General features: G+C 41.8%; 5 protein-coding genes across 19 annotated transcripts; all 5 read right to left on the minus strand.

The window, feature by feature from the left end:
* Window positions 1–3,367: 3,367 nt before the first annotated feature.
* LOC109642198 (death-associated protein kinase 2) lies at window positions 3,368–36,125 on the minus strand. Of its 2 annotated transcripts, XM_069522774.1 has the most exons (12): window positions 35,821–36,125; window positions 29,170–29,319; window positions 24,080–24,301; window positions 23,706–23,844; window positions 23,441–23,570; window positions 22,714–22,762; window positions 22,306–22,332; window positions 20,611–20,763; window positions 12,803–12,848; window positions 12,593–12,682; window positions 5,113–5,199; window positions 3,368–3,584 (listed from the first exon to the last, which is right to left on the minus strand). In XM_069522774.1, exons 2-12 carry the CDS (start codon window positions 29,229–29,231, stop codon window positions 3,504–3,506), a joined length of 1,086 nt encoding a protein of 361 aa, XP_069378875.1. In that variant the 5' UTR covers window positions 29,232–29,319; window positions 35,821–36,125; the 3' UTR covers window positions 3,368–3,503. The 2 variants fall into 2 exon arrangements, with proteins under 2 accessions (XP_069378875.1, XP_069378876.1); XM_069522775.1 differs by lacking the exon at window positions 29,170–29,319 and having other exon boundaries at window positions 35,821–35,953.
* A 1,458-nt stretch (window positions 36,126–37,583) lies between these two features.
* Window positions 37,584–42,949, minus strand: ssr2 (signal sequence receptor, beta). 2 transcript variants are annotated; one of them, XM_020106886.2, is made up of 6 exons: window positions 42,767–42,949; window positions 42,134–42,294; window positions 41,571–41,669; window positions 40,552–40,660; window positions 40,389–40,466; window positions 37,584–38,166 (listed from the first exon to the last, which is right to left on the minus strand). In XM_020106886.2, exons 1-6 carry the CDS (start codon window positions 42,944–42,946, stop codon window positions 38,056–38,058), a joined length of 738 nt encoding a protein of 245 aa, XP_019962445.2. In that variant the 5' UTR covers window positions 42,947–42,949; the 3' UTR covers window positions 37,584–38,055. The 2 variants fall into 2 exon arrangements, with proteins under 2 accessions (XP_019962445.2, XP_069378878.1); XM_069522777.1 differs by having other exon boundaries at window positions 42,740–42,949.
* A 13,524-nt stretch (window positions 42,950–56,473) lies between these two features.
* tpm3 (tropomyosin 3) lies at window positions 56,474–70,934 on the minus strand. Its single transcript, XM_069522776.1, has 10 exons — window positions 70,668–70,934; window positions 69,275–69,400; window positions 67,425–67,558; window positions 65,857–65,974; window positions 65,460–65,530; window positions 63,071–63,146; window positions 62,231–62,293; window positions 58,030–58,099; window positions 57,359–57,437; window positions 56,474–56,784 (listed from the first exon to the last, which is right to left on the minus strand). The coding sequence occupies exons 1-10, from the start codon at window positions 70,779–70,781 to the stop codon at window positions 56,781–56,783; spliced, it is 855 nt and encodes a 284-aa protein (XP_069378877.1). The 5' UTR covers window positions 70,782–70,934; the 3' UTR covers window positions 56,474–56,780.
* Window positions 70,935–101,243: 30,309 nt separating this feature from the next.
* Window positions 101,244–212,252, minus strand: arhgef2a (Rho guanine nucleotide exchange factor (GEF) 2a). 13 transcript variants are annotated; one of them, XR_011240738.1, is made up of 23 exons: window positions 211,979–212,252; window positions 190,437–190,599; window positions 190,159–190,226; window positions 179,544–179,607; window positions 178,976–179,108; window positions 172,147–172,256; window positions 161,866–162,009; window positions 161,156–161,406; window positions 158,096–158,221; window positions 157,271–157,388; window positions 156,280–156,356; window positions 155,591–155,762; window positions 142,404–142,480; window positions 142,088–142,260; window positions 136,247–136,314; window positions 119,340–119,528; window positions 117,946–118,029; window positions 117,687–117,736; window positions 115,347–115,397; window positions 105,068–105,388; window positions 104,457–104,613; window positions 101,833–101,905; window positions 101,244–101,681 (listed from the first exon to the last, which is right to left on the minus strand). XR_011240738.1 is itself a non-coding variant. In XM_069522780.1 (22 exons), the coding sequence occupies exons 1-21, from the start codon at window positions 212,039–212,041 to the stop codon at window positions 104,458–104,460; spliced, it is 2,658 nt and encodes an 885-aa protein (XP_069378881.1). In that variant the 5' UTR covers window positions 212,042–212,252; the 3' UTR covers window positions 101,244–101,681; window position 104,457. The 13 variants fall into 13 exon arrangements, 9 of the variants coding, with proteins under 9 accessions (XP_069378881.1, XP_069378882.1, XP_069378879.1 ...); XR_011240736.1 differs by lacking the exon at window positions 211,979–212,252 and adding an exon at window positions 199,903–202,670 and having other exon boundaries at window positions 101,837–101,905; XR_011240737.1 differs by lacking the exon at window positions 211,979–212,252 and adding an exon at window positions 199,903–202,670.
* Window positions 194,126–196,219, minus strand: LOC138407308 (uncharacterized). Its single transcript, XM_069522787.1, has 2 exons — window positions 196,090–196,219; window positions 194,126–195,945 (listed from the first exon to the last, which is right to left on the minus strand). Exon 2 carries the CDS (start codon window positions 195,801–195,803, stop codon window positions 194,649–194,651), a length of 1,155 nt encoding a protein of 384 aa, XP_069378888.1. The 5' UTR covers window positions 195,804–195,945; window positions 196,090–196,219; the 3' UTR covers window positions 194,126–194,648.
* Window positions 212,253–236,896: the final 24,644 nt, after the last annotated feature.

Consider the following 236,896-nt stretch of genomic DNA (forward strand, 5'->3'; position numbering starts at 1 on the left):
CTTACACCACAATAAGGGATGTCTTTTAGTGCTTTGTGCGCCACTTCTACAGAATGCGGTGCCAGTACACTATCAACAATAGCCTCGGTCTTAGTTTGGGCACAACTAAACTTTTTAGCAGTGTCTGAATCGGGGAGGGACTTTTTGAGCAATGCACTAGTGCAGTCCATGGATCTGTAACTGTTGTGGTGTTTCACTGTGTGAAATGACCATGCAGCCTCCGCTGCATTCACTGCATCCTCGTTCCCTGGTCTGAGAAAGTACTGTGTGATCGAGCTAGCACTACCCTCACCTCGGACAGCTGTTTTGTGCTTCTCGGTGTCCAGGTGGATTTTCAGATCTCTTGCACCTCCATTAGACACCGAGACATATGTGCCTGCTTTGCACACTGTGCACAAGGCTTCCCATTTGTCTCGACCCGGTCTGAAAGCCGGGAAACTCTTTTGTAATTCGTCGGTAAACGAGCACTTGTGCTTCGGCATGTTGCTTGCGTATGACTGACAGTCACGTTGTCTACGTTCTGATTAATAGGGCTGACAGCATAGGGGCGGGGATTAGGCTACGTCACACGCAGCACCGTGGGCAGTGCCCTAATGCATGTAAATGTAATGGTCCAAAGAAGGTAATTTTAAAAACCAGGACATTTCCTCACTTTCTAAAAATAACCCGGGACACCCGGGACAGGACGTGAAATACGGACATGTCCCGGGAAATACGGACGTATGGTCACCCTAGTGCAGAGCCGCGATTCAAAATGATTAATCCTCGCCTCCATCCTGGCAAATAAGTTGAGTTGGGTGTGTAAGGAATTGTACAACTGTAAATGTGACTCAAAGTTAGCTTCAGCGAGACAGAGAGTAGCAGAATAGAGAGACGAAAGAGAGGAATTCAACACACGGAGTTCAATACACGGACACCGGAAGTGACACAATACACTCACCGCAATACGTCAGCACGTCTCTCAGTAATTAGTAAGGTGGAAGTGAGGTCAGCTTTAAAGAGGATGAAGAATGGAAAGGCGGTTGGTCCAGATGACATACCTGTGGAGGTATGGAGATGTTTAGGAGAGAAAGCAGTTGACTTTTTGACCAGGTTGCTTAACACATCATGGAGAGTGAGAGGATGCCTAATGAGTGGAGAAGGAGTGTACTGGTCCCCATTTTTAAGAATAAGGGTGACGTGCAGAGCTGCAGTAACTACAGAGGTATAAAGTTGATCAGTCACACCATGAAGGTTGAAAGAGTTGTTGAAGCGAGGCTAAGGCGAGAGGTTCAGATCAGCGAGCAGCAGTTTGGTTTCATGCCCAGAAAGAGTACCACAGATGCAATATTTGCTTTGAGAGTGTTGGTAGAGAAGTACAGAGAAGGTCAGAAGGAGCTGCACTGGGATCTGGAGAAAGTATATGATAGGGTGCCAAGAGAGGAACTGTGGTACTGTATGAGGACGTCAGGGGTGGCTGAGAAGTATATCAGGGTGGTGCAGGACATGTATGAGGACAGTGAGACAGTGGTGAGGTGTGCAGTCGGAGTGACAAATGGGTTCAAGGTGAGGGTAGGGTTACATCAGGGATCAGCTCTGAGCCCCTTCTTGTTTGCAATGGTGATGGACAGGTTGAGAGATGAGGTCAGGCAGGAGGCTCCATGGACCATGATGTTTGCAGATGACATTGTAATCTGTGGTGAGAGTAGAGAGCAGGTAGAAGAGAACCTGGAGAGGTGGAGGTTTGCACTGGAGAGAAGAGGAATGAAGGTCAGTAGAGACAAGACAGACAACATATGTGTGAATGAGAGGGAGGCAGGTGGACAGGTGAAGATGCAAGGAGTAGAGGTTGTTAAGGCGGATGACTTCAAATATCTGGGGTCAACCATCCAGAGCAATGGACAGTATGGAAAAGAGGTGAAGAAGAGGGTGCAGGCAGGATGGAGTGGGTGGAAACAAGTGTCAGGACTGATGTGAGACAGAAGGATAGCAGCAAGAGTGAAAGGGAAGGTTTACAAGACAGTGGTGAGACCTGCTATGATGTACGCTTTAGAGACAGTGGCACTGTCTAAAAGACAGGAGGCTGAGCTGGAGGTGGCAGAGATGAAGAAGCTGAGGTTTTCATTGGGAGTGACAAGGATGGACAAGATTAGAAATGAGCAGATCAGAGGGACAGTGAAGGTAGAGCAGTTTAGAGATAAAGCTACAGAGGCCAGGTTGAGATGGTTTGGACATGTGTTGAGGAGGGGTAGTGGATATATTAGACAGAGGATGTTGGAGATGGAGCTGCCAGGTAGAAGGAAGAGAGGAATACCTCAGAGAAGGTTCATGGATGTAGTGAAGGAGGATATGGAGATGGTTGGTGTAACAGTAGAGGAGGCAGGGAATAGGATGAGATGGAGGCAGATGAACCGCTGTGGTGAAAAGGGAGCAGCCAAAAGATGAAGAAAAGTGTAAATGTACAGAAAATTTAAGAAGGGGGTTGTTCACCCTGTTCTATGTTTCCACCTGTGTGGAGTTTCAGGTCGAGGTTGGTAATTGGAGTGGAGACTGATGGAGCTCACTTTAAAAGGTCACCTGCCAATGCTGGTTTGGCATTGCCTTTTTCCTGGCTCCCAACACAACTGTGACTTACAGTACCTTGCTATAATCAGCTGCTGGTTTATCTCCTGCACTTTCCTTCAGTACAATTCAGGTTATGCTCCTCTCAGTCTATATGGGGCTGGATCGGGTATGCCCCATGTAAGATACATCTGATGGAGGGATAGAAATAATATTAATAATAATAATAACTTGAATTTATATAGTGTCAATCAAAAGACACAATGATGCTTTACATCAGTGGTCACCAACCTTTTAAATATATATATATACATTATATTTACATTACAAGATGATCTGATTTAATCCTTTCTCTTCATATTTTGACCTTTTTTCTCTACCCAATAAATTGCATATTTGGTGGACTAAACACGCATAAATATTGCTGAAAGTTTGCACAAAATTCAGATGTTTGAGAAATTTACATGTGAAATGGGCGTGCCTTATTGACTCGATAGCGTCCCCTAAAGTCCAGCCCCTGCAGGAATTTGACCAATATGCATGAAAATAGTATATGCATATGTATCCTGTCTAGACGTACAAACAAGTCTGAGGACAAGTCTAAGGACCCATATTCCAAACCAAACAGGAAGTCAGTCGTTTTGGATTAAGTGGTCATTTTCAGTGATTCTCAAACATCAAATTTTCACAAACTCCTCCTGAGAATTAATCAGATCAACTTAAAATTTGGTCAGTCCAATCGACTTGATGATGAAAAGTTAAGCTCTTCCTGATTTTTTGAAACCCTCTGCAGAGCTCACCATTAAACACCCAAAGACAACTCCAGTCTGAGAAACTCTTTATTTCACATTTCGAGATAAATTTCCATTACAATGCATAGCTTTTTCATTTGATTTGGAAGTCTTAATGTTGAAAGGTGATGGATTGCCCTCCTATGGAACGCCAATGAACTCTGCTTATCTCTATGTGCTGCTGCTGAGTCTTCGACGCAGCAGAGAGGCAGGCTTGCTCTCTGTGTCCTCCACGTCACTTTCACATTCTCTCTGAAAGACAGAGCTAGAAGTTCAATATATGTTGTACTAGTTGGGTTCTGTGCCATATTCTGTGTTGGTTCTGATGCCGTTGTCAGGTTAGTTTTCTTTTATTTGGGAGGAAGTGTATTCAAAGTAACTATGGAGAGGAAATAACAGAAATTTAGCCTCAAATGTAGCCCCGCAGATGTGGCAGTGCACGTATTTAACTTTTGACCAAAAAATTGATTTGTGCCAAAATTAGTTAGGAGCACAGTGTGAGAGTACAGATTACACCCATAAGGCTACAGTTTAAAAAAGGCAAAGAAAGGTAAAAGAGGGCTTTTAATTTGAAACAATTAGGAAAGAAAAAGTCTGCCAACAAGCCAGTCAACAGAGTATTTCATGGATACAAAGGTTTTGATGCCCTATGGTTGGCCTATTTAACTAGTGGCTGTGACTTTAACATTTTTCTACGGCCTGTAAAACCTGCAGATCAGGCTTGCGTGTGTGTATGAGAAAACAAAGGTAGAGCAGCCTCTTTTTATTCTCTCCTCCACACAAACTTTAAAGCACAATTTGACTGAAGTGAAGAAATGTAAAATGCTAATTGAGAACTTCCTAAAACCACTTGTTCAACAAACACAGTGTGCAAGAAACATGATTTACACCAACACAGTGTGCTGGTTAAGGTAATGAAAGCTGTCTGTAGTCTAGGTGATCATGTTACTGTGATATCCTCTAGAAACAGTCATCATGTCAGATCCAAAGCATGTCTTATAAAGTTAAATTGTTTTTTAAGATTTTATGCCCTAAGACACCCTACAACTCCACAGCTTGTTGTCTGAGCTACTTCAATCAGAGCCAATGAGTCTTAAAGGCTCAACGGTACGATGGATAAGATTTTACTATGTTCATCTTGTTTTCATTAAGACAGTATTTACCATATTTACATTAAGTTGCTGCACATCTCCAACTCCTTACATCTGATTATCCATAATGCTTTATACACTGTTGTGTTGTATTCATGCCTAGATTTACATGTTTTATGAACCTATGAAGGTGAAATATATAGCATAAGCAGTCTGCATCAAATGGCGCATCGAATCATGTTGCCAGCATTGCTTGATTAGATCTGCACACACACACACACACAAACCGTGTTGTAAACATTTATTTGAAATAAAGAGTAAATATATTCAATTGTAATTTTCCCACTGTGCTCCTAAATTTTTTTGTACACGCCAGATTTTTTGTTTTATTCAGGAGCATGCAAAAATAGTTAGCATAGAACCCTGGGTCAGGGTTGAGAGGCGCATATATAGGTCAATACAAACCTATATAGTCAGAACCTACATTACTATATACCTTAGGTACATAGTTAGGTTGTTCATAGCCTTGTAGATATAAGTGTTTTATAGTTTAAATGAACAAACATTGGTAATCAGATGAAGATCCATTTAAAATTAACATTACAATTTCTTGCCATGTTTTAAATAATAAAAAAAATAATCACCTGCAGATTTTTGTTTTTTATCTTAGTTGAGTAAAGTGGTCTCACCTGTAGTGGATCTGGATCCGATCTGTCCTTACACAGCAGTTTAAGCTGGATGAGCCGGTTACACATTAGCACCATGTTATAGGACATCTAGGGTGGGGTAGGGGGGTGAAGAGAGAATGTTTTTTAAAACAGCTTGTCAGCTAGTCGTATAACCAACCAGAATGCCAGGACAGTACTTGGATGGAGCTGACATAGACCAACTTAGTGACATCTAACATTTTTATTTAACTTATTTCTAAATAGGACATGAAGCTGGCAGGTACGTAGCTAAGTTTTGAGGAACTAAAAACAGGCTAGTTATTTTTGTAATGTAATATTCATATTCTCAAACTGGAGAATCTGATGTTGCCATTGTCGTGGACATTGTGTTGGCTAGCCTTTAACCAGGTGAATACGCCCGAGCACCAGGACAAAACTGCTTTAAAAAAATACTGTACTGTAATGCACCTGATAAGTATTCTGCCATGTTGCGCAAAACTAGCAGCAGCAAACTCTGTGTAAACAAACACAGATGATCGTCAGCTGTCCTGCGGCTGCGTGCCTCAGTGACGTCACCCCAGTAAAACCCCGGGATGTAAACAAAGCAACTTGGACTCACAGTTGACTAGTGCTGGCGATTCATAGTAAATAAAGAGTTTCGCGGCAGATAATGCGTTATTTAGAGGCTGTATTGTGGATGCCCCAGTCACTTGCGTTGATATACGCCGATCGTGTGTGGATCTAAAAGCGTCCAAAGGACTCCAAGTTACTCCAAACCGTTATGGGTGAGTAGATCTACATACCATATACTGGAAATAAGGACCAGGTTGAAAAAAAAACTAACTTCTCCTTTAACGAGTATTGAGTAATAATAGAAATATACGAAGTGTTTGTTGATTTAATACACTTGTTAAATTGGGTTCTGACGTTGGGCTCATGATTTAACAAACTATGATATAATATAGTAAATAGAGTTTTGCACTGGGACTGAAGGACTGAGAACTGAGCTAGGATCATCTCGACGCTGCGATCAATCTGCTTTAAGCAGAGAAAAAAAGAGAGAGAGAGAGGAGTTCTCAACCACCAAAGGTAAGTAAAGGTAAGTAAATTTAAGTAAATTTAAGTATATTAGGGGTATAATTGGCTTTCTGATGTTAATAACAAAGAATTAAATCCTAAAATAAATAAAAACTAATTTTAAGAAAAGTAGATTAAAAAGAGAAGAACAGATTAAAATAAATTAGGGAATTTCTAATGTCTTTTCCCATATCAGCATAACATTGGTCTTCCAAATTTTGTATTCTGTTGAACAAACTAGGAGTTTAAATTGATAAATAAGAGTTGTGTTAAAACTGCTGAGACAACCTATTAAAGAAATGTAGGGATATTTGTACTGGAGCGTGTGAATTTTGGTTAACTGAAGTAAATATCAGGGATAGTTTACAGAAGGTAGGGATTGAACTAATCTCCACGTCTCAGTGTGTCCGAATAGATCCTGATCTGGACTGATCTGGAGGAAAACCACAGCCAGCAGCTGTGCAGTGTGATGACCAGCAGGACACTCAGCTGTTACCGGTGCAGAGGGCACAGGCGGCAGCTCCAGCCGTCCCTAGCCTCCATCCAGCCCTAGACCTTGTTGCAGCAGAGGAGGTGGACAGGCCTCCAGCATACATATGAGGCAGCACATATTCCACGGTGCACCTGGAAGGGGGCAATTTATGATTTGAATGCAACCCCGCAAGCACCGATGGTGGAGGTGGCTGCAGGAATGGAAACACTCTACAGACTATGGACATTCATCTCTCCCACAAGCGTTAAGTAGGAGAGCAGTATGAAGTGCAAGTGGAACCAGCACTGAACAGCAGAGACTGCTAATGACTGAGATGGGGACTCAGTATTTGAAAGTGGCAAGATCTGTCTCTGCACAGGAGCAGAGAATGGTGAATCCAGCATGGGGTCATGCTGATCATGCAGAAAAACTCTTGAACAGCAAGAAAAAGAAAAAGGCAATGCAGTTTACAGAGGGACTGCAAATGGCACAGCTGGCAGCATATCAAAACCAAGTCTGCGGGCACAAGAAAGGTTGTGGAAGGGGAGGAAGGGGACGTGGAAGAACTGACACCTGTTTTAGATGTGGCAAATTTGGACATTGGATCAGGGATTGCCCTGAGAACCAATTCACATAGTGCGATTGAGTAGCGGTGGAGCTGGGGACAGTGAAGGATTCATCTGGTGCAGACGCAGAGACAGAGAGAAAGTTTTCAACCTACGATATATTGGTTTACAAAAGTATTGTCAAATTCACAAATTACTCACAAATTATTTTTAAATTTCATTAGAGTTATATAATTGGTACTACAGGAACGTACATAGAGGAATCCAGATTTTACAAAGTGAACTGTTTGATCATAGAGGGATTTTATGGAAGGACAAAGTGAGGGAAAGCAATACTCAGGTATGTGTACATATCATATAATATGATATATAGTATAGGTATTTAGTGTCCTTTGTAGACAGGTATGTGTACATATTATATATTGCAGTTATGTACGTATGCACACCTTGCAGAGGCTAAATATAGGACACATTTCTATGTGTACCGTAAACTACCAAATAATAGCTTGGGTGTTTATTTGTTTCAATCACTTAACAGACCAGGCGTTAATTTGGGACCAGGTGGCAGTTAGGGACAGACGTTTAATTTCTTCCTCACAAGATCCTTCTGGGCAATAGTTGTACGTCTTCTGCAAGTGAAGTTGTTGCGGCGGAGGAAACGATTTAGCCAACCAGCACTCGCGGCAAACTCCTCATCTCTGCTGTCACTCACGGTGGCGTACATTTGTTTCGCCATCGCCCTGATCATTTTGCGGGACACTCTCTCGTGGCGTGCCCGTTTGCTGATAACCCATTCACGCATGTTTATCTCAAGCTGCGCGTTAGCCTTCTTCCTACCTCCACCAGGCACCTGGCCCTTTTGCTGTCCTACTCGGACAGACGCTGAAGCTCAGTTTTATTTTTTCGCCAATCTCTCACTCTCTTGGGGTCGACGGGCACGTCTTTTTTGCAGCACCAGAGCCATGGCAATCATCAGAAAGCAAGCACATTACGTGAAAAAGGCGAAGAAGAAAAACGTGCAGTGTCAGTGGTCACTTGTTCTTTGATTTTTTTGTAAATAATTTAGACCCGTCATTTATTTGGAACCAGCGTTTATTTATCTAAATATACACCTGCACCCGGCATTTAAAGGGGACCCTGCGGTTAATTGAAACCTGGTAATATAAGGTATATTATTATTATTATAATATACAGTTGCTGCCATTATTACTATATACTGTTATTTGTATTATATACTGTTGTTATACTAGTGTTGTATATATATATACAGTCATGTTCATAATAATAGCAGTGTGTTTTAAAAAGTGAGTAAACCTCAAAATTCTTCAAATAAATTTTATTTTAATGAACACAAATGCATTGGGGTCACTGCACATTATATTTCAAAGCAAGGAAATTGGGAAAAGTAATTGAATTTGATAATATATATATATATTTTTTTTTTTACAGAAAGTCAAGAAATATGTTCAAAAAAATAGCAGTGTTGTCATTTTTCTTTACAAACTCAAAAATGTACTGTATAAACTAAGAAATGCTTGAAGATTCAACTTTCCTGAGAATCATAAACTAATATTTAGTTGCATAAGGTCCGGGGATTGTGCTGGCCACTCCATTACTTGAATTCTGTTTGTCTGGAACCATGATTTTGCTCGCTTGCTGGTGTGTTTGGGGTCATTGTCTTGTTGAAACGCCCATTTCAAGGGCATTTCCTTTTCAGCATACGGCAACATGACTTCTTCCAGTATTCTGATGTACTCAAACTGATCCATGATCCCTGGTATGTGATAAATAGGACCAACACCATAGTACGAGAAACATCCCCATATCATGATGCTTGCACCACCATGCTTCACCGTCTTCACTGTGTACTGTGGCTTGAATTCCGTGTTTGCAGGACGTCTGACAAACTGTCTGTGGCCCTTAGACCCAAAAAGAACAATCTTGCTCTCATCAGTCCACAAAATATTACGCCATTTCTTTTTAGGCCAGTCAATGTGTTCCTTGGCAAATTCTAACCGTTTCAGCACATGTATTTTTTTTAACAATGGGACTTTGCAGGGGCTTCTTGCTGGTAGCTTGGCTTCACATAGACGTAGTCTGATTGTTACAGTACTCACAGGCAAACTTAGATCTTCTTTGATCCTCCTGGAGCTGATCATTGGCTGAGGCTTTGCCATTTTGGTTATTCTCCGATCCATTCGAATAGTCGTTTTTCTTTTTCTTCCTCGTGTTTCTGGTTTTGGCTGCCATTTTAAAGCGTTTGATATCATTTTAGCTGAACAGCCTATCAATTTCTGCACTTCTTTATAGGTTTTCCCCTCTTTTATTAATTTCTTAATCAAAGAACGCTCTTCTTCTGAACAGTGTCTGGAGCGACCCATTTCACTCTGTTTTTAAGGTCAAATGCACAGCCAGCATTTGCAGAGTCAGTTGCCTTGATCCTTAAATAAGGGCCACCTGTTTGACACCTATTTTTTTCACGTAATCAATCACCTCACTAATTGAACTCAGCACTGCTATTTTTTTGAACACGCCCCTTTCAGTAAATGATTCAGTTTCACAGAATCAGCAGCATGCTCGTCATGCCTGTTGGGTCTGTTACTAAACCTTCTAGACACTTACTTGCAGTGTAGAAGTTGAAATTCTAACAAAAACAGTGATTTATCTTGCTAGTGATGTGGGAATGCTATTATTTTGAACACAACTGTATATATATTATTGTTATTATTATTATGTATTATATTATATACCATATATACTGTACTATTATTATATACTGTTTAGTAACAATGACATTACCATCATATCATCAGTACTATTACCATCATCTTGCCACTGCACCTTATCTACCTATTTATCTTGTGTTTTTTAAGTGCCCTTGTCCTATTCCGTGTTTTTATTGTTTTATTTTTTTCTACCTAAATTATCTTATTCTATTGTATTTTTATTGTGTCCAAATACAGAATTGCTATGACGACCTAATTTCCCTTTGGGGATGAATAAAGTAATTTATTTATCTATCATTCACAGCCATCAACTAAGATTGGTGTCTGACTGCTTCCTACCATGGAAATCAAGGAACTGAAGCGGCCACCACAGGTGATGTGTCTTAAAGAGGAATCTACGTCTGCTGCCCCCATGGGGGTTAGTTCCCCGTATATATGGAATATGTAGGGTGGAGAGATAGTGTTGACACAATAGAGAACATAGTTATAGCAGCAAGGGGGGGAGTGAAATTGTTGATGTTGTGGATATCTTTTTTCAATAGTTTCTTTCAGCTGTATGTACTGGTATTGACAGGGCAAGTTTTATGTTTGTTTGAGATGGTCAAAGGTCATGAGAGAGCTGTCACTCAAAAGGTGCCCCAGACTAGTTATTCCTTTCTGTTTCCATACAGAGAAGTTAATTGGTTCCTTGTTGATTGTGAATGTAGGGAAATGCAAGATTGGAAGGAGAAGTAAGTGAATTGTTAGTTTTCCATCAAGAAGTGAGGGTTATGGTGTTAAATTTGAAGTTTCTGTGGGTTTTTTCTACTTTATCTACAAGTGCAATATACTGAATCGGTAGGTCCTTACTGATGATCTGTTCCATATCAAGCTGGGAGGAATTAGTTATTTGTTCAGTGCCGATTGTACTGAAGTTGGTCAGAGAGGATGTAATGGTATAAATTTGGTATGTCAAAAACACCATATTGTTTGGGTTTTTGGAGTGTGGTTATTTCCATCCTGGGCCTTTAGTTTTTCCTGTTTAATGTGCTGATGGTTGAGTTCAGAGAGGAGAACCAGGCCAGAGATAGATTAACAGGGGTCATAAAAAATAAGTAGTTTACTTTTGGGAATATTTTGACTGTAGAAATGCGGCCAATTAAACCATGGGAGTTTATTCCATCTATCTAGATCTTCTTTCACGTGCTGTAGTGTTACTTTCTTTCAGGAAATTCTTTCAGTTTTGATTAGACATAGATTCCGTGATATTTACTAGCATATTATTTGTATGGTTAAGAGGTAAATCCCCCAGTCAAAGTGGCTTAGAGGCAGGGTCTCGGGCATAGACCAGTTAATAGAGTAGCAAGAAACCTTGCCAAATGTGTTGATCAGGCTGATCAACACATGTTGGTTTGTTGGTTTAATGCCTGTAATGCTGTTATGCTGTCTCATGGTTGAGGCGAGTGGTTCTATAACATGTTCAAACAATAATGGTGATAATGAACATCTTTGTCTAGTACCTCTATTTTTGTTGAAATGTCTGGATATATGTCCAATAGTTATTGACTTCTGCTGACTTTCTGCAGACTTTATACTAGGGGGCCAGGCACATAAAAACTCTTCAGACACTCTGGAGGCTCTCACTCAGACACTTGCACTCACATATACAACTCCTCCAGAGGAACTGCAGAGGAGTTCACTGTATGTTTGTTTGTTGATGTTAGTATGTACCACAATCACAGTATATTCAGGACTAAGTCTTGCAATTGAAAAACCTCTCTTCTAACCTGGCACTCTTATTCTTCATGCGTTGGCCTCAACAAAGAACATGCAGGGCCGCCATCTTTGTAGTTTTTTTTTTTGTTAATCACCACCTTGTTAATAGTACAGTTAATGAACTTTAACCCCACAATCTTGCCTAAAGTGCTTAACCCTAACCCCAACCTAAAGCCAATTCTAACTCTGACCCAAAACCAGGTCTTAACCCTCAAACAGCCCATTTAATTTGTGGGGACCATCCAAAATGTCATCACAACATTAAAATGTCCACACAATGATGGCATTGAACCAAAATTGGCCCTTATAACTATATAGCTAGACATTCGTGCATGCACAACACAGTTACATTTGTTAGATTAGATAGTTTTTCAATTTGTTATCTTTGAATAAATGTTTTTAAATATACGTGCTACCTCTATATAACTGCACAAGTGTGAATTTGCCAACTTCTACATCCTCAATAACTCAAAATCCTTCAACTTTGCTCACTTCTGATTAATTTAATTATTAATCAACAGTAGATTGATTGACATGATCCCACTCTGTAAACACTGTTGTAGGAAAAGCACATAAGGTCAGTTCTCAGTTAAATCCTGGTGCTAATGTGGAGAGATTGAAATAATATAGGTCAGCTGTGTGTAATATTACAGTGAGGGAGACTACAGAGGAAAGCAATTGTAGATAATTCACTCAAAACATGAAGGGACTGCATGTGTCTTTCTACTAACTTTTTTTGGTATATTTATCTGTTTATTTTGAAAACTGACTTGGTTCCTTGTTGCGTATACCCAGGGTTTGCCTGCTATTCAGCAGCAGCTCAGAGCTTCACATTTTACAACCTTTTTTGTGTAAGTACTGCTTTTCATTACTCATTTGTCATCCATTTACATGAACACACTCACCTTCCATTTCCTTTTAGCATTGAACTTTTTGAAGTTTTTCATATTGATTGAGGATCGATTCCTATTGGCCACCTGTTTACGTGTGATGGGCTGAAACAGACAACAGTATTTGGACTCATTATAAGCAACATGCAGTGACGCTCAGCAGCATTATACCACACACAAAAGAGCAGGTTTTTGGGCCTGAAAATAGTAGAATAATTTAGTGACCTTGATCCATGGATGAAGCAGACACTCCTCAGCTGTCATTCTCTCACTGCAACACACATCAACATACAACTATTGATAACAGGACTTGAGGGTAGTAATAATTAATGCTAAATACTAATTATCTTTGCTTAGTAAATACATGGGCATTGTGATTCCAGGATAAACATTTGAAGCATCAATCCAGAGATTTTTGTAATGATAGAAAACAGGAGCATTACAATGACACATCACATAGGCAGCTTGTTGACAGAAAAAAGCATCAGCAACTGAATCATGATAAGGTCTAAGTTTTGATCTTCAATTAAATGATCCAATGATTTCATGGAACCCCAAGATCAATCTTTAGAGTCCGTTTACAATCTATAACTTTTTCCTGTGGATATGTGAATGTTTGACCTTATTTGTTTCACATGGCCAGCCTGCTCATGCAAAGAGATTCAATTCAATTCAATTCAATTTTATTTATATAGCGCCAATTCATAATTTACATTATCTCAAGGCACTTTACATTTAAAGGTCAAGACCTTAAAACAACATTAACATAGAGAAACCCAACAGTTCCCACAATGAGCAAGCACAGGCGACTGTGGAGAGGAAAAACTCCCTCATTAACAGGGAGAAACCTCTGGCAGAACCAGGCTCAATGTGGGCGGTCATCTGCCTCGACCGGTTGGGGTGAGGAAAGAAAAGTAAGGGGGGAGGAAAGGAGAGATGGGTGGAAAGCGGGGGAGAGAAGAGAGAGATGAGGTGGAGAGAGAGAGACCGGTAACAATTTGGCACCATCAAAATCAAGGCTAACCATAACAATAACAATGTATAGATCTACAACATGACTAGATATATTAATGAATTGCTGAGTTCTTGTAATAAATGCAGACAATGGTGATGGTGGTCGTTGTGGTCCTGTAGTCCCGGTGCCGGAGTTATCTGAAACGAGATAGAGAGAAGAGCCAGAGGGACTATGGGAGGACAAAGTGACACTTTGACATGATGACATGTTAAAACTAATAAATAAATAAATAAATGAGTGTGGGGGGGCAGAGAGACAGAGAGACAGAGGGAAGTGAAGAAGTGCTCAGTGCATGATGGGCGTTCCCCCAGCAGTCTAAACCTATAGCAGCACAACTAAGGGATGGTTCAGGACTCACCTGATCCAGCCCTAACTATAGGCTTTGTCAAAGAGGAAGGTTTTTAGTTTTACTTTAAATGCTGAGACAGTGTCTACCTCCCGAACCCAGAGTGGGAGCTGGTTCCACAGGAGAGGAGCCTGATAGCTAAATGTTCTACCTCCTGCTCTACTCTTACAGACTCTTGGAACCACTAGAGAGCCTGTGTTTTGGGAACGAAGTGATCTACTTGGATAATAAGGTGTTATCAGCTCTTTGATATATGAGGGGGCGTGATTGTTGAGGGCTTTAAAAGTGAGGAGCAGGATCTTAAATTCTATTCTAAATTTTACTGGGAGCCAATGTAAGGAAGCTAAGACAGGAGTGATATGATCTCTCCTTCTAGTTCCTTTCAGCACTCGTGCTGCAGCATTTTGGACCAACTGGAGACTTTTAACAGTCTTCATGGAGCATCCTGCTAATAGAGAGTTGCAGTAATCTAATCTAGAGGTTACAAACGCGTGGACTAGTTTTTCAGCATCCTGCTTAGACAGGATGTTTCTAATTTTGTTAATATTGCGCAGATGGAAGAAAGCCGTCCTAGACACTAGTTTAATATGGGCGTCAAATGACATGTCTTGGTCGAACAACACTCCAAGGTTCCTCACAGTGGAGCTGGAAGCCAGACTGACACCATCCAAAGTGACTATCTGGTCAGACAGTGTTTCTCTGAGATGTTTAGGGCCAATTACAACAACCTCAGTTTTGTCTGAGTTTAAAAGTAGAAAATTTTGGGTCATCCACGCCTTGATATCTTTGAGACATTCCTGAAGTTGAACTAGGCCATTAGATTCATCATGCTTCATGAAAATATACAATTGGGTGTCGTCTGCATAGCAGTGGAATTGTATGTGGTGCTGTCTGATAATGTTGCCTAAGGGGAGCATATATAGGGTGAAGAGTATTGGTCCAAGGACAGAACCTTGTGGAACTCCATGATTAACTTGCATGTGCATGGAGGAGTCATTGTTAACATTAACAAATTGGAATCTATCTGATAAATATGATTTAAACCAGTGTAGTGCTGTTCCTTTAATTCCTATATGTTGTTCTAATCTCTGTAGCAGAATCTTATGATCTATTGTGTCGAAGGCTGCACTAAGGTCCAACAAGACGAGGACAGAGACAAGTCCATCATCTGATGCCATAAGAAGGTCATTAGTGACTTTCAATAGTGCTGTTTCTGTGCTGTGATAGGTTCTAAATCCTGACTGAAATTTTTCCAATAAACCGTTACTATCTAAGTAACCACACAGCTGGTTAGCAACGGCTTTTTCTAGGATTTTGGAAATGAAGGGCAGGTTGGATATGGGTCTGACCATGTTTATTTGATCAGGACCATACATGTTAATTTACATTCATAGTCCTAGGTGAGTATCATAAAACAGGTCACATATCAGACCTGTGTCCACAGCACTACAATACAGGGAGAAAAATGCTGGGGCTTTTTTGTACCTTTTTAACCAGTCACAATCATCCTGGGCAGGTTGTAGCAATGGTGCCCCTGCAAAACAATGTTTTGGCCTGACACTTAAGTAGGAATGCCAACAGATTTTGGGAATTTTTTGGTTGTCATCTAACCATTTTGGGTGACATTGCTCTCCATCGTTTAGCCCACAAAGGCAGGTCACCATTTTGTGCAGGACACACAAATTAACAAATTAATTGATCAATCTACATGGTTCAATAGATATAAGGAGAGGAGAAATACATTCAAACCAAATAAAAGTCAACAAAACCAATATATCAGTAACAAAAAACAGAAGTATAAAATGCAGTTTATTAAATATCAGGTCACTCAATCCAAAATCCTTACTTATCTGATAACTGATCATCGAATCGATCTATTATGTCTAACAGAAACCTGGCTGCAAGATGGAGAATATGTAGGTTTAAATGAAGTGACATCCCCCCCACCCATACTAATACTCAGACTCCTTGAAGCACAGGCAGAGGTGGAAGGGTTGCAGCAATCTCTACATCTGATTTATCAACCCTCGAATGAAAGATGGTTACAATTCCTTTGAAAATCTTATAATCAGCCTCAACCATCCAAGCTTGAAATCACATTTATCTAGTTATCATATATCGTCCACTTGCCCCTAACTCAGAATTTTTATATGAATTCTCTGAACTTCTATCAGAGCTAGTTCTATGACAGATAAAATCATTATAGTGATTTCAACATTCATGTAGATGTTGCCTTAGTTCAGCATTCAACTCAATAATAGATCACACTCTTGATCTTGTTTTGACATATGGCATAGACATTGAAATGTAATAAAATTTCCTCAACACCCTCTTCTGTCTGACCATTTTTTAATTACATTTGAATTTAGAATTATTGACTACACTGATTCTGGACAGAAATTCTATTGTGTTTATCTGATAAAACTGTGAACAAATTTAAAGAACTGCTTCCTTCTACACTTACCTCACAGCCATGTGTCAGTACATTACAGGAAGGTTATCAAAACTTTACTCCCACACTAGTTAATAACTTTGTTAATAGTACAGCAGCTTCATTAAAAACATCCCTTGACGCTGTTGCCCCGCTAAAAAAGAAGAAAGTAAATCAGAGGAGATTAGCTCCATGATATATTTCTCAAACACATGTTTTAAAACAGATATCACGGAAGCTAGAGAGGAAGTGGCGTTCCACCACTCAATATGATTTTCACCTAGCCTGGAAGGATAGCCTGCTGAATTAAATGAAGCACTCAGAAATGCCAGAACCTCTTATTATTCATTATTAATAGAAGAAAATACGAACAACCAGGTTCCTCTTCAGCACTGTAGCCAGGCTGACAGAAAGTCACACCTCTACTGACCCATCTATCTCTCTAAGAAGCTCTGAGAAGCAATGATTTCATGAGCTTCTTTACAAGTAAAATTATAACCATCAGGGATAAAATCCAGCTCCTCCTCTCAATGAATAACACAGATACACTGTCGTGTCCTGAAACCATAGACCCACCTGTAGCACCAGATTTTTATCTGAACCATTTTCATTGATCGTGAATTGACCTTATTAGTTTCATCATCTAAACTCACTTATGACCTTTTTATGGCATCAGATGATGGACTTGGTTCTATACTCGTCCTGTTGGATCTTAGTGCAGCATTTGACAAAATAGATCAAAACATCCTGTTGCAAAGACTAGAACAACATGCAGGGATCAAAGGAACAGCACTAGACTGGTTTAAATCATATTTATCAGATAGAGTTCAATTTGTTAACATCAACAATGACCCCACTATGCACATGCAAGTTAGTCATGGAGTTCCACAAGGTTCTGTCCTTGGACCGATACTCTTCACCTTATATATGCTCCCCTTAGGCAACATCATCAGAAAGTACCACATACACTTCTATTGTTACGCAGACGACACCCAGCTGTACATATCTATGAAAAATGATGAATCTGATCACTTAGTTCAACTTCAGGAATGTCTCAAGAACATCAAGGCCTGGATGACCCAAAACTTTGTATTTCTAAATTCAGACAAAACTGAGGTCGTTGTAATTGGCTCTAAACATCTCAGAGAAATACTGTCTGACCAGATAGTCACCTTGGATGGTGTTAGTTAGGCCTCCAGCTCCACTGTGGAAACCCTGGAGTTATGTTTGACCAGGACATGTCAACCAACATATAAAACAAATGTCTAGGACAGCTTTCTTCCACCTGCACAATATTAAGAAAATTAGAAACATCCTGTCTCAGAAGGATTTTGAGAAACTAGTCCATGCATTTGTTACCTCTAGACTAGATTACTGCAATTCTTTATTATCAGGATGCCCCATGAAGACTGTAAAAAGTCTCTAGTTGGTCCAAAATACTGCAGCACGAGTGCTGACAGGAACTAGAAGGAGAGATCATATTACTCCTGTCTTAGCTTCTCTTTATTGGCTCCCTGTAAAATTCAGAATAGAATTCAAGATCCTGCTCCTCATATTCAAAGCCATTAACAATCAAGCCCCTTCATATATCAAAGAGCTCATAAAACCATATTATCTAAATAGATCTCTTCGTTCCCAAAACACAGGCTCTCTTGAGGTTCCAAGAGTCTGTAAGAGTAGAACAGGAGGTAGAGCATTCAGCTACCAGGCTCCTCGCCTGTGGAACTAGCTCCCACTCTGGGTTCGGGAGGTAGACACCATTTCTGCATTTAAAATTAAACTTAAAACATTCCTTTTCGATAAAGCCTATAGTTAGTTCTGGATCAGGTAAGTACTGAACCATCACTTAGTTATGCTGCTATAAATCTAGACTGCTGGGGGAACTCTCATCATCCACTGAGCACTTCTCCACTTCTCTCTGTCTCTCTGCCCCCCCCCCACACTAATTTATTTATTTTAATATATGTCAATAACTATGTTTCTTTTGTCTCCCATAGTACCTCTCTCTCTTTCTCTCTCTCATTGCAGATATCTCTGACACCAGAACTGCAGGACAACATTTATTATTATTATGATTATTATTATAAACAACAATACTTATCAGTAATTCATAATTATATGAATTTTTACTGTTATCAATAATAATTGATAACTTCTTTACACTGTTATTGTTTACATTTGAAATAGTCAGAGCTCCAATATTAACTATAACAGTATTAACAAAAACATATATGATGACCTCGATGGGTGGAGCCTGTTACCTCTTGACTTTGGAAGCAGAATTAGATCAATAAAAATGAATATTCTCCCTAGGTTATTATATCTTTTTTTATCATTGCCAGTGGAAATTCCTCTGAAACAATTTAGAGAGTGGAACAAACATATTTCACGATTCATTTGGAATAAACAGAGACCAAGGGTAAAATTTTCCACCCTTCAGCTTCCGGAGGAGAGGGGTGGCAGGGCCCTCCCATCTTTAAGGGACTATTATTTAGCAGCCCAACTGAGGCCTCTTGTATATTGGTGTAATCCCTCTTATGAAGCGAAATGGAAAACCATGGAGTTATCTTTAACAGATACACCAATTCATTCACTGCTTGGTTGTGCGGGGATGGAGAAAAGAATACTACATACAGAGAGCCAATGGGTGAACTGTTCATTGAAGGTATGGGGTGAGGTGGTTAAAAAATTTGAACTCCAGAAACAGATAAAACTACTTAGATGGCCAGCGTATGACCCCGAATTCACACCAGCATTATTAGATCATGGATATAAACAATGGACCTATTATGGTGTTACTGCTGTATGCAAAATTGTTAAAAAATGGGAACTTATCAGCTTTAACAATTTGTGTCAAATGTATGGACTAGGTGGGCAAGACTTCTACAGGTACTTACAGGTCCGTGATTATTTTTGTAAAAAGCTAAAAGGTTGTAACCCAGCAAAGCTACCAGTGTTTATTCATATATTTATGGATGCATACAACTCTGGGAATATTAAAGGACTTATAAGCAAGTTATACCACAGCATCACCTCTCTGAAGAAGGATTCAACGGACTACATAAGACAACGGTGGGAGAAGGAGTTAAATACTGTAATAACAGAGGACATGTGGTCAAAGGCCTGGAAAACACAATCATCCTCCACCAACTCCTGGACCTGGAGAGATTTTTGCTGGAAAAGTTTAATTTGTTTTTTTATAACTCCCAAACAGAAGTCCAAGCAGACTGGTACACAAATTACCTGCTGGAAAGAATGTGGAGAGGTTCTTGCTGATCATGCCCATATTTTTTGGTCTTGCCCCTCCATTCAGTTTTTTTGGAGTGAAGTGACAAAAATAATTTCAAAGGTTCTATGTTTTAATATGAATGTATTGTTCACATCTCTCTATCTTGGGAATATGCCAGATGGGTTGAGTGAAGCTGATCGGTACCTACTTAGGGTCTTGCTGGCTTCAAGTAAGAAGGCCATCACAAAATGTTGGCTCCAGAAAAATGCTCCCACTACAGAATCTTTTGTTAATATTGTAAAACAACTACATGTACTAGAGCAAATGACATATTCAATCAGACTCCAAAAAGATCTAGGTGAAAAACGGTGGCAGAAATGGAAAGACTACTTAGCAAACGAATGAGACTGTATACACGTACTGGATATGATATTTTGCATTGTGGACTTATTGATCACCCCCGGACCTTGAATATGGGTAATTGTTCAATGTTTTGTATTTGTCTTTTGTTCTGTACTAAAAGATGAAAATGACTTATAAATAAAGAGTTTTAAAAAAAGAAATAGTCAGAGCTGATACCTGATCGCCTCTCTTTCTCCATCTCCTCCAACTCCCTACTATCTCTCTATCTCTTCTATCCTCTCTTTTCCACCCATCTCTCCTCTCCTCCCCCGTTTTCTTTGCTCACCCCAACCGGTCGAGGCAGATAACCGCCCACATGGAGCCTGGTTCTGCTAGAGGTTTCTGAGGTTAATGAGGGAGCTTTTCCTCCCCACAGTTGGGAGTGCAGCTTATTGTGGGAACTGTTCGGTTTCTCTATATTAATAAGATTTTAAGGTCTCTAACTTATCTCACAAGAGATAAATCAGGTGACCTATGTCATTTAGCATGTCATTGTCAGTGGCATGTAACAGCCCCAGATGCACCAGGGGTTATTCAAACAAGGTCTTGATTAAAATTAGTCAATACATCTTCTGTTAAATAACCATGGACACTGTACAATACTACCTACTTTGGATTTTTCATCAGGAGTTTCTGGATAAAGTCTTTGGCCATGGAGCTGGTAGTGCTGAAATATTGTGAAAAGAACTCATACTTCATGGCAATGATATTTTTCAGAGTGTCTTCATCAGTCTCACTTTGGAATGGTGACAAACCGCTTAATCTGAGGATAGAATTCAACAGAGAGAATATAGCATGTTGACATCTAAATTCATCCATACAGACAAAGCAGTTTTTGCAGTAGTGTGACATCAAAGTAAGCAAGGAAAAAAGTTCATGACTTGTTAAAGCATAAAAAAACCATTTTAGACAGTAGCAATGTGAAGCATATTTCTCTTGACGACTGAGGTGTCCTTGAGAAAGGCACCGCCCCCTCCAACATCTGCTCCCCGGGCGCTTGGCAACAGCAGCCCACCGCTCCAGTATATGTGTGTACATGGCATCTGTCAATGTGTGTTTCTATGCTTGTTTAAACAGGTGCCAACTGGATGGGTTAAATGCGGAGAACAATTTCATGTATGCATGTAAAAGTGTTAACGTGACAATAAAAGTAATTCTTCTTCTTCTTCTTCTTCTTAACATAGGATCTATCAATCTATACCCGAAGGTCAATATTGTAGCCTGTTTGCATTCATTTTATGCTTTTCTTCCCTCTTGGAAGCTAGCTTAACCCAGTTGATGTTACGCATTGAGTCGGTCTCTTTTGCAGATATGATCATGTCCCACTGAAAAAGTCTGGCACTTGGATCAAGACAGACAAGTGTGATTACCAGGCTGTCTTCCTAAGCTTTAAGATACAGTAAGATCTGCATAAGGTTTGAGCAGTTTGAACTGTAGTTTATGTGGTTTAAGTTCAGTGAGTAATTTGTGTGGGTAGCCATGGGCTTCGCCTGGCTTGGGCAACCGGGGCTGTAGACAAGGAAGTTTTTTCTTTAGCACTGAATAATTTGCCAGTTGCCACTTTCACCGGTAGGCTACATCACTTTGCAACTGAACATCATCAACCAGGAATGAATATGCCCCGTCACACTGGCTAAGTGACTGGTGCGTGTGGGACAAGGAACATCTTCATTTTCATTTCAGCACCCATGTTATACGATTAGAGTATCCGCACTGCCAGCGCGAGCAGCATGACTCAGTCTGTGTTGTTGTTGTTGTTGTGAATGCATCTGAGCAGAGAATGTCCTTCTGCCTTGTTTAAATGTGAAAAAAAAACTCTGGAGAAAGTCTGGAGTCAATTGTGCGGTTACTCTCTGACAGTCATATGTGAAAATGGCTCTTACTTTTCACCATCGCTGTTGCTCCTTCATAGTATTTTCAGTCAAGTAAGAATTGCAGAGTAGACAATCTGCTTCCTGTTTACACTGGTCTGGTGTCCTTAACTGGTCACATGATAAACATTTTCAGGCCCATATTTAATCTCAAAAAGTTTTCGTCCCATTTTGCTGCAGTCTCTGGGCTGAAGTATTTAAATTGAATTACACCTGACACACCTGTCAGATATAGAGTAGTTAACTGTAGCCAAAGTTTTAAAGTAATTTAGTACTTGTTTGTTTGATTATTAAATTATTTTAATAAACTACTAAGTATAAACTGCTGTGGTTGTATTAACACTATGTGAGTCCTTTGATTAGTAAATGTGTGCAACAGCATATCTAATGCCTACAAGTCTTCACATGTTACAAAACAGAAATATACAACTTACAGTATGTAGGTAATAACTCCAATGCTCCTGGAGGAGAAGGAAACAATGCATAAAGTAAGTCATGTGGTGTGATTTTAAGTTTTTCACAATTATATGACATATGTAAGACTACTATAGTATTTAACTGTCTGTCTATGTTGAATAATTATGTTGTTTCAAGTGTGTCCTGATAGCTGAAGTTGAGCACTGAGTGGGGCTTGAGGCATGCTCCGAAATGCCACTAAGAGAAGAATTTACCCTCCGTTATACAGAGAAACAGCAGTGAAGAGATACTGAGAATAGCTGTGAAATTCCAAGTTTATGTGTGTGCCGACATGAATTTTAAGTTACTGTTGTAGATGATGTAATGTTGAAAATGTGCAGTCCAGCACAATAGACTGTGAATGGACAGTCAGTAGGGAATCTTACCACATATCTGCTGCTATGCTGAGAGCTTCTTTATTTATCACCTCAGGGGCTGAAAAAGAGAGAATGAAGAGTGCAATGAAGGAGTGGTGGTCCCATTTTTTTCCCCCTGTCAAGAAGGGTTTTTTTGTTGGTAGTTGTGCAGGTGGCTCAGAAAGCACCTCCAGCTGTAGGGGAGTAATCATTGTAGCTGATGGCTATTAGCTGATTACTCCTCAAGCTGCCACTGGAAGAGAGAAACTGATGAAGAAGACACACGGAGGAGACTGGAGAGGACACAGAGAGCTGAGCAACCTGAAAAGGTTGTGTGTGGGACAATTTAAGTTTAGTGAATTCATGTTTGATCCTTTGAGATTAAATAAATAATGTTAAGTGGTGACTGCGTGTTGTCTAGCTGTGTTTGGGAGACTCCAGTGGCAATGTCTGTTGCCACAGTTTTCCTTACTCTTGTTGAGGGTTATGGGAAGAGGCTGTCACACCTTGTTAAGCACTATTAGACAAACTGGGATTAGTGAAAAATGGGCTACACCAATATATAAATTTGATTTGATTAGACAAAATTTATATAATTTCTTTGCTACTCCCTGCTGAAGATCAAAATATAATTAATTGCTCTTTTATTTGTTTATATAAAAGCTGTTTAGAGTGTCACATATACCTTAACTGCCTTAATTAACACAGGTAACTTAAAGTCAAAAGAACAGTGTTAAATGAAAGACTTGATCCTCACCAATGTACTGCGGGGTGCCACTTGTGCTCCTGTACTCCTTGCCTTGTTGAAAATGGTGGGCCAGGCCAAAGTCGATTAGTTTGATCTTAGGGTTTGGTGATACTTTGTCTGACAGCATGATGTTTTCTGGCTGAATGGAGACAATAACTTTATTATGATGGAGGAATAATGTAATGTAAAAAAAACCCTCTAAATTCAAAAGTTTCTAAACATCAATAGCAAAAACAAGCCATGTAAAGCCAAAAAGTCATGTAGGTCAATTTACCTTGAGGTCAAAGTGGGCAATTTTCTTGCTGTGCATGAATCCCAATCCCTCCAGGATCTGCTTCATGAAGTCAATTGCCTCACTCTCCAACAGGTTCTCCTTCTCAGCAATGAAGTCAAACAACTCTCCTCCACTTACACTGAAATTTTAAACAAATCTCAGCTATTCATTCGGCAAGTCCAATATTATTATAGATGACAGTGAAAGACCTAAACAAATCACAGCTTTGGTAGCTGTCACCTTAATTAGCATTCACGCAAAAGACACCAACCAAAATTGATAAGCATGATTATGTTTATATATAGTGTTATGAACCATTAGACTTTCATGTTAGGCTACATTATCAGTTCTTAATTAAAAACACATCGACTCACAGCTCCAGAATGAGCACCACTTCTGCCCGGCTCTCAAAAACATCTTTGAGGATCACAATGTTTGGATGGTGAAGGGCCTGGAGGATCTCCACCTCATGCTCCACACTGCTTCTGTCCATGCCCAGACGGCTGCAGGCCATCTTTCTTATCCTCAGGAACTTGCCTGCCCAAAAAGTTCCAGTGGCCTGCTCAAGAACTTGTCGAACCTGACCAAAGTGCCCACTGGATGGGGCAAGGACATAATTCACAGTGAACACTACACTTGAGACATGTATATAAAAATGTCTTGTTTATACATACATATAAATAATCGATTCCAAATGTTCTAAATGACCACATTAGTAGTTGGCAAACTTAAAGGATGTGGAGTTCTTGACAGTGTAGAGGTTGGCAAAATTCACACATATTAATGAAGATAAAATTAATGAAGACAGCATGTGGGTGAAGAGTTAAACAATTTATTATGAAACTAATAAAAGTATATACACACAAACTTACTAAAGTTGTGTGTGTGTCTGAGTGAGTAGTGAGTGAATGATTGTGCTTTCAAAGTGGTGGCTGGCCATGATGAAACAAAAGAGCACATAGAATGGTTACACCATACAGTGGTTGATGTCACCTGTATGTGTTAAGTTTGGGGAGATGTGTGTGTGAGGTGTTCGTGCCAGGTTAGAGAAAATAGTTAGTTGCATGCAAAGAAAGATCCTAAGTCTGTGAACAGCATAATATAAATAACCGTCAAATAACTAATGTCAAAATATCACAACAGGACAAATCAAACGTATAAACATCACACAAAATAGAATTAAAGTCCTTTACTTAGCCTAGTGTAATCATTAAGCCCAGTTGTGTTACCCGTCCATGAAATGGGGGAAAGGTCCTTTTTGATGTGCAGTGAAGTGGTCCAGTCCAGTGAAGTGGTCTTGCTGGTTGTGGCTCCTGTTGTCGTTCATCTGCTGGTCAGACCTTGTGTCATGGCCATTTGCTTGTGCTGAAATTCTTAGGGAAGGTTTTAGCAGTCTGCTTCAAGCAGGCCTGCTTGGAGGTTGGAGAGCTTGGGTAGGGAGGAAGTCTTCCTGGCTGGGTGAGCAGGAGAGATACCCACCTCTCTTCCAGGAGTGTGAAAAAAAGCTTGGGTAGAGTGGTACAGCTCTTTTTCGAGGACTACTGGCTGAAGTGACTACAGTTGCTGCTTTGTATATGTTGTGGTAGCCAGCGAAAGACAGGAGAAGCACTGGCTTAAGTAACTATAACCACTGCGGTGTATGTGCACATGAAACAGGGCAGTCCAAAAACCCATCCAGAAGAGCACATAGCCCTAACCTTTTCCAGCTCCTCCATGAGCTGTGTCTGGATGAATGTCGTTTCCGGTTTGATCAACCTTTAATTCAGGTCGGTGCCTGAGTTCAGTGAGGTTCATTGTCAAGACTGATTGGCTGTCTCAACGTCAATTTTTCGCCCAAGTTCAAATATGAATCATGCTGCGTCAAGTGCACCAAACATGTAATTTGCAACACCTGGGATGAGAGACGCGATACTCGCTTCTAATGGAATCTTTGCATTGACTTTGTATGCTGTCTCGACATGTGCCGTGTTCAGTGTAAATGCACAATAATAATGCCAACCCACTGCACTTTCCTATGGAGCAGGATTTCGGTGTAGTAACAGCTGATGTTGGTGGTTTAGACATGTCTCAGTAAGGTAGAGAAAGTCAAGTTTCCTGTTAATGATAATTCAAATTCAAAACAACTTTATTTGTGCCCGGAGGGCAATTCAAAGGCACCTAGAGCATATCAAAACACAACACGTTTCTGACAGTGAAAAGAAAGCATGTGCTGGGTCGAATCTGATATGCTAACCTCAGTGTCTGCTAGTCATAGATGTTAGTGAGTGATCTCAGGGTAAAGCATGATGATCTTAGAGCAGACTGTGAAGGTTCACTGCATCCGGTTGCTATTCTGGAGGATGATGGAGTGAAACCAGCAGGTGATAGAGAATTTGATGACACTCTCAATGAAAGAGTAATAGAAAGTCCTGAAGATGTCCCTGCTGACACCGAAGGAATTGAGCTTCCTAAGGAGGTACTGCCACTGCTGACATCTTCTGAGAATCTCCTCTGTGTTGGAAGACAATTTCAGTTGGCAGTCAAAGATGGTGCCCAGGTACTTATCCTCCTCAGGGTGCTCCACTGGGTCCCCGTGGATCATGGTGATGGCTGCTGCTGCCATTTCCCTCTGTCAGTTTGAAAAGGTGACAACCATCTCTTTGGTTATGCTGATGTTCAGCTCAGGCAAGGGCTGAAATACCACTCCACAAACTCTTGCAGAACTGGTCCGTGGTGCTGTGAGGGGCCTGATAGCAGGGACAGGAGAACTGTGTCATCTGCATATTTAACCAGGTGAGAGATGGTCTGTGTGGATCTGCAGTCATCAGTGTAGAGGATAAAGAGCAGTGGTGAGAGCACACAGCCCTGAGGGGAGCCAGAATGAAGATCGGATAGGATGTTGTTGACTATGACTTTCTGCGAACCCTAACCCTAACCCAGTATAGACAAGATGAGTTGGTTGTCTATAAGCGGGAGAAGGGTTTGTCAAGCAGGATGTGAGGCTGCAGGGTTTTAAATACAGCAGAGAAGTCTGCAAAGAGGAGTCTGACTAGTGATGATCCAGATGTTTGTGCAGTGTCCATGATTAACTTTTTGGTAAAACTTTAGTTTAGGGAACACAATATTAGTCATTAATACATAACTAATAAGGATTTCTAATAGTGCTTAGTAAGGTTTTTATTAAACATCTGTATACATGTATTAGGTCTTAATTGAACACATTCTTATTTTTGCTTAACAACTGGTTTATTCTTGGTAAATCCTTAGAAGGCCACTAGTTGGCCATGATCGTAAGTTATTAGTATTTAGTATGGGTCAAAATAAAGAGGCTATAGACTCCTTATACACTGTCTTAATATACTACCATTTGAGACAGAGTAGCAACATATTGCGACAATGTATTAGGAGTCTACTTTGATCCATACTATATATCAGCAACTTAACCTCAAGACTAACTAGCTGCTTATTAAGGGTTTGTCAAGAATAAATGACCTATTCAGTAAGAATAAGAAATTGTTGAATAAATACCTAATACATATGTAGTGATGCTTAATGCAGATCTTATTGATCATTAACACATACACTTATTACTCATGTATTAGTGGCTAACATTGTGTTCCCTAAACTAAAGTGTTACCAACTTTTTATTTTTAGAATCATTAACGCCTTTGCCTGCTCTTTATGCAAATTGGAGTGGGTCCATGAAGGAGTCAGTTATCTTGAAGATATGTGATGTTTTATGACCCTCTCCATGGCCTTTATCAAGAGGGAAGTGAGAGCCAAAGGACTGAGGTTGTTCAGAGCTTTGTAGTGTTTTTCTTGGGGATTAGGGTTACAGTAGAGTGTTTCCACAGCTGGGGGACTGTGCAACTGTCCATGGAGCTATGGAAGACAATCTGAAACAAGCTCTCTAGCTGCTCAGCACAATACCTCAGGACTCAGCGACTGATGTTATCTCACCACATCTGCTATGTTAAAGATGAGTGCAGGGTCACCTGGTCTGAGTGAGGCTGTCTCAAACCTGGCGTAGAAGGAGTTGAGATCGTTGGTAAGGGATGTGGAACTGTTGCCTGGAATCTGGATGGTTTTGGTGTGGCAGACTTGTATGCATCAGGGTTTGTCCAGTGTCTTCCCCAGGCAAGTACTATATGTGATGTACTGGTAAAAGCCTTTTAGTGAGTGGGGTGCAGTGGTTGAAAGCTACCAGAATAAATTTTTGGGGTATCAGGTGATATTAGTTCAAGTCTGTTAAAAGTGTTCTTGATGCTTAGGATTAGGGGCCATAAATTGGGCTGCTGGTGGCATTTATTAAACACACTAATATTCATTTTGAAAATAAGCTTCTCATAATAAAAAGAAAAGATAAAAGGAAGAACAGCATTAGAAAAAAACCTTAAAAAACATTTAGCACAGCCAAGGTTTCACCAGTTTCTCTCGACATTAAATGGAAAAACAGACTGGAACAATACAAAAAAAAAAATTAAATAAAAAATACAGAGCGTTGTGCTTGGCCTCCTTCTTTATATGTGTTTTCTCCAGTGACATTGGCTGCACTGACTCTGGGGTGTATGTAGACCAGAATGAGAAAAAGCTCTGGGGAGATAGAAGGGGTGAAAGAGACTGCCAGGAGCTTGATGGAGTGCACAGTTCCCCCCTAATGACGGCTGTAGAGCACCAGCTTTTGTTTACATAGAGACACACACCGCTACCATGTTGTTTACAAGTGAGCTCACTGTCAAACCTCTCAGCTCACTTATACAGGAGAAATAACCCTCGTTGTGCAGCGTGCCGTCGTCGTCAGTCTTATTTAACCACATTTCAGTGAATGCAAGAATGGAGGCAGTCCTGTTCATGCAGATGGTTAAAGCTCTTCCGTTTTGTTGCTGAGGGAGCGCGCATTTGCTAGGGTGATCGAGGGGACCAGACACTGCACGACTCCCGTTTTAGTCTGGTTCTGATTCCGCCTTTTCTTTTCCCCCTTCTGGTTACATTGTTTTTTGTTGTGAATGGAGAGATTCCTCGAGAAACGTGTCAGTGTTGATTGTGTAGTGGGGGAGAAGTCCAAGCTGCAGCAGAAAGTCTCTGAAATAAGTGACACTTCGTCTGTCTTGGAGATCCTCAGGATTAGGGGTTAGTCCATGGATATCCAGAATGATGGTCGGAAAAAAGACAAATGATGCGGTCACGGTTGTAGTGAACAAGCAGAAAAAAGAGAAACGCTGAGCTGGATGGAGAAAAGCATAAGAAAGTCGACCCTCCGTCAAAAGTAGGCGGACAAAAGTAATAAAAACACACACACTTTATCCTGTGTAAACACAACAAGATGAGGAACACACAATACGTACGAAAAAGGTGTTAAAAACAATGTAGGCTACAAAACAATGCTCTATGTGACGGCCGGTCAAACACACGAGCAGCTACCCAGAATCACCATTCAATGTCGTGAATGGGTAATGCAACTACTTAGCAACACTCATATCCATACCTTCCCAGAACATCCCCAATCTCATAGAAGTCTTCCACATTTTCAGACTTGAAGACTGCCATGTTGACTGGATTTGATCCCCTTGGTCCTTTGGTAGTTCACTCCTGACTAACTAACATTAAGTTGTTTATGATCCTCAGAACTCCGGACCTAAGTAAGAATAACAGAGATGGTATAGCATCACAAATTGGAGTTTTTTAATTGAACATATAGACAAATGTTAGTGACTGCTGAGTATAGATCATGGATATTAAGTTACAGTAAGTGACATTGACCTTTGACCTCTAAATTCAGGTCAATAATATAATGTATTGAAAAACAACCATATTATGATCACAAACACCAACAACAAAACACACACACACACCATCCGCAAGAGGAGGGAACTCCATTTCACCTTCTGATGTTGCCATTCAAACAATCCCCATAAAACTTATATTTATGGTCTCCAATTACAACTCTTGGAACTATTTGCCAAATGAGGACATTTTAAGTACATGTTACCCAGATCTGTACTGCCTCTGAACCAGAATTGAGCAAGATGCACAAATCTGGCCAAGAACTTTTATCATTAATTTATAAATGTTCAATGACAGAGCTGCAATTACTAGCATATATTTCTCAAGCAACTAATATTCATATGTATTAAGTGGGTTTAGAAGAATTTTTCTGTCAGAGCCATTGTATAATAATAAGAAATTATTAATTATATAATCTACAGAAGGTAGAAAGACCCCAATAAACTTATCTGCACCTGACCACCCTGCAAGGCTTTTTTGTTAACCTTGTAGGGTATGTAATGTTTATAGAAGTCTTGGTCACCATTTACCTCAATTGTATCGGATTCGGCTGCTTGAAAGTTTACTTGAGACTCCAGAGGTGTTTTGTGGACTCAAGCACTTCACCCACGCCTCTATCGGCAAAGTGACAAGTAGATAATGAATGAATTGTCATTTTTCAGTAAAATATCCCTTTCAGTTCCTTGGTGTGCAGCTTATCGCACCTTGTCCAGGAAAACCACTGGAATTGTGAAATAGGCCCAGCAGAGCTTGCACTTTCTGAGAAAACTTGCACAAGCATCACTCCCTAGGGCCAGAGAAAGTTAATGGGGTCTTTCTACCTTCTGCCCAAGACCTTTTTCAAAAGGCAATGAACATTATCGAAGACCCGTCACACCCTCTCCACAAATCAGCCATTTTCGGACATGAACTTTGGAAAATGGCCACACAATGGGGACCAGACTTTGTCTGGAGTTTGTTTTTCACGTAAGAAGAATGCAGCAGGAGACTCAGGGATCAGACAAATTCACAACACGACAGAAATCTCCAGAGCATTCAGGCAAGGGGTGGCATCTGAGTATCGCATGCAAAAGGCAGTAAGGAATTAAAATTAAAATTCTCCTGTGGATTCTCCAGCGTTATCAACAAAAGCTCTTGAAAAATGCTGTCTTTCCAAGTTGAAATCTTCTTTGGATTTTCACATGTATGGCACATCTATTTCATCCTGAGGTATGTGTATTATTTTCTTTTTTGTTTGTTTTTTGCATTCCGTCTCACTTTTAAGCTGTAGCAGCATAAGCTGGGACTCATGACAACAGCGTGTTCATGACAACAGGAGCATCAACTGCTGTTCTGTGTACTGAGTCCAGCTTCAATAATACAAACTGATTTGGATCAATAATGTTATTGTGGTTAGGGCATGAAATAAAATAACTAAAAAATAAATTTAGAATATTAAGTTTCCATTAAATTCATAAAATATGATCACATCAGGACCAAGACGTTTACCAATCAGGTGAAAAGTAGAATTCACAGAGGCTGATTGAGCAAAACGCAGCATTACTGTCAGTTATGTCAGATTGTGCTGCTAAAGCAGAGAAAAAAGAAGATAAGTAATCAATAAGTAATTAGTGCTGAGCTCAGTTTCAGTGAAATGTTAATATATAATCATAGGAAAGACTGAACAGTGCTTGGATCATTTTTAATTAAATGCATAAGATGTGCATTGATAGATAAGAAGCATAAGAATTTTCAGGAATTCTTCTGGGACTCTCCCCCTGTGTTTTAGAAGCTCTGTTTTAAGACCAGTCTGGAAGAGCAAAATGATTCCACTCATCAATGAAAATATCTGCCGCTCTTCCTTATCTCTCAATTTACAACTCTTTTGTCCCTGTGAGGGTTCTACAGATCGATAACTCTGGTTTTCCAGTGCTCTGATTGGTCAGTATAGGGTTACTGAAAGGTTTTGATCTGATTCAACATAAGTTGCCATGGTGAAGTAAGAAGTGAAGCAGCTTCAAAGAACGGAAAACCCAGAGTTAAACCTGAAGTTCATTCAAATTCTGTTTCATAGAACAGGCCCCAGGGTCAGTGCTGTGGTGATCCACAATGTAATTTAGCTGTCTCTACAACAATGATTCTCAACTGGTCTGGCTTCAGGACCCACCATCACCGCTTAATGACCCAAATCAAAGAAAACTTTCTACTTTTCAAATTGATTTAACATAACATTCAGTAACACTTCAGTAACTGTACTCTTAAAGTTTATTCAGTCATTAATTCTGAATTAATGAAAAATAAAATAAAAAGTGCAAATATGACAACCAACTATGGAATAAATTCAGTTTCTTCAGTTTTTATCCACAAACTCTAAAACTTAACAAAAAGTGCAATTCAAAAACATTCAAGTATACAAAATTAACTTTTCGTCTGATTACCTTATCAGTTGGTAAATACTGAAAAACATTGTGCTTTGAAGAAAATTAAGCAGCACTAACTTCAACCTTACTGACATCATAAACCTGAGTTTGGAGGAGTTAATGGGAGAACTGGGGATGTTTTTTGGTCCTCACAAGAGTCTCAAAGTCTGGAGTTATAGTCGACAAAGCAACTCTGAGGTCATGTTCAATGTCATGTCTGTTTTTTTTGTGAACTGAAGCCAGATTATTGATCCACTTCCTCTTTCACATTAAAACCAGCAGCATTATTTGTGCTCCCGTGGCAACACTGTTTCATATGATCTTTGAATTGAAAAGGATATAAAACAACTTACAGCAAATTACGTTCAGATTCCATTAAACAGCAGAGTTGTAGAGCTGAGTCATTAATTTTTTTTATCTTCTAAGACTGTGGGTGTATCATCAAGGACAAGTGTGTGTAAAATCGCTGCAGTGAACGTGACTGTGCCATCGGGTGCACAGAGAGCACAGAGCGCACTGGAGCTCACTCACAAAACTAAGAAAAAATATTCCCTTTCAAACTTCTATTTCCCAGAATCCCACTGATGTGTGAAGCAATCGGTCCAATTGCCCCCAATATATAAATACTGCCGTGACATGCATAATGCTTCGGGATGAATGCGATGAGGAGAAAACAAGTGTTCAGTGATCACATATATTTTGTGTCACATGATGATGATGACTGACTCATTAACTTATATAGATTGCAACTTTTTTCCTTGTTTTTCTGCTACTTTCCACACTCTTAGTTACGACAAGCCATGCAGAGAGGAGTGGGAGCATTGTTTTCTGACATGACCACCACAGTGAATCCAGTTTGTGCCGTCTGGGATCGGACTCAGTTTTTAAAGCATCAAGGTCATTTCTTTAGCCTCGCTGTCTTCTCAATTCTCTGCTACAATGTGCGGATCTCTGCAGCACATTGTGCCACGATTGTGTCTGAGAGTAAACCTGTTGAGACCTGTTGAGACCTGTTTAAACTTGGTGAGAGACCTGAAATTCCGAAGAAGGTGTAGGGGAGACGCAGGGGATGCAGAGCTGGAACTAAGCACGGACTGAAGAGGAGGAAACAAAAACCTTCAGTTCCAGCGGTCATCATGGGAAATGTGAGGTCCTTCGGGAATAAGATCGCTGTTTAAATCAGCTGATCCAACAGTAGCTAGCGATACCATTCACTCCTCTGTTGCAAAGCTTCAAACGCAACATCCCAATGTCACACTGGACAAAACTTTGCCTTAATTTCATCAGTATGTTAACTGCCCCACAAGAGACAGTAAAACACTGGACCTTCTGTATGCAAATGCTCTGGATGCAAACAGTGCCACTGCCCTGCCCCCACTTGGCAGATCAGACCACAAACTGGTATTGCTGACACCCCAGTATGTCCCTCTTGTCTAGCGGCATTCTGCATCCACAAGGAATGTGAGAAGGTGGACTCAGTAGGCCACTGAGGCACTGCAGGACTGCTTCGAGTCCACTGACTGGGATGTGCCCTGTGAGCCACATGGGGAGGACATCAACAGCATGTCGGACTGTATCACGGAATACATTAACTTCTGTGAACAAACCACCTTGCTGACCAGGACTGTACGCTGCTTTCCCAACAACAAGCCCTGGATCACCAATGAGCTGAAAGTTCTTCTCAACAAGAAGAAAGCCTTCAGGTCTGGGGACAGAGAAGAGCTAAGGATCATACAATATGACCTGAGGGGAAAGCTGAGGGAGTGCAAAGAGGGGAGGAAACTGGAGGCCAAACTCCAGCAGAACAATGTGAGGGATGTGTGGGCTGGAAAGAGGGAAATAACTGGGTTCAAGGTGAGAGACAAGACAGCCAGGAGGCGACCTGTACTTCAACAGGTTCAGTGCCCAGCCCTAATCTGTCCCCCCCACCACACTCCCAGACTTCCACACACCCTCACTGCCCCCAATGCTTCTGCCCTCCCCCACTCTATCACAGCAGTGATCTCATTAATAAAAGAAAATGCACTGGTATGTTGTTGCTGCTGCTGTTAATGCAGTTTTTGAGAGTGAATATGACACAGAGGACAAAAAAAAGTGGTCAGATTTAAAGGTGGAGGCCAAGAAATGCTCCTCTTCATCATTAAATTCAGAGACAACTGCTTTATCCTCAATCTATAAAATTATATATTACATATTAAAATCATGAAATTGGCAAGACATAGAAAAGTTATTATTATACAGTGTGTGTATAGGGATGATTCAATTCCATCAGTCGGTCTGTTTAATACTGTACTCAGTTCAACACAAAGATCAAAGATCACAGAACGATAGCATCTATATCAGCTGATTAGTCATCATCATGGGCCAGGAAAACCTCAAAGTCGCATACTGGTTGCTATGGAATGACTTAAGTATAAATAAATATATAAATAAATAAATGCATGAATAAATAAGGGACTAAATAAATAAATACATTTCCATATTTATTTATTTCTGTATGTATTCATTCCGTCCTAACCACAGTCTTGAGCAGGATTGGTCAACTGAGCGATCCAGACAGAAGCAATCTATTCCTACCCAATCTTCCCTGTAGTGTAGTTAGCAAACTGAGTGAATGTCACTCACGTTCACGTTAATTGTTTTAAATCATCATTGTATCAGGCCATCATGTGAAATGCCAGGAGTGAGAGAAAATGTGTGTGTGCTCCCAGACACCACACGCACACACGGGCCCTGAGGCTGCATTTTAAACATCATGAAAAAAGACTGGTCAACATTTTGTGCCCAGTACAACATGAGTCAGGACATGATCCGACACCATCGATAAATATCTAAAGACATGATCGTAAATTTGCCACCTAAATAATCCCAATAAAAATGTTTTTCATCTGCATTAACTGAACTTTGTACTCTTTTTATGTGTGAACTGGCAAAACACTGCAAATAGCAAAGCTACTGCACAACAGTTAACATTGACAAGCAGAAGTAGTAGAGCTGGATCATCACACTCCTGTGACCAATCCTGCATGAGACTGAGGTTAGGATCGCCTTTCTCATTAGCATACAGACACAGAAATACAGAAATAAATAAATGTGAAAATAAATTTAAGACATTTTTTTATTTATTTATTCATGAATTTATTTATAGTCTTTTTTGTCCTCCATACATTTCTTCCTCATCCTTCTATCAGTGCCAGTGCATCTGTCACGCAGTGTTACGCAGGAGTGTCACCTTAGTTTACAGCATTCTTACAGCATACAGTTACTTCTTATTAGTGGGATCCTAACCTCCCCTCTGGCACATTATTTGGAAATGGAAATTTGAAGGTGAACACAGTTTATTTATGTTTGGTAAGTGGAATTCAGTGCGCACTGCGCTCACGATAACAAGTTAGATTCTCAAAAACTAAAAAGACTAGCCACACCACATACTGTAGCCATATCCAGAGAATCATATATAGAAACATAGCTGCAGACTGCAGTACTGCAGTATCACAACCTCAGGCAGCTGGGGTTCTTTACTGCTCAGCTTTCCCTTTTGAAAAGAGAAATGAGCAATGCATATATCGTGTATCCGTTTCCCTAAACTGGCAGTAAACTGGACCAACACTGCTCCTTTAGACCAGAACTCAAAATAATTATATGGACCAATTTGCACCATGATCACTGCGGGGCACCTTAGCGTACCACTAGTTTTAGTCATAAATAATTATAATCTCAGATACATCTGTTTAATGTATTTTAGATTTGCATCATCTGTTCCACATTTGACACTACAAGTAGCCCAGCAGTTTTAAGGAGTGACACAGTGCAGGGTGAAAGCTTGCAAATTCCTGTGATCCATAAAATATAAATACGGAAACAGCCACACATATTGATTGCACAATGTCCATCGACACAAACATACACAGTGTTTGCATCAACTTGTCGCGTGTGAAACGGGACATACTTACTTGTTGCTCCGTGACTGACAGATGTCCACATAGATCCCCGTTTTTCCAAAGGACGTGTCCCCATTCTGCTTTTCGCAAATATGTCCCTAGGTGTGTAGGCTGTTGGAGGAACTCACTTCGACTCTGAAATGCGGAAAACCCCTACATAGACAGGTTGATGTCATTTCCGATTTACCGTAAACAAGAGTTTAGCAACCTGGAGAGCCGTTCGTGTCCGTTCCTAGGGACATCGAAACACGTGTTGTTCCTTTTTATTCTAATCAACTTCCAGTATGATGTCAATTGTTCAATGTACTTGTTATGCAACACGAGTCCTGAGTGGACAGATACAGTATGTGACAGAACAAATCAGGTAATTTAGGGGAGGCTGGTTTGACTACGGAAATACAAATGTGAGGATTTCCATCAGTTCAGGACCATGTCGCAAGAATGAACCAGCTGCCTTTTGTATGTAAGGGTGTGTGCCCAGGTGCGGCTACAATGTTGTATCACTTTAAATGTTGCAATGAACTGTGAGACGGCATTTTCTCCTTTCCTTTCAAAAAAGATTGTCTGCCAAATGAGATAAGATAGAAAACTTTGAAGTAAATTTTTCACTTAGATTATTAGGGCAGCTCTCATCATGGTGGCCACTTACACTTACAGTTCTTTTTACTCAATTAGGAACCTTCCTAAGCTAGTTTATTAAATGCATTACAAATTTGAGTTGAGCAAATGTTCTGACAGGATACCTGACAGGTTTGACATTGTGCTCTTATCACTGCATCTCAGAATAACATAGGGAGAAACACGAGAGAACCAAATAAATGTTCATAAGTACTGAAAAGTAAATGTTTTATTATACTAGTGCAGTGCTTTCTAAACCTGTCTGTTTGCTTGGCCTGTGGTAATGTTCTGATGCTACTTAACTACTATTCCTTGTCATTAGTGAGCCATCCTCAAACAATTCTACAATAACCTGTTGCTTTTTATTATGTGCGTGCTGCAGAGCTTTTATATATTAAAATGTTTTATACATATTTACGTGTGTGGTTTATATATCACTTTATATAACTTTGAATGATTACCTTAACTTACCTTAATCTTTACATACATAACACATAATCAACACAATCTTCAGACCCAAATTCACAACTTTTCAAAATAAAAGATCAGTAATTCATCTCAAAACAAAGCATTGTATCAACAACAAACTATGTGCTTTTACTTTGAAGTCTAATTGCCAAACAGTAAGTACATTCGAGTGAATCTTACTGCAGAAATGGAAATCAGCACCTGCTGCACCTTTTACTGTCTCAGTCCGATATGGTGGGAAAAAAAAAAAAGAATTGAACAAAAAGCAAATTATAGAAATGATCTGGTGGAGTATTTGACCCACAGCTTGACCCAGTTGCCGGCTGCTACTGTAATCAAACGGAGGACATAGAGGAAGGTTCAACTGGGTCCGTTAACCACACAAAACAAAGCAAAACGATTCCACCTATCTATAAAAATATCTGCTTCTCTTTCTGATTTCTCTTTTGTTTCTTTTACTTGCTGATACAGGTTAGCGGTTGTACTTTTCACTCCTTTTTGAATATGTAGATTAGATTAAGTGTTTGTTTGTTTGCAAATAATACTTTTTTTCTGTAAATTTGTTTCACTTATTTGTATTTCTCTTCGTTTACATGTTTAAAAATAAATAAAAATGAATGAATGGATATGAGTTTGGTGGTGAAGATCATTGGTGTGATTGAATTACAAAACATTAGAAATCCGACAGCTTTAGAAAAACTGTTTGTTTTTATTCATTATTTTGCAGTTTAACAATTGGCCATTAATCTGAAACCTGAATTGAGTCCTTACCTTCACAATTACAAAAAATGTAAAAACAAACTATTATAGTAGAAACTGTTTGTGTAACTGTGCTGTCACGTGAACCCAATTGCAATTTTAAAGGAATTACCAGCAGTTGGTTAAGCTAATGCCATTAGCTGTAGATGAGAACAGAATGTTTATGTACATGTCCATTGTCTGGTAACCACACTGAAACATTTCACCATTTTCTATTATCTTTCTACTTCCAGATCCAAAGTTCATTCTCACACTGTTTCTTTAATTAAATCACTGTCATGTTTTATCGTCACTGTACTTGTCTTTCAACTTTCACCCCCAATATGGGTTAAGGTATTCAAAGATTCTGTGCCCAATAAACCCTTTGACTTCCATTTCCACCCCATCCCCAGCACTGCCTTTTCAGTTCTTCTTGGCCTTTGGTGAGTCGTACTTCCTTTTGCTGGAGTACCATAGGAGCAGAGGAATGCCAATGGAGGGCAGAGTCATTACACCAAATGCAGCCCAGTCCAGCTGGAAAGGGGCAACAAAGGGGAAGTTAGGATGAGAGGGACAGTCCAAAAAGGAAAAACAATTATTGTCCTTTTGAATATTAGAAGTACGATATCAATATCAACCTGCATTTATCATTTCTAGGTAAAAACAAATAAGATATTGAATTACTAAGGATCAGATGCAACAGTGGTTGCGTATCAATTCTGTGCCACACTGCCTGCACTTACACCAGTTATGAGTGGACCCATTGTAATCAAGGATGTGTCATTACTGCTGGGCATTGAAAAGTTAAGAGTAGTAACAAGATGGTGGATAGCACTGATAACCTGTTTATCTAGTTATTACAGGTATTGCTTTTTCTGCAGATCACTGCACTCTTCTTTGACCTTGTCTCTTATGCCTTTTCCCTGTTGCCTTCCTTGTTCTCTAAAATTTTTGGTTCCACCTGGGAACTTTACTTGCGGGGGGTTGATCAATTTTATTCTTTGTCAAATTGTTTGAACAGCAAAAAATTCTTTCAAACTGGAGTTGAACTCATTCCATGTTGGTGGATTAGAGATCTGCCAGTGTTTTGTACAGTTGCTTCCAATGACGAGCTGAGTGGAGCTCTCTCCGTCACAGATTGACCATCAGCAGCATCACTGAGCACAGTTTCACTGCAAGCAAACAGTTACAGACTTACAGCTGCTCTGTAAAACTGCTTTTACACATGCACTGAACTCTGGAAAATCTGAGCTCTTGATGGGCTATAAATGAGAATAATCATTTCCCTGTGAGAGCCTTCAGACATTCTCCAGAGTTTCTCTGGACAATGTCCAAATGAGCCCATGTAAGAAAATAACAGGAAATCGTCCAGATATTCACCATGAGTGAATGGGCATGTCACTAAAGAACAAGTGAGACTCAAAATAAAAAATAAATAAAAAACATATTTAAGGATGAAAAAGTGGTGCCACACGTTTTGATTAGCATAAAAAATATGTGATCTCCGCAGCAGAATTAATACCTTACATCCTGTCTTTGCATGCTGCACAACCCCCGCCTGAACTGTGCTGTGAACATCTGAGGATGTGGCTATTGAGTTTGTTTCTTAACAGGCCGGACTGGAAAGACATTTTTAAATGGGCCAGGTCTAGACTGCTTTTCCACAGAAAGCGCCATTTTAGGTCACTTCTGCATGTTCTATATGAAATAATTTAGAGGGAGTTTATATATATATATATATATATATAATGTATATAAATGTACAAAAATATAAATTCTCTCATCATCTACTCACCACTATGCCGATGGAGGAGTGGAGGAAGTGTTTGAGTCCACCAAACACTTTTGGAGTTTCAGGGGTTAATAGCGTTGCAGCCAAATCCAATACCATGGAAGTAAATGGTGACTGATTCTTCAACCGTAAAAAATTGAAATATATTTTGACACTAAACTAGTGAGTCGATTTTTGCAGCGCTGTTCACCCCTGAAAATCTAAAAGTGTTTTGTGGGCTCAAACGCTTCTCCCACCCCTCCATTGGCATAGTGGTGAGTAGATTCTTTAAGCAAGTCATGTTATTTATGATGTTTGTTGGGTACAGGGCTCTCAAACCATGTAGTGAGGACATGTAAGAAGTGGACCAGGGAGGCTGTGGAGGACCTTCAGGTGTATTTGGACTGCACTGACTGGGATGTTTTCAGGTCTGCTACCAACTGTCTGGGTGGATACACATAGGCCGTGACTTTGTCAGTTTCTGTGGTTGTGGGGAAGAGAGCGGTGGCCCTCCAAACAGATGTCGGCAGTTCGATCCCCAGTTTTCCCCATTGGCATGTCGAAGTGTCCTTGGGCAAGATGCTGAACCCCAAATTGCCCCTCATAAAACAAAAAAGTGCTAATAGATGCACTGTATGAATGTGTGTGTGAATGGCAAACTGTACTGTAAAGAGCTTCGAGTGGTCATCAGGACAATCAAGAAAAGAAAATCGCTATATGAATACAAACCATTTACCGTTTCTGTGAGGATTGCTGTATACAATCACGTACCAGGGTGAGTTACATCAACGACAAACCCTGGATCACAGTGAGTGGTTAATAAAGTATATCATATCGTCATTTTATTTTTTTAAATTGACCAGTTAATGGTCTTGTGTTTAAAGCAGAGCTTTAGTTTCAGATTGTTGCTTCTACTTGGATCACTACAGCTGAGTCCACTCAAAAACCTGAGAAGAACAAAGACTTTTTACAATGCCATACTTACATAATGAGGAGAGAAGCGGCGGTCAAACTCCCTCTGAGCCAGGATGCCTCCCTGGCCTGGTGCACTGGTGAAGCCAACCTGGCGGATGGATAAACAATTCAGATTCCTTCATTTCATTACACCTGAAGGACTGTGATTCATGATGATAATGAACTGATTTTACCACGACTTGTCCTCCCTCCTGGGCCAGGTAGCTGACAGACGCAGAGGTGAAATTAAAGTAACCAGCCTTCAGCGGGCGCAACACCACTGTGTGAGAGACATTGCTGGCTCTGACAGTTCCATGGTTAAAGTTAAACTTGAAAAACTTGATTAAGAGTCAAGCTACCATACCAGAAATCAATAAAAACCTGTCTAATAAAAACCATCTTATGCCACAGGCTGTAGCTGAGGGTTATAGTGGTCATTTTCTGACCAGAGGGCCTGCAGTTCAGTCCTAGTCTTCCCCATATGAATGTTGTAGTTTCCTTAGGCAAAATGCTGAACTGATCTGCCCCTCTTAGAAAAAAAAATGCTGCTAATAGATGCACTGTATGAATGTGTGTGTGAATGGCAAACTGTGCTGTAAAGCACTTTGAGTGGTCATCAAGACTAAAAAAAAGCATGCTATAAATACAAACCATTCACCATCTATCTAACCAAATCTGACTTGCTCTTAGGTTTTTTTCAGCTGTATTGGAATAGAGGCGTCAACCTGTACAAATATTTTAAACATGAGCACTAAACATTCTCTTGTAATTTGTGAACAACTGTCTCAGTATTACTGTTTAGTAGGTTAAGCTGTCTGTGATATTGACCAGACATGCTCAAGCTCAGTTTCAACAGGGCTTACAGAATCTTTGAAAATTGATGAAATCAGTCCCAGATGAGAGTCAGTGCGAGTAAACTAAGATACAGAGGTGAGTTTGATGGGCTGTCTTGGAAAATTAAGTTTTTAAACTACTGGGAACTAGATTATCTTATAGTACCAACAACCACTGTTATGTAGGTCAAAACAGTGCATCTATGAGAACAGCACAGCTGTCAGGTGCAATTTGGGATTTAATATCTTGCCCAACGACACTTCAGCATAAGGAATGGGAACAAACCGCCAACTTTCTGGTTAAGTGACGACAACCTCTACCCATTGAGCAACAGCTGCCCAAAGGGGAGAGAAGAGAATACATTTAAGTGAAAGGATACGGTGCAATCCTGTCCCATTTGACATTCAACATTCCCGAAACAATTCCGAAGTCTTCAGGGGGAAAAGAATCATCTGAAAGCTCCACCTCCAGAGCAACACTGTAGAGATAGACAAGACTGGTTAAATGTATGCAGCACATCTTACAAGTCCATTCAACACACTTTGCACTACTAACCCTAACCCATTGACAAGCACAATTATTTAAATATAAAGGGCCTTTTCTAGGGTATAGAAAAATACAATTCATACAATTTAGATATAACAAACTAGTGAAAACATCATAAGGATTATTATACATTAAACTTCTGCCAATAGTTCCCTTTCATCTAAATCTTACACACTGGACCTTTACGGATGTGTTTCACCAGTTTGCTGAATTTGTTTTATCTTACTGCCATATTTTGATTGATCAAAATTTACAAATTGTGATTTTAATCAGTGACTAAAAATTGTAATGTGATATATACATGTGGTATATTATATTATGTCCAGTTTGCTCAGAAATGTAAAAAAATAGAACAAGTTTGACTAATCTTAAATGTAGGTTGAGTAGAGTCCTGACCTGGAGCCAACATTGTAGATGTTGTACTGTAGAGTGAGATCACGGCCCTCCACAGCATAGCGGTTCAGCAGGGATTTAGACGCCAGCAAACGGGCCCCCTCTTCACTTGAGCCCAGACTGACCAGAGCCAGGATCACAATCAAGTGCAGCATCTTACTCACCTAAAAATAAAAAAAGACCACATGGGTTTGGAAGACATATTCAAAGAGGGAAAAAGACTATTTGAACTCACTTTGATTAAACCGGAGTAAGACCAAGTTACATCAACCTAACAATCTAAAGACAATGTTTCGAATAGGCTTTGTGTGTAGAAACAAGACTGGAACATATTATTCGCCGATAAGGGTGAAATTAGTCTATAGCTGGCTTTAACTGAAAGGTTAAAAGGTGACAACATGAAATGGTGAAGAAGAAACGTTTACATTTTGGCTGTGCTCAACACAGACTGTTACCGACGCTTACGTGGACCAGATGAGCACATCTATGTTAACTTTCAGCAACAGAATGGAATAAACCATGGTCCTGTCCATCTTAATCTACAGTCAGTGCTAAGCTGTAACAATGAGACTGAAACAATAAATGTACATATGAGTACCGTGTGCGTACGTGAAAGAAGGAGAAATATGTAGTTACCGTTCGCTTGTCTTCCGACAGTAGATGATGAAAGGAACTTAATGCGCATGCCCAGGCACTATGAACTGCTGTTGGATGACGTGTACCGACAAAGCCAGACGGAAGTCCTCCCTGGTAAAGCGCCCCTTGTGCTTGGGAGGAGCTAATTATCATTTGACATTTGAGCATGGCTGCGTTCATAAAGTCCAAATAATCAATAACAACTATTCCTTGACCCCGATGCAAAATGTCACGGGGTGAAGGAAAGATGTGACTCCTTAACGCCATAAGGAGTTAGGAAAGGAGAACCACATAGTAAATATTTGTTTTATTTAAATATAACAAAAGGTACCCACAAAATGTACAGTACTACAGTAATAATAGTTTCCTGTCTAAAATACAATACATCTTAAGAAAAGTTTATTCAGAGGGAAAATGTAATCATTACCTATTCACAGGAAGTAACAAAAAAAATGTTTTGTTGAAAATAAAGCAAACATTGAAACACTGAAATGTTGAAATACAGTAATATAATAATTTGAGGAATATAAGTGGAGAAAACCTTATATAAGTAGAGAAAAGGTGATTGTGTCCATTCTACTGTCAGGGGTTGAAATAACCTTTATATTTACATTTAGTTGTGTCATCATTAGTTCATTATTGTTATTATTGTTCATTATTATCATTATAAGTTCCTTACTGTATTTATTGTATATATTCTGTGTCATTACATGTTGTTTTTCATGTTGTTTTTTCAAGGCAATCTGAATCTAAATCTGAATTATGTTTGTGGTTTGTCATGAATCCTGAATGGACAGATGTGACAGAGAAGAAATCAGGAGCTCAGCCGATCATATGAGGATTCAGTTCAAGTTCTGGATCATGTCATGAGAATAAAACAGCTGTTCTGTTATTTATGTTTCGTGGGTGTGCGCAGGTGCAACTACAAGGTTGTTTTGCACTTTTATGCTGAGATCTTTTCATCTCTGGTTCTTGTCTCATCTCCTATTCAGATGATTATTAAGAAAATGGATATTGTGGTTGACATCCCTTTGCATGTCTATCCTTTACAATGTAACCTTGATCATGCTGAATCCTGTGCAACTGATTGAATGTTGGCCTGATTGCCTAAACTAAGGCATTGTTGCCCTGACGTCATCCAAAGATCCTGACTTTTGGCTTAGAAACAATCTCAACCAGAGGGGAGGAATGAGCAAAATGTATAAAGAGAAAGAACAGCTTCCTTTCGGCATGCATATTACAAACCAACCTTTGTCTTGTGTACAATGCTCTGAGCAAGTGTGACAATACTGTAAGAGATTTGTGTCTCGTTCCTCATTGTCAGAGTGGGATTGCAGAATTGCCACAGCTAGCTCGTGTCATTGTTCTCTTTAAGTGTCACAAGCATTATGATTTTAACACAGATCAGATGGTAACCTACATCAGTGATGCTCAGTGATGCAATGCTTTCCATTTACCAGACCAGAAAGGTCTTGAGTTGTCACAGCTCTGGTAAGTTTATGGGGGCAGAGACTGTTTTTGCCTCTTGCCAGACTGAAGATGTTTGGCAAAGTCAACAACAGGACTCTGTGGATCATGTCCAGGAACTCCTTCCAGTTCCATGGCAAAGGATTCTGCACATACAGTCAAGATGGTAGCAGGTTCTGTCTGCTTGAAATGGGATTGCCCTTCTTTTGCAAATCCCAGGCAGGCAAGTTCACATAATTGTTGGATAGTACAGCCATTACACCTAAATGATGATTGGTTGCGGGATGGATGTTTCGGACAATGAGAGATTTGAAGTTCAAGTCTTGCTCCATCCTGGGCTCATTTCTGGAGTCAAAGTAGGCCTGATCAAGGCGATAATAGTATTGTGGAGATATGCTTTCACAGCAGCTGTTAGACCAGTTTGAGAAATGCAATTACAGAATCCCTTTGTTAATGCCTGCAAAGCAAGTTGTAATTACTTTTGATATGGTCAGGTTGATGTTCGATACATTTGCTAAGATTAAGATAGGAGTCTATTTTGATCAGATGTATCCTGGCTTCAACTATAATATTTGGGAACTTGCATAGGTAGAAGTAATTGTTCTTCAAGTAAGTGCTGGTGTCAGGAGAAACATCAAGACTGAGTTCAAAACATTGTTTATAGTGAGCGATTGTGTCCAAGTCTTGGTATGACAGACCTAATTTAGGAAAGGTTGTTAAAGAGAAGTCACTTTGGCAGGGTCAAAAAGGCTCCTGCTGGCTCCCCAGGGGTCTGGCATGACAGGCCAGAGGGGTGTGACGACCTGCCTCCTTGAACTCTGCTAGTAGCTTGTTTATCTCCCTTTTCATTGAGATGTATTTGTCTGCTTTGACCTATCATAAGTGAATGTCTTTTTACTTGTGGTGCTTGGCCTATTTAAATTAGATAATGGGTGAATTTAGATTTTTCTGTGAACTATCCCTTTAAAAGCCTTGCCCTTAACTGACTTCATCAAAGCCTTGGTTACAAGGTCTGACCTCATTGGTTAAAGGTCAATAGAAGTTGTAAAACCTGGTAACAAATCTCCATTCAGGTCGATTAATACAATTCAAATATTGTCAAGTGGATGTCATGGCTCAAGGTTTCAAAGGCAGCTGAGGGTGTCATGTTTGGATTATTAGGGCCAGTATGTGGTTTGATTGAAGAATTTGTAAGAATGAAGAATAGCAAACAATAATGTTAATGTATAAACAGTAATTAATGTGTGACATTTAAGTTGTTCTGTAGAGAACTGTATGACACCTGTGTGTGTCCTATGGTTTATTTGTTCATAGGTGTTTGAATTAGCTAGTTTGAATAGATTTTGTTTTTGTTTAACATTATGTGATTTGAATAGCCACCAGAGGGACCCAGTCCTGTAGTTGCTCTGCCATACAATCAGCAGACTCCAGCTGTGAGTGACTGTAGGTTAGTTAGCCTGCAAAGGAATGGACGTACAGTTGAACAGTTAAAAACCCAAATTACTCTGTCAAAATTTGCCCCCCCCTGTTAAGGTGGAACTCATAATTGATCACAGCCAGGTACAATAACTGTCAATGTGGGATTACTCGGCCCACTCCGGGAAAGTACGGGAGGAGAGAATGGCGTTTCAACTTCTTATTTAGGTTGCCGCTCCTGGCAACCACACACATATATTGACATGGGTCTCTCAACCCACACACACATATATCCCCACACACGTCTGTCCGCTGCTCTGCTCTCAGGATGCCAGCCTACTACAAGAGATAGAGCAGAACCAGGTTACAAGCACGCTCTTATTGATTCTTATTGATCACCTGATTCTGCCCAGCTGTCGGATCACCGGCTGAGCCACTCCTCCCTGTTGTCCAGCAGTTGGCTCCCTAACCATACCCCACCGCCACAGTCAATAATGCAACATCCAATTGATGGGTCACCAAACAATGAAAAATCTGAGAAATACCAAGAAAGCACTTCCGGAACTACAGTCCATGCTGGGGATGGTGTCAAGAGTGGGGGTATGCGGTAGAAAAAAGGGAACAGGTGGACCATAACGCAGAACTAAATTTCAGGTAACAAAAGGTGTCCTTTATTTTAAAGGTAAACGTAACAAAAGAAATCTTCAATAAATCAAAAGGTGCTCTCAGGCAAGACAGGTGAGTAGCACAGGGAAATAAATGAACACTGGCGAGAGGTGACAAGACACATGAACATGATCAGGGTAAATGACAATGACAAACCAACAAAACCATGGGCGAGCACAAAGACTTAAATACACACTGAACTGATGAGTAACTGGAGACAGGTGGCACAGGACAAACAGGTGAGCCTGACGAAGGCAGGAAGTCTAAGGGGGAAAACACACCAGGAGCAGGGACTACAAAATAAAACAGGAAACAGAGCAACACTGAGATGAACACAGGAGAAGCACAGGGTGGAACATAGAGGGGAACACAGAGATGAACACAGCAAGGCACATAGGAGCAACACAAGGTGGAACATAGAGAGGAACACAGAGAGGAACACAGGGTGGAGCACAGAGGAACACAGAAAGGAACACGAGAGGAACACAGAGATGAATATAGCGAGGGACAAAGAGGGGAACACAGGAGAGGGACACAGAGAGGGACGCAGAGAGTGATACACAGAAAGGAGCAGAGTGGGGCACAAGCAAGGGACACAGAGGGGAACACAGGACAAACTTAAAACATGAATTCAAAACGTAACAAAAACACTGTTTAAACATGAACTGAAAACACTCTTTATAGAAGAGGACAAAAATACAATAACCATGACAGGCGGCTGTGGCTCAGTAGGTACAGCATGCCATTGATTGATACTGAAATACCAGTATAATAAAAAAGTTAAAAAATTAAATTCTAATATATCATACTGTTAGGATTGATGAGCAGGTGGACCCAAATGCAGGATTTCTAATGACAAACTAGAAACAGGTGGTACAGGACAAGCAGGTGAAACAAATCAAGGTGGGGCAAATCACCAGTCCCACCCCCTGCAGGACACCACAGCACTGGGCAGCTATCCAGCTAGAGGTATTCGCAGGTCATCCCTTGCTGCAGCGGTAAGACTGTACAACCAGCCCTGCTGGTAGTAAAAACAACATTCACCATCATTATAGACTAAACTTTAACACTTTGTCTCAACTGTGCAATATTCACTGTGCTATATTCATCAGTCCATGCAATATGAACAGTTAATGTGTAATCCAGTCACTGTAAATATCATCACACTGCATAGATTTCTAATTCTTTACTTCCTATCTTTACACTGTATATACTAGTAATTACGTTCATATGTTTCTATATTTCTATATATTTTTTTTATGTTCCTTACACTTAAGTATTGCATGTTACTTATTACTTGCTGATGTCTTTTTGACTTTTGCTGCTGTAATACTGAAAATGTCCCCATTGTGGGACTAATAAAGGACTTCTCATCTTATCTAATATGACAGAATGTTTTTGATAGAACTTTGTTTGAGTGTGATATATTGACAAAGAAAAAACATTCCACATGCGAAATTGAGAAAAAGTTTGTGATTTTATTTGAAGCCCCAGAGGATATATTCCTGGCATCCTGATGTAGCAGATTCTTTGAATGCACCCCCAAATGCTCCTAAACATTTCATCAGTGATGCCACCTGGGGTCATCAAGTGTTTCAGATCCTTTAACATCAGACACCCTCCAGAGGCCACCCAGTCGTGGTTGATCAGGCCACTGCTTGTTTTCAGGTGGCGCTTGCTTGTCCCCATGGACCTCCTGTCATCATCAAAAGTCACCTCAAGGCTTTCTCAGCTGTGTCTGTGGTGTTCTTGATGGCCCTGCTCCTTGCAATTCCTGTGATGCAGAGTGCATCTAAGGCTTTGTGGGGTGAGTGCCCCACAAAACCTCTACAGCTTAATTCGATTGGCATACAGCTAGCCTTCTAGCCGTGATCAGTTGTTCATACTCCTCTTCCTGCAGTGTCGTTATCTCAATGGTACTGTCAGCTCCAGTACGATGATGTTCTTTGTGCTCTCTGGGACCAGTATATCTGGCCTTGAGTTGTGCTGACAATGTGATGGGATTTCTCTAGGTCCACAGAGAGCTGCCAGTCCTGGATAGTCATCAGGATCCCTGCTGCCTCCTAATGTACTGCCCTTGGTTGCTCTACTGCCTTGACAAAAGCAATTGCGTGGGTGGTGCACCCTCTGCTGCTGCTGCTGATTCCTTTGCTGATGGCTTCAGCAATAGGTTTCAGTACTTGAATAGCACCATAGGTATCATAGCATATAATGTGCTCCAACATCCCTCTTGCTGAGCACAATAGACAGTTCTCAACTTTGTCCCAGCTGAAGCGGTTTGCAGTGCCACGCAAGACTGTTGTACACAAGACATTGTGACTTTTTGGTCCATGGCTTTTTCCCACCTTGTCCAGGAGTCCCCTGTTAACTCTCTGTTCTTCCACTGCAGCCCTCACCTCCTGAATTCACCCTGGCCTCTCCTTCCCATTGCCCCTCTCATATTGAGATGGTGGGAACATACCCAAGCCCAGTCTCCCTCGGATCACTGCTCCAACCAGCCTTGACAGTTAATAGTGTTCTTTCATGAAATATTCTCACCATTTTATTGAAAGGTTCCGTGTCTAGAATTTAGTGATATCTAGTGATGAAGCAGGTAGACCAGAGAGACACAGGTCGTTTCTTTTTAATTCTGTTTTTGTTTCACACTTTTCACAGTGTGTAGAATTTAGTGACATCTAGTGGTGGAATTGCATGTTGCAGCTGAATACCCCTCAACTCACCCTCCCCTTCCAAACATGAAAAAGAACCTGTGGTAGCCTTCAGTTTTCATAAAAACTCAAAAGGTGTTTAGGTTTCCGGTCTGGGCTACTGTAAAAAACATGGCGATCTCTGTACAGAGGATCCCCACGATAATATAAAGTATTTAAATATAAAGGGCCTCTTCTAGGGGAAAGAAAACAGCAATTCATACAATTCTGATGAAATTAACTAGTCAAAACATCATGAAGATTATTTTATATTCAATTTGTGCCAATAGATCCCTTTCACCTAAATCTTACACACTGGGCCTTTAAAAGAACAAAAGCTGACACATGGGAAACACAGATAGTAGCTGATCCAGCCAATCAAACACAAAAGGGTGACATACTTACATTTAAACAAACTACAACAATTAACAACCACAAATTTAAATAAGGAAAACATGTCCCTCGCAATGATTGGGAGGAACATGGTGCAGTACAATTAGTAATCACAACCTTTTTTTCTCTTCAGCTTTGTAATCAAACCAGTGCAGCATTGCGGAGATGGTTTCTCCAGTCTGCGTGCCATCGCGCACACTCTCAAAAGATAAGCGTGTAATGTATCAGAGCTTGGCAAAGCTCTAAAGAGGCACTCAAACCACATTTTGTTAATTACTTAATGATTGGTTTGGTCCAAGGTTTTTGGTGGTTCAAGCGTTCTTCCAAAAGTATTACATGCCTGGCATAATTTTCTATCAGCTTAAAAAATAAATAAATTAAAAAAATTGAGAAGTTACTGTCTAAGGAGATGGAGAAGGGGGCACCCACCCTCAACCCGTCTGAAGCAATCAACTACCTCTCTGTCTCTCTTCATCCTTTTCTTTCCAGGGAAATAAACTCTCCTCCTATCTTCACCATAACAACCTTCTCGATCTTCAATAGTCTTCAAGGCAGGCCACTCAACTGAGACTGCCCTCCTTATTGTCTCTGAGCAACTTCACACTTCCAGAGCAGCCTCTCTCTCCTCTGTCCTCATCCTTCTAGAGCTTTCTGCTGCATTTGACACAGTTAACCACCAGATCCTTATTTTCTCCCTTTAGGATCTGGGTTTCTCAGGCTCTGCTCCCTCCCTGCTCTCATCCTACCTCAATGACTACACTTAAACGTAACTTGGAGAGGATCTGTGTCAGAAACCTCTTACTACAGTGGTCTCCCACTAAGGTCCTGGGTCTCTTATGTCACATGTGTGACATGTGTGGGCCAGGGACCAGCCTCAGTGAACCGTTCCCCTGTAGCTCAGCAGTCATAGGGGAACATACTAACTAGTGAAGCTGCTATGTGTGGGCCAGGGACCAGCCTCAGTGAACCGTTCCCCATAGTTCCGCAGTCGTGAGGGAACATAGTACCAAGTTAGACTGCTATGTGTGGGCCATTCTCTGTAGGCGTATTGGCCTGCTGGAGAATCTACTACCTAGTAAGGTTCCCCCCAAAGGTACCCTAGCTGTGGGGACACTGAACACTTGAAACCCAGCAAACAACCTGATATGCAACAACATCATTAGGATGCAAAGCACATACATATTATTCATTAAATGTTTTGCTTTTATAGCACATTCACAAGAGGATTCATTTCATAGTGCTTGACGAGTTGGACATCCTCTGTCCCCAAACCCCAACAACAGCAAGGAAAATCACCAAAACCTGTTAACAGGGGGAAAATGTAGAAATCTCAGATGTGAGGGATCCCTAGCCCAGGCCGGGTGGGAGTGTGATATATGCTGTGACAAGGGTGCAAATCACCTTGCGCCAGAGCTTGACGCACACGCAATGCAGAGACAGGACTTTCTTCACTCCACCCAGCTCATGCGATGTCCGACAGGAGAAACGAGTGTAAGTGTGAGGAGGTGGGAAGGAAGGCCCACACCAGAAGATGCGTTTCACAAAAGAGTCTGCACTTTAGGGGACGAAAGCACCAAAGCATGCCTGCAACTGCCCCAGCCGTGGAGATGCAGGGGTCTCCGAGATAAGGCATGCAACAATGGAATTAAGCAGTAGAGAGTACATATTAAACATCCACAATCAGGTTGCTCAGAGATCTGAGGCCTTACCTGTAGCGAGAGCAGATGTGTACCTGTTGAGTAGCGAACATATAAGGGGACGGACAAACAGGAGGTGGAGCAGATACTATAGGTGTGTGTATGCAGAGTTGTAAATAAAGTGAACTGCAGACCGACCGATGTCTCCCGTCTGGATCTATATACAGACTGCCTAAACACGGCAGGTTACATGGTGTCAGAAGCGTGCTGAATCCTGCATCGGACGGTCGCTCGGAAGAAGTTGTCCGGCGAGTTGCGATAAATAAATAAATAAACACGACCCGCGAGTCGCGGTCGGTGCTAACTACACTAACGCTAGCCTGCAGTTAGAAACTGAGTGCAGTAAAGCTAGTTAGACAGACGGCGAGGGAGCGTGTTGGAACGGGACGTTAAGAGACAGCGCAGAGGAGCCTGCTCAACAATAAAGAGACAGAACAATGGATTCACTTTTCTCCATAAGCCCGCCAGAAAACTTTGACTTCTCGGACTTTGCTAACTGGCCCAACTGGATTCGGCGGTTTGACAGGTTCCGGGTGGCAGCCGGACTGGACAGTAAGGAAGGAGAATATCAAGTGAACTCATTAGTTTATGCTATGAGCGATAAAGCCGACGATATTTTGGGCACACTAGGCTTAAGTGATGCAGATTCAAAGAAGTACAAGGCAGTAAAGGAAGCCTTTGATAGATACTTCATATGCAAATATAATGTAATTTATGAGAGGGCTCGTTTCAATAATAGAAGCTAAGAGCCAGGTGAATCGGCTGAAGCCTTCATCTCTGCAGTTTATAAACTAGCGGAGCACTGTCAATACGGCCCTCTGCAGGAGGAAATGAGACAGGTTAGTGGTAGGGATAAGGCATCACGGCCTGTCTGAAAAACTGCAAATGAACAGTCATTTAACACTTGAAAAAGCAGTTACCACAATAAGACAACATGAAGAAATGAAAAAACAGCAACCTATAGTGAGAGAAACAAAAACTACAGAACAAAGAAAGGCAAATGTGGACTTACTGAAATTCAAGAAAAAGTCACACAGAGAGTACCAGACAGGGAAAACAACCTATGGAAGGGAACGAAAGGATTTCCAGAAAGGACAGAAAAACTGTGGACGATGCAGAAAAGGACCAGCACACTCCCTGAACAACTGTGCTACACGGGACGCAGAATGCAGAAAATGTCGGAAGAGAGGACATTTTGCAGCTGTTTGTAAATCAGGCAGAGTAGGTGCAGTTCTCGAGGCACAAGAAGAGGACGCTCTTTTTCTGGGAGCGTTGTCCACAGGAAAGAAAAAGAAGAAAAAGACATTGAAAGTGAATGGTCAAGATATTACCTTCAAGTTGGATACAGGGGTGGACGCAACAGTCATCCCAGGTACTGCCACTGTTGGTGAGCTGCGTAAAGAACTGAGCCAGTACTGCCTGCACAGAGAGACAACAGTTGCAGCAGATGCTTCCTCCTTTGGGCTGGGAGGAGTTTTGTCTCAGAAGCAGCTGTCTGGAGAATGGAGGCCAGTCGCGTTTATATCACGCAGCATGACGGACACTGAGCGCAGGTATGCCCAGATAGAAAAGGAGGCGCTCGCGCTTACCTGGGCGTGTGAGCATTTTCAGTCTTACCTGATAGGGATGGACTTTTTGATACAAACTGACCACAAGCCTCTCATCTCCCTGCTAGGTAGCAGAGCGCTAGATGACTTGCCACCTCGCATTCTGAGATTCAGACTGTGACTACTTCACTTCACGTACAAGATTGAACACGTGCCTGGAAAGAAATTGATCACAGCTGATACACTGTCCAGGGCACCGATTCAAGCTCCGCCTACACCAGAGGACATGCAGCTGGGACAGGATGTGTGTGTGTCCCTCAACTTGATTATGGAGCATTTGCCAGCGTCAGAGCAGAGGTTGGTGCAGATCAGGACAGCACAGGACACAGATGATGTCTGCGGTTGGCCCCTGAGCAGAAAAGCTCTTCCACCTCAACTGCAGCTGTACTGGCAGTATCACCAGGACCTGCTGGTTGTAGACGGACTACTGATGAAAGGCAAAAGACTTGTCATACCTGTCACGATGCAACAGGAATTGCTCAACAAAAAAAAAACACGGCATGTTACATTACCTATAAAGCAGTGCATAGGATTTATAATAAAAGTGTATGTGTGCACAAAAGCCAAAAATGGCACACACAAAAAAAATCGGATTTATAAAACTGCGGGCTTACACACCTGAAATCAATTTTCTCTCTATAAATCACATTCCACCTCGAAATGTGCATACCTGGATCTGCCTCATTTCCGGCCTCTACACAGCCACATTTAACCATAAATGGTCAATGCAAAGCACCTCATGAATGCTGATGCATATAAATGAACCTGCTGATCAATGGATTTTTACAGTGAATCATGGAGAGGAAGGAATCACAAAGCAAGATGGAGAAACACAATTTGATGCCAAAATCGAGGGGCTTGTGAGTGAGGTGGAAGTCAGAAAAAGCATTGGCACTGTGTTGCAGCTTTGGTGAATACAGTTAGTGCCACAGAGAGTAAATGGTAAATGGTTTGTATTTATATAACACTTTTCTAGTCTTGATAACCAATCAAAGTGCTTTACAGACCAGTTTTGCTATTCACCCATTCACATATACATTCATACAGTGCATCTATTAGCACCACTTTTTTTTGAGAACAGTGCAGATAATAGGCAGGATAAAATAATCATGTGTACAGCCTGACCATTGTGCCACCACATCGTCAGGACCACGTTTGAGTCACATATCACTTGAATGTTTATTGTGTGCAAGTGTTTTCGGCTAACATACAAATACTCATTCTCTGAAGGAGCCCTGATAGCAATATTTACATTTGCGAAACCGGACAGTGCTGCCTTTTGATGTTGGCCTGCTCTTCCACAGTGTAAGGGAACTTGATGTCTCAACCACTCAATTTAATAATTCCATCCAAAACTGCAGGCATTATAACACTTAGGGATGGCTGTGATATCCTATAGAATTTAACACAATTATATTATTCGCAAAAGGGGCTTTCAGGCAGAAATTAAAATATTGTATAATTATCAAACACGTACCTGTCCGCTAATTCCCACTGGTAAGAGTCAGTTGCTAGAAACCCCAGAGTGGTTACTATTTGTGTTGGCACCGTGATAGCACAGTTATGTTGGGTTTGCCTCTCTATTTCTGGACCTGGTCCAGTGAATAGATCCATGAGCACAGCTCTCCGGAATCTAAATCGGCTGATTAGACAGTGATCATCATGACCAGGAGATCTGCGTGGTCCCTGAACACCCATTCTCTTATATTTCCACCTATTGGCAAAGTCCTCTAGCAGAGCCAGTGCATCCATCATCCATCATTACGCACAACTGTCACTGCAGTATTTATAGGTTTACAGCAATTGGACTGATTGATCACAACTTGCGAAGAATGTCAGTGCACTCTGTGCACCTGAGAGCAGTCATGTTCACCTCAACGATTTTGTGCACAAAATATATCATATTACAGTCCTACTAAGCCCCAAATCTATGAATTTGAAATATTCAGCAACTCTGCAATGATATTTTACTGTAGTATATGTGCATGTGTAATTTGCTTGAAGTTGTTTTATATCTTTCAAGATTAAAGGGAACTTATGTCACCTCATGACTACATCGTCATTTTCCTGTCTTCTAAATGTTCATACACATGGGTCACAAGTGCGCACATTCTCCCATCAAGTTTGTTTTTATAGATAGATCGTGAGACGCATCTTTCAGACCCCATTTTGTTCAAACGCCTTTCCCGCTGTCATGTCAAAATGTTATAAAAGATGTAGCATAACATATTATGGAGTCCTAACGGCTGCACTTATTATATTTTATTTGCACTAGTAGTTAAAGACTTACCAGCTTTTGTGGTCCTGTGGGCTCGTCTAGTTGCTGACATGAAGTTTAAAACAAAATTACATAAATATTGCAAATACAGTGGAAACCACGTACAGGGATCATATTTGTGTTGGCCAAATTGATCACTATAAATGATTGATTACTTTAACCAAATTGCGCGGCTTCTGTATGATCGTCTCAGAACTTCATGGAAAGGTAAACGCGTTTTTTAAAGGTCCAGTGTGTAAGATGTAGTTGAAAGGGAACTATTCTATTGTAATTTAATGCAGAATAATCCTCATGATGTTTTCACTAGTTTGTTTCATCTAAATTGTATGAATTGTAGTTTTCTTTACCCCAGAAAAGGCCCTTTATATTCAAATAATTTATATTTACATTGAGGGGACCCTGTCTACGGAGGCCGCCATGTTTTTGACATGAGTCCGGCTGGACAAATTAAACACTTTTTGAGTTTTTATGACAACTGAAGTAACCACAGGTTCTCTTTCATGTTTGGAAGGGGAGGGCAAGGTGTGGGGTATTCAGCTGCAACATGTAATTCCAACTAGATATCACAAAATTGTATATACATGTCCAAACATGTATGAAAATACCTAAAATGAACACTGTAAGTGGACTACTTGATTACTAGAACATAATAAATTAAACAGCATTTGTGTAGGAACAATTCCATCCCAAGTTTTTTGATTCATATAAACAGTTAGTCACGACTTCCGGTTTCTAGTGTACTGTCACAATAATCACAAAAAGCTCTGCAAGATGCTCTAAGGAGTAATTACTGTAAACTGTTGTGAAATTATTATGAAATCTGAGACTTAAATAAAGTCACAATATTTATGACAATAAAGGCTTAATATTCCAAGATTAAAGAATAAAGTCATAATGTTGCGAGAATACAGTAGAGAGAATTGAGTCCTTCAGTTCTAAACCAGCCCTTTGCTGCTTATCTTTCCAATTCTCTCTCCCCATTTCTCGCTTATTGTCCTGTCAATAAATGCAAAATGCCCCTAAAAGGAAACAATTAGATTGGTAATCAATGTAAAGGATGGAATTTCAGCATTCCTGGTGGTTATATGCTAAAAAAATACATCTTTAATCTCTTAAAAAATTGCCCCATAGAATAAAAAAAATGCTGCAAAAAGATGCACTGTATGAATGTGTGTGTGAATGGGTGAATGGCAAACTGTAGTGTAAAGCGCTTTGAGTGGTCATCACGACTAGAAAAGCACTATATAAATACAACCATTTACCATTTACCATTTAACATAATGTGCTTTTTCTCATTATATCACCTTATTCTTGTAATGTTAAGACTTTATTCTCATAAAATTAAGATATTCACGAAATGTCATTTTTAAATATTTATATTATTTATATTTATAAATATATATTAATATAATATATTAATATGGCCTTAATACTCCTTCATATATTACTGCTATAAATGTAAAAAATAATGAGTAACTAAACAGCCATGGACTTCATTAACTGAAACATGTCTTCTCTCTGTTGTTTAATACTGGTACAGAACAGTGAAGAGAAATACACTGAATAACAGCATTTAGTTGATCAGAGAAGGAGCAAGGTCAGCAGAGACATTGAGAGACTAGTTTAAACATTATAACAGGCACACATAACAGTTGAGGTTAAACAGAAGATAAATGAGACAAAAAAAGGCAGAGGTGGGCGGACGGTGCAGACTGACAACGAAATTGAGCCAAGAGATGGCATTCAGCAGTAAAGGATGAGTCTTGGAGAAAAACATGGCAGAATGGTTGAGCGTCAGGACATTTAGCTGGAAACACAAGAAAGAAAAGGTTACGTTCAGGATTCTGTCTTAACTAATCATGACTCATCACACCATTACATCACACCATAACAGCACAAGGACACTTATGATCAGCCCTTCTGCCTCAAATTCACTGGATGTTCTGATTTGGTTGAAAATGCATTTGAATAGGTATTTTATATACTACAGAATTTTTATTTGTTTTCCTGATTATTCTTTTCTTTACACAGCAGATCAGATGCATCAGCCCCGTTTTACTCTAGCTTTTAAGATACAGCAGTTCAATATAGTCCAGTCAATGAACTTGACTTTTTTTTTTCTTTCTGAGGGTGTGTACTGGCACACCCTTTGACATCAGTTGGTGTCTGAGTTGACGACAGGCACCTACAGCCAGTGTTGCTGGCTGTTGTCAGAGCTGAAGAGATGAAACAGCCTTTCTACAACTTACTGTATAACCAGAGAGATCTTTAACCTTTGTTTAAGTTCATCTTCAAATGTGCATACAATGTTGGTATTGTGATGTATGGCCCAATAGGCCTGCTAATCACTTACAAATGACATATACTTAATCATTACTTACATAGAGGTCATGTCATTGAGGGCGTGGTCCAGTTCCTCACTGATGGCTTTGTACTTTAGCTTCTGCGCATAAAGCTCATCTGTTCATTCACACAGAGACCAAGGGAAGGTATGAAAACTATCAATGTCATCAATCCATCTATCCATCCATCCAATTACTTAATTATCCATATCATCCAATCATCAATTATATTTTGAGGGTTGCAGCAGGACCTGCAAATCCCAGCTGACATTGGGAAAGGTGGGGTACACCCTGGACATTTGTGTATCACAATGCTAACATATAGAGACAAAATACCATTCACACTCACGCCTACACCTACAGACAATTAAGAGTCTCCAGATAACCTACCACAGTCTGCATGTTTTTGGACAGTGGGAGGAAGTAGGAGAAAAACTGCTGTGCAGCAACAATCCTAAGCACTGCATCACATTATATTATTACCATAATTATAATTTTCTATGTGACAACAAAGTCAGGTGAATTAATTTACATTCACTAGCAAAAAGGAATTATACTAAACTGCCATTGAACAGTGTGTTTTTCATTTAGCATTTTCTTCAACAGCACTCTTCTTCAATCTACAGCAAATCTACCATTCTGATATATTATTTGTGTTGCTATAGATTATGTCATGTATAGGTACACAACTAGCCAAATCAATGCTGTACCTTCCAAATCATCAATAGTCTTCTCCAGCTTGGCCACAGATCTCTCAGCAAACTCAGCTCGGGTCTCAGCCTGAAATAACGCAGCACATGCTAAGAAATCATCCAAACAAAATATGCATGTACATTTTATGTATCTCATCATTTCTTACTGAAATCTGTTATGGTGTAAGATGGATTTACATTTAGAAAACATAATATAAATGGAGGGTTGAGATTGTAAACTTCACACCAATTAAATTTTGTTCACTATCCATGCGCAAATATAATTGGTTTAGGATCAATTATTTTTAGTGTCCTCAATCACTAGACTCAATTCATTAAGAAAGAAATGAATACACTGAATGATTAAGTGCTTGACTGCAATCCAACAATAAGTTCTCTCACTCTGAAGAGAAACATTGGATTTTAAGCAGATTGACTACTAACTTCTTTTTACTTCTACGAGCGGTATATAGACCCTTGCTCTGCCACTAGCATTTGAAATCATACCCAAAGCGCAGTCCCTTTTATCGTTTCCCATATTGCATTAATATTATTTACATTTTTTACCCTTCTACTGCATAGATATACACATTTTATTAGAAAGCTGAAGTGAATTATTTTGTTACTAATCTACAGTTCAACAGTATGCAGAAGTATTTAATTATTAACTAAGGCACTGATTGTCTTGTGCTAATCTCTGCAGCATTAGCCTTAACTCCGAGAAAAGAATGGTCTCTATGAGAGTAGTTGCCTGCGAACTGTCATGGTCTGCTCTGTGGGTGCCCCTCCCTCCTCTGTGTGTGTGTCTGTGCCAATAAGTTATGGTTGTTGCTCCCTTCATCAAACAATGTTGTAAATACTGTTATTTTGTTGATGCATTCAGTTACTACTACGGCACTTCTGTCCATCCTGGGAGAGGGATCCCTCACATCAAATCAAATCTTATTTGTATAGCCCAAATTCACAAAACACATTTTGCCTCAGAGGGCTTTACAATCTGTACAGAGAGTGACACCCTCTGTCCTTAGACCCTCGGTTCAAGTGAAGAAAAACTTGCCCACAAAAAAACCCTTTTACAGGGAAAAGAAAGTGGAAGAAACCTCAGGGAGAGCCACAGAGGAGGGATCCCTCTCCGGGGACATACAGATGTGCAATGGATGTCATGTGTACAGAACAAAGCAACATAAACATATTGTACAATTACAATGAATGACAAAATGATTACAGTAGCAGTGGTGGTAATATATATAGTGGTGGGTTATAACAATCCTACAATAATATAGAAGTTAATATTAATGTCATAGAATTATGACTAATAATAATAACAAGAGTGGTAGTTTTTCCTTACTCTTGTTAATGGTTAAGTAATAATAAATCAAATTTGATTGATTGATTAATCTTTGCAATGATAATGAGGGGGACAACTCCTGCAAAATGGATGAATCCTTAAAAGACAAGCGAGGGCATCCTGTGTATGTAAGAGAGTATATGATAAATTATTGATCAGATGATTAATGTCTTCCAGATAATAGTACCACTGTATAAACTGTAAACCCACCAAATCAAAAAGGATGCCTCTGATATCTCATGATGTGTTGTTGCTAGCCCATAACATCTGCTTACAGCAAGTTCTACACTCCCCCCCTCATCTTCTACCCTCCCTTCCTCGTCTTTCTCCCTTTCCTCCTCACCATGGCCGTCACCACCATCGTCAGCCACGGGCACTGAAAATGTTCCTGCTGCAGCAAACATGTCAGTAAGTTTAGCACATTCGGCAGCACAGTATTGTTTGTGCTTTGTTGCTTTGAACTTGTTCTTTTTAAGTGTGAACTGGCACACCTCTGTGGCAGCATCTGCCTGAAGGGCCTGTTGTCCTTTCTCTTGCAATGTATCTGTGCTTCCCTTGCATTTGTTCTCCATTTTTCCCAGTCTCTATGCCTTTTCGTTCGCAGATCCAGTTCGGCCACATTGAGGATTATGATGATGGATAGTGACTCAGAGATCGTGATCGTAATAGCGGATTCTGTATCGTGCTGGCATCTGATTGTAGTGGTGGACCATGATTGAGGTGGCAGCTGATGGTGGAACCTGGTGGCAGCAGTAGATCATGATGATGGATTGTGGACTATGATGGCATCCAATCGTGATGGTGTATCCTGATCGTGGACTAGGACTTACAACAAGACTACTTGATATACAATATTTCTACTCAGATACTTTACCATTATTGACCATAATTCCTCAATTCATTTACCTTCCATAATGCTACAAACTGTTCATTCTAACCAATGCTGTAAATACTTTTCTGACATTCTCCATTACACATGGCATCTATTGCACTTCTGTCCGTCCTGGGAGAGGGATCCCCACATGTGGCTCTCTCTGAGGTTTCTACGTTCTTTTTCCCCTGTTAAAATTTTTTTTTGTAGTTTTTCCTTCCTTAAGGGAAGAGGATGTCACACCTTGTTAGAGCCCTATGAGACAAATTGTGATTTGTGACTATGGGCTATACAAATAAAATTTGATTGATTGATTGATTGATTGATTTTTACTCTGTTATTTTGGAAGGAGTGAAAAAAGACCCAAAGGAAGCAAGTTCAGGACACATACCAAGAAAACATTGTGATACTGCAGCTCTCTTTGGATTGTTTTGACCATAATCTACTCTCTCTTCTTCTCTATTCAGTTTATTGGCAGATGGCAACCAACATCAAGGTGCATTACCGCCATGTACTGTCTTCTATAGTTTTCTATACATCACTGTTTGAAAACCATAAAGACTATAGAATGATATAACACAAAACAAGGACTGCATCAGTTTACATCTTCTTCTCAAACTACTGTCTCTCTCATTTCCAAATGCAAAGTGAGTGATTCCTGGGTGCACATACCAGTGAGACAAGGGGGAAGTACAAAAATCAAAACACCCCAACATATTCAAATGAAAATAAATATACATATGAATCCATTTGATAGGAAAGACATAACAATATTAGAACTGATTTAACATAACCATCCCCCCTCTAATTGGGGGCCAAATGGAACATCCCACCAATTCCAACTCACTTAATGTATACGCTTAAAATTGGCTGGAATATTAAACCCTAGTACAACACACAGCTGTTTGCAGGATGAAAAGCGATGAGGTTATGTATCGTAATTCTCATTCTGATCTCATCCATCTTGTTTGTAAAAGACCTGGAGTTTGCTAGGAACAGACTTGGGAGCGCTCATCTGTATGGGTTAGCCTTTAGCCAAGCGTGTAGCCTGGCTCGCTTCCCCACTTCTTCTCCCTCTCACTAAACGTATACTTTTTTAGCCTCACTGCCAATAATCGTTGCTCTGACTTCGGGTAATTCAACCCGACCACCAAAATTGAGAATAGTTTATAGACAATCTAATTTTCTCTGTGACTGTCTCATCTGCTGTTATAGGTCATAAAGAGGCAGCAATATTAAAATAAGACCGTTTCATAACCAGTTAAAAACTCATGGTTGGGGCTTTAAAAATGTGATTGGGCAGTGTCAATTATGAAAAAAAACAGGAAAAGTGTGCCAGATGGCCAGTCCCGCCCTGATACCAGAGATCTCCAGTGCCTGTCACCTTTAACTATGACCAACTTCATCACATTAAAACTTTTATTATATTGCCATTTGTGGTCTAAGTTATGTTACTCAGTTCAATTCCTGATCCACCCATAACACAAACAAATAACTTGAATGAGTAACTTAATGGGTAAATAGTATATAAGTATATAACCCTGCACATTTACTTGCAACTGACCAAACTCGAATGAACATTTAAAGGTACAGTGTGTGGAATTTTGTGATATCTAGAGGTGAATTTGCATGTTGCAGCTGAACGCCCCTCACCTCACCCTCCCCTTCCAAACATGAAAGAACATTTGGTGGCCTACAGTTGTCATAAAAACTCAAAAAGTGTTTAGTTTGTCCGGTCTGGGCTATTGTAAAAAACATGGCGGCCTCTGCACAGAGGACCCCCTCGATGTAAATATAAAGTATTTAAATATAAAGGGCCTTTTCTAGGGTAAAGAAAACTACAATTAATACAATTTAGATTAAATGAACTTGTGAAAACATCATGAGGATTATTCCACATTAAATTTCTGCCAATAGATCCCTTTCACCTAAATCTTACACACTGGACCTTAAAGCAATTTTTAATTCTTGAAAAATGTATTAGGAGTGACACAACTCACCTCTTTCAGCTTGTCAGTCAGGATCTTTATCTCTTCCTCATATTTGTCCTCCTTTTGAGAGTACTGTGGTGAGACACAACAGTATTTACATCCAAATCTATGAGTCTCCATATCAATTTCTATATTAAGCACACATTTACATCTCTGCAACCTGTATTCATTTCTGAAAAGCCCTGGGTTATGATTAGGAGTTTAAAGTAAGTGAGGGATCAATGTTTCTGGTTTCAAAAGGCAAATACAACATGAACTCTGGTCTCACAAATAAGGGTCAACCACACACCCATTCAGTTGTTGACAAATGGCACTTGACACGAATTGTGTGCTGCCGAAACATTCAATATGAACGTGATTCTTAAATCATGTCCATTTTAATCTTTTCATTTTATATATAAATATATATATATATATAAACTTGTCATTGATTTTTTTTAAAGAAATGTGTTATTTGTATTTAATGTATATTATTGTTATTAAAATGTTGTAATATATGCAATACTGTGCATCGTAATGAGTTGAGAAACAGGCACTGTGCAAATCCTTAATATATACTTTGTTGCTAGGCACAGGATATTTATCTTTGTACAGTATTGTTTTTGAAAATACAGCATATCTCTTAGATCTTGATGTGACCTAACCTGCCAAGTTAGGCACAAATCTAACCATAGTGTTTCATATCTTCTCTCAATTACAACATCTAAATGCATTTTGAAAATAAAACAAAATTGTTGAAAAATAAATAAACTTTCTCAATAACTCCAGCTAAAATAACATTCAGGTAATTGAATGAATATACACAGAATAATAAATGCAATGTGGACCAGACTGGTCCCCTTGTCCTACCTTCTCAGCCTGGGCCTCCAAAGACTTCAGGTTATTGGTGACATTCTTCAATTCCTCCTCCAGTTCAGCACATTTACTGAGTTATTTATTCATTTTATTTTATGTGGGGCGAGGGGGGCATGCAGAAGAAAGAACATCTGATTAGTTTGGAGAATATACAAAACAGCTGTGAAAGTGCAAAGTTTAAGTGACCACTGTAAAAACAGTTTGTGGTGGAAGCAGAAGTCAGGTCCTTCGTGAAGTAAGTAAAGGTACATTACATGTAAGAGTCCTGCATTCAACTAAACAGAAGAACAACAAAAAAAAATACTGTAGTCTCCTGGATCTTTAAAACTAAAGGTACTCATTATGCAGCTTTTAGCAATAAGTCATATCTTATTGAATGATCATAATTATCACCAGAGGTGGGACAAAGTCATTATTTATCAAGTAAAAAGTAAGTCCTGAGTCATGTAGAAAAGTCCAAAGTCAAGTCCAAGTGCTCAACCTTATTTTTCAAGTCCTAAACAAGTGATTGTGCACTCTTCAACTAACTAATGCTTTTGCATTCTTGCCTACAGAGTAAGACACAGTGTACTGAATTAACACAAATATTGAATAACTTCAAATAAACTTTAGAAATGAAACACTGATAATACTATAATAGTTAATAATATAATACTGCTTATGAACACTACTGAATATGTACTTTGGTACTTTAACAGTCATGTTAAAGCAATTTATTTCAAGTGGGTGGGTGAGTAAGGTGCATAAGTAAAGTGTGTGGGTGTGTGAATGAATAAGTGACGTGTGTGTGGGGGGGGTTGGGTGAGTGAGTTGCTTTAACAGTATGTAATCATGTTCTCATTCATCAAAGTGAGACTTAATATGTAAATAAAAAACAAATCAATGTTTGACATGTGTTATGAATTCCCTGTTTATTGGAAGGGATATTATTTTTACAGGGACGCTAGGAAGAGGTGGAAATGCATAGCAAAGGAGAAGACAGCAGAAATTAGAGGAAATCATAGTCTTTAGTTACTCCTAAATATATAGAATAGGAGAGCTGTCACAATAAACTGCCCACCATAGAGAAAAAAGTGAACAAGGATGGATATTTTAAATGTTAGGCACAAAACATGGCCTAAAAATGTAAACACGAACAAATCACCCTCAAATCCAATGTACAATTAAACATTATATTTTTGGATTTGGACTTCTCTCAGTCAAGAGTTCAAAAGCATATACACACACATAAACAAGTACAAGCAAATTTCTATAAACCATTTTTTTTTACTCATTCGGGTTATCAAAAAATATCGATACTCACATACTAATTGATAAAAATTGGAATTGCACGCACTCCCTTTTCTTTCTCTCTCTCTCTCTCACCACAGCGCACATTCATTTGGTTATTTAGTTAATTCTCACACTGCTTGTTCTGTTCCACACTCTCTCTCTCTCTCTCGCACTGATACGCACACTCACACACACACACACACACACACACACACACACATCTGTAAATTAATCTGGGTAAAAATAACATAATTATATTATTAAAAACTATCACCAAATTATTTAAACAGCATTTGTATAGTAACATTTTTGCCCCATGCTTTTGAGCCATATAAATGGTTGATCACTATATCCAGTTCCCTCTGTATTCTTAATTTATGAAATATGCCAAGTCATTGCAACTAAATTAGATCAAGTCCAAGTGAAGTTTCGAGTCATTGGTGTTAAAGTCCAAGTCTAGTTGCAAGTCATTTTTTATTTTGTTGAGTCATGTCTGAAGTAATAAAAATCATGACTTGTGTCTGATTCAAGTCCAAGTCTGAGTCTACATCTCTTATGCATTATTGTTCATGTACACAGCATATTAATGTAATGGTCTAGGTTCAGCTGTTGTATCCACTGTTCCCCAGATTCAAAATATTTTTTAAATAAGCTGTTTAGCAAAGTGATCAGCAACCAGTGAAAAGTAGGTGACAAGTAAAGTAATTAAATGTAGTGGAGCAGAAGTGTAGAGTAGCATATGCTTAATAAAATAAATGCTTACTAAGATGATACATGCAAATAGACACAAAAAAAGGATTTGTGAGCATTTATACAGGTAAATGATACCCAAGTTAAAAAAGTTACAAATTCCAAAGAATTAACTGAATTTAATGCATCTTAAATTAGATATACCACACGAGCAGAACAGAAACATTTTGTTTTGTAAAGGTAAGACTTACAGCCTGACCTGGCCTCTGACCGAGAAGCAAACAGCAACGTAAATATATAAATAAAAGAGAAAATGCCTGTGTATGATTGTGACCTACTGCACTCATATTTCAAGACTTGAAGTGCCCAAAGTAGCTGTCAATAGCTATCAAGCAGCATGATATAGTGTTGATATACTCACGCCTCAGCCAGCTCTGCCCTCTCCTCTGTACGCTCCAGCTCTCCTTCTACAATCACCAGCTTACGAGCAACCTGGACAAAAGCATGATATATATTATTAGATTTCATACAACACATATTAAAACATCTTCACTCACTGTGGACTCCACCAAGTTATCATGTGGGCAGCTATCAATGTTACTTAACAATTATCTATGGCACCTATTTGTGGCATGTGGAGTAGATTTGTCATACCATGTAGCTCTTTATGGCTATAATTTTGTCAGTACTGCTGGGAGCACTGCAGCAGTCTGTGCAGAAAAAAGCTCCTTTCTGAGACTGGGTTATTAGAGCATCCCATTCAGCACCTGTAGACAGAATGATACTGCAGATTCCAGAGGCCAATAACTGAAACTCACCTCCTCATACTTGCGGTCAGCCTCTTCTGCAATGTGTTTAGCCTCCTTCAGCTGAATCTCCTGGAGCTCCATTTTCTCTTCATCTTTCAAAGCCCTGTTCTCAATCACCTTCATGCCTCTACACACACAATCATAAAAAGTGTTTTAAAAGTGTGTTTAAAAGTGTTTTTAAAAACTTTAAAAAATGTATTATATATTTGAAAAAGCTCAGGAAATCAGGAAAAAAGGAGAGGCAAGAAATTACTGTCACTTTGGGCTAATTTTGTCTGTGGTTCAGTAGGAGAGCAGGTCGTCCACTAACCAGAAGTTCAGCTGGCTGATCCCCCATTACATGTGCCGAAGTGTCTTTGGACATGATACTAAACCCCAAATTGCCCCTGACTGCTGTGCTGGCAGTGTATGACTAATGTATGATGGAGATATATTGCACATAGATGTAATGTATGAATGGATGATGGATGGTAAAACCTCATATTTGACTCGAAACTGCATCATTTACATAGTGTTTTAAGACTAAAAGTCCACTACCAGAAGTATTGATGCTAGCGGATGTCACGATGCGAACTCATGCCCTTGGGCGAGAGTGTGTGTGGTTTTCTGGTGTGTCCATGAAAACATGAACGTGCCTCAGAGGAGGATTTCAGAGGATATTTCGGCTTAAAACACTGTAAATAACATAGTTTTCTGGTCAAATCTGAATGTCAGGGTTTTTTTTAGTTTTTTGGACTTTGTTTGTTTTGTAAGAACCTTGCCTTTTATTAAAGGACATTTTTTGTGTTGCTGCTGAACTCGCCCCTGCATTTTTGGGTCCACCTGCTGTCAACACTGTGACAATCTTTTAAATGTACTGAAGTAAACTAGTGCACTTTGTCTACTGTTTTTTCATCGAAAATTGGCCCACACACAAAAGCAACCAATTTGCAAAGATTTTCTCCAAGAATAAATCTTCTGTTTCAGAGTTGGCAATCCATGAACTGAAACTAGTCTCTGTATAACAATGACAGATGGCAGCAATCCTTGAGGCAGCCAGAACTGCACTGCATTGAACTGCAAGTTATTGTTGTGATAACTTTTGCATTAGAGCTTGAGCATTTTCAGGAGTTCTTTTATTTAGAGTGATAATGTACATGAGGTTTTTTTTGTGTATGGCTCAAATCACAATCCAGTGCACTGTGTTATTCAGAGACTGCTGTGGAAGAGACAGAAACAGGCACAAAATACTATATTTTGCTTGAGATTTTAACATGTCATGTCAGCTTACAGTGAAGTATGTGTTTACTCCATGACACCCCTGTTTGGTATGGTTCCTGACTTTGACCACACCCAACCATCCAACTACAAGGTGTGCAGTGTAGAGGTTAACCACTGATCAACCATTACTTTCAGCCAGCTGCTAAGTGACCCCTAAGTTTATTATTTATATATATATTCGAATAAGTGACTATTTTTAACAGATCAATGCAATATACAAACAATATATTGATCCTTAACGTACATTTACCTCTTGTCTTAAATAGCTGATCATGCTCAAAACTGGTAATAATTACTATATTACAGCAGGAAATCACCTCTCGCTCTCATCAGCAGCCTTCTCAGCCTCCTCCAGCTTCTGCAGAGCCGTTGCCAGTCTCTCCTGAGCTCGATCCAACTCTTCCTCCACCAGTTGGATACGTCTGTTCAAGGAAGCCACTTCTGCTTCAGCCTGAACACAGATAAACATGGTGCTGACTGACTGATATAAGTGAAGTATAGATACAAATATATAAGTAAAGTATAGGTAAAAGAGGCAGGGTACACCCTGGACATTTATTCAATTATTCATGTTCACATTCACACTTATGGACAATTGAGATTCTCCACTTAACCCAACCCCTTTTTGCATGTCTTTGGACTGTTAATACACCTGGAATACCAGACAATACTAACACAGACATAAATACAACATACAAACTCCACACAAAACCCCCCAAGCAAAACAAGGAACATTTATGATGGCTCCAACATACCACCCATTAATTTATGAGTTGTTGATGAGGTACATAAATGTTTTACAAATTGCTTCTACAAACATGATGTGTTTTCAATACTACTGTTGTTTTCTAAGGAAAAGAAGAATACAACAATAGAATTAAAGGTTTGTTTTGAAAATAATGGTCCTGACTAAAGATTAAGAAAGTGAATCAGTGTAGCCCCATAGTAAATACAGTCAGCTGTTTGACTTGGCTGGAGCCATAAGCAGTTAAGGTATTCAGTGCACTTATTTCTTTAACTATATTAGTTAAAAATATACAGGCTATAGTAGGACATAAGACATAAGAGAAGCTTTCAGAAACATCCATGGTAAGACCAGGGAATAAAATGAAAGAGTCACATCTATGTATGTTCCTGTAATAAAACCTGCAAGGTTTACAGACCATTATTATTTGACCAATTCAAACAAACAACAATAGTTGATCAGTAATGATCTATTTGATTTCAAAGTTCAGTGCCTTGTCCTCCAGCAGGGGTGATCCCAACCCCCAGAGTTTGGCTCTGTTGATTTCCTGTTGTATCAAAGGTTAAGGCTGCATTTTTATTTTTTGTACATGATTTTATGAAAATCAAAAGTCCTAGTTGTGCTATAGGAATTTGTTAATGTGTAGGTGAGTGTTTGATTTACTTAAAAACTAGAGTTTTAAGCTTGTTTGCCCTGGACATATGTCTGTGTTTTATTTGTATTTTGCTCTACACATTCACCAGTGGTAGAACCGTGGCCTATATGATTACTGCTGTTTTAGTACATGCTGAAAGGGCATACATTCTAAAGTCTATTTTTCAGCAATGACTCACATCATCCAGAATTAACTCAGTGTTTAAGAATAAAAACGAACAAATGGGAATTATTAATTCATTCAGTCACTCTCTAAAAGGGGGACAGTTGACCTAGGAGGAATGGTTGATACCTAAAATGGACTTGGACCATTGTTAAGCTCACAGTCAAGGTTGGATGGCAAACATCATGGCCAAAATAAGGCTCTGAATCCCCACGACAGCTGAGCGGTCCATGCAGGGCATGATGAGAATGGAATGCAAGGGAGAAGCGATGAATCAGCCAGGATTGGTTTACAGTGGCATTATCACAGCTTTGAACAGAGCCTAGGTTCAAGCTTCATACTGTATGAGAAGGCACCGAGTCTGGGATATTTAGAGGTTTACCATGTGCTGCAGTTATAATAAATTATATTAAAATCATAGTAAGAGGAAATAAAGGTGTACAACTCACTACTGTATCCCCTCTGTCATGTGCCTTTTACAGTATATATGGGCCTGGACTATGCTTTATTCTCTTCAATTACTGGTCAAGCATAGACAATATGATGAAAAGGTCTCTGAATTAACCACAGCAACTGCATATTGCACTTTTAGAATTGTCACTTACATCAGCGGCCTTCTTATCAGCAACCTCAAGCTTCTCCTGAGCATCCTTCAGGGCCTCGGAATATTTGTCAAGCTCGTCCTCCGTCCCCTTCAGCTTCTTTTGCATTTGCAGAATTTCGTCTTCATGCTGATGGTGTGAAAGATCAAAAACAAAGTTTGCATGGCTGTAATATCCCAGTATCATCAATTGATTTTTTTTTAGATACTTAATGCTGTGATTATAGTGGTCTGGTATAATAATTTCAATGTATTCCAGGTAGAGACATGGTAAGAAGTTATTCAATTCAGTACCATATAAAATTATTTATTGTTTTCATATTGACCATTAGACACTATTCTCTCCTGACATGCTCCCAGTTACAAAGACAGAGGACAGAATTCACAGTTCTTGTTCCACTCAAAACAATGAATTTATTACCAAAATGACTGCTACTTGGAAACCACTGCTAAGAAAATTCGAAATCCTCCATTTCTCTCCTCTCAACCCAATCGATTACTTAAGGAGGTAAATATGACAGTATGCTCAATCTTCACTCCATCAGTGCAAAGTGCTTTGGTTTTCCTCTGCCTAAATAACATGCAACTTATTGTTATCTGAACAGAACCCTTTCTAGAGTCAGAAAAGTGCAATAGGTATAAACCAGTGAAATAATATAAATGGAGCGTCATGACCACTGTGCAAATATTTCTAAACATTAAATAAACTCCAAGCAAAATTCAGGTCTATGTGTCCATATGTGAAGTGGAGCAGTGATCTAGCTGTAAAGCCAAGTGTAAAAGCAATTAGTACAGTGAGACCAAATTTTGTGTATAAATGATATGCCCAGCATGTTGAAAGGGCATGCAATCACTTCCTGCCATTTTGCAACATCCAATGCTCACACAGTTAAAGCTGAACCTCCTGCAGCTTGTTTTTATTTTATGTATCCAGTATAAAACAATCTATCTCAAATACAGTGGTACCAGTTGAATTTAGTCAAGTTGGGTCTTAGAGACACAAACACAGACTAGGTTCAGGTCTTAGTTCCAGGCCTGTGACTATTTGTTAGAATCATCTGATTGTCATCATCCAAAGCGATAATATGAAATAGTTTGAAGATACCTTCCAGAGAGGATATAGGAACATTAATCTACACTATTTTCGGTTTTCTTACCACAAAAAAAGGATGTGACAAATTGCTCTAAATGCCCCCATACAGTACAAGAGTTTAATGTGAAAATTAAAGAAAAAGCCTCACTTGAAGGCGTAATTAGTATAAAAGGCTAAAAAAAACCTTCACTGTCTGCAGCTTCAAAAACTGATATAGAGAATTAGCCCAGTTTGATAAGCCTGTTGATAAAAGATGCTCTTCTAGGTTTTTGACATATGATTTGCACTTGTGTTCATAACCCACCTGTTTGCTTCTATCTTCAGCTGCTTTCTTGTCTGCTTCAGCTTGTTCTGCCTGGTCCAGTGCATTCTCTTTGTCCAACTTTAGCATAAGCATCTTCTTTTTGATGGCCTCCATTTTAGCAGTTGTTTACTGGGGTTTCTGCAACCTCACACAATTAGAAGAGAGGGGGAGGCAAATGGGAGCAGGACAAACGGCCTTAGAGCCTGGCAAACTGGTAGAGATGCCAAACTCTGTCAAAGATAGAGGGAGACCATTTATATGACAGAGGATTGGACACTCCCACTTCTAAGCCCCGAAACATATACCGCCCCACCACCTCCACCACCACCACCACCACCACACACACACACACACACACAAACAAACACACACAGTAACAAATGAACCTGCATGCTAACAAAATATGTGTTTCTATTCTGAGGTACATTACCTCAGATCTACTGTAACAGTCTTAGCTTTCTCCTTCTGATGTATAGAATCTTTATCAAAATTCAATTTATCAAATATGAAAAAAAAAGTATTTTGTCTTTTCATCAGATTTCAGTTGATGTTGTGTCTTCATGTTCCAGGAGCATCTCACAGAAATTCACTAATCATATGGTTGTAATATGTATATATTGTAACATGTTTCCTTTGTAATTATGATTTTGTTATGAACACATGAACAACTTATGAAGTCTGAAGTCAACTTATGAAGCCGCCATTCAGTGACTCATACCCATTTAAATTAACAGTAACAAACAACAAAGCACTATTACTGTTGATGCCTGTTAATAGAGGCAAGCAATTTCAATTACAATTTCGATCAAAGCATGTCACAAATCTAATCTTTCATAACCCTGGCCCTGCCTCTTTCTGTTCATCCCATTTTCCTCTTGTTCATGTTCATGTCCATGTTTCCATGTAGCTGTCTGCCTTGCCCATGTTCCTCATTCCGAATGAGAGTTGCACTTCTTACTTCCAGGCCTTTGCCCCAGTTTTCATCAGTTCATTGGCTTTTGTTGCCAATAATGCACCCTTGTGTTTCTTCAATTTAGACTCCCATTGTCTGTTCCAGTTTGCCAGACTGCTTTTAAACCCTATGCATTTAAGCTTTGTTTTCTTCTTACAAAATATCTTCATCAGTCTTTTTTGCTGCCTTTGGGTCCCATTTATGATAGAAACAGCACCTTTTTCTCAGATGATTATCAGTGTGAGGTCCTTAAAGTGAAGAAGTTGCAGATATGTATGAGAACTGCAGTCATATTATTCATAGTCATTTGATCCAGAGTTCATCAAAATACATAAAATGTGCCAATTTATAACTAGTTTGTCAGATTTTGAAGCTAGTTCAAAATGTTTGTCAACTGACAACCACAGACTGATGTAGGCTGCTTACAAAACAATATTTTGTACAACTGACAGTAAATGAAAGTTCTCTTTATTTTATTTTATTGCCTAGGAAGGCAAATGGTTATGATTTAGGAAATGTGCTGGAATTCATTACTCAAACCACATTTTCAGAATATTGTAAGAAATATCTATCATGATGCTCCTGTTCTGTTTTTACATAATATTTTAATCATTGATTTTCTATGAACTGTGTTGGTGATGGGGTGATAGAACAGACACAAAACAAAGTGACACTGGGAAGGAATCCCTGTGCTGTAACCCTATTCCATCACCTGGCCTCCAATGCCTATAATTGGATTTCTCCTGGGGTTGGAAAGGATACAGTGCCAGCAGGGTGATGATGTCAGTTATTTCCCTCCATATGCTCCAGTTGGGTTATTAATAAACATCATTTGGCTGACATTGTCTAGAGGATTAGAGACTGTGTCTGCAGATATGTACACAAATACACCAGCAGAATGAACACAAAAAAGGGACAAAATTACTCATTTGTTATGGTGTACATTACAATTTCTGTTTGTGATTAAAGCAGCAATCAGATGAGAAGATTTATCAGTTCTCCATCTGTGTGTCTGTGGGTTGGTATATTGGTTGGTGACCTTTTGTACTACAGTTTATTCATATTGCCAAACAAGTGTGGCCTGATGGTGCACTGTATATGGTGAGAGGGCCCCAGTCTCATATTAAGGATGAAAAGTTGTGCCGCTAATCACCTCATTCCCGTAACCTGAGTCTCCCCACAGACACACCTGCTCCCCATTCCATCATTAGTTCATCTGTGTATTTATACCGGTCACTTTCGTTCACTCTCCGCCAGATTGTCTAGTGTGTTCCTGCCTAGCTATCCCACGTTATATTCTGTATTCTTGCCTGCCTGATCCTGACCTGACTATGACCCTGTTTGGATTTTGTCTGCCCTTTTGGATTTGTTTGCTATACGGACTTATATCCTGGTTTTGACCCCTGCTAGTTCTTTCTCTGCTCTTTCGGTGAATAGCCACGTTGACCACTAGGGATGTAACGGTATGGGATTTTACAGTATGGTACGGTGACGGTGTTAGTACTGTATACCATGGTATTTCACGGTGACAGTATATTATTTTTTTAAAGATTTTTTTTGGGGCCATGAAATAACCAAAAAAACAGACAAGTATCATTCTTAGAAGAAAACCATTGTGGTGAAACGCACCTTAGCCCTGCTGCCCCAGCGTTTCTGGTGGCCATCCATGGAAAAAGACACAGGGAGTTTATTGCTGCCTCTCACACCTGTACCTAGCAGAAGAAGAATGTCCGACAGACCCCCCTTGGTCTCCTTCAACCCTTACCCGTTCCTCGTCTTCCCTGGTCACACATCTCTGTGGATTTCGTCACCGGACTTCCCCCCTCTGATGGTAACACAGTCATCCTCACTATTGTAGACCACTTTTCGAAGACTGCCCAATTCATCCCCTTACCCAAAAAACCTTCTGCCAAAGAAACTGCTGAGATTATCCTTAATCATGTGTTTTATCTGCATGGCCTCCCCTGGGATGTTGTCTATGATAGGGGGCCCCAATTTACCTTTCGCTTCTGGTCTGAGTTCTGCATGCTACTACGAGCATCCTATCAGTCTGTCCTCTGGGTTTCACCCTCAGTCCAATGGTCAATCAGAATGGATGAACCAGGAGATGGAGATGGCGCTACGCTGTCTTTTGTCCCGCAAACCCCCCTCCTGGTCCAAACAACTCATCTGGGTCAAATATTCCCATAACACACTCCTCAGCTCAGCCACAGACCTCTTTCCGTTCCAGTGCTCAAGGAGTTTCCAACCTCCGCTCTTCCCTGAGCAGGAGCAGGAAGCGAGGGTCCCATCTGTCCAGGTCCTTATCCGTCGGTGTCAACGCACCTTGATGCAGGCACACTCCACACTCCTAAGTTCCTCTAACAATTACTAGCGCAATGCCAACCGGCACATCGCTCTGCACTCCTATACACTCCGGGACAGAGCGTCTGGCTCTCCACTCAGGACCTTCCTCTCCAGGTGGAAAACAAGAAGCTGGCCCACAGGTTCATGGGACCATTCCCCATCTCCAGGACTATCAACCCTGCAACGGTCTGCCCTTGCCTTCCCCGGTCTATGAGGGTCCATCCCACATTCCACTTTTCCCGGCTCAAACCTGTTATGGAAAGCTCACACTTGGATTCCCTTCTTGCCTGCCCCTTCAGATTTCTTTTCTATATGGACTGATATCCTGGTTTTGACCCCTGCCTGTCCTTTCTCTGCTCTTTCGGTGAATAAACCACGTTGACCACACTAAGACTGTCTGTTGTCGTGCTCTTGGGTTCAGTACTGTGTGTCAGGATTACAGTTCCCTCTCCCTCCTCCTTGAGAATAGTATAGTTTAAAAAAACAGTTTTCTCCCTGACTGTCTTATTCGCTGTTGTAGGTCATAAAGAGGCAGCAATATTAAAATGAGACCATTTCATAACCAGTTAAAAACTCCTTGTAGGCGTCTTAACATATCAGTGACATTTGACATGGCGTCTTCTTGGGCTTGAATCTCCAACTAGAAAATGTTCAATTGAACCCAATACAAGACAAATTACGTTGTGTATTACAATTTTAGTTTTAATGTAGTAATACAATCCACATGAATAACACTGTCAAATACAGTATTTGCTGAATACATAAAACCTTGTACTATTTCATAGTATCTGATTAGTATCTTGGCTATGAACATTATTTGTCTTCAAACAAAACTTTTGTTTGAATCTAGTTAAACGTGTTGTAAAATTTCAAAGATACCACAAACATTGCAGCCTAAAATATATTCATATCAGAAATGTACATGAATAGTGGGAGCATTCTAATATGAAAACTGAAGATAATGAGAAATGACAAGGTGAGTCTTAAAACAATAGAACATTCCAGCTGCTTATTGTATTCAGAAGTAATTACTAATCAATTTAATTTATATTCAGTCACATGTAACATAGCAAAACATTTACTGTGGTGGGCATAAATATATTTTGAGCTATGAATGGCATTCAACATTTAATTTGGCATTCAACATTTAATTTGCTGTACATATCAAAGATGCAAGAGAAATGTTCCATGAAAATATAATTTCATTGCCGTGCGGCAGGCAGGAATGGGAATGGCCTGATCAGGCGCTCCGTCTGCCTCTGAAGAGCCTCCAGCCGCTGTCTGCTATCCGCTGCCTACTACCAGGACATGGCCATGTCTCAGACTATAGTTGAGTGGCTCTGGCCTTGTCAGGCCCCAGGTTGGCCGCCACTGTGGCACATGTCATTGCCACCGGCGTCTCTCAAACCATACCACCACCGATACCATAAAAATTGGTTCCGATACGATATCAAGTTATTTAGGGCCAATATTGCAGACATGATACATTTTATCATTAAATGTGTTTAAATGTATCATTGTAAATTAAAGCATATACATGAAAAAAGGTCTTTTAAATAAATATGACCATAAAAATTAATATTACAGGTGTTCTGCATAGGCTAATCACTCTCTTTCCTTTATAAGCAGTGATGTCATACATAAGCTGTCTTTATTTATTTATTTATTAGTTTTAACATGTCATCATGTCAAAGTGTCACTTTGTCCTCCCATAGTCCCTCTGGCTCTTCTCTCTATCTCGTTTCAGATAACTCCGGCACTGGGACTACAGGACCACAACGACCACCATCACCATTGTCTTCATTTATTACAATAACTCAGCAATTCATTAATATATCTAGTCATGTTGTAGATCTATACATTGTTATTGTTATGGTTAGCCTTGATTTTGATGGTGCCAAATTGTTACTGGTCTCTCTCTCTCCACCTCATCTCTCTCTTCTCTCCCCCGCTTTCCACCCATCTCTCCTTTCCTCCCCCCTTACTTTTCTTTCCTCACCCCAACCGGTCGAGGCAGATGATCGCCCACATTGAGCCTGGTTCTGCCAGAGGTTTCTCCCTGTTAATGAGGGAGTTTTTCCTCTCCACAGTCGCCTGTGCTTGCTCATTGTGGGAACTGTTGGGTTTCTCTATGTTAATATTGTTTTAAGGTCTTGACCTTTAAATGTAAAGTGCTGTAATGGAAATTTTACATTTGTGAATGTGTAATTGCATGAGCAAGGACAAGGACACACAGATTCCTGAAGCATGGAATTGGTGGTCATAGTGAATTTTAAATGTGAAAAATGTGTCATTGGAATTTTTGACATCGATTCAGATTTTTGTTTGTATTTAAGTGTTGTTGGTCTGGTGTATTGATTGTGTACTATTTGTGTACTTTAATCAAGAATGCAATTGGATATGTTAAATTTCCGGGCCCTCATCTAGAATGAAATTCTCAATTTCAAGATGATGCGTTTGTCTAAAAATGATTGTTGTTTAGTGAGCATGAAATGCTCAAAGGGGGGAAATGTAATGGAAATTTTACATTTGTGAATGTGTAATTGCATGAGCAGACATGTATGTGGATGACTGACCAAATGGTTCACCAAATTGTTTATCTGAAAGGGCAACCTTAAGGTTTACGATGGTGGCTTAAGAGACTTGAGTTGTATGGCCTTGAGAAACCAAAACTTTATGGTGTCTCATGGTATCTCTGATTGGGATCTCACACCTGGGGTCTCACAGGAGGGGGTCATCCACAGAACATGTAAACAAATGGCCAGGATGTCTCCTCCACTGAGTGAAACTACAGGAGGGTAATAAATGCCTTTGAATGCTTAGTGGGAGGGGGCAGAGAGTTATAAGAACACAGATTCTCCTATGTTCTTTGCTCATTTGTGCATGTCATTCAGGTGATGTGTACTGATGAGTCCATCTGCAGATGCTGAATTAAACTTTCAGAAAGAAGTGTTTGACTTTGTGCTTGTTTCACAGAAATTGCCACCACAATTTTGGCGTTGTTGGCAGGATCACTCGTGTGAGAGGACACTCTGGATCTCAAGGCTGAAAGGTAAAACTGCACAGGGAGTCTGGGACTCTGACCTCAACCTCCCTGACAAAAGAGGGTAGAGACGTGAGGGCCTGATGCCTGAGAACCAAAGAGTGCTCTCACTGCTGTGATCCGGCGGACCAAGTAGCACAGAGACACTGTCTTTCTGGGAAGACAAATTCAGAAGGGAAACGATTCTCTCACAGGGTGAGTGACAGACGTGTCTGCATGGCAAGGTTTGGAAACGATGTAGAATCAAGGAAGCTTCGGGTGATCTTGGAGGTCACGGGTGGTCTTGGAGACCACAGAGTTAATATAGAATAAGCCTGTTGGTGATCTTAGAGAAGGTCACATAGTTAATTGGGAAATGGTATTAGAGTAAACAGGTTGGTGATCTGAGAGGAGGTCACAGAGTTAAGGAGTATTGATATATAATAATAGAAATATACGGAGTGTTTGATGATTTTAATACACTTGTTATATTGGGTTCTGACGTCGAGCTCATGATTTAACAAACTATGATATAATATAGTAAATAGAGTTTTGCACTGGAGATGTGACTGGGACTGAAGGACTGAGACCTGAGCCAGGATAATCTCGACACCGCAATGAATCTGCTTTAATAAGAAAAAGAGAGAGTGAGAGAAGTTCTCAACTGCCAAAGGTAAGTAAAGGTAAGTAAATTTAAGTAAACTTATGTAAACTTAAGTATATTAGGTGTAGCGGAGGGCTACAAACCTATACTGTATGTATGGCGGCACACTAAAGCCCCCTAAACCCAACTGTACAAATAAACTAATAAAGTTAGGCCGCTAGCCACTACCGCAGGCGTCCCACTATGGACATAAAAAAGATACTGTGGACACTCACTAAAATGACTGGGAAGGGCAAAGGGATAAAACAATGAACAGTGTAAATTTATTACATCACATAAACAATCATAAATACAATATTTCCATATGTGTAAATTACTGAATTCACTCTTATACGTGACACTAATGGTACCAAGTTGCCCGGGGTTGGAGCTCACGTGGTTGACTTCCCTGATGATGGAGAAGGTGTGGTGGAGTGACTTCCCTGATGATGGAGAAGGAGAGATGGAGACGAGGGGGTGACGATGCCAGGGGATCGGTTGGTGGAGAGGAGGCAGGCAAAACCTTGAAGGGGGGGGAGGGTAACTGTCGACGAGGCTAACTAGCCGCGCTAGCAAGCAACTCCCAACTGACGCGGTCTGCTCACAAGGCAGGTGGAGACAGTCTCTAAAAATCCCTCTTCGCGGAGCCGACACTCCTTTTCTTCTCCGTGGTCCCGCTGCGTTCCGCTATCCTCGCTTCGAGCACGGGCTCACGGCAGATTTGAAGCCAGCTCTGTGCTCCTCGTCCCGATCGTAAACTTTCTCACCGAGTCTCTGAAGTTATCGATTCTTCTTCTCTGGTTTCTTCACCCGTCTACCGGTGGATCGCTCCGCCAGACCCCTTCACAGCTCTAGCGTTGCGAGTCCATCCGCCACATCCGCTGTAAAGGCTCGTCCGCACAGCGATCTCACACGCAGCAGCACCAACAGAATAACACACGTACAAATGTCTTGCATGAACCAAACTATACAGAACATCATTAATAATGAATAGAAAATAATAAACTGAGGCAGGTTGAATAGGAAACTTAACTGGGCAGCGGGAAGGGGAAAGAATATATTATTCAAACTGAGCCCAATAAACTAAATATATATATATATCAACTCTGAGGCTTCAATACAGCCGCCCCCTAATTTGCTATGCTCAATTAGCTATCCTAAACTGAGAAGCTCAGAGTCAAAGTCAAGTCGGATAGGTTCAGTCATAGGCAGTCCACTGGACACCCGGATTCTAGGATGTAGGTTGACTACTTAGGAGGGTGAAGTTGCAGAAACAGGATCCTCTGCGTGGGGGCCAGGGAAGGCGGGGAGCTCTATCAGTTTTGCCACCGGTCTGGTGTAGGTCCGCCCCCGGACCAGAACATCTGCTGCTCTAACCCTTCCATCTGATCCCGCAATGACTTTACTCACTCTACCGACTGGCCACAAAGCTCTGGGCAAAGACTGATTCACAACCATCACTACTGTACCCTCTGTCAGATTAGTCTTGTCTTTCACCCACTTCTGTCTGGCCTGAAGAGAGGGCAAGTAGTACAGAAGGAAGTGGGACCAGAATTGATCCGCCAGAACCTGGCTGTGTCTCCACATCCTTCTCCCGCTCATCTCATCTTGGTTGTACACGCCTTGGGGGAGGGCAGGGTCCAGCCGCCCCATGAGGAGATAGTTCGGAGTCACGGGGTCGACATCCGCAATGTCGGTGGACACGTATCCAAGCGGCTTAGAGTTCAGTACTCCCTCTATTTCTGTAAGCACAGTAGCCAGGACTTCATCACCGACGATCTGGGCCCCCAGGACGGTGTACAGGGCTGTTTTGATGGACCTCACCTCCCTTTCCCAAGTCCCCCCGAAGTGAGGGGCATTCGGGGGATTGAACTGAAAGTGAACTTGAGCAGGAGCTAGGCGAGTCTTCACTTCCTCTGTCATTGCTTCAAAGCTCTGCCGCAGCTCGAACTCTCCTCCCTTGAAATTAGTCCCATGATCCGATAGTAGAGTTGCAGGTGTCCCTCTCCGGGCCTGGAACCTCCGGAAGGACATCAAGAAGGAGTCAGCACTCATAGATTGCAGCAGTTCAATATGTACCGCCCTAGTCGTCATACACTTGTAGACGATTCCCCACCGCTTCTCTGTCCCTCTTCCTCTCTTGACCAAGAACGGGCCGAAACAGTCCACTCCGGTGGCATGGAACGCCTTCTCTCCTATCTTCAGACGACAGGGTGGCAGGTCGGCCATCTTTGGTATGGCAGGCTGAGCTCTCCACCTCTGACAATCAGTGCAGGTTCGCTGAAACCTACGCACAGCTTCTCTTCCTTGGAGGATCCAGAACCGTCTGCGGATCTCCGCGAAGACCCTCTCTGCTCCTGCATGGCACACTGATTGGTCGTACCGTTTGATGATCAACTCTGTGACTCTATGCTTGGCTCCTAGGACGATAGGGTGTTTCACATCTTCTGCTAAATTCAGGGCACGCCGCAGTCTGCCCCCAACTCGGATCAGGCCTTGAGCGTCAAGCTCTGGGGCCAGGGTCAGGAGTCTACTGTCAGATGGGACAGGCTTCCCCTCCTGTAAACACTCCAGATCCTCGAGAAAGGAGTCTCTCTGGGCCCTCTTCAGGACCAGCAACTCAGCTTCATCATAATCTGCCGCACTGAGGTCCGATGTGGCAGGAAGCTCTCGGTGATGCCAGAAGAACGTCTTTTTCTGTAGGTCCTTAAGTGTCAGACAGCCGTCCATCTCAGGACCTTCACTGGGTTTAGCTTGATTCAGCCCACAAAAGAGCGATTTCTTCAGCTCTGAATCCTCTTGACTCTCAGTCATGGGGGGCTGCCTCGGCCACTCCTCCTCAGGCTGTCGAAGGAAGTCTGGCCCATGACTGTAGGGATTTGTTTGGGACAAGGTGGCGAGGGACTCCCCTCTTGTAACGATGTCCGCGGGGTTACGCCCGGTGTCGACATACCTCCAGCTCTCTACTCCTACCAAGTCCTGAATCTCCGAGACCCTGATCCCAACGAAGACTTTATAACGGCAGGATTGGGACTGGAGCCAGGTGATCACAGTCATGGAGTCTGACCACAGGAACGTCTCACTCAGCGGCAGGGTAAGTTCCTCCTTCACCATCCTAGCTAGTTGCGCACCGACAAGTGCCGCGCAGAGCTCCAGACGGGGGATCGATTGTTGCTTCCGAGGGGCTACTCTGGAACGTGCTAAGATGAAGGCCAAGTGGACATCGCCAGCGATGTCCGTTGTACACAAGTAGACCACAGCTCCATAGGCAGTCTCGGAGGCATCACTGAAGACGTGCAAGTCTATCTTGCTGGTCTCCAAGGCAACAGATGGGGGAAAGTAACTCCGGGGGAGGGTGATCTCCTTCAGCAGGGGGAGCTCTTCTTCCCACTCTCTCCACCTCTTCGCGAGGTGATCAGGGAGGGGGTCATCCCAGCCCTGTTCCTTAGCCCACAGCTCCCTCAGCAACACCTTAGCTCTGGTGGTGTATGGGAGGATGTAACCCAGTGGGTCGTACTGACTGGCGAGGATGCTGTAGATGCTTCTTCGAGTGATCGGCTTCACTTCAGGCGGGGTATGTCGATAATGCAGAGTGTCTGTCTTAAAGCACCACACAAGACCAAGGGTCATTTCTTGAGCCTCTCCAAGGCTATGCGCCATCCAGGTCTCACTGCTCCTGGCTTTGGCTTCCGGGGGTAGCTGGCTGAGGACATTGGGGTTGCTGCTAGCCCACTGTCGAAGGTCGAATCCACCTCGTGCCAATAAGGTCCTCAGCTTGCTGATGAGGGTCCTGGCCTCCTCCTCTGTGGCGACACTTTGCAGACAGTTATCTACATAGAAACATCGTTCTACGCTGTACCGGGCATCCTCATCCGCATCCGGGTCTTCGGAGACATGCTGCTGTAGGGCGAAGATTGCGCAGCATGGGCTGCATGTGGTCCCGAAAGGCAGTACTTGCCACTGGTAAATGGAGGGATGTTCGTCATTCGGGTTGTCTCTCCACAGGAACCTCAGCAGGGGCTTGTCCTCTTACAGTAAGCGTACCTGGTGGAACATCCCCTTTATATCTCCACTGATGGCTACCTTGTCCTGATGAAAGCGCATCAGGACTCCTAGGAGAGATGGGCCGAGCGTAGGACCGGGGAGGAGGTACCTGTTCAGACACTGCCTTCCAACTTGAAAGCTGCAGTTAAACACAACTCTTTCCTTACCATTGTGACTGACCTTGTGGTGCGGCAGGTACCAGGATTCTTGTGACTGTTCGGCCGTGAGGTTGTCTATTCTCTTGACATGACCGGCCACCACCAACTTATTTATCTCCTCCCTGTAGACTGCAGCCTGCTGCGGGTTCTTAGCCAGCCGCCTCTCTGTGTTCCTAAAGTAGTTACTCACAACTTCCTTCGGGACGTGCAGCTTCGGCATGTTCTCTCGTCTTAGGAGCGGAGTGGCATATCTCTGTACTCCCTGGACCTCAACCCTGGTGGTTTCCTGTTCGAGTAGCGTGACAGCATACTTGTCCTCCTTAGACCGGACCATCTGTTTCTCATTCTTGAAGGGGAGAGTATCTAGTTGCCATAATCATTCGATGTGGTTCATGAGGGTGCCGTCGATGGAGATTGCCTTGCTGTATAGACAGCTGATCGAGGCTGGCCCACTGGTCGGGGACGGAATGGGACCTTGGAGGGTCCATCCCAATCGTGTCTTGATGGCGGCTGGACATCCCCTGGGCCCAAGATATACTGTGCTAACTGGGGTGATGAGGTCAGTGTGGTCAGAGCCAATTAGGAGGGTTGGGGTGGCTTCGCAGATCGGCGGTATTGGTAGATGTCGGAGGTGCTGGAACCTCTCCTGTAGCTGGTGGATGGGATAGTCATACTGAGACAGACCTATGTGTTTGCTGGTGAAGACGTCTCCCACTTGATACCGCCGGTGGGGTTGGTCAGCGGGCGATATGGCAAAGGCAACCCTCTCGCCCTCAATAGTCTTCAGATCTCTTCTGATAGTGCGGAGAGTCAGATTCTCATCCCGTCCCTGGAGGCCTAGTTTGTTTGCGGCTGAGGCGAGGAGCAAGGTTCTCTCCGAACCATCGTCCAACACCGCGTAGGTATCCAAGACTCTGTCTCCGTGATGTAGATGGACCCTGACGATCTTTAGCATCACTTTAGCACTTCCACTTTTCGCCGGGTCTATGTAGTGGCAATTAACCGTTGACTGCGTGGGCTGGTCTTTGTCCCTGCGGTTAACGTCGTGCAGGATGTTCAGGTGAGTAGCTTGGCACTGGGTGCACCTCTTCTTCAGGTTACACTCAGATGCTTTGTGCTGGCGCGCACATCTCCAACACCGCCGGTTGGTCTTGATCCACTCTACTACCTCCTGTTGGTTCATTCTCTTGAAGTCTGCACAAGCGTGTAACCAGTGTTCTCCATCGCAGTAGGGGCAGTGAGGCTTTGCGTTGCTCTTGTTTGGTTTGTTGCTCACTCCACGCTGTTTGTCTTTGAGGTCTTCGTTTTGGATCATCACCGTCGTCGGCCTCCCTTGGCTCTTGGCCCTTTTTCCTCCATCTCGAGGATCCGAGCCGCCCCGTAAGGATGGGTCTATACCCAGATTCCGAACCTCCGTTCTAAGGAAGTTTGAAAGGTCAATCAGGGATAGATCGGGTTGAGACGCCGGGAGGTGATTTCGCTGCCGCCTGAACCTCTCCTGTCTGAACTTCGGGAGTTTGTTCAAGATTCGCTCCACATTGGAGCTGGCATAGAGCTCACAAAACCCTTTCTGCTGCTGAGACTGGAGCATCCCTACTAGGGACTGCACTCTGACGGACAGGTCGTCAAGGGCTCTGTCATCTTTGACTGGTGGGAGCTTTTCTATTTCTCTGAGTTCCTGAAGGACAAAGTCCCAAGGCCGCCCATAGCGGTCGTCGAGGGCAGCTAGTGCATCTGAGTAGGGCGTGGTAGAGTGAGCGTATGCTAAGGCTATGTTGTGAGCACGTGGGACCTTGACGTGCCTCAACAGGAGGGCATATTTGTACCTCTCATCCTGGGAGGCAGTAAGAAGAGTCTCCAGGCACATACGCAGTTCTGTGTACTGAGATCTATCCTCTTTAGTGAAGTTCGGAAAGGTGGTCTCCTCTACGTACGGGGCTACCGGCCGGGGCATGAGACTAGGACGAGGCTCTAGGAACTGACTGTTCGATGGAGGAGTAAACTGACCTGTGTCGGCGGGTGTGGGGCCGGCCTGATTGGGCCTGGGCAGTGCACAGGTTGCTAGAGGGGGTTGTGCCATGTTCCGACTACTCGGTTGTGGGGGTGCTTGGCTAGCATCAGGGGCTACGATACACTGGGGGGTTGGCCTGTCTTGCATTTCGTCCTCCAGTTTCTGTAGTCTGCTGGCCAGCTCAGCGGCTACCTCTCCGGTTTCCTCCTTGATGCCAAGTAATGGATCCTGTTCGTTGCGTCTCCCGGAGCCTCTTTGTTCTGGGGAATGTTGTCTTGACCCTCGGCGTGAGGTCCTCCTGGAGGATTGGGCGGAGGGCCTGGCGGACCGGTTCTGGAGGGCTTCGGTCAGTAGCTGGATAGACTGTAAAGAGGTCTCGGCCTGCATGCGCTCTCGCTCGGCTTGTTGTTTAGCTAGCTCTGCTATGGTCTGAGCTTGCATCTGCTCTCTCTGTAACTGCAGCTCAACTTGGAGCCGTTCTCGTTCGGCTTGTAGGCGCTCACGTTGGGCCTCTCTCTCAGACTGTAGCTGCTCCCTTTCTGACCATGCTGTTGCTTGGCGTTGTGCAGCCCTTTCCATAGCTACCATCTGCTGTTTAAGTAGCTCCAGTAGCTCGTTGTTGTCATTTCGCCCTGACGTTGAGGGGTGTACTAAGCTGGGGCTGTCTGGACGTGACTGTGTCCTGCCTCTGTCATGCCCTCTGTGGGTTTTGTCAGTGTAGTCAACGTCAGACCTACGCGGCTTACTGAAGAGTGTAAGGCGAGCGGCATCTAGCTTAGCTATGTCCCCTAAGCTATGACTAACAGACAGGTCCAACATGCGGCTGGTCTGAGCTGAAGCGAGGCTGCTCATGCTACGGCTATGCAGCGGTTCTGCAACCAATCTGGGGGGTAACTCAACGTCATAATCATCGAAATGTCTAGGGAGTAGTCTGTCACGTCTGGGGCGTTCTGGATGGGGAGGGTTGCTATCTCCTACAGAGTGTCCACTACTAGCCATTGCGGCGGTGCTAGCCTTATATATCCGGCTCGAAGGACCAAATTGTAGCGGAGGGCTACAAACCTATACTGTATGTATGGCGGCACACTAAAGCCCCCTAAACCCAACTGTACAAATAAACTAATAAAGTTAGGCCGCTAGCCACTACCGCAGGCGTCCCACTATGGACATAAAAAAGATACTGTGGACACTCACTAAAATGACTGGGAAGGGCAAAGGGATAAAACAATGAACAGTGTAAATTTATTACATCACATAAACAATCATAAATACAATATTTCCATATGTGTAAATTACTGAATTCACTCTTATACGTGACACTAATGGTACCAAGTTGCCCGGGGTTGGAGCTCACGTGGTTGACTTCCCTGATGATGGAGAAGGTGTGGTGGAGTGACTTCCCTGATGATGGAGAAGGAGAGATGGAGACGAGGGGGTGACGATGCCAGGGGATCGGTTGGTGGAGAGGAGGCAGGCAAAACCTTGAAGGGGGGGGGAGGGTAACTGTCGACGAGGCTAACTAGCCGCGCTAGCAAGCAACTCCCAACTGACGCGGTCTGCTCACAAGGCAGGTGGAGACAGTCTCTAAAAATCCCTCTTCGCGGAGCCGACACTCCTTTTCTTCTCCGTGGTCCCGCTGCGTTCCGCTATCCTCGCTTCGAGCACGGGCTCAAGGCAGATTTGAAGCCAGCTCTGTGCTCCTCGTCCCGATCGTAAACTTTCTCACCGAGTCTCTGAAGTTATCGATTCTTCTTCTCTGGTTTCTTCACCCGTCTACCGGTGGATCGCTCCGCCAGACCCCTTCACAGCTCTAGCGCCGCGAGTCCATCCGCCACATCCGCTGTAAAGGCTCGTCCGCACAGCGATCTCACACGCAGCAGCACCAACAGAATAACACACGTACAAATGTCTTGCATGAACCAAACTATACAGAACATCATTAATAATGAATAGAAAATAATAAACTGAGGCAGGTTGAATAGGAAACTTAACTGGGCAGCGGGAAGGGGAAAGAATATATTATTCAAACTGAGCCCAATAAACTAAATATATATATATATCAACTCTGAGGCTTCAATACATTAGGGGTATAATTGGCTTTTTTGAGGTTATTAAGAAAGACTAAATCCTAAAAACAAATTTTTAACAAAAGGAAATTAAAAAGAAAGAACGGATTAAAATAAATTAGGGAATTTCTAAATGTCTTTTCCCATATCAGCATAACTTTGGTCTTCCAAATTTTGTATTTTGTTGAACAAATTGGGAGTTTAAATTGATAAATAAGAGTTGTGTTAAAACTGCTGAGACAACCTACGAGAGAAATGGGTTTAAACATCGGTAAAGGAAAGAAAGATAAGGATAATGCTAATCCACTTCAGCTTTCTTTTCTTAATGTTCAGTATATGTTAATAAGTGATGGTAAGCGTAGAGTTAGAGAGGAAAGAGTTAGAGAGGAACGAGTTAGTGAGGACAAATTAGAAGGAAAAAAGAAATGTAGGGATATTTGTACTGGAGCGTGTGAATTTTGGTTAACTGAAGTGAATATCAGGGACAGTTTACAAAAAGGTAGGGATTGAACTAATCTCCAAGTCTCAGTGTGTCCGACTAGACCCTGATCTGGACTCAGCTCCACCGAGAGGACAACCACAGCCAGCAGCGGTGCAGTGTGATGACCAGCAGGACACTCAGCTGCTACCGGTGCAGAGGGCGCAGGCGGCAGCTCCAGCCGTCCCTAACCTCCATCCAGACCTCGACCTTGTTGCAGCAGAGGAGGTGGACAGGCCTCCATCATGCACCACTCCATATCTGGCAGCACATACTCCACGGCGCACCGGGAAGGAGGCAATTTATGATTTGAATGCAACCCCGCAAGCACCGATGGTGGAGGTGGCTGCAGGAGATGGAAACACTCAGCTGATCTACAGACCATGGACATTCACCAATATGAAAGAACCTACCACTTCATCTCTCCCACAAGTGTTAAGTGGGGGAGCGGTATGCAGTGCAACTGGAACCAGCACTGAACAGCATAGACTGCTGATGACTGAGATGGGGACTCAGTATTCGAAAGTGGCAAGATCCGTCTCTGAACAGGAGCGGAGAATGGTGAATCCAGCATGGGGTCATGCTGATCATGCAGAAAAACTCTTGAACAGCAAGAAAAAGAAAAAGGCAACGCAGTTGACAGAGGGACTGCGAATGGCACAGCTGACAGCATATCGAAACCAAGTCTGCGGGCACAAGAAAGGTCATGGAGGGAGAGGAAGGGGACGTGGAAGAACTGATGCTTGTTTCAAATGTGGCAAAATTGGACATTGGATCAGGGATTGCCCTGAGAACCAATACACATAGTGCGATTGAGTAGATGTGGAGCTGGGGACAGTGAAGGATTCATCTGGTGCAGACGCGGAGACAGAGAGAAAGTTTCAACCTACTCACCAAATTCGTAAGAGCACTGTAACACGCACACCATGTGAATTACTGTTAGAACTTATGCATATATGCAAAAACACACAATCAAAGTAAATGGTAAAGACATCACATTTTTGGTAAGATTCAGGTGAAACAGAATCAGTCATTTAATGTGAAGAGTTTAATATAACTCCAAAAATGAATGTTAGAGATGTTTTAAAACAATTGAAGCAACAGGTACGACAGTGATAGAGAGATACACTGTACCATTGTTTAAAAAAAAAAAATGAGGTTAAGGAAATTTTAAACATTAATTTTTGTTGTCACCACGCTGGCTGATAGATATTATTGGTAGAGATTTGATGTGTTCATTGAGTAATATGCTAATTTTAACATCACAAGGCGTAGATGTAACTAGAGGATTTGATATATGCATATCAATTGAAGATTCTGAACTCTTCCCTCACCTCTGTAAGTAACACTTTCTTGTGAGATGCTGAGGTACTCACCCAGATGTAATTACAGATGTTATGCTAACACAAAGGATGGTAGAGAAGGTTAGAGTAAGTAGTTAAAGAATGTGATAGAGAAAGTTAGATTAAGGATTAACGATAGGTTAGGTTGGTTATACTAGAACAGTAGTCACTGTGTTGTCTCAGTAGCTTAGATTGACTCACTGGACAAATTGTTTAAGGTATCAAATTCTGATCTCCATGTTCTATTAAGCAAAGGAGAACAAAAACAATTGGTATTGAAAGTTTTGGAACTTTGGACCAAAAGGGGTTATGGGAAGGGAAAAAACATCTGATCCCAATAATAAAAATAATTTAATCAGAGGTTTAGAGGTAAATCACAAAAGATTTCTGCAGTGATAAATGCAATTAGGACTGTGGAATTTATTATTGTCAGACTGAACACTTTTCAAAAGCTAAGTGACTCAGATACAGTACAGCTGATAAATGCAGATATGAAGCTGTTTGTGGACGACTCAGCATTAAAAGATCCAGCAACTGGTAGAAGCCAAGTGGGTTTTGACATTACAACTGTGTATGACAAATTTAGCTGAATCACTCATTACATTATTCTGCAGAAGCTGCAGAATTGGTTGCATTGATTGAGAAATGCAAATATGTAAGTGACAGGTGTCAACATATACACTGGTAGCAGGTATGCATTGGGAGTGGTATATGATTTGGCAGATTTTTGGCTAAAGGGAAATTCTCAAACCCATTACCTACCATACATTGGTTGCTGTTCTGATTGATGCTGTGTTGTTATTCAAACTAATTGCGTTCTGCAAATGTGAAGCATTTTTTAAAGACTTTTCAGTTTCACAGGGGAATGTGAGAGCAGAAGCTGCTGCAAAAGCTGCAGCAAAGCACAGTCTGCTTGTCCGAGGCGTTTCTGAATCTGATAGGTCATTAACACCTAATGTATTTGATGGGTCATTAACATTTAAATACAGATTTACAGGAGCTGCAGATAAGGGCAGCTCAGTTAAAAACAAAACAAAAAAAAACTGTTTGAAGGAAAGTGGATTGTTTGGTTGCTATACATTTTGGTCTGGAACAAATAGGAAATCCTGTTTAGAAAGATATCTGTTTCCTCATAGTTGACACATGGTCAGAACCAAGTGTCAAAGGGGGGATGCCAAATGTAGGAAGAGATACAGATATATTGGTTTACAAAAGAATTGTCAAACTCACAAATTACTCACAAATTATTTTTAAATTTTCATTAGAGTTATATAATTGGTACTATAATAACATACAAAGAGGAATCCAGATTATATAAAGTGAACTGTTTGAGGGATTTTATGGAAGAACAAAGTGAGGGAAAGCAATACTGTCTTGATTTTATTGACATGTGTGTTTCTCCACGTTTAAACAGGACTCTTCAGCAGTTGCGAAGGCACTGCTCAGGGAAATGTTTTATTGTGCAACCTGTCCCCTATGCTTTTTGAGATCCACAGATAGGTGAAGGAAGCCCTACCAAAATCCATAGATGGCAGTGAAGGCTGCTGAAAGATCAACTTGGATGTTTGCAAGCCATTGCAGGGAGGTTCCTGAGCAAGGAGTGGATTCTTCAGAACACAGCGTGCATTGATGTCAGTGAGTGCACCTCAGTCCTCAACTGCTTTGTGTCCGCGAGCAAGGAGGGGGTGGAAATCTCTAGGACCACACGTCTCCAATCTCACGAAGAGGCGGCACATTGATTAGGGGGTTGGCTAGGGTGATGCTGCTGATAAACGATGACGCCGACAGACAAAAAGTGACACCTGATGGGACGACTGGGATGCAGTTCGAGGGAAAAGATGTGTTCCCTGTCCTTGCTCACAGTCATCATTGTCCTGCCAACATTGCTATGGCAGGTGAAACCTTGGCAGGAAGAACAACACCAAACTAAACTGAGCATCATAAGCAAAAAAAAATGGAAACTCTTGTTTGAACTGACAAAGCCTGAAGTCAATTCATGGTATGCAGCCATGAAGACAACTGCGAGGAAAGATCATCAATGAGAGACCTAACCTCACTTACTTCCATACACTCACTATTATGAAGATATGAGTGTTCCACATTGAAAGTGTCTCCAAAGGATTTGGGGGACTCTTCCCATGGTGGGGAAATGTGCGAACAACACACACAGAATAGATGGGATTGTACTTAGTGGGGGTTGGGTTTTCATTTTTGTTTCTCCCAATATTCAGGGCCTCAGAAATGTGGCTCTGCGAAATAGGATGGCTTTGGACATGATGCTCACCAGCCAAGGAGGTGTTGGTCACATAATCTGATCTGATTGCTGCACATACATACATACATACATCTGACAATTTGATGCATATTGTTTTTCATTTAAATTGCCTATTGTTTGAGGAAAAGAACAAGGACACACAGATTCCTGAAGCATGGAATTGGTGGTCATAGTGAATTTTAAATGTGAAAAATGTGTCATTGGAATTTTTGACATCGATTCAGATTTTTGTTTGTATTTAAGTGTTGTTGGTCTGGTGTATTGATTGTGTACTATTTGTGTACTTTAATCAAGAATGCAATTGGATATGTTAAATTTCCGGGCCCTCATCTAGAATGAAATTCTCAATTTCAAGATGATGCGTTTGTCTAAAAATGATTGTTGTTTAGTGAGCATGAAATGCTCAAAGGGGGGAAATGTAATGGAAATTTTACATTTGTGAATGTGTAATTGCATGAGCAGACTTGTATGTGGATGACTGACCAAATGGTTCACCAAATTGTTTATCTGAAAGGGCAACCTTAAGGTTTATGATGGTGGCTTAAGAGACTTGAGTTGTATGGCCTCGAGAAACCAAAACTTTATGGTGTCTCATGGTATCTCTGATTGGGATCTCACACCTGGGGTCTCACAGGAGGGGGTCATCCACAGAACATGTAAACAAATGGACAGGATGTCTCCTCCACTGAGTGAAACTACAGGAGGGTAATAAATACCTTTGAATGCTTAGTGGGAGGGGGCAGAGAGTTATAAGAACACAGATTCTCCTATGTTCTTTGCTCATTTGTGCATGTCATTCAGGTGATGTGTACTGATGAGTCCATCTGCAGATGCTGAATTAAACTTTCAGAAAGAAGTGTTTGACTTTGTGCTTGTTTCACAGAAATTGCCACCACAGTGCCTTGAGATAAGGCCTAATCCCATTTCACCCCTTCTACCGTGCTCGTCCCCTCTGTTTTGTGCGTTCACATGTAGGGGAAGGCTGTCCCAATACTTGTTGGGATGAAGGGGGAGGGCCAAGTGTTAGGGCTGTTTGGCCCTCAAGACTAAGATTTTTCAGACCCACACTTCGAGGGCTACAAAAATTTCCCAGAATGCCTTGCGAATCACCGTCAATCTGGGAGAGAGACCCACAAATACAGTATTTTCTCCATTAACAAGGATTTAAAAATTACGATAATATGATCTTCTCAGTCTCAGATGAAAAAACAATTGACCCAGACACATGGTTGGAATTCCCCGGCATCACGCTGCATTCCCTCGAAATGAAAGTGCCCTTTCCAATCAAAAAACATCAGTGTGTTTATGACACTGCAAAATCATCCTGCGTAATAAATATTACAAAGCAACAGTTGATGTCCCTTCGCAGCCACGTTTATGGTATAAAGTGCTCCTAGATTTCCTGTTTATCTGTGCAGATCTGATTTACACTTCTGATCGCATCTGCTCGATCACTGGAATGAAGTCACTTTGTTCTTTTAAGAGCTGGTACATTCTTTTGATTCTCTGTAGTTCTTCACAGATGCTGCCCCATCTGTGGATTTATCTTTATTTTTTATCAAGGGTGAGTTCACAAGCTGCAGGCCTCCCTTTTTCCCAGGTTGCAACTACAACATAAATTTCCACTCTGTTCGAGATCTATCCTACAGCTGTAGCATGGTATGTGTGGGGCCAGCACTGGAAATGCAAACGCATCTCTGTTCTCTGTGACAATCAAGCTGTAGTTATCCATATATTCGTTCCTCGATGCAGTATTCTTGGCTTTCTATGGATTTCTTGGGATTGGAGAATTTGCTACTGTTTCTCAGTTATTTGATCCTAATGTAGACATGTCTTTTCTGATCTGAATCTCCACCCCACCCACTACAGTATACAGCGTAAGCATTACAAATGCTTGCTAGTTGTTGTGGTCACCCCATAGAAACTCTCTGCCCCCTGCCCCAGTCAATTATTTAAATCAAATTTACAGAGGGAGAATTCCACACAAAAACTACAAAGTAACACAAGCTCTGAAACAACAAAACAAAGGAAGATAATACAATATGGACTCTTACAAGTAAGATCATAAAAGGCTGTTTTAGATAATGAATTAGTCTCAAATCACAATATTGATTTACTGTCCCTCAATGAGACCTGGCTGCATCCTGAAGAATATGTCAGCCTAAATGAATCTACTCTCCCCGATCATATAAACACTCACATTCCTCAAGACTCTGGCCGAGGAGGTGGAGTTGGTACTATTTTTAACTCCAGTTTATTAATTACTCCTAAACCTATAACTAATTATTAAGTCTTGTTCTTAGTCTTCTACACCTATCCAAGAAATCACAACAGCCAATCATACATGCTGTAGTTTACCGTGCTCCCGGGGCTTATTCTGAATTTTTAACAGAATTCCCTGAGTTTTTATCAAGCCTAGTCCTAAAAACAGATAAAGCTATTATTGTCTGTGATTTTAATACTCATGTAGACAATAACAATGACAGCCTTATTTTTGCATTCATTTCAATAATAGGCTCAATTTGTTTCAGTGTGTACATCAACCCACTAATTGTAACCACACACTTGACCTTGTAATATCATATGGTGTCGAAATTGAAAATCTAATAGTACTTCCACATAATCCGAATCAATTAGACCATAATTTAATAAAATTCAGTTTCTTATTATCAGACTGCATGCCATAATGAAAAACTAATTTTCTAGATGTCTAGCTGATAGTGCTGTCGCAAAATTTAAGGAAATAATTCAAATTACATTCAACTCATTATCACCCTCAATATAACTGGCACATTCTTTAAAAACCCTAGTACCACTGAGATTGACCATCTTGTCGTTAGCAATGCAGACTCACTATGGTTAACAATCACACTCCATAGCACCTCTAAAAAAGAAGCATGTAAAACTGTGCTTGAGGATGCTAATACATCCTCTTGTCGGTGACTTTGATATTCCTTTTGACAAAATAATGATAGCCTTAGTGTTGCATTCATTTCAATAATAGACTCAATTTGTCTAAATCTTACTAATCCTACTGGGGCTGTGGCTGAGGGGTAGAGCGGTCAGCCTTCAACCAGAAGGTTGGCGTTCGTTCCCAGTCCTCCCCATCTGCATGCTGAAATGTCCTTGGGCAAGATGCTGAACCCTGAGTCCTGCTAATAGATGCACTGTATGAATGTGTGTGAATAGGTGAATGGCAAACTGTAAAGTCTGTATAGCACTTTGAGTGGTCATCAAGATAACCATTGATCAGCTGACCTCAATAGATAGATAGATAGATAGATAGATAGATAGAGTACTTTATTCATCCCCGGAGGGAAATTAAGGTGTCATAGCAGCTTGTGTATCGGAACACAACAAAACACAATGCAATAGAACAAAACAAAACAAAACATTTAGGTAAAAAGAACAGAAACAGAAACACAAGATGAATAGGCAGACAAGTAGTGCAGTGGCAATATGATGATAATAGTAATAATGATATGATGGTAATGTTATTGTTAGACAGTATATAAGAATATTAGTACAGTACATATTTATATATATATATATAGTATACAATATAACATAATATATATTTATATAGACAGTAATTATACCAATATAATAGCAGTATATAGTAATAATGGCAGCAATAGTATATATAATAATAATAATAGTAGTAGTAGTAGTGATAATAATAATATAATAATAGCATGTACACATGTATAAATATGTGTATATAGACTTGTAAATCCGAAGAATATACAGAGAATATGCAGAGTATGATATAATATGATATGATATATAATATATAGTAGGGTATAATTATAAGTACTTGACTATACAATATACTGGCAGTGTAAGAATACGTGGACTGGATGTGCAAAAGACAATATTATTGTATAAAAAGGTCTGTAATATTAAAGTGGTTTAAATTAACACACGTAGTGTAGTGCAGGGTACATGGTGCAAAGGTGACAGGTATATTAGTGCAGTTCTGTGATGGTGGCTCTGACAGAGGTAGATGAGTTATAGAGTCTTATTGCGGTTGGGAGGAACGATTTCCTGTATCGCTCCTTAGAGCAGCGGGGTTGGATGAGCCTGTGGCTGAAGCTGCTCTTTAGCTTGTCCAGTGTTTTGTGGAGTGGGTGAGAGGGATTGTCCATGATTGCCAGCAGTTTTGCCAGCATCCTGTTCTCCACCACCTCCTCCAGGGTGACAAGCTTAGAGCCAACCACAGACTCGGCTTTCCTGATGATTTTGTTCAGTCTGTTGGCGTCCTTTGCCTTGATGCCCGCACCCCAGGACACCACAGCAAAGAAAATGGTGCTCGCCACAACAGACTGATAGAACATCTGCAGCATCTTGTTGCAGACATTGAAGGACCCGAGCCTCCTCAGGAAGTAAAGCCGGCTCAGGCCCTTCTTGTAGACGGCCTCTGTGTGAGTGGACCAGTCCAGTTTATTATCCAGTGTGATACCCAGGTACTTGTATGCAGGTACCACCTCCACATCCGTCCCACCGATGCAGACAGGAGAGGGCACGGGCTTGTTCCTCCTGAAATCCACCACCATCTCCTTCGTCTTCTCCACGTTGAGCTGCAGGCGGTTCTCCCCACACCACTTCACAAAGCGGTCGACCAGGTCCCTGTACTCAGCCTCCCCCCCGCCCTCAACACACCCCACAATGGCCGTGTCATCAGAGAACTTCTGCAGATGACACGACTCAGTGCAGTGCTTAAAGTCAGCAGTGTATGTGGTGAAGAGGAAGGGGGACAGTACAGTTCCCTGGGGGGCCCCGATGTTACTGATCAGACGATCAGACACACAGTTCTGTAATCTCACAAACTGTGGTCTGCCCGTCAGATAGTCATCGACCCAAGTGATGAGGGGAGCACTCACCCGCGTGCCCTCCAGTTTGGCCTTCAGCAGTCTGGGCTGGATGGTGTTGAAGGCGCTGGAGAAATCAAAAAACATGATCCGGACTGAGGTGTTGGGTCTGTCCAGGGAGGAGTAGGCCTTCTGCAGCAGGTAGATGATTGCATCATCAACCCCAACATGGGGCTGATATGCAAACTGCAGGGGGTCTTGTGATGGGCACACCAGCGGTCTGAGGTGTGCCAATACCAGTCTCTCCATGACCTTCACGATGTGAGAGGTCAGTGCCACCGGCCTGTAGTCCTCCAGTGCAGCAGGACGTCCTTTTTTGGGCACTGGGACCAGGCAGGATGTTTTCCAGAGCACTGGCACTCTCTGAAGGTGTAGGCTCAGGTTGAAGAGGTGCTGGAGGACTCCACAGAGCTGGCTGGAACATGCCTTCAGCACACGAGGGCTGATGCGGTCCGGTCCAGCAGCTTTCCTCTGTTTGAGCCTCTCCAGCTCTCTCCTCACCTGGCTGGCTGTGATGTGCAGTCCAGACTGGAGGGTAGGGGATGTCAGTGGTGGGTTTGAGGGTGATGCAAAGAGGTGTGTGTTGCAGGAGGTGGTGGTGGTGGGGGACTGTGGGTGATGTGAGGATGTCCCGGGGGTGGAAGGTGTGAAAAAGTCTGTGGTGAAAGCCAGCGGAGGGGTGGGGGGAGATGGTGACGGGTGTGGTGTGGGGCAGAGGGTGGTGGGGGGAGGTGGGGGGTTGTTGCTCTGAGAAGCAGTAGAGGCAGTGGAGGCAGTGGAGGGTCCGCTGGGGGTGGGGGGGTTGTTGTTGAACCTATTGAAGAACGTGTTCAGCTCGTTCGCACGTCGTTCATTCCCCATTGCTCCCTCACCTCTCCTCTGGAAGCCGGTGATCTCCTTCATCCCACTCCAGACGTCTCTGCTATTGTTGTCCTCCAGTTTGTGCTCCAGTTTTCTTCTGTAGTTGTCCTTGCTCTCCCTGATGCTGCGCTTTAGCTCCCTTTGTACCCGTTTGAGTTCTGCTCTGTCCCGTGATCTAAAGGCTCTCTTCTTCTCGTTGAGAAGGGCCTTCAGGTCGCTTGTTACCCACGGTTTGTTATTTGGGTAACAGCGGACCTCTTTAGTGGGGATGGTGTTGTCTATGCAGAACCCAATGTACTCAGAGACACAGTCAGTCATGCCATCAATGTCCTCACCATGTGGCTCATACAGAGCATCCCAGTCTGTGGCCTCCAGCGCTCCACGCAGTGTTTCCATGGCCTCAGGAGTCCATTTCCTCACTGTCCTCACTTTGACTGGGTGCCGCTGAACCACAGGCTTGTATGATGGGGAGAGCAGGACTAGGTTGTGGTCTGATCTGCCCAGTGGTGGCAGGGCAGTGCAGCTGTATGCATCCTTAACATTTGCATACAGCAGGTCCAAAGTCTTATTGTCACGGGTGGCACATTTTACAAACTGGAAGAATGTTGGGAGTGTGGATGAGAGGGAAGCATGGTTAAAGTCACCTGTGATGACGATGAAGGCCCCGGGGTGTTGTGTTTGTAATCCTGCAGTTACAGTGTGGATGACGTCACACGCTGCTGCTGCGTTCCCAGATGGAGGAATATAAACAGTGATGGCGAAAACACTGGTAAACTCCCTCGGCAAATAATATGGACGAAGTCCGACTGCGACGAGCTCGATGTCCGGGTTGCATACACGCTGTTTGACGGTGACGTACCCGGGGTGACACCACCTGTTGTTCACGAGCACGGCGAGACCCCCTCCTTTCTTCTTGCCGGTCGCGGTGGTGTCTCTGTCGGCTCGAACCGTCTGGAAGCCAGGAATGGTGACGTTGGAGTCCGGTATCTGCTCGTGCAGCCACGTTTCCGTGAGACACACAATACTGGACTCCCTGTACTCCCTCTGCGTTCTGATGAGCGCTTCCAGTTCGTCCACTTTATTTGCCAGCGACCTCACGTTTCCAGTGATGACTGCAGGGATGAAGGGCTTAAACTTCCTCTTCGCCATCCTCCGTTTAAGCCCCGCTCTACAGCCTCTTCGTCTCTTCTTTAGCTCCTCCGGGATGGTGGGTCTCTCTCCGGCCAAGAGGGGGGTGTGCCTCAGGGCCATCAGCTGGTCGCGGGTGTAAACAATGCCGGCGTGTGTTGCCGGCATGCTTCCAGTGATCCGAAGAGACCGAAGTGCGGTTAAAAGTGATAAAAAGTGTCCAATCGGTTGCAAAAGCATCTCGTCTTATAATATCATCATCTAAGCCCACAATTTATCTCTTAAATCCCATTCCTACACATTTGCTTGAAGAAGTTCTGCCCCTAATAAATAGAACTTAAATGAATATAATCAATCTATCATTATCATCAGGATATGTACCACAGTCCTTTAAGCTATCCGTAATTAAACCCCTTCTCAAAAAATCCTCTCTGGACCCAGAGGTTTTAGCCAACCTCAAACCAATATCCAACCTCCCCTTCCTGTCTAAAATCCTAGAGAAAATTGTTACCAATCAGCTGTGTGAGTTTCTCCAGGACGGTAATGTATATGAAGACTTTCAGTTGGGATTTAGAGCTCATCACAGCACAGAGACAGCCTTGGCAAAAGTCACTAATGACCTTCTAATAGCTTCAGATCAAGGCTATGTGTCTGTCCTTGTTCTGTTAGACCTTAGTGCAGCATTCGACACTAATGACCTTCATCAAATATTATTACAGAGACTAGAACAGTTAATTGGAGTTCAAGGAACCGTCCTAAACTGGTTTAAATCCTACTTTTCAGATTGATTTCAAATTAATGATTAGTCATCTGTGCGCACCAAAGTTAACCACGGTGTTCCTCACATTATACAGTATATGCTTCCACTAGGAAACATTTTTAGGACACACTCTGTAAATTTCCACTGCTTTGTGGATGTCACCCAGTTATACCTATCAATAAAACCAGAGTCTCAAGGACATAAACACCTGACTGACCTGCAATTTTCTTGAATTAAACTCAGATAAAACAGAGGTTCTAATACTCAGCCCTAAAGAACCTAAGAGATACATTATCTAATGATATAGCTGTGCTAGATGACATGGCCCTTGCTTGCAGTGAGTTAGCTTTGATTCCGATTTGTCTTTTAATTCTCACTTAAAACACATTTCTAGGACTGCCTTCTTTCGCTTACATAATATAAAAAAAAATCAGACATGTCCTGTCTCAATGGATAAATGCAGTGGAAACCGTCTGTATAGAATCATTCCTATACAAATGCTGTTTACTGTTTAATCAGTTTATAGTAATCAAGTAGTCTGCCTACAGTGTTCTTTTTTTTCATACATGAAAACATGTGGAATCAAGCAAACAAGAAAAACAATGTAATTTTATTTTATTTGATTAAACCATACATTATCTTACGCGGTAGCTCGTCTGCCCTCTGGCTTGCGAGGCAGATTGCATTTAAACATTGAAAACATGATAGTGGAATCTGATTGTGGTGGTGGATCGCGATCGTGGTGAAGCAGTAAGGAGAAAACTAGAAAGAAAGAATGGCCCTTTACAGGAAAAGGAGGGGCAAGGGATATGATAAGTTGGACACACCTATGAGCTAAAAAAGAGAGGGAAACTCAAACAAAGATAGCATGGAAGAGAACTGAGGAGTGAGAGTTACGGATGAAAATAGATTCTAGTTTCTGGGAAGTTGATCCAAGAACCGGCTGGAAATATTTCACAATTGTCCTGGACCAAGAGGCAAAGGAGCTGATCCCTGGAACCTGCTTGGATTTGGACCGTGATTCCCTCTGTCCTGGTTGAACCATACAAGCTAAGTCTATCGGCTTTCCCAATTCCCTTTGCCTCTAGTAGATTCACCCCTCATCTTCCCTCTCCCTCTCCATTTCCCTCACTTTTCATTGTTCAATCATGTTGTAAACTGTTTCTTCTAATCAATGTTGTAAATATTGTTATTTTTTATCTAACTGTGGTATCTATTGCACGTCTGCCCTAATACAATTTGATTGATTGAGTGGTTAATAGAAATTGGGCCAAGAGGACAAGAACATTCTGCTGCTTGTTCAGGAAACATCCGATTTGAGTTCCTGGCAAAGCACACAACCTTCATTCTCCAGCCAAGTGACCAGGGGATCAGGACAGCTAAAGCTTACTTTCGCAAAGAGATGGCCAGCAGTGTGCTGCACCAAATTGATAAGGGGACCAGAACTACTGCTGTAGACATTGCCAAAAAGTCAACTTCTTGGATGCTGTCCTCATGCTTAGGGATGCCTGGGCTGATGTGGAGGCATCCCCAATAAGAAATTGCTAGAGGAAACATGGCCTGGTCATTTCACCAGAGGAGGGTCCGACAGCAGTTGATCCACCTGTTGAGCTTAGCACCGAACAGTTTGAGCAGCGGATTGCAACTGATGGCAGTGTCCCTGTGTTAAAGTCTTTTTTGTACAGATGTCATCGATATCTGAATGAGAAGTACAGCACATTCTGAAGAACTTAAAGTAATAATTTGCCTATTGTGATCAATTTGACCCCAGACAGACGTGATCGCTATAAACGATTTCCACTGTATTTAAAAATCAGACGCATTACCAGCCTCATTGTTAATTGTTTCTCATTCCAGGGAGAGGTGATTGGCACAGCTGAGACAAGTTGGCCAATCAACTCTCCCTGGATTCAAAAGGCAGCAGTTGGCATTGGACTTTACCACAATCACATTGAAGTCTAAATGCCAAAAGACATTTACCATCACGTTCTTTGTTGTTCATGGCAATTCAATGTTTTTTCAACTGTTTGAAATCACCTGATTGAAATGATGCTCAGCTTATGTTCGATCAGGCAGACTTTCCCACATTCAGTCACTCTTTCTCTCTCTCTCCCTCTGTTTATTAATCAGCTGATTGTGGGTGTTTTTTATTGGTCAATAAGATTCTACCACCATCCAGCCAACCACGCAGCTGCTGCCAAACTCTAAACACTAATTCTTTCTTCTTTTACTTGCAGTCAGCCATCTTAGAGGAGCAAAACTCTTATTTTGCTCTCTCATTGACTGTCATTTGGATTTATTAATGAAAGTTTTATTTACAACCAAAAGATAAAAATCAAGCAGGATTGTCTGATGTCTTTGAGTGTGAGTATGCGTCTGTGTGTGTGTGTGTGTGTATGTGTGTGTGTAGTTTTGAAGTGTTGTGGTGTTGCAAATTAGAAACTAAAGTAGGCCAAATTTAATTTATTTATACATTAATAATACAACTATGAATAATATTAGTAATTTAAAGAAATTATGGAAAATATTGTCTATTTTTTATCACTCTGGCCATCAGTGAAATCATCTACAGTATCTCCACAATACTAGTAATATGTTGTAGTATTTTGAGCATAATTTCCAAATGAAAATCTGATATTGTGACAGCCTAAACTAAATCCCTGACTTGAACATGTCTGGAGAGACATGAACATGGCTAAGCATCAATGTACACCTAACAGATTTTGAGAGAAGAAAGACTCAAAATCCTCAAAACAAAGTGTGCAAAGGTTGTCACGTCAAACTCAAGAGGTTACTACTGCAAAAATGTTTAATCTAAATACAGAAGGGAACAAATGGTCTCGATTTATTTTTGAGATCAAGCACAGCCATCAGGGGGTAATTTGGGGTAATGGAAAAGACTGGGATCGCACCAGGAGTCTGAATACTTATGTCAATGTGAGATTTCATCTTTCCCATCTTGAAAATTCCCAACATTGCATTTTTGCTTTGTAATTTTGGGATATTGAGTTTTGTCTTGAGGGAAAGAAAATTCAGAATGCACTGTAATTTTGTCAGTCTGCTGTTTTCTGCTCAGCAGGTCAACTGACTTCACCTGATTACAGATGTACTCCTGTTTTGTTGCATTGAGGTTGTACTTGGGGTCAAATTTTTGTAGTCCAAAAAACTTTGCTTTTTAATTAACTGAAAAATGATACCATTGTTGCGATATTGCACAGGTTTTACTCTGTTCTGTACTGTGGACCTCCCGTCAGACAAAGCTTAGAAGAATGTGCCCACTCTAATTTATCTTAATTTCTGGATGTGAATTGTGATATTATATGATCCAATAGACACTCAATTGAGTAAATGTAGCCTAATATTGCTGACATAGCTTTAGACAACACCAAATTCACATTCAAATACACAATTAAACTGTATGTCTAGGGGCATTCATTAATTTCACACCAGTGGAAATAATGGAAATCAGTAATATTTGCTTAAACTATTGTATCTTGGAACTCTAAACAAATCACACCCATTCAGGCTATTCTGCTCATTCATTGACCCCTGGAACTGCTTGATGCCACCCACCAAAACTCTGATGTAAACCACAAAGGTGTGATTCCATTTGTCATGTCCAATTTTCATAAATTTGTTTATTTCAATATAAACAAGTTACGACTAAATTCCTAGATATTTTGGAGAAAAAAATAATGATGAAAAAAAGTGGATATTTAACTTCTACTATGTAAAGTAATTGAAGATTAGCAATACACCCTAACCATCAGACCTTGTCAAAACTTGAGATTTAATTGTTACATGCATATAAGAAATATCAATCTATTTTCCACACCCTTTAGTCAAGTGATTAAATCATGGAAACATCCAAAGCATAAACATTTTAAATCAAACAATTCACTGCCACATGCCATCCACTCAAAAGCAGCTAAATAAATATTAAGACTATAAGATACACATTTTTGAAGTCAATCAGGTTACATCAAAATCCATATAACCTGATCAGCCATGTGAAATATTTAGACAATCAGATGTCCTCTGGAATATCTTGAAGATCTGAAAAACAAAATGCAGATAACAATTTAGTCCTGTTCCCCAAAAGTGACAAGACCATGGTATTTCATTGGTGTCTTGATTCTATAATTAGACAAATTTTACAACACAACAGTACGATGTATTAACAAAATATCATGTTTTCAGAGCTTACACACATTGCAGTCTTGTTATTATTGTAATTGTTTTGGTACAGCTGCTTGCATTTGCCAGCCCTTTCAGAAAATCTGAAATTATACACAGAAAGATACACACTCAGAGAGAGTGAGAAAGCACACACACACCTGCTGTGTTCTCACATTGGACATTCATTTTGTTTGTTTTTTTTGTCTTGTTTTTTTTCAAACACATTTTATTGTTTTTAAACATACAAAATACAGAAACAAGACCCCCTACCCCGACCCATCAGACAGCACATGCCATACAGAGTTACAGACTTATATAGACAAACAAACAAACAAAAAAACCAAACAAAAAAAAATCATAGTGACCAATACAGTAATACTGAATCCCGTTCATAAAAAATCCTTAAATAAATATTTAAAAAAAACAAAAAAAAAACACCAGTCATCTGCAGCCCATTATACTCCGTGTCTCAGAATTTGAGAGTTACAAGGGGAAGCTTTCTTCCATTCAGAAAACTGTCTGCCCATCAATAATAGATTTTTCAGATCCGCAGGTATATAATCTAAGAAGGGAGTCCAAACTTTAAAAAATAATTCGTCCTTACAACAGCTTGTAACCTTTCATGAGGGAGGATATTAAAGATCTCCCTGTACCATAGGGTAACACTAGGTGGAAGAGTTATGATCCAGTTTTGCAGTATACACTTTCGAGCAACTAGAAGGAGTTTGTCAAGGAGCTTATAATGTAATGCGGTGAGATGTAAGTCTCTAGAGGTAAGGCCTAGGAGGAAAACCCCAGGGTCTTTCTTAATTTTTATTTTAAATATCCCATTGACCGTCTTTGAAATAAGTGTCCAAAATCTGGAGATAAGTTTACATTCCCAAAAATAATGGAACTACGTCCCCCTTTCTAAGTTTCACTTGGTACACAGAGGAGAAATGGAGTGATCAATTTTGTTTAAAATAGCGGGAGAGTATGAAGTCTGAAGTATGAAGTATCTTGTACTGAGTCTCTCTCAACCGGTTACAGGTAGATGCAGATCTGATCAGGCATATAGTTGCCTGCCAATCATCCTCAATATATTCATTATTCAAATCGGTTTCCCATTTATGAGAGATGTCCGGTAAGTTGTATGTGACAGAAGAACTAAGAAGTGAGTAAAATGCTGCAATAAAATGTTTTCTGTCTTTGCACTTTAGAAGAAAACTTTCAACCTCACTGTAAGAGATGTTAGTAGAGAAAGAAGTGGACTGTGAGGACACAAAATGCCTAATCTGTAAATACCCCAAAAAATGGTGCTTAGGAATATTAAATGCCTCCTGTAACTGCTGGAAGGACAGTAAGGTATTATCTCTAACAAAATCGCCGAAAACATGAATTCCCATGTCCCTCCAAGAGAGGAACATGTGTGAGCTGACACCTGCAGGGAAGTCAGGATTTTGGATTATGGGAGACAGTAGAGACACATTTTTTCTTCCCAGGTATTTGGATATGTCATGCCATATCCTGATACTGTTGTAAATGATAAGATTGCGTTTCACTTCTGGATTTATCTTCTTTGCCTCACATGTGATTATCTCCATAGGGAATGAGGGTGACAGGCCCAGGAATCAATACAGGTCTCTCTGCTAATATATGAATGTAACCAAAGCCAGAAGTGGCGTGCATGACAGGCCCAGTTGTAAAACAACATATTAGGCATAGAAAGACCACCCATGTCTGCAGGTAATTGTAATATCTTTAGCCTCTGCCTAGGTTTTCTGCCTTGCCAAATACATTTGGAGAATGTCTTCTCTAAGTCTAGAATGATTTTCTTTGGTAGATAGAAAGGGAGTATTTGCAAAGGGTATAAAAGTCGAGGGAACACATTCATCTTGATTGGACTGATTTGACCAAACAGGGAAAGGGGTAGGTTCTGCCATTGCTCCAGGTCTCTTTCGACTGAGGGGCAAAATTTAATTTTCGCAGATCTCTCAGGTCTGAGGACACTTTTACCCCCATCTAAAAGGAAAACTCTCTTGAACATCCATAGTATTTAGGCTTCCCAGTGGCATAGCTTCAGATTAATTAAAATTTATTTTATAGCCCGATATGTTACTAAACTTATTAAAAATATCCATAATTGCAGAAATTGATAACTGAGGGGAGGACAGAAACACAAGGATATCATCCGCGTATAAGGCAATTTTGTTTTCCTTATGTCCTATTGTTATTCCCTTTACATCGTTATGCAGTCGGATAGTTTCAGCTAACTGTTCCAATGCTAAGGCAAAGAGGAGCGGACTGAGAGGGCAGACTGGTGCAAAATCATCTGTAAGTCTTACAATAAGCAAAGAAAACAAACAACAACTAACAACAGTTACGATCAGACTGCAAGGTGTGTGTAAATCATTATCCCCCTATTGATGTAACAAGATAAAAGGAGTGGACATCATCCCTATTTCTTGGCAGTAATTCAACAGTTGGTCAGTTCTTACACATAATTACTTCACAGTTAGTAATATTGAAATTGGAGATTTTATATTAACAGAATGTGCCACACCTGCTTGCCAAACCTAATTATAGCTTCCAGGGTGATTAACGACAGAGGAACCTTTATGTAAAAAATACGATATACATGCATGTAAGTATTTGTCTTGACTATAATCAGACCTTAAGAGCTTGCAGATGCTGTCCCATCATCATCGTCCGATGTCATGTCTACCTCCAAATCACTTTCATCCTGTACACCATCTGATGGGTGGATTGGCTCCGCTCTGGCCCGTGGGGTGTCAGCTATGACCTCCCTTTCTGGTTGAAGAGATGCAGGCTACAATAGCAAGAAAAGATGAAACAGCATGTTGAAGTGCCACCATGTACTGTGCAATAAACCTGCTAATGAATGTTAAATTTATAATTCTTTAGCATAGTACTTACTTAACAGAAGCACCCAATTTTACATACCAAAATCAGTTAACATTTTATGGTTGTACAAGGTCTTGTGGTGGTTCTTGATTTTCTCTGACAGAATAAGCCCTGATTAAATTAACATGTTATTATTACAGCTCTCTCTCAGTTTGGGACTGAGAATATTTTAACAAAATAATCTGGATACAAAGTGGGATTGTGGAGTTTGACAGACAAATGTGTTTACTAGACAGGGTGTGAGTCATGAAACAACAGATAATAAGTTGCAGTTTGGGAACTGATCAGATACAAAATATTGGCCTAAATCAGCCTCCTGATAGTATCCCTTATTGGTCCATTAATTTTATGGAACTTACTTGAGAAGCCTGCTCCTCCAGCTGCTCGGAGTCAGGTGCAGCCCTGTTGCAAACCCTCATGTTTCGTACTTGTCTCTCTAGCTTTGCCCGGGCCTTCTCACTGTCCTTAAACCGGTTCTCGGCATCCCGCAGCCTAAGCAGTTCTTCCTGCAGCAGGCTGTGTTGTCTCTGTAAAAGAGTCAGCTCCCCAATGGTTGATCCCACACTGCCCTCCCGATTTCCACCATCTTGCCAGAGGGGGCGCCATACTCCTCCTACAGCTGGCACCATGGTGTCCTGTCGCAGCAGCTCCAAGATGGAGTCTTGTTTGATGATAGCACCCTGCAGGACATGAGAGAGAATACAACTTCAATGATTTTACAGGCTGAAAATTGACACACTGAGGTTGCATCTTTTCTGTACAGCGTTCAGATCTCTTTGAGGAACTTTAGATGTGTCCAATGCAGAGGACAGCATTAGACAGCACCAAAGAATAAAGAGTTTCCTGAATTTTAAAGTTACAGAACCTGGGATAGGAATTGCAGACTTGGATTCTGTTGTGGCTTTATGTAATGTAGACTTTTGTAGTACTATTACTCGTGGGTTACTAACTCAATCATATAATACACACGGAGGCAAGGATGCAGTACGAGCTGAGCTTTACTGGCGCTCAAGTCATACCACTCACAGACATGCATAGTCGATCACTGATCACAGCAGTAGTGACAGTTCAACACAGTCAAGCACCGAGTGCTCGATCCGAACTACTACATCCCTCTTTTCCAACTGAGAAGCAGCCTACGTATCAGTTACCTCAACCATTAACTCATTAGTAACCATTAACTCTAAGGCATCAACATACATCATCAAACCTTTTCTACATGCATATTTCAACTATCAATAAAGCTTGTTTCAAATAACCAAATGGCTTTCATCAATCTTTCCTGTTAAGCATTCTGTTGGGTAAATCATGTATACATTTTGAACATTCAACATTTTCAAACATTTCAAGTCAAGCACTCCTTATTCTTTGTCTCTCTTTTTTTTTAAGACACACTAAGTGAGTGATAGCATTAAATGTCCATGATGTCAGTCACTGTACCTGGCAGGGCATATAACCACTCTCCTGGTGTAGCATGTTGGTGTGCTGTCCATAGTCACAAAAGGAGGGTTGTGTGGTGCCGGGTCCAGTGGTGGTGAGTCAAATGACAGAGGTGTCTGAGAAGGTTGCACCTCGGAGTCCAAATGTTCATCAAGGTAAGTGTCTCTGAACAAGCTCGGGTGTATCTTTCTCAGCTGCGCCTGTTCCTCCTTTGTATCCTCCCTGCCGGTGTATGCACAGTGTAGGAGCATGGTTCATCTCGCTGTCTGATCACAATCACAGGCTCCCAGCCGCGTCGTGTCTGCATGTGTACCATGTCTCCTGGGGTCAACACTGGCAGTGGCTTTGCACGCTGGTCGTAGCTTGCTTTTGGCGGGAGTGCAAGTCCTGTATTTTGTTGTGAATATGCTGTGGGGCAGACTGTTTCAGCACAGCACTGGAACATGGAAGCGTGCACATTTTACAGTCTTTATGGGCTGCTCTACCCTTCCATTTGAAGAGGGAAAACCTGGGCTGGAGTGTGTGAGCTTAAACTCCCATGAAGCTGCAAATGACTGCATCTCATAGCTGGCAAATGGGACATGATCACTCACCATCTCCCTAGGAATCCCGTGTCTGGCAAAGACAGACTTCATCTTTTGAATCACTGTGTAAACTGTTTTATCAGACAGGTTGAGCACTTCAGGATATTTTGTCAGGTAATCTACTAACAACAGGTACGACTGACCATGTAGCTCGAAGATGTCTGCTCAAACTTTCATCCATGGCAGCTCAGGAACCTGATGTGGGATGAGTGGCTCACCCTGGTGTTTGGGCTGTAGCTGCTGGCACTGCACTCACTTCTCCACCATTGTCTCTATGTCTCTTGTCATACCAGGCCAGTATAGGACTTTTCTTGCTTTGGCTTTTGTAAGCTGCACTCCTTGGTGAGCAAGATGCAGCTTCTCCAAAATCACGCTCCTGAAGATCTTGGGTATAATGATTTTGCAGTAGCTGTGAAGTTTCCTGTCCAGACTTTTCTTTTTCATAGGCCAGCCTTTCACGTGTTTCTCACACACAGCTTGTAACAGGCTATTTGCTGTCATTGCCGTTTTCAGTTGGCTGAGTGTTTCTTCACTCTGCGCTGGTGCTTTGTTCAGTGCCTTGCGCATGATGACCTCCAAAGGCTTATAATTAGACTGCAACTCTTTCTCTATTTGTGTATACCTCTTTTCTGTGTCGGTGAGCGCTCTTGATATATGCATAGCACACTAGGCGGCCATCCTGCAGCAGAAAGGCTCCCAGTCCATCTTTTGAGGAATCAGCTTGTAGAGTCAGCGGCTGCTTGTGATCATAATACCTCAGCCCAGGGGCTTGTGTGAGGGTAGACTTCAGTGTCTATAGTGCTGCGCTGTGGTGTGGGCACCATTGCCACGCTACATCCTTCTTAAGCAGCTGTCTGAGAGGTGCCGTGAGTGAGGCTTCATTTGGTATATACTGCGCTAAGAATTTTGTCATTCCCAGCAGATGGAGACTTTGTTTGTCTTTGGGGGTTGGCATGTCGACAATTGCTTTGATCTTGGTGTCGTCAGCTCTCTTTCCTGCTGCTGTGATGATGTGTCCCATATACTTTACTGTGTTCACTTTGAACTGGATCTTGTCTTTGTTAAACTTCACATTTGCAGTGTTCGCTCTCTCCATTACTTTCTGCAGGATTTCATTATGCTCCCGCTCTGATGACGCTGCTATAATCATGTCGTCTGCAATGATGTACACACCTGGAATGTCGCTGAAGGTCTCACAGTTCTTCTGTTGGAACATTTCACTGGCCAACTTGATCCCGAATGGGAGTCTGAGGAAACGGAACCGGCCCCACGGCATGTTGAAGGTGCAAAGCTTAGACAATGGCTCATCTAACTTGATCTGCCAGTATCCATCCTTCTCGTCTAGGATGTAGAAGATGGATTTCCCAGCTAGTCTGCGCCATGGCACATGGAAATAGGCCAATATGTTTTTGTTGACTAGAAATTGCAAATGTTTCCACCACAGTGTGTCTTCAGAGTCAGTGCAGACAGTGTGTGTTGAACTAAAGCTCATTATTGAGGCTAAATTATTTGATTAAGTGAAACGTTTCATCTTTCATCCAAGAGGCTTCTTCACTTCAGTTCGACAGGTCTTGATCATAAAGAATTCTCATTCCCACACATTATTGTCCTGCATAACTTACACATTAACACAATCAGAGATTTTTTAGCAGCTGTCCTGTGGCAGTTGACCATGCCACGGGGCTCTCACCACAGCAGCCAGAGACACATGTCTCTGTTCGTGTGTCCGTCTCTCAGTTCTGAGTCTGAGTCCTCTGTGTGTCTCTGTTTCTGTCTCGAATCCACTGCTGCCTTTTCAACCTGAGGATCAATCAGCTAACAGCTCTCACCTGCACTGACTGATCCTCTCTTACAGGTGGAGGTGCTCTCCCAGACACCTCCCCACAGCTCCAACTGTGTTCTTTTAGTCTGGATAATGTTTTTAAAATATAACAGATGGAAACTTGTTTGCGAAATATGCAGCTCTGCTGTCAGTTCACTTGTCAATGTCTGTGATTGGTCATATGCAGTAAACACTGCTAGTTTTATGTGCACGCACTCAGATCTTGATCAGGCAAACCTGGTTAGACTTCCCAAGTTGATAACCATCTTTGTGTGAATGCTTAACCTGATTGCAATTGTTAGATTAAGTTAATCCAGACATTGGAAAGATATTCAGGGCAGGTAGGGGAGACTCCAGGTGGGAGGGACTCCAGAGAGGAGAGACTCCAAGTGGGAGAGACACCAAAAAACAGGCGGAGTTTGCAGGGAGGCAGCAGGGAAAGGCCCCCCTGGCAGCTCAAATGTATCACTACATTGAACATAAAATAGGTCCAAAAAAATATTTATTTCATATACTTTATATTTTCTAAATTTTCAATTTTAAGTCATGTAAATAAATTACAAAATCTTAAGTCTATTGTGTTGCTGTTTTGTATTAAATTAATTTTTGCTCAGTCATGTGGCACTTTTGATATGCTACATCTGATACATGTTCCTATTCTTTGGTCCATTCTGTGATTTAGCTAGGTATTTTCCAGTTACAATTAGCAGTTATGGACATTCAGAGATTTCTCAGAGGCCAGCTGCAAAAAAACATTCACCACCAGTGCAAGAGCATGTACATGTGTGGTGTTAAGACACAGACACACTAGCTCTGGACTAGAGAGCCCAGCTATTGTTTACCAGACAGCAGAACCGTAGCTGGGCCTTTCAGCGGTTGATGACCTTGGTGAAAAACACGGCAGTCCCAAGCAGCCTGCTTTACCTGAATTTCCCACAAAGATTATTCGAAAAACAAAGGCAGTAGCTCAGTCCATAGAGACTTGGCTTGGGAACCGGAGGGTGGCCGATTCAAGTCCAGCATGGACCAAAGTATGGAAGGTGGACTGGTAGCTGGGCCCTTGAGCAAGGCACCGAACCCCCCAATTGCTCAGGGGGAGCCTCTCCAGGGCTGCCCATCACTCCACCATCTCTGTCCACATTGCATGTCTATGAGCCCTTTGTGTGGGTGGTTGTGTTTCAGGGGTTAAAATGCATGTAAAAAATGAGTGTAAAAAGAATTTCCCCTTGAGGGATGAATAAAGTATCTCATCTTCTAAACAATGGTTTTCCACATATCACAAGCTGGGATATTCGGTAAGAGAGGGTGCTGTGCTCTTTTTTGCATCCCGCCATTATCTGAGTGATAGTGGCATGGATAATTTATTCAGATAGGTGACTGGAATAAGACTGAGCAGTAAATTTTACAAACATGCAAACTCCCAGGCCCATCTGAACTGCATGGTTAAGTGGTATAACTTTAAAGAGTGCATCTTCAGGATCTGTGGCAGCCAAACTTTCTGAAAGCCATAGAGCTGCTGTTGAGAAGAATTTTAGTTTTTTGCCAAGTCACTGATATTGTGAGGCTTCTGTCAAAACTCGGTTTGCCTTTTCGTGAGAGGGAAACAAGTTAGAATCACGTAGCAATTTTCGGCCGAAAGTACGACAGCTTTCACCTGCACAAACTGATCCTCTCTTACAGATACTTTGGGCCAAAGAGAAACTGAGAAACTGACAAATGTCACAGAGTGAGACGTCTGAATACGCTCATCAACTAACTGCACCAGCGATTCACAGGAGATTCTCTAGGACTTGCATGATCACGTGCAGCAGTGTTTAGATGTGACAAATATGGAAATGACTCTCATACAGGAATACACAGGGCATGGAAACATGCTCTCACTGTGCACACCTTTACCTGAAATCCCCTTGGTAACTCCTAATCCCAAGAAAGTCTGTTCAAGCGACCAAGAGGAGAGAGTGTCAAATAAAAAACTTACTGGAAGCCATACTGGAATTGTTGAGCACATTTACTTCCCTCGAGCAAAAAACTTTTTTTTTTCATCAACACTGTATATCAGGTTAGGTGCACTAGGGAAAATAGAAGCCTGTGACTTTTGCAACACATTGTGGTGTTATTCAGCTGAATATAGACTCTAATATATTCTGATAGTTTCTTGATTATATTCTTAGATATCCTCATTTGTTTTTTTTTATTTATATGTTGTATATCTTGTATTTTCTGCTTCAATAAATTCAGAAAAGACAGTTTGATCGGATAATTCTTATTTAATTTCTTTCACCAAGAATTTCCACCACAATATGCACCTTCACCCAGAAGAAGAAGAAAAGGGAGAAGACAATTTTCAATGAACACCACAATTATGAAGGAGAAGAAGCTTCAACTCGCAGAGGACTTGACATACTGGGACACATGGTGGTGGAAAAACTGGCCACTTGTTGACAAAGCTTGCTAGGAGGGGAACAAAACTATGGCCTGGTTTGGTTGTGATCATCGATGTAAGGAGAATGACTGCAGATACAATCAAAGACAATGTATCGCTTGACTCTGTAGTCCTGCCATAGGTTCCATTTTCTTGAAAGTCGCATTTAAGATTCTTGAACTGGTTATGAAACAGTCATGTTTTATTATTGCTGCCTCTGACCTACAACAGCAAATGAGACAATCAAAGAGAAAATTGTCATTTTCTTTAAACTGTTCTCAAGGACTGTAGCGGGCATGGATTACCTGCGACGCGGGCCCGGATCTAGAAGTGGGCAGGAGTCATTGCCATTTCATCGGTGCCATTTGACACTGCCAATCATGTTTATTTTATTTGTCCCATCAGAATTTACTAATTTCTGAATTACTGATTGGACATAGGGCTAGGTTTAAAAAAATAAAAAATTGGATTAAAATTGATCCTTATTTGAATTACACACACACACACACACACACACACACACACACACACACACACACACACACACACACACACACACACACACACACACACACACACACACACACGTCCCCAGGGGAAATAAGTTCTGTTCATAATAATTTCTGGGACAACAAATCTCACAACAAAAAAAAAAGGCTTACCTTAATATTTTCGATAATGAACCAAGTTAGAGGTTTCCTTGCACAGTTTACACTTTTAGTTATCTCAGAAGTTCTTTCATGTCCAAGCAAAATTGGTATTGTACAATGAAATACCCTTAACTGAATCGAATTAAATCGAATTGAGACCTGTATCGGGGTCCAATCGATTCGGAAATCAGTGGCGATACCCAGCCCTCTCTTATTGAAATAATAATAATTATGGATAAACTTGCTTGGTCATTTATCTCCCAATGACATTTTGACTGTAAAGTCAAAAGATATAGAAACGCCATTGAAGTTATGTGTAATGCCATTTAATTGACCTTTCCCCAACTAATGGACACTGCAAATATCTTGTGACCCCCTGGGCGAAGAAATCTCTGCCTGGGAGGCCGGACTGAGAAACAACTTCATCAATGGCCTCCATCGTGAAATAGCACAGGCTGTTAGACACAGCTGCATTTCCTGGTCCGAAGCAAAACTGAATGAAGTTCCACGACATGCCCTGCATGCTGAAGAAAACATCAAAGCTCAACAAAGACGCAAGAAAGATAAAATTGAAAAAGACCTCCACATGGCTTACCATGTATCTGACACTTCAAGATGCACACACATTTGCTTACACCATGTACAATCACCAAACACGCAGCAGAGGGCGCCAGTACAGGTAGAAGCGGTCCCCACACTGATCCAGACACATAATACAAATTTGGTAAAAAAGGACATTGGGTGAGGGAGTGTCTGGAGAATCAGGCCTGAGATGAGGATAGTGGGCGGGAGAGAGTCGTGACTACTCTGACTCACTCGATGCCTAAGAGGCACAGTATCTCTCACACACACACACACACACATACACACACACACACACACACACACACACAATAATGACAGAAAGACTGTCACCGACACACATACATTGATCACATGCTTAAATATTTAAAATTACCTTACTAGTACATATGCTAAATGGGACACATTCTTTTTTGAGAAACTACCACAATTCAGTCAGGAACATTTTGTCATGCCTTACCCATTTATTGCACAATGGGAATACAGTTATGATTGGCGCTGAAGGCTCCATTCTTTGGAAGTTCCCTGGATTAGTTAAGCAGAATGCTAAGATAAAACAGGGAACACGTGCAGAATCCCTTAAAAAATGGAAACCCAATGCCCAGCTAGAATAATGATATCTATATGTGGCAGCAAGCATGCTGTAGACCTCTAAATTATTGGCTAAAGAATACATATGTGCATTCTGTGAGAGGTCACTACAGTTGTGTGAAATATCTATGAGTAGCAGCAAGCATGCTGCAGACCTCTTAGTTTATAGACTAAAGAATGTGGGTATGCATTCTGCAAGGACATATTAATGTTATATGAAATAACAATGTGTAGCAGCAAGCATGCTGCAGACCTCTAAAACTATTGACTAGAATGTGGGCATGCATTCTGGAAGAGAATGTGCTACTGTTATGTGAAACAACTGTAGCGGCAAGCTTGCTATAGACCTCTAAGATTATTGACTAAAAAATGCAGCATGCATTCTGCGAGTGAACGTACTACTGCAAAGTGAAATCTTTATGTGCAGCATATATATATTATATATATATAAAATCTACAGAAAAATCTGCTTTGGGGAATGATATGCATGGCAAGATTAAAATGACCCAATAAAGACCGGAGTTCCAGTTTGGCAATGGACACTTTTCATGGCTTCTCTAATTCACACTAGCTTTTGTAGGGGAAGTGCTGCTTGCATAAGGTCGCTGTCTAATAAGATGCCCTTTTTTTTTTAAAGCCTTGAGTGTTCTCTTCTGAGAGTGGGATAGTTAACAGCAAAACACATTTGTCACATTAATTCATTTATTTGACTGGGACTGAGGATAATCGACTACCATGTAATAGTCAGGTAGGTGAATAACGAATGCAAGTTGCAATTATTATTGAGCAATATCCGACAAAGGGCTTCTGAAAGAATATTGGGCTGCTGTATGACAGTGTTATCAACAGTTGCATAGTATGAGGACAACTGCGACAGATGTATGGGCTATTAAAGCTGGAAGCACCATAGTCACGGGGGGGCTGACAGATCTATAATCAAATTTATTTTATTTATTTATTAATTCATTTTTAAAATGTATTATCAATTTATTTATTTTTACGGTTACCTTTGTACTTCTGAGTTGCTATGCCGATAGGATTTATGCAAAATATCGGAAATGGAGGATCATCAAATGGGCCCCTCGTGTAGCCCTTCCCATCCTCAGACTTAAATTGTCAATTTTTCCCCCAAAGCTTTTAAAGGAGATTACATGTGTGGGCTAGCTGAAGAGATGCTGAAGCAGCGGGTAGAAAGAACAAGTCTCTCAGTGAAGTTGTAGGAACTGCAGTTCTCCGAATTCTATGCGTTGTGATGTCAATTGGCAGTGTGCAGCCTGCCGTGCTCACGGCAAAAAAAGCAGGCGGCCCCAGACTCGGTGTTGAAGTTTGCTGAGAATTTTCTCGGTTTCTGCGGGCATGGAGTTGGGGGTCCATCTCACTGAGGGAGGACTGGTTGTTGATCAGCACTGCTGTTGGAGTCGAGCTCGCCAAGCAGGGATGCTAGCAGGAGCCACTAGCGCTAGCCTGAGCAGCTGGTGCAGCACCGGGCTTTAGTGGAGACTGCAGCAGTGTGCTCCTTCTTCAATGTGGGTTTGTTAGGAGCAGAAGAAGGAGTGACGGGGGAAAAGCAACCCGATCTTCTTCTTGAAAGTGTGTAACAGCAACTGGAAAGGTCCTTCGTGACTGGCCTCGAGAGGGATGGAGATATTGCAGCTATAGAGGCACTTACGTGACTTACTCACTGGCCAGTTTTTTAATAGATGGATGATTTTTGGCTGCCAGGCAAGAACTGTGGGGGATGCTGCAGCTCTCTTCTGCTTTTCCTTCCGACCCTTTCTCGTCATCCTGTGTTTGAAGATGCAGCTTTCTTCAATGAGGGATCCCTCTCCCGAGATGAGGCATGATGAGCGTGGAGAAGGTGAGTAGAGTGACGAGCCAAGTTATACTTTTAGCGAGTTAGCAAGTTGCCGGCAGCAGGACATGAGTGGCAGTGTAGTGGAGCAGGGATCGATGAGAATGAGGTTGTATTTAAAGGGACTACTTTAATGAGAGAATGGGCTGTGATTGGTGGGTGACTGATGAGCAACCATAAACCTGCTGTGGTACCGTTGGCCAGATGGCATCAGGCAGAATAGTTTATTGTTTGGGTGATCAAGGTCTATAATGATCCGGTTGCTCTTCTTCCTACACCGCTGAGTGTAGAGGTCCTCCATAGATGGCAGCTCTGTCCTGGTAATGCGCTGAGATATATACATATATAGATATATATGCGCACTGAGACTTTAGAACTTTTTTCTGGTCTCCACACAGCACTGCTCCACACTCTATGGGAGCTCAAATGACACAATGATCTGTAAAATCTTTTACTTTTTATAGCACATGCAGAGTCAAAAAATAAAGTATCAGACATATTTTAAAGCTTTAATGAAATCTGTACCTGCACATATAGCGAAGAAGTATAGAATAGGTGTGAGGAAAGTCTTATGATCATATTGTCAATCATGTTTGAAGCTTTCAACTTCACTAAATTGCATGAAAGGTGCTATATAAAAATAAAGATTGATTGATTGATTGAATGATTGACTGAAGTGGGTGAAACCTACTCACCTGGAGTGCATGGAGATAAACACTGAGATTCACCAGCCTTTGACAGATCTCCTGTTAAACACATAGACAGCGTACTTACTCCTGAACTGTCTGTCTGTCTCGCTCATACACATACACACACAACACACACTAGGGCATGGAAAGGGTCAAAGAGGACACCAATTTACTAATACAATTATAATGTCCAACTCGTGTGTGTACATATGTATGACTGTGCAATAATATAATAATAATAATAATAAATCGCATTAGGTTATTAAAGGAGTCTACATTTATATGAAAAGCTGGTTAATCTAATGTAACTGCTTCTGACGCAGATACATACATTCAAGCACATTAGAAGAGCTTTCTTCCACATGCGCAATATTAAGAAAATTAGAAACATCCTGTCTCAGATGGATGCTAAAAAACTAGTCCACGCATTTGTTACCTCTAGACTAGATTACTGTAATTCTTTATTATCAGGATGCCCCAGGAAGTCTGTGAAAACCCTCCAGTTGGTCCAAAATGCTGCAGCACAAGCGCTGCCAGCAAGTAGAAGTAGAGATCATATTACTCTTGTCTTAGCTTCTCTACATTGGCTCCCTGTAAAATTCAGAATAGATTTCAAGATCCTGCTCCTCACATTTAAAGCCATTAACAATCAAGCCCCTTCATATATCAAAGACCTAATAACACCATATTATCCAAATAGATCACTTCGTTCCCAAAACATAGGCTCTCTTGTGGTTCCAAGAGTCTGTAAGAGTAGAACAGGAGGTAGAGCATTCAGCTACCAGGCTCCTCTCCTGTGGAACCAGCTCCCACTCTGGGTTCAGGAGGCAGACACCATCTCTACATTTAAAGTTAAACTTAAAACATTCCTTTTTGATAAAGCCTATAGTTAGCTCTGGATCAGGTGAGTCCTGCACCATCCCTTAGTTATGCTGCTATAGGTCTAGACTGCTGGGAGAACTCCCATCATGCACTGAGCACTTCTCCACTTCTCTCTGTCTCCCCACATTCATTTATTTATTTTAATACATGTCAATAACTATGTTTCCTCTCTCTCCCATATAGTCCCACTTTCTCTTTCTCTCTCTCATTGCAGATATCTCTGACTCCAACTGCAGGACAACAACTATTGTTATTATTATTATTATTAACAACAATATTTCAGTGATTAATTATCATATGAATTGTTACTGTTTTCAATAATAATCTAACTTCTGAACACTGTTATTGTTTATATTTTAACTAGTCAGAACTGATACCTGATGTTGCTCAAGTGTTCCCACTACTGAAATAAAACTGAATTGAATTTAATCAGACTTTGAGTAAATGACAACATGTATGTATATGTGTCTCCTTCTCCTTGACCCTTTTCATGCTTCATACACACAAGCACACTAAGTCAAACATTTTGAGGACACATGTTATGCTTTTTCAGTTAATCGTTCCTTTAGTGTCATATAGGTTTTTTGGGTATGTAAAAGGTCTGCTAAGTTAAAAAGCCCATAGTCTGCAGTAAAGGGAGCTTCTTTCCCCTACAGTAAATACTGCTCTTGAAACTCCCAATAATCCTTGTCAGTAGCACATACCTCCACACCATTATATCACATGACATAATTATACCCCACAATATCATAATGCACCCTTGATGGCTAGTCTGGCATAACCCCTATCAAAGTAATGTAAAGCAGCAGCAGAGGCTGACATTTCTTAAATTTTTTAGGAAGGGGGCCTGCAGGAGCTAAAACCAAGCACTTCAGACAGAGGCAGTAAAGAACAATATGAGGGAAGGGAAGTTTTTCTGAACATTAGGGTATGTAAACTTTTTCCAGTAATAACCAAAATTTAGATCATGAACCTGAATATATATTATAAATATGTCTACTTTATAAACCTTTAACCGCTAACCATGGTTGGTGGCTTGTCTTAAGGTCCTTGTGCAAACCTTTGAATGATAATACATTTTCTACAAAGTGACATGATAATGATGAAACATAATACAACCATAAACAACCTTGAGTTAGTAATAGTATATTCGTAAATCAGTAAGATTTTACATATCTCAATTGGAAAACTTAGGAACAACTGGAAATTTGAGATCTAAACATTACCTGGAATTCCTATGTGATCATGATTTTCAGATGTTTCTAAGAAAAATAATCAATTTTTCATATTTTTTAAGTAAATCCACATTTGATGTAGCAAAATCAAACCTTAAATGTTATCATGGCATTAAGATAACTGTATTGTAAGACTGTAATACTACAACAGTTGCTATGGTGAAAAAATAATGTATTCAACCCAAGACCCAACAAGAAGCTGAAAGATTTATCTTGTCCCTCAGCTCACCTTTCCTGCACAGAAATCATGGGCTCCATTGACCAACAGATCCTGATTACCTGAGCAGAGACAGACACAGCAGTCAACTTACTAGTCATGGAAAAACAAAACGGTCACTAAAATACATACATACCAAATATTACCAGCAAGGACCATGGCACAACAATATATGATTTAAAGGTTAAAATGGAAATTTACATATTGGATGCTGAGGGGACATATTGTCATCTTATCTCCTGTGTTGTATGAGAAAATATGTGGGACTCACTGGCTTCTATCACGTTGCAGTTGTGATGGCATAGAAGAGGGATGTCCACACTGGAGCCCAGAAGGACTTCACTCAACTTGTCCACTGTGGAAACACAAGCATGCATGCACGCACACACACACATACAAACAGCCCTTTAGGTGGCATTACTTCTCTCACACCACTCAATACCTTCTAAATCAATATTAACAGAACAACATTTGTTGGAAGCAAAGGAAACAATCCTGGGCAAAGAATACATGTTTAATATATTTGAAATTTTGACTTAAAAGTCAATTGGATTCATCTAGTGTTGACCATTAATGTCTGAAGCTTAATTCATCCAAAATAGCAGTTGATGAAATATTTCAGTCTACATTAAAGTGGTAGACTCATGTACAGGTTACCTTTTTTGCTCATGAGTATATATTTGTGTGTAATGGCATGAGGGACACCTTGCCTATCTAGAAGGTTGTAAAATAATGCTGGAACCTGCCACTGCTTTTGTATCATTACAATTACTGACTCATCCATCCATTTTGCATATTGTCAGGTTGCTTGTCATAGGGCTGTGAGTGCATGTTTCACATCTAACCTGTTTGGCTAAAATGATTTCAGCTCCATTAGTTAGGTCAATATAAAACATAAAACTATCTAACCTTGGTATCGGCCAAATAACCTAACTGAGACTGCTTGGAAATTATTGTGGTTTCAATACCTTCAGCAGACATTCCCCTGGCATTTAAAGGGGCAGAGAACACTGCAGAATTAAATTTAATTGTATATACTTAACTATTGTTTAAACTAAATTTGGCTTGTTCTTGTGACAACTGAGAAATTGTTTTAGGCAAACTGATGTTCATTCTCTAGAATGTTTTCACATTTTTATTTTGCGTTAAAGTCATGGAAAATAATTAGGACTAGCCTAATTTCAGAGTACGATGACAGCTACTACTGTCACCAGCTGTTTTGCTGGTGATTTGCACATGCAAGCTGCATTCTCCAATGGAAACTATAACACTAAGCAATATATAAGCACCAGTTCATCCAACCAGACTCTAGCAGAGCATCAGCAGCAGGCAAGTTACAACTACTTCTCTGTTCTATGGTTGCACATAAAAAGCAAATAACTTGACAATATAAATTAGGGTTAATTCCAAATGTTAAGCTTCAATTTAAAAATGTGGATACAAATATATATTTTTTGAAAATGCAGGTTTCCTTTCAAGTGAGTCATGACAGAATAAAAACTGTCAACAATGACTTACAACATTTTTAACTTTGATACCGTTGTTCTTGGAAACTGGCACAGTTATTATATTTTGTCCTGTCCAGTTGGGCTTTGATGTGAACACCTTCTTTGCAAACAGACAGAAAATAATAATTTGTTGTTGACCAGAAACTTGGTGTGTTACCTTCAGCTGTAGCATCCAGTAGGAGTTTCTCTGCACGGGGAGCTTGGGGTGTGTCTGCCCTGAATAGGTAACGTGTGATGGGAGGTTGTAGGCCCTCCTGACCACTTGACACCTCTGCCAGCTCACAGAATACTGTAACCCTCTCTTGCAGGAGCTCAAGCATTTCCTGGTCCTTGTGATGGAGGTCAGCTATAGTTAGGAGGTCAGAATTAATTAATCATGAATCTAATGCAAATCTGAAAAACATGACAATTCCTTCCTAATCTTACCCCAGTCTCAGATGTAAGGAACACTCAATGCATATATACTTTGTTGTGAAATTGATGCACACTCCTAACACACCCATGAGCATGTAGTACACAGCCCTCCTACACACATAAGCAATAATGCACTTCAAGGTCTAATGTTTTCTACACAGTGCACAGTGTGTTTTTAAATTGTTTGTTGTTAGGTTACACACGATTAACTAAGTTGATGAAAGATACAAGTTGAGATGGGGTTATCCATTGTTCTTATGGTTGTGTAAGCTCTTATTCCCGTTTAACTGGTGATAATGTTAATTGGTGATCTTTGTTTACATTTGCTGCTCTCCATGCTCCAGATTTTGTTTGCCACAAATTTGTCATACTCATGAATGCTTCCTGTTTGCCTGTGAAGTATAGAAACATATTAAAGACCCTGCCAGAAAAATATGAACATCACTATTGAATGTAAAATGTCTATCTATTTCAGTATCATCCACAGACAACTATGATGTCTAAAAAGATGTCACTCAGTGATAAAAAGTTCAGTCGGATGGGCTCCTGGTCTAGTGAGGTTACTTCCTTCACACTACAATTCTTTCAAGCTACATTTACTTAAGAGTACCTTCAGAATACTTATTCATACATATTACATTTGGATACCTGTGTGTCTGTGGGCTTACAACTTGTTTGACAAAATGTTATTTTAACTAACTGCTATAGCCTGCACACCAAAAAGGGTGTAGTGGCTGCTTTGTGTACTTATCCAAATGTATGAATTGTTTGCTTTGACAAGAGATGTGTAATTGCCGATTTGGTGTTAGGCAAAAACTCATTGACACATCATGTCATGGTTACACACACACACAGTATTTCCTGTTTCATTTTACATGTCACTTCCTGTTCTACTTTGACACTCACACTTGTCTCTGTTTCCTTTAGTCTACTTCAAGCCTGCCCTCTTGTGTCTCACTGATTACCTTCCCTTCCCTAATATGTTTCACCTGCATCTTGTTTACTGCGCTTCAGTTAGTATATATGGTCCTGTGCCAGTTCGTCTTGTCTTGTACATAGAATTCAAGCATTATATCCACGTCTAGTGTTCTCTTGTGTTTTTGATCATGTTCGACCTAGCCTTAGCCTCACGTTTTGGATACCTCTGCCCTTTCTCTTTCCTTCTGTGTATCAAACCTTTTTCGAATAACCAACTACTGTTTTTGGAAACCAGACACTGTATTCTGAGTTGTGCTTTTGGGTTCCAGTTCACGTACTCAGCCTCTACACATCATGAAATTGTGCTCTAATTCCCAAAATTCTAAACACAAAAATGTGACTGCACACTCATCTTCACAAGTGGCATATGTCAAAACCAAATTCTATAATCAAAACTATGTACACAGATTAAAGACATCAAATGAACTACAAAATAACCTTACAGATTGATCAGATCAATTCAAAACACTGCTGTTGTCTTGGTTTGGGTTGTCTTGGGTCATGTGTTGGCTTGTGTTTGTTTTCCCCCCTTCTCCCTTTTTCTCTTTTAGTGGAAGTGTGTGTGGTGATGGGGCGGAGCTGACCCACTTTCAGGTTGCACACCTGCAACTCATTTCACCTGCATCAAGCTTCTCCAGAAACCCCCCCCCCCCCACCAGTTCATCAGGCTGCCAGATTATTCCGTTCTGTTCCATGTGGTAGTGCACCTCAGCTTTCGGTCTTGTGAGTTTTTTGTCTTTGCCCGTGAGTCTCCGTTAATTCCTGCCTTTTGTTTCTTCATTTGCAGAGTGCCACGCTTTGTGTTCCTCCGTGCCTCGGGTCAGCTCGCCTGCCGTCGCCACCACCTCTTCAGTTTTTTCCCTCAGTTGGTGGTTGTTTTTTGTTCATTTATGGACTTGCCCTTTTGTTAAAACTATTTACCTATACCTCCGTGTCCGACTCCACACTCTGGTCCAAACCCCAAAATGTAACAGAATAATCTGGCCACTATGGACCCGGAGGAGTCGGACCGTGTCAGTAAAGCAATAACAGCTCAGGGTGTTTTACTCGGACAGCACGAGTCGGCGCTGGGTCGCATCGTGGAGACACTGCAACGGTTAACAACAAATGTTTCGGAGACCGGAAGACGTTTGGACAACGTGGCAGCGCAGTTCTACTACCTCGCCGGAGCAGTCCGTGAACCCGGACCACCAACTGCGGCTCCAGCTGCTGCCGGCACCGGTGCTGCATCTCCTAGGACCGAACCCACCCTGCCTCCTCAGCCTCGAGAGCCTTACATCCCCATACCCAACAGGTACGCAGGAGATTAAGGGACATGTGCTACTTTTTTGCACCAGTGTAATTTAGTTTTTAGTCAACAGCCTAGTACCTACACCACAGATCGGTCCCAGGTCGCATTCATAATGAGTCTTTGTTCTGATAAAGTAGCTGCCTGGACCCTAGCCATGTCTGGGAACAACCCCTTATTGTGTTCAGATTTTGAGAGTTTTACTGAAGAGATGCGGAGCGTCTTTGACCATCCTGTGAATGGAAAAGAGGCAGTTAGTCGATTATTATCCCTTAAACAAGGCAGAGAGTCAGTATCCCAGTATTCTCTGAATTTTCGCATCCTAGCTGTGGAGAGTGGGTGGAATGAGGCTGCGCTTCAGTGCGTATATTTAAAGGGCTTAGCTGAAGAAATCAAGGATGAATTAGCAGTTTGGGACAAAACAGGTTCCTTAGAGGCACTTATTAGTTTAGCCATCAGACTAGACAACAGAGGGAAAAGATGCAGGTCTGAGAGGCAGAGGGGGCTTTCCGACTATTCTAGCCTTGGCCAGCGCCTGAAGCCAGTGCTCCCTGAGTCGGCAGCCTGGGGCGCCAGCAAGCCACCTGGAGAGACCACATTACCACCCACCCCCTCTGTGGAGCCTATGCAGTTGGGGCGCTCCAGGTTGCTGCTGGCAGAGAGGCAGTGTCGTTTCCAGCTGGGCCTGTGTTTCTGCTGTGGACAAGAGGGTCATCATCGGTCAATCTGCCCTGCCCGGCCAAAAGAGCTGGCTCACCAACCGGTCGGGGGGCACTGGTGAGCCACACCACTCAATCCCCTCTTCGCACCAGTCGTGTTTTACTTAAAGGTACCCTACTCTGGTCTTTAGATTCATTCCTTGTGGAGGTTTTAGTTGATTCTGGGGCAGATGATAATTTTATTGATGAATGTTTGGTTTCCACACATAACATCCCTCTAGTGAGATTACCCCAGCCCAAGTGAGTTCTGGCTTTAGATGGTCACTTAATCTTGTCTGTAACTCATACCACTGTTCCCATCACCCTTGTTCTGTCAGGCAACCACACAGAGGATGTGTCGTTCCATGTCATGTCTGCTCCGGCCACGCCTGTAGTGTTAGGGTTACCTTGGTTGAAACTGCATTACCCCACAATAGACTGGTCCACTATTTCTGTCACGTCATGGAGTACGTTTTGTCACCTTTTTTGTTTGAAGTCTGCTATTCCAGCTAGTGTAGCTGAGATTCCAAGTCCCCTGGAAGACATTGATTTATCAGTTGTTCCTACTGCTTATCATGATCTAAGTCATGTTTCAGCAAGGATAGGGCCCTGTCCTTACCCCCTCACAGACCCTACGACTATGCGATTGAGTTGCTGCCAGGTGCCCCCCTTCCGACCAAGACGCTCTACAATCTCTCCAGACCGGAGAGAGAGGCCATGGAGACTTATATTCATGATTCTCTGGCAGTGGGTCTCATCCGGCCCTCGTCTTCTCCGGTCGGTGCAGGGTTCTTTTTTGTGGCAAAGAAGGACAAGTCGCTTCGTCCCTGCATTGACTACAGAGGTTTGAATAACATGACTGTTAAGAACAAGTATCCATTACCTCTGATCAACTCTGCTTTCTTGCCTCTGCGTAATGCAGTCATGTTCACAAGACTGGACCTCCGGAATGCCTACCACCTGGTAAGAATTAAAAAAGGAGATGAATAGAAGGCTGCTTTCAATACTTATTTAGGACAAATTGAGTACCAGGCAATACCGTTCGGCTTAACCAACGCGCCAGCAGTTTTTCAAGCCCTCATAAACAATGTTCTTAGAGATATGCTTGATAAGTTTGTTTTCGTCTATTTAGATGACATTTTGATTTTTTCCCAGAGTGAGCAAGAGCATGTCAGTCATGTCCGGGCAGTTCTCCAGAGACTTTTAGAGAACAAACTGTTTGTGAAAGCTGAGAAATGCCAGTTCCATGCTTCCTCTGTTGTGTTTCTGGGGTATGTGATCAGGCAGGGCCAGTTGGAACCTGATCCAGCCAAAATTCAGGCTGTTTTAGACTCGCCATCTCCTGAGACCCGAAAATAGCTGCAAAGGTTTTTGGGTTTTGCAAACTTTTACAGGAGATTCATAAAGAACTACAGTAGAATTGCAGTACCACTAACTCAACTCACCTCAGTTAAGCATCCCTTTGTGTGGACTCCTAGTGCTCAGGAAGCTTTTGATGCCTTAAAGACTATGTTCTCCACTACTCCTGTGCTCGTTCACCCAGACCCAGAACTGCAGTTCATCGTGGAGGTTGACGCCTCCAACACGGGAGTCGGTGCCATCCTCTACCAGTGCTCTCCTGAGGATCAGAAGCTCCACCCCTGCGCCTTCTTCTCACATGGTCTCACACCTGCAGAGAGGAATTACGATGTGGGGAACAGGGAGATCCTTGCAGTCGTGCTGGCCCTGCAGGAGTGGAGACACTGGTTGGAAGGTGCTGTACTCCCTTTCATAGTTTGGACTGACCATAAAAACCTGGCATATCTTCATTCTGCACGCAGGCTCAATAGTCGTCAGGCTCGGTGGGCCCTGTTCCTTGGGAGGTTCCACTACATCCTCAACTACCGTCCTGGGTCCCGAAACATAAAGCCTGATGCCCTGTCCCATCAGTTTGCGCCTGAGATTGAGGAGACCCCAGCAGAGAGGATCCTTCAGCCCGCCTGTGTGGTTGTAGCAGCCAGGTGGGAGATTGAGAGGGTGAACCAGGAGGCCCACCAAGATCATCCACCACCTGAGGACTGTCCACCAGACCACCTTTTTGTACACCCGTCCCTGAGGTCTCCTGTGCTCCACTGGGGAAACGCCTCCAAGGTGGCCTGCCATCCAGGATTTCACCCGACACTCTTCCTCCTTCACCAGCGCTTCTGGTGGCCGTCCATGAGCACTGACACCAGGGAGTTTGTTGGCGCCTGCTCTGTCTGTACCCGCAGCAAGTCCTCCAACCGAGCCCAGGCTGGAATCCCCTCAGAGATCATCTCAGACCGGGGCCCCCAGTTCACCCCCTAGGGATGGAGGACTTTCTGCCAGCCGCACGGGAAATCTGCCAGCCTCTCCTCTGGGTATCATCCCCAAACCAACGGTCAGATAGAGCGCGCTAATCAGGATTTGGAGGCATCCCTGAGGTGTGTCGCACCTCGTCTTCTAGCCTCCTGGTCCACCCATCTGCCATCGGTGGAGTATGCCCATAACTCCCTGGTCAGTTCTGCTACAGGTATGTCACCATTCATGGTTTCCCTGGGCTTCCAGCCCCCTCTTTTCCCTAATCAGGAGGTTGAGATCGCTGTGCCATAGGTCCAGGCCCATCTTCAGCGTGCCCACCGGGTCTGGTGAGAGGCCCGGGCTGCCATCGTACGGAACATGGAACGTAATCGCCGCATCGCTGACCACCATAGGACACCGGCCCCGGAGTATCAAGCGGGTCAGCAGGTATGGCTGTCAGCCAGAGACTTACCGCTGCAAGTACAATCCAGAAAACTCACCCCCAAGTACATTGGTCCATATCCTGTTGATAAGGGCATAAACCCCTCTGTTGTCAGACTTAAGTTGCCTTCTGCTCTCAAGATCCATCCTGCCTTCCATGTTTCTCTCCTCAAGCCTGTTTCACTGAGTACACTTAGCCCTCCGGCCAACCCCCCCCCCCTCCCTCCGGTATCATCGTTGGGCACCCTGCATACACGGTCTGCCGGTTGCTGGACGTTTGCTGGCGGGGCCGTGGTTTCCAATACCTTGTGGACTGGGAGGGGTACGGTCCGGAGGAACGGTAATGGGTGAGCAAAGCTCTTGTTTTGGACAAGTCTCTCCTTCAGGACTTTTACCGACGATACCCTGGGAAACCGGGTAGGCCGCCAGGTGGCGTCCATTGAGGAGGGGGTACTGTCAAGGTTTGGGTTGTTTTTGGTCATGTGTTGGCTTGTCTTTGTTTTCCCCCCTTCTCCCTTTTTTCTTTCAGTTGAAGTGTGTGTGGTGACGCGGCAGGGCTGACCCACTTTCAGGTTGCACACCTGCAACTCATTTCACCTGCATCAAGCTTCTCCATAACCCCCCCCCCCCCCACCAGTTCATCAAGCTGCCAGATTATTCCGTTCTGTCCCATGTGGTAGTGCACCTCAGCTTTCAGTCTCGTGAGTTTTTTGTCTACGCTTTGTGTTCCTCCATGCTTCGGGTCAGCTCGCCTGCCGTCGCCACCACATCTTCAGATATTTTATTCGTTTATGGACTTGCCCTTTTGTTAATAAACTATTTACCTATACCTCCGTGTCCAACTCCACACTCTGGTCCAAACCCCAAAACGTAACAACTGTACTGCAATAAATATTGGTTTCCCCCAGAGCAACTACTTTACACAATGAACACAATATGAAGACAACACATATGCATTCCCAATTATCTAATTCCTCAATGTACTGCAGTAACATAAAGCAAATATCCAGTGAAAAGTAATTCTACTGTAATAATATGCAACTGATAAAATGGGCAGAAGATAGAGGGTCAAAGCAGAAAACATCTGCAGAAAACACAACATCTCAACATCATTCCACATGAATGCACATGAAGAGTTAACTGAGACAGCTGATAGGCATCTTTGTAGTACCAGTTATTCAGGATGGACCACAGCTAGATTCAGTGAAGCAAGATAATGAAAACATATCCCCTCTCAGCAAGCCCATAAAAATGACGTCAAGTTGAGGTCTGTTCTTTTTCTCTTGTCTTTGGAAAAAGCCCTTAGAGCTCCTTCAGTCCACCAAGAGAAATCTCCACGAGAGACCATTAGAAAAGGAAGAAGAACAATACAGCAGCGAAGTGAGCCAGAGCTGCTCACAGAGTACCACAGCATGGTATGGCAATCATTTGTGAATATGGACTATATAAATTGATTGACGAAAAGGAAGATCAAAAACCCAAAAGGAGTAACATCACCAAGAAGACAGAGGAAGAAGAAATGGAAGATTTGTAAGAAGATGATTTAAAAGCAAGAGAGCAAATATGTGCAACCATGGGCAGCTGTCGCTCAGGTTGTGGTTAAATCCCTAGCTCCTTCTGTCTGCATTCCGAAGTGTGCTTGAGTAAGATACTGAATTCAAAATTGCTCATGATGGCTGTGTTGGCAGTCTATGAAGTGACTAATAAAAAAAACAAATCACTGCCTATAGAAGTCGGTATGAATGTATATATGCATGAATGTATATATGCATGAATGTCAATGTGACTTATATTGTAAAGAGCTTTGAATGGTCGATGAAACAAACAAGTGCTATATAAACACATTATATCCACCAAATACACTCCATGTTATTCTATACTTACAAATGTAATGAGGAAGTGCCTATGACAGTAATACAAAATAATCATATTAATAATTGTTTACATGATGAAAAGTAATAAAACAGTAAGATGATTGTAATTAATGATTTTAAATGCTTTATAGTAAACATCCCAGGTACACATCCCAGCTCTGATAACACAGTACAATGCCTGACTAGACATCAATTTGTTAAGTCTGCATCACCTGGAACTGGGCAAATTTTTTTTTAGTCTTTTTTTAGAATAAATAATATTACGTTGAATATCCCTTGGATGTTTGAATGTCTTCTATACAATTTAAGTTACCAACTACCAGTAGATGTTAGCAGGTGTTAGTGGATCAACAGCGGATTCAGTTTTGCACCTTAGTGTCATCAGGTGTTTTGACTTTATAATCAATGATACAGGCCGAACGGGGGGGGGGGGGCGCTGTTGCGCAGCAGTGATGTAGGCGATCTTTAGATAAACTCTGACAGGCTATTTTTTGTCATTTCGATATAAAACAGATAATTTCAATATAATATAATTTCACAATGGACAAGGACATCTCCTGTTATCTAAAGTTACTGGGCTCCAGCTGATCGATTTTATCGTCTGATAATGAAGCCACCTACTGCAAAATCCTCGTCCAACAAAGGAGCCTGTGGTGCTAACGCTTACACACTGGAGGATCCAACAGATGGCGCTGACTGTGATAAGCTAACGGCTACTTTGCAGACCAAGGCCCTAGACTCGCTAAAAGCCGATGTTTGCTCCAAAATAGACATGGCCGCTGGGGTACTACAGGCTGCTATTGTGGCTGTCAGAGAAGAATTGTCATCCTCTGTTACCAGCCTACAGAAAACTGTTGTTGAGCAAGAGAGCCATCTAAAGGAGCTGGAAACATCGGGCACTACAACTAGCAACACTGTGTCGGTGCTTGAGGTTAGGTTTCCAAGCTTCGATGCCAAGTGAACAAGTTGCTGTCCAAGTGTGACGACCGGGACAACCGATCCCGGAGTAATAACATCAGATTGGTGGGCATTCCAGAGGGTCAGGAAGGTGTGTTACCGACTGAGTTTATTTCTACTGTGCTCCAGGAGGTGCTTAAACTGGAGGAAATAACCCCGCTGGACAGGGCTCACAGAACTTTTCAAGCCAAACTGAAGCCAAATCAACCTCGAGACCCTTTGTCATCAGGGTACACTACTTCCAGGTCCTGGAGCTCATTCTTCTCCAGGTACGTCAATTGCGCTCCCTTTCTCTCAATGGCCGACCCATCTACATCTTTCCGGACCTGACAGCTGCCGAAGCACAGAGACGAGCGGCTCTTGGGGAAGTGAGGAGGCGACTCCGAGACATTGATGGGGGTTGTTTTGGTTTTTGTCGGCCGGCAAGGTTTTGCGTCACCCTGCCCAGGGAAACGGAAAGTATGTTCAGTGATCCGAAGCTGGCTATGGACTATGTGGTCTCTAAGTTTCCTGACGCCGACGTGTGTGAATGATGAAGTGGGTTTATTGCATGGTCTAGCATCCCATGGATGCTGACGGTAACAAATTTGTCTACAAGTTGTCCTTGATTAATGTGTTAGTTTTCATGTTTTGTCAATCACATGTCCTGGAGCAGTAGTTGTTTGTTCAAAAGTTAAGAAACTAAATTGTGATTATATTCTACATTTTGCATATGAAAGTTTGACTCTCATCAGGTAATAATAGCTGGTAATTTGAACAGTTGTCTTCAGTCTTCAGACACTAATGCCAGGAAGAAATATGTCCTGTCCAAATCAGCAAAAGTTATTAATATGTACCGTAATAAATTGATAAACAAATTGACCTCAAGATGGCACCATGGACAGCTTCCTCGGTACTTCGCTCTCTAGTACTTTTTACGTTTTTGTGTATTTGTTGTGTCTTTTGTGCTCATAAACATGGGAATAACCACAGATCATTGATCTGGAAAGTTTTCCAGAGCTACTTATTGGAGTAGCAGCAGCTCTCTATGGACTCCGCCAAGGACGCCGGAGACACCGGGGGGAGCAAGCCGGTGTGCTCGTCAGACTGAGGCAGCGGGGGCTTTGCACTGCGCTCCCGTCTACTCACCTGGCTAATGTCCGCCCTCTGGCCAACAAGATGGACGAACTGCTACTCCTCAACACAAACAACACGGACTTTAACAGATCTGCTGCCTTGTGCTTCACCAAAACCTGGCTCGGTGAGCACATCCCGGACACTTCTCTCCACCTGCCTGGATTTCACCTACACAGAGCTCATGGGGAAAACGAGGGGAGGTAGAATATGCTATTACATTAACGAAGGTTGGTGTACTGATGTCACGGTTCTAAACAAATCATGCAGTCCTCACCTGGAGACATTATTCATAAACTGTAAAACGTTTTATTCACCGCAGGAGTTTTCCTCGTTTATTCTGGTCTGAGTCTACATCCCTCCTCAGGCCTGTGTAACTGAGGCGACCAGATAAACAACGTGGAGAAAAAACACCCGGACTCTCTGCTCATTGTTTTGGGGGATTTTAACAGAGCAAAGCTCAGCCATGAACTGCCTAAATATAAACAGCACATTAAGTGTCCCACCAGGGACACAAACACTCTGGACCATTGTTACACTGTTTTAAAGTCCCATAACACTCTGTCCCCCGTGCAGCCTTGGGACTCCCTGATCACTGCATGGTTCATCTTATCCCGACCTACAGGCAGAAGCTAAATCTTCATCTTCTAAGTCTGTGGTCAAGACTGATTGGATTGTTTTTGAGGCTGCAGCCTCAGACCTGCATGAACTGACTGATACTGTGACATCATACATCAGCTTTTGTGAGGACATATGTGTGCCCACCAAGACCTTCCGCAAATACAACAACCACAAACCCTGGTTCACTGCAAAACTGAGGCAGCTCCGTCAGGCCAAGGAGGAGGCCTACAGAAGTGGGGACAGAGTCCTGTACAACCAGGCCAGTAACACACTGACGACCAAGGTGAAAGCAGCTAAGAGGAGCTACGCTGAAAAGATCAAAAACAGCCTTTCAGCCAACGATGTGTCAGTGTGGAGAGGCCTGCAGAACATCACAAACTACAGGAGACCATCCCCCAACACTGCAGTGAACAATCAACTGGCTGACGAGCTGAATGTGTTTTACTGCAGATTTGACTCATTTATACCTCTCCCCCCCTCAGACATTAAAGACCCATCCACACCACTTCTGCCATCTCTCCCCTCTGACCCCACCACCAGCACTCAAGATCTGTGAAGAGGATGTTTGTCAGCTTTTCCACAGACAGAAGATCAGGAAGGCACCCCCAAGAAACCCACCATCACAGGACTGAATGACTTCAGGCCTGTTCCCCTCACGTCTGTAGTTATAAAGTCCTTCGAGAGACTGGTATTGTCGCACCTGAAGGACATCACAGACCCCCTGCTGGACCCCCTGCAGTTTGCCTACGGGCAAACAGGTCAGCGGATGATGCTGTCAACATGGGACTACACTACATCCTGCAACACTTCAACTCTGCAGGGACGTATGCCAGGATCCTGTTTGTGGACTTCAGTTCGGCGTTCAACACCATCGTTCCAGACATCCTCCACACCAAGCTCACCCAGGTCACAGTGCCCTCCTCCACCTGTCAGTGGATTACAAACTTCCTGACTGACAGGAAGCAGCAGGTAAGGTTGGGGAGCATCACATCCAGCACCCGGACTATCAGAACTGGCCCCCAGGGGTGTGTGCGCTCCCCACTGCCCTTCTCCCTTTACACCAACGACCGCACCTCTCTAATCGTCTGTTAAACTCCTGAAATTTGCAGACGAGACAACGATCATCTGCCTCATCCAGGACGGTGAAGAGTCTGCTTACAGACGGGAGGTCGAACGGCTGGTCTGCTGGTGTGGTCAGAACAATCTGGAGCTGAACACGCTCAAAACTGTGGAGATGACAGTGGACTTTAGGAGACACGCCCCCATTCTGCCACCCATCACCATCACCAACAACTCTGTGACTGCTGTTGAAAATTTCAAGTTTCTGGGCTCCACAATCTCCCGGGACCTGAAGTGGGAGACCAACACAGTCACCATCATCAAAAAGGCCCAGCAGAGGTTGTACTTCCTGCGCTAGCTCAGGAAGCTCAACCTGCCTAAGGAGCTGCTGTCACAATTCTACTCTGCCATCATTCAGTCTGTTTTCTGCTCCTCAATCACTGTTTGGTTTGGATCGGCCAAAATCAGGAAAAGAACAGACTGCAACGGACAATAAGGTCTTCAGAGAAAATTATTGGTGTCAGCCTGCCCTCCATCCAGGACATGTACCTGTCCAGAGTCAGGAAACAGGCAGGTAACATCTCTGCAGACCCATCACACCCTGAATACAAACTGTTTAAACTTCTCCCCTCCGGAAGGCGCTACAGAACACTGTACGCCAAAACGTCCCGATATAAGAACAGTTTTTTCTCTCAGGCTGTCTCTGTATGTCGAACAGCTGAAACCGGATTCAAATATCAGTAACATCACCTGTAAAATATCTGTACATACTAATATACTGTGCACACTGTATATGTATATTTATTATTTCATCCATGCACTATGCACTATTGCACCAATTATTTAGCTTTTTTGTACATGTACATAGCTTTTGTTTTTGTCTTTGTTCTTGTTTATCTCTATGTTGGTTTGTTTTTTTCAACTGTTTGTACCAAGAGAGCAAAGTAAAACTGGAGTCAAATTCCTGTGTTAACATACCTGGCAATAAAAGTGATTTTGATTCTGATTCTGAAAAATAATTACAGTAGCAGACATATGGAGGCGTCTGAACCCCAATACACAAGGTTATTCATTCTTTTCTCCTGTCTATCATACAAACACATGCTTTGATTACTTTCTTGTTGACAATAAATTACTTCCCCATGTTCAAAGCTGTAACTATCATTAGGGTTATATCAGATTATTCACCCCTCTCAATGTGCATAATGTTCTCTGATAAATCTTCATCTTGTCCACCTTGGACATTTGATACATCTCTTCTTTCTGATTCACATTTTGTTGAATTTATAGCACTTAGCATTTATAGCTGCCTCACGAGCCATTTCAGAAATCAGCATAAGCAGTGGCCTAACCAGGGACCCTCTAGAAATGAATAATGCCCTCAGAAATTTTTATGTCTCACTTTATTCCTCAGAATGTCCTCCCACTTCAGATGATTTATCTAACTTTTTTGTTAACCTTCCCATACCTGCATTATCAGATGACATAACCAGAAATATTAATGGCCAATTACTTCAAAAGAGGTGAGAGAGGCCATTATGGCAATGCAGAGTGGTAAGAGCCCTGGACCAGATGGGTTTCTAATTGAATTTTTTTCTTGAGATTCTCAGTCAAGCTTGTTCCTTTGCTACTTAACATGTTCACTGAATTTCTCTGTTCAGGCATCCTCCCCAGGACACTATATTCTGCCCAAATCTCTCTGCTTTTGAAGACGAACAAAGATCCTCACTGTTGTGGTTCATATCACCCAATTTCATTATTGAACGTAGATGGTAAAATTTTAGCTAAAGTCCTTGCCCAGCATCTTGAGAAAATTGTACCTGATTTGATATCTACTGACCAAACAGGCTTCATCATGAACAGATTCTAGTTCTTTAATGTGAGACGTATGTCCAATATCATATACCACTCATCCAGTTCTCCTGTTTCAGAAATTTTTATATTCTTAGATGCCGAAAAGGCCTTCGACAGGGTTGAATGGAGTTATCTTTTTTACACTCTTTTTGTTTGATTTTGGGAAGGGGTACATTTCTTGGATAAAATTATTATACACTTCTCCAATTTCTTCTTTTCGTACCAATAATACTTTTTCAGTTATTTCCAGATCCCACCACAGGTTGATCAGACCTGGGTGCATGTCCCTAGCATCTTGTGGGCCAGTTGGGATCTTTCCTCCTGATCCAGAGCCATTGGCTGCAGCATTCTGCAGTGTGTGATGTTTTCTTTATGACCCCTAATAACATTATGGAAAACAAGAGGGACTGGCAGCACAGCCGCCTGGTCCCTAATAAATAATAATATAACATTTACAAAAACAAGAGAGGCCAGCAGCACACCCTCCTGGCCCCTACCAAATAATCATAATAACATTATCAAGGGGGCTGTGATCATTACTCAGTAGAGGGCCAGGTGACCTATCGGGGTCCTGAACACTCCTTTTATTCCTTTGAATTTGGTTTCAATATCCCAATTTTCCCTTTTTGATTCTCCCAGGATAACGGTGCAATATGACTTCCCAAAAGGCAGCACTCAAAATCATCTTCAAAGACTTATATGGCTGGAAATGACTGACCCCTCTTGGCTTGATTGCTAGCCAAGATGATACTGGTGAGCCAAGAAGGAGAAATACATTATTTAATGTACTATTTGTAAACAAATTGTAGGCATATGATTGCCACAATTCCCCTTTATTGTGGTGGATAGACCATTGCAATGCCTTAGCAGGGACCCTTTGGGTTGAAAGGTAGATGCTCTACCAAATGAGCTACACAGACCCCATGTTACTGCTACAATTTTTGAGTGGACTTTTTACAATCCACAAGAATGTTCTTGGTCTTTTGCCACACTTGCTGGAGGCAGGCCAGGTAGGAAAATGGAACTGTACTTCCTTGTTTACTACCAGCTTAATCTGGGATCTGGCTAGAAAGCGGGTTAACTAGCTTGTGTATGACATCAGTCTTCCGCCCAGGTTCCAGCGAGCCCCACTGGCACAGTGAGGGTTTGAGGTAAGCGAGCTGTGCGCATACCTGGTTGGGTGATGAAGAGGGTTGCTAGCACCTGTTCAGAACAGTTTTCTGGTCAGACAGTACTGTTCGAGCCCCCTGAGTTGGGTTTACCAGATGGGCTGCTGGCATCTCCACGTCTTGTGCAGGTCATCCGGGGTACTGCTCACGTCCCATTGGTCAACGTTGGGACGACTGAGATTTTTCTTTACCCACGGACTGGACTTGGTGCTCTGTCTGCTGCCCGGGTCGTCAGTCTACCCGCAGGTGTAACCGAGGTGGGGTTAACTCGGGGTTAGCTACCACCTCAGTTGCAGATAGGTTGGAATCACTGGATCTGTCGGCATTGGCTGAGCAGGAACAGACAAATGTCAGGGCTCTACTGCAACAGTACAGCTCTGTCTTTTCAGCCCATGATGGTGATCAGGGCTGTACCAATCTTCACTCTCATGACATCCCTCTGATTGACAATGTCCCAGTCCGTCAGAGGTACTGGCGCATCTCTCCATCGGAATACCAGGCACTGAAGGCCCAAATTAACCAGCTTCTTGAGCAGGTCATTGGAGAGAGCAGCAGTCGTTATGCGTCCCCCCCATTGTCTTGGTTCGCAAGAAGGATGGTAGCCTAACGTTGTGTGTGGACTATCGCCTCCTTAACAGCAAGACCAGGAAGGATGCCCTCCCCCTACCTCGTATTGAGGAGAGTTTGGATGCACTGTCTGGGGCCTGCTGGTTTTCCACCATAGATCTTGCCTGTGGATACAACCAGGTTCCTGTTATTGAACAGGACAAGCCCAAAACCGCCTTCTGCACACCTTTTGGCCTCTTTGAATTCATTTGAATGCCTTTTGGTTTGTGTAATGCCCCGAGCACCTTCCAGCGGCTGATGCAGAGGATGTTTGGTAATCAGCAGGGCCAGTCTTTGCTACTATATTAGGATTACATCATTGTCTTCTCATCCTCTGTCCAACAACATCTCCAGTGACTGGAAGTGGTGCTTAGCTGTCTCCAAAAGGAGGGCTTAAAGGCAAAACTTGACAAGTGCACATTCTTCCAGCATGAGGTTAGCTACTTGGGCCATGTCATCTCCAGCCAGGCAGTCACGACAGACCACAAGAAAAATGAGGCTGTAGCTACTTGGCGGCCTCCCTGTCATGTTACGGAGCTGCGCTCCTTTCTCGGTTTTGCAAGTTACTATCGTCGCTTTTTGGAAGGCTTTGCCAAGCTGGCAGGCCCTTTAAGTTGGTGGCCGAGCTTGCGGGCATCAAGCCCAACAAAAGGTCAGGTCAGGCCCTGGGCGCGGCATGGACACCTCAGTGTGAGAAAAGTTTTGAGGCCTTAAAGTCAAGGTTGGTAACAGCCCCTGTATGCCTCAAGCCCCAAGGGCTGTACCTTTCTGCTGGTTATAACCATGTGAGCGGCCACACCATGCACCTTCCTTCCACTCTTTGATCCCTCGGGTGGTGACTGCGGTGTGGCGTGGCTGCAGCGTGGCACGTTATACCTTGGGGCACATTCCCCATACATACAGGTAAGGCAGCGCACGTTTTCTTCCATCCATTGCCAGCGCAATGTGCACATTGGTGACACCGACTTCCAACTCTCGTAGCATAGCAAGTGGCCAGCTATACTGATGGTCCGGTTGTCCCGCTGGGAGCTCTGTTGGGGTTGGGTTCTTGTCCGCAGGTAGGCTGGCGTTATCTGCCTGTTTGTTTTGTCTGACGCTGGATTCCCTGCTGATTGTCGCTTGTGCGCTTTCTGCTGCAGCGTGTCCGTGCTGTTTGGCGCAACACTCTCACCCTTCTGCTCATAGGAAAAGGTATATACAGATATGGCTGAATATGTTCTAAATGTGGCTGGAAAATGTGCTTTTAAAATGTGCTTTAAAAGGCTGCAGTCAAGTGTGTGGCATGTCTCTAGCCACGGCTCCTTGGAGTAGTTCTGCTGTTTTAGCTCTGTGGGTTCTGTGGTTGCTCTGCCCTTCAATTTATTTTGTTATTTAAAAGACACAGCCATACTCTGCTCAGTTAACATGGGTTGAATAAAAAGCACTAAAAAAATCTCTTTAATGTTTTCTGTTTCTTGTTTCTACTGTTCCGAAAAAATTAGACCGAGATACATACCAAACTGGGATTTTTGTGTAGCATTACACCACAACTGACAGCAGAGAAAGTCAGATTAGCTAAAACATAACTTGGCTCTCGCAAATAGAAATTCCATGTGCAGTACAGACAAATGAGAATTAATGTGCTCAGAAATAGAGGCCATGCAGTGTGCCATATTAGAATATTCATGATTGTGTTATTAATGTTGTCTCCTGACCTTTGAGTCTCCTCAGATGGGCCTTGTGCTCAGTCTCTATTAGGGGGAACACCTCTCTTGATGGGCACCTAAACACAGAAAAGCGCAGACCACACAAATTCTGTTATTAGTGATGTGATTGACAGAGCTTTGTATTTGTAAATGTTTAAAGTTTTATATACTCATTATTTTTGGTGCAAAAAATGTACTGATACATTTTAGACACTGAAACAAGATGAAGAGATACAACAACAACAACAGCTGGAAGGGGCGACATTGTTTGCATTGTATATGCATGTGTTTATATAGCCATTCATTGAGCCAAGACCAGCTTGTCTGTTGTGGCCTGACACAGCCTTTCTGCTATGAGTGACAGCCATGCCTCTGTTCAAACAGAAAAATACATGCCTGTAGCTTTAACTATCCAAAACATTACCGATATCCACGTTCGTTATTCCATTTTCAGATATCTACAATTGAACTTAATTTAAAGTATCTTGAATTCAGGCAAATTAAAGGTACTGTATCTTGAACTCCAATTGTAATTAGTCAGACTGGAATCATAGATACTGTATCTGAAACTAGAAGTATAGTCCAAATTAAGTTGCCAGTATCCGTAATACTTAGATAGAATTATACATGAAGATGAATAAGTTGTTTTTATATATATTGCTGGAAAGGATGTTGCTTTTACCTTTTAATTAAACTATTGTATTAATAACCACAGTTGTTCGTTACAGCCTTACCAAAAACCCACTTGTTCCTGCTTACTGATTTATTTTGGCTGATTTAACTGTTTTCTGTTGTGCATAAAAGGGTCAAGCACAGTAGCTGGACAGGGCAATATCTCCACAATGCCTGGGGCTAGGGACTGAAATTTTGACTGTGCTATCCTGACATTAAACAGTTATTTACTGGTGTCAGATTGGAGAATGTTTAATGCTTGTCATTTTCCACCCAAATGGTCAGTTCCAAACGTGGCACATTGGTAAGTCTGTCCCCAAAAGACTGCAAAAGGCTCAACTGAATAGGAAAATGACAAACATGGAACTGGGAACAAGGTGAAAGGAGGACAGGATCAAAAGTAAAACAATGAACCAGTGAAAGACAAAGGGAAGTACAAAGACAGGGATGCAGGGTCGATCACAAGGGCGGGAAATAGGACAAAGGCAGGAAATAAAGCTACAGAGCAAAATTTCTAAATAAAACAGGAAACTGTAAACTCAGGGAAAAACAACCAAACAACCACAAGAAAAAGTTCATAATCAAAAAGTGTCCACAAAGAAGGAATCCACATAAGAGGACTAAAATAGACCTCCGGAGCTTGGGGTCAGGGCAGGATCATGACAACACAGCACTTAGCCTCCAATCAGAAGGTTGGTGGTTTAATCCCAGTCTTCCCCATCTGCATGCCAAAGTGTCCTTGGGCAAGATGCTGAACCCCAATTGGCCCCTCACATAAAAAAGTGCTCCCCAAAGATGATCACTGTATGAATGTGTGAATGACAAACTACTGTAAAGCACTTTGGGTGGTCATCAAGACTAGAAAAGCACTATGTTAGCATTAGCAAGACACAAGTTAATTATATTTGTTTTTGTCTTTTAGCTGTAGGCACTGATAGCTTATTCCTTTGTTTATCAAAACTCAGTTCCACATAAGCAATGAAAAACCACCACAACTGGGACAGGAGGAGGGAGGTGCTGCCTGCCTGACTGACGTGACTGTGTGCTCACAAAAGGTGTGCACCTTCACTAGTCCTTACGATTTGACGGTTCAAATGCACAACAATGCATCTCGATGAATTTCAATGTATCACATCCACAATTTCCTATATCACTGCACATGGCTGCTTTTTCATCAGTTAATAAAATCAGTCAGATATGAACTCCGTTTTTTATCCACTGCTTCCCTCAGGATGTACTATCGGCTGCCACCTCGGCCATGGTCCACGACAACTATCCACAATCAGAGGCCAACATGATACGGGATCTGCCATTACGATCACGATCTCTGATTTGCGATCCATCAACATAATCCACAAGGTGGCCGCAGCTGCAGCCCTGGATCGACAAATGATAAGGCAAAGGGACTCTGGGGAAGAAAGGGTTACATTACATTTATGTCTTTAATGTATTAAAGAGGAAGGAGAGTGGCTAGAATGTATTCTAGACCTATAGGAGCATAACTAAGAGCAGGTCCAACACAAACCTGGACCAGCTCTAACCAGCATTATCATAAAGGAAGGTTTTAAGCCTACTCTTACCTCCTGAACCGAAACTGGGAGTTGACTCCACAGGGGAGGAGCCTGATAGCTGAAAGCTCCTACTCTACTTTTAGAGACTTTAGGGACAACAAGTAAGCTCGAATTCTGGGAGTGCAGTGCTCTAGTAGGGTGATATGGTACTATGAGCTCTTTAAGGTATGATGGTGCCATATTATTAAGGGCCTTGTAGGTGAGGAGGAGAATTTTAAATTATATTCTCGATTTAACTGGAAGCCAGTGTAGTGAAGCTAATACAGGAGATATGTGGTCTCTTTTCCTGGTTCTTGTCAGGACATGTGCTGCAGCATTTTGGACAAGCTGCAGAGTCTTTTAACGACTTAGTGCTAGTGTCTGATAATAGGGACTAGTTTTTCTGCATCTTTTTGAGAAAAAAACATGTCTGATTTTTGAGATGTTATGTAAGTGAAAAAAGGCGGTCCTAGAAACTAGTTTTAAACAAATCAGGATCAAAGATGACTCCCAAATTCCTGACTGTTTCACTGGAAGCAAGGGCAATGCCATTTAGTGCAGCTATATCATTAGATAATCTATCTCTAAGGTGTTTAAGGCCAAGAACAATGAAGTTGTTGTAACTCCACTATATGTGATGTGCTGACATACGGTAAGCATATTTTATCATTTCCTGTTCTCCTGCCACTGGTGGTGGTCGCCCTCTCTGAACTAGCTCCTCTGCTAACACCGATATTTCTCTATATTACTACGGCTAATAACCAATCTATAGTTGAACATCCACATATATCACTCTCTACTCACTGGTGCTTTAGCAACAGTGTTTTTCCATCTGCGTTTCACCGGATTTTTCTGTTTGAGCTCACCCTCGTAGGCTAACAGGCCGCCGCGGAGCCACCTAGCTTAGCCCCCGTTAGCAGTCCCTTGCAGCCGGGAGCCCAGGGCGGCTGGGTGACTGTCCAGAGGGGGCATAGTGCTACCTCAAAGCCCACAATTAAGGACACACCAGTTTACGTTTCAAACTGATTTTCTCCACTCAACGACACACCTGTTGAGAAGCAAACTCTGGTCATTGGCAACTCGGGCTTGAGAAAGGTGAGGTTGGCGACAGCAGTAGCCTAGTCAATTGCATGCCAGGGGCCAGAGCAGGCGACATCGAGTCCAAACTGAAGCTGCTGGCTAAATCTAAACATTTAACCGCTGGCTGTCAAGGTGGTGTCCTGCAAACGGTGTGGGATTTGTAAATAATTGGCAAACTTTTTGAAGGAAACCTGGTCTTGTTAGGAGAGACGGCGTTCATCCCACTTGGGATGGAGCAGCTCTCTTATTTTGGAACATAACTCATTCTATAAAAAAAAAATGACAACCCGGAGTTGGGACCAAAACACAGAGCTGCAGTCCTACACACTTCTCTGCGCTCCCTCCGTATCAGTCACACAACCACAACCATATAGAGACTGTGTCTGTCCCTTGTCCCATCCAATTATTTAAATTAAACACTAACAGGGAGAGAATTCCACACAAAAAAACTAATAAAGATTAACACAACCTCTGCAAAAACACAACAAAGACAATTAAATGTGGACTATTAAACATAAGATCACTATCATCAAAGGCTATTTTAGTTAAGTAAATAGTCTCTGAACACAATATTGATTTGATTTGCATACTGTGAACACTTGCACATTGTACTTACTCAACTATACTGCTCTTCTTATTTTTCCTTTTTACCTTCAAAAACATACTGTGTATATATTTTTATTTTTATATTTATATTGTTAAATTTTAATACTCGATTTTCTTATCTTCTTATATTTAGAGATGTCTGACATGCACCAACAACACCAAAACAAATTCCATGTATGTGTAAACTTGGCAATTAAAGCTTTTCGGATTCTGATTAATGTCCCTCACTGAGACCTGGCTGCATCCTAAAGAATATGTCAGCCTAAATTAATCAACTCCCCCCAGTCATAAAAATACATTCTTTCGCAGAGACTCTGGCCAAGGAGGTGGAGTTGCTGCTATTTTTAACTTGAGTCTATCAGTTAATCCTAAACCCAAACTATGCTACGCATTTGAAAGTCTTGTTCTTAATCTTTCACACCCATCCAAGAAATCAAACAGCCAATCGTATTTGCTGTAGTTTACCGTGCTCCTGGGGTTTATTCTTAATTTTTAATGGAATTCCCTGAGTTTTTATCAAACCTTGTCCTAAAAACAGATAAAGTTATTATTGTCTGTGATTTTAAAGGTACAGTGTGTAGAATTTTTTGATATCTAGTGTTGAAATTGCATGTTGCAGCTGAACACCCCTCACCTCACCCTCTCCTTCCAAACATGAAAAAGAAACTCTGGTAGTCTTTAATTGTCATAAAAACTCAAAAGGTGTTTAGTTTGTCCAGTCTGGGCTAATGTAAAAAACATGGTGACCTCCGTAGAGAGGGTCCCCTCAATGTAAATATAAATTAATATATTTGAATATAAAGGGCCTTTTCTGGGGTAAAGAAAACTACAATTCATACAATCTAGATGAGATGAACTAGTGAAAACATCAGGACAATTATTTTACATTAAACTTCTGCCAATAGATTCCTTTCACCTAAATCTTACACACTGGACCTTTAAATGCTCAATAGTTTCCCTTTGAACTGTACATAACAACAACATAAATTATTTCAAACTACAAATATCAGTCATTTGTTCCTGTGGTTTTTGTTATAGTTTGTGCCAAAACATGCAAATAAATATATCACAACATGAACTGTATTTTTTTGTGCACCTGAGATGATTTCATTAGAAACATAACCCTGCTGCATCTGAACCTGCACCTTTATGATGATTGAGATGCCCTTTTGATGTACAGTTAAAAAGAACTACAGTGAACATGTGGACAGTGAATATGATTCATTTTGTGTTCTGCATTAGTGAATTTTGTACTTTTTGTTCTACGTATATGACCTTTGGCCCCTTTAATCCATGTTTGTAAAGATCAACACAGAGGTTACACTTTCTATGGGTGAATAGACTGAAACTGATCAAGGAGCCTCACATGGGCGCATTAGTGAGTTATAATGAAGGAATTAAAAATTATACAGTGTGCAACTTAGATGTTGTCCTTCTGTCTAGCTCTGTTAAATCAACAGAGCTTTGTAAAAGGGAGATCTTGTAAAAATGTGTAATACCAATGAAGTGTTAACACATTATTAAGAGATATTTATGCACACTCACACTCCAAGTCACACAGACTTAACAGAACATCTCATTAAGCAGTTTCATAGTAATCTTTAACACTGAGTCCCTGAACCATTGTTTGTCAGCCAACCTAGAAAATTATTTTAGTTAAAACATTTGATGTGAATAAAATGTTACACTATCCACTCAAATTCATACTTGTTTTGGGAAACTTTAGCATTGGTGACATTCAGCTTCTTTGGGTTAGAAACATTTGTCTAGCCTATAAAAGAAAACTTCAAAATATGATACATCAAAAATATGCATTTATGAATGATATTCCACAATTACTATTCTGATCACGCTTTCTTAGTGTTTCTAGAAACAATTTTTCTCAAGTCTAACTGTATGACTGTCAAAGACACGGACACACTGTGTTGGTTCATTTGCTCACTTGCGGACTGTGCGCTCAATGTAGCGTATCCAGACATTCCTGTTTTCCTTGGAGGCAGCATGAATCTCATACATCTCAGGAGGAGACGAGTCGCTGATGAGGAACATGCCTCGCTCCTGATTGGCTATATCTCTCACTATAAGGTTCTGGAGGGACAGTACTGGAGATTTGTCCTATGGCACAAATTAGATAGATAGACAAAGAAAATGTGAAAGAACAGCAGTATGAACAGCTGTTCAATCATCTGCACAACAAATTACCATCAGAGAAATCACTTTTAATTTGCACATGTATGAGTGTGAGTAATTTTTCTTACCAAACTTGGAAAGATGTACCTCTGGTCTTTCTCCTGCAGAATTACCAGGATGTCTGTCATCAGTAAGACCTGTATATCTACAGACACACACACAGCTACAATTTTATCACACATAAGAACAAATTAAATTGTTAATATGAAACCTAGTCACAAACTACCCTTAAACAAGGTCTGAAAAAAGTTACCTGTCACAAAGAAATATAGTATCATATAATGCCACACTATAAAAACTTAATAGGAGATGAGTTATGAAATGAAGGCAGGATTATGTTTTTTAATTTTACACATCAAAGTCCCTAGAGGGCAGCGTCTACCTGCACCCTTACAGCTGCAGAGGAGCTGTAAGGGTGGGCTCTGTGATGGTGGGCTCAATATCCAAGGTTTTTAGTTCTTCTCCTCAACATGTATCAGTCTCTCATTGTAATTGGCCTAACTAAAAATAGCCATTTCATTGAGGGGAGACACAATATTGCTTGTAGAGCCTCATCACAAGATGCTGAAGTTATACATGACCCATGAGTGAGAAGGTCTTATTTTTTAAAACACTACATCTAAAGTAATGAATTCATTCTTTTTTTGGGGGGGGGGGGGCTTGTTAGGCCAAAGGCTTGACAAGCTATATGGTGAAAAACAATATGCTGGATACATTAGTCCAAAAAGCTGGAATTGTAGGGTTCTTTGGATGTTTAGAACATACTAACATGATGCAGGATGCTGCCTCTAATTTTGATGAGTTGTTTAATTGTTAAACATTTGGGAAAAGTTTTTTCTTTATTTTGGTATTTAGTTTAAACAATTGAATTAGTGTTGAAGTAAAACATTGTATTATTTAAAGTACATAAATAAGGTAAAAATTTCGCAAAAGAGGTGCAGGACTCACAAGCACAAGTAAACTCATAATTCTGGTATAGCTTGTTGAAATAAAGATTTCCTATAACCCGTTGTAGTAAGTAACTAGTATAACTTACAAATCATGAGTGATTAAAGTAAAAAGCCTCTGGTAAAATGGATGAAATGTAACCAGAAGTAAATTCTTAAAAGTAATGATTAAGGAGGTCAAATGAGTTCAATGTATTGCTGTTTTGTTTTCCGGTTACTCTGTGTGTCTGTGAGATTGCCCAACACGCTAAATCTGCTGATTCTGAAATCAACTGTTCTGGAAAAGAGGCACAGTTCAAGACCTTCAATCACCGTAGCAACAATGTTCCAGTAAAGATGTTTTGCAGAAAATTCCAGTAAATGGGCGGATACATTTTGAAAGGAAAGAATTAGCAAGAATAGAGGTTCTTGATTTTTGGCGGCCATGCTGATCGGTGAAGGACCCTTCCCAGATATAGACAACAAAATAGACAAAGCAAATGAGCTCAGCAACATTACTCTGTGGACACTTTTGCCTGCCATGTTGGTCTTGTATTTTTAAAGAGGACTTTTGGAGTTTGTACTGAGTTTGGAGTTTTCAACAGAATTCAGCAACAAAGTGGCTTTGGCCGACTTGCCTCTCACTCTCCAGATTTCATCATGTTTTCCTCCTTTTATAGGATTTTGTCATTTTTTTACTCTTTACTTTTTAACTTTTATATTAGATTTTAATTAACACTGTATCCTTTGCCCCCACTAAATCATTGCAATAAGTATACAATTAAAGACAATTTGAGTTGTGAACATTGCCTTTATGCTTTGTAAGTGTGACAGTAACTGGATTGCTGTTGTGATTTTTAACAACTTACTGATCTGTATGGTTACCCTCATCAACTATTTTTGAACAGCTCCTTGGGGCTTACAAAGCCACTAAACAATTTCCTAGCAACTTCCAAGAGCACAGATTATAAGAAGAGAGCTGCAGTTAACAGGCTTGACTGAAAGACAATTTTTCCTCACATGGCTATTCAGAATGAATACTTTTTCAGTGGAAGCAGAGTAGACGCTTGGATGAAGACAGTTAGAAGCTAGGTGTGTCTCCTCGCCGCCAGCTTTAATAAGATTTAGTAAATCTCTTTTTTTTTTAATATATTTTTTATTGAGCACTCATATCACAGGATTTGTACATAGATACTGAAAAGGGTATGGTTTGAACCCAAATGCAGCAAAAAAGCATTGTACAGTTGGTAACAGTCTTTATTGTGGTGATAGCTCACCACAGATCAGGGAGGCAGGCAATACAAAAAAGGCAAAAAGGCAAAAGACTTGATCGGGGATGGAAGGCAGAGGTGATTACCGGGTTTGAGACGAGGCAGGTTAGTCAGAGACAGGCAGGGTCGGCAACAAAGAATCAATCCAGAGATGAGTGCTGGAAAGTCTTTGCATGAAGGCGATGACAATCTGGCAACTAAGTGAGAGTGGAGCTGGTGAATATATACTGGGCATGATTGCAGGTGATGAGGAGCAGCTGTGTTGGGTTGGTGAGAGGGTGTGGCTTGGCTGGCAGATGAAGCAGAGGCGGAGTCCATGGAAAAGTACTGAGAGGTGGGAGGATGGGAGACTGACTGAGAAATGGGAGGATGGGAGACTGACTGAGAAGTGGGAGGATGGGAGACTGACAGTGACAGATACAACATTCACAAAAGAGCTTTAGACCAATGCTCACCTCATTATTTTGTATGAGTTATCCCCCCCCCCCCCCCCCCCCCCGAACATACAGGACACCCATCCAGAAAATTTAAAAAAGATAATAATGATAACAATAATAATAATAATACTGATTAAAAAAAATAAGGATTAGTAAATAAATTAGAAAGGAAAAAACAAAGAAAAAAAACCACATACATAATCATAGGTTCACCATTTTTTCAAGTTGTGTACTACACACTATAGTTCACAAGGATAAATATCACAACTGTAGATGCTAGAGGGCTGCTAAGTGGTGCTAAGCAGGCACAGTCTTAAGTTTACCCAAATATGTCAGCACTGGATCCCAGACTGAAAAGAATTTGTCCCTGGACCCCCTGAGAGTGTATTTTATTTTCTCTAACTGTATGAACTGCATTAGGTCATTAAACCACAGACACACTAGAATTAAAATTCTTCTACGTGCAAGCAGTGTTGTAAAAGCAATGATGGTTTTATATATTTTCCTTATTGTACAGTATCTTCTATCAGTAGTACCAAATATGACCATTACTGCACTGGACTGTTGATCGATATCAAGAGCCTCTGACAATGTTTTAAAGATTGCAAACCAATAGGATGTTAAGGCTGAACATGACCAAAACATATGGGTTAAGTCAGCAGGAGTATTTCGACACCTGTCGCAGCTTGCATCCGTGTTAGGGTATATTTTTAGCAAGTCTGGCTTTGGAGTAGTGGATGCGATGTAAGATCTTAAACTGTTTTATGCTAAATCTGGCACATGAAGAGCTGTCATTCACTCTAAGTAAAGGGCTGTCCCAAATGTCTTCTTCCAAGTCCTCTCCCAGCTCATCCACCCAAGCTGCCTTGATCTTTGCAAGAGTTGTATTTTTAAAAGAGGATATACAGTTATTGATTCTTGAAATAAGTCCTTTAAAGCTGAAGGTAGTTTCTAACAGATCATCTAAACCAGAAGGTGATGGTAAATATGGAAAGTTGGAGTCATGATGCGGAAGGAAGTGGCGGACTTGTAAATAACAGGCTAGACCGAGGGAGGCAAAATTTATGTGATAAGTCATCAAAGCTAGCAAAAATACTGTTTATATACATATCTTTAAATTTATAAATGCCTTGTCTTTGGAAAGCTGATTATTGTGTATGGGACTTATACGGAGAAGATCATTAAACCTGAAGCTATGTCTAAGTTGAAACCATATATTGAGGGTATGGATTGTTGGTGTATTGAGAAGTAGAGATGGGAAGGCTTGAAATGACCAGGGCTCTGAGAGAGGTTGAAGTGCAAGATGCAGCTTCAAAATGGCACCAGTCCATGATTTTTTAAACATTTGAGGCCCAATAATAATGACAAAGACTTGGGAGAGCCAGGCCACCCTGTTACAGGCCTCTGTAACAGTTCTAGCCGTATTCTAGGTTTCTTCCCTTCCATATAAATGAAGTAAAGACCTTATCAATAGATTTGAAAAAAGATTTAGGGAGATAAAGTGGAATACACTGAGACAGATAGACACATTTGGGGAGTACATTCATTTTTATACAGTTCACTTTTCCTGCTAAAGATAGGTGAAGTGTTTTCCATTCCTTCAAGTCTGATTTGACTTTGTAAAATAGCAGCCAAGTTTTCCTGGTAAAGGTTCTGCATGTCCCTTGTGATGTTAATGCCAAGATATCTAAAGCCATTTCTAGACATCTGGAACGGTAGAGCATTGTCCTGAATTTAAAGAGCCAAGTCATTAACAGGATAACATTCACTTTTACTAAAGTTCAATTTGTACCCAAAAGAAGCACCAAATCTCCTCAAAGCATGAATCACATGGGGGGGCTTGAAACAGGGTCCGATACATACATTAATAAATCATCTGCATACAGAGACACTCTATGCTCTTCCCCTCCCCTATGGATTCCACTTAATGAGGGTAATGATTTGAGTGTAATGGACCAGGGCTCTATGGCCAGGGCAAATAGCAGTGGGCAGCACTGATGGGTGCCTCTTGACAGTTGAAAATACTGAGAGCACTTAACATTTTTAATTACTGAGGCTTTGGGTGAGGTATATAAGAGTTTAATCCATGAAATGAAATTAGAACCATGCCCAAATTTCTTTAAGCATGTAAATAAATATCCCCATTCTACCCTATCAAAGGCTTTCTCTGCATCGAACGTGATCGGGGACTGCACTAGACGCAGGAGGGTGAATAATATTTAATAGCCGGCGGATATTTGTTAATGAATGATGCCCCAAAATAAAACCAGTCTGGTCAGCAGAAATCACGTCATGCATTGTGGCTTCTAAGAGTAAGGCAAGGGCCTTGGCCAAGATCTTCACGTCACAGTTTAAAAGGGAGATGGGTCGATACGAGCCAAATTCCATGCTATCTTTACCTGGCTTAAGCAAGAGGGTAATTGATGCTTCAGTCAGTGTCTGTGGAAGGGATCCATTAGACAAAGAGTAATTAAACATATCAAGTAAGACTGTAGACAGTTTACTAGAGAACTTTTTATAGAACTCTGCAGGGTACCCATCAGGGCCAGGCGTCTTGCCATTCTGCATTGCCTTAATCGCGTTAATGATTTACATAGATTTTAGTGGGAGCTCAGTCTCAGTCCTGTGTCTTGTTTTTATAGAAAGAGCTTGGAGATCATTTAAAAATGTTCCATGTCAAAGCTATCATTTGTTATCTCTGACGTATACAGATTTGAATAAAACGAGATGAATGTTTCGTTAATTTCTTCTGGGTCAATAGTTAGTTCGCCATCATCTTTCCCTATTTGTGGAATCTGTTGGGACACGGAGCGGCACTTAAGTTGGTGTGCTAATAGCCGTCCAGCTTTGTCGCCATGCTCATAGACATACCCCAATGATTTTAATAGGAGACATTCTGTCTTTTCAGTTGATGACAAATTATATTGAGTTTGGAGGTCCAGCTTCTTTTTATATAATTCAGGGGAGGGGGAGGTGGAGTGCTGAGAATCCACCATAGCTATTGCTTTAATGAGCTCCTCTTGTTTTGTTCTTTTCATTTTATTTGTTCATCAATATCAACATCAATATGGCCATTTCACAAGTTTTAGAATTAAGATTGGAATGGAACACATTCCCCACCCATCCATTTTTTAGTCTGACTTGATCTTTAACCAGTAGATGGGTTTCCTTTAGAAATACAACATCACATTTTAAGCATTTTAGATGATTAAATATTCTGGCTCTTTTAACAGGCCCATTTAAACCTTTTACATTTCAGCTAATGAATCGTATAGCAGCCCTCTTTGCATCAGTACCATCTCTCATATTCAACTATAAAAAAATAAAAATAAAAAAGAGTATTAAGTAGAGATAAGTTAGAGCAATGGTTGTGATAAAGTACACAGTTATGTTTGTTTCTTAAGTGAACTAAGGTGAACATTTGTTGCAAAATTGTGGTGGTGTCCTTTCCCCTAACCCTATCCCATGTCCAGAACAAAAACAGAACTAGAACTAGGCCTATACTTGTCCTTCTCCTTGTGGCAAGCTGCAGGCTAAACACTATTTCCAAAAACTTCTGGTGATACATTCTCTTGACACTTATGCCCAGGAAGGCTCCCAGTGATCATGATATGTTAAAATAAAATAAAAAAATAAAAATATGATGGTTGAGCAACAAACAAGCATATATGAGAACGTGTATAACATAAATATTGAAAGGCAACATAAGTGGTCTGTACTGTATGTTGGGACCTGGTATCTGTGAACCATAGTTGGGCCTACATGTGTAGTCAAAAGCCTGACCACATGTCTCCTTTGTTCTGGAGACAAAGGACAGCTTCCAGAACTCAGGCTCCCAGGGTGCATCATCTTCACACATAGGTGGTAAAACTGCTCCTGGAGACAACTCTCAACCACTATTGGTCACTGTGTTCCCCATGACCCATGAGGTCACCAGGCCGATATAAGCCGAGTTTCCCCTCTGCTAGTTCTCTTTCCTCTTCACTCTTCGCCCTTCGGCCTCTTCCCCTGCCGACCTCTCCTGGAGGAGTAGGGTCTGGCCCTGCTCTCCCAGCCAGGGAGACGTCCTCCATCCACAAGCTCCACAACTTCTAGCAGGCCTGCCTGGAGCGGACTGCTAAAAAACCTTCCAAAGGCAGCGACGCGAGAGAGAGAACTTCAGCACAACTGGCCACGACACAAGGTCTGACCAGCAGATGCACAACAGGATCCACAAATCAACACGACCACTTCAGTGGACTTCGAACAGCACATCCAAAAAGGACCTTTCCCTCTTTTTCATGGATGGGTAACACAACTGGGCTTTATTATTACGCTAGGCTAAGCAAAGGACTGTTTAATCCTATTTCTATTTCATGTGATGTTTATAAGTTTGACTTGTGTTGCTGTGATATTTGGTAATATGTTATCTGAAAGTTAATGTTAGTTCAGTTATGCTGATCACTTCTTTGCATGCATCTAACTACTTTCTTTAACCTGGCACCAACACCTCACACAATCATCTCCACAAACATAACACCTACATGTGAACTCAGCCACATGGTCTCACCACTCCAGGGGACCTTTTGTCTTCGTAGTGGCCAGCCGCCATTTTGAATCTCAGTCACTCACTCACACACACACACACACACACACACACACACACACACACACACACACACACACACACACACACACACACATACATGCATACTCGCATACACACCTGTATATAGTAAGTACACCTTTTGTTAGTTTTTGTGTTTATACTTATATTATTCTCATAATAAATGTTTTTCTCCAAAACATGTCTTAGTTAATGTTGCATAAGTGTGAATTTTGCCAACCTCTACACTGTCAAGAACTCCATATCCTTCAACTTTGCTAGCTATTGATGTGGTAATTTTGGTTATAGTTATTAATTTAATTATTAATCAGAGTTCCAAATTTGTAGTCAGTAATTTCATGAGACTTATTCAATAAATTGGTTTTCTTTTCCCTTCCTTTGAAGGGTGGTGCCCCGATTTATCTTTTATTAGTTTAATTATTATTTAATATTAATATTTTTAATATTAATATTTAATAATTCAGTGATAGCCACATTTATTGGATGCCTAAAAGCACACCATTTAATGGTGCCCTGCGTGAAGGAAAGTACATAATCGTACCCCGCGCGAGGGGAAGTACATAATAACAACATTAATACCAACATTTTTGGTGCTCCGTGTAAGGCAAAGTCATTAATAATAACATTATTTTGACACCACGTGGAGCAGTGCACAACAGGTAGAAGAGCTCAAGATATGTACCTGTGTACAGTATAATACTGATTAGTCCAGCAATAACGTCAGTGAGTGTTCATACCTCGGGTCCTAAGACCGCTGGCTGACGCGATGGGTTGGAGATGTGATCTTACATGTCAAAAGCTCAGGTGGTTAACCATCTCCAAGCTGCACAGACCCAACCGCGACATATATAGTCTTACTCCTTAACAAACTTCTGAGCTTCATCAGGCGAGTCGAAGGTAAACAGGTCATCCTCGTACATCACGCGCAGCCGGGCCGGGTATAGCAGGTGAAATCTGACATTCCTCCGGTACAAGGCTTGCTTAACACCGTTTAACACAGCTCTCTTTTTAGCGAGCATCGTGCTGACATCTTGATAAACTCTTATAGTGGTACCTTGGTACGTCAGCTTGTGATTCCTGGCCCAGCGCAATGCAGCTTCTTTCTGTTGAAATCTGGAGAAACAGACCAGGAACGTGCAGGGGGATGATCTCTGACCGGATCTGGAGGTCGGGGTCCGGTGGGCTCTCTCCAATTCAGGTGGTGCAGGAAAAACATCGGGGCCCATTGCTTACATCAATGCCTCGGACATGAACTTAACGGGATCCTTGCCATCCTCGCTGTCTTCAGGGATGTTTAATATTAGCTCTCTGTGAGCTATTCTCGAGGTCGTCAATCCGATCCAGAAGTGACTGGTTATGGTTTTGAAGCGTTTTAATGGTAGACTCCACTACCGTTAATCTTTCAAAGTTGTCACCAGCCACAGACTCAACGGAGGTGAGATGGCCCTGGAAAGACTTCATTGTTGATTGCAGTGTATCCATTGAAGTCTGCAGCGGTTTAATAGCCTCTTGGATCAGGGAAGAAACATCCTCCTTTAACGAGGTTCTCTGTTTAGCAAACTCTGCAGACAGCTGGTCCATGCCAACACACATCACACATTTTAACAAAATGTGTGATGTGAGAGTGACGCGAGTGTAACTTGTGTGAATACGATATGCATGAAGTGAGGCTCTCTTATTTGTTTACTCTATTTGTTCTTTGCAATGCTGCAAATGCACAGTAAATGTTCAATTTTGAACAACACCTGTTTCCCTCATTATTGGAAGCTTCAACTACATAATAATACCCATAGGGATAGACACAGGAAAGATTTGTGGGTTTATCAGACAACAAAAAGGTCAGTGTTTGAGATCGGATAAGAATATGTTGTCCCTAAAGTCTAAAAAGTAAAGTAGGAGCCAGAGCTTTCAGATAGCAAGCTCCTCTCCCATGGAATCATCTCCCAGCTTCAGTTCGGGAGGCAGACACCCTCTCTACTGTTAAGAGTAGACTTAAAACTTTCCTTTATGATAAACCTTATAGCTAGAGCTGTCTCACATTGCTTAAAAAGAGGAATATTTGTCAGCAAACAGCACTGTATATTTCTGTGGAAGTGCAGGTTAATGACTGTTCACAGGAATTTGCAGGCAGCACAGAAAACTACCAGGAACTGATGGAAATTGATGTGGGGTTCCAATTACTGGCAGTTTTACAAGCCTCAGAAGATTTGCAGTTGACCCCCTGCTCCTAGGTCTAGGGGGGCTTTCACATGTAAATGACAATGTGTCTTTTCACATGCAAATCATGATAGTTTCACTCAACAGCGGTGCAGAGGTTACACCTTTTTCTAAAACTCTTTCTGCTGAAACCAAAACACTGCTTCACATAAAGCATATTGCTGTGTCATCGCATGACAAAGTCCCAAACATTTATCCTCCCAAAATCCTGGCAAACTCAGCACCATATTCACATGTCCATGGCATTCTAAGCTGTTGACTGCTGACATTGCCTCATTATTTGGACTTCAATTGTCTTATTGTAATGAATATGTCCATTCCTGAAGATGCCACATCAGTTGTCTACATCATCATGTTAAAGGACTCGTCCAATCACAGCTTCATGATCAAAGTGTGTCAGACAGTCCTGCAACAGCAGACAAGAAACTGCTGGCTGCTGTTTTGAGTCGGTCTTCTCACCAAATGACTGTTTGCTGCCGATGTAAATCAGAAACTGGCTGAAGTGAACACCAAAATTGCCTCAGATCGCGAATCAGAGATTGTAATCATATTGGTTGATCCTGTATCGTGTTGGCAGCTGATCATGGACTATTATTTTCGACAAGACTGCTTGATATACAATATGCCTACTCACATACTCTACCATTACTGACAACAACTCCACAATTCATTTACTTTCCATAATGTTACAAATAGTTTATTTTAGTCAATGTTGTAAATACTTTTATTTTGCTGATGTTCTCCATTACACAAGGCATCTATTGCGCTTCTGTCCATCCTGGGAGAGGGATCCCTCACATATGGCCTCACATAAGTTTCTATGATTTTTAAATAGGGTTATTAGGGTTTTTTGGTAGTTTTTCCTTACTCTTGATTAGGATTAAAGGCACCTTGTTAAACCTTTTGAGACCAATTGTGATTTGTGAATATGGGCTTTACAAATACAATCTGATTAATTTTATTGAAAATAAAGCACAGGGATTGATAACCTAAAGTTGGATAGTACTAGCCATGAAATTTTTTTGAAATAGTATGATTTTCACTTGTGTAGTATCAGACTGAATCTGCAGGATGTTGCTCTCTCCCGAGCATCCTCCTCTCCCGACCGGCGTGTACATCCCCCCGCAAGCTGACGTGCGCGAGGCACAACGACAACTCGCCGAGCAGGTACTGGGGGTGGAGAGGAGGAGAGAGAACACTTATTCCCCTGTTATTGTCCTCGGGGACTTTAATAAGGGGAACTTATCTCAGGAACTCCCGAAATATAAACAGTTGATCAAATGCCCGACCAGGGGGGAGAACACTCTTGATCACTGCTACAGCACCATCACCAAGGCGTATCATGCAGTTACCCGCGCTGCTCTGGGCCTGTCCGACCACGCTCTTATTCACCTGATCCCAGCTTACAGGCAGAAACTCAAACTTTCTAAACCTGCTGTGCTGAGATCCAAGAACTAGAGCAACAGAGAAGCTGTGGAGGAGCTGCGTGACTGCCTGGATAACACTGACTGGGACATTTTTAGAACTGCTTCCAACACCCTTGATGAATACACAGATGCAGTGACGTCATACATCAGCTTCTGTGAAGACAGATGTATTCCAACACGCACCAGGGTGAGCTATAACAACGACAAGCCCTGGTTCACTGCAAAACTCAAACAGCTTCGTTTGGAGAAGGAGGCGGCCTTCAAGAGTGGGGACATGGATAGTTTCAGACTGGCAAAATACTCGTTTGGCAAGGAGATTAAGGAGGCCAAACGACAGTACTCAAAGAAGCTGGAACAACAGTTTGCAGCCAACGACTCCTCGTCAGTCTGGAAAGGGCTGCGAGTGATCACCGGCTGCAAAACCAAATCCCCCCACTCTGTGGAAGACCTGAAACTTGCAAACGAAATGAACGACTTTTACTGTAGATTTGAAAGACAATGGACCAGTTCTAACCCAGACTCCCAGCCCCCCCACATAGCTATTACACCTCTTCACCCCAGCCTGGACAAAGACTCAACCCCCCTCCCCCCCATCACACCTCTCTCTATTCAGGAGAGAGATGTAAACAAGCTTCTGAAGAAATTGAACCCCCGCAAGGCACCTGGACCCGACGCTGTCTCCCCCTCCACACTGAGGCACTGTGCAGACCAGCTTTCTCCAGTGTTCACGAACATCTTTAACACCTCACTGGCTGAATGTGTTGTACCCGCCTGTCTCAAAACATCCACCATCATCCCCGTTCCCAAGAAGCAGAGGATCACAGGCCTTAATGACTACAGACCTGTCGCCCTGACCTCTGTAGTAATGAAGACCTTTGAGCGCCTCGTGCTGACCCACCTCAAGACAATAACCAACCACCTCCTCGACCCACTGCAGTTTGCCTACAGAGCCAACAGGTCCGTAGACGACGCAGTCAACATGGGACTCCACTTCATCCTCCAGCACCTCGATTCCCCCAGCACCTACGCCAGGATCCTGTTTGTGGACTTCAGCTCCGCATTCAACACCATCGCCCCAGCTCTTCTCCGTGACAAGCTGACACAGCTGAGCGTGCCTGAGCCCACCTGTAGGTGGATCTCTAACTTCCTGACTGACAGGAAGCAGCGCGTGAGGCTGGGCAAGCTTGTCTCTGAGTCCCGGACCATCAGCACTGGAGCCCCACAAGGTTGTGTGCTCTCCCCTTTACTGTTCTCCCTCTACACCAACAACTGCACCTCCAGCCATCCCTCTGTCACACTCCTGAAGTTTGCAGACGACACAACCCTCATCGGATTAATCACCAATGGGGACGAAGCCGCCTACAGAGAGGAAGTTAACAGCCTGGCTTCCTGGTGCAGCCAGAACCACCTGGAGCTGAACGCTTTAAAAATTGCAGAGATGGTGGCAGACCTTAGGAGGAGCCCAGCCCAAACTGCCCCCCTCAGCCTGTGCAACTCCCCAGTTAAAACAGTGGAGTCCTTCAGATTCCTGGGGACCATCATTGCACAGGACTTGAGGTGGGCGGAGAACATCACCTCCATCACCAAGAAGGCCCGGCAGAGGATGTTCTTCCTGCGGCAACTGAGGAAATTCAACATGCCGCAGAAAGTGATGGTTGAATTCTACACAGCCATCAGTGAGTCCATCCTCACCTCATCAATCACCGTCTGGTTCGCTGCCTCCACTGCCAAGGACAAGGGCAGACTGCAGCGGATCATAAGGTCAGCTGAGAAGGTCATCGGCTGTGACCTGCCGGCCCTCCTAGACCTGTTCCACTCCAGGACCAGTAGGAGAGCAGGCAAGATCATTGCTGATCCTTCACATCCCGGTCACCACCTGTTCCAGAGACTTCCCTCCGGAAAAAGGTTTCGGGCCATCAGGACTAAAACCTCTCGCCATCTGAACAGTTTTTTCCCCGTGGCAGTGGGGCTCACAAACAAGCCCCCTGCATCACACTGACTCTGCACCGCACTGACTCTACCCCACCACACCCCACCCCCTGCACATAATTTATAATTTATTACTTATATACTACTGGCACTATCACCAATCTCTGCACCTTCGCACAGCACGTGCCTATAACCCTGTTACTCTGTTACTGTATATATGTATATACTCTATTTTATTCTATTTTATTTTATTAAATTTCTTATATATTGTTGTTTTTTTATATTGTTGTTTTATGTACATAAGTAGTGCACCAATGACACCAAGGCAATTTCCTGTATGTGCAAACATACCTGGCAAATAAAAGAATTCTGATTCTGATTCTCTGTGCAGGAATTCACACTGTAAGTTCTCCTTCTCTTCACACAAACAGATGTTTTGTACCTTTGAGCCGGGATCCTGGAGTTTTCCAGAAAAGTGGGCCTTCATGGACTAGTTTCCGACGAAGCAATTCTCCAGGCTTAAAAACTCCACCAAGCCTGACTCGGGCCTCAGCCCGAGGGTCCAGCTTGGCCTGGATCTCTTGCAGCCGTTGCATTTTCTCCATCTCCTCCATCTGCCAACAAGGATAAAAGTCTTTGTCCATTTTGAGTGCAAAAGAGATAATTCATAAACATGAATGAACCAAGATAATTTAATTAAGTTTGAGTAGAATATAGAAGAACACTTTATAAACAATTGGTTAAAGGTAACACTGAATGCAAATGTATCAAGGTGGAGGAGAATCTGCCACCTCTGAGAGATTTCATCAAATACTGTTTCTTTTTTAAAATTACTGCAAGGGTGCTGTTGGCCTTTGACCAGGTCAGTTTGAGACATACAGGAAACATAGGAAGATAAAGTTTCCTGGTTTGAATTAAAGTACAAAGTGTTAGTGTGGTTACATGGTAGGTGGTCCCAAATACTAATCTGGAACTAATTTATCAGTGCACAACTATGAATGCTTGGCCCTGTGCGCAGGCTACGTTTGTACCTATGGTGTAGCTTAGATGCAGAAGCAGGAATTGGGCTCTACACAAATGTAAGGATAGGAGTGGGTTGCCCATTCCAATACTTAGAGAGAACTTTGGTACCTGCTGATCTATTGAACTGAGAAGTTCTCGGACCATTGTAAGAGCCTGTGCCAGAGAAGAGGCTTCTTCCTCATCATCTGGAAAGAGAGACAAACAAAGTGGATTATTTTAAAATACAACAAAATAAAAGAGACATATACTCTTATTTGGCAATTTACAATTAACTAATTAACCGCCTATAAACAGATGAAAGGTTCTGCTCTTCGAATTTACCATTGCTTTTCACGTGGCTTTGCTTAGTCTCTTTTATATAGGTGGGCAGCTGCTTATGTAGCTGCCACATGTCTTCGCTAAATGGTAAATGGTTTGTATTTATATATTATATATATATATATAATATAAGACTGGGGATCAAACTGCTGATCTTTTGGTTGGGGGACAACCGCTCTACCCCTCAGCCACAGCCACCCTAGTAAAAGGCCTGAAGCCTGGCAAAGATCCATTCTTTTTATGGGTTCTTTATCATTTGCTTAACACAAAAATGTCTTTGTAGATGTAATGTTAGTAGTTAGTACAGCCCCCCTTTTTTGTCCAGGACTAGTCCATGTCTTTATAAGCTCCCTGTGTCATTTGTGAGCAGGTCAGTTTGGTTATGTTTGGTTGAGTTCAACTTGTATTCCCTCTTTTTGAGTTAGTGCCCTTCATTTTGTAGCTCTTTTCTAGTTTCATATGTTACACAGAATTGATTTACTCTTCTAACTTGCTTGCAATTTTTGAACACTTTCCTATTTTACACCCTGTCCTTTTGCATTTTTGAATGTTCCCTGACAATATATATATAATTAACTAAAAGTATTTACAGTTCAACTGTGTTTACAGTTTACACGTTACTTCTTGGCTTTGGAAACTAATGGTAATGTTGCTGCTTGATTTTAAAACTGTAAGTATTACCTGGACAATCAAACTTTCTTTAACAATATTTGATTTTGCACTGCATTGATTTATAAAAAGAAGGAGACTGGTAATTAAACAATTGTGAGGGTTGATTCACCAGTGGTGTTGTCCAGAATGCGCTGAATAAGGACAGGATACTTGGAGATCCGCTGAGTCACTAACAAGATGCACTCCTGAACCCCATGGCAACGTAGCAGTGGTCCACGACTCACCCGCTGCCCAGAGACAGAGAGACAAAAATGTGTCATTTATTTTTCATTGTATCTGAAAGGGGTCTTTGAGGTTAATTAAAATGCTGCTGTTGCAAAAGAAAATTAAATAAGACTGATAAAAATAGTGGAATCAGAAGCAACACATCAATAAATAGATTTTATAGGATGAGGAGTAAATAATTCAGACTTGCAACTTGCATACTATTTTCTGTTAGTTTTTCCTGTCATTTCACATCCTGGCTCCCTTTGCTTCAGTATTCCTCAGCTTTAGTGTAAGCTGGTTAATGAAAGTATAGAGACAACTGTGAGACAGCGAAAGAAATAAGCTAGCATGTTTAAGTGCCAAAATTCCAAATTGCAAGAATTCAAATATAATTTGAAGTGGAAATGTTGCACATGGCTATCAAATTGAAAATTCAATATGAAATTGTGGCTGGGACAAAGTTCAATCTGTAGATCATTTCTCTAATGTTATTAGTTCTAGTTATGCAAATATAAGTGCATTACTATATTATATGCCAGTGTTACCATAGTGCCATGATAACGTAGTTTACATATCAGATGGTGATAGTTCTAGTCAAAATTCACAAAAATGAAAATGAACCATCTTTGTTGATTGAAACTTATATCATCAAAAAATCACCACATAATTCAGAGTCAGGTGATAAAATAAAAACTCTATACAGTTCACATCCTGTGTGTTAACTTACTCGTATAAAACACTGGAACCTCTTGTCTCTGGCCAGCAGTTCCTTGTACAATTTAACAGCCTTCAAGTGGCGACTACAGAACTCTGCATAGGTCTTCTGCATGTCATCTGCACACTGGCCTGAGAACTGACAGAAAAATACCTTAAAGTTATTATGTCTGTGTATGAAGGTGATAGAGATAAATGCTCTTGTGCAACGTGAAAGTTCATTGTTTGTTTATGTTGTAAATGTTGATGTTTTCTGAAATGTGATACATGATGCAGTTTGTTTTGTTGAAATTATATTTTGTGAAATAAGTTTTATTTGGTATTATGGATCTGCTTTGGGACCATTAACTAGCAGAGAACACAGCAAGCATCAATGACACACACACACAACACTGATTCTTAAGACATGGAACAAATATTTTTAAATGTAGATGTAATGAGGGATTGATAATAGAATGTATTCAACACAATTATCTCCTTCAATTTAATTTAGAAATTATTATATCAAATCTATGATCCTCACTGTCTTCCCACAACATCTGAAACAGCATGTCTACGGAGAAGGGTTCAATCATTCATGTGCAATAAAATGGATACAAATATTTTTTGATGATTAAATAATAGCTTTTTTCACAAAAATAAACACTTACTAATATCTCATATCAAAGCAAAGTTGTTTTTCAATGACACATATTGTATTCCCACTTTCTGTAAACACCTTCAGACATTCATTACAATGTAATAAAATCAAGCAATATTAAGGGGGACAGTCACTCCGAAGGACCCATTTTCACATTCCACCTATCAAATAAGTTTTAGAATTTTAGGCCCAATCCCATTTCAATCCTTCTCCCTAACCCTACCCCTTGTTAGGGGGTTATCTTGCCCCTTGAAATTGAGTCACTAAAGGTAGTGGTTGAAATCTTCCCTTATGAATGTCGTTGTCGATGTAAACAGACGTGACAATTTTTTTTTTTGCTGGAGATGTCATTGTAATAACATTGTTGAAATCTTAATTAAACCAATGCTGTTGTTTGCAATAACTAAAGTTACAAACCTATAATATCCAAATAAGATCTATGCTAATGCAGGTGAATCAATGACTTTAAAATTGAAAAGCTTGGATGCTCTGCATTATTTCACATATTAATCAAAAGCACACAGCTTCAGTTTGCTAGCAGTGGAGTCTATGCAACCCTGCCAGGATGCTTTATTAGAGGAGCAGTTAAGTTCAGTTACATCCCTGCTTTACGTTGGTTCAATCAAGTGCATTGTGTGTCTTCAAAGAGGGGATTAAGATCATGAAATCATTTGAAAAAACGGGATTATCATGCAAAAAAAGGGATAGCTAACAGGCTAACGATAGCATGCTAACGCTAGTGAGCTTGCAATCTTTTTTTAATGTTATTGTGACAAAAAGTGCCATAATAAATTGAAATTATATTAAAATAAGATATTACAATCATTATCTCAATATTTAAATCCTTATTAATGGGGAAAATACTACATTTGTGGGTCTATTTCCCAACTTGCCAGTGATTCGCAAGGCATTCTGGGTACCCCTTGGTTGGAAGTGTGGGTCTATACAGCCCTAACACTTGGCCCTACCCCTCCGTCCCAACAGTTATCGGGAGAGCCTACCCCTACACATGAGCGCGCAAAAGGAGAAGGGCTAATGGGTTGTGCCAAGGGGTGAAATGGGATTGGGCCTTGGAGTATTTTAAATCTTAATGTTAATATTTCCTGTGTCACAACCATGATACGTCTACACCGTATTCCAATTTCTGAGGACATTGTTTAGAATGTTTAGATCATCTTGTCATGTATCCTTTGTTTTTGGTCCTCTTTTATATAAGAGAGTATTATTTAAAGTATGAATTGTGTTTTTCTTACGTTTGGATTCATGATTTAAGTTTTGCTCCCTGTGTCACTCTCCTGTGTCCCACTCTGTTCCTTTCTGATGTGTCCCTCTCCTGTGTCCCATTCTGTTTCACCCTGTGCTTCACCCTGTGTCCCTCTGTTTACTGTTTTATTTTGTAGTCTATGCTCCTTGTGTGTTTTCCCCCTGGACTTCCTGCCCTTGTCAGGTTCACCTATTTGTCCTGTGCCACCTGTCTCGAGTTTCTCATTAGTTCAGTGTGTATTTAAGTCTTTGTCCTTGCCTTGGTTTTTGTCAGTTCATTGTTGTGAGATGCCGTTCCATGACCCTGTGTTGTTTTACCACCCATCATTGTTTCCAGTAAGTCTCTAGTGTTTCCTTGTGTCTCCCCTGTTTATGCTTAAGAGCACTTTTGAGTTGCCATTATTTTGGATTTAGTTTGTTTGCTTTGTTTGCCTACCTTAGTCATTAAAGGACACTCTTTGTTGAAAACCTTTTGTTCTGCCTTTTGGGTCCACCTGCTCCCTTACCCTCTCCCCACAAAACGTAACACATCTAGCATCAAGCTGAAAAGAAAATACCATCAGATGTCAACTCCATCAGATTTTCTTTCTGATGGTGGTGACAGGCGAATTACTGAGTTGACATTCAATGGGAAGGCATAATTTTTTTTGTTTTTTTGAGTAATTTGGTTTTTTTCAATATTGGATCCTGTTTTGTCCCACTTGTCCCACTTCTCAAGAATCACTGACATGACATTGATTCGGTCAGATTCAGAATGAAAGGGAGGTGCTAAGGTGGAGATAGGTTGTAAAGTGGCCTGCAGTGGCCTGGAAGCAGGATGAGTAGGCAGCTTTGCCAATTGAATGCATTTAGATGGGTATCAGCTGAGTTATTAGCTGATGTGCGCTGGCATAGATATACTGGACTGTGGTTGAGCTTGGCTTCATGATGCTATTCTCATTGTTGTGAAATGTTATTGTGGTGTATAAAATGTGGTTTGGGACATGCTGATGTTTGTGAAATGTGTTTTGTGAACATTGCTATGTAAAATTTGTTCTGTTTGTGACATTGTGGTTTGTTAACTGTGTTATGTGAAATGTTGTTTCGTAAAATGTCAGCATGTTTGGTGAAATGCTGTGATTCTGAAATTATTGATCTGTTTGTGTGTATGTGGGAATGCTTGGTAGTCACCTGCTGTAGTAGTATGTCTCCCAGCTGGCCAATAGTGTAATTTAAGATGGATCCAGACTGCAGGCTACTGTTACGCCGCAGTAGCAGTTGTGCCAGAAACTGAGAATGTATCCTGATCAGTGGCTCTAAACAGGGGAAAATAGCATGCACAGTGCTGGGCTCTAGCTGAAGCTCCTCCAGCATGCCCTGCTGAAACACCCTCTCCATGATATGCAGCGTTCGCATGTGGTGTAGCTCTGTCTGAATAAACTCTGAGAAGAACACACATGCACACAGATATTCTGTAAATTATAAAGATTAGTAATGTAAAATGTGTATACTTTAACTTTAACTTTCACTCATGCACAAATGTAAATCTATACATACCCGGTCTTTACTTCTACATATGTATATCTTTTATTTCTTTTAGCCTTACTTGATTTTTATATTGCTATGTTTATACCTGCTTTTGCTCTTTCACCTCTTTCTCAGGGGCTCTGTAACGTTTGAATTTCCCTACGGGGATTAATAGAGTACTTCTGATTCTGATTCTGATATGAAAGTCATGTAAGAGAATGCAGTAGTCATAGAAAGATGCAATGAGAGGTACTGCGTGTTTTTCATCATGTGTAGCTATGTACATATTTAATCTAGATAATATATGTTCAGCAATATGTGGCATATATGAACTAAAGGTCAATAAACTTCGAAAGAATTAAAGCTGTTATCACCATAGATGACATCCTGCCTCTTGATGACATTTTTGCGATGTGACTGCAAATATCGATTGTCCACAGCCATGCTCCAAGAATCAGCCTTGAAGTCCTGGCCCTCCAGCTCCATTTCCTCCAGCACTGAATTATAATAGATGTCTCCTAAACAAGAGAAAAAACCATCAGAATGCAAAATCAGAATGCAAAATCAGACTGTCAAAATGGTGTAAATAGACAACCTTTTTTCTCTCATGCCTTTGTTAAGAAGATATCTGGTTATAAAAGTTACCAGGATAAGCAGGTAAGTTGGCTGCACTGCAACATCTGTTACCATCTATGACTAATAAAGTTACACTTTTGGACACCATCTCTGCATGGCTGTGAGATGAAGTAGGCAGATGTTTATGCAAAGTGTTGTCAATGTGGACTCACAGGAGACTAGTGCTGGTGATTCATAGTAAATAAAGAGTTTCGCGGCAGATAATGCGTTATTTAGAGGCTGTATTGTGGATGCCCCGAACCCTTGCGTTGTATGGATATACGCCAATCGCGCGTGGATCGAAAAGTGTCCAAAGGACTCCAAGTTACTCCAAACCTTTATGGGTGAGTAGATCTACATACCATATGCTGGAAATAAGGACCAGGTCGAAAAAAAACTTCTCCTTTAAGAGGTGAATAGGGTGAGGATTGCTGACGTATTGCGGTGAGCGTATTGCGTATTGTGTCACTTCCGGTGTTAGCTACTGTGTGTTGTACCGGTCTCTTCTCCTCTTTGTCTCTCCCTTTTCCCTTTCACATCTTAATCTTTTAAGCTAATTTTAAGTTACTTCATAGTTGTGCTATCTTGACTTGTCGCTCATACACCCCCTTGTCTTAGCGACTCGTTCATAAAATCACTGTGAGATAACGATACATGTGCTAAATGTAGCTTATTTGCCAGGATGGAGGCGAGGATGAGCCTTTTAGAGTCGTGGCTCTGCACCATGGAGAGTAGATTGTGTAGCGATGTAGTGAGCCAGTCCCCAGTAGCCGGTGCGAGCCACATAGCTGTAGCTTCTCCAGCCCCCGCAGCAGTTCCCGAGCAGCCGGGAAGACAGGTCGGCTGGGTGACTGTGCGAAACAAGAAGCATAGCCCTAAACCGAAGCCCCAGGTTCACCACCAACCCGTTCACGTGTCTAATAAATTTTCCCCACTCAGGGACACACCCGCTGAGGAGCAAACTCTGGTTATTGGCGACTCTATTCTTAGGAACGTGAAGTTAGCGACACCAGTGACCACAGTTAAATGTATTCCCGGGGCCAGAGCGGGCGACGTAGAGTCCTATTTAAAACTGCTGGCTAAGGGTAAGCGTAAGTACAGTAAGATTATTATTCACGTCGGCAGTAATGACCTCCGACTACGTCAGTCGGAGATCACAAAAATCAATATTGATTCGGTGTGTACATATGCAAAGACAATGTCGGACTCTGTAATTTTCTCTGGACCCCTGCCTAATGTTACCAGTGATGACACGTTTAGCCGCACGTCATCCTTTCACCGCTGGCTGTCGAGGTGGTGTCCAGATAACAACGTGGGCTTCGTTAACAATTGGAGAACTTTTTGGGGGAAACCTGGTCTGATTAGGAGAGACTGTATTCATCCCACTTGGGATGGAGCAGCTCTCATATCTAGAAAAATGACAACGTTTGTTAGAAAGTCCACACCGTGACAATCCAGAGTTGAGACCAGGAGGCAGAGTCGCAGTCCTACACGCTTCTCTGCGCTTCTATTCAAAGAGTCACCATCCCAATGTCCTATAGAAACTGTGTCTGCCACCCGACCACCTAATTTCTTTAAATCAAAAGTACACAGGAGAGGGGTGATACATTCAAACCTAGTCAAAATTAACACAGCCAAAACATCAGCTAAAAACATAACTATAAAATGCGCTTTATTAAATATCAGGTCACTAAATTCAAAATCTTTACTTATAAATGATCTCATTACTGATCATCAAATAGATTTATTATGCCTAACCGAAACTTGGCTACAAGACGGAGAATATGTAGGTTTAAATGAAGCGACGCCCCCAAACCACTCTAATACTCACATTCCTCGGAACACAGGCAGAGGTGGAGGGGTTGCAGCAATCTTTAAATCTGATCTATCTATCAACCCCTGACCAAAAGAGAGTTATAACTCTTTTGAAAATCTTAGAACCAGCCTCATCCACCCAAGCCTGACGTCACATAAACCAATTAATATAGTCATCATATATCGTCCACCCGCCCCTTACTCTGAATTCCTATCTGAATTCTCTGAATTTTTATCAGAGCTAGTTCTTAAAACAGATCGGATCATTATAGCTGGTGATTTCAATATTCATGTAGATGTTGCCAATGACAGCCTTAGTTCAGCATTTAAATCAATAATAGACTTGATTGGTTTCACTCAACATGTGAATCAACCGACCCACTGCCTGAATCACACTCTTGATCTTGTCCTGACATATGGCATTGACATAGAAAATATAACAATATTCCAACAGAACCCGCTTCTGTCTGACCATTTTTTACTTACATTTGAATTCAGAATTGTTAATTACTTCAATTCTGGACGGAAATTCTATTATAGTCGATGTTTCCACCTAGCCTGGAAGAATTCTATAAATTACAAAAAAGCACTTAGAAATGCCCAAACCTCTTATTATTCATTACTAATAGAAGAAAATAGGAACAACCCCAGGTTCCTCTTCAGCACTGTAGCCAGGCTGACAGAAAGTCACACCTCTACTGACCCATCTATTCCTCTAGATCTGAGAAGCAATGACTTCATGAGCTTCTTCACTAATAAAATTACAACCATCAGGGATAAAATCCACCACCTCCTCCCAGTGAATAACACTGATACATTGTCTGGTCCTGAAACCATAGCACCAGATTTATGTCTAAACAAATTTTACTCTATTGATCTTCCTGAACTGACTTCGTTAGTTTCATCATCTAAACTTGTCAGCTGGACTCTGTTCCAACTAGACTTTTTAAAGAAGTCCTCCCCTTAATCGACAGTTCCATTTTAAATCAGATTAATATGTCTTTGCTAACCAGCTACGTACCACAGGCTTTTAAGGTAGCCATTATTAAACCTCTGCTTAAAAAGCCTACGCTTTATCCAGAGGTTTTAGCTAACTATAGACCCATATCCAACCTGCCCTTCATTTCCAAAATCCTAGAAAAAGCCGTTGCTAACCAGCTGTGTGGTTACTTAGATAGTAACGGTTTATTGGAAAAATTTCAGTCAGGATTTAGAACCCATCACAGCACAGAAACAGCACTATTGAAAGTCACTAATGACCTTCTTATGGCATCAGATGATGGACTTGTCTCTGTCTTCGTCTTGTTGGACCTTAGTGCAGCCTTTGACACAATAGATCATAACATTCTGATACAGAGATTAGAACAACATATAGGAATTAAAGGAACAGCACTACACTGGTTTAAATCATATTTATCAGATAGATTCCAATTTGTTAATGTTAACAATGACTCCTCCATGCACATGCAAGTTAATCATGGAGTTCCACAAGGTTCTGTCCTTGGACCAATACTCTTCACCTTATATATGCTCCCCTTAGGCAACATTATCAGACAGCACCACATACAATTCCACTGCTATGCAGACGACACCCAATTGTATATTTCCATGAAGCATGATGAATCTAATCGCCTAGTTCAACTTCAGGAATGTCTCAAAGATATCAAGGCCTGGATGACCCAAAATTTTCTACTTTTAAACTCAGACAAAATTGAGGTTGTTGTAATTGGCCCTAAACATCTCAGAGAAACACTGTCTGACCAGATAGTCACCTTGGATGGTGTCAGTCTGGCTTCCAGCTCCACAGTGAGGAACCTTGGAGTGTTGTTCGACAAAGACATGTCATTTGACCCCCATATTAAACTAGTGTCTAGGACGGCTTTCTTCCATCTGCGCAACATTAACAAAATTAGAAACATCCTGTCTAAGCAGGATGCTGAAAAACTAGTCCACGCGTTTGTAACCTCTAGATTAGATTACTGTAACTCTCTATTAGCAGGATGCTCCATGAAGACTGTTAAAAGTCTCCAGTTGTTCCAAAATGCTGCAGCACGAGTGCTGACAGGAACTAGAAGGAGAGATCATATCACTCCTGTCTTAGCTTCCTTACATTGGCTCCCTGTAAAATTTAGAATAGAATTCAAGATCCTGCTCCTCACTTTTAAAGCCCTCAACAATCACGCCCCCTCATATATCAAAGAGCTGATAACACCTTATTATCCAAGTAGATCACTTTGTTCCCAACACAGAGGCTCTCTAGTGGTTCCAAGAGTCTGTAAGAGTAGAGCAGGAGGTAGAACATTTAGCTATCAGGCTCCTCTCCTATGGAACCAGCTCCCACTCTGGGTTTGGGAGGCAGACACTGTCCCAGCATTTAAAGTAAAACTAAAAACCTTCCTCTTTGACAAAGCCTATAGTTAGGGCTGGATCAGGTGAGTCCTGAACCATCCCTTAGTTGTGCTGCTATAGGTTTAGACTGCTGGGGGAACTCCCATCATGCACTGAGCACTTCTTCACTTCTCTCTGTCTCTCTGTCTCTCTGCCCCCCCACACCTGTTTATTTATTTATTTATTAGTTTAAACATGTCATCATGTCAAAGTGTCACTTTGTCCTCCCATAGTCCCTCTCATAGTCCCCTCAAAGACTACCATCGACATTGTTAGCATTAATTAAAATAACTCAGTAATTCATTAATATATATAATCCTGTTGTAGATCACTACATTGTTATTGTTATAGTCAGCCCTGATAGTGATTGGTGCCCAATTGTTCCCGGTCTCTCTCTCTCCACCTCATCTCTCTCTTCTCTCCCCCGCTTTCCACCCATCTCTCCTTTCCTCCCCCCTTACTTTTCTTTCCTCACCCCAACCGGTCGAGGCAGATGACCGCCCACATTGAGCCTGGTTCTGCCAGAGGTTTCTCCATGTTAATGAGGGACTTTTTCCTCTCCACAGTCGCCTGTGCTTGCTCATTGTGGGAACTGTTGGGTTTCTCTATGTTAATATTGTTTTAAGGTCTTGACCTTTAAATGTTAAGTGCCTTGAGATAATGTAAATTATGAGGCGCTATATAAATACAATTGAATTGAATTGAATTGAAAAGTTCTGCTGTGATGAAGGTGATGATGAAGATCAAGTGGATCAAGTTTCATCAATTGTGATTAAGCAGTTACAGCTAAAAGTTTTGTTAGAATCAAGTAAGTACTTTAAACAACAGCATCATACACAGACATAAGCACCTCAGCTCTTTAGAGAGAATATCTGAATGAGTCAATTTCAGAAACTGAAAAAATAGAAAAGAAACACACAACTTGTAATCAACTAGAGTCAGCTTATTAACTTAAATAACTACCACAACACATTCCCAATATCAAAATCAAGTTACATCAGTCTCTTTTGTTTTCTCCATACCAGTAGCATCTTTGGTTAAGCCGTCTTCTTTTTGTCTCCTCACTGAGACGCCATGTGTTCCCACCGGTTTTTCCCACTTCTCCTAATGAGCCAGTGATTTATTGTTGTTTTCTTTGATTTTTTTTCTTCAGTGGTGCGCCAATCTAATACCTCCGCCAAGAACGGCAACCGAAAGTGAAACTGTTCCTGCTGGTTTCCCTTGTGCTACATAACTCTGGTTTAAAGATGACCCTTAATTCCCATTTCTGCCCTCTGCTCCGAGCCCCAGCTCAACATTGACAAATCATAATTTGTCTCATAGGGCTTAACAAGGTGTGACATCCACCCTCAAAAAGAATACATAGAGGAGGTAAAAAACAAAGAAACCTCAGACAGAGCCACATGTAAGGGATCCCTCTCCTAGTACAGATTGTAATGGGTATGGTTTGAACCCAAATGCAGCACAACAAGCGTGGAAAGTTGGTAACAGTCTTTATTCTTAGCGTAGCTCACAGCAGATCAGGTCATCGTCGGGTGGGCTGGTCTGGGTGTTGCCGATAGAAGTCAGCAATGAGATGGGGTCCCAGGATGTAACAGGCAGGAACCCATGACCTCTCTTCTGGCCCGTACCCCTCCCAGTCGACCAGATACTGGATGCCCCTCCCACGTTGTTCAGGAACGGATCACATGTCGCACAGTGTAGACAGGACCTCCATCAACAAGGCGAGGAGGCGGAGGAGGAGGAGTAGCGGGAACCAGCGGACTCTCTTGAACAGGGAGCTGGAGCCGGACCGCAGCTGGGTTGAGGATCTTCTGGATCTTGAAGGGACCAATAAACCTGGGCGCCAGTTTCTTAGAGTCGACCTGCATTGGAAGGTCCTGGGTTGACCACCACACCTTTTGGCCGACCTGGTCAGACACCACGTCATCAGGAAGGCCGTGGAGGTGAAAGAAATGCTGGAGAACCAGTTCAGCCATTTCCTTTGCCAAGGGGAGGGGAGGGGAGGTTGAAGGAGTCCAGCAGAGGCCTGATGGGAGGGTTTGTGTTGGCTGCAGACCGGGCAAGCCTTGACAAATTCCTATGTGTCCTGGTCCAAAGTGGCCTACCCCAACGTCAGAAGCATCCACCTCCACCACAAACTGTCTGTCAGGGTCTGGCATGCAAAGGATGGGGGCAGAGGTGAAGCGGGCTTCGAAGGCTGCAGCGGCAGGAGAAGACCAGCTGAAGGGGATCTTGGAGGAGGTAAGGGCAGTGAGGGGCTGCCATCGTGCTGTACCCACGGATGAAGCGGCGGTAGAAATTGGCAAAGCCAAGGAACCTCTGTAGCTGCTTCCACGACTCAGGGATGGGCCAGGCGGTGATAGCGGAGACCTTGCTGGGATCCATCTGGATGCTCCCCTGGCTGATGACGGACCCCAGGACGGCGACCGAGGAGGCATGGAACTCGCACTCTGCCTTTACGTAGAGGGAGTTCTGCAGAAGTCATTGGAGGACCGCCTGGACATGGTGGAGGTGATCCCCCTTGGTTCTGAAGAAGATGAGAATGTCATCCAGGTAGACAAAGTCATATTTGATGAGCATGTCACGGAGCACATCATTTACAAGGGCCTAGAAGAAAGCAGGGGCGTTGGTAAGGCCAAAGGGCATGACCAGATAGTCATAATGCCCGGTGGAGTGTTGAAGGCCGTCTTCTACTTGTCCCCCTCACGGATGAGGACCAGGTAGTAGGCATTGTGGAGGTCTAGTTTAGTAAAGATGGTGGCCCCATCCAGGAGCTCGAAGGCTGATGTTATGAGAGGGAGAGGGTATCGGTTCTTCACCGTGATGTCATTCAGGCCCCGATAGTCGATGCAGGGCCTCAAGGTCTTGTCCTTCTTCTCTATGAAGAAAAACCCTGCACCAGCAGGGAACGAGGACGGGCAGATGATGCCTGCTGCCAGGGAGTCATTGATGTATGCCTCCATGGCCTTTCTTTCAGGTGCAGACAGAGAGTACAGACAGCCTCGAGGTTGACTGGTGCCAAGCTGTAGGTCAATGGCACAGTGATAGGGACGGTGAGGGGGCAGAGAGGTGGCCTTGGCCTTACTGAAGACCTCTCAGAAGTCGTGGTACTGTGGCGGAACCCCGGAGAGGTCAGGAGATGGGATGTACTGGACCGGGGCTGTGGGGCTGAGGCTTGCTTCAGGCAGACTTGATGGCACCCGGGACTCCACCCTAGGATGGACCCCATCGCCCAGTTGATGTGGGGGTTTTGACTGCGGAGCCAGGGGTACCCCAGAATGAGAGGGATGTGACGTGACTTCAGGATGTGGAAACTGATAGTCTCATAATGGTTCCCGGAGAGGAGCATCCGCATGGGTCTAGTCTGGTGGGTGACGGTCCCCAGAACATGACAGTCCAGGGCACTGGCAGGGGCTGGCAGGGGCAGTGGAACCCTGTCCATGTCAAGCTGCTGTGCCAGTTCGTCGTCAATGAGGGAGACATCTGACCCAGAGTCAATGAATAAAGTCAGGGTGTGTGTGCCCCCTGCCAGCAGTAAGTGGGCATGGCAGAGAGGTCGCCTTTTGGGTAACAGTTCAGAGGTTGGACTTACCAGTATTTTCCCAGCTACCTGTGAGTCCGGGCTTTTACTGGACAACACGAGATTAAGTGACCGGCTTGGCCACAGTAAAGGCAGAGGTTCCCCTGGTGGCGGTGCTGGCGTTCCTCCGATGAGAGATTGGTTCTGCCGACCTGCATGGATTCAGGCTCCCCTCACTGTGGCGCAGTCATGGAAGTTGGGCTCTTTGAAGAAGAACGAGGCTGGGCCGGAAAGCATTGGTTGACTCATCCTGGTTGTCTCTCCCCACGTCGGACCTGGATACGTCGATCAAGCCGTGTCGCCAGTTCGATGAGCCCATCCAGTGAAGTGGGGAGATCATAGGAGACCAGCTCGTCCTTGATGTAATCCTCCAGGCCCAGAAGGTAAGCATCACACTGGGCTTCAATATTCCAACTGCTGTGACCAACTGCTCAGCAGACCCCCAGTGGAATCCGGACCCTGGGAGTACTCCCCAAATACCTTGCGGAGCTCGGTGGCGAAGGCTTGAAAGGAGATGTAGGCTGGAGTCTGACGCTCCCACTTGGCGGTTCCCCACAGGCGAGCCCTCCCAGTGAAGTGGTTGATGGTAAAAGCCACCCTGGTCTCCTCAGAAGCAAAGGTGTGCGGCTGCAGGGTAAACAGGATCGAACAGTTTGTGAGGAAAGGATTACAGTTCTCAGGATCCCCCGCATAGCGTTCCGGGGCCCCCACATGTGGCTCAGAGAATGGCCCAGGGGACGCTGGCGGAGGTGTAGCAGAGGAGGACGCTGCAGTAGGGGCTGGAGATGTCATCTGTGAAAGGACAGCAGTGAGTTGCTGTACTTGTGTGGCTAACAAAGCTAGCCCCTGCTCCTGGCTAGCAGCTGCTGGCTTCTGGGTGGCAACAGCTTGATGTATCCCTGCTGCGGTGGAGGTGAGCAGAGCCTCATGCTGCTAAAGAATGTTCTCCACACTCTCCAGGCGTGACTATGGTGACGCTGTGTGCGCTGGGTCCATGTTGTGGCCAGATTGTACTATAACGGGTATGGTTTGAACTCAAATGCAGCACATCAAGCGTGGACAGTTGGTAACAGTCTTTATTCTTAGCGTAGCTCACAGCAGATCAGGTGGCAGGCAATACAAAAAGCAAAAAGGCATAAGACTTGGTCGGGGACGGAAGGCAGAGGTGATTACCAGGTTTCAGACGAGGCAGGTTAGTCAGAGACAGGCAGGGTCGGCAACAGAAAATCAGTCCGGAGATGAGTGCTGAATAGTCTGGCATCAAGGTGTAGAACAATCTGGCAACTGACTGAGAGTGGAGCTGGTGAATATATACCGGGCTGATTGCAGGTGATGAGGAGCAGCTGTGTTGGGTTGTAGAGAGGGTGTGGCTTGGCTGGCAGATGAAGCAGAGGCAGAGTCCATGGAAAAGTACTGAGAAGTGGGAGGATGGGAGACTGACTGTGACACGGACAGAAATGTATGAACTACATGATAACTATTATTGACTCATTTTAGATTTAAATCCCAATACCTAAAAGTCTTTATGCTTTTAGTCTTATTCTATTGCTGCATTTCAGAACATGAAGAAAAATAAAACTAAGGGCTGGTTCACACCAGACTACTGGTGCGGACCTAACATCTGCTCTCCGGTCCGCCTCACAGAGGTGGTCTTGGACTGCTGTCAAGTGAACTCTGGAGTGATTCATATCTGGCGTGACACTGTTCAAATCAATAAAAGGAAGCGTAACAGTATATCTGTCATTTCATTGGTTTAAAAATGTTTTCTCTTCCTATTTCAATGACCCGTGAGCTACCACATCGTTTGCTACCAAAATGTCAACTGGCAGGGGTAAAACGTGGACTCAGGACAAAGTGAGATGCCTCCTGGATATTTGTGCTGAAGAGAACATATCACGATTACAAGATAAGGTGATTAAGAACATAAAGGTATTTGAAATATTTAGCAAGAAAATTAAGGCGAGTGGATTCCGGCAAACTATTTATCGATGTTGAGTGAAAGTAAAAAAACTGCATTAACAGTACATCAAAGTATGTGAAGCTTTGCAGAAAAGTGGTAGCTCTGCATATGTAAAGTACAAATTTGTTCTAAATCAAAACCAGCATGAACAGAAGCTGACAGGGCTCCATGATGTAATTGTTTTTTTACACCAATTAAATGATCAATTATAGAGCAACATTTGCACCACATGACTTTTGTTTACACTTTCTGGGCTAAAGCCTTATCATACATATATTTGGAATGTTCTAATACCATCATCATTGAGAGACTCCACTGACATAGCTCTGGTCCTGAAACTGAGGGAATCTGTGGACTGGGACAGGATCCTGCGCAGCCCCAGTGGAGAGCCATCGATAAGGGTCCTACAAAACACACACACACACACATGGATGAAAAAAATACGTTTGGAACTATGTAACTTAAGCATCAGTTATATTTTTGGTCCTGGATGTTAAAAGACTTTAAAAAACTCCTTACAGATTTTAATGACATCTAGTGGAAAGACTTGGGCCGAAAAGAGAGATATTATATTTTGATAGTGCTTGAACTCCTGGTGGTATATTTTGATATAGCACATGTGGCAGGTAGTTGTCTCTGGGCACTTAAGAATTACAATTATTATTTTGTGACTGGCCCAAATATGTCACTTGTCAAGTATTTTACTGTTGAATAAACCCATGCAGAGTCTTCAGGCTGACACTTAAATGTCATACTATCACAGATGAGTGAAACTATCATCTGATTCTTTTCTATGATTATTATTGTTTTCTTCAATGCAGTAATATAACTGTTAGTCAGTTGAACAAAATATACTGTAATCAAATATACTTCAGAAAATAAAAAATGTAGATATAGACTTTTTCAGTCAACAGGGTGGGTTCAGTGAAGTGGTTTAATTGGAAGCCCCTAACAAAAGTGGGCAAACAGGAAGACAGGCATGGAGGCAGGAATCGATAACAGGTTACCAGTTAGAACATAAGCAAAATAACCACAAAATCTCTAAACATCTTGATTGGTGTCTTCTTTGTATGTGGCAATACCTTTTTCATATTTGTGTTCATGTGTTTTGTTTTCGGGTCCATTGCAAGGAGACTGCAGGGACTCTCACTCAGTGTGTGGTAGAAGAAACAGAAGGCAGCTGTGAACTGAACTTGTTAAAGAAACAGCTCAGCTCATTTACTCTCTCCAGGCTGCCTGATGTCTGCCTGTCTCTCGCCTCACACTTTCAGGTACTTTCAAGTCGCTGGTGATCCATGGCTTGTTGTTTAGGAAGCAGCCTACAGTCTGGTCTGGCTTGGTGTGGTTTTCAAAGAATGTGATAAAGTGACTAATTAGCCTCCTAAGTCCATCTTCTCACAGTGTGTACAGGCTGCTGCTGGACAAGAGGGACATACTTTGGGTACAGCAGGACAAGGTTTTGATTGGATCTGCCTGGTGGGGGAGGACAGTAGGATTTGTAAACAGGAGGTCCAGTGTTTTATTGTCTGTAGTGGGGCAGTAAACACCCTGCTATAAGTTTGGTAGTGATTTGTCCAGTGTTACATTAATAAAATCCTCCAGATTCGGCCATATAAGGGTAAAAAAGAACTGGATGGATGTGCATGTAGCTGCTGATGTGCATGTAATGGAGGATCTGCTCTATTTCCTGAGCATTGGTTTCACCTCTCGGTGTCACAAGACACTATCCAGAGCCGGTTCAGACCTCGATGGGGCCCTAGGCAAAATTCTGCTAAGGGGCCCTCCTCACTGAACCTGACACCCAGTGCTTCCATTCACCCCCCCTTTAAACATATTGATAAGGCAACTTCAGCTCCATCAAATCGGCTGCACTTGTTTTATTTTCATATACTTCAAATGTATGTGATTGTTTATATTATTATTTAATTATTATTTATTCAGCACCATTGTCATAATATTTCACGAGTTTTATTTATTCACTAAGATATCTGCATCTATATCTGCCTGTGGGCTATCCAAGCAAGCAAAATTCAATCTTAGTCAATATTTATCCATTACTTTCCATTTTGTATAAGTGCAGTTGTAACTATACTACAACTAAAATTATAGAAGCCAGCAAGACGCACACGTTCACCCAGGACTCACCGCCCTGTTAATGTCGGTTAAACACGGACTAGTCCCTCCCACTCTCCCCGGTGGGGAGAGTTACCTGACTGCTGTTCTCGCAGTTCATTTTCATGCTGTTTCTTCCTCTTTTTTTCATTCCCCGAGTGATAACTCTGCTTCATCTTGCTGGGCTGATGCACATGCACTGGGAATCTGACGTCCGCGATGGACGGTCATGTTGCCACGTTTTTTTGTTTTTTTACACAGGCCTCTATTAGTTTGCGGGGCTCTATAACGTGCGTAGTGTGCGAATTGGGTGAACCGGAACTGACACTATCTAACATTACTTTATTGGGGACAGAACAACCATTAATCACCTATTATTATTTACTGTTTTATTAATTACCCTTTAAATTTGTCACTAGCTACTTATTATTCACTATGTGTCAATATGCAGTATTAATGTGTCATGGGTGAATTAATTGACTTATGATTCATTATTCTCTGCATAATTATTCACAAGGCTCAATTATTTCATTTTTACTCTAGGTTCTAAAAGTATAAGTAATACAGGATACTGAGACATGAGTGCATGTCTCTGTGGGCTGCTTTTTGCTGTAAAAGCAGTTTTGAGAGCCTAAGGCATACTAAAAATGCCATACCAGTTGGGCTAGAAAGGAGACATCCCTCGCATCTGCCTATGGCAGATAATGAAGGCTCTGCGTAGGCTGTATGATTTGCATGTGTCTGAAGTAGATGCTGCGCAGATCTTTCTGAGGTTATTTATTGCTGCAGGCTTCTCTTCTTTTCAGGGTTGAGAGTTGATGGACAGTAAATCATAAAAAGACCCTTGGCTAAATCCACCCCAACAGAGTAACATTAAATCAAACCAGTGTTATATTGGCACCTGTGATAACCAAAAACATTTCACATGGGAGGTCAAATCACAGAAAAAGAAAAAAATCCAGTTATTATGTTCTCTTTGATGATCCTTGATCAGCTGACCACATTCATTTCATCGTTTAAACCCACAACTTGTATTTTAGATCCCATTCCTACAAAGTTGCATCAAGAAATTCTGCTCCTAATCAATACTGAATATAATGAATCTATTTTAATTATCAGGATATGCACCACAGTCCTTTAAACTAGCAGTAATCAAACCCCTTCTGAAAAAACTACAGACCAATATCCAACCTCTCCTTCCTGTCCCAAATCCTTGGAAAGGTTGTAGCCAATCAGCTGTGTGAGTTTCTCCAGAAAAGTAATGTAGGTAAAGACTTTCAGTAAGGGTTTAGAGTTCATCACAGCATGGAGACAGTGTTGGCAAAAGCCACTAATTACTTTCTAATAGCTTCAGATCAAGGGTTTGTGAGACTAGAACAGTGAATTTGCATTAAAGGAACTGCCCTAAACTAGTTTAAATCCTACTTTTCAGATTTATTCCAATTTGCGCAAATTAACATGAGTCATCTGTGTGCACCTAAGTTAACCACGGTGTTCCTTAGGGTTCTATCCTCTGCCCAATTTTATTCTCACTATATACGTATGCTTCTACTAGGAAATATTATCAGGACAAAATTTCCACTGCTATTTGGATGATATCCAGTTATACCTATCAATAAAACAGCGTAATCAATTAACTAAACTTATGTCTCAAGGACATAAAAACCAGGATGACCCGCAATTTTCATATAAAACAGAGGTACTAATACTTGGCCCTAAACAACCTTAGAGATATATTATATAATAGTAAAGCTGTGCTAGTTGACATGGCCCTTGCTTCCAGTGAGTTATCTTTGATCACAATTTGTCCTTTAATTCTTGTCATGGTTACACACTCACAGCATTTCCTGTTTCATGTTTTGTGTCACTTCCTGTTTTACTATGATACTCACGCTTATCTCTGTCTATTTAGGTACTTCACTCCTGACCCATTGTCTCACTAATTACCTTCCCCTCTGTAATTTGTTTCAGCTGTCTAGTTAACTTCAGTTAGTATATATGGTCTGCGTCTCCCTCTGTCCTGTGCCAGTTTGTCTTGTACGTAGCTTACTAGCGTTTTTCCTAAGTCTTGTTTCATGTTTTTTGACCATGTTTTGATCACACAGGACTTTTTTGTGGGAAAGAAGGATGGCTCAATATGCAAGTGCATTGACTACAGAGGACTCAATGCCATCATCCATGAAAACAGGTACCCTCTCCCTCTCATCTCCTCGGCCTTCTTAAAGGAGCCAAGTTATTCACCAAACTTGACCTAAGGAATGCTTACCACCTGGTTAGGATCAAGAAAGGAGATGAGTGGAAGACTGTGTTTAACACCCTCAGTGGCCACTATGAATATCTGGTAATGCCCTTGGTTTAACCAACGCACCAGCAGTTTTTCAAGTCCTGGTAACTGATGTTTTGAGAGACATGCTTAACCTGTGTGTTTTTTTTTTATTTGGACGATAAACTCCTCTTCTCCCCTGAAGAGGAGAACCATGTCCATCATGTCCGCTGGGTACTGAAGAGACTTATGGAAAATCAGCTATTTGTTAAAGCCGAGAAATGTGAATTTTATGTGTCAACCACTTCTTTCCTGGGTTACATTATTTCTGAGGGAGAGATGAGGATGGATCCAAGCAAGATTCAGGCAGTCGCTGAGTGGCCTCTGTCCCGATTAACCGTAAGTACGTGCAGCATTTCTTGGGGTTATAGAACTTTTATAGAAGATTTATCAGCAGAAACTTTTGTACTGTGGCTGCTCCTCTCCATGCCCTCACCTTGACTAGAGTCTCTTTTAGTTGGACTCCACAGGTGAATCAAGCTTTCCATGAGCTGAAGAGACGTTTCACTCAAGCTCCCATCCTCATGCTCCCGGACCCCGCATATCAGTTCATTGTGGATGTGGATGCCTCCAGTTTTGTAGCTTGGTGGGGGCCAAGGCCAGCCTCTGTTCAGTTTATTAACCTTAGTCTAACGGACAGACTGAGAGAATGAATCAGGAACTGGAGACAGGTCTTCGATGCCTGTCTGCACAGAATCCCCCGTCCTGGTCCAAGCACCTCATCTGCATTGAGCATGCACATAATTTATTGCCAAGCATTTCTACTAGTCTTTTCACTGTGTGTTTGGTGACCAGCTGCCTCTGTTCCCGGCCCTGGAGAGGGAGGTCATGGTCCTGTCAGTCCTGGTGTTGGTTCAGCTGTGTTGTAACGCCTGGTATAGAGCCCATCAGACACTGCTGAGGACTTCCCAGTCATACAGGAAGTTGGCTGACCATCAAATCACTCAAGCTCCAGGGTACAGGGTCGGGCAGAGGGTCTGGCTGGCAACGATGGACTTCAACATTCCCGGAGTACCCCATAAGTTGGTGCCATGCTTCATGGGTCAATTTCCTGTGTCCGAGGCTATTAATCCTGTTGCTGTGAAATTGAAGCTCTACATTTCCCTTAAGATACACGCCACCTTCCACGTTAGCCACATTAAACCCATCAAGGACAGTCTACTGGTTCCCGCCTCCAAACCCTCTCCTCTCCCCCGATTCATCGACAGCATTCATTCTACAAGGTTAAGAAACTCCTGGCGGTTCCCAGTCAGTTTGTAGACTGGGAGGGATATGGACCCGAGGAGCAGCCATGAACTTTGACCAACACTATAATGGACCCACATCTCATCAGGGACATTCATGAGTCATGTACCGGAGTCGGCCCTTAGGGGGGTACTGTCATGGTTACACACACACTGCATTTCCTGTTTTACTTTGATACTCACGCTTGTCTCTGTCGCTTTAGGTTCTTCAAACCTGCCCCCATGTGTCTCACTAATTACCTTCCACTCTCTAATTTTTTTCAGCTGTTTCTACTTAACTTCAGTTAGTATTTATGGTCTGCATCTCCCTCTGTCCTGTGCCAGATCGTCTCGTCTCGTACATAGCTTACCAGTGTTTTTCCCAAGTCTTATTTCATGTTTTTTGACCACATTTCTGGATATAGCGACTTAGCCTTTGCGTCACGTTTTTTGGATACCTTTGCCTTGTCTCTTGCCTTTTTGTGTATAGAAGTGAATGGGATAAACCTACTACTGTTTTTTGAACACTGGATTTTGTCCAGTTGAGTTATGCTTTTGGGTCCTCAGTTCACGGTCTAACAATTCTCACTTAAAATTAATTTCTAGGACCGCCTTCTTTTACTTACATAACATCTAAAAAAAAGATATGTCCTGTCTCAAAAAGTTGCAGAAAACTAGTCCACGCCTTTGTTACTTCAAGACTTGATTATTGTAATTCATTATTATCAGGCTTGATAAGATGATAACATGTCTTGATAAGAACCAGGAAAAGAGATCACTTTTTTCATGTATAAGCTTCACTACACTCGCTTCCGGTTAAATCTAGAATATAATTCAAAATTCTCCTCCACACCTACAAGGCCCTTAATAATATGCCACCATCATACCTTAAAGAGGTCATAGTTCCATATCACCCCACTAGAGCACTGTGCTCCCAGAATCAGTCTTACCTGTCGCCCCTAAATTATCAAAGTAGAGGAGGAGCTTTCAGTCATCAGGCTCTTCTCCTGTGGAATCATCTCCCAGTTTCAGTTCGAGAGGCAAAACCCTCTCTACTTTTTAAAGTTGGCTTCAAACCTTCCTTTATGATAAAGGTTATAGTAAGCTGGTCCAATTCAAAGTTCATTGCTCTTCAAAAGGGTTAATATTATGAATATGCTATAATATATCACTGATGGTTGCAAAATTATGACTATAATATAATTTATGACAATTATTTCTGGGACAATATATCACCCAACAAAATGTGGCATCATGACAGGCCTACCTTAGGTATACAGTTTTAGTTCTCAAATTTAATCAAATAAAACCGAAACCGTCAGTGTGATGGTGATCAGTGAAAGAAAAACACACAGACATTAAGACACAAAAAAGACATAGAGCTTCTGCAACAGGCTGCCGCTTGGCACAGCACCATCTTGATTTTTTTCTATTGTAGCAGTTGATCAATGAATGTGAGGCTCACCCTGAAATGTTGTTGGTGGAGACACTCTTAGACAGCGACAGATTGGAGCGACCTCGGCGGGATCCCAGCAGGGACTGTCGGAAGCTATCAGAAGGGTAGATGGCTGAACTTGGGCGTTCACGCATTCCTGGAGCTATGGAAAAATGATGATGCAGTAAGAGGATTAGGGAAGGGAGGGCAAGACAAGGGACAAAACAAACTGGAGTAGGAGGAGGAAAAAGATTTTGATAATGTAGAATTGGACCACATTTTGACGGCTATAACTGACGTGATAGAGGGGTCGTACTCTAACTAGAAGGTCGGCGGCTTGATCCCAGTCTTCTCCATCTGCATGTCAAATTGCCCCTCATAGAAAAAGTGCTTACCATAGATGCACAATATGAATGTGTGTGTGAATGGGTGAATGGCAATAAACTGTACTATGAAGCATTTTAAGTGGTCATCAAGACTAGAAAAATACACAATACTATATAAATACAGACCATTTACATTTACATTTGATGAGGAAGAGAAAAGTGTCAAGATGAGTAATGAATGAGGTAGAAGGAATAGATTGAATATGTCTTACTTCTTGCACGCAGAGTAACATTTTGCAAGGCTGAGTTATTCTTCAACAGGACTGTCTTCTGCTGCTGTGGCAATAAAGTACAAACAAACAATGTGTGATGTTTCAACAGTATGTATTTTTCATTTTGCACTTAAAAAAACAATTATGAGACATTAAAACACATGCAAATGTATGACTCTCATTATGACAATTATGGCTGTCCAATTTGTTTTCTGAAATTATTGATAAATGAACAGACGGGAAACCGTGTTACATGACTTTCAAAGTCATCAGATCTCTGTGCAGTACAGACTACACAATTTTGCTGTCATGTGATCAGGAGTCTTGCAGTTGCTGAGTTAATACGTCATGACTGACAGGCGACAGTATAGGTCTCACACTACGTGATCTTTCACCAGAAGAAAGCACCAACTAGTATGTCTCCAAACTACGTTTAATCAAAAAACATGTGTGACACTGAGTCTGTCTGATCCTCCAGCTCCTCTAGTGTTACACCTTTCCTCCAGTTTGATATAACAATCTTTGAGCAGGATGACACAAACACACAAATCATGGCAATTACCCTCAAATTTTCTATTAACCATGTCATTTGAAAAATAATAATTATAATAAAAGCTGCAAGCAACAATGGTGTGCTGCGACTGCGATATATTTGGTTGACACGGCTTGGAATTGCAGTTAAATGTCACATCCTGTTGAGGCGTGCATCCTGTTACTAGTAGGTAGTGATATGATTATGTTGAATTTTAACATGTAAATGTGGTCATGCAAAGTAATCAAATATGTTAAGTCTTGTGCAGATTTTTCATTGTTGAGGTTGTTTGTTGGCCCTGACCAAATTTATAATTATCCTGTTGGAGGGCTTCTGCTAAAAGAGAAAAACAAGCAAAAATTATACATTCCATTCAAAAATGGACCTATTTTCACACATGTTGAAGAAACGTGCCACCAGGACTGTCAAGCCATTTTACCACCGTCCAATGTAAAAGATACACATTGAGATTCGCAGTGTTGCAACAGTAGCAGCGTTCAATGCAAACAGACAATATTCACTTCATCAACCTCTTAATATAAGGGTCTTTAAATGGTAAAATTTATATAGCACTTTTCTAGTCTTGAAGACAACTCAAAGCGCTTTACACTACAGTCTGCCATTCACCCATTCACACACACATTCATACATACATACAGTGCATTTAGAGTAGCACTTTTTTTTATTGTTGTTCTATGGGGCAATTCGGGTTCAGCATCTTGTATGCAGATGGGAAGACTAGGAATTGAACTTCCGACCTTCTGGTTGGAGGAAGACTGCTCTACCCCTCAGCCACAGTGGTTCCCAAACAGTGTGCACACTGGTGTGCCGTGAGGCAATTCCGGGTGTGCCGTGGGATTTTGTGACAACCATACGTTATTATTGCAATATACAACTAGACGAAAATATATTTTTTTTAATTTACTATATTAGAACTTTGTATGCACTCATTTCATAATACAGAGGCAAACTCTATACCTAAAAACAGTTCTTTAAAAAAAAATCTTCAGAGAACCCCATATTTCACTGTTAACGCAGTTGCGCAGGTGGGAATTATAAGACCGTGACACATCATAGGCTGAAGGAGAACATTAAAAAGAGAAACACGCAAGATGGAAAATGGAGCGCTTTCTTGTACGGAGCAAACCACCAACCACCAGTGCAGAGACTTAGCTAATGCAAACATGGTTCCAAGCAAGCTAAAGAGGCACTTGGAAACCAAACATCCCTTCCATGTTGAAAGAAACTTGGCTTACTTCAAAAGAGCGCATGATCTGAACCAGAGGCATCAAGACCATTTGTTGGATTGTGTGAAAGTGTCTGAAAAGGCAATGGAGGCTAGTTACATGCTAGCGGAGCTCATCGCAAAGCCAAAGAAACCTCACACAAAAGCGGAGACACTCATCCTCCCCGCTTGCAAAAAAAATTGTAGGTGTCATGCTGGGTCCAGATGCCGCAAATGAGCTATCCAAAGTGCCGTCGTCTGATAATACAATCAAAAGAAGAATCGACAACATGTCAGAAGACATTGAGCAACATTTGACAGAGAAACTGCAGGCAAGTGGCAGATTTTCCCTACAAATAGACAAATCCACCGACATAAGTGGGGCTGCCCAACTTCTGGCAAACATCAGATATGTTGATGGTGACTCTATCAAAAAGACTTTTTTCTTCTGCAGAGAAATGGAAAGCCATACTACGGGAGATGAAATATTCAGGGTAACCAATAACTATTTAAAAGAGAACAGTCTGACCTGGAATATGTGCGTCAGTCTTTGCACAGATGGTGCGGCAAGCATGACGGGGAGATTGAAAGGATTTATTGCTAAGGTAAAAGCACAGAACCCACATATTGTGACAAACCACTGCATTTTGCATCGAGAGGCATTAGTTGCCAAAACCATGCCCCCGGAGTTGACTGAGGTGCTGAATCAGGCTGTGCAGATGGTGAATTACATCAAATCAAGGCCCCTGAAATCTCGCCTCTTCTCCCAGCTGTGCGCTGAGATGCGAGCCAACCACCAAAGCCTGATCCTCCACACAGAGGTACGTTGGCTGTCACGGGGGAAAGTCCTATCCCGTCTTTATGTGTAACGATCTGTTCAGTCTGTGTCTGTTTTTGATTTTACTTCCTGTTGGTTTCCCCACACACCTGTACCTTGTTGTCATTAAGCATTCCCTATTTAAACCCTGTGTTTCCCCTCACCCTCTGCCAGATTGACATTGTCTCCTGTGTGTGTACATGCTCTCCAGCGAATTCTTCCGTGTTTGGACTACCTGGTTTTTGGACTCTGCTTGGATTTATGACATTCGTTTTCTGGCTTTTCCCTGTATGGACTTGTTACTTTGGACAACTAAGTAAAGTTTTATTTAATACTTTATTTTTCTGCCTCACTCGCTTTCTTTGCTACTGAGCCTCTACCTAGTTGAGAAATGTCACAGTACAATCTGGCCATGACAGACTCAGCAGAGGAAGACGTTCTTCGCTCGGCCGTCCGTGCCCAAGGGAGTTTGCTTCACAGTCATGAGCAACAGCTGTCCTCATTGATGGGTGGCGTGCAGCAATTGCAAACCAGGCAAGACGCTTTTCAAACTTCCCTGTCAGACCAGTTTCAAGACCTATCTACCAAGATGCAACAGATGTTCGCTAGCCTGACAACCACTGGTTCGGCTCCACCTGCTCAGCCTGCTCCCCAGCCCAGGGAGGCTCAACCTGTTTTTCACCCGGATCCCCGTCTCCCCAGTATCGAGAGGTATGATGGTGACCCCTCAACTTGCCGATCCTTCCTGTCACTCTGCTCAATGACTTTTGAACTGCAGCCTCACTCTTACCCCTCCGAGACCTCTCGTGTGGCTTTCATGATTACTCACCTGTCAGGAAGAGCCCGTGAGTGGGCTACCGCAGAGTGGGACAAGAGGTCTGTTACCTGTGTCTCAGCGAGGAGCTTCGCGGAAGCCCTCCGGAAGGTTTTCGATCACCGCACACCAGGCAGAGAGGCGGCTCGAGGACTGTTGGACCTGAGACAGCGAGGCAGTCGAGTAGCCGATCATGCTATCCGCTTCCGCACCCTGGTGTCGGAGAGCAAGTGGAGTGAGAATTCTTTATGTGACACTTTCCTGCATAGTTTATCCGAGGACATTAAAGATCACCTGGCCCCACTCGACCTGCCATCTGACTTCGATGCTCTGGTCACTCTGGCTATAAAGATTGATAATCGACTCCATGAAAGGAGGATGGAGAAGGCTCGATTCAGCGATGGACCGCCAGCCCGGTGGGGGCAGCCTTCGCCATCTCGTATTCCTGCTTCTTCTCCTGTTCCAGTGACAGCAGCGGACAGCGCCACAGTGCCTCCTAGTGGTCAGGAGGAACCCATGCAGCTCGGCCGCACTCCCCTCTCCTCTGAGGAACGTCAGCGCCGCCGTAGGGAGGGAAGATGCCTCTACTGCGGAAAGCTGGGCCATTTCCTGGCGTCATGTCTGTTAAAAGACCGGGCTCATCAATAAGGAGAGGGTTATGGGTGAGCCAAACCTCAATTTCCTCTACTCCCTTCAGACCATTAACCCACGCCTGTCTGAGCTCTCCTGAGGTTTCCCTGGAGCTAGCTGTGTTTGTGGATTCTGGAGCTGATGAAAACTTCCTGGATCGGGAGCTAGCTAAGCAGCTTCAGCTTATCCCTGAACTACTCCCTGTTCCCCGGGAGGCCAACGCCCTGGATGGCCGCCTGTTGTGTCATGTTACCCACCGTACTCCAGCTTTGAGCCTCACGATCTCAGGTAACCACGCTGAGATGCTATCCTTTTTGCTTATTGACTCGCCTCAGGTGCCACTCGTTTTGGGGCTGCCTTGGCACAATCCTCATATTGACTGGTCAACTGGGTTAATTTTGGGGTGGAGTGAGTTTTGCCTATCATCCTGTCTCGTGTCTGCCTCTCCTAGTTGTTATCCCCAGAACTCTGACTCTTCCTCAGACTTTCCTAATCTCTCTAATGTCCCACCCGTCTACCTGGATTTGAAGGAGGTTTTCAACAAGTCCCGCGCTACCTCCTTACCCCTCCATCGGCCCTATGACTGTACCATCGACCTCCTTCATGGGGTCTCTCTTCCCAAGGGTCGTCTTTACTCCTTGTCTGCCCCTGAGACGGAGGCCATGAACAAATACATTCAAGAATCCCTGTCTACTGGTATTATCCGTCCCTCTTCCTCTCCTACTGGTGCTGGGGTTTTTTTTGTTAGTAAGAAGGACAAATCCCTGCGTCCTTGCATTGACTACAGAGGTCTGAACCATATCATGGTCAAAAACAGGTATCCTCTGCCACTCATTTCCTCTGCATTTGAGCTATTGAAAGGGGCAACAATTTTTTCCAAGCTGGATTTAAGAAATGCTTATCATTTAGTTCGCATAAGGCAGGGGGACGAATGGAAAACGACCTTTAACACTCCTAGCGGCCACTATGAATATCTAGTCATGCCTTTTGGGTTGACTAACGCCCCAGCAGTTAATCAGGCTCTTGTCAACGATGTGATGAGGGATATGTTAAATAAGTTTGTTTTTATTTATCTGGATGACATCTTGATTTTTTCCAAGTCAGAGGAGGAGCACGTGCAGCATGTCCGACGGGTACTTCAGCGGCTGCTGGAGAATCAGCTGTTTGTGAAGGCTGAAAAATGCGAATTTCATCAGCAAACGGTTAGCTTCCTGGGGTTCATTGTGGCACCTGGTAGCATCCAGATGGACCCTGCTAAGGTCAGTGGAGTTATGGATTGGCCTGTTCCCACAGACAGAAAGCAGCTGCAGAGGTTCTTGGGCTTTGCTAATTTTTACCGAAGATTCATCAGGAACTACAGCTCTGTTGCAGCCCCTCTCCATGTCCTCACGTCCCCAGGAACCAGGTTTTCGTGGAGTCCTCAGGCAGAGGAGGCCTTCCGTTCTCTTAAACAGCGGTTCTCTTCTGCACCCATCCTCACCTTGCCTGACCCAAAGCTGCAGTTTATCGTCGAGGTCGACGCTTCTGGGTTGGGGGCAGGGGCAGTGCTCTCCCAGCGCTGTTCCAAAGATAACAAGGTTCACCCCTGTGCTTTTTTTTCCAGGAGGTTTTCGCCGGCTGAGAGGAATTATGATGTGGGCAACAGGGAGCTGCTGGCTGTGAAGCTGGCTTTGGAGGAATGGAGGCACTGGCTGGAGGGGGCTGAGCAGCCGTTTTTGGTGTGTACCGACCATAAAAACCTGGAGTATATAAGGACTGCTAAGAGACTGAACTCTCGTCAAGCCAGGTGGGCACTATTTTTTAACCGATTTGTGTTCACACTGTCCTATCGCCCTGGCTCCAGAAACATCAAGGCTGATGCCCTGTCCCGCCAATTTGAGCGGGAGGAAGACCCCGGAACCCTTGCCACCATCCTGCCGTCAGCATGCGTCATTGGAGCTGTGACATGGGGCATTAATGATAAGGTCAGACAGGCACTAGAGGGGGAAGAGATCCCGGCAGGCTGTCCGGAGAACCGGCTTTTTGTTCTGTCCATTCTCCGTCCACAGTTCCTGCAGTGGGGACACTCATCCAAATTCAGTTGTCATCCAGGGGTTGCCCGTTCCATTAGTCTCCTCCGACAACGTTTCTGGTGGCCCACACTGAAGGAGGATGTCCAGGAGTTCGTCGCTGCTTGCCCCGTCTGTTCCCAGTATAAGACTTCTCGCCAGCGGCCCTATGGTTTGCTCCTCCCTTTGCCTATTCCCCGGAGACCCTGGTCTCACATATCTATTGACTTTGTTTCTGGACTGCCTCCATCAGAAGGTAACACAGTTGTACTCACTATTGTGGACCGATTTTCGAAAATGGCTCATTTTGTCCCTCTGCCTAAGCTCCCCTCTGCCAAAGAGACGGCAGAGGTTATGCTGACTCATGTTTTTCGCTTACATGGACTCCCTCAGGATGTGGTGTCGGACCGGGGACCCCAGTTTGCCTCCAGGTTTTGGAAAGAATTCTGTAGGCTCATTGGTGCCACAGCCAGCCTCTCCTCCGGTTTTCACCCCCAGTCGAACGGGCAGACTGAACGTTACAACCAGGAGATGGAGACAGGACTCCGCTGTGTGGTTTCACAAAATCCTTCCCTTTGGAGCAAAAATTTGATCTGGATTGAGTATGCTCACAATTCTCTCCCTGTCTCAGCCACAGGACTTTCTCCGTTCCAGTGTGTTTTTGGATATCAGCCACCCCTGTTTCCTGAGCTTGAGGAGGAGATTACAGTTCCATCTGCTCAGGCCTTGTTGCGCCGCTGCCATCTAACTTGGAGGAGAGCCCGGGCGGCGCTCCTCCGCACCTCCAGCAAATACAAACGTGTGGCTGACAAGGGCCGTTCTCAGGCTCCACACTACAAGGTTGGCCAAAGAGTCTGGTTGTCAACCCAAGATCTTCCTCTACACCTGGAGTCCCGCAAGTTAGCACCCAGATTCATTGGTCCGTTCTCTATCACGAAGGTGGTAAACCCTGTGGCGGTGCAGCTCGAGCTTCCTAGGACTATGAGGGTCCATCCGACCTTCCATGTGTCCAAGGTCAAACCCGTCAGGACCAGTCCGCTGGTTCCCCCCACCAGACCCCCTCCACCCCCCCAGGTCATTGATGGGGGGCCAACATACGCTGTAAGGCGTCTTCTGGGGTCCCGCCGCAGGGGCCGTGGACTTCAGTACCTCGTGGACTGGGAGGGTTATGGGCCAGAGGAGAGGTCCTGGGTCCCCTCTAGGGACATTTTTGCTAAAACTTTGATAAGAGGGTTCCACCGGCGTCACCCGGACCAACCGGGGATGTCTGGAGCCGTCCCTTGAGGGGGAGGTACTGTAACGATCTGTTCAGTCTGTGTCTGTTTTTGATTTTACTTCCTGTTGGTTTCCCTACACACCTGTACCTTGTTGTCATTAAGCATTCCCTATTTAAACCCTGTGTTTCCCCTCACCCTCTGCCAGATTGACATTGTCTCCTGTGTGTGTACATGCTCTCCAGCGAATTCTTCCGTGTTTGGACTACCTGGTTTTTGGACTCTGCTTGGATTTATGACATTCGTTTTCTGCCTGTTCCCTGTATGGACTTGTTACTTTGGACAACTAAGTAAAGTTTTATTTAATACTTTATTTTTCTGCCTCACTCGCTTTCTTTGCTACTGAGTCTCTGCCTAGTTGAGAAATGTCACATTATGAGCTTTGGGAAGAGCTTTTAGAATTTTCATGTGAACACGCTGTCCCACATAAGGACAAGCTCACGGATGAGAGGTGGTGCGCCAGGCTGGCTTACCTTGCAGACATATTTGGGCATCTCAACGAGTTAAATGCCAAGCTTCAGGGCAGGAATGAAAACATTTTATCATCCACAGACAAGATTCGGGGGTTTATGGGCAAACTTATCCTGTGGAGTGAGGCTTTGGAATAGGGCTCCATGGACATGTTCCCGCTGGCCACAGGCAGCTAGGGAGCACGCTGTATAGTCTGAACACCTTCAGACCTTAAAAGAGAGGTTTGAGTGCTATTTTCCATGTGTGGCTGACATCGAGGACTGTGACTGGATCCGAGACTCATTCAACCAGGAATCCTCAACAGAAAAGCTCACTATGAAAGAGAGAGAGGACTGCATAGAGCTCCGTGTTGACCGCACACTGAAACTCAAATTTAGTGAGCTCCCACTGGATCAGTTTTGGTTGGCTTCTGCATCGGAGTACCCAAGTATCTCCACACTATTGAGCAACTTCTTCTTTTCCACACCACCTGCCTGTGTGAGTTGGCGTTCTCTACTCTGATTTACATGAAGAACAACAGGACAGGTCACGGCTCTCTGTTGAACAGGACTTGCGAGTGGCCCTCTCCTCAGTGCCACCAAGGATTTAAAAAATCTGCGTGCCCCGACAGGCACATGTATCTCATTAATTTTTAAGTAGGCAAAATATTTACAGTAGCACATGTTTCAATGCTGATTGCTCAAATGTTATATTTATAATTTGTAGTTCAGGACCATGGACAGTGCAGCTTCCTTGCATTGACAGTTCTCTGTGCTTAAGTTTTTGCTGAGTTTCTTTGCCTCATTTTCAATTTTGTGACCTGTCTGGTTTAAATGAGTGTGTTGCTGCTTTGATAAAGCCTAATTTGATAAAGTTTCAAGTTAATTTTTTTAATATTTCATTAATAAATATTTCATGAATAATAGTGTTGTCTTGGTCACATTTTATTTGGCATTAGTAAATAATTATGCACATTTACAGATATTTTACATGATATGAGTGATAACACGTGTTATAAGGGCCATTTTGCACAATAGGTGTGCCTTGAGATTTTGACTTGTCCTTTGGTGTGCCTTGGGCACAAAAAGTTTGGGAACCACTGGTTTAGATTACACTGACCCACTATGAGGTTAATGCAATACATCCCTTAGGAGGAGTTTGTTAAAATGTAATGCATGGAAATGGCAAAAAAGGAGCAAAAATTGTACATTGCATTCAAAATGGTTGACTTCCTGTTAGGTTTAGGGTATGGGTCCAGTCTAGACATGGTTCATATACCTACCGATTTTCATAAATGTTGGGGAAATGTGTCGCTGGGGCTGCTTTGTTGAAATTTGAATAAAGGGGGTGCTATCAAGCCAATAAGCCACGACCATATGCAAGACCCATATTGGGTGTGATGGGGAGTTTCATGACTTTTCAAGCATTTCACCTGACATTCCAAACTTTATACCAGGTGATTTTAAACGAAGTATCTCTTAAAAAGACTCAAAGTAATTTTTATCAGTATGTCACCTGGAAAACCAGGTGGGATAAGACCTTTGTTATGGGTCAGTTAAGGATGTTTTTAAATCTCTCCCACTTCCATCCCATGGCTCGGTGGACCATAACTGTGATCATCTTCTGCCCATCTACAAAACTGTTCTGAAGAGAGAAAAACTGCAGAGTAGGGAGATAAAAGACTGGACCGAGGAATCTGTGATGTCTTGATTATGAGTGCACTGACCCTGAGATGTTTCAGCAGTGCTGTGACGATCTGGATGAACTGCAGAATGTTACATGTTCCTATGTTGCTTTCTGCAGGGACATGATCATCAGATTCATGACCTGAACAGATCTATTAGTATGTACAGTATGTAGTGATAGTGATAGGGCTACCTACTGATCAGCTTGAAAATTAGGTTGTTGTAACTCCACTGTACATTGTCCAATCAGCCCCAAATTCCTCAGGCTTCATCAGAGCCCTGACCTGAACAGATTTATTAGCAAAAATGCATGAGACAGAACCCTCACACTCTCTCGTCTCCCTCCACCTAGATGCATCTTCACCTAACCACCCTCAATATCAAAGTATTACACTTCCATTCATGCCTTTAAATTACATATCATTTGGGTATGGTCCTTTCTAGTGAAATTAAGTTAGTCAACTTAGGTTCAGGAGCAGGGCCACCTAACCTCAACTACAGCTCTTATCTCCTGTCAAGACTACATATACTGGGTCAACCCATCCCACTCTCTATGTCTCAAATTCTTATTTGTCCACTGTTGTAGTCAAATCAAATTGATGTCATCAGTGTACAGGCCATAAAGGAACTCAATAGTGCCTAGTTTTCTTCCACAAGCAGATATTTACTCCATAGTTTGTCTGGGGAAATTATTTTGCTATTTGAGCAATAACCATTCCAAGCATAATTTGTGCTAATATTTGTAAGTGAGCATTGTAAAATTTAGTCCAAACCCGAACTGAGCCAGGAGCCTTGACATACAGCAATTTAATTTATTCTGCTATGTACTCTCTTAGAGCTGTTTTAAGAATGGACATATAGTATATCTACTGTTTCAACAAAGTTCATGGTGTCTAAAATTGAGTTTGGCTGATTGCCAAAGATTTTACAGTTTACACCATGTGTAAAGTGGTTCTAAGAGGAAAAAGTAATGAGGGTTAAATACTGTCAGTAAAGTTACTCCTGACCTTAAACTAACTTAAATTTGGTATTAAGATAATTTTGGAAAATTATTTAATCTCACTAAAGAGTGGAAATAATACATCGGTGAACATCTGTCAATAATTAGACTTGTGTTGATTTGTGTAGCCTGTGTCTTACCCTCTGTTTCATTTTGGCGCAGTTGGGCAAAGTATCTCGACAGCGGTTGTGAATAGTGATGTTGCATGCTAGAAAAAAGACATTAGACATAAAAGCACAGAACATAAACATGTCATATCTCTTTCACTCTTTCTTCTCTTTCAGAACTGCAGAGATTGATTATGACCAGAGAAACCTGAAGAATTACGAACTTTTACTATTTGAGTACTTTGTTAGATTTTACCGCTTTACCACCATTCAGTGTATATAGCAGAAGAAATGCAGAAATTCTTACTTACTCGGGCAGCTGAGTGCCTCCTTGGCAGTAATACTCTTGTTACATGCCGTGCAGAGTGTAGTTCCTGAAACTGTCAATGATGTGAAGAGATGACCATTGCTGTAACGTGCTTCCCTTTCCCTTGCTGCCTTCTCTTGCTCCCTCATGCGCTCTCTCTCTTTATTCTGGAGAAGAAAAGGAAATGTTTTTTGAAAATGCCTTCTTGTATATTTATGAATGTCACAAAAACTGAAAAAGAAGCAGACTGTCATGGAAATAGCACCACTGCTAACATGCGGGCCACACTGGCTGCGGTTATCTCTCTCTCTCTCACACACACACATTTATGGCAATTTTCAAATAAATTTCGATGTGAAAACATAGAGTTGGCAGTAACGGCACTGCTGCAGAACTGCGGCTGAACCGCAACCAGTGTGAACAACTGACAACCCAAACATGTAGCGGAATTGCGGTGCAACCGCAGTTGGTGTGGCCCGTATGTTAGGGACCAGGGTAAATTAAAGCACCAACACCATGGTTATATTGTTATGATCAGTTGAGTAACTGAAGCAGAGGTGACATTCACCAGAAGGATGTTAAGCATAGTCACAGGCACACGCTACTAATAATAACAATATTCTTCTTAATATTATTATTATTATTATTATTGTTACCATTAATAATAATAATAGTCATATCAATAATTGATTTATTGCTTAATTTATCACTGTAACAGAGTTCTGTACATAACTAATTGTAATCACTTCCAACTTGTTGCTGTGTCTGGTGTTTTGTGTTATTCTGAAGAAAACATGAGACTGCTAACTGATATTGTTCCGGGCTGCCAGTACCTCCAAGTTAGATGTCAGGTGATCTGCATTGCATCGTATCACATTCAATGCGCAGTTCTCAGATGCAATGCTCAATGCATGGACACATTTTCAGTCGGATGACACATGATATACTCTTACAGAGCAGGGTTGGTCTAACGCCGATGTATATCTATATCTAGAAATAAAATTCTTACATCTAATACCAGGATAGTGCTTTGTCTTATAAAGGTTCTGATGCTGCCTTGCATTCATTTTTTAATTCATGCCCTCTTTTGGCAGTAACAGGTCTCTTGAAGCTAGTTTGACCCCCAAACCTAATATTTCTGATGGGGGTCTGGCTACACAGACTTGTGTGCTTGTAAAGCTAAAGTTTTCTCTGCACTATCCTAAGATAAGGTTACATGCTTTATTATAAACAAGTAAAATAAATATCATCAAATCTGACGTAGATGGAGACACCAATACTATCAAAGATTCGTCAACTGGGGGTTGTGTCCCACAGCCTATTCTCTCATGATGTGGAGTCAACCAATGCCAAATTCTTACAAAGCCTAAACCAGCGACCCCTACAAGAGAGTGTCTGAAAGTGCTGTTGGACCACCTCTTCATCTGTGGTCTGGCAGCATATCTATATTAGCTGCCGCTGCCCTATAATCAACTCTCAAAGCAGGAGAGGTGACTGCTAGTCATGTTCCTCAACCCCCTCTGACTGCTCCAGGCTAAGAATCAACCTCTTTCTATGACTCAGGGTAATAGGTGCAGTGAATATTAAATATCTACATCAAAACAGGGACGGAACATAATGGATTCATGTTTTCCCCTACATTCATTGTTTTAGTGGGTTTCCACCGCTTCATAATTATAACCAAGAGGATCAGGAAAGACACACATTAAAGGTTCGGCCATCCTGTATGTGTCAGAGTCTCCTGTCTGAGTGCCCTCTGTTTGTATGAAATAAAAAGATGTTGCTGAGCACCCAATGGTTTGACTCGTTTGTCTCTGGCTGTCATGGTGGGAACCCTGTGGCATGGTCTACTGCCACAATTACATACATCCGATTATCAGTTTGTGTGTGCGGAGGGACAGAGACAAACACACACACAGACAAACTCCTGCAGAGAGAAGTTCTTCCCGTAGATTATTACTAAACACAGTGTTTTAACTTAATTGTTGTAGAAAAATCGACACCCTATTTATCCAGGAATATGAATATGAATTCAGCAGGTTTTTATTAAGATCAGCTTTAAGTGTGAGTGATTTGAAAACATCATAGGAGCAGAGTCACTTGTTGACAAGCACAGAGTAATGAGCCTCAGTGCAGTGGTGCTGCTAAGGGGGGGCCAGGTGGGGCCACCTTTATACAGCAACGGCTATAATCAGAGTTTTGTTCTTCTAAGCCTTAGGTACAACACACATGTCTAAACTGAATGAATGTCAGTGTGGAAAGCACTGACCACTGGCATAGACTCACTGTTGTAGTCTAAAGTTTGAATTTAAAACCTTATTTTAATAAATTAATTACAGCCCATTTGTAATAACAGAAACAATACTTTTAAAAGTACTTTCTAAATAAAAAGGGAGTTCATATTTGCCTGACTGATTTTATTAAGTGATATTATTCAGGGGTACATTTTACCTCAAAAAATCTTTGTACCATTTTGCTTCCGGCTATAATATTTAAGTGTCCTACACCTGACACCATCAGGCTAGTTAACTGTAGTTAAAGTTTGAAAGTACTCATTTGACCTTTTATAATACAGTATAATTTTATTAAGCTCTATGACATTTATATTTGCTCTATGGGCGCCGTATAATAGCGGCCCTGCTCTCCCTCTGTAATGCATATGTTGTGTGTGTATGTGATCTGAGGGAGAGCAAGGTAAATTTAAATTGTGTGTAACTTACTGTGCATGACAATAAAACTAATCTTATTAATATAATAACACATTAAATAGGCCTCTGTAAACTCTGCACTAGCTACTACCATGTTGCTGACTATCCGACAAAGTAATTAAAATGTTGTCAGTATGTTGAGGAATTTTCATATATCCTCACACATTACTGTATATGCAACTACATACTTTGTTAGGGTTTGAATATTGTTGCAGCTTCTGGTCTTCTTGATGCATCAAGTCTACATTAAAATCTTATGCATAAGACATCAGCTGCTGTCTGAGTTCTGCTTTCACCAGCTTCCAGAAAACTTCCATAACAAATATTACTATATGCCGTACATCGTTCGAAAGGGTAAAAGCTCGACTAACCAGACTTGTGCAAAGGAAGCTGGTTAAACTCAACCAGCTGTTTAGCTGGATACACAAGACCGGTTAGCTATGTTAGCCAGGCTGTTGCTAACATGGTGTGTGGACCTTTTTACAGGTCATTCAGCTGCTTTAAATTCTACAGTTTAGTAGGTCCTGCATTCGACAACGGGGACTGTATTTATGTATGGGTGTGTGTACATAAATGGTTGTATTTATATAGCGCTTTTCTAGTCTTGATGACCACTCAAAGCGCTTTACACTACAGTTTGCCATTCACCCATTCACACACACATCCATACATACAGTGCATACATGTGGGTATTTCTGGTGAAAAAGTGTTTTGATTGTTTTCTTTGCCTCTGTATTTCAGAGATGCCTACATCACAACAGAATCCTGTCTCTGGGATGCCAAGCGGACCTTCCACAAATCATCTAAGTGGGCACACAGGCTATCACATCTGCAAAGATTGTATGACAGCACACAGCCTCCCTGGGGTACAGTTAGGGAGAAGAATGTGAGAAGCAAGGGTACAATGCACACACATTATGTGTATTTGTATTTCACCAACTGTAACGGGTATGGTTTTGAACCCAAATGCAGCACAACAAGCATGGACAGTTGGTAACAGTCTTTATTCTCAGCTCTTAGCAGATCAGGTGGCAGGCAATACAGACAGCAACAGGCCGAAGACTTGGTCAGACAGCAACAGGCAGAAGACTTGATCAGGGATGGAAGGCAGAGGTGATTACCCGGTTTCAGACGAGGCAGGTTAGTCAGGAACAGGCAGGGTCGGCAACGAAGAATCAGTCCGGAGATAACTGCTGGAAAGTCTTGCATGAAGGCGTAGAACAATCTGGCACTGACTGAGAGTGGAGCTGGTGAATATATACTGGGCTGATTGCAGGTGATGAGGAGCAGCTGTGTTGGATTGTGAGAGGGTGTGGCTTGGCTGGCAGATGAAGCAGAGGCGGAGTCCATGGAAAAGTACTGACAGGTGGAAGGATGGGAGGCTGACTGAGAAGTGGGAGGATGGGTGACTGACTGTGACAGAGCCCCCCCATCAAGGGACGGCTCCTGACATCCCAAAAAGCTGGTATGCAGGGAGGAAGGGAGGGAGGGAGGGACTGAAGGTGCACTCAGAATTCCTCAGAGCCGGACCAGTCCATACCCTCAGCAGGGCGGGTGGGGGAGGCCTGGGGGAGGAACCCCTCCTCGTCGGATGAGGAATCCCCAGAAGAGGAGAGGGAGTCTTCCACGTCTGGAGCAGAGGGCCTGGACCCAGTGGGAGCACTATGACGAGGCACCCTGGATGAGACAGCCGCCTTAGCGGGCTGGTCTGGGTGTTGCCGATGGAAGTCAGCAATGAGATGGGGTCCCAGTATGTGACGGGCAGGAACCCATAACCTCTCTTCTGGTCCATACCCCTCCCAGTTGACCAGATACTGGATGCCCCTCCCACGTCGTCGGGAACGGATCAGACGTCGCACAGTGTAGACAGGACCTCCATCATCCAGGCGAGGAGGCGGAGGAGGAGGGGTAGCGGGAACCAGTGGACTCTCTTGAACGGGCTTGACCCTGGAGATGTGGAATGTGGGATGGACCCTCATGGAGCGAGGGAGCTGGAGCCGGACCGCAGCTGGGTTGATGATCTTCTGGATCTTGAAAGGACCAATAAACTTGGGTACCAGTTTCTTAGAGTCGACCCGCAGTGGAAGATCCCGGGTTGACAACCAAACCCTCTGGCCAACCTGGTAGGTGGGAGCCTTGGTGCGTCGACGATTGGCGGTCCTCCTGTAGCGACCCACAGACCGCAGGAGGGTGGTTCTGGCTCGGGCCCAGGTGCGGCGACACTGGCGAATGAAGCTCTGGACGGAGGGGCAGGACGTGTCCTTCTCCAGGGCAGGAAACAGCGGAGGCTGGTACCCATAAGCACACTGGAATGGTGAAAGGCTGGTAGAGGAACTGGTCAGGGTGTTGTGGGCATACTCCACCCATAGCAGCTGCTGTGACCAGGACGAGGGGCAACTGGAGACCATGCAGCGGAGTGCCACCTCCATCTCCTGGTTCTTCCTCTCGGTTTGCCCATTTGACTGAGGGTGGAATCCGGAGGACAGGCTAGCCGAGGCCCCAATGAGGGTGCAAAATTCTCTCCAGAACACAGATGAGAACTGGGGTCCTCGATCAGACACCACGTCGACAGGAAGGCCGTGGAGGCGAAAGACATGCTGGAGAACCAGTTCAGCCATTTCCTTGGCCGAGGGGAGCTTGGGCAGGGGAATGAAATGAGCCATCTTGCTGAACCGGTCCACAACAGTCAGGATGGTGGTATGGCCCTGAGAAGGTGGTAGACCTGTGACAAAGTCTAGAGAGATGTGCGACCAGGGGCGATGGGGCACAGGAAGAGGTTGCAGGAGTCCAGCAGTCGATGTCAAGCTGTTGAGCCAGATCGTCATCAATGAGGGAGACATCTGACCCAGAGTCAATGAATAAAGTCAGGGTGTGTGTGCCCCCTGCCAGCAGTAAGCGGGCATGGCAGAGAGGACGCCTTTTGGGGAATAGTTCAGAGGTTGGACTCACCAGTATTTTCCCCGCTACTGGTGAGTCCGGGCTTTTACTGGACAACAGGAGATGAAGTGACCGCCTTGGCCACAGTACAGGCAGAGGTTCCCCTGGCTGCATGGATTCAGGCTCCCCTCTCTGTGACTGACTGTGACACAAACAGTACTTGGAGATATTCTACAGCACTGAGACTCACATGTGTACTATACCAAATAACGCATTTGTCATTTAAATAAAAAGAGCTCACACTATGAAAAGCTGTAATACAAGGTTAACATCTTTTCTTTTTGTAAGTTCAAAACATTTTTTTTTCTTCAAAGAATCAAAGATGAATAATGAATCAAATAAAAGTCCCTAATATCACTTCACATATCTTTTGTTATGGTGCCAAATAATTGATGTACGGACTGTTGCAATGGGCACCTTTTCTAATTTGTAATATTACTCAAGGTTCAGTATCTCTGCGCAGAATGGAGAATACCCTGAACATGAAGAGAGTCCTCAAGGGTGTAGAAAAGGCAAAACACCACCATCAAACATCCTCACTGGAGGGGTTCCACGGCTTGATTCTACGCTTGACACCAAAGAATGTAGTTTTCCCATTCATGGGAATGTTGTGCAGGTAATATCAGATCAGAATCAGAATCCCTTTTATTGCCAGGTATGTGAAAACACACAAGGAATTTGACTCCGGTTTTACTTTGCTCTCTTAGTACAAACAGTTAAAAAAAACAAAAAACATAGAGATAAACAAGAACAAAGACAAAAACAAAAGATATGTACATGTACAAAAAAGCTAAATAGTTGGTGCAATGGTGCATAGTGCATGGATGAAATAATAAATATACAGTGTGCATAGTATATTGGTAGTATACTTTATAATCTATTTTATACAATATTATAAGTTAGTTACTAGTTACTGTACCATCTTATAACAAAGTAACTGATTAGCAGATAATAAATCTACTGACATAAGTAAATTGTGTGTCTGTGTTTTCCTATTCTATTACTGTATTTTGTATCTTGCGGTCATGCACTACAATGAAAATGCAGACTGCAAGCAAGATACAACATCCACATGACAACCAGTCCACAGAGTTGTGTTCCACAAGAAGAAAAACAGACCCCCCCAGACGATAAGTTGTGCACACTTTTTTATTGCTGCTGTACTGTTTTATTACTATTACATGCAACGTGAAAACAAATTCAAATTCATTATTTTGAGCATTATTAAAGGAAAAAAGTAAACAAAGGTACTTCGCAAGAAGATGATGTTTTGAATGAAATATTTTAGGGATTATGTGGGTGAATTGATAAAGCTGGTGTTTGAAGTCCACTTGAAGAGGAGTTGAATAAAATCCCCACCCCTATGTATCTGGTATCCCAATGTGACAGACCCTCAAAGGAGGAAGAGGTCGCTTGCCACAAGTTGCACTAAAGTCAAAGGGCAGTCAGAAGACACCAAGAAATTCCTGGCTGATTGGGAGGACAACAAATGACAGGCTGCTAACTCTTTTGTGACGTCCTGACTACTATGTGTCAGAGGCGCCTGTGGGATGAGAATGAGAAATTATTAGAGTTGTAAATAATAACTTACCCTCTATTGTATTTTTGTATATATGTCTCTTCCATTGGCAAAAAAAAAGTTCGACTAATCTGGTGGTAAAATTAAATCATTTCTGTTTTTATTTTATGCAGTTGTATCTACCTACATATGTAAGTATTACGATAAAATTGGGGAAATTCACTTGTTACACTAGCAGATAGTAAGACTAAAATTGTGAGAATATGTACACAATAATGCACTTTTCAATGTGGAAATATTGTTTAAAGAAAAATATTGTTTGTAGAGAATTTTTTTGCTCATTGTGGGAACTGTTGGGTTTCTTTACAATTTTAAGGTCTCAACCTTACTATGTATAATGCCTTGAGATAATGTATGTGTCTGGCACAATACAAATAAAATTGAATTGAATTGAAATGAACAGGCATATTAGATCTCCTGATACTAATGGATAAATACCATATACATCCTTTCTGTCGCTGTCAGAATTGGTGTCTGGTATGGTTAAACATTCTCTGTTTATTGTAGTGGAAAAATACTAGTGTGGTGGGAAACTATTTTGTAGTTGAAAAGTAACTTTTATATACCTGTCTGAGAGTTGAACCGTTTGTGACCTTTCTATTACCTTTATGACCTTTCTATTACATATGCAAATATGTTTCCTGTGTTTTAATTCCTGTTTCAAACTGCGCCTAGAGAACCAGTCTGAACTGGCTTAGTCAAACAGCCTTAGTTCTTTTTATAAGATGTTTGCATTTGACTGATCTTCATCAGCCCTCTAAGATCCCTGGGACTCTCTGTGTTGATCCTTTCTGCAAAAAGTCCCTAATAAATACACAAAGAAAAATTTGGTAATCCAGCCTCTTGTATTTTCAGATTTCCATCACATTATCAATGTGTGGCCTGTAACTGACTGCCTCTAACAAATCTGATACATACTGGAAGCAGATCACAAGAGACTAAATCTGCTGGCTAATCAGAGAAGTTTACAGTGAAGTTTACAGTGCCCCAAATGAAACATAATTTGTCTCCTTTAAAGAGATATCCATATCAACTGCCCTAATGGGTCAGTCCTTGTACATATGGAATATGTAACTGTGAGGAGAGATTATCTTGATGCAAGAAAAATCCTTACATGACCTCTGCTGACCTAGACCCTTTTTCTGCTCCCTCCGATTTAGTATTCTACTGTCCTTCAAGCTTTTTGATTTGACTCTTCACATTTGTTGGAACAGGAATATTCTTTGTATACAGATATATGTTGTAATAAACATAATGAACTCACATATTCAGGTAAAGACAACTGAGGCTGATCAGTCAAGCACAGATCTCTTTCACACAGCCCAGGAAGTAGACATCTTATAGTAGAGTGCACTACCACCTCATCAGTGACAGTAAGGTTTTTCCCACCATCGGCTTGTGAAATAGTGTTGACCAACCAGTGTGACAGCTGTTGTTGACACCTGAAGGCCCAACTTTTTCCCACCATAACACAAACTAGCTGTGAGTGTGATGGTCTCAGGGATTGAAAGCGTGCCACATGAGCCCCCAACACCCTTAGTGGACACAATTTCATTTCAATCGCTTTCAGAATGGTTTGTTGCCCAGACATCTGGGTACATGAAAATTTGTGTCCTTTAGATCTAGGGAAGTGAACCACTCTCCCTCCTCTACAGACCCTGAGATCTGTCTGGCAGTCGACAACTTGAAATCTAGCACCTTCACATAGGTGTTTAGTACCCTTAAGTCTAAGATGGGGCACAGGGCTCCATCTTTTGGAGGGATGAGAAAATAGACACAGCTGTGAAACTGCTTCGACAGTGCGCCCCCTAATCCTAATCTGAATTTTGCACGGAATTCCCACAGTTTTTGTCAAACCTTGTCCTAAAACCAGATCAAGTTATTATTCTCGACAATAATAATGATAGCCTAAGTGTTGCATTCATTTCAGTATTAGATTCAATTGGTTTCAGTCAGTGTGTACTAGGGGTTGGGACTTCAGATTTTTTAAACTCAACTCTAATGTGATAAAAGTCGAGTCAACTAGTCGCTGATGATGTCATTCATATTTTTCCATCATAGACAACATCACAGGAGGAAGGAATGTTTTGCAACAATCTGTATTAATTGACAACAGCATCATGCAGAGAAATCAGAAATCACACATAATATCAGGAATATCAACAAAAGCTGTAAATAAGTTTTAACATTAATTTAACACCTCCTAAAAGCACAAGGGCATTGACGTGGGCAGGATGAAGACTCGCCTGCTGTCGCATGATGGTAATTCCAGCCAGAGAAAAAATCCTCTCGCTCGTCATGCTGCTGGCTGGAACAGCCAGGTAACGCTTGCCCAATTTAGCCAAACAGGGGAATCTGTCTTCATTCTGGGCCCACCACTGCAGCGGGTTTTGCATGGTGGGAATTTACGGTGTTTGCAAATAATCTTCCTCTGCAGTGCACTGATTTCTGGCTCTCCGTCCACTTTGATAGTGCGGGCCGAACAGTTGTTCAAAATCCTGCTCGAGTCTGGCTTTTTTCCCCCTCACTGGCTCTCCCTCTCTGTCATCCACCTCCTCACCTATAATAAAATTAATAACCAAGTTTACCAAGGCCTCGCATTCAGAAATAGAAGACAATTTCAATAGGTTGACAAATCAATGGGTTGGATTAATTTCATTTAGCGCACTCACCTGTCACTGCCAGCGGCTCTCCCTCCTCTTCAAGCAGGGCGTTAAGGTGGGTCTGGGTGGCCTTTTTTTACTCTCTGGGATGAACTGAAGATGCTTGAACTGGGCATCAAGCCCACAGGCCACAATAGGGATGGATTCCACCAGGTCATCTGAGTCCAGTTTGAACCGTTTTTTTAATTGCTCTCAGACCGTGATATTGAAGTTGCGCACGTCAGCCAGGTCAGATGATTGAACACGCAGAGTTATGTTGACCGTGTTGAAAATCACCGGGTAGATGAAAGACAGTTCACCACACATTATTTCAGTGGCCTTGGCCAAGGGCTGCAGTACTGGAATAAGCTTTTCCATCAGCTCCCACTGTGACGCTTTCATGGCGAGGGATTTCTGGACGCTTGGTTTTGTGACTGCATCATCCGAAAGCACAGATTGCACTGCAATTCGTTGCTCGAAAAGCCGCTGGAGCAAGAGGACGGTGGAATTCCACCGGACCGGGCAGTCATTCTGGAGTTGTTGGCTCTTATGCCAAGCTGTTCTTGCTGTCTCTCCAGGGCGTAGGGTGCCAGCGCGGAGTGGCGAAAGTGGCAGACAACTCTCTGTGCTGCATCAATAGCCCTCACTACATCAGGTAAGACTAAACCAGACTTTATTGCCAGCTGCAGCGTGTGGCCTGTGCATCCCAGATCTTCAGGGAACTTTTCACATAGCTCCATGGCTAAGTTCATGTTACTGGCATTATCGTGGACTGTGCAAAACACATTTATGTCCCATTCCTTGATTATCTCAGAAAAAACGGTCTGCAATATTGGCAGCTATGTGCCTCTCTGACATCACATGGATGACATGGATGTCACTGATGCATCAGTGATATAGTGAGCGGTTACAGTGATGTACGGTTCCATGGTAGAGGATGTCCACAGATCTGTTGCTAGGGACACACTCTGGCCTTTCATTTCTCTCATGATATTTTCACGCAGGCTGTCGTACTGATGTTTAATAGTGTTCCATAATGTGCTGTAAGATGGGACTTCGTAGCCAGGCTCAAAAAAGCATTTCTCTAAAGCCCACTCCATGTACTGCAGCTAGAGGTCGAATGTCTTTGAGAATGAAATTCACCAGCAAATTGGTGATTTGCTGCCATCTTTTCTCTGTTACAGCAGCGTGTTTGGTGAAGTTGCTAATTGACTGCTGCCGCGAGGATTTAGGCCGTTCTTCAGCTAGCATTAGCGGGTGCTTTTTCAAATGGGTGTTCATAACTCTTGTACTTTTGTTGTATTTGAATACAGACTTACATATTTTGCAAGTGACGGTGCTACTGGTCTCATCTTTGGTGAAATATTTCCACACACTTGATGTAGCGCTGCTAGATTGCTGTACAGACCCACCAGCCTCCTCACCTGTTGTTTTTTCTGAGGCGTACATGTACTGGCAAAGTCACACGATCGCCGACTAGTCGACGTCACACGCAAAACGTCATTGTAGTTCTTAAAGTCGACTAGTCCGCTAGTTGATTTAACCCCTAGTGTGTAAACCAACCTACTCGTTGTTACCACAAACTTGACCTTGTAATATCATACGGTGTCAAAATTGAACATCTAATAGTACTTCCACATAATCCGATTCTATCAGACCATAATTTAATAACCTTTGATTTCTCATTATCTGATTACATGTCATTAATGAAAACCGAATTTTCTTGATCAGCTGACCCAAATAATCTCATCTTCTAAACCCACAACTTGTATCTTAGATTCCATTCCTACAAAATTACTTAAAGAAGAAATTCTACCCCTTATTAATATTACTTTACTGAATACAATCAATCTATCATTATCATCAGGATATTTACCACGGTCCATTAAGCTAGCTGTAATCAATCCCCTTGAGGTTTTAGCCAACTACAGACCAATATCCAACCTCTTCTTCCTGTCTAAAATCTTTGAGAAGGTTGTAGCCAATCAGCTGTGTGAGTTTCTCCAGGAAAGTAATGTATATATATATCAAGGGTTTGTGTCTGTCCTTGTCCTGTTAGACCTTAGTGCAGCATTCAACACTACTGATCTTTCACTTACGTAATATCTCTCAAAAATCATGTCCTGTCTCAAAAAGATGCAGAAACACTAATCCATGCCTTTGTCACATCCAGACTTGATTTAGACCTATAGCAGCAGAGATCCAAGACCAGCCTGAACCACTGAACTATAAGCTTTATCAAAAAGGAAGGTTTTAAGCCTACTCTCAAATGTAGAGAGGGTGTCTGCCTCCTGAACTGAAACTAGGAGATGATTCCAAAGGAGAGGAGCCTGATAGCTGAAACCTCTGGCTCCTAATCTACTTTTCGATACTTTAGGGGCGACAAGTAAGCCTAAATTCTGCGAGCGTGTTGCTCTAGTGGGGTGATATGGTACTATGAGCTCTTTAAGGTATGATGGTGCCATATTATTAACTATACTTGCTCTCTATTCCAAATGCTGTTTTAGGTGTTAGCCACCGAAGAGGGAACGGTTAACAAATCAAACCACCTCTGTGAATACACCTGTCAATTCAGATATACAGTATAATAGGGAACCCACGTACAATCCTTAGGGACACAAGGCACCTGCTTGTAGTGAATATAGTGGAGTCCCAATTATAATCATAGTTACCTGTCTTGGATGAGGCGAAAAAGAAGCATGTTGACCCACATGCTTTTATACAGTAAGCCAAGCCTCTTAAGGTCAGTCACATGACTTTGTTGATATGAGGTCTTGACGATAGTAAGAAGGTAGGTAGAAGTGAAGACCATAGTGAGTCAGAGTGAGATGGAAAAAGATCAACAGGATGGCTTATCGATAGCCATATATGAACACAAAACAATAATTCATATTTAGCCTGGCAGTAGCTTTAATATCAACTCACCAATGTTGATTTGGTCACTGCATGTGTATGTTATTGGTTGCACTTACACATTTTGTTTTCTAAATGGTATCTGTATTACCAACAACAAGAAAAGGTGATCACAAATGATGTAGAAGACTTAATCAGAGAAAAGTTAAAACAGTAATAATTCTTGAAAAATTGTAAATAGCTTGCATTTATGTTATACTTTTATAGTCTTGATGACCACTCAAGCACTTTACACTACAGTATAGTTTGCCATTCACCCATTCACACACACATTCATACATTTCTATGAGGGGCCATTCAGGGTTATGCATCTTGCCCAAGGGCACTTAGGCATGCAGATAGGGAAGACTGGAATTGAACTGCAGACCTTCTAGTTGGAGAATGGCTGCTCTACCGCTCAGCCACAGCTGCCCAAAAATGGGATAGAACATCGGATCAGGTTCATATGAAGCATTTTTTGCAGGTTGGTGGTACGCTTTGTCTCTCAAGTTGGGTTAGTGGCTGAGAGGCTAACTGGATCGGGTCCAGGGGGGTGGAGAGGAAGTTCCTAATGTCAGGATAAATCCATGATTTGCTATTGGGGAAACATCATACAATGTTTGTGGGTGAAATATTTTCCACACACAGAAGTAGATGTAGTCTGTGATGCAGTGTGTGAGGCTGTCAATGTCCTTCTAATGAACCTTGCAGAGTTCTTCCAACAAGGTTGTCTCGAAACAGACCCCCCAATTGCTCTCAGGGCACTTTTCCTTGGGCTGGCCATCACTCTACCATCTCTCTCCAAAATGTGCATGTCTTTGAGCCCTCTGTGTGAGTGTGTGGGTTAAGTGGGAGTGTAAAAAGAATTTCCCCTTGTGGGATCATTAAAGGAAGTTTAAGTTATGCGTTTGTGACAAAGTCACTTACGCACAACCAGACAACAGCCAGTCACCAAGTAACATCTTTTATTTACATGAATTCAAAATGAACAAACATAAATATCCTGGCACATAAAAGTTTTCAGGTGGCATGGTAGCTCAGCTCTGGTTTGTCTCTGTGTCTCCAGTCTGTGACAGTCTCTGTGTCTCTCCTCTTCACATGTGACTCAGTCTTGCTAGTTGCAGTTCTTTCAGCTGCCTTTTAAACTGGGGAGTAATCAGCTCACGCTGCTGCCCTACAGCAGTACTGTTTTTCAATAGTGATTTGCACAGAGTGACACATTCTATCATTCACAAACACCTCCTTTCCTCTTTCCACTGTCCTGTCCAGCACGGTGCCCATATTGACAGAATTGACACAGACCTCATCATACCCTTATAGTTTTTATTTACTCTTGTTGAGGATTAAGGATGGGGGTTATTGCACCTTATTAAGCCCTATAAGACAAATTGTGATATTTAAATATGGGCTATACAAATAAAATTTGGCTTGAAGAAATATTTATCATAACACATTACTTCATTAGTAGCAGTGGTACAGGAAACAGGAAAGAGAGAGAGAGCATGCTGAAGAAAACATCAAGACTCAACAAAAATGCAAGAAAGATAAGACTGAAAAAGACCTCCACGTGTCTGCAATTACCATGTATACACTTAAAGACTCACAGACATCCTCCACCATGTACAATCACCAAACAAGCAGCAGAGGCCGCCAGTTCAGCGGGGGTGCGGTGGCTTCAGAGGAAGAGGCAGAGGCGTCCCCCGCATTATTGCAGACACATGCTACAGAAGAAGGGCTGCAACTACCCAGGCTGATTGACTGTAAGAGGGGGGCCAGGAGAGAGTGGTGAAAACTCTGACTCACTTGATGCCTGAGATATACAGTGTCACACCCACACTTCACACACAGACTGTCACTGCTAAATGGCACACAGCAGTTTTTGAGAAACTACCACAATATTCTTTAACATCATGGTGTACAAATTATGTTTTTGGTTGATTCTGGAACACACTGTGATAAGGAGAGATGATTTTCCTGTTCCACCAAAAATAAAGTGGGCAATTCAGTGGTGTTGACCTATTAGTTTAATAGGACGAGACCTCATGTGTCGTCCAGGGATAGGATTAATTTTCAATCCTGACGGCCTGCAGGTTGTAACAAATTCTGATCAAAAATCAAACTTTGTAAAATACGATCCTGACCTTCTGCAGTACACTTATCAGAGGAAATTGCCATCTGGAGAAGTGCAACAATTCAAGCCTCAGACTCCAGCCCACACATCTCCCTCACTAAAGGAGTAAAACAAAAATGTGAACTTGGGTCTCTTTGCTAAAATATGCAAAAATGTAACTGATTGGAAATGTACTAAGGATGCATCCGTACTCTATTCTCCCCAACTGCATGCATAGAAAAAGTTCTTATTTTTACTTTTCATTTATTTTTTATTTATTTTGTGTTACAGTGCACACGCAGCAAATCCCTCATCTGGTACCTTTAATGTCATCGTATCCTCATTTCCTGTCTCAAACAGATGTTGTGAACATACCCACCCTGCAGGAAATCCCTAAGACACTGTAGGCTCAAGACAAATGATGTTGGCTTGAAAATAAAATGCAGAACTTGTAGTTACAACAGCTAAATCTGTCTACAGGCCGTGCCAACAGCAAAATCCATTAAAACTGAAGCCATTAAAGACATTACTCCAGTTTTTGAATCATCTCAAAAGGCAGGAGTCAAATCTGTCTCACCTAAATGTATTGAGGCTATACAGAACAAAGCATACTTGACCAACACAGAACAAAGCAGACTTGACTAATACCATGCACCTCTGAGTTCCCTATGAGCAAAGAGAAACACGCAGATGACCTTTGACTGGATCTGTTGAAATGTGCTGAGTTTGATGCATTCTCCAATGTTTAATCCTATTCTTTTAATAAGGTTGATTACAGACCTCCAAGTATGTAAGTGTGGCTCATGAGATGCCTGACCCACAGCCTGACACTTACAAATTTCATAGGTAAGGGTAAAGGTAAATTATATTAATTTTTCTGAGAAGACGATGGAGATAGCCGGAATTGAGACAAATCCCTAATGCTTTCCATGATTTCTGTTTCAAGTGTGATTTCTCATATTCAGACAGGGAATTTTAAGTCTACTAAGTGTTTCTGTTGCTTTAATTCCATAGGAACAGCTCAAATACTAACCTAATACATCCCAGCCAGTTTACTGGGCTGGTAACATATATCCTGTGCCAAATGTTTAATATGTATTCAAGACAACATTTTGTTATTGGGGCTAGAGTGTCTATTTTAATTGTTGTTTTAGTTGTGAGTGATTAATTTTTTTATGTTTTATTCATCAAGGATATTTTAATATTTCTAAATCAAATTCAAATGTTGGACTGAACATTCTTTACAATTAAGTTCATTGCTGAAAAGGTGAACTTGCACAATTATGTTATAATATTATTATATCAGTGTTCTCATATGGTTTGAGAGTAATAAAAATATATCATCCAACAAAATTAGCTTAACAGGACAACAGACAGACCTACTCTTATATCTTTCATAGTGCACCAAGTTAGAGGTACAGTTACACATATCAAAGCAAAATTGGTTATATACAATGATATATAACTGAAATAGATGAATTAAATCGAAATCAGACCTTGTGAATCGGAATTGATTAATAATAAACAAATACTTAGCTCACTGAGAAAAATTTGGAGTCATTAGGTAACAATTTCCACACAGAAATTCTTCGTAAAATGATATCATCATACTATACTATGTTTTAGGGATCGACCGATTATCGGCCGGGCTGATTTTCAGCATTTTGACGCATATCGGCATCAGCCTTTTTTTTAATCCGAGAGGAGAAGCTACGGAGAGCAGATATATGTTTAGAAGGTAAGTTAAGGCAGCAAACTCTCCCGAAATTGTAATAAACATCCCAGCCCTCTACATCTCACAACTAATAGTAACGTTACTGTGAGCCCAATAACGTTATATAAACATAATATAAACGTATCCACCCGCCTGGCAACCGTGGTCGCGTCTCACTTTCAGCGGTGAGTGATGCTGTGCAAGTGCAACTCCTGTGGCCTGTCCCGTCATGCAGTGCGCCCACTCACAAAGCAGCCACTTTTTTCCACAGTCGAATATTAATTTTCACAATCAAATCTCTGTTATCTGAAAATCTGTTTAATAAACAAATGCTTAAAGGCATTTAAACAAATTTAAGTGTTCGAATATCGGCTCCAAATATCGGTTATCGGCCTCCTTGACTACTAATAATCGGGATCGGCCCTGAAAAAAATGGTCTATCACTACTATGTATTATCTCTGCTTATGCATGCTTACATAACCACACTATTATTTGTGCTTATGCATATCATGTGTGACAAGATGACCATTCCAGGTTTGACCTGACAAGATTTCCATTGGTGACCTGCCTCATGGCAGATTTATCATGAGAGATCCAGACATCAGAGCCACTGGGAATCACTGTGCTGTCTCCCAATCTTCTGGGGGTTTACTTCATACTCCATTCTTACACATGCACACCTCATCTTTACACACACACATCGGCTTCATACACACGTAAATCACCTCTTTCTGTGTAAAAGAGCTCGCCCGTAAATGTTTCTTTGTCTTTACTATCTTAACATCCGCATGGTGTAAGACTTGTTTGACCTTCTATGCTGAAGAATAAACGTGCACTTAGAAGACCATTATGGTCAGTTTTCTTTATTTCAGAAGTCTCGCAAAGTCAAATTTCCTCCACTACAGCAGATCCAAAATGATTCAGCACAAGTTCTGGCAGGAACTTGAAGATGAGCTATTACCCCTTTCTTAGCTTCTCCGCATTAGTTTTCTGCAAAATTCTGAATAGAATTCAAAATCCTGTTCCTTAAATACAACTGAACAAGGCCCATCATAAGAGTTCACAGCCCCCTATTATCCCAATAGATCACTTTGCTCCCTCAAGGCTCACTTTTAATTCCTTGAGTCTGCAAGGGTAGAATGGGAGGTAGTACCTGCACCAGCACCCAGTTTGTGTTTGTAAGGCATCATCTCTACATTTAAAGGTTCAGTGTGTAGAATTTAGTGATATCTACAGGTGAAGTTTCATGTTGCGGTTGAATACTCATCACCTCACCCTCCCCTTCCCAACATGAAAGAGAACATGTGGTGAACTTCAGTTGTCCAGTTTGGACAACAGTAAAAAACATGGCAGCCTCCACAGAGAGGACTCTCATCATGTACATATAAAGTTTTCAAATATAAAATGGTAAATTCTATGGTAAAGAAAACAACAATTCATACAATTAAGAAACACCCCAGTAAAAACTAGTATTATTTTATATTGAATTTCTGCCTTTAAATGTTCCTCTTTGATAAAGCTTATATTTATGGCAGGACCATCCCTTAGTTATACTGCTATAGGTCTGGACTATTGGGGGAACTCATAATGCATACCACCCCCACCCCCTCTTATTCTGTAGGTTTCTGACTCCATAGTCATAGGGTTCAATTATGACACTTCTCAAAAATTATTATTATTATTATTATTATTATTAATAAACAATAATAATAGTATTAACTTGTGTTGCCATCATTAATTACATCATTACATCTATAAATTGTCCATATTAATATAACGCTTTTCTTGTCTTGACTTCTCATCCATTCATATATACATTTATACAATGCATCTATGGGCAGCACTTTTTTCTGAGGACACTTAGGCATACAGAGTAGGAAGGACTGGGATCAAACTGCTGGCATTCTGGTTAGAGGACATCCTGCTCTAACCCTACAGCCGCCATACACTCATTATTTCATTATAATAACCAGTCTGACAGAGACAAGTGTTCCCTGTCACCCACCCCCACTGCTCTTTTCCACCGAGCACTCCTCTCTCCCCCATTTTTCTCTGCTCACCCCAACCAGTCGAGGCAGATGGCCGCCCACATTGAGTCTGGTTCTGCTAGAGGTTTATTCCAGTTAATGAGGGAATTTTTTCTCTCCACAGTCGCCAATGCTTGCTTGTTGTGGGAACTGTTGGGTTCCTCTATAATATTGTAAGGTCTCACCCTGAAGTACCCTGAAATAATGTAACAGTGAACAACACAGAGGAATTTGACTCAAACTTCTAATGATCAGACAATAGTAAGTGAGTAAACCACCATAAAAAGCTGCACGACATAGTCAGAGCTTCCCACATGCTGCAACTGAATGTAACATCTGTTTGCGTTGTTTGTCTTCCTCTTCAGCTGTAGGCTGGAACTCAAAAAAGAGGAACTTCTTTTCTTGATCACATGAACATTCATGCAAAAGCAGAAGTGACAGTAGAAATAGTGCTCCAGCAATGACATGGCATATCAGCAAGCCATATCATTTATACAAGGCTTCAGTGGAACATTTTGTCAATCTTTTTGGGAAGGCTTGGTCTCCCATGGCCCTATATTCACACTGCCTCTGAATAAGACCAAGTGTTTTTGCCTGCTTACCTGAGATATTATCATTAAAGGTCCAGTGTGTAAGATTTAGGTGAAATTTAATGTAGAATAATCTTCATGATGTTTTCACTAGTTCTTTTCATCTAAATTCTATGAATTGTAGTTTTCTTTACCCCAGAAAAGACCCTTTATATTTAAATACTTATATTTATATTTACATCGAGTGGGGTTCCTACATAATGACGACGCCATGTTTTTTACATTAGTCCTGTCACAGTTTTGTATTTTCATTGTCCCTCTCCTGTGTTCCCCTCGTCCCTCGCTATGTTCCACCCGGTGATTCTCCTGTGTTGCTCTGTGTCCCTCTCCTGTGTTCATCCCTGTCTTGGTTATTGTATTTTGTTCTCGTTGATAAGTTTGTTCAGTGCTTCCTGTTTTATTTTGTAGTCCTTGCTCCCTGTGTGTTTTCACCTGTTTACTTCCTGCCCTCATCAGGTTCACCTGTTTGTCTTGTGCCACCTGTCCCCAGTTACTCATTAGTTCCAGTCTGTATATAAGTCTTTGTGTTTCCCCCATGTGAGGGTTGGTTCGTCATCGTCATTTCTGGTCTGGTCCTGTCCATCATCGAGATTCTGGTTCTGTCTGTTCATGTGTCCCGTCAGCTCTCATCACGTTACCCCGTAAGTTTGTATCCTGCCCTGTCCTGTGTTTCCACTCCTGTTTTTTGAGTGCGACTTTTTGTTTTCCTGTAGAATTCTTGTTAAATAAATACACTTTTTGTTAAACCATATTGAGTTTCTGCGTTTTGGTCCTCCCCTTCTCACGTCACCCCTCCACTCGAACCCTGACAAGTCCAGACTGGACAAACTAAACACCTTTTGAGTTTTTATGACAACTGAAGTACAGTGTGTAGAATTTAGTGACATCTAGTGTTGAAATTGCATGTTGCAGCTGAATACCCCTCACCTCACCCTCCCCTTCCAAACATGTAAGAGAACCTATGGTAGATTGTAGATAGTTTGTCTACACATGGTGGCCTCCATAGTGAGGACCCCCTTGATTTAAATATAAAGTATTCAAATATAAAGGGCCTGTTCTAGGGTAAAAAAAAATCAATTTGATGAAACACACTAGTTGAAACCTCATGAGGATTATTTTATATTCACATTGTGCCAATAGATCCCTTTCACCTAAATCTTACACACTGAACCTTTAAGCCTGGTTGGAGGTCCGGCATTGTCCCTGTTCATAGCGGGTCCAACTTAGTATACACAGTCTGATGACATTGCGTCTCTTGTATCTAGGCAACACAGAATGTCTTGAAGGTACTTTCCACAATTTCGACTCTTCAGATTTTACCAAATGTTAAACAAAATAAAGACTGTGGTGCAATAACTTGAGAGAGAAAAATTAGAGAATGGTTTGGTAGAAATTGTCAACATATGTTAAGAAGACGAGTTTAATTGTCAGTTGTAAAGTCTTTAAGTAGTGTTATGCTCGCTATTGTAAGCCTTAACAGCTAGAAAGGATGCTATTGCTTGGCAACAACTTAATAATTATCATAATTGTAATTGAAATCTACGACAGAGTATTAGGGCCACATTTAAAAAAAAAAATTGGGGAATTAATTACGAGAATAAAGTGGTTATTAAATATGGTGAGAATTAATTACGAGATTAAAGTCATTATTAAATATGGCGAGAATGAATTACTAGAATAAAGTTGTTATTAAATATGGCGAGAATAAAGTCCAAAAGATTAAGTATCTCCTTGTTTGTGAAACCTATACTAAAGTGCAATTGCACGAAATGCTCCACCGCCCTCTCAGAGGTGCAGCAAAGGAAGGGTGGATGGTGTATAGCTGATGGCTCATATAAACCCACCAGATTATGTAATCACTGGTGTTCACATGAATGCTTTTTTGTATTTTTATTTAAAAACATTGAGGCCTACAATATTCAGAAAGAAAGCAATAATATCACATACACACACCCACTTGTATTTCTATGGCAACAGTTGCTGTACTCAAATATCCCCTGTGAAAGCACACTGTGTACAAGCAAATATACACATACATTCTGCATTAACCTTCATATTCAAATAAGATGTACAAGTGCAGCTATCATGACCCTTGGTCTGAGGGGGCTGTACTCTTGTGATAAAGAGCAGGCCCTGTGCAGGAACAGGGAAGGACAGTTATGTAGAAAATGGGGGAAGTGACAAAAACAGATAGGAAACAAAAGAAAAGTGAACATTGTACGACTTCAGCTGCAATACACATGTCTACAACACTAATATATAGTCAGTGAATTAACCTTTTCCTGTAATTAAAGATGTCACACCATTTTACACAGAAGTGGTGGTTGTTCGATGATTTCAACTCACCCGCAAGCTGATCTCCTTCATTCTTTCTTGCCGCAGTTTCGACAGATTGGCGACTCTTGACATTATGACAGCTCTTACTTTCTCACAATGACAGGTTCCACGCCGATTCAGGCAATCAGCAAGTCAGAAAATTCAATATCCAGTATTAATGTTTGCACTCTTCTCTGGATCCTCAGAAAGACTAAAAACTAAAACCTTTCCTCACTGGCCAACTGATGTGTGCTTCTGTTTCTAGTGAAGAGGCTGTTCCTGTGAGAAATATGACTTCTGAATCATCACCGCCCACACACACACACACACACACACACACACACACACACAAACAAACCCACACACACAGTGTTCAGCTCTCTATGAATGCCTGGTACAGACAATTATTTGCTCTTTACTACATCAGAAACCATTTACAAAGGACTTGTATTCTTTTGTTAGTTCATCAACACTTTCAGAGAACATATTTTTGTTGTAAGGATGAGAAAGAACATATGAGCTTCCTGCATTTGGTGGGTAACCCATCAATTTATATGGTTAATATTAATGTATTTACATTGATTTAATTAGTATAATAAGGTGTCTTACACACCACACTCACCATACTTAGTACAGTAAGTTCTACAGAATCATATATTCAGATATCTGACAAACTAGCTGAATAGTATTTGACAATACAATGGATGTAGATAGGCCCATCGCAGCCTCAGACCTAAGCCCAGTCAAAGATCTCGCCCTGTGTTTCTAACGCCACATCAAAATAGAGAGTGTGCTGCAGTGGACAAAAGAACACCGCAATATAGAGTATCAGAGACACAGTTTTATGAGGACTTGTATGAGGACTTCAGTGCTGCTGTGGCCAAGGGGTTAGCTGCCTTCAACAGGGTGAAATCCTCGCTCTTTCAGAAAGGAGTAAGGTTTAAAATCATTTACTATGCCTGCCTATGCATCACTTTCAACGGCGTGGATCACAGCTTTGACTCCCCAGAAGAGGCTGAGCTGTTTTACCAAGAACATTGTGGTAGTGGGGGTGGTTAGTGTCGGTGGCAGGAGGGAGAGAGTGGGCAGGTGGCTCAGGGATTGGTGCCAGGGAGAGAGTCTGATTGTGTACAGGTGTAATGCGTTGGCTAATGACTCTCTCCCCCCCTTATATCATCAGTAGCGTGCTGGGACACGAGAGGCCACACACACACATGAGGAGATGCTGGAGGCAACCCTGAGAAGCCCAGCTAAAGAACACTGAAGTATGCATGTGTAATGTGTGTGAAAAAGAATAAAAAAGGAAAGTTAACCGACCACGGACTTGCAATCATCTGTGACGGGGAACCTGCGGTGGCACGAGCGTGTTACAGTGGCGCCCAACGTCTATTAGTCTACAGACGAAAATGCAGGGAGAGGACCAGCCGGCGCAGCCAGTGCTCGGACAGATGCTGGGGGAGACGGTGGCTGCAGCCAGGGGGATCAGACGGGGAAAAAACAATGTTGGAAAAAATAGTGTTGGAACAGCTGGTGGAGGGTCTTCCAGACCAGACCCCGGCGTGGGTGCTCTACCACCGGCCAGCGACGCTGGAGGCGGCCGTGACACTGGCAGAGGACCACCTCGCGGTTCATCCCGGCAGTCAAGGGGGTGGCAGCCGCTCGCCCACGTCAACCGCCAGACCCCAGCCCCGCGCCGAAAACCCCCCCTGGCGGCGACTTTTCAGCGCGGTCAACCGGCACGCCACCCTAACCAAGCTCTTTATTGTCCCCCACAGGTCCCAGCTGCTACGGGGGCCAATCCCAACCTACCGGGGACTCCTCGAATGTCTGGGCAGGAGTGTTGGAAGTGCGAGCAACCTGGACACTTTCGTGAAGCGTGTCCTCTGATGGAGGTGGGGCAGGTGATTCGGGTTGCCGGCGCTGCAACACCCTCCCTCCATTCAGGAGCGACATACCGCATTCCGGTAAGGATTCAGGGGGGTGTACATTGGGCTATGGTGGATTCTGACTGCGCGCAGTCAGTGATTCACCAGAACCTGGTTCGACCCAGGGCATTGGTGGAGGCATGCTGGGTGGGTATTAAGTGTGTGCATAGGGATATTCACAAATACCCGTTATTGACAGTCGAAATTAAACATAAGGGAAAAAAGCATAAAATCAAGGTTGCGGTTAGCTCCCGTCTGACGTGGCCCCTAATCCTGGGGACTGATTGGCCTGGGTTTAACGCAGTAGTGGGGCAGTGTGCGGAGGCGCGTTGACGGCAGACAGGGACATATGACGTGTGTGCAGCGCTCAGTGGTGACGCAAGGTTGTCCGACACTGCAGATGGGGAGGGGGAACCTCCTCTGGAGGCACCGCTGGTACCCGAACTACACTCCATGGAGTGTAGTTCGAGCAGTCTCAGGATGATACTCTACGCTTTGCCTTCGGCCGCGTGATGACAATTGATGACCACAAGGTGCGCCCTGACTGAGAAGAAATCACCCAGTTGCTGGTGCCTAAAAGCCGTCAGGAAATGGTTTTCCAGGCGGCTCATTATAGCCCAATGGCTGGTCACATGGGGGTAGACAAGACACTCTTACATTTCCGAGTTTGCAGAAACAATAACACTGACAATTAACAAAGAAAGAACTCAGGGTGGACATGAGGCAGTCAAAGAAAAAAGGTTTATTTACAATTTAACTGATGGTAAATAACAAACGTAGGTTTGAAAGGGGGGGAAGGAGGAACTGTGGGGGTTGTGCCAAACAAAATAAACAAAGTACAACAAAATAGGGCCTAGCTCAACTATATCTGTAAGAAAGTAAAAAAACACAAAAGGCCTGACTATCTTATCTTAAAAAAGTGTCTGAAACTAATAAAAGTACATCAGTGGCAACAACCCATAACCTAGTGTACATAACAATTTCTTTCTACGTGTGAGAATGTATAGGGTACCCCAGCCTTACCTCAGTTCCACCTCACCACCACAAACCTTGCTTGATAGAAAGCAACAGAGGGAGAACAAAGCAAAAGAGAGGCTTTTAAAATGGTGCCCTCTGTCTCTGATTGGCTACTTGGCTGAAGTGTGAGCCATCCACAGATCTTCTGGAGTTGGCAGCCAATCTTCCACTTCTCACCTGCAGGACAAAGGGAGGAGAGAGCAAGGGAGAGAGAGACAGAGAGTCCCCTGCACACACACACACACACACACACACACACACACTCAATACAGGTAACAGACACAAAACCGGATAATGACCCGATTTTATTGGCCAGGCATTCACAGGGACACTGGTGTGCGTCCTGCCGTGAATGTCAACTGGTGAATCATCCAGTGATTCCCAGAGTACCTCTGCACCCATTATCATTGATGGAAGTTCCATTTGAACGCATTGGTATGGACCTCATCGGGCCATTCCACCGGAGTGCACGAGGATATCGCTTTGTACTAGTCCTGGTGGATTATGCAATGCGATATCCCGAAGCAGTGCCACTGCGCACTATCTCGGCAAAAAGTGTGGCACAGGCACTGTTTCAGGTCATCTCTCGAGTTGGGATCGCGAAAGAAATCCTAACTGACCAAGGCACGTCATTCATGTCGCGAACACTAAGGGAACTGTACAGATTACTGGGCATTAAGTCTATTCGGACCAGCATCTACCACCCACAGACCGATGGGCTGGTTGAGAGGCTGAACAAGACATTAAAATCCATGATCCATAAGTTCATTCACGAAGTAATTGGGATAAATGGCTAGACCCCTGTTGTTTGCAGAGTTATCCCAGGCCTCCACAGGATTTTCTCCCTTTGAACCATGGACTTGCAATCATCTGTGACGGGGAACCCGCGGTGGCACAAGCATGTTACAAACATATACTATGTACATAACTTATAAAAGAATGGACTGAGGAAACTATGCTGCCCTCGACTCACTCGACTTTATACACTTGCAGGTGTCTTTGTTTTTGCTTAGTTTACCACGGTAAGGCACCTTTTTTTTGGTAAAGGGCACTTAAGATGGGATATCTTTGTCGCTTCTACTTTTCATTTTAATGACTATGAACAGAAATAACAATGTGCACTATAGCTGGATAATATCTTTGGTTTAACTTTGTTGCTTTATAACTTTACCCTTCCTTTAGTTTTAATACTTGGATCTGAGGCTTATATATTTCAAGCGATTCGACTCTCAAGCAGTATTTAGCTCACTCCTATTTTCTTACATACGTACCCCTTCTACATTTTGTTCTCACTGGGCCTTATTAAATAATGGTAATAGCGACCTTGGCGTGTACCAAGCATAAGATAGATAGATAGATAGATAGATAGATAGATAGATAGATAGATGAACTTTATTGATCCCAGTCAGGAAATTTTAGTTTCACAGCAGTAGTTCAACATTCACAGAATGTCAAAAAGACAAGGTGCAAAATTTCCGTATTTGACATGACTAAATATAAATATAACTATATGTGCTCAGATGGGTATGAATATAATATGAGAAAAATAAATAATTAATTGACAATTATTGCAGCTGCAATTACTATTAAGTACTATTAGTGGTGGGAATTTTACATTTGTATTGCTGTGGGCAGGAAAGACTTCCTGTATCTGTCCTTACTGGAGACTGGAGCTGAACCAGTCTGTTGGTGCTCTGAAAGTGCTCTGCTGTCTGTCCACCAGATGGTGGTGAGGGTGGTCATGATTGTCCATGATGGATAAGAGCTTATTCAGCCCCCCCCCACCACCACCACTTCCAAAGGGTCTGGTTTGCAGCCCAATGACGGAGCCAGCTTTCTTAATCAGCTTGTTCAGTCTGTTGCAGTTTTATATTGTTATATTGTTTCCTAGTGCTGCCACATACTGGTGAGATTTAAAGCTTCACCAGGAAAATGTGTAAAGGTACATTCTGATATAAAACTGTGCACACCTGAAGGCCATGTTCACTTTATAAATCACTCTCCACCTGCAGGCATGCATCGGTGGATCATCCTCATATTCCGCCCTCTTCGCGCCCACATTCAACCATAAATGGTCAATGCAAATTCATTTCAATTCAATTTTATTTGTAGAGCGCCAAATCATAATACACATTATCTGCTCTAGCAGAACCAGGCTCCACCAGTACGCCAGTGTGTGTGTGTGTGTGTGTGTGTGTGTGTGTGTAAGCGAGTGTGTGAGTGCTGACTACTCTCCTTGACCTTGCTTTTTCTTATTTTTCCTTTTTTTTCTGTTCTATTTCTACTTTATACTACTTCTGAGTAGGGATGTAACTGTATGGGATTTTACAGTACGGTACGGTGACGGTGTTAGTACAGTATACCACGGTATTTTTTTGGTACTAGGGGCCATGAAATAACCAACAAAACAGACAAGTATCATTCTTAGAAGAAAAACATTGCTTTATTTAATCTCTATAAAATTCGGGTTGCGCTTTGGCATGACGTCACTGCCATTCGCCAAACAAACAACTAATCTACAAGTGAACAAAGCGTTGCAAAGCGACGTAGTGATGCCTTGTAGATCTGTAGACAACAAGACCATGCCGTTCCACGGAGAATGAAAGTGACGTACAATAACAATGTTCTTTGAATGAAACATTGTAGACCGGCTACAGTGGGATTTATAATGATTCATCTTACCTGCTTGGACACGCATTATATTAAAATAATTAATTAATTACTTTCACCACCATCACAATCTCGCGGTGTCACCACCGTGGCTTTACACCACCGCGGTTTACTGAAATACGGTATACCTTTTCACCCCTACTTCTGAGCTCTTATCGCCTCTCAAGCAATTTTGTGCACTTTTCTCTTTATCGCCGTCCCTAAGGCCCCTTAGCGATCTTCGTCACACACGCTGGTGACAGCTGCCTTTCTCTCAGGCAGAGCGCGCTATTCAGGTAGTTTGCCCTTACAGTCCTCCTCTTTTTTTCTGTTCCCCCTTCTTCCTTTTAAAAAGGAACAAAAGAACAAAAGGAGCGGTATCCACAAACACCTTACTATCTTATTCTAGATCGTTCACCCGTTCAGCCCTCTTATCTACAAAGACAAAAGCGGTATCCACGAACGCCTTATTCTCTCAAGATAACACGAACAACATAAAAGACAAACGAGACGAGTGTGCCCTGTTTAACTTGATACAGTAATATCAACACAAAATCCCGACACCTTACAATCTTACATCAGGGATTTATGAGCTTTTCCTTCCCTGAATTCACTTCCTCGACATCAGGGATTTATGTTTTTTATATCTTTAAATACACTTCCTCGACATTAAAGATTTTTGCTCAACTTTCCACAAGGATTTTAGCTCTGTTGTTTAGCTCCCTAAGTTCACTACACAGCAAGCCACACTAGGCCTCCTAGCTCTCTCTCCTACTGGCTTACTGCCATCACTGATAGGGCTGCAACAAGCACCAACATTGCTCTCAGTCAGCATGCAGTACTCCCAGGTAAAGCAGAAACCTCTCTCATTCATTCACACTTTGCGCACCATGGTTATACATAATCAGGGACACAGACAAGTTGCATTCAACACATATAGCTCCCTTTAAGTTTTTACTTATTTTTTCTGTGATTGAAAAAATTTAGTATGGGTTAGGTTCAGTAGAGGTGAGTCTTAACAAGATCTTTTTACCTGGGCGTACGCACCCTGTTCACAGACACCCTTGGAATTTGCAGAAAAAATAAAAAGGCTCTGCTTACCTTTATTAATTTGGCAGCTGCGGGTCTGTGAAGCAGTGTGCAGCCGCCTTCAGGCTCTGGATCCTCGACTCTGTTCCTCTCCTGGCTGGCTCACCAATTTGTTGTGGTGAAAACTAAGTTTCACTCGTGGTCCAAAAGTCCAAGAATTCAGTCGAATAAAAAGCAGGAGAAGTCAACTTAAAAGCAGCAGAGTTTTAATGTCAACAAGAAAACCCGAGAGCATTCAGTAACGAGCAGGAGCTGCACCAGAAGAACTATCAGTCATGTTGCTCCACTTTATCGTGATCTAATCTTATTGGTTACGGAGGAGGGTCTAACATTGCGACCTTCCCCCTAGAATGTCTCCAAGCATCGGGGTTACTTTAGTACGTTCGACTTAAGTTTACTCCTGGAAAGCCTCCAAACACCTGGGTTGCTTTTTGGCCTTGGAGCTGGGACTCCCCTCTGGAGAGCCCCTACCATACCATGAGGAGTCTCTTTTTCTTTTACACAGTTTTTCTTACTCTTGACACCATTATATTTGTCCACACCATTTACTATTTTTTACAAGATATTTGTCTCTGATTTGACACCATAATATTTCATTTTTGTCAGACTGCCCTTTTTAAAAAAGATTATCATTTCTTCACACAAGTTATACATACACTACATACTGATTGTTACACATAGAGTATATTGTTTGATTCGTCATTGGTATGTTAAACTTGTTGTAATCATCTGTAAATTATGTTTCTCTTTAACTTCAACATACATTAGATTATAGTGCAGATTAAAGGTGTATAGTGACATTCATATTGTGACATTGTATAGTGACCAGAAATTACACTACACTAGCAGGGGGAATGCACCCATATTATTTGCTGAGCGAGTTTACGTCTGCCATCGTGGTTGCTGTGTACAATCCTCCATCAGCTGATGTGACTGTAGCTAGTGACACCATTCACTCCACTGTTGCAAGGCTTCAAACTCAGTATCCCAATGCTTTTATAGCCATCACTCATGATAATAATGTCACACTGGACAAAACGTTACCTTCATTCCGCCAGTATGTTAACTGCCCCACAAGAGACAGTAAAACACTGGACCTTCTGTATGCAAATGCACTGGATGCATACAGTGCCACTGCCCTCCCCCCACTCGGCAGATCAGACCACAACCTGGTATTGCTGACACCGAAATATGTCCCTCTTGTCTAGCGGCAGCCTGCATCCACAAGGAATGTGAGGAGGTGGACTCAAGCGGTCATCGAGGCACTGCAGGACTGCTTCAAGTCCACTGACTGGGATGTGCTCTGTGAGCCACATGGGGAGGACATCAACAGCATGTCGGACTGCATAACAGAATACATTAATTTCTGTGAACAAACCACCTTGCCAGTCCAAACTGTAAAAATAGTAGTAAGCTAGTCCAAACTGTAAAAATAGTAAGCCCTGGATCACCACTGAGCTGAAAACTCTTCTCAACAAGAAGAAGAAAGCCTTCAGGTCTAGGGACAGACAAGAACAGGTCATACAAAACTGCCCCCCCGCTTACTGCATGTATTTGGTTGATTTTTCCCTGAGTTCTTGACTCTTTTTAAGTTCTGATCTCCCTCGTGTGTTTCTGTTTCTTTTTACATCCTGCCTTTGTGTGTTTCCCTCCAGTTTAGAGTGTTGCCTTGATTTGTTTCACCTGTTTGACCTGTGCAACCTGTCTCTAGTTTGTCATCAGTTCAGTTTGTATTTAAGACAAGTCTTCAGTTCTGTCTTTGTCGACTCGTCTGTTAAGTTGTGGCAGACTGTTAAGTCTCTCTCATCTCAAGTCCCTCATCCTGCCTTGTTTTTTCCTGGACAGTTTCAGTTTGCCTGTTTTGTTTCCTGTCCCTTATTTTGTTTTCAATAAATTGTGTTTTTAATTTTTTTAAATGGACCTGCCTCCTGCCCACTCCTGCATTTGGGTCTACCTGCTCTCTAGTGACAAAGAGCTGGACTGGAACGTCGAGTAACTCTTTAAGCTGATGATCTCTCACTGTATGTAACAGACCCAATTCAAAGAAGAGATGATATTTTACATATACTTACAGCCTTCGGGTCATTTTCAGGCTACAAGGTAAACATCATACAAAGTGAGTGTTTACTTACAAACCAGGCAGCTAAGAAAATCCCCTTGGGAATCTTACCTTTCCGGTTGGCTCACAGAGCTCTCTGATGGGCAGAAGCAGTTCCATTTCAATTAACATCCTGCCCACCCATATGGAAAAGATACAGATAAATCTTTTATGTCCTTTGTATCTGAAACTTGTATGTAAACCATACAACAGTGCAACCAGATATAAGATCCTTAGTAAATTTGAACAAATTGAAATTTGTATGATTTGGGTATTTATCAGAACAATATATGACAGTAATGTTGCATAATACTAATATCCTTAGTAGGAAAATGGAATATCAAACTTATATAATTTGGACAATCATCAGTGAAACTAAACTGTTGCAAACATTGTAGAAAATACTTACAAAATTTACTTGTGATGCTACAAATGTGAGACATTCAAATACACAACATGATTTGACAATGAAATTACAGAGAAAAGCACGAGTTGACTAAAAGCAGGTTTTCAACTCGTAATGACAATGGATTGTTTTTTTTGCAAAGTCAAGCATTTTTACAAAATATTGTTTAACATTTTAGTTGCAATTATATCCAATAATATTCATTCCATTTTTGTTGTAGAAATATTTTTAATTTTGCACAAGATCAGCAGATTATAGAATAAGAATTAGAATCTTTTTTGTTACAGTAGTAATTTGGACAAATATTTCCTTTTCTGCTCAGAAACCCAAAATCAATAACTCCACCTTCACAGTTAACACTCAATCATTTACAGTAATACGTATTCAGTAGCCGACATACAATCGAGTGGGACTGTGGACACTGTATGTATATACATGGTCTAACTATCAGAGTGGCATTTATGGCTTTGTGAAAGTCTGTGGGAAAGTGGACAGTTGACCAAACATTGATCACCCATGTCAATAAAGTCTGAGACTGTAAAAATACTTCCATCCTTCAAAAGCACAACAGAGTTGTTTCTTTCTTTTATTTTGCTGTAGGTATGACCATGAACAACAACACCATTTACAGCAATTCTCTTGTAGTAACTCACCACAGAGTTTGTGGGAACCTCTCACTGTGTGGAGAGCAGCTTGGTCACCAAGAGATAATGATCTCACATTTGGTGGACCAAGGGCAGTCACCTCAGTCAACTTTGATATGCTGGTTTTCATTACAGAAATCTTTAACTTCTGCCGGTGCATTTGGCAAGAATTCCTTTGCTAAACAGGGGAAAGCACGGGATAATGCCATTTGTTTGCATATTTGTTGTGGAACAGCTTGACTACGTGAAGGCTGAGTGAGCCCACAGAGGACCCCAGTGTACAACGCTCTTGCTTAAATGCAATAGTGAATGAACATTGAATGTCATGTGCTCTTTACCATACAGTGAATGCACACCTCCAACAAAGTACACTAATGCGTCGTGTGTGATTTATCAGCTCAGCATTTAATTCAGACCCAAAAAGAATGCTTATGCCCTCTATCAGTAATACCCAATGTGAGTGGAAGTATGCCTTTCAGAACTGGCAAGCTGTAGTACAAAAGCCAGTGCTGCCACTCATGGGCTTTCCAGAATTTGTTTTCTATTAGAGATCTTGGAACTCGAGCAACAATACTTGAAGGTTTAATAGACAAGAGGTGTCTGTCCATGATGGCTGTTTGTGTACCAAAATACTGTGGCTCAGAACTGCTGTTAGAATCCATCGATAAAGTCGCCATGTATCTGCACACACCAAGCAACACACAGTGCATGTAGTCAGGGACCATCCCATTGATTAGATCAAACAATGGTAAATCTGCAAGAGCAGATGAGCCCTTTATGCCCAATATGGTCTTCCCTTCTCTTTCAGCTATTTATCCTATTTGTACTGTGGTTTTATGATTTCTGTCACTTGGCTTTTCATCTGGACTTGTGTAAATCCTTGTGCTTCCATTTCCTTTCCTTGTTTGCATCCCAGGGTGAAGGCAGAGTCCACAGCCATACTCACCATTAAACTGCTTAAAATTCTGTAGTAATGGCCTTGCAACTGCATCACACACACAGCACAATGTGTGCACTTGTATGTGTCTCAATGACTTTGCCCTTCTGTTAGTCCATGGGAGGAGTAGACATCATCAACTTCTTGAGGGACATTGTCCTAAATGATAGAAAAAGAAGCACTGCATTGAAACTAATCAGGTTTCACTTGTTTTGCTCATAACCTTGTTTTGGCAGACTGCACTTAGCATGGAAGATAAACAGAAGCTACAACACATGAGAAAGAAAAAATAGAATCGGATGGATAGAAAGTGTGCATGTTAATAAACTGCAGAATATGTTACAGTTTTTCCAATGACAAATTAATCTAATGTCAAAAAAATGTAATCAACCTTATATGTAAATTCTTAAGTTTTGTCTCACCTGAACCATTGTGAAAGATTCTACTCTTTGTTCTTGTCTTTGGCTGCCACCTTCATTGTTTTCCTGAAAAGGACAGAAATTAAAAACTCATTAAAGTGAAAGAGAGGGATAGAGGTGGAGCAGATTATATGACACTGTAGTTTTGTCTCACCTGTGGCACTGTGATAGGTTCTGCTCTCTCCTCTTCTCTCTGGCTATCATCTTCATAACTGTCCTAAGAATGATACAAAGAAATAACATAGATAATTGTAATTCGACTGTAAGAGTAAGAGACAGAGGTAGAGTTGTCTAATATTGTAGTTTTGTCTCACCTGTGGCACTGTGAGAGGTTCTTCTCTCAGCTCATCTCTTTGGGTGGTATCTTCACTTTCCTGAGAGGAACACAAGTCCATCATTTATTGAATGGATAAAAGAATTAGAGATGGGACGGAACTGATCTAACAGTGACCTAATTCATGGAATGGATATTGGACTGAGGGCTACGAGCCACTATGGGCGGCTGGAGAGAAGCGGAGCTCACTTGACTTGCTTTTACATGTTGTTGCGCAGTGAACCCTACATCTCCCTCTTCTACACTGTGATGTATCAGTGTAGAGACTTGGTGTGCACAGAACAACATAAGAATGAAGGGAGGACATCAACTTATAGCCCAGTCACCTATATGCAGGAGAAAAGCCAAGAGAAAAAGGTTACATAAATAATTATGTAACCTTACACATAATACCAACAACAACAGTAATGTCGATGTTAATAATAATATTATTCAAGAAAAAAGAGCGCTTATGTCAAAATCAGATCTGAACTGAAAAAAGTGGATCATTGCATCTCTAAAAAGAATGATGAAGGGACAGTGGCTGACTATTGTTAGCTGATAAAACAGAGAGGACAAGAAATAAATTGCACTTACATGTTGTTGCGCGGTGTGCTTTCCGCTGTCACTCCAAGCTCTGTTGATTTTCCTAATGAAACAATGGACAGTGACTAGTAACGATAACTGTAATGTAACTTATGAGCTGCAGAGAGTGTGCATATACCTTTTTTTCTATCTCGTCAAAGATGACGCTGAAGTTAGCTTCCGGCTTCTGATTTGGCATTTAAGGGGAAATTAACTTAATGTGCAGTGCGACTGTTTGTCCACTTATTGTCTGTCTTTTTGTGATACTTCTTGATGTGAAAACATTTTAGACATTTCAGGTAAAACATTAACTTTGCTTGACACCCACTACTGTATTTGTGAAACTTTTATTTTATTTGTGAAAAAAAAGGGGAGATTTCACCGTTTTTGTTTTACACCTAGACAGTGGCGGCGCCAGGGGGGGGGGGGCAAGCAGGGTCTTAAGCCCCTCCTGTCAAAGGCGCCCCCCTCTTTGCCCCCCCCCCCCCTCGAAATATTTGTTTGGTTTTTGTTCCTTCATTAAATACTAGTTGTTAAATATGCTTGTGTTGTTCTATTATAAACATTTAGTAACGTGCATTTCACAATATGTAGTGTATGAGCCTGAGAACAGTAAATCTATATCTATGATAGTATTATTTGTTGGTGTTTGTTGGATCAGAATTCACTAGCACCTCCTAGAAACAATCAGGTTCCCCCATTGCCCCCCCAATAATAATTTTCTGGTGCCGCCGCTGTACCTAGACCACTTTAGATCAGGTCCAGATCACAAACCACTGTACCTAGACTTCTCAAATCAGGACTAGTTTATCCCACAGAGGCTAAACATTCATTCAGACACAGTTTTTGATTTGTGAAACCTTTATTCTATTTGTGGAAATACAATAAAAGCACATTTCAGCGTTTTTTCAGCATATAGGCCACTTTGGACCAGGTCCAGATCCGAAACCACTATGCCTAGACTTCTCAAATCTGGACTAAATTATTCTACAGAGGCTAAACATTCATTCAGACACAGTTTTTTATTTGTGAAATCTTTATTCTATTTGTGAAAATGCAATAAAGGCACATTTTACCGTTTTTTCAGCATATAAACCACATTAGACTGGGTCGAGATCAAATACCACTATGCCTAGACCTCTCAAATCTGGACTAGATTAATCTGCAGACCCTGAAGATTCATAAAAACACAGTCTTTGATTTGTGAAACCTTTATTCTATTTGTGAAAATGCCATAAAGGCACATTTCAGCATTTTTTCAGCATATAGACCACATTAGACCAGGTCCATATCAAAAACCACTGTACCTAGACTTCTCAAATCAGGACTAGTTTATCCCACAGAGTCTAAACATTCATTCAGACAGTTTTTGATTTGTGAAACCTTTATTCTATTTGTGAAAATGCAATAAAAGCACATTTCAGCGTTTTTTCAGCATATAGGCCACTTTGGACCAGGTCCAGATCAAAAACCACTGTACCTAGACTTCTCAAATCTGGACTAGATTATCCTACAGAGGCTAAACATTCATTATAACACAGTCTCTGATTTGTGAAACCTTTATTCTATTTGTGAAAATGCCAAAGGGGAGATTTCACAATTTTTGTTTTATAAGTAGACCTCATTAGACCAGGTCCAGATCAAAAACCAATGTACCTAGACTTCTCAAATCTGGAGTAGTTTATCCCACAGAGGCTAAACATTCCTTCAGACACTGTCTCTGATTTGCGAAACCTTTATTCTATATTTGTAAATGCAATAAAAGCACATTTCACTGTTTTTCAGCATATAGGCCACTTTGGACCAGGTTCAGACCAAAAACCACTGTACCTAGACTTCTCAAAACTCAACTAGATTATCCTACAGATTCTAAACATTCATGATAGTCTCTGATTTGTGAAACCTTTATTCTATTTGAAACAAACGGGAGATTTCACAGTTTTTGTTTTATACCTAGACCTCATTAGACCAGGTCCAGATCAAACACCACTGTACCTAGACTTCTCAAATCTGGACTAAATTATTCTACAGAGGCTAAACATTCATTCAGACACAGTTTTTTATTTGTGAAACCTTTATTCTATTTGTGAAAATGCAATAAAGGCACATTTTACCGTTTTTTCAGCATATAAACCACATTAGACTGGGTCGAGATCAAATACCACTATGCCTAGACCTCTCAAATCTGGACAAGATTAATCTGCAGACCCTGAAGATTCATAAAAACACAGTCTTTGATTTGTGAAACCTTTATTCTATTTGTGAAAATGCCATAAAGGCACATTTCAGCATTTTTTCAGCATATAGACCACATTAGACCAGGTCCATATCAAAAACCACTGTACCTAGACCTCTCAAATCAGGACTAGTTTATCCCACAGAGTCTAAACATTCATTCAGACAGTTTTTGATTTGTGAAACCTTTATTCTATTTGTGAAAATGCAATAAAAGCACATTTCAGCGTTTTTTCAGCATATAGGCCACTTTGGACCAGGTCCAGATCAAAAACCACTGTACCTAGACTTCTCAAATCTGGACTAGATTATCCTACAGAGGCTAAACATTCATTATAACACAGTCTCTGATTTGTGAAACCTTTATTCTATTTGTGAAAATGCCAAAGGGGAGATTTCACAATTTTTGTTTTATAAGTAGACCTCATTAGACCAGGTCCAGATCAAAAACCAATGTACCTAGACTTCTCAAATCTGGAGTAGTTTATCCCACAGAGGCTAAACATTCCTTCAGACACTGTCTCTGATTTGCGAAACCTTTATTCTATATTTGTAAATGCAATAAAAGCACATTTCACTGTTTTTCAGCATATAGGCCACTTTGGACCAGGTTCAGACCAAAAACCACTGTACCTAGACTTCTCAAAACTCAACTAGATTATCCTACAGATTCTAAACATTCATGATAGTCTCTGATTTGTGAAACCTTTATTCTATTTGAAACAAACGGGAGATTTCACAGTTTTTGTTTTATACCTAGACCTCATTAGACCAGGTCCAGATCAAACACCACTGTACCTAGACTTCTCAAATCTGGACTAAATTATTCTACAGAGGCTAAACATTCATTCAGACACAGTTTTTTATTTGTGAAACCTTTATTCTATTTGTGAAAATGCAATAAAGGCACATTTTACCGTTTTTTCAGCATATAAACCACATTAGACTGGGTCGAGATCAAATACCACTATGCCTAGACCTCTCAAATCTGGACAAGATTAATCTGCAGACCCTGAAGATTCATAAAAACACAGTCTTTGATTTGTGAAACCTTTATTCTATTTGTGAAAATGCCATAAAGGCACATTTCAGCATTTTTTCAGCATATAGACCACATTAGACCAGGTCCATATCAAAAACCACTGTACCTAGACCTCTCAAATCAGGACTAGTTTATCCCACAGAGTCTAAACATTCATTCAGACAGTTTTTGATTTGTGAAACCTTTATTCTATTTGTGAAAATGCAATAAAAGCACATTTCAGCGTTTTTTCAGCATATAGGCCACTTTGGACCAGGTCCAGATCAAAAACCACTGTACCTAGACTTCTCAAATCTGGACTAGATTATCCTACAGAGGCTAAACATTCATTATAACACAGTCTCTGATTTGTGAAACCTTTATTCTATTTGTGAAAATGCCAAAGGGGAGATTTCACAATTTTTGTTTTATAAGTAGACCTCATTAGACCAGGTCCAGATCAAAAACCAATGTACCTAGACTTCTCAAATCTGGAGTAGTTTATCCCACAGAGGCTAAACATTCCTTCAGACACTGTCTCTGATTTGCGAAACCTTTATTCTATATTTGTAAATGCAATAAAAGCACATTTCACTGTTTTTCAGCATATAGGCCACTTTGGACCAGGTTCAGACCAAAAACCACTGTACCTAGACTTCTCAAAACTCAACTAGATTATCCTACAGATTCTAAACATTCATGATAGTCTCTGATTTGTGAAACCTTTATTCTATTTGAAACAAACGGGAGATTTCACAGTTTTTGTTTTATACCTAGACCTCATTAGACCAGGTCCAGATCAAACACCACTGTACCTAGACTTCTCAAATCTGGACTAAATTATTCTACAGAGGCTAAACATTCATTCAGACACAGTTTTTTATTTGTGAAACCTTTATTCTATTTGTGAAAATGCAATAAAGGCACATTTTACCGTTTTTTCAGCATATAAACCACATTAGACTGGGTCGAGATCAAATACCACTATGCCTAGACCTCTCAAATCTGGACTAGATTAATCTGCAGACCCTGAAGATTCATAAAAACACAGTCTTTGATTTGTGAAACCTTTATTCTATTTGTGAAAATGCCATAAAGGCACATTTCAGCATTTTTTCAGCATATAGACCACATTAGACCAGGTCCATATCAAAAACCACTGTACCTAGACTTCTCAAATCAGGACTAGTTTATCCCACAGAGTCTAAACATTCATTCAGACAGTTTTTGATTTGTGAAACCTTTATTCTATTTGTGAAAATGCAATAAAAGCACATTTCAGCGTTTTTTCAGCATATAGGCCACTTTGGACCAGGTCCAGATCAAAAACCACTGTACCTAGACTTCTCAAATCTGGACTAGATTATCCTACAGAGGCTAAACATTCATTATAACACAGTCTCTGATTTGTGAAACCTTTATTCTATTTGTGAAAATGCCAAAGGGGAGATTTCACAATTTTTGTTTTATAAGTAGACCTCATTAGACCAGGTCCAGATCAAAAACCAATGTACCTAGACTTCTCAAATCTGGAGTAGTTTATCCCACAGAGGCTAAACATTCCTTCAGAAACTGTCTCTGATTTGCGAAACCTTTATTCTATATTTGTAAATGCAATAAAAGCACATTTCACTGTTTTTCAGCATATAGGCCACTTTGGACCAGGTTCAGACCAAAAACCACTGTACCTAGACTTCTCAAAACTCAACTAGATTATCCTACAGATTCTAAACATTCATGATAGTCTCTGATTTGTGAAACCTTTATTCTATTTGAAACAAACGGGAGATTTCACAGTTTTTGTTTTATACCTAGACCTCATTAGACCAGGTCCAGATCAAACACCACTGTACCTAGACTTCTCAAATCTTTTTACACTGAGAAGTTGTTCAAAAGGCACAGAGTCTGTCAAAAATTCAGCAATTTTCGTTCTTTTAAGTTTTTATGGTCTCAACTCTGTTTTTGTAAGGTTGTGTCTTTCTATTGATAATTACATATGACTAATCACTAACAAAATAGTCATATGTGTCAAGAATGTGTGACGACCCCACCACTCCACTAGGTGCCTCTGTGTTTTCTGCTGCTTTGCTTTCCTTTGCAGGTTCCAGGTCGTGGGAGGGTCATCCTCTTGATGAGGCACCTGGACTGGTGTGGTGTCTAGATAAGGCTCTCCATACTGCAGATCTCTCTCTTGCTCCTGCCACTGCAGCCACTGCTTTTGTTCTGTTTGCTTTGTTTGTTTGACACACACTCACACACATGCTTACATTTATGATTACTGACTTTTATACATATTTTCCTCTGTTAACACTCTTGGGTTGTGAATAAATGCTTGGAATAATTTCACTCTACAGTCTGGTCTCCCATCTTTGCAACAGTCTAAGAGCCGGGCTGTGACAAATGTCATAATGAACACAGTGACAACATGGCATTTCAAAGCATTTCATAAAAAATATATATTTTTAATATCAGTAAATGAACAAAATTTGGTGTTTAAATTATTAATTAATGTTGACATTCTATTTGGAAAGGTTTGTTTTGAATTTGTGACTAGGCAATATTTCAATTCTGTAAATTCAATATATTATTCTATCTATAATAAACTGATCTATCACATTTGAAGAAAATGTCTCTTTTCATGCAGTGACTGCTGCTATTTAGTTTAATATCACATATTCCAGTTATGCACTGCTAAAAATGCATCCCATAGCCATTCGCCTTACTCAGTGGGGCATATAATTAATAATTTGTTGTATTTTTCGATTTGCCTGGCAACATTTTTTTTTTTTATTTGAGTGGGGGTTTATAGTTGACCACTAATTGCAAAGCTTGTCTAAACAGCTACACCAGAGTGCTGCAATCCAATCAGGTAAGTTTGACGTAGCCTAAAGTTGTCCTACAACTTTATAATGACATTATATTTGACATACAACAGCCAGAAATGTGCTCATCTGTTCGATAATCCATTAAAAATGGGAAAAGTTCTAAACTAAATCTGTTTGGTAGGCTCTGCACAAACTCCCTAATTTTGCTATGCTAATGCTATTTCGATTAATGTAGCCTATAGCCATGAGACAAGCCTATAGACATGATGCTGGAGGAAGCATTTCCTCCACAACGATGCGGGACCAATGCAGGACATTTGGTTACATAATTTTAAACTTATCACAGCAAAACGTTCGTTGACAGCGATCAGTCATCATCTATCTGTCATGGAGGTGACCAATCTGCAAAATTATTACTTTAATAAGGAAATCAAGGAAATAATAATCAGGAAAAGTGGGGTATTTACATGATTTTATCTTTTAGAGATAAAGTATTAGAGCTCTTAAGTGCTAAAAAATGTCTCTTGATTTTCCACTTCAAGTATTCATTATAAATACTTTTGTGTCTTTCATTTCTTAGGCTTTAAAATGGAGAAATTAAAAAGAGGTCAGAGACGTGGCTATCCAGATTTATGGACAGAGTCAGGAGGAGACGACAGGATAGTGAGCGAACTGTCAACTTTTGAACATCTTAATCGAAAAATATTCAAGGAGAAGAATGTCCAAAAAACAAAATTGTCTGCACTCTGGCACAGTGACAGAAAGTTAATCAGAACAAGAGTTTTGTTGAGGCAGAAGAAAAAGATTGAGTAGGGTCAGGATCTCAAAATGTTGAAAAAAATGCAGATGAGGAAAAAGAGACACAGGATCTGAGACTAAGGACAAACTTAGTGCTGTTGTAGAAGACATTTCTCTGACATGTGAGCAAGAGCAAAGTCCAGAAATTTGTGAGGATAACATAATACTTTGAGTGGAGTCAGATTGGATTGTGGGAGGGAAGTTCAGCATGATACAGAGGATCTAGTTAGTAAAGATGAGGAGAAACCATTGGAAATGGAGGAAAAGATAGAAAAAACACATGAAGACACATTACTTAATGCTGAAGCCAGTGGAGACAAGCCAATGGCTGAGTGCATTCAGACTGACAGCGTTGTGTGTCCTGATGATACCTTATTTTGTACTTGTAAACAACCAAACAATCCCAACGAGTCATATGCCCAATGCAACCTCTGCCATGACTGGTTTCATCCTGTTTGTGTGGGATTCCAAAGTACATTATCTCAAGGCACTTTACATTTAAAGGTCAAGACCTTAAAACAATATTAACATAGAGAAACCCAACAGTTCCCACAATGAGCAAGCATAGGCGACTGTGGAGAGGAAAAACTCCCTCATTAACAGGGAGAAACCTCTGGCAGAACCAGGCTCAATGGGGGCGGTCATCTGCCTTGACCGGTTGGGGTGAGGAAAGAAAAGTAAGGGGGGAGGAAAGGAGAGATGGGTGGAAAGCGGGGGAGAGAAGAGAGAGATGAGGTGGATAGAGAGAGAGACCGGTAACAATTTGGCACCATCAAAATCAAGGCTAACCATAACAATAACAATGTATAGATCTACATGACTAGATATATTAATGAATTGCTGAGTTCTTGTAATAAATGCAGACAATGGTGATGGTGGTCGTTGTGGTCCTGTAGTCCCGGTGCCGGAGTTATCTGAAACGAGATAGAGAGAAGAGCCAGAGGGACTATGGGAGGACAAAGTGACACTTTGACATGATGACATGTTAAAACTAATAAATAAATAAATAAATAAATAAAGAGGTGTGGGGGGGCAGAGAGACAGAGAGACAGAGAGAAGTGAAGAAGTGCTCAGTGCATGATGGGAGTTCCCCCAGCAGTCTAAACCTATAGCAGCACAACTAAGGGATGGTTCAGGACTCACCTGATCCAGCCCTAACTATAGGCTTTGTCAAAGAGGAAGGTTTTTAGTTTTACTTTAAATGCTGAGACAGTGTCTGCCTCCCGAACCCAGAGTGGGAGCTGGTTCAACAGGAGAGGAGCCTGATAGCTAAATGTTCTACCTCCTGCTCTACTCTTACAGACTCTTGGAACCACTAGAGAGCCTGTGTTTTGGGAACGAAGTGATCTACTTGGATAATAAGGTTTTATCAGCTCTTTGATATATGAGGGGGCGTGATTGTTGAGGGCTTTAAAAGTGAGGAGCAGGATCTTGAATTCTATTCTAAATTTTACCGGGAGCCAATGTAAGGAAGCTAAGACAGGAGTGATATGATCTCTCCTTCTAGTTCCTGTCAGCACTCGTGCTGCAGCATTTTGGACCAACTGGAGACTTTTAACAGTCTTCATGGAGCATCCTGCTAATAGAGAGTTACAGTAATCTAATCTAGAGGTTACAAACGCGTGGACTAGTTTTTCAGCATCCTGCTTAGACAGGATGTTTCTGATTTTGTTAATATTGCGCAGATGGAAGAAAGCAGTCCTAGACACTAGTTTAATATGGGGGTCAAATGACATGTCTTGGTCGAACAACACTCCAAGGTTCCTCACAGTGGAGCTGGAAGCCAGACTGACACCATCCAAGGTGACTATCTGGTCAGACAGTGTTTCTCTGAGATGTTTAGGGCCAATTACAACAACCTCAGTTTTGTCTGAGTTTAAAAGTAGAAAATTTTGGGTCATCCAGGCCTTGATATCTTTGAGACATTCCTGAAGTTGAACTAGGCGATTAGATTCATCATGCTTCATGGAAATATACAATTGGGTGTCGTCTGCATAGCAGTGGAATTGTATGTGGTGCTGTCTGATAATGTTGCCTAAGGGGAGCATATATAGGGTGAAGAGTATTGGTCCAAGGACAGAACCTTGTGGAACTCCATGATTAACTTGCATGTGCATGGAGGAGTCATTGTTAACATTAACAAATTGGAATCTATCTGATAAATATGATTTAAACCAGTGTAGTGCTGTTCCTTTAATTCCTATATGTTGTTCTAATCTCTGTAGCAGAATCTTATGATCTATTGTGTCGAAGGCTGCACTAAGGTCCAACAAGACGAGGACAGAGACAAGTCCATCATCTGATGCCATAAGAAGGTCATTAGTGACTTTCAATAGTGCTGTTTCTGTGCTGTGATAGGTTCTAAATCCTGACTGAAATTTTTCCAATAAACCGTTACTATCTAAGTAACCACACAGCTGGTTAGCAACAGCTTTTTCTAGGATTTTGGAAATGAAGGGCAGGTTGGATATGGGTCTATAGTTAGCTAAAACCCTTTGGATCAAGCGTAGGCTTTTTAAGCAGAGGTTTAATAACGGCTACCTTAAAAGCCTGTGGTACGTAGCCGGTTAGCAAAGACATATTAATCTGATTTAAAATGGAACTGTCAATTAGGGGGAGGACTTCTTTAAAAAGTCTAGTTGGAACAGAGTCCAGCTGACAAGTAGTTGGTTTAGATGATGAAACTAACGAGGTCAGTTCAGGAAGATCAATAGAGTAAAATTTGTTTAGACATAAATCTGGTGCTATGGTTTCAGGACCAGACAATGAATCCGTGTTATTCACTGGGAGGAGGTCGTGGATTTTATCCCTGATGGTTGTAATTTTATTAGCGAAGAAGCTCATGAAGTCATTGCTTCTCAGATCTAGAGGAATAGATGGGTCAGTAGAGGTGTGACTTTCTGTCAGCCTGGCTACAGTGCTGAAGAGGAACCTGGGGTTGTTCCTATTTTCTTCTATTAGTAATGAATAATACAAGGTTTGGGCATTTCTAAGTGCTTTTTTGTAATTTATAAGGCTATTCTTCCAGGCTAGGTGGAAGTCTTGGCGATTGGTGGAGCGCCACTTCCTTTCTAGCTTCCGCGATGTCTGTTTTAGAATGCGCGTTTGGGAATTATACCACGGAGCTAATCTCCTCTGACTTACTCTCTTCTTTTTTAATGGGGCGACAGCTTCAAGTGCTGTTTTTAGTGAGGCTGCAGTACTATTTACAAAGTTATCAACTAGTGTGGGAATAAGGTTTTGATAATCTTCTTGTATTGTACTGACACATGGCTGAGAGGGAAGTGAGGAGGGGAGCAGTTCTTTAAATTTGTGAACAGTTTTGTCAGATAAACATCGACTGTAATAGACTTTCCGTCCAGAATTGACGTAATTAACAATTCTGAATTCAAAAAGGATACAGAGTCTTGAAGGAAGGCTGGACGGATCTTCTGAGCCGCAAAATAGGATGTATAAACAAGTTTTGCATTCTTTCCTTTAAGTCTAACAAAATAAAATGCAGTCAAAGTCGAAAAAATTAAAATGCATAAAATGCATAAAAAAAATAGACCCAAATGATACTGAAGGTGATATACCTGTTAATGTAAAAACCCAGGGAAAAGTTCATCACAGTTGCCACGAACAGCATAGCCGAGCCTGCCGCCAACATGAGCGCCACATGCTCAATGTTCTGCGAATGTTCTCCCATGTTGGGCCACAGAAAACAACTGGCATCCACGGATGAAGAGAAAATTCTCGTAGGAAATCTTAATGATGTTAAGTCTTTCCCAGTCTTGCAAAAGATATCAAGTGAAAAAAATCTTGATAATCATTTAGATAGTGATGCTTTCATGGAGTGTTTTCAAATTCAGCAAAAGCAGGATGCGGAAAAACCAAGCTCCAAGTAAAAACACAGTGCCATTCAATATGTTGCAATGTCTCCCTTTGTAGTTCACAGTTATTCAGAATAACAGTTGCATATTCTTCACGAACAACAAAAGAAGAATGATTGTCTGTTATATATGGATGCAACTGGCAGTGTAATTGCAAAACCTCACCCCTCCAGCCAGTCAGTACTATATTATGCACTTTGCACAGCATGCTAGTCCACAACCCAAACTGTGGTTCCAGTGGCAGAAATGCTAACATCAGAACCAACCACTGCAACAATTCTACACTTGTTGACTTGCCTGCGTCAGGATTATTACAAGCTGTTCCTGAAAGACTTGAAGCCACAAAAAATCGAAACAGATTTCAGTTGGGCCATTATCCACGCAGTTGTTCAGGCATTCAACAATGTCATCATTCAGCAATACTTACGACTTTGTTTTCAGGTGTGCCAAGAGCAGCAGACAGTGCAAAGGACTGTGATACACCTCTGTGCTGCTCACATGCTGATAAGCATGAAATTGAGCAAGGATGGTGCAAAAAAGAAATAAAAAAATATTGTCCTGTATAGCTTTGCCTTTCTCAAAAATACCACAGATTTTTGTGTGATCTTGTCAATTATAAAGTCCCTAGTGTTTGTTTTCTCATCAAGGACTGAGACAAAAACGTGTCAGGAATATATGTCAACACTGCAGGAAGCCATACAGACACAGAAGACAGACAAGATCAACATAAAAAATGCAGATGATGATGAACCAAGTCTCTCTGAAGACCAGCATAAATCAATTAGGAAGTCATCACCTTTCTTTGCTCCCATAGAAGCAGTGGTAAAGGAAACAAATGATAAAGCCAGAAAGGAAAATGAAGCAGAGGGTGCACCACAAAAGAATATCCATTTCTGTGAGTCTGTGTTGGACATTCTTTTAGATTATGCAGGTACAGTTCCCCTTTGGTCAGGTGTTATGCTGAAACATCTTTGAAGCCAGGTTATTATTTAATTAATTAAATTAGACGCTAAATGCGGGACTTTTATTTTGAAAGCATCTCGCTGTGAACGGTAAGGTGTTTGCTGAACATGAAAACGATAATTCTGTTTACTTAGCACCTGGCTGATAAAAGGCACAAGGTTTGTTGTCATATCACCTCATGACATGTTTAATGTTTAGTTCAAATCGGTAACTTTTACAGTTTTGTACACTTTGATATAATGTGTTTGAGCTAGCGGTAATGCTAATTAGCATTAGCTTAGCTAATGTCCAGTCAGAAGAACGAAGATGAGGCTGGTCATTTAATTTGTATGTTAATTAATATAAAGAAACATATTTTGTGTGGTTTGTATTGGCTTTAATATATAAAGTTAAAGGTTCAGATTTAATACAAATGTACTGGTTAAAAGTTTTATTTTAAGTTAAAAACAATACATACAGCTCTCTAATAGAGGTTGTCATTTAAGTTAAAGCAGATTAAAATGTGATTTCATCGTGAATGTAACAGTGATTGAATTTTGGGTGAATTCATGATACAATAAGGTCATGAAGGAAGATAATTACATTTATTATTATACTTTTTTTATACATAGCTCTTACGGTGTGTTCGAGTGTACAAGGTTCCTACAATAAACACTTTGGACCATCAGTTAGAGAGTCTGACCATCATTCAGCCGGGGATGCTACATGGTTGCATGTCGTCTCGAGTATCTCATGACAACAGAAATCATGCAAAAGTGCAAGAATGCAGCTTGTCCTGTTGTGAGAAGACGAGTCAACAGTATTGATATCTTGTAAGGATTATTTAATTTTGTAAAATGAAAATCAATGCATGTTTTTCGTTAATCAAATGATTGTACTTGCGAGAAATAGTATAATTTATTCTAAAACTACAAATATTGGTTCATATAAGTTAACAAAGATAGAGACTGGTCATATTTATGTTAATCTACATATCTTACATGTGATTTATTTATTTATTTTAAGGTGTGAAGACTTAAATACTTTACAGAAAGATAGTGACAGATTTTAGAGGTCTAGGCATAGTGGTCTTTGATCTGGACCTGGTCTAATGTGGTCTGTAAGCTGAAAAAAAGGTGAACTGTACCTTTATTGCATTTTCACAAATAGAAT

This window comes from Paralichthys olivaceus, chromosome 3, assembly GCF_024713975.1.
Source record: "Paralichthys olivaceus isolate ysfri-2021 chromosome 3, ASM2471397v2, whole genome shotgun sequence".
NCBI classification, from domain to species: domain Eukaryota; kingdom Metazoa; phylum Chordata; class Actinopteri; order Pleuronectiformes; family Paralichthyidae; genus Paralichthys; species Paralichthys olivaceus.

Bases quoted from the DNA above. Each gene is read 5' to 3' on its own strand.
- LOC109642198 (XM_069522774.1), bottom strand. From the start codon at position 29,231: ATGGCAGTCTTCAAGTCTGAAAATGTGGAAGACTTCTATGAGATTGGG. The intron at 5,200-12,592 runs GTGAGTGTGTTC...ACCCCACCCTAG, and splicing joins ATGCTAAAAGGAAATGGAAG to ATGTCCTATAACATGGTGCT. The intron at 3,585-5,112 runs GTGAGACCACTT...TCTGTCTTTCAG, and splicing joins CGGATCCAGATCCACTACAG to AGAGAATGTGAAAGTGACGT.
- ssr2 (XM_069522777.1), bottom strand. From the start codon at position 42,946: ATGAACGCAGCCATGCTCAAATGTCAAATGATAATTAGCTCCTCCCAA. The intron at 40,661-41,570 runs GTATCCTTTCAC...TGGAACTGTCAG, and splicing joins AAATGGGACAGGATTGCACC to AGCCAGCAATGTCTCTCACA. The intron at 40,467-40,551 runs GTAAAATCAGTT...TCCATCCGCCAG, and splicing joins AGGAGGGAGGACAAGTCGTG to GTTGGCTTCACCAGTGCACC.
- tpm3 (XM_069522776.1), bottom strand. From the start codon at position 70,781: ATGGAGGCCATCAAAAAGAAGATGCTTATGCTAAAGTTGGACAAAGAG. The intron at 69,401-70,667 runs GTGGGTTATGAA...TCACACCATCAG, and splicing joins CTGAAGATAGAAGCAAACAG to CATGAAGACGAAATTCTGCA. The intron at 67,559-69,274 runs GTAAGTGACAAT...ATCTGTGTTCAG, and splicing joins CTGATAAGAAGGCCGCTGAT to GCTGAAGCAGAAGTGGCTTC.
- LOC138407308 (XM_069522787.1), bottom strand. From the start codon at position 195,803: ATGGCTCATTTCATTCCCCTGCCCAAGCTCCCCTCGGCCAAGGAAATG.
- arhgef2a (XM_069522778.1), bottom strand. From the start codon at position 200,052: ATGCAAAACCCGCTGCAGTGGTGGGCCCAGAATGAAGACAGATTCCCC. The intron at 158,222-161,155 runs GTGACTACCAAG...TTTTTCTGTCAG, and splicing joins GAGACATACTACTACAGCAG to TTCTCAGGCCAGTGTGCAGA. The intron at 157,389-158,095 runs GTAAGTTAACAC...GTCTCTGGGCAG, and splicing joins GGTTCCAGTGTTTTATACGA to CGGGTGAGTCGTGGACCACT.